We start from the raw sequence: 288,358 nt of genomic DNA on the forward strand, positions 1-288,358 counted from the left end.
TTGGGTTTACTGAGGTCTTTTTTTTCAGGAACATGAAGGGTTACTCACAGGAACATGAGTGAAGGGTTGCTCAAAGGAGCATGGATGAAGGGTTAACTATAGGAATTTAAGCCACCTCAGAGGAACCTGTTTCACCCCAGTATGGCTGACAATCTCATTACAGCTACCTGGTTTAATACTTTCCGTCTCAACCTCTACCATCTATGTATGGAATCAACCCCAAGACTAGACAAGACTGGTGTCTACTGGTAAAGAGTGGTGCTAGAAATACTGGAGGAGGGTCTGACTATATTCCTCTCCTGTCCTAGGAGTGTTGTTCAGGCAGTCTCATCTCTTTATTGCTGTGGGCTCTTGTTACTTTTTTGTCATGACTGTGGGGCCAAGATTGACTGTAGGTCACCATAAATGTCTCTGTAGAATGGTGGCTGGGCTGGTAGTAATGTCCCAGCCAAAGGAAATTACTCTGCTATAGTAATATGTAGGCAAAACATTTAATAACTGATCCAAGCCTTGGAAGAGACAGCAAGACCCTTTGGGAAAATGGAGGGCTAGGACATCATCCCTGGTCACTTTCTTGCCCCTCAAAGGGAGGCATCTTGAGACTGAGTCTTCTGGTTTCCCATGAGCCTTGGGGAATGCTGCTTCCCATAGAACAATGAAAGGAAGCATAACCATTGCCCCCTCTTTGCCCTCCCGGCTTTTCCCCCTCCTGCCACCCCTAAGCTGGCTATAGTGATTAGATAACCTGCCAGGAAAAAAAAATCAGTTCTCCTCTCATCAGCCATTGGTTGCCTGTAGCTCTTCATCTACATATGGGGATTATGAGATTTCTCCCATTCATATTGGGATGTCAATAGGTCTTGCTTAGATGATGTACTTACTGGCTGGTTTTGTGTCAACTTGACACAAGCTGGAGTTATAGAGAAAGGAGCTTCAGTTCCATGAGATGTAAGGCATTTTCTCAACTAGTTGTGGGTGGTGCCATCTCTGGGCTGGTAGTCTTGGGTTCTCTAAGAAAGCAAGCTGAGCAAGCCAGGGGAAGCAAGCCAGTAAAGAACATCCCTCCATGGCCTCTGCATCAGCTCCTGCTTCCTGACCTGCTTAGTTCCAGTCTTGACTTCCTTTGGTGATGAACAGCAACAAGGAAGTGTAAGCTGAATAAACCCTTTCCTCCCCAACTTGCTTCTTGATCACAATGTTTTGAGCAGGAATAGAAACCCTGAGACAGATGACTATATTACTGAGATTTCACGGGTGTAGATTCCTTTTCCTGTCTAAAAGAGTGGTCAGCATTTAACACATGTGCATGTGTGCATGCGAGCTTGCATGTGTGTGTGTGTGTGTGTGTGTGTGAGTGTGTGTGTGTGTACTGATTATAATTAAGGAAAAGGGGCATAAGAGGACCTGGAGATGGGAAAGTGAAGGATGGAAGGGATGTAAATACAGCACTAACATAAACTTTACAAAAGAATTTGAAAACCTATCCTTTGCTGCATTCAGAATTGACGTATCACAAAAGGGAAATAATAAGTGAGCCCTCCCTTTTGTGGTACATGGACCAGGAATTTAATATCCACATTTTACTTCCTGCTTAAGTAACAAATACCTTCGTTACTTAAACAAAGCACAGCAACTTGCTGTGTTTTCCTCACTGAACCTGGTCAGGCATCTGCCTTGGCCTGGCGTTGTCATGTAGGCTCTGCATCTCCATCTCTACAGGAGGAGTTCATGTGAAATAGAGGGAGGTCTGGCTAACCACAATGGGATGGGAAGGAAGAAACAACTCGACCCTGCCAGCTTGCAGTCCCTGGAAAACAATGTCACTGGAGGGAATAGCAGGACATTTGAGATATGAAAGAACAGGGAGAGAATCGTGGGAGATAAAAGCTTAAATGGGGGTGGAGGTGGGAGGTGTAAGAAAGGAAGGGTAGAGGGTGGGCTAACCACAATTGAAGTATGAAGAAGCCTTCCAAGGTCCCACTAGTTTGCAATCTAATTTAAAAATGTATTTTTTTTAAAGGGAGTTTAAATGGAAATTCTCCTTCTCTACAAAGACTGGAATCATCACCTACTAAAGAACACTGTTGTGAAATGGCTCACGTTCAGGGTACATACTAACACTCACAGATTCCCGGATGTCAGAGCAAGGACATCAATAGTGAGCACCTGGAACCATGTGGAAGCAAAAAACACAGTGTGGTCCTTCTAGAAGGGGACCACAGGGCAGGAGCCAGGCAACTGTTGCTAAGGAGAAGCAAGAACCTGAAATTGCTGTGTTTGATCATCATATACGTTTGAGTCAGTCATGGTCAGGCATTTTACACACTGGGATTCCTTCCGATTTCACTCGCAAATGTAAATTCAAAATGATACAGAGTCATGCTCCTGAATCAGGGCTGTTTTCTTTGTCACAGAATGAATCACTGAGTGACAAATTTTGCCAGAAGCCAAGCACAGAGACATCATGAAACTGCATGTCTCCAATGTAGGATGTTTTGGGGACGTTTATGGGATAGAGGAGTAGAGTTGGTCCAGGGCACAAAAGAGCAAGACTACAACTATTGTACCTACTACAATAGAGAGAGAATTGAGGGGGTGGATTAGAAAAGGGTTTTCTGATATTTATGGAATGAAAAAGCAGGTTATGGGGCAGGGAGGTTACTCAATATGAAAGAAGTCATGCATCATCAGGCTTCGACAGACACTTGCTTAGGAGACAGTAGCATGAGTGTGGATTTGAAGATTAGCTTATCATCCCAATAATAGTCACCCATGTGACACTTGGCACAGGGCAAGTGAAGGGTTTGGGATTTCACCCAGTGCATGTGAGGGTGTAAAGAGTTTCTTAGAAACAGCTCAGACAAACTTTGCCATCAAAGACCACACACCAGGTGTGCTGCCTGCTGCAGGGGAAGTGGGGAACAGCGGACAGAGAGCAGCCATGTGGTCTTCCACGATGGTCTGAGATGGTTAAGTCTCTGGGGCTCAGCCAGGGTTTCTCTCAGTCTCAGAACATGAACTTTTACCCTTAGTAAAAAGGTGACTTTTCATGAATGTAATATCAAGCCCAAGTACAAGAGACAAGAGGACACACAGAACTTGATACAGGAGCCTGGTGGAATGAGAAAAACGCAGACTGTCTCTGTCAGAGTGGCCCCTCAGGGCATCTTATCTAACCACAACATTGTAAAGAGCAGTGATTGACATAGCCCTGGTATTGGACAACTTACCAGAGAAGACAAGTTTGGGGTAGGGTAATTATTCTTTAAACACATTAAATTGTACATGTAAACATTCTCTATGAACCAAAGCCCTATGCATAAGTAGCTTGTCTATTAAATTCTACAAATTTCTCAGAAGAATTAAAACTAACTTTTCACAAAGCCACTATATCTTTTTTTTTTTTCCTGTTTTGGTAACTCACTGCATCTAATTGCATTTGACTGTAAAAACGTGGGTGGTTGAGGGGCTGTCTGCTTCAGCTTACCAGAATTTACACCACCGAGGAAAGTGACTCCCCCCCCCCACACTATTAAAGAGCATTATGTACATGTGTGAAATTGTAAAAGAATAAATGAATTCCATTTTTAGAAATCTCCACAATCATCAGAGGCAGGGACACTTCTCAATTCATGGTGTGAAGCTGGTGCTATTTAGAGATCACAGCCAAGGAGAGTCCCCAGTAGACAACTACAAAACAAAACTCTTATCACTCTAGACAAAAACATCCCACTATTCACATAAGGAAAGAAACACACAGATGGGACTTATCTGAGTGATTAAAATCATGTAGAAGCTAGAGAGGTGACTCAGCAGTTAGAATCTCTTGCTAGTTTCCTAGAGAACCTGAGTTCAGTTCCTGCCACTCAGATTTGGAGGGCTCACAACCCTGTAACTCCAACTTCAGGGAGATATGATGCCCTCTTCTGGTCTCCATGTGCACTGCATTACAAGCCACACACACACACACACACACACACACACACACACACACCATTAAAAATGTTATTTAATCATCTGAAAATCAATGAACACAGCACACTGCATCAACAAAATAATAAAAAAACACTTGATCATCTCCAAAGACATAGAAAAAAGGTAAAATTAAATTCCATTTCATAACATCTTGATGGGAGAGAATTTGTATATCCTAAAAAATGCCACCCACAAACATTCTGAGCAACTCTGTCAGAGGTGGTAGTGAGGAGCAGAGCATCGTCTCCTCCCAGGTCCACAAAAGACACAGATTGTCTGTGCTTCTGGATTGGGTTTTCAGCACCACAGTGGAGAGAGTTTGGTGAGGCAGTTAGGATGGGGAGCTCAAAGGAATGTGTCCAGATTGAAGGGACGAAACAAAGCTATGTGATTTACAGATGGCAGGGGCTTCTACTTAGAAAATGCCCCTGGCTTTAAAGCCCTTTTTGAACTAGTAAAAGACTAGTTTAAGTAAAAGAATAAAAAAAAACTGAGAAAAACCAAAGTTTGAACTAGTAAAAGACTAAGATGAGTGTGTGGGAGAACAGTGCACAACAGCGCATAGTGCTTCTACAGGAAAGATAAATAATGGGAAACATTAAATTAAGCAAACCATTCCATTTGCCGAGGCAACAAAAGGAATGGGAGACTTGAGGAAAATCAGCAGGAAGCACAGACTACTTCTGTCTTGAAAAGTTACTTGAATGATACTGAAAGCATGTAACTTTGTAGCTCAGGCAGACGGTAAAGGAAATGAAACAAAAGACATAAAGGTTGGAGAGAAAGAAAGTCAGTGTGGCAGATGAGCACAGATATTGGAATCTTGTACATAGGGATTTTTAAGGAATGTACAATGGAAAATAGTTTCAAATATCAACAAATTCAGCAAAGCTTTGAGATAAAAGGGCCTGTATAAAAATTGTATTTATAGACAAAATGATGGACAAACTGAGAAAAACCAAAGTACATTCAAGTTCAATAGTACCAAGGACGGGGGAGTGGAGAGACAGCTCAGTGACTAAGAGCACGGGCTGTTCTTGTGGGAGTCTCAGGCTCAAGTCCCAGCACTCACATGGTGGCCCACAATTGTTTGTGACTCTACTTCAGGGGGTTTGGTGGTCTCTTCTGACCTCCATGGGCACTGATGTGTGCTACATAAACATGCACGCAAGCAAAACACTCATCCACATAAAATTAAAAAAAAAATTAAACTAAAAATAATAGTGAAGCCAGGCAGTGATGGTGCATGCCTTTAATCCTAGCACTCAGGAGGCGGAGGCAGTTGGATTTCTGAGTTTGAGGCTAACCTCGTACACAGAGAGAGTTCCAGGGCAGCCAGGGCTACACAGAGAAACCCTGTTGCAAAAAAATCAGATGATGATGATGATGATGATGTGATGGTGTGGTGATGATGCCATTGTGTAACCATGACTACAGTCTTGAGGTTGATATAAAATCTTAACTTGGCCCGTTTCAAAACTATAGTTTAATTACTTATGGAAATGGCTAGGTAATTACAAATTGAAATGAAAGAAAACAAAGTTGCAAGGCTTTTTCAATAGTTTTTAAAATTATGGGTTGAATGTATAACAACTTACTCTCATTTTATATTACTTTTTCTTTATTTTTGAGAATTTCATGCATGTAGACATCAAACTATGATAGTTACCCCACATTTCCTCTCTTCAAGTCCTTCCACAGCCCCTCAATACATCCTTCTCCTTTCATGAAGTTTTTCTTTATCTAGTAACTCACTGAGTCCAGTGATTCCTAGGTGTGCATGGCTGAGGGTCGCTCGTTGATGCATGGAGAAAAAAATAAATTCTCCCTCCCCCAGCACTTACCAACTGCCAATAGCTCCCCAGTAAGGGGGTGGGTCCATCCAGGCTCCTCCATATCTCTCTGGGAATGGTGACTGGCTGGATCTGTGCATGAGTACTCTAGACACGATTGTAGAATTCACCATTGTGCGGCTCTCCTCTATACTCTTAGTTTTTACACTTTCCTGACATTTCCCTTGAGCCTGGGTGAGGGCCTGGGGATGATGTTGGTATATACACACACATGCGATTTTATGAGTATGTACAAATGAGAGACAACAGCTATGTCTGTCTTTCCGAGTCAGACTAAATTCACTCTGCATGGTTATCTCCTTGGGCACCCATTTTCCTGAAAATGACAAAGCTTCCATGCTCACAGGGCTGAAAAATCTCCCATCGTGATAGGCATGATGTTTCCTTCACCCATTCTTCTGCTGACGGACACCTAGGCTGGTACTGTACCTTCGCAGTTGTGACAACCGCTGCAATAAACACGGATATACAAGTATTCTAATATGTCTGTTGCCTGAATCCTCCGTCCTATCTGGCATCTCCCTTGGGGGCAGTGGGTGAGAGGGTGCAAAATCAAGGACTCAGACTTCTGGAGCCCGTGAGAATGTAGAAGCAAGCTTGTTTGTTAATTCTCTGGAGCACCCTTCATCCACTGGAGTCTCATTGGTCTCAGGCAAGCATCCTTCAAGTGGCAGTTCCTGATTGGCTGTCATTGTCTGCATCACCAACCTCCAGGCTCTCAGGCAGGCTTCAGTTTGGCCCTTATATAGAGTTTGCTTCAGTGGCCGCATGGCCCCACTAGCTGTTTATGAGGAAGCGGGCACTGCCTTGTCATTGAGGCCTGACATTTCTCCTATGTATGTCGACTTAGAATCTATAGTGCTATAGCCTAGTCATAGGGAAATTCTATTTTTAGTTTTTAATATAACATGTATACTGATTTCCATAGTGGCTGGACTAGTTTATATTCCCAACAACAGTGTATAATGGGTCCCTTCTTCCCCCATCCTATCTGGCATTTATTGTTTGTTTCCTAGATGCCACTCATTCTGACTAGAGTTAGAAGGAACCTCAATGGAGTTTAGTTTGCATTGCTCTAATGAGAACAGCTTTGAAAGTTTTCATGTTTATTGATCAGCTGTATTTTATCTTTTAATGTTCATTTGTTAATGAATGGTCTGTTCACGTCATGTATTGATGATTTTTTTTTCTTTAAAAAATAAACATGTACTTTTTTTTTTAGTTCTTTGCATAATACAGATAAGAGTCTTCTATCACACAAGCAGTTAACAAACATCACTCTCCCTAGTCCATGGGCTGTCTCCTCACTCCGCTGATTGTTTAAATGAGCGTGGTCCTGGCATGAGGCTAAACACAAATCAGCTGAGTAGAAACTGAAATCGAGAGATCAAACCTTCACACTTAAGGTTAATTGACTTTTCGCAAGTTCTAAAGACCACGTAATAGGAAAGCATGTTAAGTTTTCCAACAAATGCCCCTGGGTAACGATTCACATGCAAAATAATGAAGTTGGACTCCTGCCACCTACCACATATGAAAATGAACTCAGGCCGAGTCCAGCAGCTATGAATAAGAAGGAGCTGAAAGGATGGAACACTCGGAAGGAAATGAGATGTGAACTTTCTTGATCACAAACAAGCCAACGGGTTCTCAGACATAATAGAAAAGTTGGGCTCATCACCTCAGGTGGGCATCCACGGGGAGGGAGGGGGCTTTGCTTAAGTGCTCATTCTAGCAGCCAATCCCAGCTTCGTGGTGTGCCTTGTCAGGAGAGTTTGGGATTCAGAGAAGTAGTGTGAACATTTTAATCATGGGTTGCTAGGAGAGAATTCAGGTTACAAGGACCAGTGTCTACCAAGGAATCTGACACTCTTGTCTTTCCTCTGTGTGAGCAAAGGATTTCTACCTGGTGCTTGGCTGAAGTGTGTATGCGTACATGTGTGTATGTGTGTACATGTGTGTGTGTGTTGCATGTGTGTGCATATATGTTTACATGCATGTACATGTGTGTGGGCCCATATACTTTAATGCCAAGGGGCATGGTTCTGTTGCTATTAATGGCAGCAGATGCCTCTTGCCAAAACAGTGACAGGTGCACAACCCCATGAACATGCTAACAGCCATTGAACTGTACCCTCTAAAAGGGTGGATTTTATTGTATGCAAATTGTATCTCAATAAAGCTATTACAAAGAGATGTTATTGAGATGGCTAAATGGAAGAGATAATTAGACCACAATAGGATTAATAAGATAATTAGCTACCCACAGTGTACATAAAAGTTGAAGCTCCATGCTCGATGTTCCACATTCAGTAAATGTTAGCCTAGCACTTAAGATCATCTCACCTCTCCCATTCAGTATCCATACCCCTCAATGCTTTTACTAATAAACTGAAAGTATCTCTCATTTCCAATGAACAACTTCTTGTTCTGTTTTTTTTTTTTTTTTATCAAAGTTCAACATCCTCTTGTAATGACTTGCTACGTTTAGTTTAATATATTCTCACAGATTTCTTTGAAGAAATGAAATTAGAAATGCGGCTCACAGGAGAACATCTCACTTTTTACCCCCTCCATGGCACAGTTGAGCAATTCAAGTGTGTGTGTCACAGTGAAATGTGTCTCGTAATGGTGAATATAGACAGCGAGATGGGCACACTGGAGGTAGATTACAGCAGATAGGGTGAGCACAGGGGTTACTTACAAAGCTTCAGTCAGTGCTACAAAGAGCACAAAGAAAGCATGGGCATTTTATTAAAAAATTCTGACCTCACAACTATCTGCAACTCCAGTTCCACAGCATATGAAACCTTCTTCTGGCCTCCCCAGGGACCTTCTCTCTCTCTCTCTCTCTCTCTCTCTCTCTCTCTCTCTCTCTCACACACACACACACAATATAACAATAACTAAATCTAAACAAGACTTTTAAACAACAAACAAAAATAAAAAAATAAAATTCAAAGAATAAACACTTGGATTTGAAAGCTCATCCCAACGCTAACCTCGTCGATACAGGGTCTCCTTTTGTTTTAAGTTAGACACGCGGAGGGAATGGACTAGAGTAGAAGTCTAGAAGGAATGCCAAGTGTTGATCAAAAGGTCGTGAAAATGTGACTTAGGGAAACGTTTGGTGGTTTTATCAAAGGCTGGGTGTAGATTTATAACATAATAGTTTTGTTTTGACTGGGACGGTTCAACGCCATGTAACAACGATGGTGATCAAATGATACCTTTCTAAATAAGAGGAAACAGTACCAGCAATATCTGCCCTAAATGGAGACAACTCAAAAGCATCTGCGTTGAATCGATGATTAAAAAGAGGGGTCCGTCCACACCGGAGAATGACATTTGCCCATCCTGGAGTAACTTCACAACGATTACATCAAAGCACACGAGGCTAGACATACAAGTCACTATGGGTTCAACTCATTACGTGAAATACCCAGATAGACAGAGAGCTGAGTGATGAGTTAGTTGCTTCAAACAGTTTGTGGGCATGTGTGGTAACAGGGAAGGGAAGGAAGAGGCTGGACAGGGTAGGAAAGTGGGATCGTGGTAATGATTTGGATGGCGACAGGATTGGGTGAGAATCGCTTCTATAGCATGATGGTTGGTTCTATGTCAACTTAACACAAGCTAGAGCCATTTTGGAAGAGGGAGCCTCAACTGAGATAATGTCCCCACTGGACTGACAAGTCTGTTGGGTAATTTCTTGGTAAATGATTGGTGTGAGAGGGTTCAGCCCTCTGCAGGTTGTGCAGCACCTGGCCTGGTGGTCCTGGGTGCTAGAACATCATAAGCTGAGCAAGCCATGAGGAGCAAGCCAGTAAGTAGCACTTCTTCACAGCCTCTGCATCTGTTCCTGCATCCAGGTTCCTGTCTCGACCCCCCTAAAGGATGGACTTCTAAGCTGTAAGATGAAGTGGACTTTTCCCTCCCTAAAATGCTTTTGGCCATGGCATTTTATCACAGCAACACGAAGTATCTAGGACAGATGGTAATGAGCTTAGGTGGTAGCTGTGGGGAGGATAACGGAGCTGATAATGGATGAGGACAGGGTTTCATTTCTGTTTTGAAATGGGTTTTGGCAATAATTGTGCGTGGTCATGAGTATTCTAAACATTACTGGGTTGCAACTCTAAATGGATGAATTGATTGATACATATACATCTCCACTGAAAAGACAGGTTCCCCCAAACTGCCTCAGGGCATGTAATTAAACAATCTTTGCAATATACAATGTTTTGAAAGACATTTTATGAAATGCTTTTATATAATTTATGCTTTATTTATACTTTAATAAAAATAAGAAAAAATGTTAAAGGTGATGATGGTGCATTTTTTGAGAGGTCCTGGGCTTGTTTCTGACCCCTCCATCCACAAATATGGAAGTTTTAGAATAGGGACGTGCTGAGGAGTTAGCATACCTCCCTGCGTCACAGATTTAATTATTAGGTGAAACTGGGGGCAAAACTTATTTTAATGAAATGTTTTGGAAACCAAAGCTGGCGGGGGCTGGGGGGGAGAGTCCCATGTGCTCATCACTGTTCAACAATGTTGAACTGACTAAGCTGAGATTACTTTTCTTAAAAATAAGAATCTTCGCATGAATACAAGAACTAATTACAATCAGGCTGTGGAAGAGCAAGAAGAACCCAATTAGAATGCTCATCTTTTATTAATCCCATACATTTTTCATAAGAAGGTTATTTTTACTAGCTCAGGCCAATAAGGGAAAAAAACCTCACAAAATTGTGGAAACAATTAGATCATGACAATCGAATGCTGATTTTCCTAAACTATATTTTTTGGGGGGGAGGGGCTTTCACAAGGCAATATCACATGCTTGTGACTTTATTTAAAAATGTGTTTATGAATGCATGACACTTGGACAAAGCACTGGATTTCATAATGATTTCATTATAGGCTGCAGGGGAATCAGCTGCCTCGGGCTAGGATGCACACACAGTTCCAGAGACCTAAGCACCCATGCCATGGTGCCTCACTTCCACTGGGATGCTCTGAGCAGGGGGAGAGCAAGGAACCACAGCTATGGGTGCTGGAGGGAGGCTTTCCCAGGACATGCCTCATACACTGAATTGAACCACAGGATTATGTATCTGAGTGTCTAAAGATTAAGAGAGCACCCCACACACACACACTTAGCCGACTGACATTCTTAGTTATATTTTCCTACAGTGTAATACAAAGCATTGCACACAAACCTGATAACCTACAAAGCTATGTGTACAGACTCCAACCCAGCACTGTAGGTGAGCAGCCAGTCATGGTTCACATCATTTGTCAGACTTTCACGTCCCCTTTCTTCCCACCACTCATCCCTGTCGATAGTAAAACTAGAAGCCTTCAGCAGGGAGGTTCATCCTTGCATTTTACAGAGGCCAGACGCGTGTTACAGGCCTGCACTATGAGTCCTATGAGGGGTGGCCACACTGAGACTGTCTAGGAAGTGGCAGGCTGGGGAATCCATCCTAGGTCCTTCCTTGGACACTAGGAACAGGCTCCTAGGCATTTGCTCTATCCTGGGTATGTACAAAGTTTCAGACAGTTGTCAATGGGGCAACCTGCCCAGCAATAAAAGGCACAAGAATTATCCAGTTTTTTTTTTTTTATTTTTTGTATATGAGTACACTGTACAGATGGTTGTGAGCCACCATGTGTTTGCTGGGACTCGAACTCAGGACCGCTGGAAAAACAGTCAGTGCTCTTAACCTCTGAGCCATCTCTCCAGCCCCCCATTATCCAGTTTTACAGGGAAAATTCACACACACACACACACACACACACACACACACACACAACCCATATACATACACATTCACAAACACACATATACATGCTCACATACAACTAAAGCTGACTTGTAAAGGTAAGCAGGCTAATTTCAGGGTTAGTGCCATTAGTCTTTAATATCATGAATAAGTTTATTTTCTGGTTTGTTTGGTATGCAGTTTGCAGAGGCCATCCTGTCAGAGAATGTTTGTTGACTGGCACTGAGCTCAACGGGGAAGTCAACAAGATGCTGAGAACTTGGCTTGGAGAATGTTTGTAAGTGCTCCCAAGGAAGAAACAACCCAGACTCAGGACTATGCTCAAAATATCAAGATGGCCCACACTTAGAGAAGTAAGCATGGGTCATATGTGGCAAACAGTGTGGTTAGAGTCCCATGTGGCCACCATAACTCACATAACTGTGATTTTACATTGCACTGTGGGCAGTTATCAGTTGGACTAGAAAGCTGATAATGTCCCTCTGGCCTTCTGATATGCCATATTGCCTTTTCTGTGCTCTCTCCTTGGAATGTTCTCTCTCTCTCTGGTCCAATTCCTCTTGTGCCTCTGAGCAGAAATCTCTGAGCTCCCACCTTCTTTATACAAGGCATTGCCATGTCTTCCTGTGTAGTTGTGTAGTGTGTCTTGCCTCTGGCCTCACTAACACCACCATTGAACGCATGGGACCTGCAGGTTACTTGTTCTATAAGATTGATTGATTGATTGATGTGTGTTTGAGAGAGAGAGAGAGAGAGAGAGAGAGAGAGAGAAGAAGAAGAAGAAGAAGAAGAAGAAGAAGAAGAAGAAGAAGAAGAAGAAGAAGAAGAGGAGGAGGAGGAGGAGGAGGAGGAGGAGGAGGAGGAGGAGGAGGAGGAGGAAGGGGGGTGCTGGATTCCCTGAAGCTGCATTTATAGAGGTGGTTTTGAACTGTCCAATGTGGGTGCTGGGAACTGATCTCTAGTCCTCCGCAAGAGCAACAAGCACTCCTAACCACAGAGCCATCCATCTCTCTTTCCAGGTCCACTTCCATGTTCACTGAACACACTTCACAGAAGGAAATCAGCAATCAGGAAAACCTGAGAGCTTTAACATAGGCTGCATGTGAGTTAGTGGCCTCAGGCCATCATTCACACATAGTTCCAGTGACCTGAGCACTGTGTCTCAGTGCCTTACTTCTACTGGGATACTCTGAGGAAGGAGGAAGGAAGGGAGGGAGGGAGGGAGGGAGGGAGGGAGGGAGGGAGAGAGGGAGAGAGGGAGAGAGAGAGAGAGAGAGAGAGAGAGAGAGAGAGAGAGAGAGAGAGAGAGAGAGAGAGCGCAGAGAAGCACAGGAATGAGCACTGGGGTGAGGTCTCGATAGGACATGCCTCACACGCTGAATTAAACCCTATATTGGATTTGGTTCTGAGCAAGTCTGTATTTGGGATTTGTACAGTCAATTTAACAATCTTGAATAGCGAGCTAGAGAGATGGCTTCAGGTTTAAGATCACACAAGACTCCTTCAGATGAGCCATACTCAGCCTCTAGCCCTAGTGATCAGAGGCTCAAAACCACCTGGGACTTCAGCTCCAGGGGGGCCATCACACTCTACTGTTCTCCACAGATAACTTCATCTTTTGTGCACAAACCTACTTACATACACGTTATGAAAAAAAAAAAAAGACAAACCCTTAATTCAAACTATCTTAAGTAGAAAACTCCAACTCCTGGGTTTGTGACCAGGTGGGAAGCCAGTTCTAGAGATGGGTTTCTTTCTTGTTGCTCAAGAGAAATTTGGTCCAAAAGTGAACACATTTTGTTTTGTTTTGTTTTTGTATATATTTTTAAAGATAGGGTTTCCCTGTGTATCTCTGACTGTCCTGGAACTCACTCTGTAGATCAGGTTTATCTAGAACTGAGAGATTAACCTGCCTATGATTTCTGAGGGCTGAGATTAAAGGCATGCACCACCATGGTGTAAGGTCAACACATTTAATAAAGTGGTGTGTGTGTGTGTGTGTGTGTGTGTGCGTGTGTGTGTGAAATATGAAGGCCTACTTGAAGCAGCAGTCTCAAGTTGTTGGTTTGGATGTTACTTATTCCCATAGACCCAAGGGTTTGCAAAATGATGACTCATCAGCTGATGGAGAGCACTGGCACTGTGTCAGGAGGTTGTGGAATCTGTGGCCTTTGTCTAGAATCTAAGTGAGTACCTACCTAAGGGACATCTTTCAAAGGTTAACAGAAACTTCCTGTTCTGGCCCAAATTCTCAGCTTCTACTTTGGCTTACAAGATATCACCAGTTACCTCTGGATCCGACAGGTGTAGACTGGGCTGCTCCATTGCCAGGCCTTCTCAACCACAAGGAACGGAGATCCCCCTGAAGCCATGAGCCCAAATAACCCTCTGTTTCCTTAAATGGCTCCTGTAGATGTTTCGTCACAATGATGAGCCAAGGAACTTAGTCAGGTTTTCATTGCTGAGAAGAGACACCATGACCAAGGCAACTCTTATGAAAGAAAACATCTAATTGGGGCTGGCTTACAGTTTCAGTGGTTCAGTCCATTATCATCATGGTGAAAAACACGTCAATGTGCAGGCAGACTTGGTGCTGGAGGAGGCAAGAAGTCTATATCTTGATCCGAAGGCAGCAGGAGACTGTCTTCAGCAGGCAGCCAGAAGGAGGTTCTTATTCCACACTGGGCACAACTTAGGCATAGAAGATCCCCCCACCCCCTACCCACACACACAATGACACATTTCCTCCAACAAGGTCACTCCTACTCCAACATGGCCACATCTCCTAAAAGTGTCACCCTCTGTGGCCAAGCATGGAAACACATGAGTCTATGGGGCCAAGCCTATTTTGAATACCACAGTAACTTAACAAAGTGGTTAATTTAAGTGTAGAGAGATGGAGAGATGGCCTAGTCTTAAGGGCATTGGGTAGTCTTGCAGAGGATCAAGATTCAATTCCTAGAATGCACACAGTGGTTTATAACTATCCAGTTTCAGTTCCAGGAGAATCTGATGCCCTCTTTTGGCCTTTATGGGTACTGCAGGCAAGTAGTACGCAGGCATACATGTAGGCAAAACACACATACACATAAATGAAAGTAGCAATTTTTAAAAAAAAAATTAAAAATTAAACACAGAGCACTTACAGGGAAGCCTACATAAGGCAGAAGTTATCTGAAAAGCTTCAGTTTGAAATTTCTGAAAAACATTGACTTTCAATCAAAGCTACAGGATGTGTGTGTGTGTGTGTGTGTGTGTATGTATTGTGTCCTTCCCTCAAGTTCTTCAGTCACCCTCCAACCTTTGTCATTTCTTTTCTCATTACTCACTAAGTCGAATTATTGCTATCCAGATGCATCAGTGCATGCGGTCATCCACCAGGGTCACGGGCAAAATAACAATTTTATTTTTATTTCTTTGAGCAGGATGACTTCATGCAGGTGAAGTCTCTTCACCCCTCCCTTGAAACTGACATAATGTTCCCAACAAGCTTTGCATTCAACTTTTTAAAAAATGCTTATGTGGCTAGGCTTACAGTTATACGGAGAAATGCAATTTACATTAGAAGTCACATTCTGCGTTAGGAAATTAAGTAGTTCCAGTGTGAGAAATCAGAGCTACAAGGTGTGCCATGCAAAATAGCTGCACACGAATTTAAATCCGTTCTGCTCGTTCGGCTGATGAAATTGTAAAGTGCTATTTTGCATTCATGGTTCCGAGCAGACCAGATGTGAAGGGCTTTCTGAAAGGCTTTGTATAAAATTACTTATTTTGCATATTTAATTTTAATATTACGACAACTGAGATGATTTTTAAAAGAGTGTGTACCTAAATTAAGCTGGTTTAAAGAATGAGATTTGGAAAACAAGCACGCTTCCGCTAGACAGGTGTTATTAGAATGCGGATCCGAAGCTAATGAATCTAATTACAAGAGTGCATCTCCATCCAGCATCAGTGCGCAGGCATTTTTATTACATTATCTGGGATATGGGCTGGCTGAACAATCCTTACTGCACAAACTGGCTTGCCAGGCACGATTTTAGAAACTGGCCAGGTTTTTGTTTCTTCATTTCAATGGAGAGTACATTGTTATATGCTTCTTGGGGTTGAGTCACTGAGAGGAAGCAACAGGCAGGATCTTGTTTCAAAGAATGGATACTTTTCAGCAGCAAGGTATTGTGAACTTAAAGCGGCAGCTGGACGTTCAGTGTTCCGCTTCTCCACAGCTGTTACAAACCTTGGTTTCTTCCAGTGGGATAAAAAATAAGATGTTACAGATTCATTGACTTCGTCCTTCCTCTGTCCCTCCCTCCTTCCTTCCTTCCCTCCTTTCCTTCCTTCCCAGCTGTGTTGGTTACTTTTTTCCCTCAGCTTTAACACAAGTTATGATCATCCTGGAAGAGGGAATGTCAGCTGAGGAATTTCCCCCATCAGATTGGCCTGTGGGGCATTTTCTTGATAGATGATTGATGTGAGGGGATGTTGAGGGCATAGAAGTCCTTATATGCAGAGAGAAGTAATCAGAGAACCAGGAGTGTTAATCAGGCAGGGGTGTCTCCTCAATGGAGGAGATAAAAATCAAACACCTGCCTTCCATCCAGAAAACTGAGAGAGGGTTTTGTTAACGACCTGCTGATCTTTTGGCGATCTGTGGAGGCAGACCTCACCCAGTTTTACCATAAAGGCAGACCTCGCCCTAATTCCCCAGAAAGATTATTCCAGGCTAGTTCCTCCCTGGACCATTACTCATCCTTAGGGGACATGTCACATGTACTTTATGACCTGCTAACCTCTATGTTATCATCAGAGACTATGCTAGACTCTAGGCTGCTAGCTACAGAACCCACCCTCATGGTTACATGTACTTTGTAAAGCGGCTTCCTTTGTAGTTACACCTTAAGCTGGACTGACCGTTGCCTGGAAACATTTCACCAAATTGTGTTGTGTTTTAAATACTCTGGCAATGAATTGTCAGGCATTAGACTCTGTGAGGTCTGATTCAGGTTGACAAAGTCAATCGGCACCCACTTTTCACTCTTATCTCTTCATGCAGTCCATTTTCTTGTCTGACACCCTTGGGGAACCCCCCCACAAGATGGCCCAGCCCACTGTGAGTGGTACCATCTCTGGGAAGGTGATAATAGGATATAGAAAAGCAGGCTAAGCAACCATGGGTGTGTCTATGGGTATTTGCCTCAATTATTGAGGAGGCAAGTCCCACCCTGAACGTGGGTGGCATCATTCCTTAGGCTTGGCCTTGAACTATGTAAGAGTAAAGAAAGATAGCTGAGCATGAGCAAGCAGGCAGCATGTGAACATTTATTTATCTCTGCTCTTGACTATGGGTGGATAATATGAGTGGTTTTGAGTTCCCACCTTGACTTCCCAGATATAATGCAATTTTAGGTTAAATGAACACTTCCTCTCCTGTGTTGCTTTTTATCACATCAGCAGGGATGAGAGTGTAACATAAGATGTCTTGCTTCAAGTTAGCTCAGCCAAAGCTTCGTCGACAGCCTCCAATCACAGAGCCCCTGAAATGCTACTTTACCATATTGGTCTTCCTCACTCCCCATCCTGTCTGCCAGTCTCTGCTGCACACATGCATGTAACATGTACATATGTGCTGGTGGCTGACTCCCCTAGTAGTTCAAACTCTGAATAGATGGACCTAGTTGCTTTCATTGAGCTATCTTTGCTTATTTACATGTGTGAAACACTGACCCGGCACCTACTGTAGTCCAGTTTCCCATGCCTGATCCTAGGACCAGACATAAGGCACCATTTTTTTTTCTCGCAAAACTCTCAGTCTGGCAGAGAGAGACCCATGTGTAAACTCAGGACAGCCACTAGCAGCATCCATGGTTTAGACAAAGGATGAGATTAGTGGAGTAGGTCAGACATAAGAGGAGAGGACACAGTACATTTGTGCTTAACTGGGGGAGTTTATGCCCATTTGCCTTTCTGGAAATTCTTATGGTTAAATAAAATACCAGAAGGCAGGCTGGTATTGATGTAAAATCTAGCTCTTATCTCAGAAGGGATAAAAAATGTATTCTTGAGCCAAATATTAGTGCCCATGTTTGTCCTAAATAACATGTTCCACTGTAGAAATGGTTTTACAAACATTTTATAGCTACAGGATAACAGACAAATCATAAATGGAGGCTTTGTTTATTTTTTCATGTACACTGTTAAGGACATCAGGTAGGTGGACTGCAACCAAATGAAGGAATTTCTGTTACTTTAGATGCTTCGTGATGACGTTTGCCTTGGTGATCTTTTAACATATTTCCAAAACCTTCACTTGATCATCATAAGCACATAGGTGACAACAAATGGCCATTAAAAACAGCTAAAAATAGCTCAACATAATTTGCTTCAGGAACCTGCAACATTCCATAGAAATTCTAATCCATCAGCCAACCTTGAAGGATCTTTAACTCTGGTATGCTGTTCTACTGAGAGCTTCATATCATGCAAGATTAAGCACGTAGACTATTGTTAAATAACGACTGTATATTTTTAAAATGCCCATGCAGTAGCATATGAACATTCAAAATGAAGAGGTTTGTACTGTGCCCACACTTGCACATGTAGGGAGGTACCTGGAGGTCTTAGAGTGAGCTATGTTTTGGAGTGAGTCTCAGAGGGTTGCAGCCATGAGCTGAGCTCTGGGGAACTACCATTCACAGGGAAACTGTCACTATCTAAGAGGACTGGAGAGAGGTGTTTGCTTATGAATACTCTTCAAAATGATTTTATAAAATAGCAGGCTTTGAGGAAGTCACTTGCAGAAATTTCATAGAAAGGACATTGATGAGAATAAACTGGAAAAGCTGATAACATGTAAAAATCTTGAGAGCGAAAGAATAAATAGCCTTTGATCTGGTGTTTCCTCTCTCTTCTTGACAGAAGAATATTTAGTCAATAATGCTCTTGGTTTTCTATTTAATGAGGCTTTAACCAGGCCTGCATTCCACATGTTATTTTCCATAAAGCTTTCAAATAAAGTCGAGAGATAAAAGCTACTTGCCTTCAAAGACATGGGATTTTCATCTCGGATCTGGCATACATATATTTAAGTAGCATAAATTCAGACATTCTGTATCAGGCTTCACTGAAAACTGTCTTAGAAGTCCCTTTGTTTGTTTCAAAGTCCCTATAAATCATTGTCTTCAGGGCTGTAATTGGCTTTTAGAACAGAATGATCGGCATCATCCAGATAAACATGTGCAGAATTGTCTTAATTGGGGGTCTGAGTAGGTAATGCAAATCTAGGGAACAAGAGTAGAAAGAAAGTAGCTTAAAAGAGAGATCATAAGACTAAGAAAATGCAGAGGGATTTAAGAGATGGGAAGTCCGGTTCACACCTAGCCTGTAACTCATGACAACACTAATTCTTGTTATGATGGTCTCCATGTCCTTAGAGCAGTCCAGACCTTGCCTAACCAACACACCCTACAGCTGATAAAGACAAAGGAAGAAGGCTTAGAGGCAAAGGGGAGACTGAGGCTGGCTCAGCCGTAAGCCTTGGCCTCTGGGATGTTTCAACAGAGTGGAGCCCCACAGGTATGAATTGTTAGAAGAGACTCAGTTGAAACTGGATGTGTGTTTTGTACCTTCAATGTGCTCATGGGTCAAAGACAAGTTTAGGACAGACAGGAGAACCCTCTGTCCAAGATGGCCTCAACAGAGTCAAGTTCAGCTTAGGCTCTGATAGGAGCAGATTCTATATGAACTTGATCATGGTGAGCATTGCCTGATGACTTTGGTCAAGGTGTCCACCCACCTCAGAATCATTATTAAGATGATCCTTCATTGTGTTTTCACTGAATTTAACCGGTGACCTGCTATATGCTAATGAGGGTTCATGGTATTTTTATCAAATCAAAACAACCAGCTCTTGTAAAACCACGTAGAATTTGCAAGCTAACTTTGTAAGTGCTGGGTTATTTTGCAAACATATCATCCATAAATTCTGTTTGCCAACAAATGGAACACCTGGATTTAGAAAGTAATTACTGTGTCCCAGCAGGATAGCCAGTAGGTGAAGGAAAAAGAATTCACATCTGTGGATGATCATCCCGTTTCTATGTCTGCTTGCTTGCAGTAGCTTCAGACCCAGGGCGCCCAGTGCAGTTGCTCACACGTGCAAAATTACAGAAGAACAGGACAGAGGTGCTTTGTGTGAGGGCTTTTAGTAGAGTTCTTAAACTCTAGAGAGAATCAGGTCTTGTTTCTCTAGTGATGTACCCCCTTAAGAAACACCACTTCTGGGAGTCACAAGGATACAGATGACTGGTGGATGTTGTTTGAATTTCAAAGTTAACCCTTCAATTTTTAAAAGTTTATTTATTTGGGGATGGGTACATGTGTGGGGATAGACCTGTGTGTGCCACAGTGTTTGTGTGGATGTCAGACTACAAACTTGAGAAAGTAGATTCTCTCTTTTTGCCATGTGCATGCCAGGGATCAAACTCAGCCTGTCACACTTGGTAGCAAGCACCTTTACGCACTGAGCCATCTTGCTGGCCTCTGAAGTAGGCAATGCACTGTCTTTCTATGCCCTAGACCCTTGTCTGCAACAGGCAGCAAATTGCTAAGTCCCTCACAATATTACAAAGAGTCTAGTACCAGGTGCCTGTATGGTTTAAAACAGAGCCAGCATCACGTGAAAAAGTAGTGCCGCAGAAAAACCCTCAAACATGATCTACTTAACATTACAGTGAAACCTTATGATTTGGGGCTATTACTTAGATCTGAAACAACCCCCCCTCAAGTCTTATGCATTGAAGACAATCTCCAGATTGTGGTACTGCAGGGAATTGAGCATTTATGTGTGTATGTGCGCGCGCGTGTGTGTGTGTGTGTGAGTGTGTGTGTGTGTGTGTGTGTGTGTGTGCGTGGTGGCGCACGCCTTTAATCCCAGCACTTGAGAGGCAGAGGCAGGAGGATTTCTGAGTTTGAGGCCAGCCTGTTCTACAAAGTGAGTTTCAGGATAGCCATGGCTATACAGAGAAACCATGTCTTCAAAACAAAACAAAACAAAACAAACAAACAAACAAACAAACAAAACCTAACCCCCCCAAAAGGAAATAGGGCCATGTTGGAGGAAATAAATCCAGGGGGACCTTGAAAGGAATGTTTTTCTCTTCCTTTACAATCCCCCTTTCTCTCCCTCTCTGTTTATTGAGGTTAGTAGCTTCCCACCCCACCATTATGCTCTGCTTCACCACAGTCCAGAAATAATAGAACCATATACCCGTGAAACTCCCAAATCCATGAGCCAAAATGAATCCCCACCCTTCCAATTTCTCAGTCATTATATCATAATGGCAGAAAGCTTGCTAACAGGAACACTGCAGACCAAGATGCAGATCCACATTTAAATGAGACAAACCCTGAGTATCTTAACTGCTAACATGAGTGACCAGTACTTTGCCAGTGAATGGTGTATTCTTTGGGACATTCATAAATGACAAGTATCTTGGGACTTCTTATTAGAATGAAAATACATTATTTTATGTGTATGTGTGTGCACACATGGCTGCACTTGTGCACCACAAGCATGCCTGATGCCAGTGGAGGTCGGTTTACAGTTACAGGCAGGTATGAGATGCTATAGGTATTCCAGGACTCAACGCTAAGGCTTCTGGAAAAGCAGTTTAACCACCGAGCCACCTCTCTAGACCCCAGCTTGGGCCTATTTAATCTGGAATAAATACAGGGGTCAGAATTCAGAGCTCTGCTTCCTCTCAGAACCCCCCCCCTTCTCTGTCTAAATAACCCCTGCTCTTCCAGAACGCCACAATACACACAGCTGGAGTATTCCACGGGGAATGTTTTGCTTTGCAAACCTTGAACTACAAATTATTATTGCCAAGGTGGAAAAAGAGCTGTCAAAAGTGGCAGGGAAGGAAATATAATTTCACAAGAGCATTGCTGTAGCTTGTCAAATTGTGACCAACAGACAGCCAGTGAGGGCAGAATCATATTGAAAAGCATTATTTAGTCTCCTGATTTGGGGAAACAGGTAATTTGGGTTGGGTGGGATTACATATTTTTAATGGTGTTAAGGGTGTACATATTATGTCTCTGGATATTAAACTTCACCTTTTAGTGACAGATAAAGTAAAATGATAAAAATAGGGGATACTGTAAATCCTGCAATGGGTTCTAATTTACTGTATAGTAGAGAAAATGTGGGTGATTTGAGGCTTAAAAGTTGCATCCAGGTTTGTTTTTATATAACAGGGGATAATCCTGTCACTCTAAACTTACATAATCATGTTCCTTTCTTGGTAGATCCTCCTGACCTAGCACAATCCCTACTTTATTCAATATGTGGGATTCTGCTACTGGATGAGGACTCTGAACACAGCTTCAGCCTTTGTGTCCAGCACCCTGGACAGTGCCCGGTCCATATTTATGCTGCCAGGAAACAGTGTGAGAAGACAGCCAGCCCATAAAGGAGATTATACATGCCTCACATTACATATTCTCCAACATCACGGTTGTCTCTATTTAGTCCAGTGGCTACAACTCATTTTATCACTATTTTTTAACAATTACTTTCTGCATTGACTCTAAACTGTGTCCTTGAGTTTGCTGGAATTTAACTGTGTTTGTAGGCTTAATTTTTTCTTTGTCAGCTAATTGCATACCTTCCTTTTGTATTTGATGTGGATTCCCAGAGCCTAGAAAAAGTGTATTTCTAATAGGGTAAGCAAATATAATTTTACCTAGAATGGCAACTTTCATCTCAGAGGAAAAAAAAAATTCTCTCTGGGATCAAGCAGATGCTATCATTTATAAGGGCAAGGCATGGGGCTTAGGTTTCTGTGTGAAAAAATAGCTTTGCATCTTCATAAAGTTTTTACTACAAAGGGAAGGAATATAAAAAGAGGAAAGACCTATGGCCAGCTCATCATATACTTAAAAAACACTTACTATCACATTACGTATGTTCTCAGGGTGGCACTGTGATATCCATGTTTACTACCCTATTAGAGAAGATGAGCAGGATATAAAATTATATGCAAGACAAGGACAGAACATCTGTGATTATTTCAGCAAATTAAAAAAAAACAATTAAAATGACAACAAAAACCAAAACACTTCTAGAAAAAAATGAGTGATATTCAAGGTAAAAGAAAACCTTAAACCCAGGAAGTGTCTCTAACTGTGGCCAGAGCGCACTGATTCCCTCTGATTTTGGAAACTAAGCAGGGGTGGGGCTTAAACAAACAAACAAACAAACAAACAAACAACAAGATTTGGAGATTTGCAGGACTATGATAATATGCTGAAAGGATTGAAATCTGTGGGGTCCAGCCACATACACATGCTTGAGGACAGCCGTGAGCATTGGATTTAACACTCTGGAGTGAGGTGAATGGACTGCGTAGGAACACACAAAGGCCTAGTGCTGAGGATGAGGATGCTCATGCCTCTAGGCCAGAACCATGCAGAATATCCATGTTAAAAGATACCTCTGCTTCAAATCCTTTTGGTCCTTAACATCTCTGTTTCACCCACAGCTCCTTTGACTTCTCTTAGTCAGGGTTTTATTGCTGTGAACAGACACCATGACCAAGGCAACTCTTATAAGGACAATATTTAATTGGGGCTGGCTTACAGGTTCAGAGGTTCAGTCCATTATCATCAAGGTGGTAGGTAGCCCGGCAGCATCCAGGCTGGTATGATGCTGGAGGAGCTGAGAGTTCTACATCTTCATCTAAAGAAGGCTGTTAGCAGAATACTGGTTTCCAGGCAGCTAGGATGAAGGTCTTAAAGCCCATATGCACAGTGACACACTTACTCCAACAGGTCCACACCTGCTAATAGTGACAGTCCCTGGGCTGAGCATAGACAAACCATCATGGCTTCATTACAGGGCTCTCCACCATGCCTCAGAGCTCACCATAAAAAGTCTCATCAAAGGAAAGGAAAGGAAAACTTTATTCTGTAACCGACTCAGACATGCCTCCACCAGCATGCTGTTCCCACTGAGAAATTCTCCTCCTGCTAACATTCATTCTTAAGCCAGGTTCACCCAAGAATAATAAAGGGGAGCATGGCATTTCTAGGTGCCCAGAGGAATGCAGGCTAAGCCCCTGAATTGTGTGCCTTCTATTTGCTCTCTACCAAATTTCACAGGAGAGATTTTCATTTCAAAGTTCTGAATATTAATTTTTACTAAAAAGCCATCAGGAATTATGTCGGTTCCAGCCTCCTAAATGTTGGAATACTGAAAGTGACACAGCCAAACTTTCTCAGTTCTATGGAAGCTGGCTCACACATTGCAGGATGATGTGTGAAAGGATCTCAGAGCCATCAGAAAGATATGTCTCCAAGTATGTCCTAGAGTTGAGGTGAAGACAAAACTGGATCTTTTGGGGATATCAAAAGGATTGAATGAGCTGATATTCCTAAACGAACAAAGAGAGAACTTTGACAAAGAGTGGAGTTTGTTGTTAAAATCTCAGTCAATACGATGCATTGCACATGACTGCATCATCCAGAGTGGCCAGAAGAGGGTGTAGGATCCCCCTGGAGCTGGAGTTAGAGGTGACTGTGAGCTACTTGATGTGGGTGCTGGGAATGAACTCCAGTCATCAGCAAGAGCAGTAAGTGCTCTTAATTGCTGAGCTGTTTCTCTCTCCAGCCTCCAGAGGCATATTCTTGTGGGTCCATTTTCCAAGCTGTGAACTGGAATTATAGTTTCCACCTCTCCTGCCTTGCAGTGGAAATTGAATAAGATGGTGCCTGAGCATTCCTGAGACAAAACTTGGCAAACGATGGGGGTCCTAGAAAATGTTGAAGAGTATAATTATGCAACTCTTTATGTTTATTTTAATTTTTAATGGGACTTCCAGACTAAAATCTTCATCTTACGAGAGAAAACAGATGTGTTTTAATCTCCTTCCCCCATCTCCTTTTCCCATGGCTCTCAAAAAACACATTTGCATCTATAATTGTCATTGAGTAAAAAGGACTCATTTTCATGAGAATTATGAATATTATTGAAGAGGGAGAAGGGAGACCTCTGTATCCAGACTGAGGGAAGTGGGGCTGTGGAAGGTTGACTGCACTTAGGTTACATAGATCAAAATGATTATTACTGTGTTCTTAGATGGAAGAGTTAGATAAAAGGTTGGTGTCACTAGAACCCTCTCTTCAGATGAGCAATTCTCTTAGCCAATTTTAGCTTTTAATCTGACTTTCATAGAGATGTGTGAGCAAAACTCATTTTTCTTTCCCTTCTTTTTCCTTTTCCTGTTTGGATAAACAGTCTCAGTGTGAGGGTGAATGGACCTGATGCCAGCCACCGGCCAGCAGGAGGGAGAAACTTTGAGACACAGCTCCTGGCCAGCTGGAAGGTGACCAGAGACTTCTACTTCCTCTGGCTGGGATGGGGGGAGCGGCCCATGGGAGGAGGCACATCAAAGAAGAGCTTTTGAGTCCTCATATAAAGCCCAGACTTGCTTGTGAATATCCCAGTTTTGAAATGCTGACTTAAAACAAGCAAAATGCATCTTCCAGTAATCATGTGGCCCACTTAAAGATTCTTGGGGGTGTCCAGAACAGCAGGGTCAGAGGCACAGCTCCATAATGTTACATAATCTCGTAGGGACTTCAATTCGGGCAAATCCATATACTTGACCAAACCATCAAAAAGAAAACTCAGGGTGAGCCAGTATAAAGTACAGATTGACTAAAAATAGGAAGAAAGGCACTGGTGTTGCGGGGAGCATGGGCAGGGCCTTCTCAAGGTAGAGTCACCATTAAATATCTTAGCATTAGCCATACATACCATTTTGGTGGATCCCCAGTTATATCTCAAAGGGTTGCGCAGAAACACCTCCCCCTTTTGACAACAACTTAGGTTATAAGGAGGCTTCTGAGGCGCTTCAGATAGGATTGTAATCTCATTAAATAAAATCATTAGTCACCAGGGTTGCATGAGGAGTTTGGCGCATATCTTACACTATAAAAGTGGTTCCTGGTGAGATTTCTAGAAAACTGCTGGTTCACAGCTGGAAGGAGAGAAAGGCCTGAAATAAGTGTTATTAATTGTGGTAGAATGCTTGATTTTTAGCTGCTAAAAGGCTTCAAAAGTCAGACTGTAGTGTGTGTGTGTGTGTGTGTATTTTACTTTTCTTTCCTCCCTCCAAATCCCATTATGTACCCCTCCTTGCTATCTTTGAAACATATGGCCTCTTTTTAAAATTTTTGTTGTATACGCATATACACTCCTAAATATAACATGCTTGATTTGTATAATGTTACTTTTGTTTGTTTTCAGAGTTGAATAATTTGGCACTGGATAACCAGCCATCTCCCTTGCCCTTTCCTGAGGAAGCCTATTTCTCTCACCCTCAGCATTCCTTAGCTGCCTGTAACTCTTTGTATAGGGTGGAGACCTCCTTGGCTTTCCCTGACTCAAGTTAGCACCACACCCATCATGCATTCTTTCTATGGTTCCTGAGAAAAGCTTTTGTGAATGACATGAGTGTCCTGCTGCAATGTCAAAAGCCAAGCTTGCCTGACAGGCTTGTACATTTCCCAACCAATGTCATCTGGAAGTACTAAAATGACATGTATTTCCTGTAGATATATACAAAGCATCTGTGGTATCAAAAGGACGTCTGAAGAAATCAAGTAGATGTGTTTCTATGGGGTGCTAATAGGCACAATGACTTACATTTATAAGTGGAATTAGCCTGCTTTCCCAGCATATCACTTGTCCTACCTGGAACATCTAAGTGTTGGAGGAGAGAGACTCTGAGTGCTGAGAGGGAGTAGGGTGAATTCTTTCTCAACCTGGAGCCCACTCATTCAGAACAATGATTCCTAGAGATCCATTTGTCTCTGTTTCCCTAGTACAGGTGTTACATAGACACGGCACCATTCCCAGCCATTGCATGAGTGCTGGTGACTTGAACTCAATTCATCATGCTTGATGGCAGACACTTTACTAACTGAACCATCTCCCTAGCCCCAAAGCTATGTACTTTCATGCTATCACTTACTTCAATAGGAAAGCAGATGTTGGACTAAGAAAGTGTCCTTCCAGATAGGAACAGACCTGACCTTCACTGACTCTACTAGTCAAAGCCAAAATCTGCATAGCTCTTCTAGTAGCTAGCTGCACAAGAGTTTCTAAGAGGTTTGCAGAAGCTGGTGTGAATTGAGTGACTTCTAACTGGGTGGAACAGGTATGGATTTTATTTTATTTTATTTTAATGTACACCTTTCAGCACAGGATCAGACATTCACGGGAGAGAGGGAAACACAGGCAAAGGATGTGGAATCTTAAATTCTGGGATGGTGTCCCATATTGTCTTTGTCTCAACTCAATAGAGATGCCTGTCAGGCTTTCACCAGTATTGATCTTAACGGGTGATTTATACTGTGTGATCCTGTACCACAAGGCAGCTTCATTGTGTCTCTCTCTGATCAAAGGACACCACTCACTCAGCCTCTCCATTTACTTGTTACCAGAGACAATGCTTAACCCAGTTTCAAATCTCACAGCCCCACAGATCAAGCACTACGCTGAAATAAAAATTCCTCCCCAGCAGCTATGTCTGGACCACTCTGAGACACATCATTTTATTCTCATGTACCACACGCCAACTGGCTTTTGGAAAGAATCCAATCTTCTTTAATCAGACGGAAATTGTCAAGGGCTATGGTGGAGATGGTTTATACCATCGCTAGTGGTGGAAATTAAGTATTCACATTGCATGCAAGTTTACATAATCAGCTGTGATTTGGGATCAAGGAGAATGCAATCATGAAAGCACATAGCTAAACAGTCTTGGATTGCCTTGGGCTTCTCAATGGCATCTTTGGGGCCCGCTTGTTTGCTATGTATCAGTTTTCAAAAGGAACGGCAATCGAAATAACAACAGAAAAAAAATCACCCTTGAAACAATATTCCAGTGATGCTTGGGTATTAAGCATCCAGATCTGTAAACTTAAATGGGTATTAATTATCTGGGATCTTTGAATACATTGCACAAATGTGGTACACACTTAATGTTCATTGGATTCATTAATTAATCAGATACAATTACCAATAAAGAGGGCACAAACAAGCAGGAAAGTCCACTTTTAACTCATAGGACAGAGATAACTCCTCCCTTTTGTTTAGTCATTGATCATCTGACAAAGGATGGCATAATTTAATCCACCCAAGTTGTGGAGGAAGCCTCCATTCAATGACATGAATGGTCCATGATCCCTGATGACTCGTGATCCATGGACCAGCTGGACAGTACAGGGCTCCCTTTGCAATGGTTTGCACTAAAAAGTTCTGCTTTGGTTAGGAGGAGAGCAAGAGAGGGTAAGTAGCTATTCTGACTCCAACAAGGAAAGAGGAATCAGCATGGGAGTTGCCACATCAAATTAGTGACACTTTCCCACCCTTGTGTCTCACCACGCAGATACGCTGATACTGGAGTTCTGTATATTTTCTGTGAGAGCACCTAGACATTTCATTTCTTTGCTCTAGAATTTTTATAAGGCATTTACAAGAATCACTCTTTTACAGAACATGGCTGCATTGCCCTGGGTGAAAGTCTGTCATGTGGCTTACCCTCTTTTTTTCCCTTCATTTTTGTTGCCTAGGGCTTCTTCCCAACTCTCTAAACAGACTCACTTTCAGAACCAATTGAACATGCTGTAGGGAGCCTAGGCATTCTGTGGCCGAACAGTCCTGGGTCAGCTTCCAGATGAGAGCTCTGTGGCAAGACTCTTTGCAGGGGCTTCTTGCAGTCCTTACTGGGATTTTCTCATTCAATATTGCCCCACGCAGAGATGAGTTTCTTGTCAAACAAAATATGTTTTAGTGAATGGGGACTGGAGAGATGCCTAGGTCTGAAAGAATGCTTTCTCTGCAAGCATTGTTGAAAAACAAGGCATGAGTATGAATATTCCTGTAACCCCAGTCAGTACTTGGGGCATGGAGACTGGCAGATCCTGAGAGCTCACTGGTTGAGCTTAGCAGAAACAGTCAAGGTTCCCTTTATGGAAAGACCTTGCCTCAAAGTACAGTGGAGAAGAGTAGAGAAAGACACCAGAAGTTCTGCTCTGTTCACACACACACAAACACAAACACAAACACACACACACACACACACACACACACACACACACACACGGACACATAGACACACAGACATACACATGCATATACCCACACACAGATGATTTATATGAAGTCTAAATATTTAGGCTGGGTGCAGACATTGTAATAGAAAACCTGGGCAGTTCTCCAGCCCTCCAGGTGTCAATGTTTCTTAAGATGAGCTAAAGAGCAGATATTTTTTTTTTCTCAGTTAAACTCCAGCCTTGAAGTTGTAGATATGGGAAATTTTTCTTTATGCTTTCTCTGTTGTAAATACTTTGGTAGAAAATAGGACATGTCTGCAATGGGCCACCATGTGAAATCAAATGCTTCTCATGAGCTGTGGGTAGCAGGGAGCTAGGAGTCTTGAGAACGCAGATTATACCTCATTTCAGTCAGCCCCTGGCTGTGATGTGGACTGGTCAGATTATCTTTCACTGGTTCCCTGACCTGTTTCCCCAGATCTGCAAACTGGGGTTCATAGAAGTACTGGGAAGATCAACTGAGCCAAACACAGGCAAGCCCCAAGAGTAGGATTAAGTGCTTGGACAGCACCTGTAAAGCTCAAACTCCTCAAGGAGAGGCACTAGAATAGTGGTTCTCAACCTTCCCAATGCTACAACCTTTTAATAGAACCTATAATAGACTCCCTCATGTTGCTGTGATTCCTCGAACATAAAATGACTTTTGTGCTCCTTTACAATTTCTACTGTTATGAATCATGATGTAAATTTATGTGTTTTCCAATGGTCTTTGGCAACCCCCAAGAAAGGTTTGTTAGACTCCGCAGCTCTCAGGATCTGCCAGTCTCCATGCCCCAGTCTCCATGACCCATAGGTTGAGAACCATTCCACTACAGGAAGCATGACTCCACAGAGAGGAGGAGACTATAGACACCCTTGAACTAGAGCCCTTCCTGTTCATTAGATATTTAACTTGGAAACTTCCAAATACTTGGTGCGGACAACTGCAGTAGCAATAACAAGGAGAGCTTGGAAACGTTGGAGGAAGCACAACTAAGAGAAGGTTGTATCCACAGAGAGATGTGATTGAGTTTGTCCAATGCTGAATAGCATCTGAAAACAGGATTTTTTATTTTATTCTGGGTAAGCAGATGTTCGTGGTGAAGAATTTAACCTTGCTAGTCACAAGAATGGAGAAACAAGGAGGAAGGAGGACGATGTCCTGCTTTGAGAGGCTCAGATCAAAACCCTCTAGTTCCATCAGACATCTGAACAGAAAACCCACTTTTATACCTGTATCTCCTCCTCCCTATTTCTCCCATTCCTTGGACCATTCTAAACATTCTTTGTGATCTCCTGCGGAGGAAGAACATTCTATTCCCTACAAGTGTGACTTTGAGATAAAAATTGATATGCATTTGGAAGGAGGTCAATGTATTTTTTTTTAAAAGAGAGATCAAATGTACCTTTGGAAAAAAGAGAGTTTTTCAGTATTTGCTCAGAAGAACAAAAAGGAATATGACTTTGAAAATATGTGAAAGGCTTATGATGTCTGTTTAAAGAATAGAAGTGCCAGGAATTTTTTTTTTTAGATTAACAATTAGAGTTTTAAGCACATTATCAATAGGAAGTTGTATTTTAAATACTGCTGTGCGTGTTGGTGTCTCACATGCCTGGTATTTAATAGAAGCTCTGCAAATGTTTAGGTAAATTATGGCTACAGTTATCAAATGTCAACCCCCTGATACTCATGCCAACTGTACGATGTGTGCATACTGATTATAGTCAAGCTAAGGTTTAAGAGACAGAAAATATGCAGAGATATTAAAGGACAAGCATCAGTAACACTGAAGACATGTGTCATACAAGAAGGAGGGTGTGGCTCACTTCTGCATCTTCTCAGTAGGAAATACTGATGTAGGATAGGCTCTCCCTTGAGACTATGGGAACAGCTACAGAGGGTAACCCTGAGGTTCCCAGTAGCCTGGCACAAAGCCACCTTCCATAGTGCAAGGGACTCAAGTGCCTCTACTGTAGACAACACAAGGATGACTTAGTGTATCAGGAAGCGGCTCATTCAATCAGTGAAAGTAAAACTTAAAGCACTTGAGTATACGACTTGAAGAATTTTAAGCTTTATTCTGTTTCATGGGGAGCAGATTCCTCATAGGAAATATATTCCCCTTATATATTTACATACTTTAATTATTTAATTTTATACAACAAAGTCATAGTGAACTGCTGTATAGACTGTTTTATTATTCTGAGCTTGTGTTAAATTGTCTGGAAAACAAAAAAACATAATAATACCCTTACCAAGAAAATACCAAAAGACACAGCTGGAGAGGTGGCTTATCAGTTAAGACCCTTTGTTAATCTCCCAGACAATCCCAAGTTTGGTTCTCAACACCCATGTGGAGTGGATCACAACTTCCTGTAACTCAAGCTCTAGTAGATGTGAGGTCTTCTGGCCTCTGAGAATAATGCATCCATGTGCACATACCCACACACAGACCCACATATGTGCACATAAACAAAAAATAAGTCTCTTAAAAGGAGAATAAGTATAAACTTAACCCACAGATGCTTAAAAAAAAGGCAGACACAGTAAATGGACTCTTTGATGCCTATCTGAAGTATTTGTTGGTGTGCAGTTTGTTATCATTTTGGTTTTGTTTTTTGTTTTCTTAGACACCAGTTTTCTATGTAGCCAGGCTGGCTTCAAATTGAAGTCTCTTATGGCAATCCTCTTGCCTTGGACTCCCTCATGCTGGGATCATAGACACACATGATCATATTTCCAGTTTTGTCATTTTAAGGGTTAATGAACTGCAGCTCCTCATTTTATTGTTCTAGATAAGCAAATTGGCACCACAATGAAGTAATATTCTTAACTAAATTACCCTATCTCTGGCTAGGCAGCTGTGAAATGTGCCTCTCCTGATGCTTCATTACTTATCTGGGTGGTAGTTATTATTTCCAATTATTCAAATGGAGTAATATTGTATCAATGTTTCATGTCACAGTGTTTATGTTGTGTTTCAAATTTGAATAAAATATAACTTCAATTTGTTTTTGCAGAAATGGAAAAATTTCAGCCCCATTGTCCCTATGGTCCTATGATATCTTCCTTTGGGACAAAAATCTCTTTTGCTAGATGTAATTGTTTGAATGAGAGATGTCCCTCATAGGCTTGGGTTTTTGAACATTTATCTCCAGAAGGTGGCGCTGTTTACAGAGGTTTGGAACCTTTAGGAGGTGGAGGCCTAAAGGAGGAAATACATCACTGGGAGGGGGGGAATTTGAGGGCTATGTGTTTACCACACTTTCTGCTCCCCCTTCTTTGCTTCCTGTATGAGGATGAAATCTGATCTCTGCTTCCTACTCCTGATGTTGTGACTTTTCCATTCTAAAAAAAAATATAGGGACTGCAAACCCTTTCCTGATATGGCAGTGCTCTCAGTAAAGTGGATAAATGAAATCCATCATGGGCGTGTTTTATGAAATGAAATAGATGAGTAAAAATAATGCTGAGTACTAAATACTTCTACTCACACAAAATAGCCAGTGGTGTAAACCTAGAGACAAGCCATTGAAACCATGGCCATAACTACACAATTTCACTTGGAATGGTTAGTTTCTGGAGGTGGAAATTGTGTCCAATGACAGATTGTCTGTTTATGATACTGTGGCCTTGTGGGGTGCCTTTGTTGAGAACATGCGTGAGACTATCCACTGTTGCTGTTTTAGCCCGTGTTAATTTCACTTTACCAAGAATTCTCACAGGAATGGCTGCAGAGACATTCATTAGCGGAAAAAAAAGGCAGAGGATAAGTGCCCTTGAATTCATTTCCTATAACTCATGTGTAGACATCACACAGGGTCTAGCTTGGCTATTTATAGTCCCAGCTATTCTTTTCTATTAACAGGCCTGATATGTGTTCACAATTCAATCACAGCCTGGTTCCTGTTACTCTCTTATCTGTTTACCAGTTGGAGGTATTATTCTCATCTGAATTACTGGTCGCTATTTTTATTGTTGACCAGTATTGGTTGTTCTTTTAACATTGATCTGAGGATGTGTTGGAGCTGGCTGTGTCAAATTCTGAATTTACATTCAAAATTGAATTAAACTCTCTCTCTCTCTGTGTATGTGTGTGTGTGTGTGTGTGTGTGTGTGTGTGTGTGTAGATTATGCATTAAGCTTAATGCCCACAAAATAGCAGCATGGGTCAGGGGGTGGGCATGAAACCCCACACCTAGTTGGAAAGTTACAGATGACTGATTCTGGGAGAGGGAAAGTCAATCTCTTTAAGGGCGTAGATCTTGGTAGTTGATGCTTGAGTGGATGACCCCACAGGAGTATGTGGGTATCACAAATTGGACTTGATGGATTTAACTAAACAAAGTGGGTTCACAGAGTTGGATGGGTAAAGAAGAACCTGTGGATCTGGGAGAAGCTGAGGGAGGGTGAATATGATCAAAGTGCACTGTATGAAATTGTCAAGTATACTAATAAAAACATCTGATGAAATGACTACTTCTTCTATATTCATAGTCACATTACAATGTGAACTTTGGGCCAAATAGAACCAGGGCTAGGTAGAAATACACATGAACTTGCTGATAAACTTAATGTAGAAAAGGGCTAAAGTTGTAAATAAGGCTGTAGATCTCTATCATGAAAGAATGAAGAACATAAACAATTACAGTTTGAGGTTGTTTTTATAATGAATTTTTGCCCTTAGCAACTGGCAATGATTCTTATTTCTTTGTGGGTTTTTGTCCCAATGGTAAATTTCTGTTTTCCCCTCAGGAATGAAGTCCATTTTACCTATCATTTAGAGGGTCTTTCATGTATCCACTCCACAGCAAAGAGCAGAGGGGGTTGTGGTGTCAACTCTTACTCCAGCTCATGTATAGTTACAGAGATAGAGACCCAACTCTGTTCTAGAAGGAGTTCCTAGACATCTTCAGATCAGTGGAAAATGAGAGTTATGGGGAATCAATGGGTGGGATACTGTAAACCAAAAGAAAACCCCAAACCCATTAGAGCTATACTCTCCCTGCTCTGGGGCCCCTTCTCTTTTGGAGAAGATTCTAATATTATCATTCAACTTAATTTTACTTTGCCCTGAGCAGTCCTTTCCTCCTCCTCGTCCTCCTCCTCGTCCTCCTCCTCCTCGTCCTCCTCCTCCTCCCCCCTGCCCCTCCCCCCTGCCCCTCCCCCTTTCTCTTCCTCTTTTTATTCTTCTCTGATCAACAAAATATTCCACATGCTGGCCAGTATCATAACAATTTCCAACAGTTTTGGGAAATGTAGTCAGACCTATGCTTATCACATGTGGGTTGTGATGTGGCAAAATTATTTAATACAGTCAAGAAATCTCACTGGAAGCACAATAATGTTGTATTGATTTGTATTTTCAAGGACCCTGAGAAGGCAGAACAACATTGGGAGTCATAGTGTCTAGGAGTTATGTGTGGTTTTTGAGTTATGCATTAAAATTCATTTTTGATTATTATTAGTAATTAGAGCTTAGAGAAGTTAGCATCATGGGATACTTGCCTCTTACCTCTAAAGCCAGAGGATAAGTGAGACATTAACACTAATTGTGAGAATTAAGATGCTCCAAACAGGCTAGTAGGAGAGTATTCTGCATATGATGCTAAAGCTACCATAAAATGTGGCTTCTGTTTCCATTACTGGGATGTGTCCTATAGCCTTTCATCCAAAAGTTGTGAAGTCTCTGGATTCAACATGTAGATGTAATAGTTACTACTTCTCTTACTGCTATGACAAAATATCTGACAGAAGTTACTTCAGTAATGGAGGTTTTATTGTGACTCTCAGTTTGAGGGTACAAAGTCCATCATGGAGGGAAGGCATGGTGGCAGGAGCATGAGACAGCTGGTCACATGGCATCCATACTGGGGAAGCAGAGATATGTGGATGCTGGTCCTCAGTTCACTTTCTCCTTTTTAATTTAGTTCAGGACCCCAGCCTGTGGTATAGCTCGAACCACATTTAGTGTGAATTTTCTCAACTCAATTTACCTAGCCTAGAAACTCCCTCATAGGCATATCCATGCGTTATTCTAGATTCTGTCAAGTTGACAGATGTGGACTTGCTCTGAGGAGGAAAGTATCTTAGGGTTTTATTGCTGTGAAGATACACCGTGACCAAGGCAACTCTTATAAAGGAAAACATTTCACTAGGGCTGGCTTACAGTTTCAGAGGTTTAGTCCATTATCATCATAGTGAGACACATGGCAGCATCCAGGCAGACATGGTGTGGGAGAAAGGTGAGAACTCTACATATTGATCCGAATGCAGCAGAAGGAGACTGTGTACCACACTGGGCATAGATTGAACATAGAAGACTTCAAAGCCTGGCTCCACAGTGACACATATCCTCCAACAAGGCCACACCTACTCCAGCAAGGCAATACCTCTCAGTAATGGTCCTCTTGGTGGGCCAAGCATTCACACACATGAGTCTGTGGGGGCCATAACTATTCAAACACCTACAGAAAGATTTCCACTTTGATATCTTCTAAAATGCATAGTTTGTTCCAGAAACACTGGCATGAGTCCATCCAGCAGATTGATATCATAGCCCCTCATCAAGATCTTCTGCTTGACCCCATGATGTGATTCTTCTTTAAGATTCCATGGCTCACCTGACCCTTCATTAGAGTGTAATTCATGTCTCTTCCCATCCATTCTTTCAGCACAGTATCCTGAATGCACTCCACAGCTTTACCAGAACTCTCCCGAATGAAGGCAGATGTACCTCCACTATTGCCAACCTCTCTATAATTACTGGTGGATTCAAAATACCATTGATAAGGAGTAAATATCTACAAGCAATACAAACCAGCTGACCTACTTCTGCTAGACCCTATAGAGAACATTCTTTCATGAGTTCAAAATCGAAAGGTGATCGCATTCCCATCTTTAATTAGTAGGATCCACTTTGTCGCTAGGCAATTACAAAAACCATGCAATGGCTGAAATTGAGAGGCCTGTCCCTACAGTCCCAGTCAAAACTCAGTGACAAAAACCGTATCCTAACTGCTGTGCTGCTATAGATAAGAGGATGTTGTCCTCCATTGGGGAGGTGACAGATGTAAGACTTGTGCTTCTCAGTTCCACAAATACACTCCTGCTCACAGCTGTACCTGCCTTTTCTGTTTCATAGTCAACCCCTCAAGGAATACTTATTGAGTACCAACTGTGTATCACATAGACCTCTTTCATTGACTGAGAATTGTGTTGCTTCCTAGAAGAAACTGGGGAAACAGGGATGAGGTATGCTGTTCTGCCATCTCTCCCTCTTCACAGAGAGGGAACTGTGAGCAAGGTTTATACAGCTAATGGTGGATAAATTTCATTGTGAAGCCCAAGCCCAGGTGTCAGCAGCACCATGTTAGTGGAAGTTTTTAAGGCTATGACAGATGTCTATTATGGACTTGAGTGGACAAAGGAGCTGGAACCTCTCTATATTTAGCATTCTAGTTGATACTTTGACTACCTCTCTTCTCTCCCTCTCTCTGTCTCTCTGTCACTCTCTGTCTCTGTCTCTGTCTCTGTGTCTATGTCTCTCTCTCTCTCTCTCTCTCTCTCTCTCTCTCTCTCTCTGATCATGTATGCAAGTTCATGTTTGTGTATGTGTGTGTTTTTCTGGAGAATGACTACCCAGAATCAAAGAAGGCAAAATAGTTCACTAGGTGACTTAGTTAGGGTTTTACTGCTGTGAACAGACACCATGACCAAGACAATTCTTTTTTTTTTTTTTAAGATTTATTTATTTATTATATGTAAGTACACTGTAGCTGTCTTCAGACATTCCAGAAGAGGGCGCCAGATCTCGTTGCGTATGGTTGTGTGCCACCATGTGGTTGCTGGGATTTGAACTCTGGACCTTCGGAAGAGCAGTCGGGTGCTCTTACCCACTGAGCCATCTCACCAGCCCCCAAGACAATTCTTATAAGGGCAACATTTAATTGGGACTGGCTTTCAGGTTCAGAAGTTCAGTCCATTATCACCAAGACAGGAACATGGCAGCATCCAGTTAGGCATGGTACAGGGGGAGTTGAGAGTTCTACATCTTCATCTGAAGGCTGCTAGCATAATACTGGCTTCTAGGCAGCTAGGATGAGGGTCTTAAAGCCCACACCCACAGTGTCATGTCTACTCCAAAAGGTCGCATCTATGTGAATAGGACCATAACTTCTAATAGTGCAACTCCCTGGGCCGAGCATATACAAAGCATCATACTAGGTAAAGTTGATTGTTGTCAAGTCTAAAGACCTAAGTTTGATCCCAGGACCCTACATGGTTAAGAGAAATAACAAACTCCTTTGCACAATCTCTGACTTCTAACATATGCCACAGCATATGTGAGCATTTATGCACATTGCTCCTAATCCACAAAAACAGAGAATAGAATTGAGGCAGAAGGATGTACTCTGACTGTTCACTTGTTCCTCAGAGTTGACAGCTAATCTGGAGAAGAAGGAATACACTTAAGTCAGTTTTAAGGTGGACAGAATCATGGCTTTCCCAGCATCCACGCTTATAAATACATATGGAGTTGATGGATTCAAAACAGTCTCTTGAACAATCCATCAAATGTCACCCATACTTTCTGCATGCAGTCATTGCCCATGTTCATCTGAACACAACATGCCTGATGTTCCCTTCTGGATAGTAGCAGAAAAATAAGAACATTGATAGTGGTGGTTCAGAAAGTGTCCCCCATCATGAAAGAAACAGTGTCTATTGCTGGCTGACAGCACAATTATACAGCATTATTCCATGAAATATATTAACATATATTTTGAGTCCTTTACAATTCTGCCTGTGTGTTGGTAAGTGACAAATTCTAATGTGTGAGGAGGAGTTCAGAATGGTGACAGTTATCTCACTATAGTATCTACCATCCATAGAGGAACACAAGGTGGAACTAACTAACCATAGAGTACAGAATGTCCCAGTCAAGGACACATTGAAAGCTGTGTGAATACACCTGTATGAATGTGACATTAAACATGCTAGATTAAACACTGAGAATTCCAATACCTGATTCTTTAGTCATTTTTGCTACATTCTGGAAAATGTCAATTTTATGTAGCTGCATTTTTTTTTTTGACATGGGCTTCTGTGCTGTTTGTAAGGGAAGGCTCTTGAGGTCAAGCCCCCAGTGGGCAGCAGCAGATTGTGACATCTGATGACTTTGGCTTCTGTATCTTTTCATCTTCTGTTCAGTACAGGGCTCTTCTCTTAGCTCCACCCCTCAAAACTCTATCCTTCCCCATGCTGCCCATGTTCCCCAAGTGGAGCACACTGGTGTTCTTCAAGGACCTTTTTTTACCATAGCCAGGTACTTCCAGAACCTCTACACCTATAGGTATAGAACAATAGGATAAGGAGCTAGTGGTCAAGGTGATGACTCCCCCACCCTCTCCAACACAGACTGGCTGTACTCCCTGAGTGTATGATGTTTGTGACAATCCCTCCTCTCAAGCTTCTTCATCCTCTCATGAGTGTGGACATTGTCACCACATTATGCCACCGGCCAGTTGGGATATATAATTTAACATTGTATCCATTGTTCCTTCTTGGAGTAAGACCTGTATTCATGATGATGCCTGCTGCTTTACTCTGTAGTCCTATGACGTAACAGTTCTTTTAAAATTCATAATGAAGTTTTGATAGTGACATTTCAATATGTATATTGCAACAATATTGTAAATGACACAGGCATGTTAGAAAAAATAATAAAGATAATGGCCTCTAGCTGACTGAAATTGGAATTTGCCCATCTTGCCCAGCTAAGCTTTTTATAGGTTGACATTTTGGGTTCAATTTTAGGTTCTCAGTTAATATTTAATGGCTCTGGAAAGGTGAAGAGTCATGTTCAAGCTCACTTAGAATATGTAGTTGGGGATGAACATTATACTAGAACAAAATTTTTCACTTACAACTCACTAGCTGTGATTGTGTTTTGAATATTGTGTGTCTTAACATCAATATTGATGAGATGGACTAAAGACTAAGATGATATCTCTGAACTATGTATGGTAAATTCTGCAAATGAGGACATTCCAATCTTGATGGAGTTCAGTTGTCTCAGATGATTAAAACTAATATCTGCCACCTAACCTTGAAAGCCCACGTCACAAATATCTGCATAGGATACATTTCACCTCTACTGCCTAAGGGACATTCAATGAGACACACACACACACACATACAGAGAGAGAGAGAGAGAGAGAGAGAGAGAGAGAGAGAGAGAGAGAGAGAGAGAGAGCGCTCTGGGGTTGCTGTATTTCAGAGCCCACATTAACACTGGGGTGAGCTTTGCAGTGACTCAAATGTTTTTGAGTTACCCTGGCTTCTGTTCACAGCTCATCATCCACAATACTGCATGTAACTCCAATAAAAACCCATCAATTCACCAAGTTGGACTTCTTTGCCGTTGTTACTTTGGGCCATCATGTGTTCCCTTTCTGGGGTGAGGAGACATACCCATGTTGCTTTTCCATGGGAAAAGTCTCACACAAGACACTCAGCCTTGGAAGTCCTGGGGATGACAGCCTTATTGCCTGGTCTGCATGACTTTTCTCAGCAGCTGTTTCTGTCTGTGTTACCCAAGTGAAGCACATGCCTTTCATTTGCACATCTGCCAATATAAACCAACCTCAGTCTCCTTGCATTTTTAATAGAAACAAACACACAGGAATATTTAATTTATAGCATGAATCCAATGATATCATTTGGAATTAGAAGAGTGGTTTCATTTTAATCCAATGAGGTATTCTGTGAGCTGCCCTTACGATCACAATTATTCAGTTAGCTGAATAATCTCAGATGCTCTGTTTCTCCACAGGGATATTAAATTTTTTTAAACTATTAGTTCTTTGTGAATTTTATTTGAACTATTTTCTTAAAGAACAATTTAGGTCACTTTACTAAACCTGGCCTGTGGCGTATCAACATCATTTCATTTGATGATCAGAATGCATCAACTTTTCTTTTGTTATTAAGTCATCCAGTATACTTTTTAAAATAAAATGTTTTCTGCAACTAATTAGTCAGATAGTAGCAATAATAACAATTGCCATTAAACTCTAGTTAACACATTGTGAGACTCTACACCCCAGCAGGCAATACATTTAATGAGCAAGTTGCTCATTTAAAAAAAAACTATTTATTTTTATTATATGCATTTATTCACATGTGTGCATGTTCACTCTGTGTGTGTGTGTGTGTTGTGTATAAGCACCATGTGTGTGCACTACCTACAGAGGCCAGAAGGAGGTGTCAGGTCCCCTAGAATTGGAATTAGAGGTGGTTGTAAGCCATCCTGTGAAACCTGGGTGTGAACTCTGGTTGTCTGCAAGAGAGACCCAATGTTATTAACTGTTGAGCTGTCTTTCCAGTCCCTCCTTTGTTTTTCTCAATCAAGAATTCAGCATGGAGCTGGCACCATGGAGGAAGAGAGGAGCTGGGAAATTTCCTATTCAAAATATTTCTAGCCAGCATGCTCATGTATAGATCAACTTCTCTGCTAGGGCAGGTGGATTTCTTCAGACAAACAGTCACACACACACACACACACACACACACACACACACACACACACACTGCATGCACATGGGTTCCCAGGTCCACTGGTCTCTTTAGATTCTGCCTCCAAATGGCAGCAGAGACAGAAGGAGAGACAGCATGTGTTTGGGAATACCAACATCACTGCAGAATTCCTGTCATTATTGACCTCTGCTTCAAATGCAGAGGCAAGCAACAAAGCAGAAGCTATGTACACATGTATATATTGAGCACTTGCATCTTCCAAAGACAACACATCACACTGGACTGTTCCTCTTTAGGATTGTGTGTCTGGCCCAGAGCTGAGGATTTGAATCTTGAGAGAGCATTGGCTCACATACAGCAGTGCAAACTACCATAAACATTTGAAATATGGCTTGTGCCACATCTTTACTGTTTTTTCACCATCTTAAAGATGTCCATTGTACCACTGTATATTTATTGGGACTGTGTGCAGGCTGTAGGATATTCCCTGTAGTCCAGAAGCTTAGCCTACATATTTTTCTAGACAGCAATCACTGCACCTCCCAAACTGTGGTGAGCATCTTCAAACAGGGATGTTCCATCATATGGGCACAGGTGTCCATTTAGATTGACCATCAGTATTTACCCACTCCAGAGGTCTGAGAAGCTTAACCTCTCTATTTACTGAGTTGCAACTTGACAGGTAGAAAACTCGGACATGTCAGAACTTCAAAATAAAAGAGCCTCTCACAGGAATCCAACCTTATCCAGCCTTAGCATTCCTTAACTCTTTGACACACAAGGGAAGCAAGCCCTGAAGAATTAATTGCTTTAGCTAATGTGCAGAGAGCTGACCCTTTCTTCTAAACTTGGCACTCTAAATGGGAGAAGGCAGCAAAGTTGTGTAAACAGAGTGTAATCTTCAGTCACACATCTGGAAGCAAAGGCTCCCATAACGTTGCTCACAGTTATGGAATAGTAATGACAGAGAGAACTCACGAAAGCACTTATATTTAGATGCAGAACTACCCCGAAATGCTGTCTTCTGTGAGCTGCAAGATCCTGAGAGTCTCTGGTGTGACATCTTTTCACACCTGCAACAGCAAGACCTTTCTGCAAAGTTCCTTGTAAATGTAGAGGAGGGGATTGTGTATAAATTTGAATATAACTTTCTTGAGTTTTCCTTTGGGGAAACTGTGTAGCTGAAAGGAGATCTCTAACCTCAAGTTGATGCACATATATGTCACAGATCTGACTCCTTCTTATATGGTCATTGCCTCTACCATAATCTCAATCTGATCATGACCTTTATGCTAATCTCTTGTCTCTAATAAATTCCCCAGTATGGTGTCCCCCTCTCATGTGATTGATCCAAGTCCTTTGGGTAATATTTTAGGAAAAGATATGGTAATGACTAGTGTCCCTTTGTATCTTAAATTCACACCACAGTTTCTGTACCTCAGTTTCTTTACTCAGTGCTGAGATCTGGGAGCCTTCCAGCCACATGTCATAGGTTCATCTAGTCCAGATCCTGTATCAGTGGTTGCAGCTTGGACTTTGTAAATTCACATCACAAGGACAAAGCTGGGATCTTCTCAGTTGACTGGGTGCAGATGAATCTTCATTACCTGAGACACAGCTTTTGTGCAGATGGGTACAGTACATCCGTAGTTATTCTTAACTCTTATTTCCACATTATAGTTAAACACATGGAACCCATTTCCAAAACCTTTTATTTAAGTTTACACCAGACATTTTAATATGTTGATAGTGATAGCAAACTTTTATTATTTAGACTGTTCATTAGATTTCAAGGAAGATAATACAGAGGATAAGAGCATTGGCTTCTCTCACAGCCATCTTGCAGTATTCGGTTCTCAGCACCCACGTGGCAATTCACAACCATCTGTAACTACAGTCCCAGGGTATCTGGTGTCCTCTTCTGGCCTCCTAGGGCACTGCATGCATGTGGAGCACATGAGTATATCTGAATAAAATAAACTGAAGCAAAAAAAAATTGACTTCAAAGGACTTCTTAGAAGTATTTATTAGAGACAAGTAAGACTGGGGACAAGTAAGTGTTTATTAGAAAGCTGGGGAGATGTTGGTCAAGGATCCTGAGATACAGTTGGATGGTGACATATTGATGAGTCAGCCAGAGCCCAGAAGGGGGACTAGAAATGCTGGCTAATTGTGCGCTGTACTTCTTTTTTATTCTGAGTCAGAGTTTCCTTGTGTAGCCCTGAATGTCCTGGAATTCCTGACTTGCTGAAGACCAGGCTGGCCTGGAACTCAGAGATCTACCTTCCTCTGCCTCCCAAGTGCTGGAACTAAAGCTATGCACCACCACAGCTTGGATACTGCAATTCTTAAAGCCCCAGATGAAACTATTTTCAGGTTTTTTTTTTTCCACAAAGAAATGATGAAATTTTGAAGGGAGATGTTTGCTCTTCTTTGAGCGTTAGATGGGAGCATGCATATTCTGAAACAGACACCACGTGGTACTAGGCATATAAGTGCAACTTAGAAAACTTTTTCTGTGATGTGTTCACATGTGTGTTCTTCTGTGCACATGCATGTGGAGGCCACAAGTAGATGACCAACGTCATCCTCAGTCAGTCTCGCTTTATTTTTGGGCTGGGTCCTTCCCTAAGCTCAGAGACTCCCAATTCTGGTTGGCTGGTGAACTCCAAGGATCTACCTTTTTCTGACTTCCCAGTGCTGGGATTATAGATACATACCAATGCCTGGTCTTTCTGTGGGTGCTGGGATCTGACCTTGGATCTTCAAGCTTGCCTGGGAAACACTCTACTGACTAAGCCATCTCCTCAGCCCCTACATGTGCAAAGTTTACATAGTCATGAACAGCGTTAAAATATAAATTGACTTCTCTAACTAAAGTAGATAAATAAGTGAAAGCAAGCTTTTGAACAAAATACCCATGGAAGGAGTTACAGAAACAAAGTGTGAATCAGAGGCTGAAGGAACGACCATTCAGAGACTGCCCCACCTGAGGATCCATCCCATAGACAACCACCAAACCCAGACACTATTGTGGATGTCAACAAGAGCTTGCTGACAGGACCCTGATATCTCTACCTCCTGAGAGGTTCACAGCCATCCATTGGATAGAGCACAGGGTCCCCAATGAAGGAGTTAGAGGAAGTACCTGGGGAGCTGAAGGGGTTTGCAGCCCCATAGAAGGAACAACAGTATGAACTAACCAGTAACCCCAGAGCTCCTTGGGACTAAGCCACCAATCAAAGAAAACACATGGTGGAACTCATGGCCCTAGCTGCATATGTACCAGAGGATGGCCTAGTCGGTTATCAATGGGAGGAGAGGCCCTTGGTTCTGTGAAGGTTATATGCCCTGGCAGTATAGGGGACTGCCAGGACCAGGAAGCAGGAGTGGGTGGGTTGATGAGCAGGGGTAGGGGGAAAGGGATCAGGGATTTTCAGAGGGGAAACTAGGAAAGGGGATAACATTTGAAATATAAATAAAGAAAATATCTAATAAAAAAGAATTAAGTGTCTCTTTAAGGCTTGAAACTTAAGTCTGACATTTTCTTTTTCTGTGTACATGTGAATGTTTATCTTCATATGTGTGAATGTGTGTGTGTGCATGTGTATGTGTATGTGTGTGTGTGGGGAGTGGAGAGAGAGAGAGAGAGAGAGAGAGAGAGAGAGAGAGAGAGAGAGAGAGAGAGAGAGAGAGAGATCACAGATGGAGGCCAGAGGACAACCTTGGATGTCTTTCTTGATCACCATCTACCTTGTTTTCTTGAGAGAGTGCCTCTCTAATCTGAAACTCACATTGTAAGCAGACTGGTCACTAAGACCTGGGATGTTTGTCTCCTTCTCCTCAAAGCTTGGATGACAAGTTCACACCATCACATCTGGCTTCCCCCCACCCCTGGATTCTGGTGGTGAAATCGAGCCCCAGTATCCCATCAGCACCATTCCTCCAGCCTCATGATGCTGTCAGATTCTGGAAGACATAATATGGTATGATCCATCCCTCGCTGGGGGATGGCGGCTCTGAGTCTGATACTTTTGATATCTTCTTATCCTCACAACTACTGGGGTTTTTTGATCTCCTTCCTAAGCTCCGGAAACCACTGATGTGTTCTCCACAATTTTATTATTTCCATGATGTCACCCAAATGAAATTATTTAACATATGACTCTTTGAGATGGGATTTTTGCATTAGCATAATTCATCAGGGTTGCTGGGTCTGTGTATGGTAAGTATGCTTTTTGTTGCTTCCAAGTGGTATTCTCTTGTCTGGGTGCATCATGATTTGAATATTTTCCTATTAAAGCACATTGTGGTTTATAGTCCAGTTTGGGACAGTCTGTTCTCAGGAGGCTTTTTATAAGCATGTGCACATGCATATTTTGTGTAAATATAAATTCAAATTTGCTGGGATGGTTGGGCAGGCCAACAGCGACTAGGTTATAGAGCAATGGTGTGCTTAGCTTCTTCTTTTCTTAATATACTTTTTATTAGGTATTTTCTTCATTTACATTTCAAATGCTATCCCGAAAGCCCCCCATACCTCCCCCACTCCCCTACCCACCCACTCCCACTTCTTGGCCCTGGTGTTCCCCTGTACTGAGGCATATAAAGTTTGCATAACCAAGGGGCCTCTCTTCCCAATGATGGCCGACTAGGCCGTCTTCTGCCTCATATGCAGCTAGAGACATGAGCTCTGGGGGTACTGGTTAGTTCATATTGTTGTTCTACGTATAGGGTTGCAGATCCCTTTAGCTCCTTGGGTACTGCTTAGCTTCTTAGAAAGATAAAGGAGACTTTTGGAGGTTAAGTGAGATACTGTGTATTAAGAATCTCAAACAGACCACTAAGTCAAATAAATGCTCCTGTTTCTGTTTGATTTCATTATTTAGCCGCAGAAAAGCCATCAGCGAGGACGTTCAGGCCTCCCTTCAGGCATGGGATTAAGTCATTGATGCCACCTGGTGGCAACATGAAGAAGCCATTTCCTATCCTTTGCCAGGTGAGCCAAAACCTGTGGTTATCTCATCTCTAAATGCAAACAGCAAAGAAAGAGCTACCCAAACAAGCCATCAGGAAACAGAACACATTCCCTCTTGCTTCTTCAGGAATGAATATTCAGGACCTCTGTGAACACCTGTGCTCGGCGCCTGAGCTCAGAAGACAGGAAAGGATTTCGTCAGAGGTTTCTCTCCTTTAAGTATCCTTCATGCTCTTTTGAGTGGCCAAGCTTATGTCGTTTCCCCTGATCAGTGAAGCTGATCTATGGCAGGCAGAGCTTTATAGGTGGATAATGGCCAGGTGCACATTTTTAAATAAATAGGCAAACAATGTAAATTGTATTGACAGTTTTATATGTTGTTAAGTAAGCATTGAACAGTTAGCTTTGGTCAGAGGGTGTTGTAAACCACATCGAGCCTCCCTGTCATATTTGCCACAAGGCTCTAAACAAAAAGGGTTTTTCTCAGACTGAGTAGGTGAGCTGTTGAGATGAAGGGCTGTGAGTTGGCTCCTGGGGAAAGGTACTTACTGTGCAAACATGGAGACCTGGAAGTTGATACTCAGAACTCATACAGAGATGAAAGGGGAGAATCAAGTTATACTCTGACAACTTGTGCCACAGCACAAAATGCAATCCCCCCTCCCCACACATTGTACAATGGACATATTAAGAAATGAATAACAATCTTACAGGAGCAACAAAACAAAACAAAACAACCAAGCAACATAAAATGAACTTGTCATGGCTCCTGCAATAGGTGCAGTGATGTGAAACCAGAGATTTCCACAGGACTGGTCACGGGATCCCTGGTGGTAGCAGCAATGGCTCTTGATGGTTCCTGACCCCTGAGCCTAAGGCAATGCAGAGACATAGCCCTTGGCTAAGGATAATTCATGAAACCTTATCTCCAAAGTTTGTTAAGGGATTGACTAGAAACATTAAGTAAAAATATCTACATAAATGCTCTTTGGATAGCGAAATCTATAACTGTCATTAAGATTCTCAGATACAGGCTGGGCGTGGTGGCGCACGCCTGCAGAGGCAGGCGGATTTCTGAGTTCGAGGCCAGCCTGGTCTACAAAGTGAGTGCCAGGACAACCAGGGCTACACAGAGAAACCCTGTCTTGAAAAACCAAAAAAAAAAAAAAAAAAAAAAAAAGATTCTCAGATACTCTTGGCTGGCCTAGTAGAGTCGGTGTATGCACTGATGTTCTTCATTCAGACTAGACATCACTCCTGACTGCTCTTTCCTCTATAGCCACAATTCTCTTTATGAATCACTTTTTCTTTCTTTCTTTCTTTCTTTCTTTCTTTCTTTCTTTCTTTCTTTCTTTCTTTCTTCCTTTCTTCCTTCCTTCCTTCCTTCCTTTCTTCTTTTCTTTCTCTCTTTCTCTCTCTCTTTCTTTCTTCCTTTCTTTCTTTCTTTCTTTCTTTCTTTCTTTCTTTCTTTCTTTCTTTCTTTCTTTCTTGTCTTTCAAGACAGGGTTTCTCTGTGTAGCCCTGGCTGTCCTGGAACTCACTCTGTAGACCAGGCTGGCCTCAAACTCAGAAATCCGCCTGCCTCTGCCTCCCAAGTGCTGGAATTAAAGGCGTGTGCCACCATTGCTTTCATGTCACCTTTGTGATTAAGTCTAAGCACTTAGTGGATGAGGGTCACCTTCACATAGGCTGCACAAGGCACTCTAAACTGTAGTTCACACAATAATGTGTTTAACTAACTGTCCAAGTTCTCTTTCTGTTGCTGTGCTAACACACTCTCATCTACAGAGATTTAGGAGAGGAACGAGTTTCTTTCAGATAATGGGTTAGGATTCATCATTGAGAGAAGTTTGGAGAGGAACTCAAGCAGGAACCTTGAGGCAGGAACTTGCTCCAAGAGGAAGAGGAGAAGGAGGGGGAGGAGGTGGAGGAAGAGGAGGAGGAGAAGGAAGAGGAGGAAGAGAAGGAAGAGGAGGAAGATGGTTGATGGCTTACTCTCAGGATCATACTCATCTAGCTTTCTTATACAGCTCAGGACCACCTGCCCAGGGAATGGTGCCACCCACAGTGAGCTGGACCCTCCCATACCAATGACCAACAAGCAAAGTCACCCATGACCAGTTCTATCTAGTAGAGATATCTCTACCCAGTAGCGACTTTGCTCTCAGATGACCCTAGGCTGTGTCAAGTTCAGGACACCAGTGTACCCTTGAGGCATCTTCATTGTCCTTCTTTAGCTTCAGGAAGAATGCTCTAGACTTAACATTTTGAAAATTTTATCCATATGTATACCCCTGTTTGTGACTCACTTCACAAACCCCTAGAAATCACAAAGTGAACCTGTTCTTCATAATTTTGTCTTTTCCAACCTGTCACATATGTTAAATTATTCTCATTTAGTATCTAGCATGCTTGATGCAGGTGTTTATACATCAGCAGCAACTGCTTTTGTTATTGACGCATTCATTTCAACTTCTCTTTCTGAACTATTACCATTATTTCAATATTGAGTGTTACCCGACATAAAATTTAAAACCTTAATTTTTCTTAGCAAAAAAAGAAGATATAAGAAATCAATCCATATTTAATCAGGGTAGGAATTCCTTGATGAGGGGCAGGACTCATGCCTGCACAGGTTTGCCTAACTCCCCAGCAGTCGAATGACATTCATTGTATGGAGTTTGCCTGCACTATGACTTGTGGCCTTTCCATCTTACTGCTGTTACCATGCAAACACTCCCCAGTGTTCCTCTGCTGTGCAAATTCCTACATGCACCAGGCACCACTGCTTTTTATAGATGCTTAATTATTGCTTTCAAATGAGGAGCCTTGTTACCAAGAAGCAATTGGGTAGAGTGACAGGGAATTTACAGACTTGCTTGAGGAGCGATTTGCACAGCTTGGTGGTGGATTAAGTGTTAGGTGATTCCATACAGGTTAAAATGGGGTGCATGATGCTATATTCAGAGCTTAAAAACATATTTAGCTATAAAGCTATGTCTCAGGCTACCACTGTTCAGGAATTGAACTCCTATTCACATTGGCTTGGGAGCAGGCCTAAGACTTGCTATATGTATGTCAATTATAATATATATATGGTCACCTATATAAAATTTTAAAATGAGATAATTTGTCACCTTGCACAAATAAATGGCAATAATCAGATATAAGATTTTATTCACCCTTATGGCAATATGTGACAACAAAGAAATCTACATCCCAAGTCTTCAGATTTCCACTGAGATCAGGAGAGAACTGGGACAGGAGTCCAAGTACTAGCTTTCAAAATCACTCACTCTTGTTTCAAATAAGACATGCATTTTCATCTGCCAGCCACTGCTAACACATATGCAGTGAACTTCAACATCAACCTTGGCCCTCCATATGATTACACAGGTGCCCAAACACATGCAAACATGCATATACAACATTCACACACATACCTTCACATGTGTATGCACAGAATCACACATATCTGTGAACACACACATTTTTATATATGTATGTGCACACACATGTGCATGCACACACATATATGTGCATACATATACATTGTGCAAAAATATATGCACACATTCATATATACACATGAAAATGCACAAACACATACACACATGTGCACACAGCATGCACACATGTGCACACATTCACACATACATAGACACATGGGAATACACATATGCAAACACACACATATTTAAACATTTATATACATGTGCACACAAATGGGAATGTACTCTCTTTTTCACACACACACACACACACACACACACACACACATTGTCATACTGAGCTTTCTGTTACTGTCATAAACATTATAACCAAAAACAACTTGTAGAGGAGAAGGTTTATTTTCACCTTACAATTCATCATCCAAGGAAATCAGGGCAGGAACTCAAGGCAGGAACCTGGAGGCAGGAACTGATGCAGAGGCCACAAAAGGATACTGCTTACTGGCTTGCTCAGACTGCTTTCTTATACAATCTAGAATCTCCTAATGCAGGTGACACTACCCACAGAGGACTGAGTCCTCCCATATCAGTTAGCAAACAATAAAATACTGCTCAGACATTTCCATTGGTCAATCTGATAGACATAATTCCTCAATTGAGATTCTGTCTTCACAAATATATATTCCTTTGTTCAAGTTCACACACACACACACACACACACACCAAAAAAGAATGCAAAGAGAAGAATTCAAGAGGGAGAGGGGGGCATGAAGTCATTGATATGCAACAGGCACAGCCCCCGTGTTTATGAGGAACAGAGATGTATTTGCTATGGTTGTAAAGGCAGGGAAGTAGTGTCAGGTGCTACCCTTTTTTGGTCTGATATCTCACAGAGGAAGGCAGACGGGCAAGACAGAACATAGATGCAAGAACAGGGAGGATGGCTGAATTCATGATTTATTGGAGCTTATGCAACAGTAGCACAAAACCCATCTCCAATTATTGAGTCAGAATCTTTATGCAAGGTGTTTACAGCTCCATAGTGCATGGGGAACTATCTTTCTTAGCATGTGAACTTTCTTAAGGTAGCAATAACACTTCCAACTCAGAAAAGACAGGTGAGACTGTAGCAGCTGGCTGGTACAGACTTCAGAACATGACTAACCATCTACTGTATGCACAGCCACATGTTCATGTGGGACACAGGGAGGAGGCAGCTGTTGTAAGAGTCTCTGGTCAATGGGATGCCCTCAGCCTTTGTCAAGGAAGTTGATCAAGTGAGCAGTGAGCAGCAGTAGGGATACAGAAGAGGCCAAATGTTTAGACAAGAGTGGCTGAAACCTAAATGGGACTTATATCAACCCCCAGCCTCATGTCAGGGCTCAGAAAATATCAGCAGAATAAAGGGGAGAGGGAAGACTATAAGAGCTGGAGGAGAAGGAGGAGGAAGAGGAGGAGGAGGAGAGCCATATGGGACACGACATGGCTGTCAAAGTCATGAACTCTCAGTAACTACCATCACCTGGGTAAGCCCTTGAGCCATTGGTAGGTTGGCCATGCTTCAGAGATTGTCCTCATTCTCATGCACATGTGAGTAGACTCATGGATTATATTTAAAAAGCAAATGGCAGGAAGTAGGGAGAAAGAGTTGTTGGAGGGATGTAGGGAAAGTTGGTGAGAGGAGCAATGGGGTGGGCGGATATGATACTATGTCATAGTACATACTTTAGGGAATTCTCAAATCTAAAACCAAACCAAACCAAACAAAAATATCAGTTAAACCTTTGGGAAACAGCAACCACAGACACAAAGTGAGGGGGTCTCTAGCCCATTTCACCTCACTTTCATTCACCCAGGCAGAATTTGACCAAAATAAAAAGGATGAATTTTTCCAAATGAAAGGCTATCATGTGAGTCTCATCCTGAAGTCTTAGCTGCTTTTGTGCTCCTTTGTTCTTGGCCTTGCATTTTGTGTGGGAATTGACCTGCTTTTGATACCTAAAGACCCCATCAATTTCTGTCACAGGGGTGGTCCCTACACTCTACAGAACTAAAGGCGTATAGTCATTTGGTCACTAGTCAGGCCCCTGGTGCTCTGAGATAACCCACACAGCTTGGGTCTTATCCTGGGGATAGCAGGAGGAATGAGCATTGCAGATATTTTAGAGGTGCCTTGGAGTTGCTTTCTCGGCTGAGAGAAAGTAAGATGTTCAAAGTGGGGTGTAGGAGAAGCTGGCTATTGTTAGACACCCTTCCTCCCCCATGACCTCTTAGTCAAAGAGAAAAATGAACAATTAATAAAATGAGTTGCTGTGGTCAGACCAGTGTTTCTCCATTACGTTCTGTTATTACTGGGGTCTATGTTAAAGTTGTGATTGGGTGAAGGTGGGACACAGATTTCTATCTAGAATATGCCCTGTGTGTACCTGCTTCTCTGTTGGGTGTCTGAATGAAGCCCAGTACACCTTTGATAATTTTTAGCTGACTTTTAGATTTTTTATCTCTATGAGGGTAAGAAACAAAATGCATACATTTATAAAATGTCTATCATGATTTCTTTAAGTGTGTTTGCAACTGTCTGTCTGCCTGCCTGTCTGTCTGTCTGTCTGTCTCATCCACTGTTGTAGCTGAGCAGAAGCAATATTCTCTTATGATTAAACAAGCCAAGGGATCCAGTTTTGGGTTTGAAGCCTTCTTGATTCTTCATCATGTTTTTCTCCTGGAGTTTTCAAAAATCAATATTATCAGCAACAGGGGTCAATACTTATATCCATATTCCACAAACAGTATTTTGACAAGGACTAAAACACAGATTTCTTGGTTGGAACATGGAAGTCTTTATGTCCTGCCTGTGTGAACCTGTTCTGTTGCTGCCATACACAGCATAACCAAAAGCAACTTGTGGAGGAAAGGATTTATTTAGTTTACTTTGTCACTGTCTAGGAGTTCAAGACAAGAACCTGCAGGAAGAAACTGAAACAAAAAACCATGGAGGAATGATGCAATCTGCCTTGTTCCATCTGGGTTTTGCTCAGCTAACTTTCCTATATAGCCTAGGCCAACCAGCCTAGGGATTGCACCACCCTCAGTGGGCTCCTCCTACATTAATCATCCATTAAGAAAATGCCTCACAGACATGGCCACAGACCAATCTGATCTGGGTAACTCTTGGGTTGAGAGTCCCTCTTCGTAGTTGACTCTAGGCTTGTGTCATCTTGACTGTGGAAACTCCATGAAGTCAGTAGAGAATCATCCTCATTGAGTTTCTGGGATCTCGGTAAGTCGATATATAAAATATGAAAGAAAAATATCTAAATTCTTTTTTTAAAAATATGTGTGTGTCTGTATGTGGATGTGTGTACATGAGTGTATTGCCCACAAGGACCAGAAGAGGTCATTAGATACCCTATCGCTGGAGGTGTGTTTTGCAGCCTGAATGTGGGTCCTGTGAAAGAAGAGTACACACTGTTAACTGCTAATCCATCTATCTTGCTCCCCAAATTTTATTTTTAATTCAAAAGGAGACCATGCTGGAAATTATGGTTTAGGCATATATTGCAGGAAAGAGATTTTTAATATTGAATTCCAAAGTGTATCTATCTACCTTACTGAGTTGGCTTAGAGAGGAACAGCCCAGGACCTTGCAGGAGTGATTGTCAGAGGATAAGGTGAGTCCTCTGTTGACATGCAGCCCTTGATTTGACCTTACTCAATTTTCTCCATCATAGGCTCTAGTCAGCTACATCACTGCTCCTGCTGCAGAGACGTACCATAGACTAAGCTGCTGTTCAGTGTCTGTGAACACCCTGCTCTCACAGTGGCCATTGAGCTGCAGCTCCTTCTGCAAGGCTCATCCAGTTAATTAGGACAAATTGCCTAATGAAATTACCTTTTACAACAAGGCAAGACAAATCAACTCTGCCAAGCATTTCTGCTGCAGAAAAACCACAGAAGTGCAACAGGCTTCCTTATCTCTCAGAACAGACCACAGAGAGGTTGAGGAGAGCAGGTGGTACTGGGAATAGGAAGGCTAACACTCCTGCAAATTAACCTTTCCATTGCACGCCTCACACATAATATGCTCCTGCACTGCACTTGGTGTGCTGGCTTCCTTGAAACCCAGATAGGTTGGGCTGAACAACCACCGCGTCACACTTCCCACATAGAGGAAATACAGCAGGGAGCTGACTCACCTGGGACGACAGACCTTCAGTCGAATGTGGATCATCTTTGGGAGGAGAGTGGTGAGTTCTTAAGCGCCCCCCCTCCCAACACAGCAGGTTTCAATTTGTTTCTTCCTATGCAACAACTGACTGTGTGTAGGCCCACCCTTTACTCTCACATAGTCCCGGGAGGCAATGCTATCATTATCTTATTTCCATAGACTAGGACACCAGGTTTGGAAGGGATAGGAAGATTATCCCCCAAGACGCTTTGGTTGTAAGAGAATTCACCAGGATACACTGCATGCTAGCAACATCTTCACTCCCCTAGAAATCACACTAAACACCCCAAACCTAGCTCCTCCCTATCTATTATTTAGCTCTGGGTGAAACAGCCTCAACAGAAACTTGATCCTCCCATAGATGCAGACTTGCAGTGTTTAAGGGACAGCAGTGTGAACCCTGTTTACGCACTTAGTGTGATTTTGTGAAGTTAATCATGCTCACCTCAGTTTCTTCATCTATAACCCGATGAAGGACATCATCCCTCATACTGGGAGGTTGCTCTTTCTTTCTTTTCTTTTCTTTTTTTTTTTTTAATGAGTGGAATGTGGTGAGTGCTATGGTAACAGACCCACCATAAACACCAGTTCAGGGTTTTTGGTCTTCTCCTATTCCTACACCATTAGCCCAGGATAAGTGGCCACACTAAAGGCTTACGCTTCCCTGAGAAGATCCGGTTCTCACACGCTGCAGGTGGGCTATTTGTTAAATGTCACAAAACTTTGGAAATAGCTTTGGCACCCTATGAGGAAGCTAAGTGTTTGTTAACATTCTTGCCTAGTTTACTTCCTCCCAGGTATTTATGTGACAAAATTGAAAGTATTATGTTCAAAATATCTGTACACAAACATGCATGGCAGACTCATTTGTGATATCTGACAGCGCCACCCAAGCCAATTGTGGTGTGTATGTGTGAATGTGTGTGTGTGTGTGTATGTATGTATGTATGTATGTATGTATGTTTGTGGTGTGTGTGGTATAATTGTACTACATTAAAGACTACATAGCATTAAAAAGAAATAAATTTTGGGTATGCACAACAATATAAACAAAACTCCAAATCACACAATTGAACCAACCCCCCCCCAAAAAAAACCCCCATAACTACATAGAATAAGGTTCTGAATAACTCAATCTTCACGCTTATAATGGGTACTAGGGTAGCTGTAAGAGGAATATAGGACTTTGAGGGCATTGAGATTTTTCTTACTTTCAGTTGCAGGATTGTATGCATTTGCTAAAAGGTCATTAAATATGGGAGGTCCGTTATTTAAAGCTCTCAATAAAGTTGATTAATCCAGAAACACAGAAAGTAGTTATGGTGTTGGCGACCCTAATGGTGTCCTGGCGAAGTTGGCGACCCTAACGGTGTCCTGGCGAAGTGCATGAGAGCTTGGGATTAACCATTGTCTCATTTGCAACTAAAGTGAATGTGTGGAAGTCACCTCTTGTTATCAAGTTTCTGTTTCTCTGGGTATGAGATTTGGGTATTGACAGTATTTGTCTAGTACAGTAATTATGATAATGCCTTGACTCTCACTTACTGTGGAGTAATCCAAAGAACTCATGGCATACATCATCAAACTTAGCATTGATAGCATTTATGTCATGTCATGATTTAAAAATACTCAAGAGATTGGCAGGACCCACCTTGTATGGGGGGGGTATCGCCATCCCATGGGTTGGGGTACCAGACTGAATAATACGAGGAGAGTTGTACAGCAAGTGGAGCACCAGAATCAGTCTCTGCTCATGACTATGCATCCAGGGTGACCAGTGGCCTCATGTTTCCACAGCCATAGCTTTCCAATCACCCTGGCATGTCTTCTGAAACCAAGAATAAACCTTTCATCCCTTAAGTCATTTTTTTGTCAATCATTTTGTCATGGCAGTAAAAAGGTAATTAATCTAGCCATGAAAAGACTAAGAACAAACGCAAGCAACTGCTGCCTAAAATACACAAACAGGAGCCAGAAGTCCAGGAGAGTCAGAGTGGGACAGTGTCTCCTGGACAGGACAGGACAGGACAGGACAGGACAGGACAGGACAGGACAGGACAGGACACTGAGAACTCACAGCAGTTGTGGCTGATCAAGCCAGTCAGCATTCCAGTATGGTTGAAGGAGCAGCTCACCAGGCCCACCCCTAGCAGAGGATCAATGGACAGTTGATGGCTTCTGAGGGATGACCTCTTTAAGGATGTGGCTCCTTGTAGGTATACTAGGCTCCAGTGGATGGGTCTACACATAGGAATATATGGGTAGCATGAATTGAGATCAGTAGGTTCTTTCTTTAGTACAGAGTTTGCGGGGGCGGAGGGAGGGGTATAAGAATGTGATGGTGTAGCTGGGAGGAGGAGTTAAAGAAGGAGCAGGGGGTAAAAATGATACAAATACATTGTATAAAATTCTCAGAGAATTGATACAAGAATCTTAACAACATGCAAATTGGGGCATTATATTGTGCTACACAAAATAATTGAATCTTTAATCAAAATTATTGTCATAATATTAAGTTACATATGCTATACTATAATTCTATCTATTCCTCTGCATTGGTAATTATATTCTGTAAGCATGCATATATGCTTATTCTAAGGTAACACGAATAAACGCCTGTGAATGTCTCTCTATGCAGAGACTAGTTAGCTCCAGATGGTCTAAGTTGCTCACAGCTTGTGAGTTTCCTAAATGGTCCTGCCCCACTGACTGGTCTCTGGTCTGCTACTGGTGAAGGAGCTCAAGGAACATTCTAGATGTTCTACATACTGTAAGCTATGCTCTCCTAGTCTGTTTAGGTAGCAATGAACTTTATTTAGGGAGAACACTTGCTCTTGTTCTGAGAGTCTGAACCTTTGGCACATGCCTTGTGAGACTGACTCCTCAAACAACACTTTGACTCCCATGCTCAAGTGAACTTCTGTGACAGAGGCCATTCAACATATGCTGGAGTAATGAGATGTATGTTTGCCTCCTGTGGGGTTCACACTCTTGGAGGTGTGCTTCTGGTATCTCCCACAGGTGTTGGTTTTCCTCACTTGACTCTAGATATTTGTGCTGTTGTTTTGAGCCATGATTACAAGTATCCCAGGCTGGTCCCAAATTCCATAGGTAGCTGGTGATGACCTCAAATTCCTCATATTCCCTCACCCACCTCCTGATCACTGCAATGGCAGGCATGCACACTACACTTGGAATATGCTGTGCTGAGGATCAAACCCAGAGCTTCATGTGTGCTGGGCAAATACTCTGTCAACTGAGATGCATCCCCTGCCCAGCACTGTGGTAAATGTATATGTATCAAGGACTTTTTGTGGTAATTGTATATGTATATGTATATGTATATGTATATGTATATGTATATGTATATGTATATGTATATGTATATGTCTTTTTGTGGTAATTGTATATGTATCAAGGACTTTGGAGTCTTATAAGACATTCTCAAGAATTGTCACAAATAACCAGAAGTGTCTTGGAGACCACAGCACACCCGATTGTTGAGAACTCAAAGCTGAAATCTGAGCCTGCAAATGCACACGTGAAATGGACACACAATACTTTCAGCTGTTAATACCTTTTCTTTTGTAGTATTAAAAAATAAATAATAAAAAGGATGATTAAAACCCTCTTTTCTTTGAAGCTAAATATAACGCCTTGCTCATAATCTATCATCCCTGTCAAGTGTTGAGCCTGCATCTTTTATTTCTAAGTGTTTGCCATCTTAATGAAAGGTTTAATTGTCCATTTTATTTTATATCAAAAGAAATCAAGTTTCTAACCATTATTTATTTTTATATATAGCATATTTTTTAGATAGCAACACATTTTCTTTTAAATGCTTAATGAGGCATGCTTGGCCAAATAGTATGCACAGACTTTAACTATATCACTTGATGTGCTTTGACATGCATAATGAATACGTCTAGCCTCTGCAGGAACACCCCCCCACACACACACACACACACTCTCCAGTAAATAACTGATCATAATCTCCTAGTCACTAAATGTTAGTCTGCATTGTCCAGACTTGCTTTGTACACCCTGCTCCTTTCCACTGGCCACTTTGAGACCTTCTGTGATCCTGGTGACTGGGTGATAGAGGCTCATTATCACTACACTCAGGTTAGCAGAGGGTTCATCCTGGCAATACTTCAATCATTGCTAGTCAATGAGAAGTGAAATTTTCATTGCATGTGTTCTTTTTGAATGTGTGTTGTTACACATGTGTGCGAAAGCTACTGGCAAGCATTCACAATGTTTGAAAGTGTAGTGGCGCACCCTACCTGTGAAGGAATGCAATATCATGGAAATAAATACTTTCTGATTAGACTTAAGCTCCAACTCACAAGATGAAACCCATACCTGGGACCATTATTGGGACCAAGAACCTGTGGCTGGGCAGTTCATAGGACATAAGAAAAAACCCACCATGATTATTTGGCTAAATGAACAGAGTACAACATGGACTTCCAATAGCTTATTTTCCTTTTCTCTTTCTTTCTTTCTTTCTTTCTTTCTTTTTCTTTTTCTTTTTCTTTTTCTTTTTCTTTTTCTTTTTCTTTTTCTTTTTCTTTTTCTTTTTCTTTTTCTTTTTCTTTTTCTTTTTTCTCAAGACAAGGTTTCTCTGTGTAGCTAGCCCTAGCTGTCCTGGAACTCACTTTGTAGACCAGGCTGGCCTCGAACTCAGAAATGCACCTGCCTCTGCCTTCCAAGTGCTGGGATTAAAGGTGTGCTCCACCACGCCCGGCTCTTTCTTTCATTTTTTTTTAAAAAAAGATTTATAGATTTATGTATGTATGTATGTATGTATGTATGTATGTATGTATGTATGTATATGAGTAAGTTGCTGTTTTCAGACACACCAGAAGTGGACATTGGATCCCATTACAGATGGTTGTGAACTACCATGTGGTTGCTGGGAATTGAACTCAGGAGTTCTGAAAGAGAAGTCAGTGCTCTTAACTGCTGAACCATCTTTCCAGCCCCACAATAGCACATTTTCATACTCAAAGACCAGTACATCTACCAACCTTCATCAGAGAAGAGTTCTCTCTCTCTCTCTCTCTCTCTCTCTCTCTCTCTCTCTCTCTCTCTCTCTCTCCTGGTGGTGGATACTAATTAACACAGTCAAGGTGAAGAGAGTAAGATGCCATACAATATTTAGCCCTAAATGAGATGTCAATACCACACTCTGTCTTCCAAGGGTTCAGAGATTATTTAGGGAGAGAGAACAGCAAGATCATAAGAGTCACAGGTAGTAGGTCAAGGGGATACAAATTGGAAAGGAATAAGTCAAAATATCACTATTTGCAGATGATATGATAGTATATATAAGTGACCCTAAAAATTCCACCAGAGAACTCCGAAACCTGATAAACAGCTTCAGTGAATTAGCTGGATATAAAATTAACTCAAACAAGTCAATGGCCTTTCTCTACACAAAGGATAAACAGGCTGAAAAAGAAATTAGTGAAACAACACCCTTCTCAATAGTCACAAATAATATAAAATACCTTGGTGTGACTCAACTAAGGAAGTGAAAGATCTGTAATGATAAGAACTTCAAGTCTCTGAAGAAAGAAATCAAAGAAGACCGTGGAAGATGGAAAGATCTCCCATGCTCATGGATTGGCAGGATCAATATAGTAAAAATGGCTATCTTGCCAAAAGCAATCTACAGACTCAATGCAATCCCCATCAAAATTCCAACTCAATTCTTCAACAAATTAGAAAAGGCAATTTGCAAATTCATCTGGAATAACAAAAAAACCTAGGATAGCAAAAACTCTTCTCAATGATAAAAGAACCTCTGGTGGAATCACCATGCCTGACCTAAAGCTGTACTACAGAGCAATTGTGATAAAAGCTGCATGCTACTGGCATAGCAACAGACAGGTAGACCAATGGAATACCCAGAATTCAATTCAAATTGAAGACCCAGAAATGAACCCACACACCTATGGTCACTTGATCTTTGACAAGGGAGATAAAACCATCCAGTGGAAAAAAAGACAGCATTTTAAACAAATGGTGCTGGCACAACTGGCGGTTATCATGTAGAAGAATGTGAATTGATCCATTCCTATCTCCTTGTACTAAGGTCAAGTCTAAGTGGATCAAGGAACTCCATCCACATAAAACCAGAGACACTGAAACTAATAGAGGAGAAAGTAGAGAAAAGCCTCGAAGATATGGGCACAGGAGAAAAAAATCCTGAATAGAACAGCAATGGCTTGTGCTGTAAGATTGAGAATTGACAAATGGGACCTCATAAAATTGCAAAGCTTCTGTAAGGCAAAAGACACTGTCAATTAGACAAAAAGGCCACCAACAAATTGGGAAAGGATCTTTACATATCCTAAATCAGATAGGGGACTAATATCCAATATATATAAAAAACTCAAGAAAGTGGACTCCAGAAAATCAAATAACCCCATTAAAAATGGGGCACAGAGCTAAACAAAGAATTCTTAACTGAGGAATACTGAATGGCTGAGAAGCACCTACAAAAATGTTCAACATCCTTAGTCATCAAGGAAATGCAAATCAAAACAACCTTGAGATTCCACTTCACACCAATCAGGATGGCTAAGATCAAAAATTCAGGTGACAGCAGATGCTGGCGAGGATGTGGAGAAAGAGGAACACTCCTCCATTGTTGGTGGGATTGCAAGCTTGTACAACCACTGTAGAAATCAGTCTGGTGGTTCCTCAGAAAATTGGACATAGTACTACCGGAGGATCCCGCAATACCTCTTCTGGGCATATATCCAGAAGATGTTCCAACTGGTAAGAAGGACATGTGCTCCACTATGTTCATAGCAGCCTTATTTATAATAGCCAGAAGCTGAAAAGAACCCAGATGTCCCTCAACAGAGGAATGAATACAGAAAATGTGGTACATTTACACAATAGAGTACTACTCAGCTATTAAAAACAATGAATTTATGAATTTCCTAGGCAAATGGATGGATCTGGAGGGTATCATCCTGAGTGAGGTAACCCAATCACAAAAGAACTCATATGATATGTACTCACTGATAAGTGGATATTAGCCCAGAAACTTAGAATACCCAAGATACAATTTGCAAAACACATGAAACTCAAGAAGAACGAGGACCAAAGTGTGGACACTTTGCCCCTTCTTAGAATTGGGAACAAAACACCCATGGAAGGAGTTACAGAGACAAAGTTTGGAGCTGAGACAAAAGGATGGACCATCCAGAGATTGCCGCACCCGGGGATCCATCCCATAATCAGCCACCAAACACAGACACTATTGAATACACCAGCAAGATTTTACTGAAAGGACCCTGATATAGTTGTCTCTTGTGAGGCTATGCCAGTGCCTGGCAACACAGAAGTGGATGCTCACAGTCAGCTATTGGATGGAATACAGGATCCCCATTGGAGGAGCTAGAGAAAGTATCCAAGAAGCTAAAGGGGTCTGCAACCCTATATGTGGAAGTACAATATGAACTAATCAGTATCCCCAGAGCTTGTGTCTCTAGCCTCATATGTAGCAGCCTAGTCGGTCATTATTGGGAAGAGAGGCCCCTTGATCTTGCAAACTTTATATGCCCCAATACAGGGGAACACCAGTGCCAAGAAGTGGGAATGGGTGGGTATGGGAGTGGGGAGTGGGGAGGGTATGGGGGACTTTTGGGATAGCATTTGAAATGTAAATGAAGAAAATACCTAATTTAAAAAAAAACACATTTAGTAGCTAAAGAAATCAGTCATTTTAAAATTCAGAAAAAGATGTAAAAAATAAAAATTCTTTTATTTTAAAATTAAAAAACAAAAGAGTCACAGGTAGTGAATGACTATAAGCAATGTCTTCAGGATGCAGCAGCTGCACATAGCATGCACAAGATTGCACAAACTCATACACAACAAAATCCTAACATGGAAGGGGGCATGGACACAAAGTCCCACCCCTAGCTGAGGAGCTACTGGCAATAGATAGATGCTGTGAGAGGGAGAGTCAGTATTCTTTAAGTTGTGGCCCCTTATGAGTCAACCATGGTCCAATACACAGTCATATATCTGAGAGTATATGGGTACTCTGTGATGTGGACTTGTTTTGTTTTAAGACACAAAGTAGGGTACCTAGGGGAGAAGGGTGTATTTTGAAGGAGAGGGGCATGAATTGAACATGTTCAAGATATACTGTATGAAATTCTCAAAGGCTTAGTAAGAATGAGTAAAAAGAACATTGTCTTGGTTAGTGATTATGTTCAGTTTGATACAACTTAATGTTCCTTGGGATGAGAAATTTTCTCAATCAGATTGGTCCGTGGTCGTAAAATCAGTGAGGAACTGTCTTGGCTGATTGAATGGAGGAGGACTCTGTCCACTTTGGGCAGTACCAGACCTAGGTAGACTATCCTGTGTTGTTTTAAGAAAACAAGTGAAGGAAGTTGAAGTCATGGGGAGCAAGCCAGTAAGCAGCACTCCTTCATGCTTCTGCCTCAATTTCTGCCTCCAGGTTCTTACCCTGACTTCCCTCCATGATGGGCTGTGTATGACAAAGAAATGTTAGCCAAATAAACCCCTTCTTCCTCAAGTAGTTCCTGAACATGAAGTTCATCACAGCAACAGAAACCAAACTAGAACAAAGAGTTAACATGCAATCTTTCCTCTTCATTATTAAAATTGTTTAAGTACATGATGGGTTTTGGGTGCAACAGTATATTGTACAATGTTATAGCCTGTGGATTTTTCTTGGCTGAAGATTTATGCACCTCAGATGAGAATGCTTCTTTTCTCCCTCCACCAACTGTTGGCAATCAGAATCCTATTCACGTTTCTATGAATTATTACTAGTTTAGATATTCCATAAAAGCACTGTCTATTCCATAATGTCTATGAAGCCTCTCTATCTTTCCCTTTCCCGCTCGGTCTTTGTCTCTGTCTGTTTTTCTGTTTCTCTCTGTTTCTCTCTCAGTGTGTGTCTCTGTCTCTGTCTCTGTCTCTGTCTCTGTCTCTGTCTCTGTCTCTGTCTCTCTCTCTCTCTCTCTCTCTCTGTGCATGTGTATGTGTGTGTGTGTGTGTGTGTGTGCGTGCGTGTGTGTGTGTGTGTACATGTGTGTAGTAAGGGTAGAGGCAGAGGTAGACATCTTGTGACTTCCTCAGTTGCTTACCACATTATTTTTTGTGACAGAGTCTCTCACTGAACCTTCAGCTCTTTGATTTGTCTAGGCCAGCAACCTGAAAGGATGGAGTTGGGTTTTTTCTGTCTCTGCATCCCCAGTGCTAGAATTACAGGTGCATGCAACTGTGCTCGGATATTTTTATGTGAGTTCTAAGGGCCTGAATTCAGATCTCACATTTGCTCAGACAAACACTTTACCAACTGAACCACCTCCTCATCCTGCTGCTCACCCTTGATAAACACATCTTTATGTGGTGCCTGATTGCAATGTATACTTTCTTCCTTTGTGGTATCTTTCTTCTTTCTGCATAAAGCACAGTTAGCTGTAACTCTACATTGCGTCTTGGAGATCCCCCCAATGTCTTGACAACCTGACCTGGTGGTACAGAAGCAAGGTACACTGTGTGATCCAGGTGCCGTGCTTGTTTACACCACCATTCGGATGTTGTCCTGCCCATCTGTTCTAAAAGGGTACATACAGCTGGTGACTGCTCAATTCCCTAATGCCAGTTAGCAAGTGACAAAGACTTGTATATTCTGTGATAGGCATAAGGGGTGGGTGGTATTTAGAAGGAGTTGTGTTTCTTCTCTTGGCTAGAGGACCAAGAGATATTAACTTGGCAGAGATATATAACTGCCACAGATATAGAGTGGAGTCTAAGGCATATTCCCAACAAGAAAAAAGCAAACCCCAAGGTCCTTGACATTAAAAAGATGGGTTTGGGGAGGTCATGTGAGGACCTTCACCGGCCACTTTGTCACCAGGAGGATGACAGCTATGAGGATAAATTGGAACACTACAGGGAGAGGAGTGAGACTCTTAAAGGCTTAGCTACCATGGCACATGCTTGTCTGTTTTTGCCATTGAGATGCCCTTCATACAATACCTGTAGGGTTTTTTTTTTCCTTTGCCTTCCTGTTAAGTGTGGAAGTAGGACACCATTATACCCCAAATTGTTAAAGACTGGAAAAACAACACAACCACCTGCAACCTCTTGATGATAAGACTCTATTATTTTGGGGTCCAGTCTTTATTATCCATTTAATTTTGTGTGATGTCTTGTGCATACACAGTGTTGAGTCCTTCAGATTCCATATGAGAACAACTGCAGCTTTCACTACTGGAAGGAAGGCTCAACAGTTAAGAGTATATACTGCTCTTGCAAAGGACCTGGGTTCAATTCTAAGCACCCACACTGGGCAGTTTACAACTGCATGCAACTCCAGTTCTGGGGGAGCGGATGATCTTTTCTGGACTCAGCGTGTACCTACACTCATACCACACACACACACACACACACACACACACACACCCCAAAAACAACAACAACAACTAAAATAAATAAAATATGTTTAAAAAATTCTCCTTACCAAAGAGCATCCTTTTCACAGGACAATTGTCCTGCAGTCCTAGCTTTCTAAAAACTGTATATTGATTCTCACATCGCTGTACATATGGCTCTGTCTCAAGTCCTAACCTGTGTTCTGGCTACACAGACTTTGTAGAATTCTGCTTCTTTCCTGCTCAAATTACTTAGGAGCCCAGGGTTGCTGAAAAGAACATATTTTAATAGTGAATTAACCCAGTCACCATGGCAGGCAAATATTCAGGAAGAAAAAAATATACAATATACAAAGATTTGTTTCTGAATAGCTGCTGATGAAAAGGCGCTGTTTCTAATTCACCCTCATCTGTCCACACAAAGGAAACGGGCTAGATGCTGATAGTAGAAGCTCCCGGGTCAATGAGGACAATAATTAAGTGACCTTTCTAGAATGTTCTTCTATTTGCTGATGCAGTTCGAATGTTGGAATGTAAAAGGTGGTAAATGCAATTGAGACTGGAAAAGGGAAAATATATACTGACTTTAGGATGGCTTTTCTTGCCAACTGTGTGGAAGCTTTCTGTTAAAATAATCCATGCAATCCTTTATTCTCAGGCAGTGTTACAAAAATAAGGCTGATTTTTGCCAAAAGCTCAAACAGTCCCTTTGTGGAACTTAGAAATATGTTTATGTATGTACAACATTTAAATTTTAGTAATTTTAAAAATGGGGGATGAGTTTTTTTATATTTATTAGTTCACTTATTTTTATTTTACTTGCATGGCTGTTTTACCTGAATGTATGTATTTGTATCACGTGCCTGCATGGTGCCTGTGGAGGCCAGAAAAGGGCATCAGATCTCTTAGAACTGGAGTTACAGACGGTTGTGAGTCACTGTAAGGGTGCTGGACTTGAACCTGAGTACTCTGGAAGAGCAGCCATCTCTCCATTCCATTTCTATTTAGAATTCATGACGGTAGGCTAGAGGAAAATTCCATGCAAATAAAGGCCCTAAGAATTAGTAAGTTTTTCAGATGTGATAGACAGGAGGTGTTGAAGACTGAGTAACTTGCAGTTGGATACTTAAATGCATGGAAATCAGATCCATATTGTGCACAGCAATATACTGGCTCTGATTCAATAGCTATGCAAAAATGGGTATCTTGTGTGATAATTATTTGCCTGAACTTTGTCTTCTGTGAAGTGAGAAGGATAATAGTGTTGCTCACATAGGGTAGTTACAAGGACGAAAGAGTTAACACACATGGAAGTCTTAGAACAATAGTCAAAGAAAGAATACTCTAATTGTCAGCTGATATGATTGTTGATACCAACCAAATTTTATTGGCAGATATGAGCTAATGACTTCCAGGATATTTTTATCCTTTATTTTATTATTTTTAATCTCCTGAGGAAATGAGCAGACAGCCTCTATCTGATTGAATAATAGAAAGTGAGTAAAGGTTAATATCTCACAATATTATTTCAACAGTAAATAGGTGAAGAGGGCGTGAAGACATTTTTTTCCCCCAGAAGACACATTCTTGGTTGCTTCTTAATGGCCATGTTAATATGAAAAGTCTCACAAGAGTCCTGCCCATGTTTGAAAACAAAAGACAGACAATGCCTTCTCCAGTGTCTGAGGATGAAGATATGATAACAATAAGCCTTTCAGGATTCTCCGCTATCTCAAGAACTGGCGATGCCTGGGGTATTGATAAAATGTGAAAATACAGGCTTCTCTAAATGACTTTCACCTTCACAAAGGTGATAGATCGCCTTTGTCCTCCAGCGTAAATCTGAGATTGAAGAAGATGAAGAAGCCTGGAGTATATAATGGGGAAAGAGTCTGGTTTTCATGTGGTCAGATGTGTTGAGAGTAGGGAGTAGCAGATGTGAGCATAATATGAAGGGGAGACCCAGCTCAGCTGCAGGTGATATTCTCTTCTTATCATCCCTACTGGAGTGTTTTACCCATGCCTCTCCTGCACCCCCAAAATACATGGCCTACTAGGAATATAGTCAAGTCCATTGATCCGGTTCAGGATTCAGAAGTAGATTTGAAGAGGAGGATGTGGATCAGGGACTCAAATATGCTCCATAATGAGATATACATTCGCATCATGCACAGTTGCACTTCTAGAAAGCCTGTCCTATTCCCAACCCTTCTTATAAGCATCATGGAAGAGCCATAGAAAGGAGATTGTGGGGGGCTGGAATGTCTTCTTGTCTCTCCTCATTGGTCACATGACTTTAGCTTGAAACTGAGCATGGTGGGAGTAAACACTGCCTGAAAGTTTGCAGGCACTATAAGGAGCATTTTCCATGTAGATGTTGGTGATTAAACGCATCTGCATATCAGAGACTTTTTAGCATTGTCATTTAGCTGGCTAAGTTTCCCTATGACTTGTTTCCTGGGCTCTTTGCTGGTCACAGGGAATAATAATCATTTATATAAATTTCTTTCTTTTTAATTCAATAGGAAAGGCTTTTCATGGTTTCTCACATTATGTGTAGATGGAACACTCTAACTTTGTAAAGTTCATTCCATTTTTTGTTTATGAAACATTCACATTAGCAAATAGGCAATGACATAAACCACTTTGCTACATGTTCAATATAAGAAGTCCTTACTTTTAAATGTCTGTCAAATTTCCATGTATTTATTTTCTTTTCTTATCTTTTATTTTTTTGCTTTAGATATTTCCTCTCAAATAAGATGAACTTATGCTTTAATGAAATACAAGCCAACTTTTGTTCACAAAAAAAGGACTTTAAAATAAGCAAACATAATCATAAATATTTAAGAACATGGACAATGCTAAAAACAGCCATATATCCTCACAGGTTTTTATTGTCTTTTCTGGTAAAACCTAAATGTTTCTACTTGGGGAGGTACTGTATTTGATCATTTATTTACTTATTTATTTGTTTGGTGTGTTTAGTTTTGTGACAGGGTTTCTCCTTGTAACCATAGTTGTCCTAGAACTTACTCTGTAGACCAGGCTGGCCTCAAACCTAGAGATCTGCCTGCCTCTGCCTCCCAAATGCTAGGATTAAATGTGGGTGTCACCACTACCCAGCATATTTGACTATTTATAAAGTTATATAGAGTTGAAAAGTTTTATAAGGAGAAGAACTAAGCCCTCCTGTGAATTACATTTCCACTGCATACCTTGTCACAATTCACTCCTGGTGAGAACCTCACGGTATTTTAGGGCCTGGATACTCTCACACATCTGCATATGCTTCCTTCAGTCTTGATGGTCTATCTTAATTGTTGGTCACTCCTTTCGGGATCCCTAATAAGACACAGGACCTCATCCATGGAAGCTCAGCCGTTTGCCACCCTTTCCATGTCTCACCAGTGCACAGATTATGAAGGAGTTTTTTTTTTTTTTTATCTTTCCTTTTTCATTTTTGGCACCTTAAGACTTCGACGTCATACCAGGCCCCTTTGTCTTGACCCTCATTCTGGCCTTCTCTGAACTATTTCATACTTTGCAGGCATAAGGAACCTCCACATGAGTCAACTTCTAATTTTAGATTTCCAGGCAGTTTGGGTAAAGCCACCTTCCAACTTCTGCTTAAGAGGTTGGATTTTCTTATTAGCTTTCTTCCCAATTCTCTTAGCATCCTCCAAGAACGTGGGGTCTCTAAATCATCCTTTCCTCCTTGCCCATCACTTTAGACCATCAACTAAGGCTCACCTTCAAGAGAACCAACATCCACATTCTAAATGATCCCTAACCCAACCCACCTTCTCACTTTTCTCATGAGCATCACTCCTGTCTTAGGTGTCCAAACTCTGTCGTGGACTTCAAAAGCTGGGATAAGCTTGTTTGCTTTTAATAGGTTGTATTTCTCCTGTGAGTGTTGTTATTTGGATGATGCTTCTTCACTGCTTGATTATGCAATAATAATAATAATAATAATGGAAGATGTAAGGAGCCAATATGTTGTGGTTAGTAGTTCATAGGCTCCCAAGACAGGTGTGGATGTGTGGCTATGTGGAGCTTTTGGAAAACAACCAACTCCAGCCTCAGTATCCCAGTCTCCTATCTGGATGCTGTCAGTCTGTACTGGAGTGTTGGTTGGCTTCTGTGCAGCTTCCCCGAGGCAGAAAGACACACTGGTGTGTAACAGAATCATCCTACATGGAGAAAACGAAGATTGTTCCCAGAGAGGAGACAGAGATATAATTAAACAAGCCTACCCCCCTCCCCAACTCTTCCCTGGAGTGTGCAATATTCATTTAAATATTTACTTAGAGCAAATACATTTTAATGAATTTTCAGCTAAAGTTATATCAACTCATTAAGCCACGTTTAAGAGATCAGAAATATGAAATCAGTTCTGGGAGCAGCTTGTTAAGTTTTGAATCTGACGGGTTCTTTGGGAAACAGCCTGTGGCCAGGTGCTGTTCCCTTTCTTCGGGAACCTTTACTGTGTTTAAGGAATATTTATTTTACTGCAAAATAGGGCTTTGCAGATTGGTCACCCTCATTATTTATTTGAGGAACAGGGAGATTGGGGCAGGGATTGGGGGGGGGAGCCAAATAACCCTGGAATGGGGGCTTTACTTGCAGGGAACAGAAATTAGAGGTGATTCAAGGTGATTTCATCTTAGTCCAGCCCAACCTGGGAAACACACCCATTGAGTGTTGAGCCTTCTTGTGCCAAACATCCCATATGCCTCTGGTTTCTGTCCCTGTCAATCTTATTCACAAGGAACAATCTTATTCATCTTCCTTTTTTACCTGGACCGTACCAGTGTTCCCACAACCTCATATAGGTGGGAAAAAAAAACCCAGGGTCTCCTCTTTACCACTTCTCTGGGTTGGGTTGAGTGTCTAATGTTTGTACTTTTGCAAAATTGTAGTGCTCAGATTGTCGATTGCTCATGACTCCAGATGTGCCTTCTATTGATGATGCACAACCTCCAGAAGCATTTCCATCCCTAGTATCTTCCATCAATGTTATTACAGGTCTTTAAAGACCACTGTGGTATGTGACATGTACCCAGATAGGCCCGGATGTTTGAACATTTGGTCCCCAGATGGTGGTACTGTTTGGGAAGACTGTAGAATCTTTAAGAGATGAAATTGGGAAGGTAGCAGGAGTCTACTGTGGAGGGCCTGGGTTTTATAGCTCAGCCCTACTTCTGGGTCTGCTAAGATGCAAACAAGTCACACACAGAGCTCTTGCTACCATACATGGTTATATCATCTGCCATGTTTTTCTTGCCATGATAGTCAATATTCCCATATATCATAAGGTAGAGTAAATCCTTCCTGCTTTAATTGGATTTAGTCATATATTTCATCAGGGCAATAAGCAATATGACTAGTGGAATTCCTTTCTCTGAGACACCCTTGGTTAAGCAATAGTGTTTGTCAGGAGGTATTTCTTCCTCATAGGACCCTTTAGAATACTAGTTTTCAACCTTCCTGTACTGGCTAGTTTTGTGTCAACTTGACACAGGCTGGAGTTATCACAGTGAAAGGAACTTCAGTTGGGGAAATGCCTCCACGAGATCCAGCTGTAAGACATTTTCTCAATTAGTGATCAAGGGGGGAGGGCCCCTTGTGGGTGGTGCCATCTCTGGGCTGGTAGTCTTGGTTCTATAAGAGAGCAGGCTGAGCAAGCCAGAGGAAGCAAGCCAGTAAAGAACACCCCTCCATCACCTCTGCATCAGCTCCTGCTTTCTTACCTGCTTGAGTTCCAGTATTGACTTCCTTGGTGATGAACAGCAGTATGGAAGTGTAAGCTGAATAAACCCTTTCCTCCCCAACTGCTTCTTGGTCATGATGTTTTGTCCAGGAATAGAAACCCTGACTAAGATAATGCTGCCACTCTTCAAAAGAGCTTCTCATGTTGTGGTGACCCCAAAACATAGAATTATATTATTGTTACTTCATAGCTGTAATTTTCCTACTCTTATGAATCATAATGTAAGTATCTGCTATGCCAGATATCTGATTGGAACCTCTAAAAGAGTCACAACTCACAGGTTGAGAACCTCTGCTTTAGATAGTCTATCAGCCATGACAGGTATCCCTTTGCCTATCCTGATGCTGAGACCTCCAAGCAAGAGCTTCCTGGCAGTAGGCTGGGATCCCTATTGTCTTAGAAGGAACAGCATTTCTGCTCTATATACTGGGAACCAGTCACACTTTTTTTTTTCCCCTTGGAGACCAGCAGGAAGTCATCACCCACATCCAGTACTTAATAAGTCTTAGTAGTGTTTGAATTTTTTTTTAAAGAAGTTCTGTCTTTTCAGCTGCAGGTTATGACATCTTGAATATGAAAATGCATAGAATAAAGGAAGAGAATCTAAAAACTTCATCTCCTTGGAAAATTGACGCCCCAGGAAAGAGGGATGCTGATGGGGAGTGTGATGGAGGTGGATAGGGGAGCACCCTCTCAGAAGTGGAGGGGGTAGGTGATGGGGTGAATAACTCTGGGAAGGAGGACCAGGAAGGGGAGCAACCTTTGGAACGTAAGAAAATAAAATAATTTAATAAGAGTAAAAGAAAAACCTCATCTCTGGATAAGCATAAAGTTGGCTGTGTGTGTGTGCTGCTTTGGGGTTTGTTGAGTATACATGAGGACATGTATAGGATTGGAAAACATACTCAGGTTTTAATAATGAAATAATAATTGCATATTCTGTAATTTGCTTTTAACTATTAAAAGCAATTAAAATTATTCTATGAGGATTTCATATGTGCATACACTGAAATACATGATCACATCTAACCACCTTTGACCCCCTACAACTTCCCCTAGGTCCCTTAGTTGAAATATATACTTCTCCAGACTTCGTGCTCATTATCTTTAGAAATAATCATAAACTACTGAGTCCAATTAGTGTTTTGCATGTGTCATTTGAAGCAAATTTAGTTCCCTAAATAGCTTAGACCTGAGTCTCATTAAACTAGCAGGATCCACTCCACTCATGCAAACTATTTCTTTAATTTAATTGTGTTATATCTTATTAGTCTCCACAGTATTGGGCTTCACTATGGCATTTTGTTTTGGTTAATGCTGCATCCTCTACCCCTAGTACACTTCCCCAGGGTCCTTTCTACTTCCATAGCATATGAAAAATTAGAGTTCTCCTTTGGAAGTTAACTAAGCCGTTTGATGGATCAGTTACACTGTATTGTAATGTATACCACTTGCAGAAATAGCTTCAGAAAACACAGATTCTTCTATGGAGCAAATAATTCAATCATATTATCCTGATTATTTTTAAAATTGATGTGGTTATTTATATTTTAATTTGTATCATAATATTGGATCTCCTCCCAAGTGTTAAGGAGTCCCCAGTGTTCACACCAGAGGCTCCTGGCTTCAACTCCATCACATCTGCCTGGGGAGCATGGTGAAGTAATTGAGCCAGCCTCAGCTCTGCAGGTTCTGGGAGGGCAGCTACGGTACACGTAGGCATGAGGATCATGAGGGTCCTGAGAGCTGATAATTCTAGCATATGTCTTCTCCAGAGAGGCTGATGCTGCCTGCCTGGGGACCACATTTAGGGAGTTATACCTTTTGGATGCCACTTGTGAGTCTTGTGTGAAGGAAATGATATCTGTGAATGAATTTGTGAGGGGGGAAAAGGGGGAACTGGGGGAGGTTAGAAAGAAGTCACAGGTCTCCTTTTCCTGAGTACCTGCCTTCATAGAGTCATGGAGTTGTTACTCCAGCTTTCAGAATCATCCCTCTGTTTCAAATGGAGGAATCATCAATGGTCATAAAGCTGTCATCCATACTCAGCCTCCTCTGCCTGCTTATGAAAATACAGGTAATATTTTTATGGCTTTGGGGTAAGCAAGGGCCACAAACTGATCAGGACCGCACCTTTTGTGCTTTCTGTTTTTCTAGTTTTAAAACTCAGGTGTTCAATTCCAGACTCAGCACTATACTGGAAAAGACAGAGAGCAAAGCCTTAGATGATAAGAATAACTCCAAAGAGTTGGAGAGATGGCTCAGCAGTTAAGGGTCCTTCTGCCTTTCAGAGGCCCTGGGTTTGATTCCCAGGATGCCACATGGCAGCTCACAGCAGTTTGTAACTCACATTTTATGGGGTCCAACAACATTTGTTATCTTTTGCAGGTAAGTGCATTCATGCAGGCAAAACACCCGTACATTTAAAATAAAGTATAAAAAGAAAAGAATTTAAAATTAGCCTCGTTCCTGGGACACAGCTTCATGGGATCTATCCATAACTCCCTGAAAACACACACACACACACACACACACACACACACACAGAGAGAGAGAGAGAGAGAGAGAGAGAGAGAGAGAGAGAGAGAGAGACCCAAATAGAAAATGATCAGCATTTACCCAAAAGAAATAGTGCTGAGCAGACCAAATCCCACAGATGTTCAAGCTGGGTCTTTTTTCCCTGCCTTTTCAAGATTTTTTTTCTTGTTCTTTCTTATGTGTGTTGAATGCGAAGCCACTGGTTAATTCTAAATTGGAAATTGGCTCCTTCAAGAAGTCTGTTCTACCCTTCCTTCCCCTGCCTCTCTTCATTGCAGGCAACAAATGGCCCCAATATTTAGAGGGAAGACCAAGGACTCAGCACAGCCCATGGGTACCCTATTTGGGTTAACTTTCCTTGATGCTGGGTTTGCTCTGAGGAAAACAGGGCAGAAACACCCAAATTATGCCATTTCTAACTCTCAGTGGTTGTTCCCATAGGTACCCATCATTGAGGACCCACAGTGGGAAAGGTCATTAGAATAAAGTTTTTCCTCTGTATCCCTCCATGCCACACGGGACTGTAAGGGACCAGGGATGGAATGGGACGGTTTAAGCATGATGGATGTGCTTGAGGGTCAAGTTGACAAGAAGTAGACCTGTGATGGTGCAGCATCTTCATTGTCAAGGTGATCAGATTTTGAATCATGAGGGAGACACACCTCTGGGTGTACTGGTGAGGGTGCTTCCAAAATAGACTTAATTCCAGCCTCCTGTTTCCTCATGTGTATACTAGGAACAAAAGAAAGGAAATGTAGTAAGTTTCTGGTATGGGCTATTTCAAGAAGGCCTAGAGAGGACCTTTTATTCTTATGTTTGTCTGGGTATTCAAAATGAATAATCATCCTATAACTACTGTCACCATTCCCCTGCTTATGACAAGCCCAGAGCTGATAAGAGATAAGAAGGATTTGTGCCTCCGACTCTTTAATTTCCATTTTCTTGTCCTTTCAGAATGGCTTCCATATATACGCAGTGATATACGATAATACCCATCTCTTCACTTACTCTTTACAACTCCCCGTACCAAGAACATCTCCAATAACACACCTCCTCCTTAAATCCATACATTGTTTTTGAAAACCCACTAAGTCCAGTTCATGCTAGTCCTGTGGCTGTGGGACCATCGACTGGAGTACAGAAAACCTACCAGAAAGCACACCCTCAAATAAGAATGCTTCTTCGTCCCCCAGCTAACACCTACCGATAGTTCCTCAGTAATTGATGGATCCTTGAGAGTTTCTCCCCAGTCCCTGCTTGGATACCTGGCTTGATACCTTGTAGACAACCACAGCAGCTGTGAGTTCATGAGTGCAACAGCCGTGTGATGTCTAGAAGACAGCTTTTCACAGCTCTCCTCCCCATCCTCCACGGCTCCATTTTGAAGAGAAATGTCAGATGTAATGCTTCTGACTGAGAAGCCATTACCCCAAGACTCATTTTATGCCTTGAACTATAGCAGTCAAATTTGAATGGAACCACCCCCACCACAATCCTGCTAATATTCTTCCCTGCATTGGCTTTAATGACGTATGTTTTTCTAGTCTTCATGTGGCATTTACTTTTATTGTAAGCTTTAGCTTGGTGGTTTGATTTTATTTAGGTAGAATAAAAAAAAAATGGCAGATAGCAAGTCACTGTTCCACCCCACCCAGTCCCCCAATTTCCCACACAGTAAAACATTAAATTGCACCTGTACTTTCCATCTACAACAGAAATAAGCAAAATACGGCGGATGAGATTTAGCTTACATCGGTATTTATGGCCCATAAAATATGCACGTTAACTAACTGAGAACGCTTTCCAGGTGCTTATTATATATGCAAGAACCACATAACTTTGAGGCATCTGAGACCAAGTCCTTACCCATCTATTCACCACTCTGAAAGCGGTTGCAAATGCATTAATTCGTGATTAATTTACCCTGCCCTCTGTGGTGCCTACAGCTGGAAAAGTCAAATCTAATTTTGAAAGAAAAAAAAAAAACACTTAGAAAAGAAAAGCTTAGTTTGGGAAGTGGTGGAGGAAATGAGTGAGTTTAAATATAAATATAATTTGATAATTGAAGCCTAGGATCATTATACGGAGATGTGGTGAAGGGTGCCTCTTCCAAGGGAATAATCCCAAGATTAGAGAATTATTAGTCCATTCTATGCATACATTTGATATTATCAGCTGGATGTGCTGTTCTGCTGTTCAGCAAGATGCTCTAGGCAAAAGTGCCAAGGAGCCATGTCTATAAAAACATAATAAACATCTTCGAAATGGATAAATTCTTTATTTCTGTGTCTCTAGCTCGAACATTCTGGAAAAGTGCTTTGCAAATGATGAGTTTAATGCCCTTATTTTTTTGAAATCTGCTAATGATCCATTACCAGGGCAATGAAATTATTTCCCTAATCTGCATAAGATAAAAATGGAGGCTTGCTGTAATTCAGTTCATATGTCAAGATGCCAGAATCATTGCCCAAGTTAGAAATCACAGGATGGAATGGTTGGTATCTTATAAGAAATTAACCCAGTGCATATTTATGAATAATTCTGGGCCTGCCACTGAAATGGAGAAGAAGATTGCTCCCATCATCTTGAATTTTATTAAAAATCCTCACATCGTGCCTGCTGCGAGGTAGTGTGTTCCAGACAGGACAGGGAAGCTGCACCCATGAAAACTCTACACTCTTGTTGCCTAAGCAAGACCCATACATTGACAGCACAGGTAGACATGCCAAGGTGGATGGAGTAAATCTCTCAAGACCCACTCCTAGATGCAGAGCTACAGTCAATCAAAGGGTGCTGAGAGGGAGAATCGTCCTTCTCTAGGGATGAGCTATAGGTTATCTCAAGTAGTCAACCCTACACACACACACACACAGAACCTACAGACTCCATTTACTATTGATATGTGTTTGTGTGTGTGTTTAAAAACAGTAATAAAGAAGTTATGAATTGGAGAGATGTGGAGTGGATACAGAAAGAGTTGGGGGTGGGGGCATAGGACTAATGTAAATACAGTGCTCATGAATTAAATTCTCAAAAAATTAAAAATATGCAGTCATACTACTAATATTTGATGTATGTTTAAAATTAGAATATTTCCCAAGCAAGGGTCAGAGGGTCTGTATTTCAGAGCCAAGGCACCTGAGGTCTTGCACACTTCAGAGCAAATATGAATAGTTCAAGAGTAAAGTTTGGTGTTCATTTACTCTTTGCTCTATTTCAAACATGCGCAGACATCTGGTGTCAATGCAGGCTGGAGAGGGGTTTGGTTGGAGATAGCTGTGTCTAATCAAATATTTCATTTTTGATGGCCTCTCTGATTTCCAAATATGCATTTCTCTCATTGTACTGACATGCTGAAACTTTAAAAAAATTCGTTACTTTTTGGTAATTTCAAGCATGCATAGAATGAATTTTGCTCATTTTCACACCCCACCGCCATTATTTTCTCATTCCCTAGCCTCTTTTGCAACAAGCTTCTCCTCTATTTTAATGTCTTCTTTTGCATCTTTATTATTATTATTATTATTAGTTGGTTGGCTTCCTCTTCTCCTCCCCTCCCCTCCCCTCCCCTCCCCTCCTTTTCTTTTTTCTTTTCTTTTCTTTTCTTTTCTTTTCTTTTCTTTTCTTTTCTTTTCTTTTCTCTTCTCTTCTCTTCTCTTCTCTTCTCTTCTCTTCTCTTCTCTTCTCTTCTCTTCTCTTCTCTTCTCTTCTCTTCTCTTCTCTTCTTGTGATCCACTGAGCTCAATTAGTGTTGCTTACCTGAGCATGGATTGGGGTTCCTAGGGTATAGGCAACGTTCTATGGCTACCTCACTGAAGAAAATGACAGTCCTACCCTCTACATCCATTAACTGCCAATAGATCCATGGAGAAGGGTACAACAAGGCCCTCCCTCCCTCCCATGATGGAATGTTTCTGGGCCCTGCCTCACTCAAATTTTCATGCCCTGATAAGGGGTTAAAGAGGCCAGAGTACTTCTGCTCCACCATGCTGGAACACACAGAGAAGACTTCAACTATGAAGCCTTCATCAGACACAGAATCCCCACCTCAGATTTCTTCCTCAAGAGAACTGTGAGAGGCAACCTTTTGTTGGTTGTAAACCATTCAGAACAAGATGCACTTGTTACATATCTGAACTAAGACTCCATGAAGGGGAATGCGTAGGATATTAGAAACTTTACATGTCAGTAGAGATTAAAAAACTGAATTGAGGACTGGTGAGATAGCTCAATAGGAAAAGGCATTTCTTGCCAATCATTGCAACCTGAGTTCAATCCCAAGAACCCACATGGTGGAAGGAAAGAACTTCCCTTCAAGAACTGTCTTCTGACCTCCACACACATACACACATGCACACAAAATAAATACATACATACATACATACATACATACATACATACATACATACATAAAATGGAATAAAAAATCTTTTTAAAAAAATGAAAACATTTAAGTCAAAAATAATAAGTGAAATGAAGGGAAAAGCTAATTTTTATAGATTTTTATCTTGATTTTCCCCAAACTCATTAAATCCCTGAAGTTCTTCTCATGAGGCTCAATCATATCATGTAGTGATTTCCTTGATAAACTGCATTTTATTTTTATTGTTTGGCAGAAAAGTTAAGAAGAATCAATCTACATTTCTGAAAAACATGACAAAGACATTTCTAAATGCTAATTTACTTAAAATTATGTGAAAATATTGAAAATCATTATTTTTTTCACCAGTAATTTGGTTCTGGGTTCTTTTCTATCTATATGCAAATGTTGGAGTCCTTTGCCTATTTATATTTCTTTTTACAGTCTTATAATTTTGCTTATTTAATAAATGTAAAATTAATGAATTTCTGTAAAGACAGCAAAGTTTCAATGGCAACTTTGGAAGCCTCTCCCTTGCATATAAATTCTGTGATTATATACACTTTCTGTTGCTGTAAAATTACTATTTGCATGTTTATATTTAAATATGATTTATCACTGTAATAGTTCCCCATTAATAATGTTTATTGATTCTTCAAATAATGAGACTCAATGGTTTAGATTTAAACACACACCTTTCAGAACCAAACTCAAAGTATTACAACTTCAAATTTCTCTCTAATTGTCTACTGCCTAGTTTTTGGCCCTGAGGACTTTTCGTCAAGTCTTTTTCCCCTCTCTTCCCGGTTTTATCCGATTATCTGTATTTTAATTATAATTTAAGTTCTCTCTGGGAGGGCTATATATAATTAAAATTACGACTAATTGTGTGTTGCGATTTCACTCCTCCTTAATGAGAGATTATAAAACAGTTTGGGAGGGAGATCTCAGACCAGAAAACAGTTGCTATTTTGGGATAGACTTCTGTATTTTTAGTGTCTGTGATGTTGCTCTAAGCCCAAGCACAACACATTTACTGGGCTTGGGAATATGGGTTGGAAACAGAGGAAAAATGGCTATTGGCTTTTGCTTGGATTTCTCGTTAACATTTGAGTTAGTAGAAGAGCTAGAAAATTGGGACTGTTATACAAACATCTTGGTCCCAGCTACCTCCATGGGAAGTCCTGCTGCTCCACAGTTGGTTGACTCAGTTGGCCTCTGGGCTTGCTACAGTGCACAAAGCTTGCAGGTTGTTGCCCTTCACCTCCTGATCTTCACCTCCCCACCCCACCCCCACCCCCAGTCTTGGACCAGGCTGGTTTCTTCCTACAAGATCACAAAGAAAGAACTCTACCCACAGGGCAGACAATTGGTAGAAGTCAGTGGCTGTTACTAGAATCACTTCCACTGGTACCTAGGAGATGTCCATATTGCTGCAGGTCTCACTCTGCTAGAAATCACTTCTCTGTATCACCCAGGGCTCCCTGGAGAAATATAACCAGAAGACAGATTTGCAGGTGATAATGGATAGAGATAGTTCATAGATACAGGAAACATAGACAGATAGACAGACATATAGATAATGGATAGAGATAGTTCATAGATACAGAACACATAGACAGATAGACAGACATATAGACAGGTGGATGATGCAAAAATAGATAGATGATGGTAGATAAGAGATAAATTATAGATGGGTGATAGGCCGGTAAGTAATGGATAGGTAGATTGGTGATATGTTAATAGATAGATGTTTTTAAAAGTTAAATGCATACTGAAAATAAAATGAGCCATTGGATCATGTTGAGACACCGTAATCATGTGCCTCACATGTGGTGAAAGGCTTGGTGTTGAGAAGAGTTAAGACCCACCTCTCCCACCTGACAGAGGGTGATGGCCCTGTCCTTGCATGTTCATTCATCCTAACACATGACAAAGGATGTGGTACTCAAACCATTTGCCGTCCACGAATCCAGCAGATGCTTCCTTACATATGCATTAAGCATGGACGACAGCTACAGAAGTCCAGGGCAGGATGTCCCAAAACTCATAAGCAAAGGCAGCTGTGAGTAAACCAGCTGGAAAAGAGAAGGATTCTGAAGTGCTTCCTCTGAACTTTTGATATATAGCAAACAAATGGTTCAAGCTCCCATGGTTGCTTGTATTTGATTGATTGTGTGTTTTTTGGTGGTTAAAAAAAAGAGAGAGAGAAAGTACAAATGAATTCTAAACAAAAAATTGCAGCGGAGTTACTGGTTCATTTTAAGTATCCCAGGAAAATGTCTGGTCTTTGAGCCTAGTGCTTCTACATAGGCCACCATCATCTCTAGAAACAGAAACACAGTGTTGCAAACTCCACCCTGAATGTTCTTTGTATGACAGTGGCTATCATTTCTTCAGTTAAGGATGGGATAAATCTTATTGTGACACCGGGTCCTAATGGTGTTTTTTGTCTATTTATTGTCAAAGGGTGGTTTGGAAGAGTTGAAACACATGGTCAGAATGGACAGAACTCTCACATTTGATTGCTGGCCAGGGTTTCTTTTCCTTCAGTTCCTAAAAGATAGGATCCTAAGGGTCCTATTCAATACAGATAGTGTCTTTGGGGAAGTATGGGCAAGCTACGTGCAGTTAGTGGTGCCTGGAGTAACAAAGGGACACAATGGGATTACCTGTGAGGATAGTCTTCATCAGGATTTGCCTAAATATATTGGGCTGTGGCATGTCGTTGGGAAGGGGATGCCTTGAATAGCTTCACTGATGTGGGAAGACTCAGCCTGAAAATGGGCAGCACCATTGCCAGGTTTGAGTTCTGGACTATGTAAGTAAGAATGGAGAGATAGTTGATCACCAGGCAGGCAGGCAGGCATTTCTCTGTCCTCTTGACCATGGATATGATGTTCCAGCTGCATTAAGTTCCTGCCACTGTAATTTTCCTACACTGATGGACTGTAACCTGGAATCATAAGCTGAAATGAACCTTTTCTCCCTTAAACTGCTTTAGGTCAGGGTCTTTTATCACAGAAGCAGAACTGAGAGACATGCAGACCAGTTTGTGTTTGTTTTAGAAACTTGAGTAAGCATGCTCTGAGACCGAGTTGCATCTCCATGCATTCACTTGAATGTAGAAAAACTACGTCACTACAGAATAGTAGTTGATGAAAACCTACACCATCAAGTAAAAAACACTGAAGCAGCTCACACAGAGCTCGTGCTTTCTTGAAGTGCTCATGGAAATGGGAAACATACATGGGTAAGTACATGAAGAACACATATGATAGCACTCAGGGGATAGAGGGAGGAGAAGCCTGAGTTAGAGGTAATTTTTCTAAAAGGAAAGGTTTATTATTATTATTATTTTTTTTAACCATATGCACAGACGTGTGTCTGTACATGGGTGTGTGTTTAAGTGCAGTTCCTGCAGCAGCCAGAAGAGGGAGACAGATCCCCTGAAGCTGGAATTACAGGAGTTTGTAAACTGCCTGACTTAGATGCTGGGAATAAAACCTGGGTCCTCTGTAAAAACAACAGTGCTCTTAACTACTGTTCTCTAAGTGACTTTTAAAATGTCCTGAAGTCACCCTTACCACAGAAGGCAAAATAGAGGAAACTATTGTGCTTTTTGAAGATCTATAACACTCTAATCTCCACATGAACCCAGACACTCATGACAAGCAACTCTTCCAAGTATATGTGGTTTCCATTGGTGAGGAGAGATGTTAGTGTAGTTGATTAGATTTGTTGATGTGTTTTACACATTCAGCCATTGAAACAAACAGACTCAAACCAGTCATGGTCCAGCTGTGTAGTCCAGCCTCTGGGATCAGGGATGGCTTCATCATGGCCAGAGTCTCATTTTCTTGCTTGCGTCTTTGAACCTACCTGCAGCCCCATTGGTGGTTAAGTGGCAAATAGTTCTGCCTTTTACTTATTTTGTTTGTTTGTTTGTTTATAATTTTACAGGAGAATTAGGGAGAAGCAGAAAGAGCAAAGAAGATTATTTTTGATGAAAGATTAATTCTCACCGAGGAGATGGCTGATTAAGTTTTATCTTCAGCAAAAGCCTGGGGAAATTAATTTGGCAGAGCTCTTGCCTAACATATCACACTCATGTTAGCCAAATAAAGTTTTACAGGCTGGCTTTATCAAGGTGTTGTTACCAATCGATTATTAACTGTAAAGACTCTTGGTACCTTCCTGGTCGAGATTCCCTCATGAGGCCCTCAGCTGGGAGCCTTCTGTAGCTGGTAGAAACTCTTTAGGTCCCAAAGGTGTGTACCCTAAATGCATTATGTGTGCTAATACATTTGAATTGCATTGCATATTGCTAACAATGAACAAGGATATTCATTTACTTATTATTTTATACACATGTTACAGTACATCCTTGAAGACCGCACTATAGTGTTCCAGCTCATGCATTTTCGGTATTTTCACTTTTATAAAAGATTCTATTTTTTAGCGTGAATGTGTGTGTGTGCATGAAGGTAAACAAACACACTTGTGCCAGAAGTCACGGCTGCCATGTATTTATTATAGCAAACAGCCATATCATGCCCAGAAGACAACCCTTGGGGCTCTCCTCTCCATCTTCCGGCACTTGCTATCTTTTCCCCACACCATCCATGACGTCCTCTGGCACTCAGAGGAAAGACCCCTGCACATCCATATTTGTTGCTGCTTCCCTCACAGTTGCTAGACTCAGCACCCTTTCACCTTCAGTTTACACTGAATTTTCCTTCCTCTTTACCTTTCTCAGGAGACCCCAAACCCTCAACGAATACTTACTTTGTGCTGGTGCAGGAATCTCTTGTACCTGAACAACTATCTCTCCTCCCTCTGATCAGCAAAGTGTTGAAATGCCCACCAGGAGCTAGGTGCTGAAGCCCCAAGGTAAAATGAAATGAGGCCTGGGCCAATTAACTAACAAGAGGGAACTCAGAAGGGCTGGAAGCCTCATTCAGAGGGGAAGGCCACTTCCATTTTTCCTGGTTAATGACCTTTCCGGTTTCTACAACCATATTTCCTCCACAAATGTAAACATATATGTGCATTGCTGCATTTGTTTAATGCCTCGTTTCTCTTTCTTCTCTTATAACTTCTCTCTGTTTTGTAAGTCCAAGAAATAGGAAGTGAGGAATCCAGTTTGACACTCGTGTTTGTTGTTTGAATGAAGTTATTTAGTTGGTACCAAGAGGACTGCAGGATTGTTGCCACCAGCCCGTGAAAAAGTTTCACAAAGCCCTGTGGCTGATCTCTGGGGCAAGGATGCAATCTGGAGAGATTCTGCTCTTGTTCAAGGAGAATAATATGCCACACTCTTATTATTGCCTCTCAGCTACATGTCCTGACAGCTAAATCCCTCTGTAGCAGCAGAGCTGGGGAACTGTCCCCTGTGTCCTGTATTCTGTGAGACTGGAGCAGACTGGGTTTGGGTAGTGGGTGTAAAAATCCCCACATGGTCATCTCTTGGGGGGCTGCCTGCCACTTCCCCCATTCTGCTTCTTGCAAGGTCATGTAATGCTAAATCTACAGAGACTGAGTTATTTAATTTTCCTGATTGGAGTCAAGAGTTGGACTTTCTTGGTCATGCCCCTCTATGGACCTCACTGGAATCATCAGGGTTCTACTCCATCAGGTCCCCAAGCCATCTTGATGAATGGAAAGTTGTGAGGAAGTCAGAATGTTAGTGTGGTGTGGCTCAGCTTGACCCTCTCCATGCCCAGCCCCAACAACCATTTATGCTTTCCTTCCTTGTGAGGGGTAAGCACCATCATTCTTTACTAACTAATATGGCCAGCTACCATGTGAAGCAGAGAGCAAAGACTGTGTCATTCCTCAATGCCTTAGAGGTGCAGATGACTATATCTTATTTATAAGAGGACACCAGAGGCTCCAAACATCATGTAGAAAGTCAACCAAGACCAGGTTCTCATGAACTCTGACAATTTCTCTTTATCCACTCATTCATTTCCTTCCTTCCTTCCTTCCTTCCTTCCTTCCTTCCTTCCTTCCTTCCTTCCTTCCCTTCAGGAAAAGAAGACACATCTGTTATGACAACTCATTCTAACCTTTAGTTAGAGACATAGCCATCTAATACAGTAATATTTTGTTTTTTCCCTTGGAGATCTGCTATCATGTCAAGCTCAGCCCTGCAAATTGGCCACAGGATAATTCATAATTCAGTACAACTAACTGGAGAACCTCTATCCCCATGTGAAGCATGGGTAAACTCTCATGAGCCAGATATGGAAAATGAGCAAGCCAGAGTAAGTGGACACTCCATGACTTAGGTTATAAATGTTGGGATGAAGATGGGCTACTCTCTGCTCACAGGGGTGGATGCAAAGAGCACATGATTTGAGCTTCAGTGTCATTTGTAGAAAGGCATCTGAAATGAGGGACAATGGTGAAGAGAGACTGGCAACTCCCAGAAGAGCAAGAGAAGAGGATTTCTCAGGAGTGTTTCAGATTCTGGAACCTACCCTACCTGTAACCCCACACCAGTCTCTGTGCGTGAGAAAGAACATGACAAAGTGTTCTGCCACTTACCCTTAAAGTGAATCTTACTTGATTAATGCAAGGGAAGTTTGTTTGACAATGATAACAGAGTCAGGCATTTTCAGACAACACTTGGATGCTACTCAGCATCTGATAGTTAATTCTCATCACTATTGAAACAGAAGATGGACTGTTATCTTTGGTTTACAGATAAGAGGAATATAGCTTGGGGCTGTGACATCTCAGTGGCTGAGCTGAAAGCTGTTCACACCCTGAGCCACAGGTGACCTCTATCCTTCCTCTTTTAAGCCTCACACAACCTTCAGGTTAATATTAATATCCTGAATTGTGGATAAGGATATTTAAGCACACAACTAGATCCCACTAGTGGTACCCAAGTGGGTTCTTCTTCTTCTTCTTCTCCTTCTCCTTCTCTTTTTCCTTCTCCTTCTCCTTCTCCTTCTCCTTCTCCTTCTCCTTCTCCTTCTCCTTCTCCTTCTCCTTCTCCTTCTCCTTCTCCTTCTTCTTCTTCTTCTTCTTCTTCTTCTTCTTCTTCTTCTTCTTCTTCTTCTTTTCTTCTTCTTCTTCTTTTCTTCTTCTTCTTCTTTTTGTAATAAATAAAAGGGTGCACTGCTGTCTTTTCCCAGATTTTCTTTTTAGAATTATTTACTTATTTTTTTATTCATATGACTACACAGTAGCTGTACAGATGGTTGTGAGCCTTCATGTAGTTGCTGGGAAATGAATTTTTGGGACTTCTGCTTGCTTCAGTTGGCCTGCTTGCTCCAGTCGGCCCACGTGATCAGGTCTCACCATGGGTGGTTGTGAGCCACCATGTGGTTGCTGGGATTTGAACTCAGGACCTTCGGAAGAGCGGTCAATGCTCCTACCCACTGAGCCATCTCGCCAGACCCATTTTCCCAGATCTTTAATCCTTAATCCCATAGCCCTAATTTCCTTTATGTGTCCCCCCCCCCCAGCCTGCGTTCCCACATGGTGGCGATTGTAATGGCTGGGGGATTGTGATACTAAACAGATCAGATGCTGTCCTTAGTTTCCAATAACTCATCAGAATTGTATTTAAGACACTTAAAGTCAAATTGGTGTAATACACAGAAGAATGCCGGTGCAGCACTCTTGAAAATATGGCATGTCTCAAAAGCATGGGTGTGGACCTAAGAAGAGAAGGGTGATTGACAGGAATATCAGGCAGCATTGTTGTATTTGGAAAGAAGCCTATGGGGTCCTAGTCCCACAGATAGAGGATTATGTAATGGATAATTTTTAACTGTTACAGCACAACCTAAGGTCTTGCTGGGAAGGGAGTTTCAACAAGGGATTGTCTAGATCAGGTTGACCTATGAGTAAGTCTGTGGGTAATTGACATGATTACCTTAATTGACATGGGGAGACCCAGTCCACTGTGTGCAGCACCACTCCCTTTGGGCTCCTGGACTGTGTAAGAGTAGACTTCTTGCCAAGCACTAAGCATGTGAGCATTCCTTTCTCTCTGCTCTTTGTTGAGATTTGATCTTTTGTTATTTTATTTTATTTATTTTATTTTATTTTTTTTTCAAGACAGGGTTTCTCTGTGTTGCCCTGGCTGTCCTGGAACTCACTTTGTAGACCAGGCTGTCCTCGAACTCAGAAATCTGCCTGCCTCTGATTTTTTTTTTGTTATGTATTGTAATGCTAAGTGTGGTCCCACAAGACTCAAATGAACTATGTGACCTTGCCCCAAAGTTATTTCTGATTGGTGAATAAAGATGCAGATGACAGCTAATAGCTAGGCAGAAGAGACTTAGGTGAGTTTTAGGGTTCCCGGACTTGGGAAATGGAGAGAGAGCTACAAGGGGGAGAAGAAAGGAGGAGGAAGGAGAAGCTGCCATGGGTTAGATGAGTTCATAAAAGACATGGCACTGATGGCTGGCCAATTGGAGTTAAGAGCAGTCTAGATGAAACAGTAAATAATAACTTTGGGTTATTGATAGGAAAGTAGATTCTAATAGCATAGAGGGTAGATATCTGGCCAGCTCTTGTGCTGTGTAAGGCTTATGGTAAATAATAAAAGTTACATGTCTTTTATTTTAGAACTGGATGGTTAAAAGCAGACAGGGTAGAAACCCAGGATTTGGATCAAAAATGTCTACAACAGCTCTTGACTGTGAATCTAATGAGCTGCCTCAGGTCACTGCTTCTCTGACTCCCTAACATTGTGACTGTGACCTGGGCAAAACAAACTCTTTCTTCCCTAAAATACATTTTGTCAAGATATTTGATCACAACAACAGAAACAAAGCTGGTACAGATGATCAGCATACTGTCACGACAGGTAACACTGCAGGACCTCCCCAGCATAGATACGGAAGAGGAGGTGTGTGCATAGCATCTGTGAGAGATGACAGAACACCTCTGCACATTGTAAATGTTCATCTGAAGAAAAAGCTGCAGTGACACCTGCCTCCTTCATACCAGTCCCAGCAAGTTAAGTAACAAATGAACATGCACTTCTTTTCTTGACCATTCCCTCCTCATCAAGAGCCATCATCCTAAAGTATTTCTCCATGCCCTTGGTTATAGTCTCCTTTCTGTTGCTGTGATAAATAGCGTGACAAAAAGCAGCACAGGGGAAGAAGTTCACTTGGCTTGAGTTAAATTAGAGTCCATAATCTTGGGGGATTTGAGGCAGGAACTCAAGTGGCTCATCATGCCACACTCAGAGTTAAGAGCAGGGAAATGGGAGTGAGCCCATGCTTCCTGCTTGCTCATGTTCAGTGCTGTGCTTCAGTCTTACACAGCTCAGGACTCAGCCTAGGGAATGACATTGCCTACAGTAGGCTGAGTCTTCCTACATCAATTAACGATGAAGACAATCCCTACATACATACTTGTGGGTACATGTAAACCCCTTCTTTAGTTATTCTTCAACTGGTTTTCTTTTTGCCGGTGATTTTAGATTATGTCAAGTGAACTATTAGTACCAATTAACGCACAATTCCTTCACCGTTGACTAGGGGACCATCTACATCTGGGAATGTCCTCCTGCTCTCTGGTAATAAAAACCCTCCCTAAATAATACATTGATGCCAACCATAAAATGAGCTCCATATCTCTTTGGCTGCTGTTTTTCATATTTTTAGGTATATTGAATAACTCTGCATCCTGTATGGGATGTAAGTTAGATGCTTTATGCTGGGCACACTATATAGATTATAGATTATACAGATTCCTCCCACCCATATGAAAATCACGTCTTTCTTTCTGCCTCTGCCTCTGCTTTGTCTACTCTCTCTTTGTTCGGTCACCTCACACTTCTTATGTAACACGCTTGAAACAAATGATACTGACAGCCTTGTTGAATATTACACAGGTTATTTCAATAGTCTTGACAGGAAACGTGTGTGGTTCCAAGTGTTTGAATCATTAGTGTACATGTCCCTATAACTTTGATATAATAAAACCAGAAGTAATTAGTTCATGGTTAACAATGGGCAGGAAACTCAATAACAACTTCAATAATGGCTGGATAATTATTCATGTTTTCCTCAAAGCACATTAGAGCAATCCTTATGCAAGTGTAAAGTCACTATTAACACATAAACATGATACACTGTGCTTATTTGATTGAAGCTGTGAGGCCACTTCCTCTTCTAAGCAAAGGAAAACCAAGGGCCCAGCACCAAGGCTCAGCAAAGGACAGGATACCACTTCCCAGAGGAGTGCTCATGTCCTGGTCACCAGCCACCCACTCTCTCAGGTCCAGCAACCTTATGTTGACTACAGGAGCCTCCATAGCCCAAGCTTCCTGCTTCAGGATCTTAGTCACTTACAGGTTGGGAACAACCAGATGGATGTTCAGGAAGGGTTTGTGGGAAGACGGTTGTTGAAACCTGACTCAATCTGAGGTTGTGCCAAGTTGAGAGAGTTAAACCTGAACAAGTACAGATGGAGCCTGGAGTTTGTGACTGTGTGGATGTATGTATGCCTGCATGTTTGGGGGGGTGTGAGGCCGGCATGCACTCTTTACACCTGTGTGTGTATTGAAACAAAACTAAAGACTTCTTTCTATAAGTAGTAAACCTTAGGTGACTTTTGAAAAAAAAAAACAAACTTTGCTCTGTGCAGCAAATATATTCGATTTTATAATTAAAATTCTTTAACTAAATTAAAAAATTAAAAACTGCTTCCCACCAACTAAGTCACAATTCAAAAGGGGACAGATGAGAAATGGGTTCTCAAGTCACCACAGCATCCTCGTTCTTTATGGTTGTCATAGAGTCCTCCTCAAGTCTCAAGACAGGACTGATGCCATGATTCCCCAGATATATAAGAGCACAGGAAAAAATTGTCTGAGCAGCAATGTGTTTCATATGTGTCTTCTGAGTCTGGGGGCTCCGAGGCCTCTCTTTGTCTTTCCGGTTTGCCAAAATGACAGTGTCCATATCCATTTCTGCCAGGAATGGAAATCAACTCTGGCTAGGAGGGTGTGGTGAGGCTGTCATGTGCCAGGATGAAGGGTGGGATGAGGGAAGGAAGGATGTCCCAACAGATGCGCATGAGAGTGGGGAGCCTAGGGCTCTGAGAAGTTCAAACACTGAGATGTGTGCACTTGGACATCGTACACCTTCCTTATTCCCTGACTACAATCTTGGCATTAAGGGCAACATACAGACTACCCTTGGAGGACTCTATGACAATCATAAGGGACTATGATTGAATGTTGAGCAACAGTTCTGGACTCCTAAAATGCTGCCCTAGAGCCAGGACCATGGAGAGTCTTTTGGAATTATTCTTGCTGCCCCACAAGTTTGTTTGTAAACCCAAAAGCAAAGCAAATACTGGCCTATCCTGAAGGCATGAAAATGTCCTCAGGGTATCTTCAACTGCATCCCATGCTGTAGTGTCCGTGCTCGTTCATAAAGAAACATCATCATCTTATCAGCATCAGCTGCAGCGCCCTGTGAGAGCATCAGCCTGCTCTCCCACTGTTTGCCTTCTCTACAGGCAGGGAGAGCCATTTGTTCTGATTTCCTTCCATTTTGTTCTGAGTCTTGCTTTTTAGCCACCAATATTTTTCTGGACTGTGTGCTGTCGTCTGTTTTTATAATACCACAAATAAAGGGTAAGAATCCATTTACTAGTATTTTTCATGGCGTTTCTTTCTCTGTTTTATGCCAATATCCACTTAGGCTAATAAATCTCTTTTAGTTATGGCATTTTATATGCCTTTCAGAGCTAATGGGCTATAATTTTATATTTCTGCTACATTCTAATACAGATTATGATGTACTTTCATAGGTAGAATAATATATTTTTCCCTTTAAAAATTCTCTTTAATATCACTTTCAATGAATCCACTCTAAAAATCAGCCAGGTCCTTCTACAAATATTCAATATTAAATACAAATTTTTTTGAGGCTCTGATGCACTATAGTACAATTTGTTCTTACAGGAACTGGAAAGAGTGAGACAGAATCAGCACAGGTGAACATGAAAGCTTTTTCAGATCAAATATTTTATTTAACTTTCAAATATCATGAGGAATTTAGAGGCCTGATGTTAGGCATGTTAGTGGAGTGAATCTTGAAACAAATCTTTTTCTCAACATATGGCTTGTAGCATCTGAGTAAGACTATCATTTTAAATAATATCTATGTGTGTGTGTCTTTGTGTGAGTAGGTGCACATGAGTGCAATTTCTATGGATGCCAGAAGGGGGTGACAGATGGTGTGAAACTGTAGTTATAGGTGGTTGTATGTTGTTTGATGTTTGTGTTGAGAAATGAACCCAAGTCCTTTGAAGCAGCAGCAAGTGCTCTTAACTGCTGAACCAAATCTCCAGCCTCTTTTCATTTGTGTGTGCTATATCTGTACATGGTCCTGAAGAGGCTGGAAGAGATAGTGGACCCCTAGAACTGGAGTTCCAGGTAATTATAGACCACAAATCATGGGTGCTGGGAAATGATCTAAACATGGGTTCTCTGCAAGGACAGCAAGCACTCTTTTTTTTTTTCCTTAGATATTTCCTTTATTTACATTTCAAATGTTATCCCCTTTCCTATTTCCTCCCGAAACCCCCCTATCCCTTCCCCGCTCTCCCTGCCTACCAACCCACACACTCCCACATCCTGGCCCTGGCAGTCCCCTATACTGGGGTATATAACCTTCACATGACCAAGGGCCTCTCCTCCCATTGATGACCAACTAGGCCATCCTCTGCTACATATGCAGCTGGAGTCATGAGTCCCACCATGTGTTTTCTTTGATTAGTGGTATAGTCCCAGGGAGCTCTGGAGATACTGGTTAGTTCATATTGTTGTTCCTTCTATGGGGCTGCAAACCCCTTCAGCACCCTGGGTACTTTCTCTAGCTCCTTCACTGGGGACCCTGTGCTCTGTCCAATGGATGGCTGTGAGCATTCACTTCTATATTTGTCAAGCACTGGCAGAGTCTCTCAGGAGACAGCTATATCAGGCTCCTGTCAGCAAGCTCTTTTGGAATCTACAATAGTATCTGGTTTTGGTGGTTGTTTATGGGATGGATCCCCAGGTGGGGCAGTCTCTGGATGGTCATTCCTTCAATCTCTGCTTCACACTTTGCCTCTGTAATTCCTTCTATGTGTATTTTATTTCCCCTTCTGAGAAGTACCGAAGTATCCACACTTTGCTCTTCCTTCTTGAATTTCATGTGTTTTGCGAATTGTATCTTCGGTATTCCGAGCTTCTGGGCTAATATCCACTTATCACTGAGTGCATATCATGTATGTTATTTTGTGATTGGGTTACGTCACTCCAGATGATATCCCCCAGATCCATCCATTTGTCTAAGAAATTCATAAATTCATTGTTTTTAATAGCTTCGTAGTACTCCACTGTGTAAATGTACCACATTTTCTGTATCCATTTCTCTCTTGAGGGACATCTGAGTTCTTTGACTATTCTGGCTATTGGCAGCAAACATTCTTAACTAATGACCCATCTATCCCACCTCAGTCACATTTTGTTGTTTCTTAAAAATAGTAATGCATAGTGTCTTAGTCAGGGTTTCTATTCCTGCACAAATATCATGACCAAGAAGCAAGTTGGGGAGGAAAGGGTTTATTTAGCTTACTCTTCCACATTGCTGTTCATCACCAAAGGAAGTCAGGACTGGAACTCACACAGGTCAGGAAGCAAGAGCTGATGCAGAGTCCATGGAGGGATGTTCTTTACTGGCTTGCTTCCCCTGGCTTGTTCAGCCTGCTCTTTTATAGAACCAAGACTACAGCCCAGAGATGGTCCCACCCACAAGGGGCCTTTCCCCCTTGATCACTAATTGAGAAAATACCTTACAGTTGTATCTCATGGAGGCATTTCCTCAACTGAAGCTCCTTTTTCTGTGATAACTCCAGCTGTGTCAAGTTGACACAAAACTAGCCAGTACAATTGACCTGTCAACTTTACACACAAACACATAACTAGTAAGCCTCAACTCTTAATTTCTTATGCATCCCCAAGGTCTAAACAACTTTAAAAGTCCCACAGTCTTTACATATTAAAAGTCAATCCCTTTAAAATGTCTAATATCTTTTAAAATCCAAAGTCTTTTTACAATTAAGTCTCTTAACTGTGGGATCCACTAAAATATTTTCTTCCTTCAAGAGGGAAAAATATCAGGTCACAGTCACAATCAAAAGCAAAAATTAAACTCCAACTGTCCAATGTCTGGGATCCAACTCACAATCTTCTGGGCTCCTCCAAGGGCTTGGGTCAGTTCTCCAGCCCTGTTCTTTGTAGCACACGGCTTGTCTTCTAGGCTCCAGCTGCCTGTACTCCACTGCTGCTGTTGTTCTTGGTGGTCATCTCATGGTACTGACATCTCCAAAACAATGCATGACCCCTTCAGTCCTGAGCCATCAACTTCAACTGAGGCTGCACCTTCATCAATGGCCTTCCATGGCCTCTCACAGTGCCGAGCCTCAGCTGCTCTGCATGACCCCTTCGTGCCTTCAAAACCAGTACCACCTGGGTGACTCTTACACATTACCAAGTCCCACTGTAGCACAAGGTACAACCTTGGCTATCTCTGGAACACAGCCTCTGTGCTCTCAGAAAACAGTTCCCAAAAGATGTCACCTCGATGATGCTGGTCTCTTCTTCATCACCGCTAATTTCTTAGCTCCAGCTAACCAGCATCAATAGTCCCAGTAATCCAAAGGTTTTGCTTTAGTAGTCCTGGTATCTTGTTAATCACAGCTGATTCTTCTGCCCCAGCTAACCAGAACCACAGAATCTTCACAATCAAAATATCAGTGGCCCTGAAAAGAGTCTTTAATCTTCCCTCTGAAATTTCACAAGCCAGGCCTCCATCTTCTGCACTGTTCTCAACATTATTTTCCAAGCTCCTACACAACATCCCACAGAGTTCTTAACACCGAATGGATCTTCTGGCCCAAATTCCAAAGTCCTTCCACAGTCCTCCCCAAAACATGGTCAGGTTGTCAAGGAATACCCCGATATGCTGGTACCAATTTGTCTTAGTCAGGGTTTCTATTCCTGCACAAACATCATGACCAAGAAGCAAATTGGGGAGGAAAGGGTTTATTCAACTTACTCTTCCACATTGCTGTTCATCACCAAAGGAAGTCAGGACTGGAACGCAAGCAGGTCAGGAAGCAGGAGCTGATGCAGAAGCCATGGAAGGATGTTCTTTACTGGCTTGCTCAGCCTGCTCTTTTATAGAACCAAGACTACCAGCCCAGAGATGGTCCCACCCACAAGGGGTCTTTCCCCCTTGATCACTAATTGAGAAAATGCCTTACAGTTGGATCTCATGGAGGCATTTCCTCAACTGAAGCTCCTTTTTCTGTGATACTATGTGTTTTACACATAGTAAAAAACAATAATGAATAAGTATGCTGAATCTCACTAGACTCCCATTGAATCTATCTTAATATTTGAAGCCATTCCAAAATTTCTGAAAGAAAAAAAACAGCTGCATGCTCAGTTACTTTTCCATTATTACAAAGATAAGACATTGCATGTGTGTTAAAGATAGATTCCACCATCCAAGGATCCTCCAAGTGGGTTTCACAGTCAGGTGTGTTGAGAGGATCACAATAGAGTCTTAACTGGATGGGAAGGTTTGTATCTCCCAATCTCATTGCATTAATTACTTTTCTATTGTTATGATATGTTACCACAACCAAAACCAAACCAAAACAACAACAACAAAACAAACAAAAACAACTAGTGTCTTAGTCAGGGTTTCTATTCCTGCACAAACATCATGACCACGAAGCAAATTGGGGAGGAAAGGGTTTATCCACCTTACATTTCCACATTGCTGTTCATCACTGAAAGAAGTCAGGACTGGAACTCAAGCAGGTCAGAAAGCAGGAGCTGATGCAGAGGCCATGGAGGGATGTTCTTTACTGCCTTGCTTCCCCTGGCTTGCTCAGCTTGCTTTCTTATAGAACTCAAGACTACCAGCCCAGGGATGGCACCACCCAAAAGGGGCCCTTCCCGTTTGATCACTAATTGAGAAAATGCCCCATAGCTGGATCTCATGAAAGCACTCCCCCAACTGAAGCTCCTTTCTCTGTGATAATTCCAGCCTTCGTCAAGTTGACAGACAAAACCAGCCAGTACACCTAGGTAGGGAAGAAAGGATTTTTTTTTTTTTTTTGGCTATAGTTTTAGAGGGGGAGTGTCTATCATGGTGGGGAAAGCACAGCTATACAAACATAAGGCTTCATCCAGCTAGGAATTGGCCAACAAAATCACACGTTCTGGTAGGAGGCAATTAAACTCCAGTGGCTCCTTGCTACCCATCCAGGGACATGTGGGTGCTATCCAGAAATCCAGAGTTTCTGCAGGTTCATAGACTTTCAGACATTTTTTTTTCTACTTATGTAGTCATTATGACTTCTTGCTTTCATTCAGAAACCCTGGCTATCCAAGACCCCAGACCCACACATCTCCCTACAGATTCATGGAGGCAAGATCATGTACAAAATATTTTCATCTCACCATCCCATTGTCCATTTGGTGGCTGGACATCCCTGGCCCCAGGCTCCCCTGTGAGCCTTATGTCAGCATTGCCAGTAGGCTGATTAGAATTTTCTCTGGTCCTCCCATTGTTTTCTTAATTGTCTGGATTCTCTCTCCCGCTCATGTCAAACAACTCATTCTAAATATGTCTCGCATGACATCATACAAACAGAGCTGTTGCCACTTTGATTAAGCCTTGATTGATACAGGAGTGCTCGTCTTTATGTGATAAAGACAATAGCAAGCTAAATAGTTGATGTGTAGTCTAGTGAATCATAGAGAGAAGCTGAAAAAAGACTTATCTTTACTCTTTCCACAGTGTTCCAGCTGTACTGGCCAGCTTCGGTTTCTTGGACTCTCCAGCTTAATAATTCATCTGTCTTCATCTTGGACCACAAAGATTGAAAGTCAACTTCCCCAGATCTATTAATCTATATTCAGAGAGATACCAACCTAGACATTTGCCTTGCCAAAAACCATCTCTAGGCTCCTCTTGTCTACTCCTGATGCTGCCTTGCCTCAGCACAATAGCACATTTTTGTCTACACTGGACAGAGTGGTATCTCAACTGACAGTGTCTGGTGATAGCTCTGATGTTTGGAATATGGTCCAAGCTAATTGATGGATGTCAAGTGACAGAACCAACTGATGGATGAGATGACTCCTTCATTACTTTTCCTAGCAAAATGGGCCATGCTCTCTCCTAAGATCCCATTCCAAAGGTACATTCTGCCCTTTGTGTCCCTAATGTCCTAAATGCTTAGGAGAAGCACGATGTGTAGCATAAATCACACTCTTCATAAGAAGAACTCAGGCACAGTGCATACATCCTATCCTTCAGGATATACTAAGAACACTCACAAAATCCAAGCTCGCACACAACACCTGAAGACCCACCTTGCCAGCAGAATGTCTAAGAATAACAGCCTTAGGTTGGCCCCAGCACTCTTTTCTGAACACATAGGAATCCCTTGCCTGGTCTCAGGTCCCAAGTTAAGTCAGAAGTTATGTAAATATGTTGGTCACCTTAAACTGATCAGAAATATTCTGTTGATTATGTCACATATTATTGGCTACTGGGGCATTGTTCAAAGTAAGTTGGAACATGGTTGGAGAGAAAGGCAGGGTGGTGCTGGATAGGATGATATCAGGACTGGAATGACTAACACACACCTACTAATAGATAAAGTACTCCAGAGATCCCAGCCCTTGTCTCTAATACTACATTTTGAATCTACATAGAACTCAGCTGTAATTAAGCTTAATCAGTGGTCCCTGCTGTTGAGAATACCTTTTACTTGTGTTTTGGATTCAGGCTTTGCAATTCATATTTAAAATTCTGCAGAGATGTTCATCTGCCCTCTCCTTTCACTGGTTAACAATGAAGATGAGAACAGAAACAGAACACATCTGGCACTCGTTGTCATAACAACCTGTGTGACAAATGTCATCCTAATGTTGTCAAGTTTGGGTAGTTCAGGCACTAGGCTTCAGGGAGGGAGTGGCTGAAGACAGGAAGACATGGAGATTTGTATTCATCTCTCAGGTGGTTAGGGGAATGTAAAGTCAATGTGTTCCAGGTAACCAGTCTTTTGCTATTGAGGATGGCTGAAGGAGGAGTGGGTTTGTCCTACCAGCCCATGGTTCATGTCTTGTAGGGAGAATGATCTGCAGGCTTGCTATTCAGCATCCTGGCACCATGTAGCAGTTGACAGCCACATAACCTTCTATTAGAACTAAGACTTGTTATAAATGAAGCTTTCTTGGAGTCCTTGGGCCAGAATGTGGAAGAGAGGGAAGAACAGTCTTCTGATTATCCCCTGTGTGGTGGGAAACACGGTGGTGTTTTCTCTGGGGTGCTGGGGAGGGATTTCCTAAGGATGACTGGAAATGAAGGTGTATGGCAAGCTCCAGTCACCACACACACTCTAGGGAAAGACTTCTAGGCTGAGTGAGGTCACAGAATGGTGTTTAGAGAAGATGCTGTGACAGGTGAGAAGCTTTCAGTCAACAGTGGCTGAAAGGGAGGCTGGGGAGTGTCTTGTGGTCCTTCCCTTTAACCTATTAGCTGATTTAACAGTTTTAGTGCCTGACTATACCGATGGAGACTCCTCAATCTCTTGATGACTGGCCCACAGTCTCCAGGTGCATGTGTATCGGTGTTCTTGGTGACTTCTAGAAGCTAAACTCAGGGATTTAAGGATCCTGAGTCTTGGTGGTGATGTTTAGCTATCTGGCCAGGAGGATCCATCAACTGGAACATCCTTGAGTTTGGCTCTCTCTGACTCAGTTATCAGTTTGTGAAGTGAAGTTCTCTGAAGAACTGACCTCCGTGTGGAAGACTCTGCAGGCTGAATAGAACCGTGGTGATTTTGGATGATAGAATCGTGCATTTGCAACATCAAGAGATGATTTTGTCCCCTTAATAGCCATTTGGCACCAAGCATTCTATCAGGCCTCTCACTCAGGAAGTGTTCGCTATAGAAGGAGCTAAATATTCCATCAGGGCATGTGTGAAACCTACAGCACAGACTCTCACAATTCCCTGGGATCTACCAACCTGGCCCCACCAATGCATTTGGCAAATGCCCTGATTCATGGCTTCCTTTTGTCACATGGTGATGAATGCTTATGTAACCCCTTGCATGGTGTGTTGCATCACTCATGGCCACCATAGTCTGATCACTCCTATCCAGATCCAGGCAAATACTCGATTTGGTGAGAGAACTGATTTTCATTGATAGTTCCTTCATCCATCAAAAACAAAACAAAAACAAAAACAAAAAACAAAACAAAACAAACAAACAAACAAAAAAAAAAAACCAGCCAAGCTGCAGGAATGTTCTGGGCACTCTGCTCCTGTTAGCCATGTGATGGGTGGTTTCCTTTTTAGAGATGGGGAAAGTGGTGTTATCTCTGAGATTCTGGACTGTATCTGTGGCACACTGTCTTATTTTCTGTGTGTGCATGCTTCCAGGTCATCCTTCACCCTGTCAGAGCATGTTAAAGAACAACCTTTGCATTCCAAGCTCAGCTACTCACAAGACCCTTGATGTGTAGAACACAGGAGACAGCCTTCTGCCAGGCATCTTGGTGTCTCGTGAGTAGCCCCTCCACCCTCCTGTGAAGCATTGTTTCCCTTCCTTGAAGCTGCAAACTTGACTCGATCTGTAGGTCATAACCTGAGCAGTCATGAGAGGCCTCACTGAGCTGGGGCTCATTAAGTCATTTTTTTCTGTCTCTCCTCCCTGGATATACTTTGTTCAACTGGATGCTGAAATGCATCTTGGGAATTATAGAAGCGAGTAGGGTGTCATTTCTCATCCAGAATGTGGCTTGCAACGGTGTCTGCACTGCTGATGGGAAAATAATTAAACTCTTTTTTTTTTCTTTTTTCTTTTTTGAGTTTTAGATAAAAGAGGGCCGTGAGCTTGTCAGGACATTATAGATTCCTCCGGACATATTCTTTTGGATTCATAAAATGTGTCTGTATTCAAATATATGTTGTTGCAATCTGGTCCGTGGACACGAGGCCCTCTGACAGCTGATGTTTGTAGCTTTCTAAAGTAGATTTGGAAGGAATTTATACTGTGTTTTACTGTAGTTAGTTTATATAAGGCAGTGGATTTGGCCACAAAAAGAAATAAATAAAAAGAGATGACATGTCCTTCTTAAATTTCACAGAAATCAATATTTGAAGTATAAAAATATCCACATAAAAGATAAAGGAGTGAGAAACAGAACCACAAAAGAGAAGAAAGTCCATTTAAGTCTGTATTCTTTGAGTATAAGTTGCTTTTCCATGTCTAGAACACTCAGGATTTGAAATTTTCATAGTCTGTTATTGTATTTTAGGGGGAAAAAGTCTGCATATTATACCTTAGATTTAGTGAGCTCTGTGTTTTTAAGTGTGAGGCAGAGAATGAGGGACACAGGGTGATTAGAAGATGGATGTCTGATGGCTGATTCTCTCACATGCTGTCAACAGACACCATGACCAAAGCAAGTCTTATGAAGGACAACATATATTTGGGGCTGGCTTACAGGTTCAGAGGTTCAGTCCATTATCATCAAGATGGATAGTCATTTCACCAGCAAGTTTGCCTGGACTACAACTCTCCTTGAGAGATAGGAAATACCTAGGTTTTCGAGACTTTGTATTCCTGTTGCTTCTGTATCACTTTATGTCTTCATCATCAGGTGTTGATTTTATGGGCATTGGATTCATCATAAATCGGTGTACTGTGTGTGTGTGTGTGTGTGTGTGTGTGTGTGTGTGTGTGTGTGTGTGTTTTCACCCACATGGACACATGGAAGCCACACCTGGACATCAGGTTGTATCTCCTCAATTACTTCTGTGATGGTTTGTATATGCTTGGCCCAGGGTGTGGCCCTATTAGGAGGTGTGGCTTTGTTGGAGTAAGTTTGTCATTGTGGGCCTGGGCTTAAGGCCCTCACCCTAGCTGCCCAGAAATCAGTCTTCCACTAGCAGCCTTCAGATGGAGATGAAGAACTCTCAACTTTACCTGCACCATGCCTGCCTGGATGTTACCATGCTTCCATCTTGATGATAATGGACTGAACCTCTGAACCTGTAAGCCAGCCCCAAATATATGTTGTCCTTCATAAGACTTGCTTTGGTCATGGTGTCTGTTGACAGCAGTAAAACCCTAACTAAGACACCTTCCCTACCTTTATTTATTTGTTTGTTTGAGACAACTTCCCTCAGTGATACTGAAGTTCCAGCCTTTTGAAACAACCTATTTTTTGAGATTATAACTTAATTACATAATTTCCTCCTTTTCTTCCCCCAAACCTTACCATATAACCCTCCTTGATCTATTTAAGATCTGTGCCCTATTTTTATCATTAATTACTGTTAAATATTAATGCATATGCATATATCCTCCTAAATTCATAAATACAACCTGCTCAGTTTGTACAATGTTTTCATTATACAAGTGATGTATTATGTTTTCAAGGATGACCGCTGGGCACTACACAATCAATTAATGCACTCTTCCCTGGCTAAAATCACCTCTGCCATTCCTAGCTTTCCTCAGATGCTTTTTCTTTTTGCAGAGTTGAGCCCTGGTGGTCTTCCCCCTTTGGTCTGCCCTTTGGTATTGTTCTTGCTCAGCTCGTGTTTGGGCCATCATCATGTTGGTGAGGCTTTATAGGTGTTGCTTCTAATATTCCTAGGAGACACAATCTCACCACAACCTTCCTTATCCAACTGGTTCCTACAATGGTCCTGTTCCATCTTGCAACAGTTGCTGTCTGGCCAAAGTGTTTTGTAAATGTATCCATTGGGACAGGGTTCCACAACTCTGCATTTTGATTGGTTGTTGCTTTCTATAGTGGTCTCTGTTTGTTGTAGAGGAAAGTTTCCTTGATGGAGGGTGAGGACTATATACTTTCGTATGGGTATAAGTGCAAATATTTAGAATGCAGTTAGAGACTTTGCTGGTTTAGTAAAGTGGTGGTTGTAGGTTCTTCTCCAAGATACATAATTTCTGTAACCTGGATACTTAAATAGATTTCCAGTAGCTGAACCTCATTGACCAATGAGCCCTGGGAATCTACTTCTCTATCTCCCCTATGCTGGTACTGCAGAGACAGCTGTCATACCTGGCTTTTATGTAGGTGCTGATCAACTGAATTCAGACCCCCATGCTTGTACAGTGCGGATGTTACAGATTGACCCATTTTTCAGACCTCAAGTCCTATCTTTAAAATGTTTGTGGCTTTACTGAAACAAAGTCTAACGATTTAGTCCTTGTTGGACTTGAACTCACTATGTTGCTCAGACTTGGCTTGAACACATGGATACCCACTCTCTCAACCTCCTGAGTCCTGGAATGATAACTGCACCCCTCTGTGCCTAGCTTCATGGAGACAGTTCCATGCTTCATACAAGGTAATATTTTTCATATATATATATATATATATATATATATATATATATATAGTTTATATTATGTTATACATGTTATATGCCATACATAATATAGCATATGTTATATATTATATGTTATATGCTATATGTTATATACTGTATACTATATATTATGCATGTACATATATACATACATACATATATACTATATATTATATAATATGTAAAATACATACATGCATATATGTCTTTTTGAGGCAGGGTCTTATATTGGCCTAAAACTCTCCAAGTAGACACAGCTGGGCTTCTATCATCTCTGACTCACTAGTGCTAGAACTACAGATGTGTCACCCCTCAGACATTGGTGCTGGAAAAAGAATATGTGTCTTCATGTTCGTAAAGCAAACATTTTATTCACCAGTCTTTCTCTCTGCCCTGCTTTTATATACAAATTACCATAGATAATTATTGTAATAATTATTTCCCATGGCATGCCTTCCCCACTTTTAACTTTTAGACAAACCCTGCCTAATCTTTATGGTCACAATTCCAATAAACAATTTAACTGAATATGTCTCCAAAGAAAGTCAAATGTGTGTGATATACATACTTGATATGTAGTTATACACATTCATTTATACTTGTTTATGCAAGAAATTTTTAATTCTTTAAGCTAACATACACAATTTCCTTTGTATCTTCTTTTCCGTATAAGATTATGAACATTTCTCATAAAACTTCATTATCTTTAAGTTACGGTTTGATAGTGGTTTAATATTCCACACACGCCTGTCGAAATCATATTTACTTAATCATTTTTAATGATGGATATCTGGGTTGCTTTCAGAGCTTATTGCTGTCATAAATAACAATAACCACAAACATCTTTGCACACAGATCTTCCCAAGTCTTCATTATTTCATTACAATAAATTCTTAGATGATGAATTAGTGTACATATTTATAGGTGTATAATTCATATCTCATGACATTAAAGCCCCCATGCCCCTGCTTCTGTCATCCCCATTCTCTTGTGATGTCTGTTGGCATCTCCATGGCCAAGAACCCATCTATGCTTGGCTTTACTCTCCGTTGCTTCCCTGGGGTCCAGACCCACAGGTGATTGAAGCATCAACTCATCAAAGGAATTGAAGATTAACTGACCTCCACCCACAAGCTCAACATTGATCCATTCACCCACTGAAAACAGTTAATTAAAAACTCACTTCCTATGATTCTCCAAGGAAATGCTCTATCTCTAGTTGCCTGTGGGTGGCGTGCTTATCTCAGTGTCCGAGTTATAGCTCTGTGAGCTTTAGGGAGAGGGGTGCTCACTGTGGCCAGCTCATATAAAAGCAGCAGAAGAAATATAAATCAGGAGAAAAATCACAACTCCCCACGCTGTTAAAGTGTTGGGGAATAAATACAGCCAGGGTCAGAGAGGATGAGCTGAGATTTATATTTCTTTTCATGTTCTAGTCCCATTCTATTATAAAAACCACCCTCGGATTTTACTACTTGAATTGGTGGGAGAATCTGGGAAAGGAGGATGGGGCCAAAATTGCTGGGATATTGGTGTATAACAGAGCAAGGGAGTTTAATAAATCCCTGTCTATATCTGGCTGTGTGTCACCTCCTGGTGTTTGATGGGCTGTCTGTAATTTGAAAGAGATGTTTGAATCTTTGATATCCAGATTTTTCCATTATATTGAAATATATCTATGACCTCCTATGATCCACTGTCTCCTGAATGCAGTACATAGTAAATCTTTATAAAAAGTAACACAAAATAAAAGATTAGATATGAAAAAATGAATGTCTTTCCCCCTATTGAATGTATGTCTATCAACAGATGAATATATATGTGTACATATTTAAATGAATCCATCATACGATACATATTTTAACTTGATTTGTTTTATATCTATTAACTTATTATGAACATGTTTTGAATCTATTATGAGTAATATCCACACACACACATACCTCATTTATTTACTTGGTTGTATTCCACTCAACAAAAGTACTGCAATAGCCTGGTACTCCTGATGAACTAGCATTTAGTTGTAACCATTTAATTAACAATAATAACAGGTTAAGTTTGCTATTTGTATACCCCTGTAGGTACTCTGAGCACTTTAGAGATGAAAATTCCTATGACACTCACCATAGCCCAATGAGGTAGGATTCTGCTCTGGATCCAGGCTATAACTAAAGAGACTTGAGTTTTAGAGAGTCAGGAAAACCAGTTCAAGATTGTTCAGCTAGCTTGTGTCCAATTCAAATTCAGATGTATGGAGCTGTGAGATGGCTCTGCAGATAAAGGTGCTTGCTGCCAAGCCTGATTGATCCCTGGAATCCCTGTGTGGGAACAGACTCTCAAGAGCTGCTTTGTGATGGCACATATACATAAGCAAGCAAGCCAACAAACAAACAATTACTTCTTAACATTATAAAAATGACTTAAAATTCAGGTTCCTGGTTATAAGGCATTGGCTGTTTACTTTGTTTGTGACTACAGGTGATGCCACAGTCCCCACAGGCATGCTCTACCATGGTGATACTGTCATGTTCATGAAATTATGAAGATGTCTGAGAGTCTCCAATAAGTAAACTCTTCAAGTTGGCATTGTGTAGGAAGAGGATGGAATTAAACATACATGTTGGAGTTACCAAGTCCTGGCAGGTTGTGTATAGCCATAGGATATGGGTAGCAACTAGGACCAATAGACAGCTTGCTATGCTGGGGGTGCTAGGGATGCTAGGGATACTAGGGATGCTAGGGATACTAGGAATGCTAGAGATTCCAGGGTCTCCAGGGGTGCTAGGGATGCTAGAGATGTTAGGGATGCTAGGGATGCTAAGCTGATGTGTCTGCCAGAAGGGCCAATAGGGCCCCTCAGGAATTGCTGGCTGCTGGGCCATGCACCCACCAGTCTCTGCCAGATCTGATTTTCTGACCTCTGCCTGGTCTTCTGGAAGGTCATTGAGAATGCATGATCCATGACTTCTCACTGCTGATGAAGCCCAGGGTAGCCAGTGAGTTGTCTTGGACATCATCTTATAGACACCATGTCAGCTGCTGGATTTTTGTTTTGCTGTCCTCCCAGTCCATGGGCAGTGACTGATGTTCCTATTGCCTTCTGTTCTTTCCCATCCATCTCTACATCTATCACCCAAGAGTCATCTCTGAAGAAGCCAACTGGGATCTCCCAAGGGCCCCTGGTCTGTAAGGGTTATGTGAAACCATTTCTGTACACTGAACTGAATCTTTCTCACCTCTGCTACTTATGGCTCGTTCCATCAGAGAAGAACTTACTTTGTCCTCTACAGCATGCGTGCAACGCAGGAATGCATGCATGCAAGGCAGGAGTGGGAGTGGAAGTGGGGGTTGGAGGGGGTGGAGGTGGGTGGAGGTCGGTGGATGGGACTTCCCTCTCTACTACATGGTAAGACTTGAGGTTTACTGTTTGCTCCTGCTACAGAGCGACTTGTCTTTTGAATTTTTTCAACTAACGGGCTAAGATAGCATGTATAAAAAGGTAGTATGCAGGTAAACAAGCATGGTAATCAATATAAACGATGTATAAGCCATGAACTCAATTTTTAAGTTTTTATATCTCCCGTATTCCACACTATTTCATTTTTCCAAGTACCTAAATATGTTTTAAAAGTTTATCTATCCATCTGTCTGTGTATCCATCCATATCTATCTATCTATCTATCTATCTATCTATCTATCTATCTATCATCTATTGATCTATCAATCTATCTATCATCTATCGATCTATCCATCCAAGTATGTATGTATGTATGTATGTATGCTTGTGTGTTTATGTATGTATGCATGTGTGTATGTATGTATGTATGTATGCATATGTGTGTATGTATGTATGTATCTGTTTATCCCTATCATTTATCTATCTATCTATCTATCTATCTATCTATCTATCTATCTATCTATCTATCTATCTATTTATCTATCTACCTATCTATCCAACTATGTATGTGTGTGTGTGTGTCTATTACAGAATTGTGGGTTGAACTAAGGTCTCACTCATTCTAGGCAACCATTTTTACCACTGAACTCCACCTCAAGGTTCTTCCTTCCCTTCCTTCTCTCCTTCATCACCCGAGATAGGCTCTAGCTATATTTCCCAGGTTGAGGTTGAAATTGCTCTGTAGTCATGTAGACCTTTAATTTTCAAACATTCTGCTTCAGCATCTGGCATAGTGGGAACCCCACTGCAGGATGTTGCCGTCCTTGGCTACCAGGCCTATGAATCCTCACAGTTTGTAGGATGAGCGAGAAGAAGATCTTCTGAGTCAGCACATGGGGATTGTTCAGAGTGTTGGGAGTCAAAATCACCTAAGCTACTCTTTACCCTAAGCTGATTGAAATCACAGGAATAAATAACAACGCCTGTTATATAGGTCATCTTTAGGGTGGGGAAAGAGCTATTGGGGGTGACTTTTGGGAGGCTGTGCCTTATTGGGAGGTGTAGGTACCACTGTCTGCAAAGCATGCTTTGAAGCTTTTATTTATTTGGTTATGCTTTTTTTTTCCTCTTTGGGTGTGAAGCTCTTAATTGCCATAGCTGCAAGTCTCCATGGTAACATGACTGACTCTGAAATAAGCAATGGTGAGCATAGGAATTACCCTCCTGCTGTGTCAATGAGTTCTTTTTTTTTGATTTTTAATATTTTTATTACATATTTTCCTCAATTACATTTCCAATGCTATCCCAAAAGTCCCCCATAGCGCCCCCCACTTCCCTACCCACCCCTTCCCATTCTATTGGCCCTGGCATTCCCCTATATTGGGGCATATAAAGTTTGCAAGTCCAATGGGCCTCTCTTTCCATTGATGGCCGACTAGGCCATCTTTCGATACATATGCAGCTAGAGACAAGAGCTCCGGGGTTCTGGTTAGTACATCATGTTGTTCCAACAATAGGGTTGCAGATCCCTTTAGCTCCTTGGGTACTTTCTCTAGCTTCTCCATTGGGATCCCTGTGATACATCCAATAGCTGACTGTGAACATCCACTCCTGTGTTTGCTAGGCCCCGGCATCGTCTCACAAGAGACAGCTATATTTGGGTCCTTTCAGCAAAATCTTGCTAGTGTATGCAATGGTGTCAGCGTTTAGAAGCTGATTATGGGACGGATCCCTGGATACAGCAGTCTCTAAATGGTCCATCCTTTCATCACAGCTACGAACTTTGTCTCTGTAACTCCTTCCCTGGGTGTTTTGTTCCCAATTCTAAGAAGGTGCACAGTGTCCACACTTTGGTCTTCATTCTTCTTGAGTTTCATGCGTTTAGCAAATTGTATCTTATATCTTGGGTATCCTAAGTTTTGGGCTAATATCCACTTATCAATGAATACATATTGTGTGAGTTCTTTTGTGATTGTGTTACTTCACTCGAGATGATGCCCTCCAGGTCCATCCATTTGGCTAGGAATTTCATAAATTCATTCTTTTTAACAGCTGAGTAGTACTCCATTGTGTAAATGTACCATAATTTCTGTATCCATTCCTCTGTTGAGGGACATCTGGGTTCTTTCCAGCTTCTGGCTATTATAAATAGGGCTGCTATGAACATAGTGGAGCATGTGTCCTTTTTACCGGTTGGGACATCTTCTGGATATATGCCCAGGAGAGGTATTGCTGGATCCTCCGGTAGTACTATGTCCAATTTTCTGAGGAACCGCCAGACTGATTTCCAGAGTGGTTGTACAAGCTTGCAATCCCACCAACAATGGAGGAGTGTTCCTCTTTCTCCACATCCTCGCCAGCATCTGCTGTCACCTGAATTTTTGATCTTAGCCATTCTGACTGGTGTGAGGTGGAATCTCAGGGTTGTTTTGATTTGCATTTCCCTGATGATTAAGGATGTTGAACATTTTTTCAGGTGCTTCTCTGCCATTCGGTATTCCTCAGGTGAGAATTCTTTGTTCAGTTCTGAGCCCCATTTTTTAATGGGGTTATTTGACTTTCTGGAGTCCACCTTCTTGAGTTCTTCATATATATTGGATATTAGTCCCTTATCTGATTTAGGATAGGTGAAGATCCTTTCCCAATCTGTTGGTGGTTTTTTTGTCTTATTGATGGTGTCTTTAGCCTTGCAGAAGCTTTGTAGTTTCATGAGGTCCCACTTGTCAATTCTTGATCTTAAGAATAAACAGGCTGAGAAAGAAATTAGGGAAACAACACCCTTCTCAATAGTCACAAATAATATAAAATATCTTGGCGTGACTCTAACTAAGGAAGTGAAAGATCTGTATAATAAAAACTTCAAGTCTCTGAAGAAAGAAATTATAGAAGATCTCAGAAGATGGAAAGATCTCCCATGCTCATGGATTGGCAGGATCAACATTGTAAAAATGGCTATCTTGCCAAAAGCAATCTACAGATTCAATGCAATCCCCATCAAAATTCCAACTCAATTCTTCAACGAATTAGAAAGTGCAATCTGCAAATTCATCTGGAATAACAAAAAACCTAGGATAGCAAAAACTCTTCTCAAGGATAAAAGAACCTCTGGTGGAATCACCATGCCGGACCTAAAGTTCTACTACAGAGCAATTGTGATAAAAACTGCATGGTACTGGTATAGTGACAGACAAATAGACCAATGGAATAGAATTGAAGACCCAGAAATGAACCCACACACCTATGGTCACCTGATCTTCGACAAGGGAGCTAAAAACATCCAGTGGAAGAAAGACAGCATTTTCAACAAATGGTGCTGGCACAACTGGTTGTTAACATGTAGAAGAATGCGAATCGATCCATTCCTATCTCCTTGTACTAAGGTCAAGTCTAAGTGGATCAAGGAACTTCACATAAAACCAGAGACACTGAAACTTATAGAGGAGAAAGTGGGGAAGAGCCTTGAAGATATGGGCACAGTCAATGAGTTCTTAACTTCCATATCCTGCCTCCTCACACTCCTGCTCGGAGCTGCCATGTTTTAGCCTGATCTTTGCCTTAGGTTTGTTAAGTTTTTCTTGCAGTGACAATGCCAGGGGATTTGGGGACACAACCAGCAGGCGCTCTTCTGTTCTTGTTCTAAAGAATTGCTTTATTTTTTTATGCATGTGTGTGTGTGTGTGTGTGTGTGTGTGTGTGTGTGTGTGTGTGTGTGGTGTTTATACATGTACACAACAAAGGCCAGAGAGGATTAGATAGCATAGAGCTAGAGAGATAGTTGATTGTGAACTAGCTTGACGAGGGTGCTGAGGACTGAACCTGGGTCTCGTGCAAGAACAGGCAGTGATATGAGCCACTGAACCGTCTCTCCAGCTTCATCCCTCTTCTGCCTGCTGGAGATGACTGCTCAGTAACAGCTCACTGGCCTCTGTGGTGCTGGTGTCCATCATAAGTCTCTCTCTTAGCCCCAACACCTCTTCTCTCTGTCCTACATGCAGATATGTCTTGCAAATATCATCAGCCTCTGACAAAGGTTCCTGGCTTTCCTTCATTTGTGGAGTTGGTAGAGTATGTCCTGATTGGTTTTTAGACTAACAGAGAAGATAAGGAAATAGTGAGTAAAGATACAAAGAATGGATACCATGTGCCTTGCAAAGTTCTTGACACATACAATTGAGCCATTGACTATCTATTCGTTCAAGAGATGAGTCAAACCTGCCAGTACCTAAGACTCTACTGAGGGACCTACATGTGAAGTGTCTTTGGATATTTGGGGTTTTTCAATTCCCATTGATTAGAATTTCAATAAAATATCCCCAGGTGGAGGATTTGTAGGGAGTCCCAGAAGAGAATGCATATCACCTTCCTTTGGAAAGGGAAATGAGATGGCTCAATGGGTGAAGGTACTGGCCTCCAGGTCTGTTTGATGATCTGAGTTAGGTCCCCAGAGCACACATGGTTGAAAGAGAACCGACTCCTGAAAGCTGTCCTCTGACCTTCATATGTGCCCTGGCAAACACACACACACACACACACACACACACACACACACACACACACACACACTACATACATGCCACATATCACACCACACACCACACACACATACCACATACTACATCACAGACACACACACACATACCACATACTATACCACACACACACACACATCACATCACATCACATACTACACCACACACACACATACATACCACCACACACACCACACATATCACATACTACATCACAGATACACAAACACACACACACATCACATACTACACCACACACACACACACACACCCCACATACCACACTGGAAATACACAGAAGAGCACCAAGTGCTGTCGGTTGACGCACCAGTATGGCCATTAGTAGCAGTGATGGGGGACTTGGCTTCCTTCTGTCTATCTGGCAGCCCTTTATGCTGTGATTGCTTATGTTGCACCTGTACCTGCTTGTTAACGTGGGTATTAATGGTGCAGAGATGCCAGGTTTGGCCCTAGTGTGTTAACTCTTTCCATAGTATCAGTAACTTAACAGCAGCCAAATACCTCAGGATAAATAAACTAAGGTTATCCTGGGGATGACCATAATACTATACTTCCAATCTTCAGGAAGGACTTCAAGCCCCTCCCCCTCCAGATGGGGTGCTGCATAAAGTAAGCACCACAATTAAACTCGCTGCTGCAAATCCACAATTCTTCCTGTAAGTTATCTCCTCGCTCGGCACTAGTCTCTCCTCTGATAATACTCAGAAAAGAGAACAAAGTTTGTTTGTTTTAAATCTTGTAATTAACATCGGTTTTGCTTACACTAATGGTTTCTCAGGGGGGTAGGGAGCATGCATTATTAAATGCTGCTTAAGGAAAGAAAAATGTTTTGCATCAGTTAAAATCTCTTTGATTGAAAAACGATAGAAAAGTCAACACCAAATGTCTTTGGCAGAAAAGTCATTTAATACTTCCTATAAATAATAAGCCCAGGGGAAGCAGATGTGATTCATCCAGAAGTCACAACAGATGCATGCCTCAGGGCCACTGTACTATAAAGAGGTTCATAAATACGTTTTACTCTAGTATAGTAGTTAAGAGCTTTGGCTGCTCCTCCAGAGGACCTAGGTTTAATTCCTAACACCCACATGACAGCCCACACTGGTCTGTAATTCCAGTTTCTGGGGACCCAGTGCCCTCCTCCTGCCCTCTACCTAAAGGCAAAGCACCCATACACATGAAATAAAATTTAAATAATTTAATGTTTAAATTAAAAATAATCTTACTTTAAAATTAAAAAGAGGAGAATCATATTTCTGTTTAACCTTTCTCTTTGTTTCTTTGCTTCTTTGCTTCTTCCTTCCTTCCTTCCTTCCTTCCTTCCTTCCTTCCTTCCTTCCTTCCTTCCTTCCTTCCTTCCTCTCTCTCTCTCTCTCTCTCTCTCTCTCTCTCTCTCTCTCTCTCTCTCTCTCTCTCAGAAAGGATCCCATAGACAACAGTACCTGTAACACACAAAGTTCCTGACATATCCCCAATGGGCAGAGCTGTAAGGCCTGCAGCCTTAATTTCGTAGCAAATCCATCTTTCAATCCTTTTCTCACTTCCATACTATATACTTTGACGGGCCAAGCTTCATCTCCTCCTGTCGCTTACTCTGCAGACACTGTGGTGGGAACCCTATCTTCTTGAATCTCCCCCCACCTCCTGCCAATATTTCAGCATAGACTGCCTCAGGGCCATCGCCTTTGATCCCTCTAGTCAAAATATTTAGTCTTCAAAAGATGTCTCCCTCTCTGAGTGCTATTTGTATAGCTATTTCATCTGTGTTGAAATATTCCTCCCTGGGAAAAGGGCAAGGATAAGATTCAGAAAGTCCACAAGACTTTCAAGACCACACAATTTTAGCTTACGAATGACTTACCAGTTCAGAACGCTGAAGAACAATGCAAACTTTGGTTTTAGGGTCTAAAGGATACCAGACATGGGTCTGTCATATAGGTCTGATGGAGCCATAAGGTTGGTGAGTGAAAGTCCTAGGTCTCGGGATGATTATTTCATCTAAGCATGGGCCAGGGAAACCAATGAGGCTTTGTAACTCACAAGCTTGATATCCCTACCGCTGCCAAAGGCGCAGAGGCAGTGAATGCTTGCTAGGCAGGCAGTCATCTGGTGGAGGTGGTTGCAGCTTTGGAGAGATGTTCAATAGCGCAGGTGCCCTGGACTCACCCATGATCCTGTAAGCAACCCATCACTTAAGCTTCTGCAAAAGTCTCCCATAAGCCCACTGGCTCACCAACCTAAACTTCAATCTGCCAGCGGTGCCTTATGCAGAGCAGAGGCTAGAGGTCTGTCCGTGTGTCCTCAGGAAACTCACGTGTCGACAGATGGAGGCAGAGACGCAAATTTCATATATTCACAATGCCAGAGCCCACGAAAAAGTTGAAGCCTGGAGAGAGGATGTCTCCTTAATTCTGATTGGCTCTGCTTGGATCATGTGCCCACACCTGACTTGGATTAGGGGTTTGAGAAAGCAAGCCTTCATTTAAAGTTAAGACGCAGTCGTTAGAATTGAATTGCTGTGATTTTAGCTGTGGGGCTAAAATAATATGTATTACTTTCATAGCCTAGAATTTCCCTCTGATTAATCGTATTCACTTTACTCTACACACAGATTCTGGTAAGTTTCTGCAGTTTGTACTTCTAAACAACTTGATCATCAATTTTTTTTCCTTATCATACTATTTTTTTCCCTTAAAGTATTGTCTGTTCAAAAAAACATGGTTTAAAGTTTAAGAAAATGATAACAAAAATGGTTGTTCCACAAAAGAACAATATTGACGAGCACTGGAAAAGGCTATCACTGTGATGTAGTTTGAAGAGAAGTCCTTCAAATGATATTGTGAGGAGCACTTCGTAATCATAGGAGGATCACAGGGTCACAATACTGTTTCCTGGAGCTGATAATGCTGACGTATTTTCCCGTGGGAGGAGGTCTTCAGGAGATGTTTGCAGTGTCTAAATGTAACAAGATAGATAGAGACAGGTGAACCGCACAGGAGACTTTGGTGTATCCATAGGGAGAAGACAACCTCATCAGTGTGCAAGTGTGGAGACGATTCTTACCCTACAGAATCTGGGGGATTAGTGTACCAGTGAAAGCTGCATGTCCCCATGGGGTAGATGAAGAGGCAAACGTGTGAGGTTGGAAAGTCCTTAGTATTGAACCAAGGTGAGAAAGAAGACATTTAGAAATGTTAGCATGGGGAGATTATGTTTTAAGTACTGACTGTCCTGGTTTTCATTCTGCTGCTGTGACAAGATGCCCTGCCTAAAAGATGCTTAGGGGGGAAAGGGTCTATTCTAACTCACAGTTCATCAGAGCAAGGAAGAAGGCAGGAACCTAAAGCAACCCCTGATCATTTCCCCTCACACTTAGGAGTGGAAAGAAATGGAAGGGTGCTTAGTGCTCAGTGCTCAACATTCAGTGCTCAGTGCTTAGTGCTCAGTGCTTAGTGCTCAGTACTAGTGCTTAATACTTAGTGCTCAGTGCTAATGTTCAGTATTCAGTGCTAGTGCTTAGTGCTTAGTTCTCAACTTACTTCCTCTACTCAGAGCCAATTCAGGGCCCAGCTTACAAAATGCTATTTCAGATGCTGTCCCATGGAAGCTGAAGCAATTTGGCATCGCAGCCGTCAATGGCCCATGGTGGATCCATCAACTTCCTATTTTATAACAAAGACAGTTTTACCTTACTTTTGCACCTAGATGCTTGGTGATCTAAATTCCCTGGAAAATTCACATATGCCTAAAGACTTCCATCTGACTGTGACTGGGAAGAGATGGGATCTGGCAGAATGAGAGCTAAAATAGTCATGAGCTACCTTTAGCCCCTGACAATTGCCATTGATTACCAACCTCTGTAGCCGACTTTACAAATGCATTAGCTTATCAGACCATTAGCATATACCAGCTCCACAGGTCAGACTGTCTTCAGGCAGTATCTGAAGGCTACAGCATAGACGTCTCTGTTGGACTCTAACCTGTCTACCAAACGTTTCCAATGATGTGTTTAAACCCTGACTCGTGTCTTCCTTTCACTTTGTGACTGTGCACAATCCCATATCTATTTTCATGTCATAACATGTCAGTCAGAATGAGGAAGATGCTCCCCTCATCTCAGCCTCAACTGGGCTGCCTTGTCTGGCCTCAGTGGGAGAGGATGCATCTACCCTGGCAGAGACTTGATGCACTGGGACAGGGGGATACTGAGGAAGAGAAGGAGGATGGAGTGGGAGTGGGTGAGGGGGGAGCAGAAAAGGGGCAACATTTTGGATGTAGATAATAAACAAACAAACAAACAAACAAACAAACAAGAACATGTCCATTAGAACTACCTGAGTCTGTGTCCCTGGGCTGTTCTAGATTTTAGGTTCTGTGAGCCAAATCCCTTTTCTTTGGCTCACAGCAGTCTCATTCCTTTCAGAGCAAACGCTATGCTTTGTGCTGGCAAACCACAGATGTGAAAGGAGTTGAAGAAAGAACCAGGGAGACCTGTTACTTTGTTGTCCCTTGGCCCTGTCCCTCTGTAGACCTGAGTCAGCACAATGACAGGTGCTCTGAGGCTTGGAATGGGACCCAAGTGCTCAGCCTGTGAGCCATTTGACATATATGCTGTCTAAGCAGGAATGGTCACAAGGCATGGAGGCTTAGAGGTAAGGACACCACAATGAAGCCACAGTCCCCGATCACTAAGTCTATGACTGTGACCTTAGCCTGTTACTTTGTACTTGGATCTTAGCTCCTCCAAAGAGAGGTCTGGAATGAATGCAGGTCAGAGTCACTGTGGGAGCATCCCACCGCATTTCTTCAGTGGGCTGCAGAGCCTCTTATCTGAGCATTGTAGTCATGAAAGGGACTTTGCAGAGAAGCAAAAGAGGACTGTAATTCACAAGCCTCATCAACACTGGTCCAATTCAGCCTCCTTTACCACTGCCTAAGTCCCCATCCATCAGCCGCTGGAGTGGGTGACAGCCTCCACATCTGGTTCTTCGTCTGTGAAATGGGATTCGCAGCAGTATTTATCTCATGCAGTTTCACCTGTCATTGGGGCTGTCATTCTGCAAACGACCAACATGACACTTCTCTTCCAGCTCAAAGTTTTCTGTGGGAGATTGTAATGTTTTACATAGCAGGCCTTTGGCTACTAAAAAGTTGATCTATATTGCTTAACATTCCGTTTTCTATCTGTATTGTATCTTTGAATAAGTCTCATGCCATCCATTTCCATACTTCCTCAAACCACTAACCTTGGTCTTGCCTGTTCTTTAGTATACTGTGATATGTGAGGGATGTTTTTACATATGACCTTTGTGTTTGGCCACTTTCACATGACAAAGTTTCCTGAAGTCTGATGACTTTAATTCATCTCCTCTGGGAATTTGCTGCTCTGGACAAATCCTATATTTGTTCTTTGAGGATAAGAAACCCATGAGGAGAGATGCCTGGGATGCACAGGTTGCACAGGCATAAAAGGGACACCACATGACACAGGCAGAAGAACCATTCACCTAAGCACAGCTACACTATCTGACCCCAGATGTGGAGTAAATACCATGCTTCACGCGGCCACGATGGATTCTGGTATTGGGTCTGCAGTATTAGACTGCCGATCTGATAACACATAAGTGGTGTAACAGTTCCCTCCAAGATTTAAACATTACATTCTTCAGGGAAGATCCTTAAGTAGAAGGAAGGTAAACAACTCAAAATAGCTTCAGGAAGTCCCTGAAATTGAACAGATTCACTAGGCTTCTCCTTTCCAGAATAATCAATGAAAGCTAAGGAGCCCCTTTCAAGCAATCAAAGTTGAGCTACCAAGACTTAGACAACCTACAAGTAAGACTGAGACAAAACCAGCTGCTGGGGCAAAGCTGGATCCAGCCAAGTTGCCTGGAAGAAATTTAATCCAGAATCACTTGGAAAGGACACTCTCCAATCTTTTGAGCTTCCTGCATGCTGTGCTCTAGGTCTCCAAGTTTTTGTGAACTGTCACCCATGCTGGAGTGAGCTTTAGTGACACAGCTGTCAATGAGTCATTTCTGCTCCTGTAAGCAACCCCAGTAGAGCACAGTGGTTCACCAAGTTGGACATTGATGGTATCTGTATTTGGTCTGTCATAAGATCCTTATCTGGGATGAGTAGGGGTGTGTGTGTGTGTGTGTGTTGTGTTTCCCTACAGAAAGTTTTGTCATACAACAACACAAAACACAAACACATGCACATATACATATGCAGACACACATACATACACACATATGCACACAAGTACTCACACATGCACACATATAAATACATAAATATGCATACATATACAGCCACATATACACACATACATATATACAAGTACACACACATGCACAAACACATATACACAAAAATACACATACACAAATACACATATACATGAACATACACACAAGCCTTCTGAACTAGTGCACATGCACACACATCTTCCATTTCAGCAAATTGGGAGAGATTATTCTTGAGCTCCAGGAGATAAACTTTAATTTCCACTTTATGAATCTATACATTGTTTGGGCTTCCCTGACAAGCTGGCATAGCTTTGTAGATATGAATATAGGCATATGAAGGAAAAATTCATCAGCTGGCATTGCTCCGCGGACAGTCTGAAGACTGTCGCTGGTTACCTTGTTTCCACTTGACATTTCAGAGCTGATTCTATGGAAATGGTTTTCTGTGTTCTTTAATTCAGTCATGTGTGTGTCAGGTGGTGGGGGCGTTTATCCCAGAGTCCTTTGTGGAGAGCGCCACTCCTCTGGTCTCACGGCCATTCTCAGACCTGGATTTACACTTTGGCTTTGTGCATGCAACATCTATTGCACTTTTGACTTTTCACAGTTTTGATCTTCTCATCCTTCATGAACTTCCTTTGCCCCCTCTCTGTCTTATTGAAAACCACCCCCTTTTCACTTTCTTTCTTCCGCTTTCTGGCCTACATTGAGCAGGTGCTTCATGTATGCTATTCATATATCATATGAATTAATCTGTTAACTCAGTTGTTAATCATTCGAAAACACATCTGCTGAGCTTAGGTCTTGAGCAGCAGACTGCGAGGTGCATCCAGTTCATCTGCTTAGGGGTTGTGTCGGCTGTGGTGTGGGTAGGTGTCTGCTATGAAAGGACACGCAGCAGCCATGCTACAGGAAACACAGCTGGATTATCGACAACACCCGATTGTTTACTCAGCCTTAGTCCCATGCCTGAATGCCTGTGTTGAGTTTGCTCACTGCGTCTCTTCTTTCCTGAAGGTTTTGGTGACCTTGGTGACAACTGGCTCTTAGGTGTTTGCACTGACTGCTCTATAACCCCACACACCCCTTCGGCATTCTCAACCACGCCTCCCAACCACTTTGTTTGCTTACACGGGTCCTATCCCATCTTTGCACCTGAGTCCACAGCTTCTGATTTGAATCGTGTAGGAAATTATCTCTCAGTTCTGTCTTAATTCCCACAGGGGTAAGCAGAGCTCATGAGCCTATTTTTTCATAATCTCTGCAAATTTAAGATTGGATTATTGAACTCAGACTGGGGGAGGGGGCAGATAATTCCAATTTGGAAACAACCAAACGAAAATATCTCCTTCTTGTTGTTTTTTGTTCGTTTTATTTCTTTTCTTTGGGTTCTTTCTCTGATGACCTTTTCTTTCCAAAGTCAAGAAATCTTCATCTCTCCCGACAGGAAAATTGTCTCTTGAGTGCTTTTTTCTGAACAGTCTGCCACTTCAACGACTGGCTTTTGTTACTCTGAAATGTTTTTTCAGAATATTAATCTTCACTATGTACTTCCTCCATCTTGTCTGAAAGCTTGTGGGCATCCAGGAATATGTATGGTCACCTGTATTGCTTTGAGGACATTCTGAGCTTCAGCAGTAGACTGCAGGGTCAGCTTTAAATACAGGTAAATGAGAGATTCCAGGATAGAAAGGAAGGAAGGTGTGGCATCAGGTGTGGAAGACACCCCACTGTGTGAGAGCTGCTATAACTGACAGAGGGCATCTGCGGTAGAGAGCTGTGCTTTGAGAAAAACAGCCTCTGTCTTCAGCAGGTTGGCTGTGTCTGCCCAAAGGAGGTGGACCTTTGAAGTTCAGTAAGAGAAGAAGATGGACAGTGACCTTGTACCCTTGCTTAAGTGACCAGCCTCCACCCACAGCCATTTGTATGCAGTTTGATCCTAAGTGTATATGGCTTGAGGGTATGTGTAGGGGGATTCCTAGAATGTACAGGCTGGGAAAAATGAACTGAGGGACACTCCATTTATGTGGCCATGGGGAGCTAGCATGTCATCATCCATGCTAGGGGCAGATCTTTCAGCGTGGCTGCTCACTGCTTTAAGGTCATCCACATTCCTTCTTGCGATGCTGCATCCATGCTCTATAGGAATGCTTAATAAACTCATTGATTCCCGAAGCTGAGCTTTGATAGAGCCATTTACATCTCTCCAGGGGAAGGGCTTTCAGAATATTCTCATGCCACAATGCTGTTTCAAAGCTGGCTATTTTCCTTTGGAACCTTCTCAGCCCCAAGACACAGGCACTTTAGTGTGTGTAGGTTGTAAAATGCAACTTTTTCCTAGTGTTCTGATGAAGGAACTCTAGCCAATCTGAACATGGCTCTGGCAGGCCTTGCGTTTCTCCCTAATTCCCTCTGTCTTGCTAAAACTCCTCCTCCCCACCTCCCTCTCTCTTCTCCATGTCCTTCTTTCTCTCTTATCTAGTGGTAGGGGGTGAAACCAGGAGAGGGGGTTACAGGGTAGAAAAATAAGAACCAACGAAGTAGCAAAGACAAGTTACAATAAATAGCTCTAAATCAATGGCTAGGGTGGAATGTAAGCTGTTGGGAAATGGGTCTTTTCTTAGGAATAGAGTCTGTTTTCTTTCCTTATGAAAGTTTCTGGGAAGGGTCAGAGGAGGCAAGTCTGGAAAAAGAAACAAGTTCAGACTAAAAAGACCTGAGTTTGGGCTATGTTTCTCATTTGTTGCTCCTACATCTACCACATCTGACTGACCTCAAATACTGGATTTCCCAGAGGACTGCGTTGGTAAATGGAAAACACCAACAATGAAACATACTCCCCAAGCTCCTTTATGCCCTTGCAATATGGACTCATCAAGATCTCTATCCTTCTTCATGACTGTAGTTCTTATGGGTCTCTAGAAACAATATTATGCTGGATAATTTTCCATCTGCTTGACATGGGCTTTGGTCATCACAGAAGAGGAAGCCTCGACTGAGAATATATCTCCATATGATCAGGCTATAGGCAAACCTGTAGCTCATTTTCTTAGTAATTGATGTGGGAGGAGGGCCCAGCCCATTGGGGGTAGTGTGACCCTGGGTTGGTGGTCCTGGGTTCTATAAGAAAGCATAATGAGCAAGTTATAAGGAGCAAGCAAGCCAGTAGGCAGCACCCCTCCATGGCCTCTGCATTAACTCCTGCTTCCAGGTTCCTGCTCTGTTTGAGTTCCTGTCCTGTACCTTCAATGATGGGCTGCAATGTGCAAGTGTAAGCCAAATAAACCTTTTCCTCCCCAACCTGCTTTTGGCCCTAGTGTTTCATCACAGCAATAGTAACCCTAACTAAAGACAGATACTTTCCTGTTACTGACATAACCCTTAAGGCTCAGGAATTTTGGCAGCCGTGACCTAATGCCAGGAACCTTCCACAGCTCTTATTTTCCTTAACTATACAAATACTCTCTATAAACCAGAAGTCTATTAGTCCTTTTATGAAGTTATATCCCATAATAATAGGGAGTTTTGCTTCAAGCTAGGATAGTTATTGATTTCATCAGGCACAGGGGCTTTGACTGCATTGTGTGAGCAACAGGAAGAAATGAGAACCCCTCTTCTTGACTTCTTCCTATTGTAAAAAGTCTTAATCCCAATCCAGGAGCCCTGCCTTTGAAAATTCAGTTCCCGGATAAAAGGCACACAACTATTATTACTTATAATAAGCCTTAAACAGCACAAGAATTAGGCAGATATTCACCCTCTATGCTATTAGAATTCCATTTCCAAGTTATTACTTATGTTTTATCTGGGCTGCCCTTAATTCCAAATTTTCAGTCCTCAGGGTCACATTTTCTTGACTCCTAACCCATGGCATCTTCCTCCTCTTCCTTCTCCTCCTCTTCCTCCTTCTCTTCTATCTCCTCCTTCACCTTTTTCTCCCCCTCCTTGTGATCTCCTCTGACCTCCAGGCCTAGAACACCAAGCAATTCCTATCTCAACTCTGCTCGGCTATAGGCTATGGGCATTTTTATTAACCAGTGAAGAATAACTTGGTGGACAAAGTCGTATAGCATCACTGGGGTCTGTGTGCAGACTCTCTCATCTTTGAGGCAACCAGGTCTTGGGGGCCTGCACTTAGCATTATAATACACAGCAAAAGACCAAACCTCAATACCTCCCCTTCCTGATACAGCTACTGGTAGAAAGGACCATGTCTCCTCCACTTCCTGAAGCAAGTTAATCATGAGAGACTAGGAACTGGCCAAATATCTGACAGATACATGGATACAAGCTTCTTCCTCAGCCTCTTGACTGGAGCAAAGGCTTGCTAGACTCTTTCATCAGCAAGGTCTGCCCTCCTGGACAATTGGTCCAGGCTAGTCAGATATGTTCAAGGCTGTACGTGGTTACCTGAAGCTGTGGGTCCATCAGCTCCCCTTTCTTTGTTTAAGTTCACCAATCCAAAATTAGGGGGAGGGGCCCAGCCTATCCCACTCAAGACACTCAACCTGCAAGGAAAAACAGACTTTGTTTTTCCCCAGAGAGAGTCTCTCTTTGCTCTGCAGGGAACCAATGGTCCATCTATCTCTGTACTCTTCCACTTTTAATAAACTTAGTTACCTGTTGCTGTTGCTTCCTGGTGCCTCTGAGATTTCTTTTGCCTTTTAATTCTTTAATTGACAGAGAAAATGAACCCAATCGAGACCCCTTAGATGGTAACAGTTACCTACATGTTAAAGAGCAACAGGGCTGTGAAGACACTGAGTGTTCTTCAGATGGCAGTTTGCAAATAGGACCTTTTATTTTTTCAATATAAAAGCTTTCTATTCGTTTGATATTTTATTATAGTGACTCACAGGAATTCAGATGAATGCTCAATGTATGATATTGATGGAAGGTGCTTAAGGATATTAATTCATTGAGATTTATTTAAGCTGCGAGAGGACCTGATGCCCCTTATCATCCCGAATCACATTATCTTCAGTGCCACAAATATTTCACTTAGGTCAATGGCAGGGAACTGTCAGCCCTTTAGCTCTGAGTTTTAAAGCCCAAGTTGTAGGAAAGCAGACCCTCTGAGTGTTGACTTAATTCAGCACAAGAAGCATAGAGCTAGACAGAAGAAACTGAGAGTAGATACAAATAATTAGGCATTTCAGAGAATCATAATGAGGACTGGTTAATTTTTCTGGAAAGATTAGATAGGCCAATAGGACAGTATGGAAACTGAAAGAAGATTTTTTTTTTAAAGAAGAAAATTAACTTGGCATTTTTCTATTTGCCATTCCCTGCCACTAATAAGGGACAGTATGCTAGGTACGTTGTTTTCTCTATTTAAACAGTGGGGATGCTTTGGGGCTCAGAGAGGTTAAGATCACCAGGCTACTCAAGTGTTAGAGAAATGACTCCAGCCATGACTGTTCCAGCCTTTGCTTCACGGCTTCCCCGCATGAGAACAATGAGCATGGGGTTCTATCCCCTCTCCCTGCCTTGACCTCCCCCAAAATAACTCTAATGTAGTCACATGCAGTGTCAGTGCAACAAAAGCCAGCATATTTTACGAGGTGCAGGATCTGTCTCTTCTCTTGGCAGTCAAGGATGGGGACAAAGAGCTTGATTGTGAATCAAGAGGCAGAGCTGGTTCTCTTGAACTGACTGCAGATCAAGGATATGAAGCACAAGGTGAGGAGAAATGTGGTCAGACTTTCACTACTTTTTGGGTTCTTCTTTCTTCCACCTTTTCCCACCCCTTTTCTTCTACCCTTTCAACCCTCTAACACCTGATAGGAGAGAAAAATCTAAGAGAGGGAAAGGGGTTGATGTTATTGTTAGGGTACTTCCTGCTGATTAGGGGTGCTGAGTTCTTTGGGGCAAGTTTGATCTTCATTGTACAGATATCTAATTGTTCTTGTTTCTTCTTTGTGCATGACTACTGAACAAACCACAGCCAAAAGTAATCAAAAACAACCAACAACCAACAGAACCTACCACACCTCTCTGGGTCATATATATATGAAAAGTCTCCAGATTTCCAAACATCACACAATCACAGAAAAATCTGCTATTGGCAAAATATCACCCCTGCTGGAGCACAAGGCAAATCATAGTCAGCTGCTCTGGATAATCTAAAGCAGTCGCATACCCCACATCTGAGATTAAAATGAAAGCACATTATTATAATATTTCTATGCTTTTTAGAAGACACCAAAATTCCAAGTTTGTGACTGCATTGAAAGACTAAAGATAAGACAAGGAGGGAACCTGTCCATATTATACTAGAAGATATCACCACCGGTGCCAGGAGAAATCATCCTGTAGTTCTTAAGATCAAAGACTGTTTGACTAGAGTAGAGGTAGAAATTGTCCCAGGGTGTAAAAAAATGTCCTAGGGATGTGAAAAAGGAAAAAGGAAATGGGGTGAGAAAGGGCAATAGAGGAGGTGAATTCAATCAAAGTATATAATCTGCATTCATAGAAATGTCATTGTGATACTCATTGTCATGTGTCTGTGACAAAATACTTGACAAAGCCCATTTATGGAAAGGAGAGTTTATTGTAACTCACAGTTGGAGTGTTCAATCCACAATGATGGGGAAGGCATTGAGGCAGGGTCATGAGGCAGTGGATTACATTGCAACTGCAGCCATTAATTGTAGACAGTTAAATGCTGGTGCTCAGCTTGCTTTCTTCTTTATATTCCATCCAAGATTCCAGCCAAAGGAATGGCGCTACCAACACTGATAGTACCTTTATTCCACCCAGGACCCCAGCCAAGGGAATGCCGCCACCAACACTGGGCAGCTCCATTCCCTTCTTAGTTAACCTAACTTATAAATGCCTTAACAGATGAAGTGCTCAGATGTTTGTCCCATCTAGTTGACAATCAAGATTAGACATCTCAGTCATACTGACACTCTTACTTTGAACTGTCAATGAACACTTGTGAAAATGGAAGAATCTGGGCCACAGTGTTAGGAGTACAATGGAAAAATTATAAATGGAGACCTGATGATCTCTTTTCATTACTGTTAGTCAGTAGGTAGCCTGCACATGTGCAGTTCACTCCATGGAAGATGTACTTGTAGACTCTGACTTTCTTGTATAATTAAAAGCATCCTTCTAGTGAATGCTAAAACATCCAATTTACTGGGATTACAGTATGCCGCTCTCCATGGTGGCTAATCCATCAAATATAATAGCCATTTGGGACTGGAAATACTTAGTCCCGAGTGAATAGGCTTATCAGCTTGTCTCAGAAGGACAATGTAGAAGTTCTTGGTAAAGAGATAATTGTAATTATGGAGTAATTGTGTAATGTCTTGTTATTAAGCTTAAGCACGCATATGTATTTGTGCACAATCACACATACATGGCTAACCCTGAGGGAGACAGACTCAGAAGGCATTCAAACTATTTCAGAACAGGACTGTTCTGGATTGTTGATTCCAGTGTCTTGTTCAAGAGTGTGAGTCAATCCTTTCAGAGAAAGCATCGGGCTTTGGACTGAACTGTGTGGATGCTCCATGGACTACACAGTTTGCATGATACCCAGGTCCTCAGAACAAGGAGGCCCCTAGCTTCAGGGTTCCTTAATTTGATCATAATGTTAGAGGCTTGCACTCCTGTGAGCTGCCAGACTTTAGATTCTATGAAAAAGACAACTTTAACAGTCACTTCTCCCTTCCAACATTTCCCCCATAGGATTATAATGTCTGGATCATGTGACCTCTGAATATACATGAAATCAAAGCTCTTTTGGTCATGAATTTGGGAAATATCTGTTGAAATTACACTGTGGTCAGAAAGTCTCACTCTTCATGAAGGGCTTTGCTCTTTTTAGTTCAAGTTTAATAGTCCGAGGCCGAGTAACTATTAAAGACAGGATACAATGGGCCATTTCAAGATGATCTGAATTTGAAAGACATTCTTCAGAGGCTGAACTGTGGATTCCAGGGTGAGTCTCAAATGAACAGGATGGAAAGAGAGGTGGGGAGTGAGACAGAGAAAGGGAGAGATGAGAAGAGGAAGAGAGTGGAAGGGCATTGTTGAAAAGGAATGAAGAGGATGGAAGGAAGGAAGGAAGGAAGGAAGGAAGGAAGGAAGGAAGGAAGGAAGGGAGGGAGGGAGGGAGGGAGGGAGGGACAGAGGGAGGGAGAAGAAGGAGGAGGAGGAGGGGGAGGGGGAGGGGAGGGGGAGAGGGAGAGGGAGAAAGGGAGAGGGAGAGGGAGAAAAGGAGAAGGAGGAGAAAGAGAAGGAGAGCAGTCAATGTTTTCTGAAAGTGACTTAACCTCAAATGTAATAAGTTATTCTTTCTGTAAGAATTAAACCACTGGGGCTGGAGAGAAGGCTCTGAGGTTAAGAGAACTGGCTGCTCCTCCAGAAGACGTGGGTTTGATTCTTAGCATCCTCATGACAGCTCACAATCATCTGTAAATTCAGTTCCAGGAAATCCAACACCCTCTTCTGGCCTCCAGGTGCACAAGGCATGCACATGGCACCACAGACATGCATGCACACAGAAACCCAAACATGTAAAATAGAAGTAAATAAAAAATGGATTGCTCATCCCAGTTCACACTCACAGAGAGGATGCTTACTGTAGCTATCACATTTTTATAGAAGAATTTGTGAAAGAACAGTCTCTGAGTGTATTTTGAATTCATCAAAACAACAACCAAACTCAGAATCAGTGGTTGGGCCGGAGACATAGAACATGTGTCTCTGATTGTAAAGCCCTGCGTTCAGTTCTCAGCACTGAGAGAAAACTGCTTTGAAACAATAAAAATTAATTTCTTACTTATGCTGTGATTTATATACCCATTAAGGTATAGAGATTTTATTTATTCTAACCATTTGGATGTCCTAAGTGAATGAAACGTACATACCATCTCAAATACTACAATAAAAAAATTAAAGAGCCTTCAGTCTGCATGTATCATAATACCAGAAAAAAAAATCCCATCTACTCTTCTTGGTAGACCCAGGCAAGGCATTTGATAGGATCCAGAACCTCTTTAATATAAAAATAGTCAATGCAGGATGCTGGAGAAATGGCTTAGCATTTAAGAGCACTTGCTGCTCTTCTATAGTACTCCAGGTTGGTTCCCAGCACCCACTTCCTGTGGCTCAAAGGTAGACCACTGCTGTGGTTTAAATAAGAATGGCCTTCATAGACTCATGTGTTTCAATGCTTGTTCCAAAGTTGACGGAACTGTTTGAGAAAAATTAGGAGGTGTGGCCTTGTTAGAGGAAGTGTGTTTTGAGGGGTGGACTTTGACAAAAACTAACTTTTTATATTTAAGAGGTTATGGATCATAAAGTCTCTTTTTGAGGTCTTCCCAGAAGGGTGCATGGGATTTATTCTGGTTTTATGATACATTCAGGCCGATGGTTTTTCAAGGCTTTTAAATTCTTCCACGGGAGTATTTGAGATAGTAGGCTTCATTCACTTAGGACATCCAAATGATTAGAATAAATACAATCTCTATACCTTATAGGATACACAAACCACAGCACAAATAAAGACTCCTGCCATTGCCAGTTAGCTCTGCTTCCTGTTTGTGGATGGGGTATGAGCTCTCAGCTGCTGCCCCAGTGCCATGCCCACATGCCTGATGCCATGCTACCCACCACGATGGTAAAGCACTCCCACCCCTCTGGGAGCATAAGCTCAGTTGAAGGTTTTCTTTTATAAATTGCCTTGGTCATGGTATTTTATTACAGCAAATAGAAAAGTAACTTCAGAGCTTGCTGATGATCCTTCCCATTTAGAGGTGGAAGGAAGGAGAGGAAGAATCATAACAGGGCGTTAAATCACCCTTCGAATGGCACGGATCTCTCAAAGGTGCAGGGGCTGGGAGGTCAAACCAGACTCACCTTCAGACCAGACACCAGCACTTGAATATACTGCTTTAGGATCCTGAATTTTCTTTGGTCTACACTAAAGGGACCTATGGTGGTGATTAATCACATCCAGATATTCTTTTATTTTATACCCCCTTTGCTGGAATGACCCAGGGAAGTTATATCTGAAAGGAGGGCATTCTAGCTTTGCCAGTGTGAACTCACAAAGACTCCATAATAAACTGACAAGCACTCCGAGGGCAACAGGTACTCTGCTTACATGTCAGAAGGCCGGCTCCCATCTTGTGTACTTTGGAAGCTTGTTCCACACTCAAACTCTACGAGTCAAAAGATCAATGTCTAATAGTGATTTTCCATTTCTTCACTGTGCACATTGCTTAAATATTTTTCAACTGGATCAAATGACTCTTTTGATATGCCTTTTGTTTGCTAGGCATGGTGGCTTACACATATAATCCCAGCAGGCAAGGTCCTGAGATAGGAGGATTACTATTTTGAGTGCTAACCTGGTCTACATAGCAAGTTCCAAGGCAAATTCCATTGCCTCAAAAGGCCCAGGGTGGAGATTATTCTTGCTTTGCATGCACAAGGCTTTGAATTTGATTTTCAGCAAGAGAAGATGAAAAAGGAAAAAGGCAGTTTTACTATTATGTGACTGATCAGAAAATGAACTAAGTAGATCTAGAAACCGTAAGAAATCTTATGCACACAATCCATTCTAACGATGGCTCATTTAAGACCCCATTACTTAAGAATAATGAACTTACACAAAAGATTTTCTAGGTTGCTATAGTGATTACAGAGGTGTGAGCAGTAGGTGAGAAGAAATCTGTGGGTTTTAATTAATTGGCACAAGGGGATGTCAAGCTTCTAGGAGGAAAGTCCCTTATTTAAAGAGATTTATTCACACTGGCACTTCAAGAGCTCATAAACCTCTTCCCTTAAAATTCCTCCAAGGTCTGAATGGAAGGACGCATCATGAGACCACCGATTTGATTTGTGGCTATGTACATTTTGGAACAGGATTATGTATCTGCGTCACCTAAGCTTTTTGGCTAGTGTTCTTGGTCCTCGATGTGGGAGCCCTGTTTAGACTCAGTTCTGATTCCCCACAAGCATGATGCACACTGGGGTGGGTCTTCAGCTTTGTGTGATCAGCAGATGAAAGGCATGGGAGTCTGCTGATGTGTGCGCACTTACGTTGTTTCTTCTGATTTTATTTCATGTGTCTGCATTTTGTCGTGGGAGGTAGTTCTGAGGACTCATGAGCTCTGAGGCTTCTGGATGTACGATGCATGATTTCCTTGCTTGGACAAAGCTGATGTTCACTGCCATTGGCGACAGGCTTTGGGGCAGGAAGTCTTTATTCTCCGTCCTCAACAGTGGCAAGGCTATCTGCCTGCCATTAGCTGGTGGTGTTTTGAGTCAAACCTCCCTTACATATATCTAAAGTACGACATTTCCACGTATTATTTTTATCATTTTATTGGGTTGATTACCTATTTTTTAGATAAACAATATTTTTCAAGTACTGATTTACTTAGAAAGTGGCTGAGGGATAGAGCAGTTTCCACATTAAGACATTACAGAGACTGCCTCTCCTCAATAGACAGCTCAGGTTTCTAGTCAGTCCAGATGCTACAAAGTAATGTAGCTCAGGACCCCATAGTGGGATGTGGATCCATTGTTGATGTGATAATGCCAGCTTCTCAGAGCTGCATGAGAAGATCGCTTCTCACATAGCATCACATGCTAGTTAAACCTCAGGAGCTAAATCTCAGGCTTCATTTCCTGAGAACCCATAGAGCATGGCTTTGTCATTTATCCTCCTTCTAGTGAGAGAGGAAAACTGAATCAGCAAAGTCTCCCAGCTCCCCCTAGGCCATGAAGAATGATGAAGGAAAATATGTAGGCAAATATATAAATTAGGAGTTGTAGCTGTCATAGCAGAGGGCATAAAGTCAGTTAGTAAGAGTAAAGAAGCAAGCATAAGAGAGACCAGCTTCCAGGAGCCAAAATTCCAAGCAAGGGGTTGAGGGGAGATGACTGTAGCTGGATAGGACAGTTCAGAGATAAAGGACAGGTAAGGCAGAGACTTCAAAGGCACAAGATGAGTCTCTCTGAGAAAGCACAGAGGTGTTGTACTTTGGCAACACTGAGGGATTGTGCTTTGGCAATCCAGAGCCATTTGTGTATCCATACATTCATCCAAGATGTGCCCATTGTATGTACTACGTTCTAACACTTTCCAGGTGATGGAGATATACATTTTAATATGGCAGACAAAATCCTTGTCTTCATGTTGATTCCGATTTACTAGGAGAAATCGATGATAAAGATCCTTACTTATAAAGTAATTATAATAGATAATCTAACAGGAGGTGTCATGTGTCCCTGGGAAACCTGAGGCAGCAGAGAAGGGAGAGAGGTGTTGCTCCAGTGGGTGGCAGGTTCCTGTAAGACCATCAGGCGGTCTTCCAGGAAGCATATGAGTTATGAAAGATATCCTAACGGAAAACCAGAGATGACAGTGTGGGTCTTTATTCTTGCAAAGCAAGCACCTTACCAATGAACCCATCAACCTGGCCCCTCCCACTACCAGAATTTAACTCAAAAGTACAATATTCTAAATGTTTTCTTGAAAGCAGTAATGTGGCAGATAAGAGAAAACATGCACCCCAGAATATCCTTACATGCAAGGAAAATGGACAAACGTTGTCACGATTATAGGGAGTAAGAAGCGCAATGGAATTTAAACCCATCATTTTCAAAATGAATAAATAAATAATAATGATAAAGCAAAAAATAATCAATGACCTTTATAATAGAAAAGAGAGAAAATAAATGGGATCCAACGCTCATTCTTTGGAAGGATCAATAACGTTGACGAATGAGCCAGGCTGAGCCATAATAGGAGAAGACTTGAATTATCAATGCCAGGGAAGAGTGAGATAACTCCACTAACAAGCTGAAGATGCTAATGTGTTGATGTGAGACATTGTAAATGACTATAATCGAACTCTTGACACTTGGCAGAGGCAGACACATCCCCTGAATGACATAAATCCCAGAGCCTATTCAGAAGGAATAAATCAGCTGAGTATGAATTTTAAAATCATGGTATTCCACACTGTAAACAGAGGCAAATCTAGACCCAGGGAGCTTAACCCTGCATGCTACTGCAGTTTTTTCTCAGCCAGCATGATCTCTGTGTTCTAAGTGATTATCCTTATACACACAGAGAAAGGTAATTCTCACCCCTCATCAAGGATGCTTCCTCTTGCAGCAGATCCAGGCTACTAAGGAGATGCAATTGGCCAAAATGCAGGGAATACATGAAGGTTTAAGGAAAAGATGACATCTGTCCACACCCACCCTTGTATGTACATAACAGAAGATGGGAGAAACACCCTAATATTTATCCCAAAGGTAGACCCTCCAAGAAGAGAAACTTCCTTCTGAGTGCTTTAGTATAAGCGAGAAAATGTTTTACAAAGCCATATCAAAGCCAGCACTTCAGAAAATGACAATACTTTATAATCACACCAGCTTTATTTCAGAAAGCAAGACTGGCTCAATATTCATAAATCAATGGACGTGATTCACCGTCTCTATAGATTAAAGAAGAAAAACACGTAGCGTGTCAATAGATGTTCTAATAGCACCTGACAAAGTCTAATATCAATTTATGACCAAATAAAACTTACAAACTGGGAATAAAACAAATTATTTTATCTTGCAAAAAATCCACAAAAAAATATTATGTTTAATATGATGACAGATGGTAAAAGGCTGAAAAAATTTTCTCAAAATGGAAAAAAATGCCAGAATATTCATTCTTACTCCTTATTTTCAAAACAGCATTAAAATTTCTACCCAACATATTAAGGAATAAAAAGAGATAAAAGGCACATAGATTTCTAAGAAAAAGAATGTTCTTATTCTTAGATATCAAATAAATCAATGAAAAAAAAGAAATTTTAACAGGGTTATAATGCCAATTATCAATACAAATAAATTAAATGTTATTTCCATATGGTGGTGATGAGAAAATTGTAATATAAATGTAAAATGAGTACTGTGACAATAGTACCCAAAACATGAAAATACACAGGCACAGACTTATCAGAATGTGTTTGGAATCCGTGTTCTGAACACCAGAGTATGCTTATGAGAGAAATTAAAGTTCTGTACTGTGTGGTACCCGACTCCAAGAATAAATCGCCTTATCTGCCCAGACACATTACAGACCCGAGTCCATTCCCATCTAAATCCCAAGAGCTCATGTAGATATCAACAAGCTCATCAAAACCACATACAGAGGGGCTGAGAAGATGGCAATGCAGTTAAGAACCCTTGATGCTCTCATAGAAGGACCTGGGTTTGATTCCCAGCACCCACAAGATGGCTCACAACCATCTCTAACTCCAGTTCCAGGGAATCTGACACACACATTCTCTCTCTCCCTCTCCCCCATCTCATCTCTCTTTCCTCTCCTCTCCTTTCCACATGCTTTCACACACACACACACACACACACACACCTTTAGACACTAGACTCACCCTCTGAAGTGAGACTCTCATGCTTAGAAGAGCAGCAGACCCCCATCTTCTTCTGACCCAGACATTTCATGGGAGCTTTGCTCAAAAAAAGTCCTTAATAGTTTAATTTGTTTTCAATTCCTACTTCTTTCCCTTTTCCTTCTTCTAATTTTCCTTTGTCTTGCTTCTTTCTCTTTTGGACTCTTACTGTTGTGTGTTTTATGTTACTATGACTAACACCGCAACCCAAAGCAATTTCAAGAGAAAGGTGTTTATTTATTACAGTTTGATGCCACAAGCTACCAACAAAGAAACTTGAGGCAGGAACTGAAGCAGGAGCAGAGGCAGGAGCCACGGGGAAATATGTTTGCTGGCTTGATCTCTGGGTTCTGCTCTCTGCAAGGTGTGTGTGTGTGGGGGGGGTATTTTGCCTGCATGCACCTGTGTACCAAATTCATACAGTGCCTGAAGGAGCCAGAAGAGAGTGACATTTCATATGGATCAAGAGTTATAGATCCTTGCGAGCTGTCATTTGGACATGGAAACTTGATCTCAGGATCTCTGGAAGAGCAGTCAGTGTTTGTAACTGCTGAGCCATCTCTTCAGCTCCTCAACTGGCTTTTTTTATACACCAGACCTAATTACCTACCTACCTAGGAATGGTGATGCACAGAGTGGGTTAGGACATCCCTCATCAATCGCCAATCGAGACAACTTCCACAGGAATGGCCACAAGACCCTCTCACTCATTCTGAGGTACATCAAAATGACAGCTGAAGGTAATGAGGACAAATACCGAACATAGTCACCAAATGAGGCAGAGCCAAGGAAAGGTGTCCTGGACTTCAAATCCATTCCTATCCCACATACATCCTTACTCTGCTTGTGTTGTCCTTTGAGTGAGTTCTTTCCTTCTGACCGTCTCCTGCATTAATAAGAAGAGGGATAATGTGTGGGAATCAGAGGTTTAGAATGCAAGGACACCCCACCTCTTGAACTTTAGGAAGCGTTCAGAATGAGCAAGGCTTGGCTAGGCTGTCCCAGTAGCCCCTTTCAATGCAGAAGTCCTTGTGAGGAGTGAAAGATACTTATAGGTACCACTCTCAAGGGCAGAGCAGGAATTCTCTCAGGCCCCAAAGAGAACAGCTTGAGGCCTTTACATAGACAAAGACAAAGACAAAGGTGGGAGGGGGGCACATGAGAGTATCCATCCTTCTCTACTGGTCCTCCATTCATTCTGTCATGTCAACTCTGCCAGTGTGCACTGCAGGGCCATCCCAGTAGGACTGTCAGGACTTGGTATGGTATTTACTAAAGCCATGCTTTTCCTGGAAGTGGCTCTTCTCCCACCCACCTCCCCACAAAGATTTTGCTTTCTAGTTTGAACGGAGAAATAGGCATCCAAGCAGTTATCACTCCACCCCCAAAATCCAGCTCTCAACATGCCCATGCACCCACATACACAACCTCCCACATATTCTCCTGTTTCAGAGATGAAAAACCTAATAGCAGAAATAATGTCCTCAGTTCATCAAAGCGCACTGGTAATGCCTAAAGGGTGAGCACTTTCTAAATCTAAAAGACTTATAAAAGATAGAGCAGGAACAGAAAATAATTAATATTTATAGACTCAATTATATAGACACGGAATCTCAGTGAGCTTGCCAGCTGCCAAGTGTTATAAGGTCCTTCCCCCCCCCCAACTCCTAGAATGTAGCTTAAAAAAATACATAAAAGTAATTTCAACCTAATTCGATTGTCTTCCCACACTGGGTTTGGCAGACTCTTACAGCTGGTTTCACCTAGAAAGCAGACGGATGGAAGAGCCCACAGTATGGGCATAGCAGGATTAAATGACCATTTTCTAAGAGTCATGCTCCATTGCATCTCTTGCAGGGTTTTTCACAGGTCTAGTGCCAAATCGCCTTCGACAAGTCTCTCTCTCTCTCTCTCTCTCTCTCTCTCTCTCTCTCTCTCTCTCTCTCTCTCTCTCTCACATCAGGATCTGTCAGGGCAAATGCCAGCCACCAGCTTTCAACTCACAGCAGTGATGAGAATCTTCCCCCCCCCCAATAAGCATTTCAAGAACATCTTTAAGATTTTTCAGTCATGTCCAATCTCTTACCACCCTTTCCCAAGAGTGTTTTTTACCTCCTTTAAGAAGACTAGAGATTGAAGCAGTTCAAATAATTATTTTGCACATGAAAGCCAATCCTATTTCAAGATAATGAAAGGAAGGCAAATTGAAGAGCAGATGCTCCTGGCCTGGCTCACCTCAGCCTGGGGTCTGTGCACTGTGTTTCTCTTTCCTCTGCCTTCTGTTGTGCCTCAGAAAACCACCAAGGTCATTGCTGTCCTCCCCAGATTCCAACCTCCAAGTCTTTGGAGCATCTATCACACCACACAGCTAATTAGACATGATGGGACCGGGATATGTGTGTATGAAAAGAGGGATGCTGGGGAGGTGATGGGCAGTTACATAACAGGAAGGTGTCACTGCCCCTAGCCCTGGCATGTTATCATGCCTGCAGGTGTGTCAGGGGCAAGACAGATGCTTGTGCTTTGTGGCTTCAGCAATGATATGTGTGAGTGCCTCTTTAATATAGCCGAGTCTTGTCCTTCTTAAAGACCTCAGGTTATTAGCTCATCCTAAGGGCTTTGGAAAGGCACACCACAGATTACCCATAGCCCACAGTGTTCATTGTATTGTTGGAATCGATTCTGCTCATTCTCGTAGTAATGGAACAATGTAAGATTATATTTAATTCCATTTAATCTTGGGTTGTTAGTTGCCTCTTTAATGTTTATGTGTTTCTCTTCAGAACCAAATTTTATGCCCGAGGCTTGGGAGTGTACACCTTAGAAAATCTTGCTTTCTTGGAAGGTTGACCTTGGGCTATGGTGAATGTGGGGTTTTGGGGAAATGTGGCTTTAGTGGTAGAGCACTTGATAACAGGCAAGAAGGTTCCCGAACCAATAATAGTGGACACTGCGCCTCCACTGTTGGACATCATACTTCCTTCTAGGAGTCTGGGGAACTGGATATGAATAAAACACATGTAGATAACTGACCATATGAAAGACCGCCCATGAATACTGGATGCTCTTTCTTGGACATACATTCTGCATGGTCTTTCTTAGACATACGTTATATGCATTCTGCATTTCTGTGGTGTTAGATAGGAGACCCAGGGCCTGCACATAACAGAAAATAATGTGCTACAACTGAGCTGCATTCCCAGCTTGTGGCTTCCTTCAGACACAGCCCTCCTCTGTACCTCATGCTCACCACAAATTCTGTGGCTGTGATAGAATTGCTACACTTGATCTTAGCCAAAAGGCCGAGAAGCGATGTGATAGAATTGCTAACAAGCAGTATTTTGAAGTGTAGGGCTGAGAAGGGTTTTAAGGCATGATAGGGCTCAGAGTTTAATAATATGAACAATAGTAGGTAGTGTTAATTGTGGCTTCAGGAAAGGAGCTAGCTTCCACTGCCCTCAAACATCTGCTTCTGTCTGATGTGGTGGGTCAGCCTCACCTATAAATAAAACTCCCTCTGTTCCCAGTGTAAACTGACTCTCAAAATCCCTACATCAGACATGTAGCTGCAACCAACAAAAAATTCTTTCTGCTAATAATGCCAATGCCCCTAGATCTTTTTACAAAGATAAAAATCAGGTTCAGTGGTTAGTGTAGAAGACAGGCAGACATCATAGCAGAATAATGTAAGACACTCTAAAGAGTCATGGTAGGGAATGACCAAAGCAACCATTGTTCTGATTTACATTAGAAATAAGGCTTTACAATGTTTCTTCAAAAATTTAAAATGAATGACTTAAGAGAGGTGGCAGGCACATTATTGATACCATTGCTTTGAGTTTCACAGGATAGAATCATATTCATATGACCCTCCAGAAGGAGCATGAAGCTAACTGCAGAGCCAAGAGGTCTATGGGATTGGTCAGGGGGTCTTGAGGTTTAAAGAGGCAAACACGGGGTGGGGGTGGGGTTTACCTAACAGGAGCTATGTTCAGCATGGTCTCAAAATGTGGTTCTGCCCCTGAATTCCCCTGTCTGGCTTTGTTCTTGGCAGGGAATTACAGCCAAGCATCCCCTGCAGAATACTCTTGTCTGAGTCTGCATGGCCATTTCCCCTCTCAAGACAGCTGCTGTGTAAGAGGGGTACTCTGACCAGGTAGAACCAGTTACCTTTTGTTTGTCTTTGTTTTAATATCCAAGGCTGACCTTTAACTCTCTATGCAGCTGAAGTTGATCCAGTACCTCTCATATTCCTGCCTCTACCTCTAAGTTCTGGGATTATTATGTGTGTACCACTGTGTCTGGTTTTCTGCAGTGCTATGGATCCTATGTGGGTATTCATGCCTGCTAAGCAAGCAATCTATCAATGGTGATATATCCCCAGTCCCAGGGATCAGGTTCTTATATATGTGCAGGTCATCTGAATGTTTAATCTTCACTCTCTGAGGGTTTAATGGAGATGCCTCATGGAGATGCTTCCTGTGAATTTTCCTCCAGTGGTTTGATTGGGAACATGTGCCATCAAGGTGATTGTGTGTCATTTAATACCTGGTTTCCAATATAAACCCCAGGCAGGCAGCACTTCTGTGTTTTGTCATGAACCAAATGACCAAGGTATTTTGCACTTAGCAATCCTTAGTCCTACAGAGCTAAGAAGAATACTTATAAAATGTCATAGGGAACTTACGCACACCCGATGAGTTCCCACAAATGGCCAGGAATAATGGTCTTTGTCCAACCAAATGAAATACTGCAGTCTCTCTGGCTGTTCCTTCACAGGGTGGCTCAAGTGGGCAGAAGTGTTTCTAATTGCACTAGGGAAAAAGCAGTGACCCACATTAAGTACTCCTGAAGTACATGAACTGTAATGACGATATTTAGCTGACTTCCCTCACCTGTGCTCACAGAATACGGTTAGTTCTTTTGTTGTTGTTGGTGGTGGTGGTTTTAACACCCTTCAAAGTATTAAAAACCTAAAAGGATAGATCTTGGAATACTGGCTGGTGTCAGCTCAAGTGGTGAAGAACCAGAACAAAAATCATGAAGACACTGGGTCGTGTTGACCTGCCAGTATTTTCACAAAACCCATTACCTGTATTTTCTCAAAAATATGTCAGCTGCATGAAATTTGTAGTTGTGGGTTAATATTAGGAAGCAGCTCGAGTTTATATTCTCTCTCTCTCTCTCTCTCTCTCTCTCTCTCTCTCTCTCTCTGTGTGTGTGTGTGTGTGTGTGTGTGTGTGTGCCCCTTCATGTATACAGGTTGACCTTGGACATTGGTCTCCACCTTATTTTTTCAGGGAGGATATCCCACTGGCACTGGCCTGGGAACTCACAGATTAGACTACGTTGGCCAGGAAGCCTCAGCCATCCACACGTCTCCACCTCCCCAGGGCTGGGATTACAGAGGCTTATTACTGTACCTGACTTCCTGCGAGCACTTGGGATCTGAACTTGGGTGTTCACTGAGGAATCTCCCCGGGCTGATTCTTCTCAGTGCTCAGAATGCAGCATGACACACTTCAAAAGACAGCATCAGTATCCCAGGTGTGTTAAAGACATACTTTATAGAAACAGCTCTTTGTGGTTCTTCCACTGATTCTGTTATTGGTTTCATTTCCACTCTGTCCAGGTCACATGTCTCTGTACTGCCATTGTTCCTTCTCTGTACCACAGCAGACTTGGTCACTGGAACAGAGCTCATGGGATCACATGTCTGAAATACTCATCAGCTGGACCTTTACAGTGTGCTGGCTGGGCTGTGATAAATTTATCCTTTGGAACCAGTACTGAAGCAGCAGCTCCTGTCGTCTGAAACGCCTTGAGTTTGCCTAAGCTATTTGCTCTAAGACTCCATTCTGGTGTGGAGGTTTGGAAAAAACATTTATGTTTATCTTTCCTCTCCCTTCCTTTGTCTCTCCTGCTAAGTCTTCTTGCATGTCTGTAACTTTTATAAACTCCAGTGAGTTTTCCGTGTCCACAACAGTCACATCTTAGTTCTATATGAAGAGTCTGCTACTTGCACTATCATCAGCCATATAGCCTCAGCTCCTTTCCAGTTTCAGAGATATTCTCTGCATGGTCTTTGTCTGCCAAGACTCAGTATCAGGACCCTTCCAATCTACGGTGGAAGAACTTCTCATATCAGTGCTTCAACATCAGTTTAATGTGATCTGGGACAAAAAAGGCCATTGGACCATGTAGTCAACTATTGGACTGGAAATCTCCACATGCCCTCTCCCTTTAATTCTCTCCTCTCCCCTCCCCTGCTTTCCCCTATTCTTTCCTTTCCTTCCCCTTCTCTTTGTCTCTCCTCATCACCCCCTCTCTCTTTTCTGAAACAAGGTCTCATGTAGCCTAAGCTAGCCTAGAACTCTATTATATAAACAAGGATGATCTTGTCTTTATTTTCTTACCTCTACCTGCTAGTGCTGGGATTACAGGCTTGCTCCACAGTACCAGGTTTATATAGTTCTGCAGATGGTTCCAGTTTGTGTCTGAAATGCCAATGCACCTGATATAGAGTCAAAAGAATCTGAAGCATGAGGCCAGTTTGGTATACCTATGGCCAGCCTGACCTACATGTGGCCAGCTTGGGTTACATGTGGTCAGCCTGGACTGCATGGCGAGCTCTCGTATCTCAAAAACAAGCAAAAATAAAAACTGTAAAACAACAAAACAGAAACAGAAAAGTAAGTTGTTACATAATTACCCAGGTTTTCGATCCAATCCTGTGTTCAATAAGCATTGATTGGTCAGTGTGTTTATGTCTGGCCCTGGGAATGGAGCTGAGTCCACAGGAGGGTTTAATCTCAGCTGCTGGCATCCACAAGCTCATTAGGATCTCAGGAAGCATTCTTCCTTCCTTCCTTTTTCCTTCCTTCCTTCCTTCCTTCCTTCCTTCCTTCCTTCCTTCCTTCCTTCCTTCCTTCCTTCCTTCCTTCCTTCCTCCCTTCCTTTCTTCTGCACAGTAACAGAATTCTATTTTCTGGTGGAATTTCCTCTAATGAGACATGAAAGATTATCTCATAATTAAAGACTGAGCTTAAGACTCTGATAGCCTCGGGGGAAGTAACTGTGACTTCATTTATTTATTGTCAGGCAGAGAAATGCTGGATTCTCTCCAGAGCTGAGAATAAGGATAATAAGGATGAAAGAGATTTGGAGGGACCAGGCAAAGCTGGAGAGAAACATGTCTGGGAACGGAGGCTATGAACTGGCTGGTTTGCACCTCATTTTGGTCTCCCACAACCCAGTCTTCTGCTAAATGCTTCCCTTTGTCTGTTGAGAAAGCTCCTCTGAGATGATGATAATAAAACCTTGTTAACTCCCCAGGGAGAGGAGCTTGGAGAGAAGGAGGATCACTCCACACAATGAGCAGCCCAGGTGATAAGAACACAGCAGACTCAAACTGGGCTAATTCCCAGAAGAGCTGAAGAGCCTATTTTTAATTTTAAAACCACATAGATGTTTCCTGAGAGGGTTCCCTGTGGGCTTCCAATATTTTCAATGGAGAATTCTTGAAACCCCTATAAAACCCATGCAGGGTCTTGAAAGAAGGGGCTTTTTTCCTCTCTGAGTGCCATGGATCTGCCCAGATCATCTCTATACCTCTGAGATTTGCCAAGCAAGGAGAGAATAAAGTCCTTCGAGACAGACCTGTCTATGTGAGGAGATCTTTTCATACAGAGTGCCAGTTTGAGATGAAACTAAAAATGGTCACTTCTTAAGGGGAATGACAGTGATTAGAGTTTTCACAGTGTCAAAAAACAGGTAAAGGCTGGAGAGTCAGTCCAGCATTTAAAAGTTGCAGAAGATCTGGATTTGGTTCCCAGAAGGGACATGAGATAGCTGACAACTGCCTGTAGCTCCAGGGGATCTGAAGTCCTCTTCTGATCGGTAAAGGCACCTGCATCCATGTAGGACCCTCTTTCTCGCTCTCCCTTTCTCACTCTTTCCCTCCCATCTATGCCCCTCTTCTCGCTCCGGGCCCATTAAACTTGGGGGTAGCTAAACTGAAACTTTATCAGACATCTGGTTCTTACTTCAGGGCCATCGAATGCGTTATTCCTTCCCTACCTCTTCAAACCCCCTACACACACAGATATACACACATGCAGAAAAAGTCACACACACACATTTTTTTGAAAGGTGGCTGAAGAGACAGCTCAGCAGTTAACAGTGTTTACTACTCTTTCAGAGGATCCACACCCAGTTACTCAAAACCATCTGAAATTCTCCTGACTTCCAAGGGTGCCTTCACACATGTGACACACATTCATACAACGTTAAGACAATACAAAGAAATGGGGAAAAAATAGAAATGCCCACAGACTGTCTTTGCAGAGATTGTTCTGGTTTGGTGTGTCATATCCTCTCCGTGTGAGGGCAGCGAGCCATTGGCTTCATCAGTCTCCTTGATCTGGGCTTTCTGAGTTTCACTCTCTGCATCTCCAGCTATCTTCCCATTTTTGCACATCTATCCCAAGATCTCAGCATTCCCTCCTCCCTTTCTTCTGCATAGTGGTCCTTTTGATTGACATCCCATGGGTGTTGAGTACAATGACCTTTTTCTACCTGTACATCCTCATTCTCTTGCTGCATCTTAAAACCCCCATTCACACTTCCTCTCCTACACAATGGAGGCGTGTGTGTGTGTGTGTGTGTGTGTGTGCATGTTCCTGTGTCTGTGTGTGTTCACATTCATATGTGTGTGTGTGTGTGTGTGTGTGTGTGTGTGCTCGCACGTGTACATGGTTCAATGTCCCAGGAGGTCAGAAGAAGGCATCAAGTTCCTTGGAGCTGGAATTATAATAGATGTGTAGTATTGTCTGATGTGAGTGCTAAGATCTGAAGTTGGGTTTCTGTAAGAGCAATATGCACCTTTAACTACTCTCTAGTTTCATCATAGATAAATATCTGACAGATTCTGGGCTCCCTGCACACCTATGGGTCTCCTTCTTCTATGGTTTCTTGGACAAGGTCACTGGCTGAGCATCTGCCTGCCTCTTCTGGCCACAGTGGTAAGTGGCTCTTAGGGTTAGCACATGGTGCTTGCAGTGATCTGGGACTTTTGCATCTTTAGTCACACTCTGCACTCCACTCCTTCATCCCTCACTCACTAATGCCTCCATCCTCTCACCCTTTCTTCCAACATGAGTGCACCAAGATAAAGGAAACTGAGGGCACTCCATTCAGTATCATCCACTGTGGATTTGTGCATGGAAAGGAGAGCCAATGCACTGTCATGTTTGGACAATAGAAGAAAGGTAGCCCAATTCGGTTTGAATTAGTTGGTAAGCAACCTCCTTTTTAGCTATCAAGACACAGGTAGCTCCCCAGATGAGCTAGCAATAAGCTATGACCTACACATATGGAAACTCTATAAAGCAGACTTTGGCATGTGCTGTGACACAATCATTGTGGACCTTAAGATAAAGACATGCATTATGATAATGCCCAACCTGTTCAAACAGCTGTCAGAAAACTTCAGGGCTGTCTCTTTTACAAGGGAGGACAAATGTTCCTGTGGCTACCTGTCTCCTGAGCTCTATGGCAGGAATCTTCCACCCAGACCTGAAACTCATAACAGATAACCTCACAGTAGACCTTGCAGAAAGCCGAGTTCTCTCGGCATTCTCACTCTGTGTAGAGTGAGAATAGACAGACACGAGGAAGAGGAAACAAACCAGATACAGTGCTGTATGAAGCAGTGTGTGTTGGGTAGGAGGTTCTTGGGATGAACTTGAACTTTCTGGAATATTCCAGAATTGCTTCTTTATACCTCTCCAAATGAGATTCAGTTTTTCCATTTCAGGACCTATTTAACTTGCTCAACTTAGATGGATTAACTAGAGATTTTGACACTTATTTTTAATTTCATACAAGTACATATTCTATATTAAACATTTTCCCCAGACCTTCTTACTCTCTCTCTTTACCCCTTCCTCACCCATTAGTCTTTTGTTTCTCTAGACAGTTTCATTTTTACATTCATTTGACAACCTCCATTTTTAGTAATAATTAAGAGACTATCGCTCTTTATACTTGGTTAATTGGGACTAGAGATCTGGTTCAGTGATTTTTCTTCCATAGGATCTGGATTCAGTTCTACACACATATGTGGCAGCTTACAAAAGAACTCTAATTCCTGTAGCTCCAATTGCAGGGGTCCCAACCACCTTCCTCTGGCCTCCCTGGTCACTGTATGCATAACCATATGCATAGACATACATGCAGACAAAATATACATGAAATAAAAGTAAATAAATCTTTAAAAACTTAAGGTGTTGAAAACACTTAGAAGAGGTACCATAACCATTTAGGAATACTTATTAGTTGATGTCTTTCAGAGGTGTGTGAATCCTGATGAGGGATACTGCACTTAGATTTTGATTCCTCACTGTCATTATCTAGAGTCCCTCAGATAATTGTGATCTGGGGCCCATCTAGGTAGAGGTTCCCAGAACACACTCTGAAAACTATTTAGACGGATCAACAGCCAATGTTTGTTCACAACACTGCTAAGGTTGTTGTCCTCATCCTGTCTCCACAATTCACCATGAGCTCAAGCAGGTTATCTGGGAGAGAGACAGGCCCCACTTATGGACTCCAAGCTCCATGCTCTCTTCCTGAGATAGCCTTCTGTGTGTCTCTCTCTGTGACGGAAGTGATGCCACATCTTTCTCTCTGAGCAACTGGTCTTGCAGCTTTACAGTATGCATGAGCACATAGCTCATTTAAAACACCAGCAAATAAAAGAGTCTAAAAGTCTTAAGTGACAGGAGAAAAGGGAGTTGTGATTGCAACCACTATATAGCAAGACAAGTCAAAGGCAGTCTTCGGAGGATTTACATGGGCTGGAGAAGGTGCTTCACAAACCAGTTCTAGGAAGGCAGCCAAAGGTCACAGAATACCAGGTTCCACCCAAGGCATTAGCCCCTAGCCTTACCAAGTTTATTAGAGTCTTCATATGTTTAGAGTACTAAGAACAATGGAAATTTGGGTCTGGCACATGTGTTGTGTGGCACTATTCCTTGGGAGATGTGAGAAAGCATCTAGTCAGCCCAGATAGGGAACCAATAACAGACTAAAGTCAGGGTAGCATCAAAATCCAACTTGATGAAGCAAGTTTTACTGGGGTTACTTACAGGAGAGGAAGTGACTCATAGATAGCTATGGTCTCATGTTATGTCTCTCCTCTGGCGGTGTCTGGTCCACCTATACATCTGCTGGGGAAGGTGGATGTGGGGCTTGGGGGGTGTAAGGGAGGGAGAGGGAGGGAGCCAGAGTCCAGCCAGAGTTCCTGTGGTCTGGGCAGGCAGATGCAGGAGGACTGCCGGATGCTTTCTACTCAGCCCCGGGTGGGCATCTAAGCCACTGACCCCACTCGACAAGGGGCCAGAGGGCAACACCCAGGAGAGAGGGCAGAAAGAGAGAGGTTCCCATGCAGGTAAGTGTCCTTAGTCCGGTCCATGGCTGGAGCACAGGAAGGCCTTCTGAAGGGAGGTTAGACAGGGCTCATTAGAAGAAAGCCTATCCCATCGTCCAAGCACAGCGGGCCTTGATGAACAGAGACAGTCTATGGTTTTAGAGCTTTATTATAGAAAGGCAGGGAGAAAGGAGAGAAGGTGGAAAGAGAGAGAGACCTGCCATGGCCAAGAGGAGGGAAGGGGAAAAAGGAGAGAGGAAAGAAAGGCTAGAGCAAGAGGGAGAGTAAGAGGCAGAGAGAGTAAGAGGGAGTGAGAGAGAGAGAGTGAGGAAAGAGAGTAAGAGGGAGAAAGAGTAAGAGAGTGAGAGGAGAGGGTGAGGTGGGGTCAAGCAGCCCCTTATAGTGGCCTGTGTTATCTTGTTATTGCCAGGTAACTGGGAGGAGTTTAGCCTGAAGGTCAGAAGCTTGGGACATTGTCTATGTGACTAAAAGCCATGATTCTCCTGTGAAGGCTGTGGGGGAGGTAACTTCAATAGGAGCCAGGGTTCCAGGAGACATGAGGGAATGCCTTCCGTCCCATGTAGATGAATTATCACCACCAGGTCCCGGGGTTCTACACCTCAGCTCGAATGGAGACCAGATTGTCTGTGCATAGCCCATTGCCCCACAGGTGAAGACTGGGCAAAGTCTGGGAGGGGAGTCTAGAGACTAAGTTTCCCTTTAGGGCATCAGACACTGCCGTATACCAGGCCGGAAGGGGAAAGCAGAGTCTGGCATAATTCTGGTCCAGTTGGTATTGAGTTCAAAGTGCCAAAGGGGCAGGAGAAGAGAGAAGGCTTTCTTCTGGAGCCTTAGTGTTATGGCTCTTTTAGATAAAGGCCTTCCACGTGGCAATGTCTAACAAAACTGCTCTGTGAGATGATCTTAGCTTGTTCATATTTCTTTATTAGGAAGGATGTGAACACATATGCTTTATTTGGAGTGAAGCAGGGATTATGTAATTTTGGGGAGGTGTGTGAGAATATCCAGGAAGGGAAGGAAGGCTGAAGGCTAAGGATATTGAGATGCCTCATTAGCATGAAGAGGTGCTTGAGTGACTGATTACCCCTGGTCGCCTTAGTTGAGTGTCACAGTTACGTGTTCCAGAGCAGGCACCTAGGCAGGGAGGGAGCATCCCCAATCCTGCCATCCCAGATCTCCAATTCCTGGGGTATGAACATGCTCCACCTCACCAGTTTTTATGCCTGCCTAGTAGTAAGGTCCATGTGCCCTACTACATCACCAAAGCTTATGCCATCTTGAGTAACAGCTCACAAAAGCTGGAAACCTGGAGCTCACTGCACAGTCCACAGGCAGGTCAACAGGCTTGAGAGTATCCTTTCCAAGTGTCTCAGTTAGTCTGGGCCTCCTCGTGGCAGCTCAGCTTGCCCAAGAGTGACTGTTAGCAGTTCTTTCTATTTATATACACCTGGGACAGAGCTAATGGATCTGTCAGTTTCAGGAACTTCCAGAAGTCTTTGTTTCTTTCCCGAGCTTAAAGAGTTTCACTGGAGATTAGAAACACTCTGCTTTCCTCAGAACATCTTGATGTTTCTCTTCCCCTTTAAGACCCTGTGTGTTAAAAAGCTTCAGAAGAAACTATGTGCAACAAGGAGGTATCATATCTGAGTGGCATCTTTTACATCATGGACTGTAGATCTAGATATTCAGGACTCTGACAGCAGATGCTAGTCAGGTATCTCCAGATTCATAATTTATGCTGATTCTCAATGGCTGGCAAGTAGCTTATGGGAATTCAAAGGCTATTAATGTCCCCACTGTCTCTGATTAAGATATGGGATCTTTTCTGATTTGCCTCTGAGTAGCAACTTATATAATTGCATTTCATATGTGTTTTCTGAATAACTGCCATGTGAGAGTAATGACAAAACTTTGGAATTGAACTCAAACCAAAACAACAACAACATAAATAAAACCAAAACCCACTTGGTCTATGAAAGTATCAATGGCAGGTAGATTTAAATCACCAGGGACACACTTGGTTCTAATGGGGACCATGTGCTCACAAGGCAGTAGAGCCAAGCTTCTCTGCTTGATATGGGAGCTCTGGCTACAAAGGCAGAGAAGGGGTTGGAAATACCCAGAGTATTTCTAAGTTACACATGGAACTGATTTTCAAACATCCCATACTTTTGAATTTGTATCTAAAAACCTAAAGTTGTTGTGTTTTGTAGCTGTAATGTGGAGATGCTAGGCTTGCACTTAGACCCCTAGCATTATGCAGGCTCAGGAAGCTTCAGGGCAGACCTGGGAGGGGTCAGAGGAAATGCATGCATGCATTGCTGGAGCCGTGTCCTTTTAGTTTCAGAGAAGAAATGGAAACAAAAATCCAAATGACCATTCAATCAATTTGAAAAAGATGCCCCAAAGAAGGGGTTCTCAACCTGTGGGCCACAACCCCTTTGGAGGGTTGCATATCAGATATCCTGTATATGTTTACACTGTGGTTCATAACAATAACAAGATTACAGTTATGAAGTAGCAGCAAAATAAAAAACTAAATAAAATACAGCATGAGAAACTGTACTAAAGCCACAACATTAAGGTTGAGAACTATTGCTCTAAAGAAATAGTGCAGAGGAGATAAAAGACAGAGATTGACTCTGAAGACTGTAGTTCCAGCTCAGGTATTCTTGGATTTCTCAGATTTCACTTGGATAGAAGCAAAACTCTGATTTGGGGAGTTGAAGATAAAACATAATCTTTTTTTGATTCCCAGTGTCTTCTCTCAGATAAGGGGGATCATAGGAAAGGTAGTAGGAGGGAATCCAAGAGGCAGAGACCCAGACAAACACAAACACTGAAGATAAAGACAGCACTTGGGGAAAAGGCTTAGCAGGGCTAAGCATTCTACAGTCATGCACAGGCTGTGAACTCTAGCTTCTGAGATGACCCGTGATTGATTCCCAGACTAGACAGTTTACAGACCCTGAACTTAGCCAGGATCAGTATCCAATCATGTGGCCTCTTCTTCATGAGACTGACTCAGAGGAGATGTTTTTCCTCTCTGTTCTAGCAGATGGTTAATGTGTCTCTAATACTCACACACATACATGCACATTCCCTTCTGATATATCTGGGTCTGTTTGGTATGGTTTTTCTCAACATTCTGGAGTTGGCTTCAGAGGCTGTTGAAAATGCTTGGCATGTCTATCAACTTGAGGCATGAGCTTTGATCTCTTCACCTGCTTTGCTACCTGAATCATGAGGATCAGAGCTGTTCCTTCTGCTCCTCCAACAGGGTGACAGGTGAGACACCAGCTCAGTGAAGCATTGTGTCTACATCTATTCTCTGATGTTGTTAGAACTACACAAGATGGCTTGAGGCAGACTGGGCTTTCAGAAGATAAACAAGATTTCAGATTGTTTTGACAGGGGAATTTCATCAAGTAGTTTGAATCTAGTTTAGATGGCGATAAGCATTGAAAGGTTGAGGTCCATCCATCTGTAGAATGTTTGGAGCTCTTATTCACTGTTAAAACCCTGTTTGGGGAGTCAGAATAATAAGCAAGTTTTAAGCTTACAGCCAGGATATAATATGTACAGTCCTAATTGTGGCTGTTGATTGATTGAACTGCTAGGAAGGATTTCAAGAAGATTGTCTGTTTTCTCTTGTGTTTTATTCATCCTGAGTTCTCATCATCATATGACTCCATCCCAACCTTGTCTTCAGCAAGGATGGCGGAGGGGAGGATGCTTTGATTTTCCTTACTCAAAATGTTTAGAAAGTGAATATAGTTGGGTCTGAAGTACTTTATTAGAAAATTAGAGTCAAGATTAAATGATTACAGACATCAATGTTTTAATCAATTACTTGATCCATGGACCAGTCTATTTGTCTATCCATCCATCAACTCACCAACTAGTCATCCATTCATCCATTTACCTGGGCATGCATCCATCTATCATCTGCATACCCATATGCAAATGCATTGAAATATCTACATATCCATGTGTGCATGCATCCATCTGCCATCCCTGTATCCATGTGTGCAAGCATCCCTCTATTCTTGCCACTCTTTGCTGAAGTTTATGTATTACTTCCCCCCCCCCTAAGCATTCTCTTAAGAACAGTGCAATGGTATTGAATCTTTTTTTCTAGGAAAATGAGTAAAGGCAGCACATAAACAAATGATATAGTTTTGCTCTGTAATAATTAGGAAAGGGAAGGGGATGAAGAGGAGAAAAGGTGGGAAAAAAAGACTTCTTATAGTGAATAATAGCTTATTCAGTGAAGATAGCTAAGGGGCCAGGAGAATCCCTTCTGAATGATGAAAAAAATCAAGACTCAAATAAAGAAAGTCAGCATGTCGTAACTGATGATTTATATACTGTGGTGGATTAAATGAGAAGTGTCTCCCACAGGCTCAGGTGTTTGAACACTTTGTCTCCAGCAGGTGGCGCTGTTTGGGAGAGGTTATGGAGCCTTTAGGAGACGGAGTCTTGGTGGAAGTATGTCACTTGGAATGAGATTTGAGGGTTTATAGCCTCAACCTTCTTCCATATCAATGTCTCAGTTTCCTGTGTATGTGTGAAGAGCTGACCCCTCAGCTTCCTGCTCCATGCGCCAGCTTCCTTGCCTTCCTCACTATGATGGATTGATTCTCTTCCTGAAACTGTAATAAATTAGATCAAATAAACTCTTCTCTCTATGAGTTGCTTTCCATTGTGGTGTTTGATCTCAGAAACATAAAAGTAACTATTATGGAGACCCTTCAGGTTGTGCAAATAACAAGACCAAGCATCACCTTCCCCATTTAATATGAGGCGAGAACCAGTGGGAGACAATGTGGCTGTGGCAGATGGAGGGAAGAAGAGGAACGAGAAGGCTGTAAGTTAAGCATGGAACAGATCTTAGAGATTCTTGTAGACTGTGGTCATGAACCTGCACTTCAACAAAAGGATCTTTTTGGGAAAAGTCAAGTAAAGAGTTCAGCATCTCTGTTATCCTTTTCCACATGATCTCATGGCCACGTGAGACCGCAGTATGGACAAGGTTCAGTGCCTATGTGATTTTTTTCACCCTAGGTCAGGGCCTGGATGGTGGTGATAGGGCTAGATTTCTCAGTGAGGGCTCATACCAAAGCTGAGAAGACACCCGTTCTTATGACAAGCTGAGATGTTTCTAATACCATTCATTGTCTTTGTCTTAGATGACAATACAGTAGAGTCTCTATTGACTTGGTTGTAACTCCAGTGGCCTTGAACCCTGGATATTCATTCCCTTTTCTAAAGAAGGTATCTGTTTAGAAACTCAGCTCCCAGAGCATGGAGGTGGGGGTAAGAAGACAGAGCCTCTCCTTAAGACTCTGAGTTGGGCATTTCAGATTCCAGTGCCAAGAAGTGCACTGGAACAGCTATAGCCAGGGAGGACTGTGGCATGACCCCAGAAAAATACATAGACTAGGAAGTAGAGAGTCTTGGCTGAATCTGCTGATAAAATAGAGCACAATATGGATGCAGTGTGGTATAGGAAGGTCACTTAATGGTGGTAATGAAACTGACCAGAAAGAGGTAGTGTGTACCAGAGGGTTTCTGTCTTGGTCTAAATGACTCTGTGAGAGCTGTTATATGAACCTCAGTGTCTTCATATGGTAAATGACAATGCTGTAGTCCCTTCCCTCTCCAGGGTCACTGTTGCACCCATAAACTTAATAGTAGTTTGAAAGGTGTGCCATGTGGAAATGAGGCAGATTTTTTTTTTCATTACGGTAGGGACTTGTCCACAGGGCCTCATGCATGCTACTCAGGCATCTTATCATTGAAGCATCCAGCCCTAAATGCATGGGTGTTCTTAATTTTACACTTTTAATTAATTCATTTTATTGTATGTATATGGGTGGTTTGCCTGCATGCATGCTTGTGAGCTACATGTGTGCCTGGTGCCCACGGAGGCCAGAGGTCATAAGACCCCTGTAACTGGAGTTATCAAGTGACATTCTCTGTGAATTTGATGTGCAGTTTCTGATATCTGACTACACTGAACATTTTTCTATATACCTTTTAGCTATTGCTATGTAATCTTTGAAAATATATAGATACATATATTTGGATTATTTGCCTATTAAAAAATAAATTATTACTTTGAGTATTGCAATTAACTGGACATGGATCTTAAAACTCAAGGATGTCATTAGCACCAGACACCCGCAGTTTCCACACAGGAGAGTTAATTTATATCTCACAGTTGTTATTGCCAGATTGGGTTCCATGATTCTGTATCTTTCCTCCAGAGCATTCATCTCAGGATGCTGGATAATCAGGTTTAACCTTTAATTAAGCAGCTGTCATTTCCTAGCTAGCTCAGTGGCAATGTGATGTTATATTAAATTTTAATTTATCCTATGTTAGGTAAGGAGGGGGTTTTGCCCTCTTTACAGACAACAAACAAACAACATTAGCAGGCGATGGCTGTGATTAAGCAGAAATTCTCTCAAATGCAGAAGAGATTCATGTACAAGGGGGAAGGGGGTTGGGTTAAACACAGTCATTACTCAGTGTTGCATGCCTATTTGAACCATTTCAGAACATGACTGCATTGTAAGAAGTGAAGGAGAAGAAGAAGAAGAAGGAGAAGGAGAAGGAGAAGGAGAAGGAGAAGGAGAAGGAGAAGGAGAAGGAGAAGGAGAAGGAGAAGGAGAAGGAGAAGGAGAAGGAGAAGGAGAAGGAGAAGAAGAAGAAGAAGAAGAAGAAGAAGAAGAAGAAGAAGAAGAAGAAGAAGAAGAAGAAGAAGAAGAAGAAGATGATGATGATGATGATTGTGAGGCATTGTGATGGTTTGAATATGCTTAGTCCAGGAAGTGGCACTTTTAGGAGGTGAGGCCTTGCTGGAATACGTGTGTCACTGTGGGCGTGGGCTTAAAAACCCTTGTCCTGGCTGCCTGGAAACTAGTCTTTCACTAGCAGCTTTCAGATGAAGATGTAGAACTCTCATCTCTGCCTGCACCATGCCTGCCTGGATGCTGCCATGCTCCCACCTTAATGGTAACAGACTAGACCTCTGAACTTGTAAGCCAGACCTAATTAAATGTCCTTTATAAGACTTGCCTTGATCATGGTGTCTGTTCACAGCACTAAAAACCCCAAGACATTTTTTTTTAAAAAAAAATTTATCTTAGGTTTTCTTTATCTCCTTCTTTTTGTCCAGAAAATGAAACCCTTACAAGTCAAGATGTTAGAAATTATAGCAAAGTTCACCAAAGCTCCCTTGTTCTTCCTCTTCCTTCTCTTCAACTTCATCTTCCTTCCCCTTTTACCTCCCCTCTCTCCTCCATTTTCCTCCCTCCTCCTCCCTTTTTTCTCTTCATCCTTCACTCCCTCTTCTTCCTCCCCCACTGTTCCTCCTTCACTATTTCCTCCTCCTCTTTTCTTCCTCCTCTCTTCCTCCTTTCTCTCTCCTCTTTCCTCCTTTAGTTTCTCCTTTACCTCTTCCACTCCCTCCTCTTTCTGCCCCTGCTCTCCCTCCTCTTTCCTCCTTCTCTTTCCTCTCCCCTTCATCCTCCACTCCCTCCTCTTCCTCCCCCACTCTCCCCCCTTATGTTTCCACTTCTCCTCTCCCTCCTCCTCTCTTCCTTCCCTTTCTTCTCTTTCTCCTCCACTCCATCCCCTTCTGCTCTCCTTGCTGATTCTTTGCTTTCTTATCTCTGTCCTCTTCCTCCCTCTTCCTGTTCCTCCCTTCCCCCCCTCTCTCTTTCTCTCTCCATCTTCCTCCCTCTCTCCCTTTTCTCCTGCTTTGCTGTTCCATTGCCACTCTCTTTTCCAGTACATTCTCCTGCTTCATTTTGAACAGCTTTTGTGTCCTCGTTATGAAGGAATTCCATCTGGGGGAATTCCAAAACCTTCTATCAAGGAGACTTTCATCAAGGTATGGGATGCTCTTAAAGGGGATCAAACATTCCATCCTGCAAGGGAGCTTGTGAAGATGGGAAAGTGAATACCTCCAAAGCTCTGGGAGCTTTTGGGGTGGAGTCAGGTTGTATGGGAGCAGTCAGGCCATGCGGGTTTTGTCTTATAAATTGTTAAGTTAAACAGACAAAAGATTTTAGTCCAAGGAAACCTGTTCTTCACCCCTAAGGTGAGAATCCGTTGAGCATTTCAACAGATGCCCGGTGTATCATGCAGTTGAGTCTTAGTAGTGATTCTCATGTCTGGTTTGTCCCTGTTGCTTGACAATGACGAACAAAGAGAAACATACTATGGTTTTCTTCAGTTCCTGGTACATACCACAATGATTCTGCATAGGGTTTAATAGTCAGGTAACTTACAAATGATAGAAAAGACAAGGTAACTTTAAGAAAACTTCTAATACAGCTAACATTCCAAAACCTTCGAATATTGCTGACTTTCCAAAGCCAACCAGGGAGGCTAATCTTCACTGAGGGCACTGATCATTGTTTTCAAATAACTTGGCTCTCTTCACTGCCCAGCCCTGGGTCCCTCTGCCCAAAGTGTCCACTCAAGAAGGCATTCATCATTAAAGCCTCTTAGCACCATCAAGTCTGTGCCCTTATGGTTTAGAACTCCCATTGAAAAGATTCTTCCAGATGTACTTATCCAAGGCAATTCTCACCCAAGTTCTAATCAACATGGATAATATATGCATTACCACATAGTCATAACTGAACTGATCACAGGGTCTCTTATTGGGTTTTCCAATTAGGCCAGGCTGATTGGCTACTAAGCCCCAGGGGTTCATTTGTCTCAAGTTCCTAAACACTGAGGTTATATATCCATACCACCATTTCGTTTGTGTGTGTGTGTGTGTGTGTGTGTGTGTGTGTGTGTGTGTGTGTGCTTCATGCTTATGCAACAAGTTCTTTACTAAATAAGATATTTCCCCTACCTCTTGTATTTCTTTTGGGTTTATTTACTGACTGCCCAAAAGAGAGTCTTGAAAAGATGTAGTCAGAGAACAATTGTGGAAGGAAGGAAAGATTGGTAGGATTGTCACGTGTGCACAGGTGTCAGCGACTCTCCCTCCATGTTTGATTGCAGCTGTTGTCAGAAACCAATTCTAAAATTGCTATTTACTGTTGACAAGGAGCTATTCAATGGGAGTTCAGAATCAGCGCAAAACAGATCATCTGTAAAATTAGAGAATGATAGTATTTACTTCATCAAGGTACTTGTACGATTATAAGAACCTAAAAATATCCAATCCACAAAGCATGGCAAGCAAATAATCAAAAATAGATTGTTTGGGTATGATGAGTCTGTGGCACTTTATATGTTTTAGGGAATATGAATAGCTAAGGGGTGTTGACTTCATATTCTGCCTTTGTAGATTTAAAATGAGAGAATTGACATTTAGGAAATCAATGGTGGGATGTTGTTCATCACTGGATAGTCTTTCTTTCTTTCTTCCTCCCTTCCTTCCTTTCTTTCTTTTTTTGGTAGAACCTATTAAAAACACATTCTTGGTGGTGGTTCATTTTTGTTGTTGTTGCTCCTTTTATTAAGTTGATACAAGCTCTCTTAGTTAAGGTTCCATTTCTGTGAAGAGACACCATGACCAAGGCAACTCTTATAAAGGACAATATTCAATTGGAGCTGGCTAACAGGTGAAGAGGTTGGGTCCATTATCACCAAGGCAGGAAGCATGGCAGCATCCAGGCAGGCATGGTGCTGGAGAAGGAGCTGAGAGTTCTGTATCTTGATCAAAAGGCAGCCAGAAAAGGACTGCTTTCTTCCAGCAGCTACAAGGAGGGTGTCAAAGCCCATCCCTACAGTGACACACTTCCTCCAACAAGGCCCCGCCTCCTAATGGTGGTCCAAGTCTCTTCAAACCACCACACAAACTTTGAAGTCATCTTGGAAGACAGAGACTCTGTTGAGGAATTATCTTAATCAGATTGGCCTGTTGGTCTTGTTTTCTTATTCCTGAGTCTGTTTGGAAAACCTGTCTGCTGAAGGGCTGAGACTAGCAGTACTATATACAGAACCCAGTGACTAAGAGCAGAGCTGTAAACTGTGATGTGCTTTCCCTCCAGATGAGTGGACTCCTGATTCTATCTCTCGAGTAGAAGTCACTCCACAAAACATCTTAATGGTTACAGTTAAATTGTCAATTTAACATCCTAGAATCACCTGGGAAGAGAGGCTCAATGCGGAATGCCTTAGATCAGGTTGGCCTGTGGGCATGTCTCTAAGGTGTTGGGCTGATTGATTGAATCAATATGGGAAGACCAAGGCCACTGTGGGCATCACCAACCCCTGGCTCAGGCTTGTACTGAACAAGATTAGAGGCAGCTAGCTAGCTGTTCATGCATTTATCTGTGTCTGTCCCTGACTGTGGATATGATATGATTAGTTGTTTTCAGTCCCTGCCTTGACTTCATCATTGCTATGAACTATAACCTGAATCTGTAAGCTAAAATGAACGTTGTCCCCTACTAAGCTGAGTTTTGTCAGGATACTTTTACCACGACAACATGAATGAAACTAAATTACTAATAAAGAGAAATTTGTAGTGGCATTCTGGTACTACAGCCACATTTTGGTCTTTTCTCTGACTTCTTTTCTTTAACTTTTAAATGTAAATTTTAGCTTTATATATACATATATATATATATATTCTAATCTTTCTTAACTTTTATGTATTTTTCTTATTTTTCTTAATGTAGATCAAGAAGAATGAAGACCAAAGTGTGGACACTGTGCCCCTCCTTAGAATTGGGAACAAAACACCCATGGAAGGAGTTACAGAGATAAAGTTTGGAGCTGTGACGAAAGGATGGATCATCTAGAGACTGCCATATCCAGGGATCCACCCCATAATCAGCTTCCAAACGCTGACACCATTGCATACACTAGCAAGATTTTGCTGAAAGGACCCAGATATAGCTGTCTCTTGTGAGACTATGCCGGGGCCTAGCAAACACAGAAGTGGATGCTCACAGTCAGCTAGTGGATGGATCACAAGGCTTCCAAATGGAGGAGCTAGAGAAAGTACCCAAGGAGCTAAAGGGATCTGCAACCCTATAGGTAGAACAACATTATGAACTAACCAATACCCTGGAGCTCTTGACTCTAGCTGCATATGTATCAAAAGATGGCCTAGTCGGCCATCACTGGAAAGAGGCCCATTGGACATGCAAACTTTATATGCCCCAGTACAGGGGAATGCCAGGGCCAAAAAAATGGGAATGGGTGGGTAGAGAAGTGGGGGGGGTATGGGGGACTTTTGGGATAGCATTGGAAATGTAATTGAGGAAAATACGTAATAAAAAATATTTAAAAATTTTTAAAAACTATGTAATCACCAGATGGCAAAGTCACCAATGTTAAAAATGGGAAATAAAATGAGAATTAAAAAAAAAAAAGAAACAAATGAGTCAGAGTCAATCATGCTGTCATGGTGGTAAACACTGGTCATCACGGTTCCTGGGAAACTGAGGGAGAAGGATGTGAATTCAGACCTGAGTTACATGATAAGACCAAAGAGAACACAATAAGCAAATATTGAAAAGACCAAAATGTGGCTGTACTACAAGAATACACACACACACACACATATATATATATATATATATATATATATATATATATATATATATATATATATAAATTCACTAATGCCTAGTTCACAATTCTCTCAATTCTCTCAAGTTCTTTCTAGGGGTTCATTAGGAACCACGATATTCTGTGTTTATTTCTGGATTCTATACAGATTGCTCCATTTTGTTCCTTTGTAGAAAAGACTTCATACATTACTACTTGGGAAACAGCGATATCTTCAGAAGTTCCCATCTCTTTTAACTTGTCAAAAGTGCCCGTGGGCTATTCATTCATTTTAGAAAAAGAAAAAAAGAAATATTGTATGCCGAATTGCATATCTCCTCACATTTCACCTGCTTCTGTACAAAGGTTGGATTTAAGTTTGTTCAATCCTAAGGACTTTAGTGAAGTCAAGAAAGCCTTGAAGTTTTCTCCTCTGGCATAAAAGAAATAAAAAGAGTTAATTTCCCCTTCTTGTTTAAAATTAGTGTTTTTGACTTATAAAGGAGACTGCTTCTCAAGCTATAGATTGTTTTGTAACCAAAAGTATTTTATGATAAATAGTGAATAAGACATTTATTTGAAAAATCCGTAATAGAGGTTGGCATGCTCTGGATTGTGGGAGATATTTAATATGTACCTGGAATCTCAAAGTGATCCACGTACCATGCTAGCCTGGAACATGTAAGAAGATGTTGATGACCAACCACAGTTCAGGAAGCTCTCAGCCAAATCACAGTTTGTGGGGAGGATGGCCAAATCTGGATATAAAAGCTTGACTATCTCTAAGGATTCTTCTTACCTGATATTCCTAGAATTTTTAGAAAAGAGACAAGAATCATGGCCTCTTGAAAGAAGCCCATGTGTCTCTATTACTCCCCGAGGGACTACTGGCAATTAATAATTGCTAGGGGGGGCATTGTTGCTTTCTTAAGTGGTGTCACTACTGATTTGTGCAATTCTTCAATAAATAACACCGCAGTCATACTTGAGCTGTTAATACTAATTAAATTCAGTGGGTGACACAAAACTAAAGTGGGAAGGGGACTTTGGGAGAAAGAAAAAGAGATACAGCAAGATAATCAAAAGTGCAAAGGGGAATGGGGTGTTAAGTTAAAAATGTACTGTATTCATGCATGAATGTCAGAGTTTAAAATAATTTGAAAAACAAAATGATGTCCCCTTGGAGTGCCGTCTGCATGTATGTGACATTGTAAACTTGCCTTGCTTGTCCACTGGGCCATCCATCTTTCCTTCGGAGTGTGACATGGATCCTCATAAAGCAAAGCCTTCGGTCTGGTATTGGAGAGGAGCACTTGAGGATGTGCTGAACTGTGCATCTGTGGTGGCTTGAATATGAGTCACCTTCATGAGCTTCTATGTTTGAATACTTGGCCCCACAGATGGAACTAAAAGATTAGAATGTGTAGTCTTGTGGAAGGGGCTGTTTCACTAAGTCCCACAATACTCCCAGTTATCTCTCTTTGCCTCCTGATTAGGGATGGAGATGTGATCCCTTGGCTACTGCCTCAGTGCCATGCCTGCCTGCCTGTGTGCTATCATGCTCCCCACTATGATGGGCATGTACTCTAAACATCTGAAACTATAAACCTCAAATACTAATTCTTCTGTAAGCTGCCTAGGTCATGGTGTCCTGTTACAGCAATAGGGTAGCCTCTAAGACACTCTCCATTTTGTTCATGATGTCCTATTACAGCAGTAGGATAACCTCTAAGACGCTCTCCATGTTGGTCATGATGTCCTATTACAGCAGTAGGATAACCTCTAAGACACTCTCCATTTTGTTCATGATGTCCTATTACAGCAGTAGGATAACCTCTAAGACGCTCTCCATGTTGGTCATGATGTCCTATTACAGCAGTAGGATAACCTCTAAGACACTCTCCATTTTGTTCATGATGTCCTATTACAGCAGTAGGATAACCTCTAAGACGCTCTCCATGTTGGTCATGATGTCCTATTACAGCAGTAGGATAACCTCTAAGACGCTCTCCCTGATGCATTCCTCCAGGCAGCCTTCTGTCATGGTGAATTTTCTGTGTTGGCTTGATGAAACCTTGTGGAATCAAGAGGCTCAGATAAGTGCTGCTGCTTGCTGTTTCCATAATGGTGTTTCCAGATGAGTTGCTCACTTGAGTCATGTACTCTGTGAAGTAGACCGCATTCCCCAGAGTGGCTAGAGGTCCTCCAATATTTTCTGGTCTGTACAGAATAAAAAAGTCAAAGGAGGCTGAATTGCATCCTCTTATTGTATGATTGAACCATGAGAAGACCTCTGCTTTCAAACTTCAATTTACACTATTTGAGGTCTTTTTCTGTCTGTTGTTTAACTTGGACTGAAATTTACACCATCAGATTCTTGGAACCTTCAAGTTTATAGATGGATCCATAACTAGTTACTTTATACAGGCGAGACTGGATATGTTCTCACCCATAAACTTTGCTTGCAGCTTCACTCTCTATCTCTCTTCTCTGTGTCTCTGTATCTCTCTGTATCTCTCTGTATCTCTCTGTATCTCTCTCTCTCTCTCTTTCTGTGTGTGTGTGTGTGTGTGTGTGTGTGATAATGGGGATTAATATCCCATTAGTATCCTAAATTACATATGTATACTGAGAGAGAGAGAGAGAGAGAGAGAGATGAGAGAGATATGAGAGAGAAATGAAATGAGAGAGAAATGAGAGAGAAATGGAGGCACGGGGAGGGCATGCTTACTCAAAGACATGCTGTCTACAGCTGTGTTGTGTCTCAAGAGTCAACAATCTCCATCAGGGACATCTGATGGGGCACTCATGATGATGGTGTAGGCCATAAGCCCTATTCTCATAAAATAATAGCAAGTAGCTAGTTCAAAGTAGCTACTCTCAAAACACTATTCTTTCTTCAACCACATAACAGAGAATGCAGACAATTGGTTGTTTCTCATCTCTGGTAAGTTTCTCCAAGTGTGTGCACAGGAAGAAAGGTCATGGCTGTGACCTCACAGTGTGGTCAGAATGTGACATATAAGGATGGAGAATTCTAAGTATTAGATGTGAGCCATCACGAATTAGAAATGTTGCTGTTTATCAGGCATCATTAGCAGAATGTGTTCTCTCCCTCACTCAGCTTAATAACAGAACTGCTTTGTGTTCACCCTGAGGGTGGTGTCTGGGAACTTATCTCTGTAGTAATTCACTTTCTTGGCTTTGGGGATGGCTGGACCTGGCAGGCATTAGAGAGATGCTAAAGGACTCATGAAAGTCCATTAGCATTTTAAAGCCATCCCAGTCCCTTGGAATCATCTCCTTTCCAGATCAGTCTGTGATGGGTACAGTAAGGCAGGTGTTTTGTGATAGATGTACTGTCAGAGGAGAGCAACTTGCCAGGAAATAGAATCTGGTGTACAGAAAGTGTTTCTGGCTTGATACAACCGGGATTTTACTGCTGTGGCATCACAATAAAAAGGAGTTTTGCTACCAAGGATTTCTGAAAAGGCTGGATTTGGAGAGAAGAGAGCTATATCCAAGGTGAGGTTAGAATCCAGATGCATGTGGCCCTGTAGCACCCTGCTGCTCCAAGATGGATGTGTGTTGGTTGGTCTTATGTCAACTGGGTCCACACATTCAAAAGGGGGGAGCCTCAATTGAGAGAATGTCTCTGAAAGATCTGGCCACAAGGCATTTTCTTAATTTGTGATTGATGGAGGTAGGGTCCAGGCCATTATAGGTGTTTCTTTCCATTATGAGTGTTTCCTTCCTTTGGTTAATGGTCCTGGGTATATAAGAAAGCAGGATGAACAAGCCAGGGGAAGCAAGCCTGTAAGCAGCATCCCTCTGTGGTGTCTGCATCCGCTTCTGCCTCTGGGATCTTCCCCTGTTTGAGTTCCTGTCATCATGATTTCTTTCAAAGATGAACAATGTTGTGGACATGGAAGCTGGATAAATCCTTTACTCCCCAACTTGTTCTTTGTTACTAAGACAGATGGTATCATCTGCAGGTATCAATGATAAAGCACATGTGTGCTTTTGGGGGAAAGCTAAGCACATGATTTTCACTTTCCTAATACTCGTGTGCAGGTAGTGCCAGTAACAGTGGTGTTTGATGTAGACTGACAAGGTTCATGGGTCTGCATTTTTAAGATCAAAAGAAATGATTGAGCAAGCTCCCACATATTCTTCTGGACCTAAAAGTGGTGGTACCTTCTAGACAGCATGTTCTCAGAAGAAGAAAAAATGAATGCTGGGTAGAACTGAGTGGAATAAAGTAGACGCTAAAGAAAGGCTGACAAAAACGAAACTCCTGCAGCATTTTATTCTGGCCAAGCAGAATAGCATCAATTTCTTCCTTCAAAGAACATTTACTAAGAATATGCTGTTCAGGAGACAGATGCTGTGAGAGGAACTGAATCTAGACACATAGATGAAATCTTATCCCTCCACCACAGTCCAGGCGTTTCTTGCATCACCTCCAAATCTCTTTGATGGTCACTACTGTTAAATAATGATGTTTAGGGGTCATCTTCATGCAAAACCCATGAATAACCTTTACAGTGGTCACAAAGGAGACAACAAATAAAGAAAATGTAGGTCTCAGGTTCTCCTCACAAATATTCTATATGCATTACAAGAAGGGGAGGAAGCCTAAGTGTATCGTGTAATTAGAATTGGATGAATTTGGCAGATGTGAGACAACCTGGCCTCTGATGACCATGAACACCCTTGTAGTTATGAGGACTTTAAATCCTCTGTCCTGCCAAAGAGGCATGTGTTGGAGGCTTAGGCTACTGTTCACAGAGGATTTTCACAAATTAAGGGGTATGAGTGTGAGAGGTTTGTGGAAAGGAGCAAGGTGGGTGGAGTAACATCGAGATGATGGGAGACGGTGGGAGTTAAAAATGTTTAGCTTGCGTTACACACATGTGTGAAGTTCTCTAAGAACATTTAATTAATCAAAAGTGGATTTTCACCATCAGCCCCTTCAGCAAGTAGCTCTAGATGTCAGGAAGTCTGTTTCTTTGATCATAATAAGCATAGCTGACCTCTAGCCACTACCAACCCTACAGCTAAGAATGCTGTTGAGTTACATACACCTGGAACCTGTTCAAAAGACTCCCCCAACCATGCTGTAACCTTTCTAGTTGAGGTCCTTGCCAGTATTTGTTTGGAGTTATTGATTTATGATTTTCTTATCTTCTGCACCTTTAAAGGTTGAGGTCCCCTTTATAGTGATACAGATATGTTATCGGAGACAACTTGAGCCTTGAGCCTCGTGGTCCTTCATGTTTGGCTCAGAATGAGCTGTTTCCTTGTTTCTTTTACAGAGGCATTATGTTCTGTCAACACTGCCTTATGCCAAAAGCTGTACTTGGCACTTCTCCCTTTAAGCCACCCTTGGCCTTCTGAATCAATCTATGGGTCAGATCCTAACATTATTCGTATTTCACAGATCAAATAAATTACTGAGCTAAGTAATGTAAAAAAGTTTTGGAGGTCAGAGGTCTGAAATTCGTCACTGGATTTAAATTAAAGCTGTCTGTAGCTGTTTTGTTGTTTGTTTGTTTGTCCTTTTTCGAGACTGTTTGGGAATGTCCTTACTTTTGTGAAGTTATCATGGTATCCACACATTTCTTAGGTTAGAGCTCGTCCATTTCCTTACTTCCAGATGCAGCAGAATCAAGTTGACTCTAAAGCATGCCTGGTTCTCCTTCTTCCACTTTTATCCACTCAGAAGAATGCCATGATTGTATGGAACCCATCTGAAAAGGCAGGGTTTCTCTACTTCTCATGAGTAACCTTAATTGTGTCTACATGGCAATGAACATGTTCACAGAGAATATGCTCACACTCCATGCTTATTCAGAGGATGAAGACTGGGATTTGAAACCTTTGCAGGTGTGTGTGTGTGTATGTGTGTGTGTTTCCCATATTGGACAGTGAGCAGGCATGCAGGAGAAGTCACAATTAAAGTTACAAAAATGTGAATGAATGTCCACCTGAGCTTCCAGGCTGATCACTGACGACCAGTGGGGGATACTGACAGTTGCATCCTGGATTTACAAAGCAAGACATGAATTCTCCTAAGAACAGGCTGTTGCATCATCAAATGGATCAAATAAAAGATGGATGGTTCTTAAGTTGGGAGGGTGAGAGCACCTGAATGCCCTGTAAGCGCTACTTTTTGCCTCTGCAAAAGCACTGCTTTACTGGACATAAAACAGTTTCCTAAGGCAAAGTCCAAACAGTAGGAGCTTCAGGTCTTATACAAAGCTGCCCTGAAGGTCAGTCTAGTTCATCATCTTCTGGTGAAATAAATGCTGGTGAGTCTCCCTTCAGAATGCATTGTGTCATTTTCTCTCCATGAAAATGGTCGGGAATGGGCATCCTGTATCACATGAAAAACAGCACCTCATGAAGCTTAGTCAAAAGTTCTGGTTGATGGCCAAACACCCTTCACCCATTGCTCCTACTTAGAAGTGATGTGGAACAAATGCCTCTTCATGTCTTGTAATGTGTTAGGACCATTCTTCTGGTTCAGCAAACTGACCTTTGCAGATGACAGCTGAGCAATCTGTACAGTGCTTCCTCGGAACGAGGGAGGAACTCGTATACTTAGGTTTTTGTTTCATTTTGTACATTACAAAGAACATTTTCATCTTCTGCCTTGTCTGCCTGTGGCATCTTGGGTCAGTTCATGCAACGTTTATTAACTCTGTAAATGCTGTGTTATAGTCTTTAACATTCCTGTGAGGTTGTATAAGACATTGTTATTGTCTATTTTCTATGGTTGGGTGGCTGACTTGGTGGATACTCCAGAGTCACTGGCCATAGTTAGAGCTTAGTTAGAGCATAGTTAAGAGTCAAGTGTAAGGGGGCTTCGCATGAAAGGCATACTCCACAGTAATACGTGCAGTGTTCACATATTCAGTGGGTGACCCAATAAAATTCTTTATCCACAGTGTTTAAGATTGAGTTAGAGGATACATTTTTGAGAGCCCCCAGGGGTCCTGGCTATTTAACTTTGTTGATCTTCCTTGAGGGTTCTTATCCTCTTCACAGTCTTCAATCATTCCCCCAACTCTTCCTTAAAAGTCCCCACCTTCATCCAAAGATTGGCTGCATCTGTTTCACTCAGCTGCTGGGTGGAAACTCTCAGAGGACAGTTATGCTAACTAAGTTCCTGTTTGCAAGCATAACAAGAGTATCATTAATAGTGGCAGAGATTGGTACTTGGCCATGGGATGAGTTTCAAGTCAGGCAGGTTATTGGTTAGCCATTCCTTCAGTCTGTGCTCCATCTTTGTTCCTGCATTTCTTTTAGACAGGACACGTTCTGGGTAGAAAGTTTTGTAGGTGGGTTGGTAATCTTATCCTTCCACTGGAGGTTCTGCCTGGTTACAAGAGGTAGCCTCTTCAGGTTCCATATCCTCACTGTTAGGCATCCCGGCTAAGCTCACCTTCATTGACTTCTGAGAGCCTCCCCCATCTCAGGTCTCTGGGACTTCCTAGAGATTTGCCCCCAACCCTGGCAACTGCAGGTTTCCTTTCATTCTCTTGGCTTTCTGAGTCTTTCCACACCATAGAACATACACAGGCTGGAACAAGGTCCCTGGCACATATGTAGCAGATGTGCAACTCAGTCTCCATGTTGGTTCCCCAACAACTGGAATGGAAGTTTTCCTTAAATCTATAGACTATGGCATGCATTTTTCCAACAGGGCTGCCTTGTCTGACCTCAGAGGGAAAGGAGAAGGGAAGAGGAGAGACTTTGTGATTGGGGCGGGGGTGGGGGATAGGGACAGCATTTGGTACGTAATTAAATAAATAAATATTTAAAAATAGGTGAGAGAGAGAGAGAGAGAGAGAGAGAGAGAGAGAGAGAGAACCAACTTTCTGACCACAGTCAATCCCTCACTTGGGTCAAATGTCTTTGACTTGGTCCTTTTTAAAAAAGTAATTTCTTTGAGGCCAACAAGATGGCTTATCCAGTAAGGATGTTTGCTTCAAGTCTGAAATTTGACTCATAAGATCCACAAAATGAAAGGAAAACAGATTCCTGCAAGTTGTCCTCTGGCCTCCATCAAATGTGGCATGAACACACACACACACACCCACACATACACACAAACACACTTTTTTTTTCATTTAGAGAACTCATTTGGAAAACACAAATCCTAAAGGTCTCTTCTAGTGACTGATTTTCCATGTAAATCCTAAAGACCCAAGCTTGTTGCCCCAGCCTGTGAGACAGTGGTTCAGTGATTCTGAACTGTGCTAAGCTACATGGTACCATATGGCTGGCTTTAACCAGGCAAATAGGTCTTAATCCCTTTTGAGGCAATCATTTGATGAATCAGAAGTGCCTGGATTGTTTCCTAAGACAACACATGTTGGTGCCATTTCTGTAATCTCTAGAAGTCAGGGGGGAAATGTTTAAAAGGGAAGATAGGATCTGTACCTGGCTAAGCTGGAGCAACAGGACCCCATGTGAAAGGACTTAAAATGAGCTAAACATATAAAACAATGTTTTTGCAACTTCGAAAATAAACAGTACAGTAGATCAGTCTCTAAAGTAGGGGAAAAATTAACCAGTGCTTCTTAGATCAATTGCCTTTGGTTTGCTTCCTAGAGAATACTCCAGAGCACAGCCCAGGAAGAAGAAAAATCTAAGCAGAACATAGCCATTTCCAGAGTTGAGAAGCCACAGATAGAAATCTTTGGAGATCTAGGTATTGAATGTTCATGAGGCAGTGTACAGAAAAGGCATCTGTTCACAGGAAGAGAAAGGTAATTTAGGAGATGCACACAGGATCTTCTCCCAGCCTGTGGCTGAATGCCAAAATTACCATCTGAAACTGTAAGAATAACCCCCCAAATGAGAAATACCCCACATTTAGAGGTGGCTATCATGTCCACCAGCCAGAGTGGAGAAACTTCAGTTCTCAGAATACCATATTGAAACTGAGACTAAGCTCATCCACAAAATGTCCTCAAAGATCCTCATTGTGGAAGGGGTTTTGTGTGCATGTATTGAACCGATCAAAACAACCATGTGTTACTGGTGAGGCCACTAGCATAAGGCCATTGCTTGAGTCTTTACTAACAAAACTTAAATGTGTGTGTTGGAAGGCTCAAACAAACTCACATTCCATGCTCAACAACATTATTTCGTAATTTTATTTTTATTCTAGCCAATATATAACATTCGTACAAATGTATGGGGTTAACATGTGCTTTTGTGACAAGCACACCACATGCCGTGAGGACAAAAATCAATGTAAACTTCACAATGTTGTTGTCAAGGATATCTCACATAATAGAATCAATGAGAAAAGGCATTGAAACAATATTGATATGTGTGTGTATTTAAGAGGTGAAAATGGCAGGATCGCCGTGTCCAGATATTTTATAAGATACAATTTGTAGTTTTAGAAATGAATAGCATAGCTGATGGAAATGGCACCAGTTCAGTTTCTCCACAGGATTTACAGAATTAAAGATTAGTAGGCTTGAATGCACAGCAAAGCAAGGTATCCAAAATAAAGAACAAAGAAGAAGAAAAGGGTGAAAAAAAAAAATGGAGCAGAGAAGAAGGTCTACAGTCTCATTATCCACTTCATGGTGGAAGGTTCCAGAAAGAAATCGCTTCATTTAGGAAAATATCCCGAGGGATCTGGGTATATATATATTTTTAGCACCCTTCTGGAGAGATGTCTTTAGAGTTGCACGTAGATAGAGAATAGTTTTGTTGGGTTGGAAACCTTGCAAAGAACCATGACTTGCTTCAACTCAAACAAAATATTCTGATTTTTTTCCAGGTCTGGGGCTTCTTGTGGTAACACACTGTCTGCAGGGAGGACAGGATAAAGAAGAGCACTGAGGGAAGGATCTGACATGGAACAGTTTCTGCAACATCTATCTGTAGCATTCTGTTTCCTAACCTTGGTCAGTGTGTGAGAACCTTTACTCAAATTCTTCTCAATCTCACCTGTCACTTTTGCTCACTGAACCCTAATGTTTATTCCAGGCATCACACATTTTATCACAGTGAAGGAACCCTCAGACCCTGCCTCACTCCTCAGATTTGAACTTGGGACTATTTCTTTTTTGTTAGTCAAGTGATAGCTTTATGACCTATTCAGCAAATGAGATATGAAGAAAGTTCTGGAACTCACCAAGAAGTTTTTGTTCCTGGGTACATGAGCTTTGGGAGAAATAAGTCATCTACCTAGAACAGTATCTTAGAACTGTGGTGGTAGCTAATAGATAACAAGTAAAAAGCTCAACACCACAGGTCAGTAGGTCTGACCCTCCTCCTTGGCAGCTGGAGGTTAAACCACCATCACAATGACACAGTAACTATCCAAGCCACTATCACAATGGCACAGTAACTATCCAAGCCAGGTTGTCAAGTATCTACTTCAGAGAAGACAAGGATCATCATTGTCCTTCAGACTGGAAAAGTAATACTACCCAGCCCAAAAATTTGGGGGAAGCTGCTAAAATGTCCAAGAGTACAGGAGATGCCATCATCATATTTGGATGTGAGACTCATTTTGATGGTGGCTTTGACATTATTTAGATTCCTTGGATTGTGCAAAGAAAAGGAGCCCAGACACAGACTTTTGTGAGAAGAAAAGGACCTTAAGAAAACAGGGAACTATAAAAACAGCAAACGTGAAAGTTCCAAAGATGGTTGAAATATAGACAGGATGTGACATCAGCTAACTCCCCAACCAAGATTAGGAGCTGTCCATGGTTTTGCTGAGTCAGATACCATCAATGAGTATTCTATAGTCACTACATGAGGAAGAAACACAAATCTTAGTAGAGAAAGCAGACATCTTGATGACCTTGTATAATCCAAGAATAGACTTGTATAACTAGAATAGACTTGTATAAGCCAAGAATATACACTTGTATGAACCAAGATACACTTGTATCAGTCAAGAATAGATTCTATATGAACCAAGAATAGATTTGAATGAGGTGAAAGAAACTAGAAACAAAAGAATTTTCTTTGTAAAATTCCTCAGCCAACCCATTTAGGGTTTAAGTACCAAGGTTTGGATGTGAGACACAATTAAGGTCCAGATAAAGACAGTGCCTATACTGGGGTGCTGCCTAGGGGCAAGCACAAAGTATAACTAGGACCTTCTCTAATACAGTCTTCAAAATGCAAAGAGATGCAAGACACCCTCCCAGGCTCCATGTCTGATGCTGTTTATCCCTGAAGACTGACTTGACAGCTGATTCCCTCCCTTCCAGGCAACATAGAGATTTGAATAGAGAGCAGAATCTGCTCATTGCTTTAAATGAGACTCTTGCCTCCACACTTTGTCAAAACGTCTCTTCACCATCATTGATTCTCGTTTTAACAGAGATTTTTCTATTTGACAGTTACGTTTGCTTAAAGAATTGTAGTTGTTTTCACCTCTGATTCTTTCCCACCTTCACCTACTCTTACTAAAACTGCTCTCTTCTTCTCAATAACTCCCCTGCCCCGTGCTCATGTCTTCTTTCTGTGTATGACACTCAGAGTTTAGTTAGAGTTTCTTACCCTAGTATGAATGGAAGAGTCTTTGTTCAATCAGGGGTGATGTATCAGTAGCTACTGAAGGAAGCTTCACCCTCCAATAATCATTGACTGACAACAACACTTTATGCTCCACTCCCCTATCTATGATGAAATGTTGATAGGCCTGACTACATGTAGGTTTGTACAATGTGGTTATGAATGCAACAACCCTGTGGTTTCCAGAAGACATCCTTCACCTCCCCAGTTTTCCTTGCATTATCCCTTAGCATCAGTTCTTACATTAGCTCTTGTATCATTCCTCCCTTTCCATGATGTTCCATGATGCCTGAACACTCCATGGTCACTTAGGCTCAGCACTTGGTCCAGTAAAGACTGCTTTGTAAATTTGTATGTCATCCCTGCACAGGGGCCATGCTAATCTCCTGTCTATTTTCCACTTTGGCACATTTGCTGCCGCTGTGAGCACCATTTGCCTTTGACGGTAGTATTTGCATAACTATTATTTCATAGACACTATTCAAGAGAGATCCATTGTAAACACACTGGAGGAAGGAAAAATGATAAAAAAGAAAATTCCCTCAAATACTTTAAAGAGGTAAGTCATTAGTGGCTTTTCTTTTGCTTTGACTTTAGAAATAGTGATTGGCCCCAGATATTAATATTTTAAGTCAATTCACTCTTCAGCATGTGTGCATAATAAAGAGATGGAAACAAGGACTGCCTGGGGGATGAATATCTGATTTTCCAGATAGAAGCTCACAGGAAGGCATGGGAGTATATCCATCCTGTTGTGGGAACAGGGAGAATGAGAAACTAAAGGGTTCATGTGAAGTAAAGTCAAGGCACAGTCTAAGAAACCTAGCTTGAAGCTGATGGCGGCCACACTCATCTTCCCTTTGGAAGCTTGTTAAATTTTAAAAAGGCAACAACTGGCTTTATTTATGGGCACCACATGTGTGTCTGGTACCCGTGGAGATCAGAAACGGGCATTGATCTCCCAGAACTGGAGTTACAGGTTGTTGTGAGCCACAAAGTGGGTGCTGGGAATCAAACCTGGGTCCTCTGGAAGAGCAGTCAGTGCTCTTAACCACTGAGCCAATTCTCCAGCCCTGCCTATGCTAATATTATGACTCTTCATTTTAGATATTCAAGACCCGAATGTATACTGTTCTTTAAAAAAAATTAATTATCACCACTAAATTAATGACAATCTCTTTTAAATAGAACACAATTGTTATAACCAGAATCAAAGAAAGAAAATAGATTAAGCTGTTTTTTTTTTTTAATCTCTCAGTTGGCAGGTGAAATCTCGCAATTATGAAATGCTTTGAAATCCCTCCTCAGTTGGCAGGCGGAATCTGGTAATTACAAAACGCTTTAATAAACCTTGTCAGCCTCTGTCTTCTTCTGTCAGCCAATTAGGAAAATATTTTGGTATCCACACCAACTCTGAAGTGGATTTGCTAGTGTTGTGATGAAAGTATCAAATACACTGTGATGGTGCTTGTGGCTTATGTTCTCTTATCTGTTCTAGCTTTCTGATTTTTGTTAGTGGACCTCCTACTGAACAGCTTTCAGCCACGACTCTTCACAGCTTTCCTTTAGTCTCATCTTGACTGAAAAGGCAAGGATTCTCTGGGGTGACTAATGGTCATCACTCAACAGCCACATGGGTGCTGGGAACTGATCTCTCTCTCTCTCTCTCTCTCTCTCTCTCTCTCTCTGTGTGTGTGTGTGTGTGTGTGTGTGTGTGTGTGTCTTTCTCTCTCTCCCAGGATATCCAACTGGGAAATAAAACAAGTTTCTGGGATATCACCATGTTTCTAAGAACATGTGACTTTTTAGGCCTTGGGTAAATGGAGACATCCCATCCTCCAATTTTTATAACCCAAAATAGGGATTGGCAGAAGGCTCTCATACCCTAGATGGCAATTCTAGAAGTTTCTCCCTACCTCGTGTCCATTCCTTCCCACTCAATAAAGGAATACAGACAAATTAAAGATAACATTTTTTCTCTGGTGTCTTTCAAGTACCCATCATGGGTCCCCATACCATTTACTGTGTGGCCCAGTTATCAAACTGACTGACCCTCTACTGGTAAGGATTGTCTTTTTCTATCTGTACAAGTACAGACAATTTGTGGCACTCAGGAATTCCATTTTGAAGGTTTTAAGTAGGCATCAGGTTGCTGGCTATACTCTAATGATGGTGAATTCTAGAACTTTCTCACATTTTTAGTGATTTACTAAATAATTTAGAGAGAAATCATGAGCATTGTATCTTCTAAGCAGGGTGGAACTGGAGTGAACCTTTCTTCCCCCAAAACACTGTGTGGCATGCTTTGCCTTGTTACACTGGCATCCTAATATGCAGTTACTCAATGGGTAGCATTTGAGTAATAGACAGTTGGGTTAGGTAGCTTGAAAACAATTTGGATACTGCCTCAGTTATTTTATTTGTTGCTTTGACAAAGTGACCTGACAAGCGTGACATAAAGAAGGAAGGATTGATCTTAGCTAACTCTTTGAGGTTAGTGTCTGTCACAGTGGGGAAGGCATGACAGCAGAAGCACAAGGCAGCTGGCCACATGATATCCACAGTGGGGAAGCAGAGAGAAATGGATGCTGGTCCTCAGCTCACTGTCTCCTTTTTATTCAGTCCCGTATCCCAGCTGGTGGGATGGTGCTGCACTCATTCAGGTAGAACTTCCTGCCTCAGTTGCCCTTATTTAGAAATTCCTTCTTAGACACAGCCAGAGATTTTTGGCACACAGGTGAATTTAGATACCTTCAAATTGACATTACAGATGAACCTGTGAATTTTTCAAAATATTTAAGAAGATGTAAAGGAAAATTTGAACTTTAAAAATGCAATACATTGATACACACCCATTGAACTTTTTTACATGATTAGGGTATGCATTACTATTAACAATAATACAAGCAATTCTAAGAGCTTTTGAGGCTGCAGAGCACTGAGATTTATTGTTTTAGACACCTGGATACCTAGTACAAGACTGTGAACTTGAATATTCAGGTTTCTTTAACACTTTTGTTCAGCTCAGTGATTAAAATGTAGACCTCTATGAACCCAAGAGTTTACTAGTGAGTGACTGAATCATTTTTGGATGGAGTGGTCTTGTCCACTCTGATAAAACTTCAGTCCAAGTAGCCACTTGTGGTTAAAGAAGTGTGATGGTCAAGTGGGAAAACGCTTGCCTGGGTGTAGTTGATTTGCTCCTCCCTCCTCCTCTTCCTCCTCCTCCTCCTCTCCCTCCTCATCTCCTCTTTCTCATCAGTGAAAATCAGAAAATACTGTTCTTAACAGTAGATCTCAGTGTGTGCACATCCTACATAACTTAGACATCTTGGATCTCTCTACTTCTATCATGGTCCATTCAGTTGAAACCAATTGGAACTTTGATTGTTGTTCTTTGTAAAGAGAAGGACATGCCTCCCTACTAGCTTTTCCACATTGTTGGGACCAGGACCACTGGGTTTTGGTTATTGGCTTACTTCTCAAGAGGGATTGCTCCTGGCCCTTTTTTTTTCTTTGTACTTTTGGTTGAGGTTTCTGTGACCCCTGAGCAGCAGGGCTGTGTGCTGGATTGACCTAAACCCGAAAGAATAAGGGTTAACAAGGTGTTAAGTGGGAGTATCAGGAGTGAGAAATAAAAAAGACAAAAGCTATAGGTGGGACCAGGAGGTCCTGCATAAGCTGGTAACTTATTGAGGAATATAGCATCCTATGTACTATTAGCTGGGTGGAAGTGATCAAGGACAGCAGAGATCTAAACCAGGCAATGTGCCAAAGAGAACACAGGATAGCTCACACAGTTGCCTTAAGACTCATAACCACAGCCCAAGGGTAAGAGGCGGGTTCCCCAGAAGCCACAAACGTGACTCTTCTGAGGCACCGACTCCAGCTTTATGTCAGCCTTGCTAATTGTGTTTCTGGACAAGAATGCAGAACTAAAGTCCCCTGTATTCTTTATCAGGGCCTCTGAGAAAGTGTTGCTCCAGTCTGGTTCCCTAGACAGGATGGGTATAAAATGTATATAAGGAATTTTCAATTAGCAAGAAATCCTGGGCCTGCTACACTGCCCCCCTTAAGCTGGCAGTTCTGTTGATGAAGCGGCCTTGTTAGCACTCTTGGCAGTGCTAAGGAATGGGCATCTCATCTCCCATTGCTGTGCCAACTTAACTATTATGAGAAACATCTGTTGCTGATCATGGCACTGTTGATATGCCATGATTGATTCGTTCTATTAATTCCATCCAAAACTCATGGAATATGGCTTTCCCAGTGCATGTGAGGAAACCTACATGAGAATGTTGCTCTCAAATTTAACAAAAACAAAAAAGACAAACAAAACAGAAAACAAGTTGACTGATTGGCATAACCTCAATGGTTTATGAACTGGGAAAGATATCTCAGGGTAAAGCAATGAACTGACTTTCAAAGGGAAAAGTCTGGCTCCAAGGAAGCAAAATACAAACTTACACAGAGCTCTGCAGGACAAGAAGGCAGCCACAAAGTTAGGGAAGAGTTGGATAGATGGCTCAGGGGTTAGAAGCACACACTACTCTCAAGGAGGACATGAGTTCAGTTCCTTGCAGCCATATTGGGTTGTGTAACTAAAGATGATTTTGAATTTCTGATCCTGCTGCCTCTCAAGTACTGGAATGAACCATCATGCCAGGCTTTGCAATTCAATGTTGGATGCTCTAGTCTGATCAGACTGCCCTGTCCTTTGGGAAAGGTTTTATTGTCCACTAGCTCTTTATAAATGATATCATCCATGAAGATGCCCTGGTCTTGTAGGATAAAACAGAACTGATTGCAGCTGGTCATTGACTGACATTTGTGCTCCTCATCCTGGACACATTCTCTTCCAGGACATGTCATTTTACAGAGAGTCACTATTAAACCTGACATCCAATTACAGTTGCTATTGGTTACAAACACAATTTTCCAATAATTAACTGCCAAATTGCCACTAACCAATCTAGTTAAATAACATAAATTCCATCTCATTATGGATAACCATGACCTAGGAAGGACAATGAGGGTATTTTCAATAAGTTTTCATGTTTTTCTCCTATAGGGCAGGCAACAAGTTCTTCTAATAGATGAAATGCTTTGAACTGAGAAGGAAGAAGCTGTCTGTTTATCACAGCTACCTAAATTGTTCATTCAAGTCCATTTTCCCTTATTAGAAACATATTAGAGAGCCTATTAAACATAGTTTCTACAAAACTACGAATGCTTTCCCATATTATGACTGGTAGGATAGTTTTGAACACGCAGGTGCTAAGGGGTGTTTTTGTATGCTTGTTTTGCTTGATATTTTAACAAGTTAGGTTTGTTTTAGAGCAGGCATATATTTACATTTGGGGATGTAACTAAGGATATGGTGAGTTAGACAGGAGGCTGCGGCAGGATGAGAATCTGATAAGAACTCAGGTTTTATCTATATCTATGACTGATACCCTGGTTAGTTTTATGTCAACCTGACACAAGCTAGAGTCATCTGGGCAGAGGGAGAAAATGCCATCATTAAATTGCTCATAGGTAAGCTTGTGGATCATTTTTCTGAGTAGTCATTAGTGTGGGAGAACTAGACAGTTATGGGTGGGGCCAACCCTGAGCTGGTGGTTCTGGAGTCTATAAGAAAACAGGCTGAGAAAGCAAGGAAGCAGCACCCCTCAATGGCCTCTGCATCAGCTCCTGCCTCCAGGTTCTTCCCCTGCTTGAGTTCTTGCTTTGGCTCCCCTCAAGTGGTAGTGACACAGAATATATACACCAAATAAACTCTTTCTGTCCCCAGTTGCCTTTGGTCATTGTTTTTCACCAATAATAACTCTAAATAAGATAGCTAGGAACAAGCTGAACTATCATGTGTCAAATGTGTTTGTCATTGCCTGATAAAATGCATGGCTTTTGGTATTTAGGTGAAGAGAAAACATTTGTTAAAAAAATTGTAGGCGTAGCTGTGTGTCTGTCTGTGCTCATGATCTCAGTGACTGTAGAAGCCAGAAGAAAGCATCAGACCCCATCCATGTAAATGATGTTAGAGGTAGCTGTGAGCTACCATGTGAGTGCAGGGAACCAAACAGGGACCCTAGCAAGAGTATTAGGTTTTTTTTTTTTTTACATTGAGCCATCTCTGTAGCCCAGAAAAATAAAATATTTTAAAAGCAAAAAACTGAGCTTGGTTCAGTGGCACATGCCTTTGGTTCTAGCCTAATCTGCAAAGTGAATTTTAGGATAGCTAAGGCTACATAGAACATCCCTGTTTCAACCTATTTCCCACAAAAAAAAAAAAAGAGAAAGAAAAAACTGAAGGAAGGGAGACATAGACAGACAGACAGACAGAGGGGGGGGGGGTGAACTGTCAGTCATTAGGAAGGATGTGAAGAATCCGTCCTCAACAGTCCACCCAGAAGTGCACACTTGGTTATTAATGTTGGGTTTTACCTCCATAGTCACACAATACCTATTAAGCAGATTTTTATAACTCGATTTGTCTCACTGGTCTTACCTGATTCACTTAAAATCCACATTGGAATTAATACATAAGGGAAGATGGAAGTGGGAGAAGAGACTGAAGGAATGACCATCCAGACACTGCCCCCACTTGGGAATTCCTCCCATAAACAACCACCAAACCCAGACACTATGACAGATACCAACAAGAGCTTGCTGACAGGAGCCTGATATAGCTGTTTCCTGAGAGGCTCTGCCAGTGCCTGGCAAATACAGAACTGGATGATCACAGTCACCCATTGGATGGCGCACAGGGCCCCCAATGAAGAAGCTAGAGAAAGTACCCAAGGAGCTGAAGGGGTTTGCAGTCCCATAGGAGGAACATCAATATGAACTAACCAGTACCCACAGAACTCCTTAGAACTAAACCACCAATCAAAGAAAACACATGGTGGAACTTGTGGCTCTAGCTGCATATGTAGCAGAGGATGGCCTAGTCAGTCATCAATGGGAGGAGAGGCTCTAGGTCCAGTATAGGGGAATCCAGAGCCAGGAATGGGAGTGGGTGGGTTGGGGGGCGGGGGGAGTGGAAGAGGATAGGGGATTTTTGGAGGGGAAACTAGGAAAGGAGATAACATTTGAACTGTAAATAAAGAAAATATCTATTAAAAATGGGGGTCGTGACAAGGTTCCTTCAAAAACATTTTCTCAAGTGATTTCCTGGAAGTCCAAGATACAGCCGTAGTGTAAAAATATTTAAATAATAACATTGCCTGGTTTCAATAAGAAATAACAGTGCATATGTCCCTCCTTCCTGCTCAGTTAGGAGCAAATCACTTGCAAAGAATAATTATTTTAGGAAGCCCTGTGATTCATGCTATTTATCTGATAAATGCACTAGGAAGAGTACGGAAGGGGTGGCATTTTATCTCCAGACTTGTGTACTAAAACGACTACATATTCTTTCCAACTCTTTCTAGAGAGGTAGAAACGCTTCTTCTTTGTCCACATGAAAATACAACTCTTGCCCCAAAGGGATAAGAAAGAATTTATTCTGGGATCAACCATGGTCTGGCAACACAAACTCAAGTTACCCCAAATTCCATATTCTGATACAATAACAGTTGGGTGAAATTTTTATAGGAACAGAACAAAATAAAGTCATAAACTAAGGAGCTTTTCAAATACCCTGGTGAAAGCTTTTCACAGGCAGTTACAGTAGGGCATCTCAGCTCTCTGCCTTGGTTGCTGTTTGATGACATTCTTAGCTTTCTGGATAATGAAAACAATGGCTTGTTAGTACATTCTGAAAGGTTTTATCAGTTAGTCCTAGGATGTTCGGTCAAACTTGGAGGGGATGCACAAAGAATGGCTTATTGGGGGGGGGGGGCTGAAAAGAATTTGGGATAAAATGTAACTAGGCTCAAAGAACTCAGGATAAAATGTAATCAGGCTCTGGATGTGCAACATTCCAACCTCCCACAATCATTAAAGTTCTAATAAGCTAATTATTCTCCCATATGGAGGTGCAGCTTCTGTCTGGGAGATTTTCTTCACACCTTGAATATAGCTCATTTTTTTAAATGTCTTATTTATTTTTATTTTATGTGTCTTATTTTATTTTACTTTACTCACCTACATGTATACACATATACCATGTATGTGCTTGGTACCCACAGATCCAGATAAGGGAATTAGATTCCCTGGAACTGGAGTTATATATGGTTGTGAGCTGCCATGTGGATGCTGGGAACTGAACCTGGGTCCTTGGCAAGAACAGTAAGTATGCTTACCTGCTAAGCCATTTCTCCAGGCTCCAAATGTAGGTAATTTTTAATGATTAATTTTTTCGCAGATAAGAGTGTTGGAGCCACACACTACACTTAGAGCATCCCCACGAAGACTCTGGCTATTCATTTTAGGGTCACAATTAACAAATCCCAACACCTATGAAAGTATTTCCACAGCCCCACCTCACATCTTTTTCACCATCAATACAAAGTACTAGAAGATCAATGTTAGGGCCAAGAAGATTTTAGTGCTTGCTGTATTGCAAAGACTTCCATTCTAAAACCTGTTATTGGCTGCCTAGATGACATTTAACAGTTTTGCGTCTTTCAGTGGCATTTCCCTGTGAGTGTGAAAAGCGGTGGGTGAGTTATTAGCATCCTGAGAACAATAGGACAAGTGGACTGGAAATGCCAATCTCAGGGAAAGGTCAGACATCAAGCCAGTCTGAGAATCTTCGCAGGACCCAGAGGAGAAGAGGAGCATTGTGGAGCTCACACTTCCTCCACTAATTAGACAAACCATTTGCAGTGTGCTTTCATTCAGGGGCATTAGGGTGAATGACACATTAGGCATTTGTTGTGCATTTTCTTAGTTTAACATAGTAAAATAAACGGCCCACAAACAAGAACATATATATATTCAAAAAGGTTATAAATATGCAAACAATATAGTATCTGTTAGAGCTTGTGTTTTAAAAGGATTTTATTGCATTTTCTTGATGGGAGTTTGCATGGCTTTTATGGGTATTTTGATTTAGGAAACAGTCGAGATTTGGTTCCCTTCGATTCTGTAGCCGAGTCTCTGACCACAATGTGAGGGACACAGGAAAGAAGGAACCCCATAGACTCTGATACTGGCTAGGTGATGGGTTCTCCCCCCCACCCCCCAGTTTTAAAATTAAAAGGCAGGGAAACAACCCAGGGTCAAGTGGACCAGAGTTTATTGGAAACATCTTAGATGTCACTGGTAGATAAGGCAGACAGAGCTGGGCAGCTCCAAAGGTCACTGGACTTTAATTTGGGCTCAAATGACCCCCTTCTTTTCATCTCTTGGTCCTAACGTGTTTGCATGCCCTTTCTGGCATGGGGATTGGGTCTCTGCCTCTGTACACACCCACAGGAATGACTGTTACTGGCCTATCTGCACTTTTGTATGAAAACAGTAGCAGATAAAATAGGATTCCCATGCCTGAGGCAAGGGAAACGTTGGACTAAGAGAGGACCCCCAAATCTATGCCTTTTAATGTTATGATTGGAATGAGACACACACTGCATGTGAGGGGAAATGACCTACTTTTGGAGGGAATGGAAACTCACCTCCAAACATGCAGTTATTATGTCCCCTAGCTCACATCCTAGGTGCTCATGGGCACACCCCATGAAGCCATGAAGTCATCCTGGACACTGTTTTGTGCCTCTTTGAATCATATGATTATTTCAATCACTGTATCCTTTATCCACTAGAGCAAAGTTAGGAGCCAGAACATATAAACTCCTGACATCATCAGCATCCGGAGAGGCAGCTTGCTTGTTCTGCTTCACACCGATGCTCATTCCATGTTGACAGTATGTCTGAGACCCTGAAGGTGTTATCTGGGTTCCATGCCTGGGGCCAGAAGATAAGGGAAGGGGTCTTAGGAAGGTCTAATGGGTTATTAGAGAAATATGTGGCTGTGTCACTTGATCCATATCTCGTTCATGATAACTACCTCAGAAAGTCTGTTACTGTGACAGAGGCTGGGATTCTAGGTAGCTGCATGCCCAGGTGGAAAGGAATAGGAAGAGGGTAGCCTGATCTACTTGACATTTTTGCTAAATGCTGGTTCTTTGAATTTAAAACTTTTGTGTGTCTAATTAGGTTCCATTATCAACACTACATTGCGTGCTGCAGAATTGGAGCTCTTCATACTGACTCCATGTTATTGTCATGTTTCTTGACCCCATGATGGTGGGGTTCCAGCCTTCGGCTCTAATAAAATATGCAAGAATTCAAGCCTTAGAGTTCAGGAGAACAAAATGCACCCACCTGCATGAAAGTAGCAGACTTTAATGCACAGAGGAAGCAAGAAAAAAAAAAAACAGGGAGAGAGGATGAAAAGACTGTGTCAGGCATGACTGCATGCTTACAACCCCAGCACTCAGGAGGCTAAGGCAGAAGGGCCACCGTGAGTTTGAGGTAAGCCTTCTTCAGTGCACATACTGAGGTACTTTCATGAAAAGAAAATAATGCAAATAAAATAAAATAAATAAAACCCTTTAACTTACTATTTTATTGCCTAGAAATAGCCAATGCCCCTGGTTCTTCAAGTCCTTGGTGCTCTGGAACCCTCCCTACAATCTATATCAAATCCACTCCATAAGTCAGTTTCTTCCTGAAATGCCATAAAGCCCAGGAAAAAGACCCCCCCCCATATGCTCACAGGGCACACCTTGACTTGTTAAATCACATTTCTTGAATGGATTGTATTCCAAGTGGTGATAGCCAGCCTGCCCCACCCCCATGTCTTCACGCACTCCCTCCCCAACCCTCGGAACATGATCAATGACACTGGAGAACATTGGTAATGTCTGCATTCTGTATATACCTTCAACCCAGCAGGGAAATCTAAAAGAGCTTGTGTGGTTTCACTTGCCTGGTGAGTGAGAGAACTCTTGCACATTCTAATTTAAAGCAATTACTGTGTATCTTGCTCCCTTTCAGTTTTTTTCATCCTTATTATCATGGTCATCCTCACATTGTAGAGAACAATGCATTCCCCGCAATATATTTTCAGTGACTCTTCTCACTCTACCTTATTCACCTTGATGAAGAAAATATCTCTCAAGCATGCTTAATGACTTATCCTTTAGTTGATTTCAGATCCAGTCAAGTTGAAGTCTGAGATCAACCATCACAAACATAACTGTTGTCTTCCTCCATGATGACAAAGAGTGGGAAAGGCTGGCAAAGCCCACAGGAGACAGATGCCTTCTGCCTGGAGTTGAGATTGGAGAGCAATCCTCGGCAGGAGACAGAGACAGATGCAAGCATTTGGGCATCTGTTTGCACGCCTGACACAGGGTAAGTTTGTGCCTCTTGTGATTCTTAAAGTCTCAGAAAAAAAAAAAAAGAGAGCGGCTATTCCTGCTCACTTCTGCACATTTTTGAAGCAAGAAATGACACAGAAAATTGAAGACATTTTATAATTTCCACTGAGGCAAACAGGGGACTTTTCTGCTCATTAGCTACTCTATGCATGTAATTCCATGGTATCTTTCTGAATGTCAACTTTGATATTTTACTCAACCAAGCATAAGAGCTTGCTCTAAACCAGTCACTTAGTAAAAATAACAGTTCTGGATGTATAACTGCCCTGCAAGGTACGATTTGGGAGAGTTTCCATCTGCCACAAACTCTAATGCCTAAAGTGTCTAATGCCTCTACTCCTGAGAATCCATTTCTGCAAATGAGTCTGACCAGATTGGTCTCCCTTTTAAAATATACTCTGTGAGACACCAACTGTGAACACCTCCCGTCTCAATGCATTTGCTCTGGTGCCAGGTGACTGTGGGGGACATTGAGGAAGATCTTGGAAGACAGAGGCAGAGACGACTGACTGGGCTATTCCTTATCAATCTGTGGCTTTATCTTTGAACTTCTTTCTCCAACAACCTGCCTTAAAAGTGAAGCTGAGTTTGTGAATTCCCTTACCCGTCCATGCTAACTCTGGACCTAAACTCTGCTTTGAATTTTTTATTTAGTTATTTTATGTTTATAGGTATGTTGCCTCCATGTGTGTCTGTGCACTTTAGGAGTGCCTGATGACTCTGAAAGCCAGAGATAACCTGGAACTGGAGTTTCAGATGTGAGCTGCTGTGCTGGTGCTGGGAATCAAAACCGGGTTCTCTGGAAGAGCAGCTCAGCAAGCAGTGAGCCTTCTCTTTGGCTCTGTGTCTAAATTCTTGATTGGTTGTCCAGATTCCATTACATGAGTGAGTATTGCAGGGTACCTTTGTGTCCGGAGTGACTGACCACAGTTTATTTTTATTATTATTATTATTAGTGGTGGTGGTGGTGGTGGTGGTTTTTCGAGACAGGGTTTCTCTGTGTAGTCCTGGCTGTCCTGGAACTCACTCTGTAGACCAGGCTGGCCTCGAACTCAGAAATCTGCCTGCCTCTGCCTCCCAAGTGCTGGGATTAAAGGCGTCTAACCACAGTTTAAACGACGAACGTCTCCAAGGAAGTGGTCTCTAGCATGTGTCTTACTGAAGCTACAAAGGCAGCTGTAATATCCTGTCCTTTAGACATGACATGGATGACACATATATCAAAAATATGAAAAACTAAAGAATAAACAAAAATAGATATATAGAGAGTCATATGGGTCTAACCCATTTGCAGATGCTCTCATATTTCAATGGCAAAGGGTTGGATACTCCAATACAGTATTTTACAGAAAATTATACGAAGCAGTTGTCAGATTAAAGCTAAGAAAATTCATGTTGCCTATTTTATCAGCAATGTTTGATCCATATGCTCTCTAAGCTTATTTAGAACTCAAATTAATTTATTAAAATATAAACATATAATTATATTGTCACACTGTCAGCCTGCCTTCTAAATATTTACATTTATACCCATGGATTTGTGTTGCTTTCAAGCTTGTTCTGAGAAGCATCCTTCTTACAGTAGGTAGTGGTTAGTGCAGACACTCATAGCTGGCTGCAGTGTTAATTGTAAATAACTGTGCATGGTCAGTGTGGATGAAACCTGTACCATGACCTTTCCCTAGCCAATATTACCCAAGAGTGGGCAGAAAGAATGTAAGAGCCTGAGGACAAGGAAGGGGCTGTGAAATGTCTTTTGGACTGACAGCTGATGCACACATTAAATATATGAAAAAATTAAAGACTAAATGAAAAGTATATGTATATATAGTGACATAATGTATATGAAGTTATATAAAGTGTATGAAACATATGTATATATTTATATAAAGTCATCACTCTCAGTAATGAAAGTTGACTTAAGCTGTTTTGAAGGTCACTCTGAAATGCATCCCCTGAAATGACAGAGCTACAACACAGTATTTGCAGGCCTGTGTGGTAGAAAATGTATCTGTGTGAATTGTGGCCATAAGCTCTGGCTGTCCTGTGGGTACCACTTTCAGACGATGTTTTCTAGAACTATCTGTCATATCCCATGTTCCCTCATTAAATAGCCTCAGACAGCAAGCTTTCCAGGTCTTTCGCCTGAATTTATATATTTTCCCTTCCCAATCTGTCACTTTTCATTTTTGTCACTGTGTTTTCTCCTAACAAGCTGCATGCATGCAAATTTGAATTTTCTTAACAGCCTTTGCCTATGAAAACGACATTTTCTGCACTATAAATTTCACAACAGAAGGTCCTCGTTTCTCTTATTTGACGCATACCTGGCCCAACCTAGCCTAGCCACACCACCATCTCACCCAATCCCCATTGAGGGAACTTAACCAATTCTACTCAATTTCGAACTTCATAAGAAGAGATGGCTCTGGGAATCCAAATGGCTGAAATATACCTACTGTGTCTGGCTTTAGTGCAGAGATCTCAGGCTCCTAAGGGGCCTTTGGACGCTCTTCTGATAGCTGCTGTTTGTTGGAAGGTGGATTTTCTTGCTGTCATTTCCAGCTACTCTACCATCACTACCCTGATCTCTTCGTCTACCTCTGGGGAATTAATTTCCTTCTCTGCCTATGTGGTCCTGGAGCTATCCTTAATGGATAATCTCTTCCAACTCCTTATTCAGAGATTCATGTGAACTTTGCTATATAACCAGTTTTGAGGAGAGTACCTTCAAGCATTATGGTCATTCACTACCTTTGCATATTTTTTCTATTACCCTTGACTTTTAATTATCTCACCCGTCTTCAAATCCCCTGAGAGCCGACTGACTTATGCACATCTGTTCGCACCCACTCAAGTCCCTTCACATCAGCAAAGTCACTTGTTATCTTCTGGTAATTTACTGGCCCAGATGTTACTTCCTGATCCAAAGTTCTTGCCAGTTAATTCAGGGTCTGATGTGCGTGTATGTCTGTCTACCAGATGCATATTTTCTTCTAAGATACAAAGCAATGACCTCACATTATTGGATGAAAGTTAAAAGGTTGTTTTACATGTGCTCTGTCTATTCTGTTAGCGCAATTATATTTCATGTTACTGAGGCCACCACGGAGAATGAACAGAAATTTAGGTGCAACTACAATGATGTCCCATGACAGAAATCCTCATCATTACAGAATATCAGTGATCTTACCCAAAGCAGGACTCAGATTCCGTACATTGCATTACCAACAAAGGTTTGTGCATTAGAACAAGAATATTTTTGGAGTAGCCAACTATTCTCATGACTGGAATTGAGGTCTGACGCATGGAAAGGAACTCATGCCTGTTGCTGCAAATGCATTCAAACCCCACAGCTAGGGAGAACATAGGCTCGATGGGAGGACCTAGAACAAGTGATTTACCAAATGGATATACCAAACTGCTTTATAAATGTTTATGCTTATAGCTATAGATTTGTGTTGTTCTTGACCTTGGTCAAAGAAACACTTATTGCTGTGGATAATAGTTCATGTACAAACTGAAAGTGTTGAGAATAAATGGCTATGTGTGCTCATTCATATCAAATTCCAATGTCCATGAATATCAACCCGTCTTGGTGGATCAAGTTGCAGTAGGAGTAGGTATATCTTCTCCTATTGAGGGTAGACAAAGTAGCCTGGTTAGGGGAAGGGCTCCAAAGGCAGACAGGCAGGCAGGCAGGCAGGCAGGCAGGCAGGCAGGCAGGCAGGCAGGCAGGCAGGCAGGCAAACAATCAGAAACAGCCTCTGCTCCAGTTGTTCCGGAACACTAATGATGACCAAGCTGTACATCAGTTACATATGTATAGGGGACCTAGGTCTGTCCCATGTTTGCTCTTTTGTTGTTTCAATCTCTTTGAGCCCCTATGGGCCTAAATTAGTTGATTCTGTAGGTTTTCTTGTGGTATTCTTGGCCTCACTGGATTCTTCAACCCTCTTCCACAATATGCCCCAAGCTCTGCCTAATTAATCTTTGGCTGTGGGTCTCTGTATCTGTTTCCATCAGCTGCTTCCTCTCAGAGGACAGTTATGCTAGGTGCCTGTCTGCAACTCTAGGAGAATATCATTGTTAGTGTCAGGGGTGGGCGCTCTCATGGGATGGGTCTCCCTTTCACTGAGGAGAAAGGGAGGGGGTAGGAGGGGGATTAGGAGAAGAAGACTAAGGGAAAGCTGCAATCAGGATGTAATTGGGTGGAGGGTCTGGAGCTGGTTTGAACTTCACTTGGTATATACTGATCCCACTACTGTGGCGATAAGCAGTGTGTGTGTGTGTGGGGGGGGGGGTCCAGTGCTTTCTCTTCCACCTGAGGCAGACAATGTAGAGAAATTATACATATTTTCAGGAGCCAATTTAACTTATTTTCTCTACTTCTATTAATCTATGCTACTTAGAAGCAGCTCTTCCCAGAAACTCTCTGCATTCATTCAATAAATTGATACTCTTTTTTAAATACAAAGGTTTATTTGAGCCCATGGAAACCAAAAAAGCACATACCACAGTTTGTCTTGCTTTGAGATATTTTTGTTCTTTCTTCAAAGTTTTTTTTTCTTTTTAATCTTTGTCTACGTCATAATGTTTAGCACTGTTTCCAAAGGGAGATGGGGAGACTTGTGTTCTTACCTGGAAGCTATCCTATTTTCATAGAAATGCTGATACACATCTGTTAGCTCTGTGTATGTGAGGGAGAGAGACAGACAGACAGAGACAGTGTGTGTGTGTGTGTGTGTGTGTGTGTGTGTGTGTGTGTGTAAGAGAGAGAGAGAGACAGACAGACAGACACAGAGAGACAGAGGGGGTAGGGACACGTGAATTACCCACAGAGGCCAGAAGGGGGTGTCATATAACCTGGAGCTTGAGTTCCACCTGGACAAAAGCCAAGTGCTCTTAACCTCTAAACCATCTCTCTGGCCCAAAATAGAACAACATATAGTTTTGTCTTAGTTTATTATATGTTAGATCTTTATATCATCTTTACAGAATAATTAAAAGTCTAATATGTTCTCAACTGGATTTTGGTGTCATTTATCACTTTGAGAGTTGAAAGATGCTGTTCAGTATTTTAATGCAGATATCTCATGCAAACTAAAAGCTTTTTGGTTTCTGTTCTTACAAGTTAGAGGGGAGAAAGGCATTTGTGCTTACTCTACATAAATTACCATTTTGTGTTTACATTAGGGACACGGAAAACAGATAACGCAATGCTTGGAGCTTCGCAGAGCTGCTGTCACTGGACTTCTGTTAGAGGACAAAAAAAAGAGCAGTGAAAGAAATTGCACAATTTCTATTTTCCCACAATGCAATCTGTCATTAAAGGTGTAGCTGCCAACATGGAACTGAGTTACCATATCATATGCAGAATCATATATTCACATTAAAAATGAATGATGAATCTGCACATTTGGCTGGGGTTGTTGCTTTGCTGGAATCTATTCAAGGAAACAAAAGTTAGGACCAATGGGAGGCTGTGAGTTACGTGATTGCAGAAGAGAGCCCAAAGGTCTCATTGTAGGTGATTGTTTGGCAGAAAGTACAGATGGTCCTGGCACACAGTGGAGTGCTCAGCTCTAAGTGGGACACCCATGTCACCTCCCGGAGCAGGGAGAAACTGTCATAGTGTCAGAAAATAACAAAGAGCTGAAAGAGACGAACGGCATTGAAGATGCGTGGGGATGGGCTCACACTCCAATGCACACCTGAGCTGCTTTAATTTCTGTTGCTGTGATAAAGCACTGAACAAAAGACACTTAGGAAGAAAATGCATGGCGTTTTGTTTGTATGGTTGGTTAGTTTGGTTTTCTGGTTTGGGTTGGTTGGTTTTTGTTGTTTGTGTTTTGAGCTTACCATTTGGAGTCCACCACGGAGGGAAGGCAAGTCAAGAACGGAAGCAGAACCATGGAGAAGGGGGTGCTTACTAGCTTATCTCTTACAACTTGCTTAAATGCTTTCTTGTACACCTCAGGACCACCTGTCCAGCAGTGGCACCACCCAGAATGGGCTGGGCCCTCCCGTGTCAATCATCAACCAAGAAGGTGTACACCATAGACATTCCCACAGGACAAGCTGAAGGGGGCAATTTCTCAACTGAGTTTCCTCTTCCCAAATGAATTCTATCTACCTTTTGCCAAGTCAACAGAACAAACAAAACCAAACAACTAACAAGCACAGCACCCCATCCACAGGGTAAAGATTTCACTACTAAAACCCCAATTTTGATACCCAGAGCCCACAGGGTAGTAGGAGAGAATTGACTCCCACAAGCTGTCTCATGACCTCCATATGGATGTGATGACATATATGTGAACACACACACACACACACAATAAGTAAATAAATAAATAGCAAATAAATAAACAGTTCTATTAAAGTCTTCAAAAGAGAAAGTGGTATGTGCCAGTAATCTCAAATTTTGACTCTTACCTAAAAATATTTTTTTTTATCCCTTTTTTCAACTATGGCATATTTGAATCAGTCTGGATGTTTTTCATACATTTCAATGAGAGCAACACGTTATCACGAAATGAATGCAGAAGCATATCTGAGCTTCCAGCTGTTTCCTATAAAGCCTGACATTGATATTAGTCGCCAGAAAATAAATAAATATCCACATCTCTTGTAATAAAGTCTGGTTTGGAAAATACAGTGATTTTCATAAAATGTATATGGTCACCTGTAATGAATTTAAATAGCTATTTTAAATGATTTTAATATCTGATATAAAAAGATATGTGTAAGACTGAAAAAAAAAAAACCTCTTTAGAGGCATCAATCATTTTTAAATTTGTGAAGTGATCTACTACAAAGAGAGACTTGGAAACAGTACATCAAAATGTCAAAGACCAAGTTTTATCCAGGATTTTTGGTAGTGCACAAAGCTCATAGGATGATTTCAATAACCAACTGCTAAATGAATGAAGTAAACATGTCTTCCATGCTAAGAAGTCATACAAACACAGAAATATCTACACCACCCCTCTCCCCTTCCCTAACTCCTCTCAGTTTCATTATTCAAGTTCTGGTTACTGTAACAAACACACCTCTAAGTACATAAGACCCCCAAACTTGATTGAAGTTCATTTCCATATTTCTTAATACCAAGTGGGAATGATTCTAATCACATATAACCTCCTTCATGTGACATTAAGGACAAACCAGAAGGTGTGTTTGTTACAGTGATCAGCATTTGAATAGTATGCACTGAGAGAAGAGAGAGGGAGAGGGAGGGGGAGAGGGAGAAAGGGAGGAGAGGGAGAGGGAGGGAGTGGGGGAGGGAGAGAGAAAGGGAGAGGGGAGAGAGAGAGAGGAGAGAGAGAGAGAGAGAGAGAGAGAGAGAGAGAGAGAGAGAGAGAGAGAGAGGCAGTTCTGTGTTTGTATGACTTCTGATCATGGAAGACGTGTTTAACAGACCCAGGAGGCTCAACATCTAGGAAGAGTGGAATCCCTTAGTGGACAGCTCAGTTTTCTACCACAGTGTTTAAATAAATCCAGGAATTTGGACTCAGACTTAGATGCCCTCACTGTTTGATGCTATGCAATTCGTGTAATGGACTGTAGTCAAGAGTCCTTTCTTTTTTAATTTAAAAGATGCATACGTTCCTGGATCCATAGAACCTTGTCAACATGACTAATTGCGTAGGCTACATAACTTTCAGATAAATGATTTACACATGGTAGAATGTTCATTAGAACATTTTAACACTATGCTTTCTCCACTTTCAAAACACCCAGGTGGACTGTAGTACCTGACAGATACATATATTTTTAAATGTTTTATGAGACGGGATCTCAAACTTGGTATATAGCTGAGGATAGCCTTGAACTCATGATTCTCTAACTTCACCTCTTTAGTGCTGGGATTACAGGTTCCCACCATCACACTTTGCCTAAAGTTTTAATGCTCACATGTGAATTTCATTAACTCAGTTCTTGGTTGACTCAGAAATAAAACAGCCAAATAGCATATCAGATGGACATTAGGAACTCCCAGAAACAACAGGAAATTGAAGATAGTGACTCAGACGTGGGAAGGAAGATGGTAAGCAGGAGCCACAACTATAATTTCCCACCAAGAGCCAATCTGGGGGAAAGAATGGTGTGTGTGTGTGTTGTTGTTGTTGTTTGATAAAGTGAAAAAATATGTTTTTAGTGTGTTTGTTTGTGTGTTCAAAAGGACTGCTAAAGTAATGAAGGGTTGAACACATTTCAAACATTGACGAGTAGGTACTGTACTAAACTTCCACACTGGTTCCATTTACCCATCAATGTAGTAGAATCTTATTTATTTTTGTTTCTCTGCTAAATCACTGATAGTCAATATTCATCATTAAACATATTTGTACATTTTGTTGGTACTTAAATGCAGCATTAATTATTTTATCAGTACTATTGACTTCCACACAACTGTTCTGTTTTTTTTTTTTTTTTTTAGGACTATTGAAGCCAAAGAGAGTCAATTGTTAGAAGGACTTGAAGCCTCGACTCTGCCATTTTTATTAGTGATATATCTGAAATTATGGGATGCCTAAGAATCTAAGTTAAACACATTATATTTATCAGTATTCTCATTTCCAATATTAATATTATTTGTTAGAAATCAGACTCTAGAATTAGAGAAGAGAAATAGGACACACACACACGGTGGGGGGGGGGACACATTAACCTCTCCCACACAAGCCCCACCTTGTAAATCAACCAGGCGAGTTTTCTCTTCTCTCCCATCTGCATACATTTAGTTGAAAGGCTAGCCTAGAAGAGTGAATGATTCGATTCCATTGATTTGATCTCATAATAAAGGGAACAGTGGTGTCCTAGTTTGCTTTCTACTGCTGTGATAAAACACTGACCAAAGAGAGAGTTTATTTGGGTTGTATTTCAGCTCACAGCACATCATTGAGGGAGGTCAGGGTAGGAACTCAAGCAGGAGCTTGCAGCATGGATGACTCTAGGTGAGAAAAGGTCAAATTCCTATGGTGGGTTGTGTTGTGTGATGGACAAAGCCTCTCTGTCCACACAGGTGTCAGGAGCACAGAACATTAAAGACTTAGCTATCAGTCCGAAAGGCTAAAGAGTCACACTGTCCAAAGCTGTGGCCCAGCATTGAGGATGCCTCCAGTGCATGTCACATACTGTGTGACAAATTAAGCCTCATCTGCATGTTCCTCATGGATCCCAAATTCAAAAGCACCCAACAGGCACATGCCCATGAGCACAGCTTATGGTCTCAGACCAGATCTGTTTTGTACCCACTCCACTGAAATCTTCAGGATCTGTTACAAATATATCAATAATCTCACGAGTTAGTTCCCCATTGACTAAAGAGAGATTTGGTCCCTCCTGAGGTAAGATTTTTCTCTTTCCAAATAAATATATAAAATATTGACAGTGCAGTCTTTGTTGGTAAGCATTTAGCTCTGTTTAAAACAAATGATTTTAAACATTGGCTATTGGATTGTGGGATGGCTTTTAGGTTCGTAGAGATGAGATGATTCCTGGAGTCTAAGGAATTAATTGAGCAGAATAGTCAATTGTTTCTGATCACAAAAAGTATTATAAAAGATGGTTGTTATTTGATTCCTTTGCATGTGAATTGGTTTTTTATTTTCTCTGCAGTCTCAATGACTAAGTAGCAGCATTCCTTAAAACATAATACTCCAACCATCAGCATTCTGGGTTGTAAAGAGGAATATTGATTTTAATGTCAATTTTTTCCCCAAAGAAAGCAGTGTAGCATTCGCTGAGGCTTAAATAAATATGTTTCTTCCAGTCAATAAGAAAGACAAATAAATACTTTCATTTTAAGATACATTTATATACCACTGAGGTTCTCTCCCTTATGAATGTGCCCTGCCTTTGAGTTCAAAGAATTCTGAGCATTGTTCATAGCATTGAACGATGGCTCAAATAATCCTTCACATTAAGAGGACTGGGAGTCAAATACCCCACGTATGTAGGTGTCACACTTTGTAATAACTTATTAAACAAATCACATACTTCCTGCCTTCCTACAAGGATGCTGAGCATAATTTTGTTTTGTAACTTCACACATAAATCCTATGTATTTAGATCAGATCCATCCACTACTTTTCCCATCCCCATCCTCCCTAGCTCTTCCCCAACACATCCTCCTTCAAACTTCATATCTTCTTTTATTTAGTCCAATTGGCACTGCCCATATGTGCATGGGTGGAAGGCCACCACTCGAGTGTGGGCAACCTACTAGGAACCAACCACTGAAGAAAAGTGACTCTCCCACCTTTCCTTTGCAGCCACCACTTGCCAATATTGCTCCTCAGGTGGGGGTGGGGCTTGTGTGGGAGCAAGCACAGCTGCCCTGGGTTCAGAAATGCAATGATCCTGCATTGCCCAGACACTGTTTCACTGCAGTCCTCGGTGACCTCTGGCAACCTCTGGTGGTTTCCATCTTTCCACCCCCTCTTCCTCAATGTTTCTCATGCCTTGAAGGGAAGAAAGAATCGATAGAGATGTCCAGTTAAGGCTGAGCACTCCACATTCACATATTCTGTGAACTTTGGCCAGCTGTGAGTCTCTGTGTTGAACCACCATGCACTGTAGGATGAAGTTTGTCTTCTGAGGGGTGGAAGATGCACTAATTGATGGGTATAAAATACTTATTGAAGAGGTGGCTTAATATTATGTCCTTTTGGCAAAATAATACTAGTGAACTCTTGAGGCTTATGACCTCCACAAAGTATTTTTTGAGCTAAGTTATGCACCACTAAGAGTCACAAAATTCACACTAAGACCTAGTGCTGCTTTCAAATTGAGAGTAAACATTCACACACTTGTTTCTGCAGCTTTAGTGTGCATTCTTTTGTTCTATCCTTAGCTTTGTCCCATCTGCCGGATACCTTTGCTTAAAAGTACTCAGCACTGGTCCTGGCATTGGGTAAAACTGACTCAAGTTAGCAATCTCAGCATCTATAATTACAAGGAATTAAACTTGTTTTATACCCACACAAAATTTGTCATTTAATGCAACTGACTGCCTGTCACAATTTCTGCCTGCATTAATTGTGAATTATGGGCCGTTTACAATATAGCAACACAAAAAGTAGCTCCCGGGCCTGTTTCCAAAGTTCGAGTCAATTTATGGCACATTTGATATTGACCAATTATTTATAAAGTCTATTAAATCCAACAGTACTGCTGGTAGGAATAGATTTATTAGAACAACTAATGTAAAATGTAATGAAAAAGATTAAGTCTCCTTATGAAATATTAATATCCCTTAAATCTGGTCATTGTAAGTCTATAATTGCAGTTTTTCATCTGTGGGTGTTTCTAATGAAAACTGCAGGTGGAAGTTTAAACTCTCACGACCAAGAACGTCCAAACTGCAAAAGGGAAAAGGAGCTTCGGAAAATGACAGATATCAATTTCAGGGTGGCAGCTCCCCTGTGAGAAATACAGCTGGGAATTGAAGGATGCATAAGCTTAAACTCTACCTATAATGTATGTGTGTAGGATACACACACTCTTGAAGGCGATGTTGAGCATCAAGATGTTTCTGCTTTTTGCTTCTTCTCGATTGAGACTGTGAGAGAGAGACTAGGATGAGAATAATGTTCATCTGCCAACTCAAGTTGAAAATGAAAACTGCTAAATGAAACTCTGAGCACATCAAAAGGGAAGGGAGGATGGGTTCAAGCTTAAATATTGAGATATTGAGTGAGGTTTTCTTTGGACATGGACTTGTGAAGTTCAGCCATGCTAGGAGGGTTATATTGGGTGCTCCTTTCTCATTATTCTTTAAGCAGAGGATCCAGGTTTTCTCTTTAAAAGTTTCAAGAAAGAAAATACTGTCTGAGGGGTGGGGGGGGATGCTGGGGGTAGGAAACATGTAATATATTAATAATATCTCTTAAATCTGGCTGCCAAGGGGTGGCCACTTTTGGTGAGTCATATCCTTCCCAAGGAAAGTGACTTGCTTATTCCTTACCACTGTTCCTAACACATCATTGTTAGTCATCTTGTTTTTGATCTAGCATTCAGCCATGGCCATTTTCCTCTGCTGTGGTCACTGGCACCACCCCATGTCATTTCCTGTCAATGCCTGTTATTTCCTTTAAGTTGGAACTCTTGGCTGGACTATCTGTTCCCAGCTCTTCCTGGGATGTTCTGTCTTCACAAACAACCCCCTCAATTGCAGGTTCTCTCAGCTTACTCATTTTTCTCCCACCTTGCATCACACATAGACTCTCAGACTCATTTCCTAGACTTCATTACTGGCTTCGTGTCAGATGGAATGAGAGGATATCAGGGTTAATATTCTTCCCTTGGAGGATGTCAGAGTAAGAATTCGGGGTAGTCTTCCAAGGTGTCACTCAAGTCTGTTGCTGGGGAAACAGCTGCAAGTGAAATTCTATGCCCGGAACCACAGCAATATTATCCTGCTTCATAGCTAAACACCAATATAAATAAACTTTTATCTGAGGGGGAGGGCATTGGAGAGATGCCTCAGTGGTTAAGGGCACTGGTTGCTCTTCCAAAGGATCCAAGTTTGGTTCCCAGCAGGTGACTCACAACACCTGTAATTTCAGGTCTAGGGATCATCTGCATATATAAATTCGGATATATATATATATATATATATATATATATATATATATATATTCCTTAATTTTGTTTAATATGGAATCTTGTTCTCCTCCAACAGCATTTCTTTTTCTGGCCCCAAAGTCTGACATATTTTCTAAAAGTGCTTTCCAAAGTTTCATCATCTAGCACTGATTCTGATGGACAAATAAGATATAGGGTTAACATTTTAAAATAAAAATCCTAAGGTCCTAAAATTTAAAGAAAATCAGCCTTACACTCATTTCATCATATTCTAGTGCTTCATAGTTCATTAACAACAACTGAAAGGGGGAACAAATCTGCTGTAACAATATGCTTGGTTTGTTTTGTGAGAACAAGAAACAGGGTGGAGACTGAACATGCGTCCTTGTGTGAGACTGAATATTGAATAGTTTGCCTAATTCCACAGAAAGAAATACTGAACCTCACAAATAACTGTTGAATGGAATTAATGATTTTACGGGATTATGTAACCTAGGGTTAACTTACATTTATTTTGAGACAAGTTAACTTAGACATGAATGTGATCGAAATGTACAGGCTGCATAGACATGGGTCTTGAATAATGTGTCTGTCACATCTTAAGACATATTGTACCCCAGCCAGAGTTGACACAGATATTTGGCAACCCATGATTCTCATAATCTGGTAATTGCATTGATTCTCTGTGTTAAATGATGATGCTTTAATAAGTCATGTGTGCTTTTACTATCATAAACAAACGTGAGTTAGCAGAATGGAATGCTTGCAAGATATTTTCTAGAGTTATAGCATCAACAGTTCTCTCACTATGTTGGATTGTTTAGATCAGTAGACATTTGCTCCTAGGATTAATATATAGTCTCTTCTCTCCCCTCTCCCCTCTCTCCTCTCCTCTCTTCTTCTCTCTTTTCTCTTCTCTCTTCTTCTCTCTTCTCTCTCTTATCTCCTCTCTCTTCTCTCTCCTCTCTTCTCTTCTCTCCCTCCCCCTATCTCCTCTCATGAATGGATGTCCATACACATGTTATTTTGTATTTATGCATTGTAGAGACTTGAGCCAACCACTCCCAGACAGAAAATTCTCAAGGTACCATGTCTAGAATCCTTATGTGACACTGAACTTTTAGGTTTTACCACCAGCTACCTAGGAGTTCTGCCATTATAATTTCAATTTTCTAGTTTTAAATTACAGGCATTTATGACTACTGCCTGCTATTTTATTGATGATAAGGCCTTACTGAGTTGAGAGTCCAGAAACATTAAGCATTAATGAAACCATGAGGATTAGAGGGCACTTAAGAAAATGAAAATTACTCCATGAGTCTTTTAGGTTTTCACCCTGGAAAGCATTTCCTGATTTCTATGTCTAAGGAGAGGTGATTTTGTAGCAGAGACACGCAGCCATCAATAACAGCCATGGTTCAATCAATTCCAGCATCCTTCCTTTGCTACCAGTCTGGAAACATACATGTCCTATAAAACAGTCTCAACACAGGGCTTTGGAAAGCTTCTATTAGAATTGATTAGTCCGTTAGAATGGGTTATAATATCAAACATTTTTGTAGAGCCTGAAGCTAAGTAGGAGAATGGTCCTGAGTTTGATACTATATTCTGCTGGTCAGAGGTGTCAGTCATAACTATAAATGAAGAATTATGGTAACTATCCCCAAAGGGCAGTGTCATTCCTAGGCAGGTGGTCCTGGATGGTGTAAGGAAACTATTAGGAGCTAACCAGTAAAGCATCATTCTTCCATGGTCTCTGCTTCAATTCTGCCCTAAAGGTTCCTGCTTTGAGTTCTTGCTCTAATTTCCTTTGATGATGGCATGTGACATACAAATAAGCCAAATCAACCCTTTCTTTTCCAACTTACTTTTGGTCAGTGACTTACCACAGCAACAGAGAACCTAACCTAGGTACTCCTGCACACTAAACTCCACCAGAGCAGAGAGGCTGTGTTTCATATCTTGCCCTTCAACTCCCCACTGTAAAACAAGATACTCAATGCATTATTTATTTAAGATAAAATTTATTTCCTCACAGAGTATCCAGCCAGTCTCATGTGGGGATTGTCCTTTGCCCAGTTCCCAGAGGTTCAGGGTATTTGTGATGTGTTATCCTTACACCCACTGGGCATTGTCACGATTGACATGGTTCAAAATGGTGAATTCCTCAGAGAGATACAGACAGTGGGCAGAATAGTGGAGGGAGGACTTTTTCCTTCCAATGAAATCCAAGTCTTAGAAGAAATGTGAGTTATATTTTCCCACCTGATTATCTACCACATAGTCCCATAATCACATCTAACTCTAATGGAGTTTCCAAACTATCATTTTGTAAAAAGAAGCCTGGTAAAAATTTGGTATTCACAGGATGAGAAAGAATGAGATTTGGGGATCTTTTTACAAGAGGGCTGGGCTAAAACATATAATAAACTATACCATCTGTATGGCCACTATTTAAATGGCTCATTTTCAAGGCTACCAAGTAGTAGTTTGTAGCTTAAACATATTATATTATCATCTATCAATGGTTTCTCAGGATGAATGTATTTTTACTAAAACAAATCGTACAACATAGGATTTGTCTTGTAGTTATGGGAAATTTATGATCTCAAAGGCACTGTTCTAATCTATGACTTCATCACCACTGGTTTAATCTATGACCTCATCAGCACTGCTCTAAAATCTATGACCTCATCAGCACTGCTCAGAGCTATGTCTTGCACGCATCCGACTCGACCAGCAAGAATGACGCTGCAACAGGATCCTTCTGCACACATTTATTGGGAGAGCTTGATTGTAGAGGCAAAGAGACCGAGCCCAAAACTGGTGCTGCTTATATAGGCCTAGGAGAGGCGTGTCTCACACCTGGATTGGTTATGCACTATGCCTCATTTGCATGTTCCTCATCTGATTGGCTACTCTCTCTCAGTATCTCACAGTACCTCATTAACATACCTCATTTGCATGTCTCACATCTGATTGGTTATTCTCTTAGTACTTTGCAGAGCCTCATTATCATGCCCGAGCCAGGCAGTGTTTTGGCGAAAAACTTTACTGCATAAGTAAGCATTGGTTGTTTGCCCAAACTTATGCATGGTGGCCACCAGTAGCCTGCGCCACTCTGCAACGGCACATGTGGCTTCCCACACCTATGACCTCATCTGCACTGCTCTAATCTATGACCTCACCAGCATTGTTCTAATGTCTGATTCCTGGTAGAGTTTATGGAGGAATCATGCTAAGATGCAGGTCTCCAAATTGTTTTTCAAAAGACCTCTAAACATTCAGGAACTGGTTAGCCTATTATAATCATTCAAGAATTATTTTAACCATTTACCACTTCCTCATGCTATTAGTATGGTTACTGCTATGATTTATTCTGTTATTTAAAGAATTGGATGCTGGAAAGATGGCTCGGAGGTTAAGAGTACTGCTCTAGCAGAAGACCTGGGTTCAATTCCAAGGTTCTACATGGCAGCTCACAACCAATTGCAAACCCAGCTCATGTGAATCCAGTGCCTTCTTCTGACCTTCTCGGGCACTGTCTGCACGTATTACACATACAGACAAGCAGACCTACGTACATAAACATAAATAAAACAACCTTTTTTAAAAAAGTAAATTAGAGAGCCTAGTTATTAAGTAAGCAGCTGAAAACATCTCAGTGAGAGATGCCTCTGGAATTTACACATTAAACTCAGAAACACACTAAGCGTCTGCCCAGTTGGTTGGTTCTTTTTATATATATTTTTTAAATTTATTCTTCCTTCATATAATCCATCCCAGTCTCAGCTTCCCCTCCCTCCACTCTTCCATGTTCTTCCCCACCTCCTCTGTCCCTCAGATCCCATTCTCAGGCCTTCCATGGGTACCAACTGAACACAGCATAAACTCATATAATTGAGACCAGGCACAACCCTCACATCAAGGCTGGGTGAAGCAACCCAGGAGGAGGGAAGGATCCTAACAGCAGGCAAGAAAAGTCAGAGACACTCTTTCTCCCACTAGAAGTTCCCCCACAAAACGCCAAGCCAACAGCCATAACATACGCAGAGAACTTAATGCAGACCCATGCAAGTTCCATGATTTCCAATTATGAAACCAGTCTCCATGAGCCCCCATGAACCCTGCTTAGCAGATTCCACAGGCTTTGCTCTCCCAGTATCTTCAACCCATATGGCTCCCACAACTTCCCCTCCCCGTCTTCTGTGGGGGTCAGAGCCCCACATGAAATGTTGTAAGAGAAGCAGAAGTGTTAGAGGTTAGCAGCCGCTGTGCTGTGTGACTGCAGTGGCCCTCTTCGAAGATACATATACCTTTGGGAATGTTGATTGCTGATATAAAGTCTAATCTGCTCTCTAAGTTAACGTTGGTTATTTCTTTAAACTCTGGAAAGCATCATGTGGATTTAGTGGCAATTTTGAAGACAATGGGGATGGAAATAAAGCACCTTTTAAACAGAAAATGCTTCAGACAGTGATAAACAGGAAAACTGCATTGTCTATCTGTCCTCATATAGGAGCACATTTTTTAAGACGAAGAGCAGAAGCAGCCACTGTTCTTGCCAGAAGTCACATGCTAGCTTTTAGATAAGTAGGTTTTTTGTGTTTTGTTTTCTGGGTTTTTTTTTTTTTCTTGGTGAGGCTGTGTGTCGCTCCAAGGAAAAACAAAATAAGAAGTGGTGTGTGTGTGTGTGTGTGTGTGTGTGTGTGTGTGTGTGTGTGTGTGTGTAATATTTAGATTAAAACCAAGTTGGAAAGTATAATATCCCAGTTGGTTACCCCTGAAACACAATTCACAAATATGAATAAACAATGTGCTGTGCAGCTAGCATTACCTGAAAATGACCAAACAGTGTTTAGTTGGAATGTACTAGTTCACTTCTTAAAAATGGATGCCATTAAACATTTCAACTCTAGTATCTGGTGACATCTACTGTCATGATCTGGCAACCATACTTCTGGGTGTTTATACCCCCAAAAAATATTCAATAAGGTTCTTGAGGTGTCTTCTGACTGCCCAGGTTTACTGTAGCATCATTCACAACCACCGAGATTTGGGAGCAACTTAGGTGGCTGATATCGTACAAGTGGTTAGAGAAAATGAGATGTGTGGTGGATGACTGGCAGATGATAGATAAATGGATAGATGGTTAGGTAAGAAGGTAGATGGATTGGCAGACAGATATTAGACAGACAATAGATACATACATTCATAGATACATAGATACAAAGACAGTGTGCTGGTTATCGGTTCTTATTGATTTGACACAGGCTAGGCTCATTTAGGAAAAAGGAACTTCAATTGAGAAATGCCTCCATCAGATTGACCTGAGCAAGTCTGGGTGGGAGAGGGTATATCCTTAATTATTGGTGAATATAAGAAGATATAACTAGTGTGGGCTGTGCCATCTCTGGGCTGGCAATCCTAGATGGTATAAGAAGGCAAGCTGAGCAAGCCACAAGGAACAAGCCAGTAAGTAATGTTCTATGGCTTCTGCTTCAGTTCTTGCCAATGGGTTCCTGCCCTGACTTCCCTCAGTGAGGTGTACATATAACCCAAATAAATTCTTTCTTCCCCAGTTTGCTTTTAGTCATGGTGTTTCATCATAGCAATAGAAACCCCCTGAGCAGCAGGTTAATCTATTAACATGGGCTAACCTCACACATCAGTCAGTAATGAACTCCATAACTTTCAGTTTTATGAAATGATCATATTTTGAAAACATGGAATCAATATGTAGATCGACAGTCTTGAATATGTGCCCTTTAAAACATACACGAGGTTGATGCAATTGTTGTTGTTCATGGCCAGTGTGTTCCCAGTCTCCTTTAGGTTCGCAATTTTTCTCACAGTAAAACAATTGTTAAGGATAGGGTTCTGATTGTAGAGATTGGCTAAGATATACAAGGCCCTGTGTTGGATTCCCAGTACCAACAAAAAAAAAAAAAAAAAGAAAAGAAAAGAAAAGAAAAGAAAACCCAGAACTGTTATGGAAAGCTTTCCTGACATTGACATGTTTTTAAGCACAGGGTTGAAGTCGTGCTCAGTGCAACAGTTTAGATCTGGCCTGGCTCCAGAATTAACGGGCCACGGGGACAAGATTTCCTCTTGCGTCTTCACTGCTAAATCTTTTACATGCGGAGCAGCCTGTGAAAAGCAAATGTTTGTGATTGATTAACCTGCCTTCCTGGTTAATAATCTCTAAAACATTAGACTCCCAATGCCATGCAAGAAATGCTGTATCATTAATAAAACTCGCTGAGATGCTTGAAGAAAGGTTTGTGCAGAATCTAGGCTGCTTTCCTTGCATGGACAGACAAGGACAGATTGAGAAAAAAGCAGCCCCTGAGAAATCTGCACTGTTGCCTTCTGCCTACACACACATGACGAATCCTGAGCCACTCACACGGGCTTAATGATGTGAGTAAGGAGATGCCCATCGCAGCCAAATCCCAGGTTTCTGCTATAGGACAGATGGTGCCAGATATCCTCGGAGAGGATATCCTGCTGAGGCAGAGTCACTGCACATGGTCATTGTTACTGTGCTCTAATACCACCACAGTAAGGATGTCCTTCCATATGAAATTCCCTCCTTGTCTGCCTCCTTCCCAACCCTCTCATTCCCAAAATACTGCCAGGGACAGAAAACTGAAGCTTTTGTCTGACAGCTTACATGTAGTCTCTGGGAAATAATTGTGCTATGAGTAAGAGTATGTCTCAGAATTTCCAACGAAATCCACTTATGTGTATTTATTAAGTGTGTGTGTATCCCACATATATACTCATTATTATAAATAAACAAGTGTATAATGTTGTATATTTATAGTGTAAATGTATGTATATATTTACATGTGTGTGTGTGTGTGTGTGTGTACAATTAAAAGCCAAAGTGATTAGGGAGTTGATAGGGATGGGAGGGAGATAAAGAATTCAAAGAATAGCTTGATCATAAATACCATCTTGCTATATGATTAAGCAGCCTTGCTGTCTAGTATTTTCTTAAAGGAGCTGGTAATCTTACATGTGCAAACAAAACAAAACAAAACAAAACAAAACAAAACAAAAAACCCCTGCATCTGAACACTCTGGATAACTTCACTTAAAGTTGACCATAATTAGCAGAAACCAGAAGACCTCCCGGGAATGACTGCATAAATAAATAGGGCTCTATCCCTATGCTTGAATATTAAATGTTGCAAAGAAATGAGCTATCAAGCCCTAGATGGCATTTGGAAGAGCCTTAGTCATTTGACTGTTACGGGAGGGAACCACCTGAAAAGGTTAGTTAGTGTGTGATTTTTATGAATGATATTCCAGAGAATGAAAATGAGAAAAGACATAAGAAGGGGGCTGCTTGTTAGGAGCTTGGAGCTTAGTGGAGAATGAGCAAGTACAACACGAGATGTCCAGGACACTAAATCTCCTCTGCTTGACACAATGTAGGCGGACATATGCCATTATAAATCTGCAGGCACTTATGGAAGATGTAACTCCAGGGGTAAACTCCACTGTCCATGTTGGGTGGTGGGGACAGTGCTCATTATTCTCAGGAAGCATCCTCTGGTGTGGTGTATCAATAAGGTGGGAAGCTTGCTACATCGTTCCTCTCTTTGACACCTCTGATGTCTGTGAATGAGTAGCTTTTATGTGAAATATCTGCACCTCCTCAGTTTTTCTGTGAACCTAAAGTTGTTCTGAAATTAGACTCTTAAAAGTCAATTATTGCTGGGGAGGGGCAAGAGAGATGACTCTTTGGCTAAGAACACTAGTTCCTCTTCCAAAGGACCAGAGTTTGAGCCTCAGGACCCACGATGTGGCTCACAGCCATCTGTAATTCCAATTCCAGGGCAGCCAATGCTCTCTTCTGGCCTCTGCATGCCTGCAACAGACAGACATGCATGAATGCAAAATAATCAGATATAAAATAAAATGAATAGATGAAATGTTTTTAATTTTTTTTTTTTTTTAGGATTTAGAGATAGCTTGCCTCACAAGGAAGACGACTTGAATTTAATTCCCAGTGACTATGCCAAAACAAACAACCCAGTCATGGTGTCATGCAGGGACCAGTACCTGAAAAATAACACCTGGGATTGTGTCCTGTCTTTGACATATATAGACATACATATTCACACACACATGAACATATGTTCACACTCACATATGTACATACATGCAGAGGTATACACACATGAACATTTGCGCAGACTCATGTGTATACATGTACACAGGTACACACACACATGAACATATGTGCACACACATGTACACACATATATACATGTATACACATGAACACACAGGTACACAGATGAACACATGTACACACTACCATGTACACACATATATACAGGTCCACACATGAATATATATGTACACTCACATATAAACAGGTGTGTATATATATATGAACATATGTGCACACTCATATGTACACACATACACAGGTACACACATGAACATATGTACCAACTCATGTCTACACACATACACATGTATACACAGGTACACACACATGAACATATATGTGCACTCACGTGTGGTATGCACATGGGAACATATATGTACACTCACACATGTACACACAGACACAGGTACACACACATAAACATATGTCCACAGTCACATATACATACACACATACACAGGTACACCTATGCACACACATTCTCACCATTATTTGTGAATAAACTTCTCAATTTTGCATCAGCCTCTTGCTGTAGCTCCCGCCTGACTGCTCTTTCCTCAGCTGAACGTTTCCAAACTTCATTTACTTCAGGAAAGACTTTAGCTGTAGAGATAACTCCGGACCTGACAGACAGAAATAGTACAAGATCGAATTACAGAGTCAGCGCGTCCATGTTCATAAGCTCCATGGGACTCCACTTGGCTGTAACTTTTTTTCCAAGTAAAATGAGATGTTCTTTGTTCTTTAAAGTCCAGCAGATGATGCTTGCATTTCTTACTAAAACTTTCCAAATTAGTACAGAAAAGATGATAGACACAGGAAAAAAAAAAGTCATAAAAACGATATCTATCAGCAGTTTTGTTAAAAAGCTACCATTACGGGAAAAAAATGTAAATTACAGAAATGAGGTCACCATTTAATTGATACAAATTGCAGCCACCTGCTTATTCTGTCTCCAGGAGAAAGAATTTTACGGGTGCAATACGGTAATTTCTTTTAGAAGGAAATGTTGCAGTCCTAACCCATTGCTTAAGCTTTGATTCAAGTCTTCAGTGCACAGTCCACCCACCCAGCAGACATCTGTGCCTGACTTGGGAGTCAATAGAATACAGAAAGTTTATTTTAAATGACTTCATATTCCTGAGCTTCGGAGAGTCTGAAAATCTGTGAGATTGTCTGATTATAGCTTTCCTAAAGACAGGCTTGTCCGAAGGTCTTAGAGTGACTGTGAAAAGCTGTGCAATTACCCAGCAGAAAAAGGTGCTTGCCACACAAGTCTGACGAGCTAAGTCTGATGCCTAGAATCTGCATGATGGAAGGAGAGAACCAAGATGTCACCTGACCTCCATATGTAATGCTGTGGGACAGGTGTCCCACTCCAAATACATTTTAAAAATATATCTAAGTACTTTTTTTTTTTTAATGGGGCTGGAGAGAGAGATGGCTGAGCAGGAAAGATCATTGGCTGATTTTCCAGAGGACCTGGTTTTAGCTCACGTCCATCTGTAACTCCAATTCCAGGGGATCCAGTACCTTTTTCTAACCTCGACACAAGCCACATACACACATGGTACCCAGAAATACATGTAGAGAAAACACCCATAAAACTAAACCAATTGCTAAGGGTTGGAAGAAGACAACTAGTGGGTTACTGCTCCTCTAAATGCCGTTGAATAAGGACCATTGGTGTACATCAATAAACGCTTTGTTATGGACCTGCTATGCCATACCCATGGGAAAAATGGAGGATGGGAATGAAAACTGAACAAAGCCTCTTTTGGGCATACAGGAAGTCTTGCTGCCCATGCTTTAGGAAAGGTTTGAGGTCTTGGTTCCATCTAGCTCCTAGTCAGGGAAAATTGTTTCTGTATGACTGAGACATCATTCACATTGGAAAAGAAAGGCAGAGGATTCTAGAGAAAATACCTCTTATTGGCTCAAAAAAAAAAATAAGATAATTTTAATGGATTCCGGCTGCTCATAGTTAGTATTCCTGCTGTAAAAGTTACACCTACAAAGGAAGGATGACAAATCTCTCTTCCAAGCTCACAGATCAAACCCAGACACGGATTCTAGATGCAGAAAATCCACGATCTGGCTCCTCAGAGCCATGAATATAAAGACTGAACCAGAACACTTCAGAGTGCCCAACATGCTCTGCCCAAGCACACACACGTATGCTACCACCTCTAACAGCTCATCAAACTTTAAGTATCAAACCACAGCAAAGCCCGAGCTGGGTCACAAAGGCTGAGGACCTCCTTGGGATGCCATAAGCATTAGACACCTCTGAGGGATGATGCTGTGGCTTACAGAAGGTAACCATGGCAACAGCACAACCAAGACTCAGTTTAGTTTCTCACTAGAGTCATCAGCCTCCCCCTGTGGTCATATCCAAGAGAAAAGGTCTGCTTGTATCCAGCCTCATGTCTGCTTTTCTTCTTTCTTCTTTCTTTTTCTTAAAAAAAAAAAAAGATTTATTTATTATATGTAAGTACACTAGAGCTGTCTTCAGACACTCCAGAAGAGGGAGTCAGGTCTTGTTACAGATGGTTGTGAGCCACCATGTGGTTGCTGGGATTTGAACTCAGGAACTTCAGAAGAACAGTCAATGTTCTTAACCACTGAACCATCTCTCCAACCCTTCTTTCTTCTTTCTCTCTTTTTGTTTCTTTCTTTTTCTCTTTCTCCTCCTTCTCTCCTTTTCCTTTCCCTTCTCCTCTTCCACCTTCTCCTCCTCCTATTCCTTCTCTTCCTTCTCCTTCTTCTCCTCCTCTTCTTCCTCCTCCTCCTTCTTTGTTTTCTTCCTCAGTCTCTTACCAGCCATATCTAACTGGGCAGATTCAAGAACAAAGTTGAAAGCAAGGATTTAAAAAGTCAAAAGGAGACAACTTGGTCCAGAGTCAAGAGCAACTTGGAAATGCAGCAATTGACCATCAGTCTCAACAGTGTCTCCGGTGAACATCTGAGCTCTTCTCAGTCAGACAGTTTTCAGTGACTTCATTTGTTCCTTGCCTTTCTTACCCTGTTACCCCCTGCCTCCTCCCATTCCCTGTTCTCACCCTTGTCCCCCACCCCATCCTGGTCCCCTATTCCCTTTCCCATGTCATTGCATCTCCCCGTTCCCCTGAGGCAGCTGCACATAGACAGGGACATTACCTCTTTTCTTCATTCTGCCTCGAGTGTTACCTGGCACAGTTGTGGCTGTTTTCTTCTCCAGCCCAAGAGTGAGTAGGTAAAGTTTACCCCAAGCGGGAGAGTGGAACTGTTTTTCTTCACATGTTCACAAGTCCCCATGTTAAGCATCCCGACTTCCCCTCTAAAGCTGTGTAGTGTCTCTGAGCTCACCTTCCTGATTCTTCAGTCCTCCTTTCTGGTTCTATTTGACACATGGAATTAAACAACAAAAAAACCAACCAAGAACCTAGATCTGCCAGCTTCTATATATTGCTTTGCAATGATGAAAAATGCCCCCCTACTAGTTCTCAAGGAAAAACTGAACCACACTTCAGATTCTCTGACCCTAGAAATATCCATTAAAAAGATTTTCACCCTCTTATTCTTTTTATCAGTTTTAACTGCTATTCTCTTCTTCCATAATTTATCATAATAGAGAGTGAAAATAAAACATTAAACTATTCATCATTTGATATTTAAATGTGGTGTGCTGAATGTTCTTAATGATAAAATTAAATTAGTCACATCTATTATATTTCTGTAAGGGTACAACTCAAATTTAATTTAATTCCTACTTGGGAAGCTTATGAGTCTCCCTTCATATCTACAAGATGGAGAGAGACTGTTCTACGTTCATCATCTCTTACTCCAGCAAAAAGATTTCATTTACAATTAACCATCCACCAAATGAGTTATTGATAAGAATTCTATATTATCTGTATTTGGATTGAGTCAGTGCTTCATGAAACAACCTTGTGTTGTCTGAAAAGACCTGAATAAGGTCAGCTTCTAGCATCTACCAGGAGCCCTCCATATGTTTCGTTAACATTAATTAGATCAATATAATTTAGCTTCGTTGCCACACACAATTGGAGATCATGCCACTTTCCCGACATGGCTTTTGTCAGCAAAATTTGTCATCATGCAACATGCATATTGCTTAAGGAATGCACCAGAAACCCAAGATATTGGCTAGCATCAGACTGTGATTGCTGAATAATAAAACACTATTTTAAAGATGTCTTCAACATCACACACAAATGATAGCCCTGTGATTGTTACAGAGAAATGGTCTCAGAACTGAAGTGATTCAGAGAGTCTTCCATTATAGTTCACTTCGTCTCAGTTCCAACCCTCTTAAACTGACATTTGCATTTTCTTTGGGGTAATGTTTAACACAACAGAGCATTGAACAATAGGATATAAGATGCTTGGGTCTTTAACTATCTGAAACATGGGGAAGAAAGAGTGTGGGGCTCTGGGTATCAATTCAGCAGAGTCAGAGGCTCAATAATTTAGCTTTGGACTAAGTAGCCACAGTTTTACACTAATCAGGAGGGAACCTGAGCAAACTTCCTTCCACATGGTGGCATGAGAGAACCAACCCCTACTGACGACATGTGTGTCACCGAAATGAAATACACTTAAATAAATGTTATGGAAATGTAAAGAAACCTCCAAACTGATTTCCAAACTGACCGTAGCAATTTACATTCCCACCAAAGGTAGAATTTACATTCCCACCAAGGGGAGGAACACAAGATTAAGAGGTGAACAGCTCTTGGCAAAGGGGATGCTTCTTACCATAACTCCACCATGTTAGCATTTCTATCTTAGACTTCTAATCCTCGGATCTACACAAAATAAGCTTCTGAAATTTCTGCGATTTTTTTTTAAATAACTACCTAAGCTAGTTCAGACAATGGTCTAACAAGCCAACACAGAATGAATTAGTCATCTGAGTGGCAGATGGGTATGAAGAACACTGGGCACATGACTACACCAAGATATGTCACCAGAACTTAAGAGCTGACACATGTCTATTAACATTTTAATGTGGAATGTCCCCTGCAGACGAACGTTCCAGATGGCAGTGTTCCTTGGGAGGTTGTAGAACCTACAGGAGGTGGAGCCCAGATAGAGAAGGCAGGTCAGTAGGGGAAGAACTTGAGGAATCTGTCTTCTCCCTGCTTCCTGGCCAGCTGAGATGTGAGCAGCTTCTGTACACACAAATGCCAGGGAGCTCCCTGCCATGATGATTTTTTTTTTGCCCTGATGGGCCATCTCCCATCAAATCTTGAGCCAATATAGACCTCTCTCCCCTAAAGTTTGTTATGGGCGGGTATCTAGTGAAGACAATGAGAAAAGTAACTTCTGGAATCTCAACTGAGAACATTTGTTTATTTTGCTCCACATTCCTCCATGAATATGACTATTAATCAGGCTTAACAAGCATCCATGGAGGTTCACAGCTTGACAGGACCATACTTAACTATGTATGATACTCTAGGACATGAAAGAGAGGGTGGGTGGAGGTAGATAGATGATGGGTAGATAGATATGTAGATAGATAGATGGAAGGAGAGATAGATAGATAATAGATACATAGATAGATGCATGGATATATAGTTAGATACATACATAATACACATACATAGATATGTAGATACAGAGATGCATACATACATAGGTGATAGATGACAGACAGACAGGAAGGAAGGAAGGAAGGAAGGAAGGAAGGAAGGAAGGAAGAAAGAAAGAAAGAAAGAAAGAAAGAAAGAAAGAAAGAAAGAAAGAAAGAAAGAAAGAAAGAAAGGAAGAAAGAAAGAAAGAAAGAAAGAAAATAAACCAGGGGGCAATATGTTGACAGAATGTGTCTGCTCAGAAGATTTATAAACTCCTTAGTAGACCTCTTTTTTATTTTCATTTATTTTGCGTGTGTGTGTGTGTGTGTGTGTGTGTGTGAGAGAGGGGGGGGAGAGAATTATGTCAGATGATGTCAGAGAACAGCACAGGACTTGGGGAAGTCAGATCTGGCCTTCCACTACATAGAACCTGAGAATTAAACTCAGACCATTGGGCTCAGTGGCCTTTACCTGCTGAGCCATCTCTCTAGCACCTCCTTAGGGCTCTTGATCAATTCAGGAGGCAGATGATGGTCTCTGCAAACAGTTGGTCTAGGTCTGCCTGTGATTGATCTTTGCCCTTTGTTGCACCCTGGGAGTCGGTACCACACTAACTCTGAGGAGCAGCTTGTGCCAGAGCCCACACCCTTCTTCTTAACAACTGGAATCACTTATCTTCATTGTTAATACCACAACTCTCTACCTAACCAAGTGTGAAAGAGAAAATCATTATGGTGTCTCCTGATTGTTGTCAGATACTATTTTATTTAACAGCAACACATTTCCATGAATGATTTAATACAAGGAGACATTTAAAATATGCATGTGTTTAGAAATCCAATTATTCAGATGAAAAACTCTAACTTATCATGACTTCATTTTCTCCTTGACTACGTGCTTTGCATTTGTGGGTCCCCAAAGGCAATTTTTGTATCAGACACGGAGAGAATGCTTGTCTTGAAAATTCACATTTGTTAAAAATGTCATTTTGAGGAAATGTGGGTAATTTGTTTAAGCCCAGGTGAAAGATTTAACCAAGTCTTGACATCAAATTTGGCTTACATTTATTTTGAAGACATGGTTAACTTCTGTTTAGAACACAACACTTAACTGAGAATTTGCAGTATGGCAGGCATGGTGGGACACGGCAGTGTAAGCCCAGTAAGAACTCAGCTTTCATTCCGTTTCTGCCCCAGTGGGACAGACAGCCAGAGAGCAGACAAGTCATCAAGGAAAGCAGGTTCCATTAGAGTAGATTTTTCTAGAAAGTTCTGACAAGGCTGAAGCATAAGATGAGACATTATAGTATCAAGCGGGCTGAGCAGAGGGAACATAGGGCTCTTCAGGCCAAACTGTAGATGCAACTGAAGTGGTGAGTGCTACAACCAAATACCTCTAACAGCCCTAGCAAACAGCCCCCTTGCAGCCTTGCAGCCCCGACCTTGAAGATGCCCCCTATATAACGAACGTCCTTCCCACCAGTACTATGTCCAAGGATAATTCCCATCCTCTTGTCCCTTGGACCACAGTTGATGTCATGGCATGCTACACTACTCAATGAGGCTGTGATTTGACCTCTGCACAGTTAAAGCTGGCCAGCATAATTGATACATCCATTGAGAGGTGGATATGTAGACTGGCAACGAGTGGCGATCTCTGCAACCAGAGTAATGATCCACAGGAGATAAGAAATCAGTTCCATTTCAACAGAACTAGTAGCTGGTGTTGGAGAGTCTGACCTCCAGTACTTTATTTTAGACATATTTAAGCACAATACAATTTTGGGGAAAAAGTCCCTGGTGATAATAAACTCAGACTCATGCACATGACAAAGCTTAAGACATGATGACACCAGATGCTTTGTAAAGTACAAATGGCATCTTCCATAAAGGTAAGTTCTATAGATTAACTGATAAAACTAGGTTAACTGATAAAATGGGCCCAAGATAAACAAGCTCAAGATGAAAGTCTGGGGAGGGTCTAGTGTGAACTGGACACAGCGATCACATAGGTCACCAGGTTATTAAACACACCCATCCTGAGCCTCCTGTTTCTTGAAAAAGACAACCATGTGTTTAACATTCCTGGTATTATGTGAACATGAGGACCTACTCCTACAGCAATGTGTGTGTGTGTTTGCATGTGTATATATGTATTTATATGTATATATGTGTGTCTATATATGTGTGTATGTGTGTAGGCATATATGTGTATATGTACACACATATATATATACATACATTTATATACATAAGCATATATATACACACATATATACATACACACATGTGTACACCTGCACAAACACACACACCTACAGCAATGAGTGTATGCATGTGTATATATGTATTTATATGTATATATGTGTGTCTATATATGTGTGTATGTATGTAGGCATATATGTATATATGTATATATGTATACATAGGTATACACATACATACATACATACATACATTTATATACATAAACATTTATACACACATATATACATACACACATACACACATGTATACACTTACACACACATACACACACACACACACATATATAGGGACAGATGATAGAAGTCCAAACTCTGTAAAGGAGGAAGTTGGGATGGGTAGACCAGAAACTGTTGGGCAAAATCTGAAGCAACCATTCAAGACAGAATTTCTTCCTCCTCAGTGCACTCTGAGCTTGCATTTCTGATTCTCACTTCTGAAGATCATCCGTGATCCCATTTTCTTTCTTAAGGTTCTGAGTCTAGCATGATGATGATCCTTGGCTAGATGAATGAGGCAGAGAACAGCAGTATCGCCAGCACATATACCTCATATGGCTCTCCCAGCTGGAGAGGTCATGTGAGGAAGTCCCCCTCGCCCCCCACCCCACCCCTGCCCCCTGTGCCCCGCAATGAAGTTGACATGTTAAGGTGATATTTCTGAGTTTGTCTTCATTCTACTGTCCTACATAACTTAAACTAGAAAATGCAAAAAAAAAAAAAAAAAAAAAAAGGCTAGCCAGCAAAGGTGTGTGCAAGATCAGCAAAGGCTTGTGCAAGATCAGCAAAGGCGTGTGCAAGATCAGCAAAGGCGTGTGCAAGATCAGCAAAGGTGTGTGCAAGATCAGCAAAGGCGTGTGCAAGATCAGCAAAGGCGTGTGCAAGATCAGCAAAGGCGTGTGCAAGATCAGCAAAGGTGTGTGCAAGACCAGCAAAGGCGTGTGCAAGATCAGCTTAGTTACCAGATGACCCAACCAGTGACAGTGAATTTTGACCATTGTGCTTTTGCATGTGGCAAGCACTATACCAACTGACCTGTCTTCCTAAGATATCGATAGCTCGTTGAAATATAAGTCTATTACCATTTATTGCCATAAAGATACCACTATGGATATAGGTGGAGATTCTCATTGTATAGACAAGCAGACATATACAAATATATGCTCCCAGAGACACAATTTCATCACCCCTACAACCTCACATCCCATGTAGAAGCCTCACAGCCACTGGCCTTCAGAAAATGCTTTTTGAATTCAAAGTAGGATGGAGAGCTGTGTATGTATTCATGGATATGAACTCGCCTCAAGGAAGAGAAAATACCCATGCTCTTCCTTCTTGGCCCATGGCCTCCCAACCCTGTAGACTTATTTGCGATTGATGAATATTTATGAAAACTGCCATTTGAATTAAAATATAAATGTTCCAAGCTAAATTAATTGAGTGCGAAAAAGAGAAGACTCATCTCCCTTCCGGAAGGTAATAAATGAGGGGCAGAGGTTGTCTTTGTTCAGGGTACAGAAAATAATTCACATTACAGTGGAGGGGATACAACTTGAGAGGGTTTTAAAATCATCAGCCTCTGAAGATGCATACCCCGATTTTCTACCCCAAAATCATGAGAGAGCAAGACTAGGTTGGAGTTTGCCATCCATCCGAAAGCCAAAGGGCCACACAGTGTGGCACAGGGAACCACTGTGAACCCCGGAGGACATGGAAAGTTCTGTCCCTTGACTCTCAGTGTCTCACTCTGCAGGAGGGGCTGCAGTCTCACCAGGCTTAGCCACTGTAAGTGACTTCTGAATGAGGCACTGCTTTAGTGAAGTGGATGGGAAATGTACACACTGGAGTATACAGAGGAGGCAAGGTGACTTGCAAAATGGGGGGTTTATCCCTGGTGGCATGAAGTCTATTTTCAAAACTGCGTAACACAGGCTAGGAACTAGCTTGGTTGGAAAGATTTTTGCTTTGCACAGGGTCCTGAATTTTGTCTCTAGAAGTCACATAAAGAAAGCAAGACACAGTTGCACATTCTTGTAATCCCAGATTTAACAGGCAGTGACAGGGGAGAGCTGGGAGCTCACTGGCCAAGCAAACCTAACCTACGTGGTCAGTTCCAGGCTAATGAGAGACTCTGTCTCAAAAAGCAAAGTGGGCAGCACCTGAGGAATGACTCCTGAGGTTGACCTCTGACCTCCACATGCACACAGGGTTGTGTGCACACACACACACAAAAATGAAAAACATCATTGTAAAATCAATTGGATTGAAATGATTAACAGGCTGGAGAGATGGCCTAGTGGTTAATAACACTGGCTGTCCTGACAGGTGACCTCTGTTTAATTCTCAGTACCTAAATGGTGGCTCATAACCCTCTGTAAAACCAAGTCCAGGGGATCTGACACCCTTTTATGGTTTCTACACGCAATCCCTGTAAATGCATGTTTGTCCATGTAGTACAGACACACAAATTAAAAATAAAATAACTTTACAGAGGATATTTAGTCCTTAGTTATACTAACATGCACATCTCACCACTGTCCCTGGATGAGGGACCCACACTTCAGACAACTGTTGATAGCAACTGAGGTTGACCTGTAAACCCAGAATCTCAAAAGAATTGAACAATTGGGTATTTTAGTCCATTTCATGCAAATATTTATGAGCAGTATATGGATAGTCATATACATTAACTCCCTGCTAGTCAGAGCAAAAAGAGAACTTGTAAATTTTATTTCAAAGGAATGAAGAGTCTCAGTGTCTCAGCACTCCACCATCTCTATCCCTAAACTTCCTTTACCCTTACCCGAATGCCTACCCCTTCCCCTATCCCTATCTCTATGAACTTCTGTGCTTTACAGGAGAAAGACAGAAGCACAGATCAGGAAATCATACCTAGAGTAGTTCCCGGTCTATTACCCACCCACCCTGATTCACCAAAGGGCTGATTACATATGCACACTCCAGGAAAAGTTTCAGGGTAGCCAACCATCTTCAGTGCCGAGGGCAGGGGCCCAGTGCAGTGTTCATTGACCCTACACATATTTTGGAAATGTCTGGCTACTAATTAAAAAGCAGGCCCATGCCTTTTAAACTACTCGAGTAGAACATGTGCCACAGACAGGGATGGTAATTTTGCAGCTGCTTTGTGACCCACAGACCCAGAAGATAGCTGTAGAGGCCTTGCAGTTTGCAAATGTTGCTGACATCAGCGGAGCCAAGAACACACGCAGCAGATTTCCCAGAATGCATCCCTCCACGGACCTCAAGGCAGCTCACATTCAACATGCCTGCTCTAATTATCACCTCCTAATGATGTGTTTAGTGTCTTCCTGCCGAGTAGACACAAGATCTATTCCCAAAGATGGGTTAGATGGGAGAAAAGAGTGGGTTTTTTTTATGCAAAGTGGAAGTAGGCTTTATTAAGACAGGTTACAGAAAAGTGGGGAATTATGGAAAACTGGGAAAACTCCTAAAAGTGGGAGAGGGTTCTGGGTGAAAAGAGTATCCACAGAATAACTTTTGACTGGATCTCACCAGGTAAGTAGTTGGGATAGCCTGATGCTTTCCAGTCCAGAGTTTGTCGCTGTGACAAAACAGTCCAACCAAAATCGACATGGGAAGGAAAGGGGTCATTTCAGCTTACTGCTCACAGTCCCCCATTGAAGGAAGTTAGGGCAGGCATCTGGAGGCAGGAGCTGAATTAAAAACCATGGAGGAATGCTGCTTAAAGGCTTGCTCCTTATGGCTTGCTCAACTTGCTTTCTAATAGAATCCAGGAACACCTGTCCAAGGATGGCACCACGCACAGTAGGGGTGGGGGGGTCCTAGCACATCAAGAAAATGCCCTACAGGTGTGTCCACAGGCCAATCTGTTGGAGATTATTTTTCAGTTGAGATTCCACTTCCCAAAATGACTGGTTTATATGTCAAATTGACAAATAAGAACTAGCCAGTGTATCTCTAGGCTGCCCTTGAACTTGGGTTTGTGCTGTGATTACAAGTGTGCACCACTGCCACGCTGGGTGGAAGGAGGCTTATCCATCTGTTTTATCACTGTATCTAGACATAGACTAGATGATGGCTTCACAACTCCCATGCTTTTCTCACTCTGTAGGGTAGATGACAGGGCTGGACTGATGCTGGCTCCTGACTGTGGTGAGCATGCCGTGCATAGCTACCTTCTGCTATGCATCAGGAGCATGTGGGAGCATGGTAGATCCAAGGTCCTTTACACATGCCCACCTGGTTCATGTTAAAGTAAAACATACTTTTTAATTGAAAGACTTTGATTAAAAAAAAAAAACATAAACAGAACTGTGTCAGTCAAGGTTAACGACAGGAAGCAGCCTATTCAAAGGGGTGAATGCAGAAATGTTAAAGGCAAGGTGTTGCCAGGGTAACAGGAATCAAGAGGAAGGCTAGGGTGGGTGGGGATTGGGACAGATATCCCAGTCAGTAAAGCACCTGCCATGTGGGCATGAGCAAAATGAATCCAATCCTCAGAATTCATGTGAAAAACCAAGCATAGTGTGTTTATAATCCCAGCGCTGTAGCGCTGGGAGGCATAACAGAGAAACTCTGAGGCTTTCTAATTAGCCAGCCTAGCCTACTCAATGAGGCTCTGGCCACTGAGAGACCCTGCCTCAAAAATAAAAAAGGTGGAAATCCTGAGAACAACATCTGAGATTGCTGTGTGGTCTACACACACACACACACACAAACACACACCTGTACTCATCACACACACGTGTGTGTACATGTTCACAAGTACACAGGAAAAAGGCTATGAGGCACCAAGGTATAGCAAGAACTGGAAGCCCTTACTGAATCTCATCCTGGAGGGGAATGGGAAATGGAATTCTTCTAGAAGCTGGAGATACTGAATAAAATTGCCATCTTGTACTAGAGCAGCTGAATGTAACCTGTGGGCCATGACCCCCTTTGGGGATCAAAGGACCCTTTCCCTAGGGTTGCCTAAGACCATTGGAAAACACAGATATTTATATTGCGATTCATAACAGTAGCAAAATTACACTTATGAAATAGCCACAAAAATAATTTTACGGTTGGGCATCACCACAATGTAACTGTATTAAAGGGTTGCAGCACTAAGACAGTTGAGAAGCACTGCTCTCAAGAGAGACGTGGACAGTGCCTGTCTGCATGGGGAGAGAAGCTGCAGACTAGAAACCTTCACCTCTCTGCAGTCCACTCTCAGATTCCCGGAGAGGTTACTTGTGCCCTGCACATGATGAACAAGACAGTTCTAGCTGAATACATTTGTCTTCCAGGCACAGGACCAGATGTAGGATGTATCTAGAAGGACCAACAGAAACACATCAATCAAAAACCTCCAACTCTGACAAACGTGTGTAGGAATGCACTGCTTTCCTAAGATACACTACATATCCTCCTGCTTTATTTAATGCCTAGAGGATGTTCTCAGATCTTCCCAGGCCATAAGCAGAAGACAAGGGAAATGGGCACAAGGACACCAGAAAAGGGGGGCAAGTGGGAAGAGCTAAATAGGCACAATGGAATTCACATGAAACATGACAGGTGCTCAGCAACTTGGAAATATGGGGGTCTTCATCCATGGACAGATTAGCATAAAGAATACTGTTAGATCTGGAGTTTCTGTGACTTTAGCAATCCACAAGCAGAATTATGCTTTTCCTGCACAGATTATTTTAAAGCAGATGGTCTCTTAGCAAATGGGGTTGCAGCCTTAAAGCGTATTGATGACAGACTAACAAAGTCACACAAGGCTTCGTTGCTCAGAATAAATTACCATAAGACAGTGTGAAGAGAGTTCGTGTTTGGTCTGATCTCCAGCTGCCCTATCTACTTCGAGTCTCTCTTCTCTACATGGAGTCTTCCCCACCTGTGCTTCACCTCACAGAACTATGAAGGCTCCCAGACACCCCCCATTGCATGCACTGTCATGTGCTATTCTCTGGAATAGCCCTGGAGCACACAGCATACATTTCTGTCTATGGTACAACATATGTGACCTGAGTGTCCTTTGATAAGTTTCTTCCTTGACTCTTAAATCTACCATCTGATAAATGGATATAAATTTAGTACTTGACTATGAGGTTGCTGTGGAGGACATATATGCAAAATGCTGTTGTAAAAAATCTCTGCACATGGGGCTGGAGAGATGGGCCATCAGGCATTCATTTCAATGAGAAATCTGGACTGATAGCTTGCCTATCCCCAAAGTGGGGAGAGTCACTGATGTCATGTTAACCCATGTGGCTGTTTCCTTAATCTTCTTACTCTCCTCAATTGAATTGTTGGGTCCCCTACACTCTGGTCACCACTGACAGGAGAGGGAGGCTGGTCTGGCAGTTTCCACAGTGGCACTGAGTTCCCTCCAGCCCCAATATTGTATACCTTCTGTCCTGGAATACATTTTCATGACAAATGCCAAGGCCATAGCTTGCTAGCTTATATGTCACTACTCACTGTTTTGAAAACTTCTGGTTAACTTTCTAGTTTTCTCCACCTCGTTCCAATTTTATAGCAGTAATCACTATTTTTAAACCTGTTGGCAAACTCTCTAGTTTTCTCCAACTCATTCAAGTGCCATTTTATTTTACTCCTTTTCCTATTTGAACACACACACACACCCACCTCTTTCAACCAGCCCTTTCCCCTAAGATCCATACATAATTTACACATCTACCTGCCCAGAAGACACTGCCCAAGCTCCGGGAGGACATGCTTATCCATGTGTTGCCTCCAGACTCACACAAGGATACAGAGAGAATTTGCATTTTCTTTGAATTCTTTTACTGAATCTGAGAATCTGTCAGGTTTTCAGTGACCACCGCATCGCGATAAAGGAGACAAACCTGTCCAGTGACCCGGAAGTACCTGCAGCTGGGCACTCCACTGACCCAGAAGTATCCACAGCTGGGCGCTTCCTAAACGTGCCAACTTCAGTTCCACCACAGACCCGCTTGATCAGCACGCGTATTTTTAACAAGACCTTCGCGTATTCGCGTGGGATTCTACGGTGAGAAGCACGGGGCTGTGCTCAGCAGCTTGAAAATCCAGATGGAAGCAGGAGCGGGTTGCCTGATTTCACGGATAAAGGTGCTGCGTTGATCAAAGGTACAAACGTACACAAGGCAAGAAGAGAAAGGCAATATGGTGACATAGTTAAGCACAGTTCGAATTCTTGATGTGTTTTGCATCTCAAATAGGTCTGAATTTGGGTCACTTTCTGGGAGGTGAAAGCTATTGGCTAACAGGTAGGTCAGACTTCACATTTTTCTTCCCAGCCTGGAGACCCACTGAGCGCCCTGTTAGAGCTGCCATTGGACTATGCGGAAGAAGGGGATGGACACTAATACTGACTCATATAACTTTGTATTATTTTCTTCCACAAATGGATACAAACTCTCTATTATATTTCAGTGGGATATTTAAATACTTTTTTTTTCTTTATGGAAGATATGAACCAAGTGGATGCAGGATACAGAATCTCAATCTGTGTGTGTGTCTGTGTGTGTTCTTGAGTAGTTGCTCACATGTCCATCTGTGCATTACTTAAATGCCTGCTTCCCACAAGACCAGAAGTGGGTATCAGGTCCTCTGGACCTGGATATCCAGTTCATGAAATCACACCAGTTACAAGGAGCACAGAAGAACCGTGGTCATAACTGTACAGAAGACTAACAGCATGATGGTTTTCAGTTAGTATAGTTGACATGCATTTAGAACACGTGTCATTTCTTATTAACATTTTTATTATACTTACTTACTTGTGTGAATGTGTGTGTGGCCACACATCTGTGCCGCCGTGGGAGTGTGGTGGTCAGGGGGCAACCTGAAAGAGTTAGTTCTCTCCTCTCACTTTATGGGACATGGGGATCGAATTCAAGGAGTCAGGCTTAACAGCAATCACCTTTTTTGCTGAGCCGTCTCAAAGGTCCAGACGAGTGTCCTAAGATAAATAAATGAATGTATCGCTAGGCATCAGAACTGTTGTCATGACAGAGGGTTGCTTTCTGATGGGTTGGGTCTGAAGGGCTGAGAGCAATGGGATATCAGAGGTGAACTTTTTCATGTTGCAACCACAGATGGGCACAGGTTCATATGGAGAAAATAAATGTATTCTTTCTGTCTCTCTCTCTGTCTCTGTCTCTCTCTTTCTCTCTCTGTCTCTCTCTCTCTCTCTGTCTGTCTCTCTGTCTCTCTCTCTCTCTGTCTCTCTCTCTGTCTCTCTCTCTCTCTCTCTCTCTCCTCTTCCAACTTGTAAAGACAAACCAACTGACTGTGATGTCTAAGAATGAATGTAAAATTATCCCAGAAGTGCTAAGTTCACCTTACCAAGCTGTGTGGACATTGGATGTTGCTGCCTCCTTTCCCAGATTCTCTTTCCTCCTGCAGTAGGTTCATGAGTAGAGCAGCTGTTCTGATCAACACACCATCCGTCAGAAGGGGATGAGTAGAAAATGCTCTGCCACATCGAATCACCTTCTGTGAATATTTTAATGAGGAATTCTCCAACATATGCATGTACTTAATTTGCAATTAAAGAGATGGGCATTGTAATTTATTATCAGTTGAGTGTTATTAAAAAAAACACATACAAGTTATTATGTGATTAATATGAAATTATTCTTAAAAAAATAAATCTCGTGTCATTAATATCCTCACCGTTTCCTGAAGCCTTCATAATATAGGCAATTAAGGCTTTAATTTAAATTGTTAACAACTAACTTGCAAATGAAAGACCTGGTACCAATTACTTAACAGAGCTGATAGATTCTAAACAAAGGCTTCGTTCTTCTTGGAAGGATGATGGGGAGATTTTTATTGTTTCTGTTTGATGTATATTTGACTTTTCTCTCCTTTTGTTTTCAGTGCATCATTTTAAAGTGGATGAGTTTGGTACAGGCTTGTGATCCTGACACTTGGGAAGGAGGGGCAGAAGAGCTGGAGTTCAAGATCATTCTCAGGTACACTGGAGCACAAGATCAACCTGGGATGTTGAGGCCTTGCCATCACCACCCCATCCCCAGAAAAAGAGAAGGAAGGAAGTATTTTAGTTAGTGGAGAGAATTCTCCAAGGAGAAAGAATGGAGGGGACCTGCAGGTTCAGTGGGAGAACCTCTCAAAACAAAAATTGAAAAAAGTTAGCCTAAGAAAAATATTAAATGTTCAGTTTTCTATAGCTGTGGAGACTGGGATTTTGAAACAATTAAGGTTTCTTGGTTTGGGGGAGTTTTCGTTTTGAGGGAGGGTCTCATTGGACAGCCCTAGGACAGCCCTAGTGGGCCAGGAACTCAATGTGTAGATTAAGCTGGCCTTGAACTCACAGAGACCCACCTCCCTCTGCTTCCTAAGTGCTGGTATTAAATGTGCATACCACGAAGCCTGGCAAATATCTTGTTGTTTTTTTTTTTAACATAATTGATCCAAATGAGCTCTTGGGACATTTTGCACATTCTTAGGTTTACAGAGGGATACGCACTTAAAATTGATTCTCAAATGAAATTACGAACATGGACATGTCTATGGGCATTTTCTTGACTAGTGGGTGATGCAGGAGGGCACAGCCTACTGTGGGTGGTACCACCTATGAGCAGGTCGGTATGGGCTTCATAAGGAAGCAAATTGAGGTTGGAAAGCTGAGTCAGTGGCTAGGAGCACTGGCTGCTCTTACAGAGGTTCCAAGTTCAATTCTCAGTACCCACATGGCAGCTTACAACCATCTATAACTCCCTTTCCAGAGGATATTATATCCTCCATCCTCTTTGGGTCTTGTGGGCAGCAGCCATGTAAGGTAGTACACAAATGGATATGTGAGCCAATTCATTCTCTCTCTCTCTCTTTCTCTCTCTCTCTCTCTCTCTCTCTCTCTCTCTCTCTCTCTCTCTCTCTCTCTCTCTCTCTCCATATGTGTGTGTGTTAAAATATGAAATAAATTTTTAAGTAGAACAAGAAAGCAAGAAGCTGAGTGTAAGCCTGAGAATAAGCTAGTAATCAGCATTCTCCCATGGTTTCTGCTTCCAGTTCCTACCCTGCTTTTCCTTAGTGATGGAAGCATAAGCTAATATGCACCTTTTCCTCCCCGGGTCACTTTGGTCATAGTGTTTATCATGGCAATGGAAAGGCAAAGGAGGGCACCTAATGTGACTTAGAAGGTCACGCTGTATCAGACTGTGGCCATGTTGTGTTTGCCCTGCATTATATTAAACTCCCCTCAGAAGATTTAATAATATGATATGGATTCTGTTTATTGTTGCAAAAATTAGAATTTCGACTCCATGGGTATTAGTGTTGCATTAGAGCAGAGCAGCAGTTAGCTAAGCCTGTCTGCCTTGTAGACTTGACACTTCAATTTGCCCTCATGCTTTGCAATTCTTACCATCAGCTAAAAAGATAAACCCTAGCATAAATTTCAAGATCAATTTTGATGTTCCACTTCTCAAGTGTCTGTAACCCATTTCTCTGTGGCAGTGCAATGAGGGGAAAGAGTTTATTTTATTTAAAGTATTCAAAATAATTTTGTCTATTGACTCTACATAGATTCTGTGCATTTGTTTTCCTTTTGATTAGGGGCTTATGCCTTAACAAGAGTGTGAATTTGATTGCTGACTCTTGTTTTTGCTAAGAGAATTGACAGATACTTTTAGCACAGTAGCAAGACACAAAATCAACATGCAGAAATCAATAGCCTCCTGCATTTGGAATATTCTCCAGTCCCTCTATGATACTGGAGTACTATTAGTGCCACTATCATTTATTGAATTCTGTTTTGTCAGAAACTCCTCTGAGTGTTTTATATAGATAATATCACTTAATCCTCAGAATTGCATTATGATCTAAACACTCCTATAACCCCATTTTATTTCTGAAGAAAGATTCTATGGCTTGCCTAGGACCTCTCAGCCAGTCGATCTTAGAATGAGAATTTATTCCAGGTGATAACAAAGGCTTTGTGTATTAATGATGTGAATATTTTTCTAGGAATTTCTCACTCTGAAAAGCAAGAGTGTGTGGTCAATAATCAGCTACTGATTATGTCAAAACATTGCATAAATCTCTTTATCCAGGCAATTAATTTGCTCACCTGAGTTAACAGTCCATTTATCAGTCAATGGTTTACAAAATAAGTCACTGATCCACTTGTATCCACCTCTTTTGAATTATTTGGAAACAAGGCTGATCTTGGGCTCCCCAAGTAGGTCATAGCCTTGAACTCCTTCTGGTCTTCCTGCCTCCACCTCCCTGGCTCTGGTGTTGTGGACATTCACCAACAAGTCTGGCTTTGTGCTGAGCTATTAAGCTAGAGATTATTTCGGATTTAATCAATTCTCACCTTAACAGCTCTATGTTTATCAAATGGGTTCAAGACACCCAAAGTATTCAATACCTTAGATTGTCTGTCTTCCCCTTTGAAATAATACTAAGATCCTCTCAAGGCTCCCTCGATACTGCAGGTTAAATGCTTCGTCTCTGCTTGGCATGCCAGCTGTTTTCAGGTGGTCTCTGTAGACTTGCTTGTGTAGGACATAACAATGGCATTGCCATCTAGCCTGGGTGTCACAAGTGCAGCCACACAGTATCCTGAAACCATAAACAGACCGGAGCCTCGAGGTTGAGCAGTTCAGTCTTCATTGTTGACCATGTTGGAACTGGATATGTTCTCCCTCTCTGTCTCTCGTGAGCTAGCAAGAAGCAAATCTGCTCTGTGTGTGTGTGTGTGTCTGTGTGTGTCTGTGTCTGTGTCTGTGTCTGTGTCTGTGTGCAGTGCCCACAAAGACCAAAAGTTGGATCCCATGGAGCTGGAGTTATAAGGAGGTTATAACTTGGCTGCTGAAAACTGTACTTAGGACCTCTGCAAGACCCATCTCTTTGGCCCCAATCTGGAGTGATTTTACAGGTAAATGGCAATACCAATGCACTGTACATGTCAGGGAAGTTTATAAACCTTGATAAGGGTCCTGGACACACCCTAAAATAAGTGGATCAGGCAGGGACCTGTCCCCTAAAATACAAAGGAAACACAATGCCAGTTGATGTGGGATTCTAAGTGACAGACAGCCAAGGACTGGTTTTCCTGGATGCAAATTGTCCTACTACCTTATAAAAATATTGAGTATTTAGCTTACATCATTTCCTTGAAGATTTGACTCTCAGTGTACCTTAACCCAGAAAGGATTGCTAAGACTTTAAAGAATAATGAGAAGACAGGCAAAATGAACAGGTAATGAAAGTAATACTTATGGCATTGCCTTTAGGAACTGTAGATAGGCAAGAGAAGCTCCGCATCACCCTCTGCTCTCTGGAAAGCACACACTGAAGTCCTGTTAGCGAGTGCTGACTCAGGAGTTTGCTTGCTTCTGGGATGTGACTAAATGGTTCATAGCACTTTATACATGAGTAAATAGGTACTCAAAGGATGGTGATGCTTAGGTAGTGGGCCTGCCACCATCACTAGGCTCATTTATCTTACAATTTTTGAGGAGTTAGTTCCTTTTTGCTGTTCTGTGAGCATGTGTCTGCAACACATGTAGTCACATACACATGAATGCATACATACACTTGTATATTTGATGGCTAGAGATTGTGTATACACTATAAACAAATAAATGTAATTTAAGAGACAAATGCAAGTGCTAGCTGTCCATTAGCAGTCAGCTGATCTGGGGGCATACCCAGACACCCAGTAGAACTACTGTTTTCCAGATAGTCTTGGCGAACACAGGGGAAGTGCTTGTCTCTGACACACATCTTTCCAGTTTCTTTAAATTTCCAGATAGAGGTCTCATTGTGTGGATCCTGTGGGTCAGTTCATCAAGGGCCTGGGGCCAAAGTTGCTACGACTTTCTGCCAAGGTGAGAACAAGTCACTGTACTGTGGAAGGAAGACTTAGGAGACAGTAATTGTCTAGGGCTTCAAGGACTCAGAGATTCCAGTTGAACTAGGAGGATGCTTGGTGATGATAAAGGCTATCAGCTGGATAAAGACTTTAAAACAAAAATGGGTGAAATACTTTTTTTAACACTTATTGTCCATATATGAAATTTGGCCTCAGATAATGACAGACATATTCTGAAAATCATGTCTTTGAGCAGAAAGTATCTGGATGCTTACACTAAGAGGACTATGGTTGCTAGGCAATACGGTCTCAGGGAACCACCCTAGTGTGGTCTACTGTTGATGGAAACAGAATTATGACACATAAGACTGCATGCTAAACTCTCCCACTTGTTAATTTTAGAATATCATGTCCATTATTCTAATCACCAGAACAACTTTGCCCTTTAAAACTTGGCTAACTTAATTGGAAGACTTGCACATAATAACAGTAGGCATAACACCACTGAGGCTCCAAGAGTCTCTACGGACTAAACTGCTGACTAGGTAAAGGACTATTAAAAATATCAACCTAGGGGCTGGTGAGATGGCTCAGTGGGTAAGAGCACCCGACTGCTCTTCCGAAGGTCCAGAGTTCAAATCCCAGCAACCACATGGTGGCTCACAACCATCCGTAACAAGATCTGGCGCCCTCTTCTGGAGTGTCTGAAGACAGCTACAGTGTACTTACATATAATAAATAAATAAATCTTAAAAAAAAAAAAAAAAAGCTTTCCTGGAATCTTTAAAAAAAAAAATCAACCTAACTAGAGCACTGGAGCTTAGCAGCATTTTCCCAAGTTCATGTTGATTCCACACCTCTTCCATGAACAGCTTTGAGGAGGCAAAGCTGAAAAGCAGGGAGAGGGGCTCCCCAGTGGTGAGAGTGCCACTCAGGACTCAGACATACTTCACCATTTGGCATTGTAATCCTGACCATGCTTCCTACCCTTCCCAAGTCTTGGCTTCCTCATCTTCAAGATGAACGTGGTGATACCATCACTCGCTACCCAGGGCAGTTATGGCAAACTAGAGATTCAGCATCTATCACTTGAGACTCACCTGTTCAACTAAAACTAAGAAGGGGAACAGTCACTACAGAATCATCACTGGCCACTGTGCTGAGGATAAGTGGCTGTGGGATGCTCAGCTATAAAAGACATCTGCATCAACTCCTCCCTGTCCACCATGACTCAACAAATGTCACAGAAGAGGAGGTAGAGGATAGAGAAGAATGCTATGAGATGCATGTTTTCTGAATACTACTGCTGCACTCATGAACATGTACATGAGTACATGTACAGCATGTAGGCTTAGATCGTTTTTAAACCTACTTTTAATAAGTATTCTTGAATGCTTTGACCCCCCCCCCTTCTAGCCCACCATCCAAAGGTAAGGGAGAAAAGATAGGACAAGGGGATGTGGACCTGTTTAGAAGTAGTTCCTTGGGGTGATTCAAATCTCTGTTTGGCAGGATACCAGCAGTCCAGTTCAGTAGTATCAGGAAGTCAAACTCGAATCAGCAATAGTGGCACAGCCCAGCAGAAACAGCCAGGCTTCCACCTAATTTGCACGAGTCAGCAGGAGTGACCAGGACCATCCAGGATTCCAGAAGTTCTCTGCTGTGCCTCTCTCAATGAAACAAAGATCAGCAAAGACAAAGATGCAAGGTCAAGAAGCATTGCAAAGCTAGCTATGCAAGCCTGCCATCACTGTCGGTTGAGCTCTATTTATACTCTCTTCAAACATGTGTCCTCCCACAGGTCTTGCCTCAACAAAACACCCTGTGAGTCTGTCTGAGCAGAACACCACATGAGTCTGTGTTATTAAAACATCAGGTGAGTCTGTATCAGCTGACTCATCCAGAAACTTCCACTTCAACAGCCAGTGCAGTTACCCAGGCAGGATCAAACCCATCAAAATTTCAGAATGGATAGGAGGGGAACTCATAAGGCCTCACCACTGGGAAACTTTTAGTAGTTGAAGGACTGGAAGAGAAGAACTGTTCTTCTTTGGAGGGATGGTCACTGGTAGGTTTCCCATGCTGTAGTAGATGGCCCCACACCCAGGCACACAGGGGCCACACTAAGTGGGTTATTTTTGAGAAAGAAGAAAAAGCCTAAAGTTGGGAACTGGTAGGATTAGGAGGAGATCCAGGGTACAGTGAAGGGTGAAATGGAGATGATTAAGATCATAGTTCATTTTATATGTAGACTCAAAGAATTGTTTTTAAAACTATGACAAAAAATAATCCAAAGATCTAGCAATTGTATTATTACTTCAAAAATATTCACGGAATACCTAATCTTTGTTCAAGTCTGCCATAGGTTGCACTTAGTTAAAAGAGAAAATCCATAATCTATTATAAAAATTTTAAAAGTATTTAAAGCTGAGCAGGAAAGATTGTTTAGTGGTAAAGAGAACTGGCTACTCTTCCAGAGAACCTAAATTTGATTCCCAGATCCCACATGGCAGCTTACAACCCAGTTTCAGGGGATCAGATGCCCTCTTCTAGTACCTTTAGGGAACAGCAGGCATTTGTTATATACACTTCTACACGCACTCTCTCTCTCTCTCTCTCTCTCTCTCTCTCTCTCTCTCTTTTAAATATCTACTTGACTTCTCTTTATACTTCCTACTTTTTCCGAGAGTTGATATTACTACTCTCTTGAGGTCAAGAGCTATAAGTAGTTTTGGATGATTATGGGGTGAACATGTATACATATTTGTATTTTTTGTGTATGTGTATATATATGAAGTATATTGTGTATAAATACACACAGAAGCCCAAGGAGGACATCTCCTGGAGGCCCTAGTCTGTAACTTTCTGCCTTGTTCCCTTGAGACAAAGTCTCCCACTGAAACTGGAGTTAGGCTTACAGCCAGCAAGCCTCAAAAATCTTCCTTTTTCTACCCTACTAACAGTGGAGTCACAAGCATGTGTGGAAGTGATAGAAGTTTGAATTCCTATCTTCAGGCTTTTGAAGCAAGCACTCTGACCCAGTGAGGCCTCTGCCCAGCCCTCTACATATTTGTAAGTATGGTGATTACTATACATTTTGATAATGGCAGCTTTAAAATCTGCCATCTGATGCCAGTGTCTGCTCCCTCTGGGCTTTGAAAGTGATTGACTTCCTTTTTATGCTTGGGGTGAAGTCTTCTGGTTATTTGCATAGCAAATAATGTATCTTTTAAGTCTGTATTTTGGGTGCTATAGTTGGGAAACTCTGAGTTCTATTGCTGTGTTCTGTTTTGTGTAACAGTCATCCCCTATAATATTCTGCAAGGGAAGATATAGGTAGGCCCTAAGAGGGTCACTGCTAGGCCTCTACTGACACCAGGGGGTTCATTTCAGTCACTTGGGGGTATTAGAATTCTGGCTCCCCACCTGTCATTTCTAACACATTGATACGGTGACCTCATCATCACCTTCTTTTGCATTAGATGGCTTCTGACACCACCCAGCAGAAGAGGGGAGGTATGTCACATCACTACTGATGGAGGCAGATGTCACAGCTTGCCACATGGCTTCCACTGAGGTTGGAGGAATGAGTAGAAAGAGGTGGCTCATACCAGCCAGCAGCAGTGACAGTTTCAGCAATATACTTGAGCTCTTCGGACACCAGCATGGCGGGGTGTCCACATGCCTCACTGGGGCTCACAAAGAGTAGAACTCTGAGCTTTCTACATTGCCACTGTGACTCAGGTATGCACAGTTGTATTTTTCTGTTGCTTGGATGGAACAAGTGCTTGATGGCTAAGTGTTTACCTTCCAGGCTAGCCCTGTACTGGCTGTAAGAGATTGCCTTTTATTGTTTTATGATGATAATTATGATGTAGGTGGTGGTGGTGGTGATATCCTTGTTCACTGGAGTTCCTCCCCACTTGCTATATCAGTCACTTTTTGTTTATTTGATAAGTTGTAAAATATGACCAAAATCAACTTACAGAAGAGTCTGCTTTTCACTGTGGCTCCAGAGAGGGAGTCCATGATAGTAAGTAGCCATGGTAGCAGGTGACCAGGAGCAGGACGCTAAAATATTGCACTTTCAACTGTAGAAACAAAGCAGAGTGAGTAGGAAGTAAGGTGATGCTATTAATCCACAAAGCCTACCTGCAGTAATGCACTTTTTCCAGAAGGCTCCACCTCATAAGGTTCCTCAAACAGCGCCACCTACTGGGGACCAAGTGTTCTAACACACGAGTCTGTGAAGGACACTCTCATTCAGACCACCACACTTACCGGCTTCTTCAACTCTCGAGTTCTGAATGTACTCATGGATCAAACCCATTTTTTCCCTGAATCTCTGGGACCCCAACTTCTGTACTTTCTGTCAGAGCTAGCTTTTTGCTTAAGATTTAATGTCTAGGCTCTACACTTACAATGAGCCATAAAGTATGTCTATCCCATCTGTTCAGATGTGAATGTTTCCTGATATATTTTATTCATTTGAGTATATTTACAAATATTTCTTAGCCATCTGGAGAATGTGCTGGCCCAGGGGATAAACACACAGCTGTATTTGGGGGACATAAAATCACTTAGTGGTGTCATTGTAGCATGGCAGTACCTCTCTTTGAGGGGGTTCTGGAAATACCAAGTAGCTTACTAAGCTGGTTGGGGGTGTTTCTTCTCTTCCCATCTACATTTGATATTCTCCCCACAAGAAACATAAGACCTCCTGTCTTCCTTTGGATGGTGCATCTGGCTGTATTGGGACCAAGGGGCTTGACTAATTGTTCATCTTCTATAATTGACCAGCATTACCATGACATTATTTTTTATGGCATCAATTACAAAGCACTTCCCAATTAAACTTGCAGTGAATGCTCAAGGGAACCCCCCCCCCCGCCCCCGCTCTGGGCTGCCTGAGCATGTGGCAGAAAATGGGTCAGGAAAGCAGTTGTGCCTTCGTTGTATACAATACCATCTCCCTTTATCCCAAACACCAGCCATGGGTTGCCCTCATCTTACCCTCCATCTATTTTTTCAGTGGAACTAGAAAGGGTGTATTGGGGCAGCTGGGTTTACCCGATGCACAGAGTTATATAAACACCAGAGAGCTCATTGGGGTAGCACAGAGTCCTCAGACATGAGGTCAACAGGGTATTCTCTGACATCACTGGCATCGTGGAGATTATAATCCAGTTCCTCCATTTCATTTGTGGTAGTTTGGATGAAAATAGCCTCCCTGGGCTCATTTTTTAAATAATGGGTTCCCCATTGGGTGGAACTTTTTGGAAGTCCTAGGAGACATGCTCCCTCCCTCATACTTGTGGGTCAGTTGTGTGCTCTCAACCACTGCCCTAGCACCATGCACGCCTACCCCCTGCTGTGCTCCCCACTACAATCAAGGGCTCACCCTATGAAGCTGTAAACCCTCAGTAAGCTCTACAAATTGCCTTTGTCCTGGTGTCTTACCACACTGATAGAAAAAAAAATAAACAGAGAACCATTCATTTCTAAGATGATGCAGAAACAGCCCCAGAGGTGGATAAAGAATCACCCAGAGAGATGAAGTGGATGCGACACTAAGAAGTACATTTAACAGCAATAAATACTGTGCTGTGTCTCCACTCAAACTCTTCCAGTGACTTTCTAAATCAATTGTAAAAGCGTACAAAGAGCTGCAGGGCCCACATGACCTGCCTTGCACCTGCCCACTTGCCTAGACCACATCCTTCCCTAGGACTCCCTTACACCAGTGCTGAGCTCCATCTGCCCCAAATATAGCCAGGCTGACGCTGATAAAGGCCCCTGTGCCTACACTCCCTTGTATTAGAAGGCAGGTTTGTCCAAAGTTTCTTTCAAGTGGCACTTTTGAAGTTTGGTATTTAATTGGAACATCACTTCTTGTGGGGCATTTTTTTTGAACTCATTGCTAAGACAATGGCTTTCATAAAACCCTAATTATCTTACCATGTTTATTTATTTTTAAAATTGTGTGTGTGTGTGTGTGTGTGTGTGTGTGTGTGTCACTGCAAGCATTTACATGCACCATGTACATGCAGGAGTCCCCTGGAGGCCAGAAGAGGGCATCCTATTCCCTGGAAATGGAGTTATACATAGATGGTCTTAAGCCACAATAGGTGCTGAGACCCAAACCTAGGTCTTCTGCAAGAGCATCAAGCATTCTTAACCACTGAGCCATCTCTCCACTCACCATATTTATTTCTTATCTGGTATTTTATCTGCTGCTACTTCTAGAATAGAAGCTTCTGAGAAGGGAAATATTATCTCCCTGTTGCTTAGCATTGCTGGCCTGTATTGTCTTATAGATAATACTTGCTGCTCTTGCAGAGAACCTAAATTTGTTTCTCAGCATGCATGTCTGACAGTTCACAAGACCCATAACTCCAGCTCCATGGTATCTACTGCCTACCTCTGGCTTCTGTGGGCACTGCACTCACATGCATCCACATCAAGACATGCACATGCACATAATTAAAACTGAAAAGTCTTTAGAAGATAAATATAGGCTGAGGAAATATGATGATGGCAACTCAAGTTCACAGCCAACATTGCCATCCTCAGTTAGTAAGCTGAAGTGATTACAGTGTGTATTCTGCAAGGCAACAGACGTTACCTGAAATCCCAGGGTTTCTCTGAGCAACTGTGTTCAAGCTATTTTTGTTTTCATCTTAAAATAATATTTTGAAATCGTTTTAAGTAAACCCATAGCTTTAGAACACACACAAGAATAGTGCTCATCATTTGCTGTATTGGTTTCCTTCTCTGCAATACACATTTTTCTGAACGTTGACTTTTTCCTTCTGAATCCCCTGAGAGTGCATCGAGGAGAGGATGCTTCATTACATAGAAACACTTCCGTTTATTTATACTTAGGATGCTCTCGTGCTTGCATAGACACAATACAGCCACCCAGCCAATGAAACGAACACTGTGGGAGCTGGAGCAATGGCTAGGCAGTCAGGAGTGCATGATGCTCTTTCAGAGACAATCCCTCATGGTTTCTCTCTTCTCAGACAGTTCCAGGTCACATTGAATTGACATTTAGCACTGTCACATGCTTTTAACCCTTTCTCTTCCTCACTACCTCTCCCTAGTGCAGCCACCTGCTCACATCGATATGTTGTGTCCTCAACTGTGCATACATTCTGGGAAAAGCACATTAATGTTTTGTCTTCTCAAATTCCAGTTAGCATGAAGTAGTGAATGTGACTGTTCTTACATTTTGTTTATTGTGTGATGATCTCTATGTGACTGTGGTGGCTATTGTCAGAGTTTGTAAAGCTCATATATCTATCATCTGTGAGTCCCATGTGCTGTGATCCCTTCAAACCAGTCATTCTGTGGCTCGAACCCAACATGAACTGGATGTTTCTGTATTTTTGTTGTTGTTGTTGTTGTAGCTTTATGTTCTATTAGTAGTGACCATGTCTCAAAGAGTATTCACCACAAGATGGAATGTGAAGGTCAAAGTTCACAAGACAGAGGCTGTCAGATGAAAAGCAAGAAAGATAAGCCAGGCATGGTGGTGTATGTCTATAATCCAGGAACTTAAGACCTGGAGGCAGGAATATCAGAAGTTCAAGGGCATCCTTGGCTATATAGTGAGTTTGGGGTAAGCCTGGGCTAAGTGAGACCTTTCCTAAAGGAAACTCAAAATAAATACATGGATGCATGGAGAAAGAGGGGGAGGGAAAGGGGGAGGGAGGGGGAATGAGAGAAAGAGAGAGAGAGAGAGAGAGAGAGAGAGAGGAATAATAGGTAAGGCACAGCTCAGTGGGTTGTGTCCACCTAGAAGCTCTGACTGTTTTAAACACATTTTGGGGTCACACCAGAAGTAGATTATCTGCTGAGACCTACAGAGCTGGATTACCACAAGGAGATGGTTTGTGACCCGGGAAAATGAATCAACATGTGAACTCTTATGAGAAAGGCCCCATTAGCTTAGCTAACTTTAAGAGGTAAATAATCTACTGAGGCCAGAAACGAATATTCTTCTTTGCCTCCCCAGCTGCACCTTCTCCCTTTTTTTTTTTTTTGATCACTATAGTTTACAGAAAGGGAAAGTGATATGTACTTATAATTCAGATTACTTATTTATATCTTGTTCCCTAGGCCCTATTCTTTTCCTCTTTAACTGATGCTCATTTTGACTGCAGGGTGTGAATTTTTCAAAGATAATCCAGTAGGTAAAACTCTCTTGCCTTGTAGATATTTTATTAGAATGATTCTAGAGTTTCTTTGTATAAATATTTTTCTTTTTCCTGTGAGGAGAAAAATCATTCTTTTGTTTTGCTTGCTGCAGAAGATTTGAAGGCCATCTCATGGTTCCAGGGTAGTGAGTGTGAGTGGCATGGCCAGGAGGATTAACTTGAAGATTATTTCTTGCTACTTGAGGCAAAATGTGTAAATATTAAGATGAAGAGTCTAGGTAAAACAAAGAAGAAAGACTAGTTCTTTTTTATATTCTTTGAATAACATGCCCAGTGGGAGTCCAGACTGACACTTTGGCATCTGTTGGGTGTCCCAGCTTGTGGCATATCAGAGCACTAGAGAACCAACTAAACCATCACTGTGCATACAAGGCCCCTGATGGCTGCCACACTCACAGTGGCAAAAGTGAAAAGCCCTTGGTTCATCTACCTTGGATGCATGTTCACGGTCATCAGAGAACCAGGGAACAGCACATACTGCCACAACTCCCATCTCTCAAGGCTTCCAGTAAGGAAAAACAGCCTAGAAATGCATTTTTATAACCTGCAAGTATCACCAGCATGAATGATAGTAACAGAAGAGAGCAGAACCAAGAACACTGCAGAACCTCTGACAACAAACGCATCATTAAAATTACATACTAAGGTGATGGAAAGATGACTCAGAGGTTAAGAACATTTGATGTTCTTGCAGAGGACCTGCATTCAACCCTTAGCATCCACCTGGAGGCTCAAGACCAAATGTAACTCTAGCTCAAAGGAATCTAATGCCCTCTTCTGGCCTCTATAGGTACTGCACTCAGATGTTACACACACACACACACACACACACACACACACACACACACACAGAAAACTCAATACACATTCACCCATACTCATGTACAGACATATGAATAATTTTAATTCAATAAAATATGTATTTATGTTTATTATATTATATCAATATATTGGTTATTATTTATTAATATTTATCAATATGATCAGTAATTTTGATTAACAATTATTGATTAATGTGTTGATTAATGTTTGTCTGTCTGTATGTCTCTGTGGGGATGGGGTGGGGGGTGTATATGTGTGTATGTGTGTGTGTGTGTATTTTCTTTTTTGTTTTTAATTTATTTTTTTATTAGGTAATTTCCTTGTTTACATTTTCAATGCTATCCCAAAAGTCCCCCATACCCACCCCCTCCAATCCCCTACCCACCCACTCCCCCTTTTTGGCCCTGGGGTTCCCCTGTACTGGGGCATATAAAGTTTGCAAGTCCAATGGGCCTCTCTTTGCAGTGATGGCCGACTAGGCCATCGTTTGATACATATGCAGCTAGAGACACGAGCTCTAGGGGGGTACTGGTTAGTTCATATTGTTGTTCCACCTATAGGGTTGCAGTTCCCTTTAGCTCCTTGGGTAATTTCTCTAGCTCCTCCATTGGGGGCCGTGTGATCCATCCAATAGCTGACTGTGAGCATCCACTTCTGTGTTTGCTAGGCCCCGGCATAGTCTCACAAGAGACAGCTCTATCTGGGTCCTTTCAGCAAAATCTTGCTAGTGTATGCAATGGTGTCAGCGTTTGGAAGCTGATTATGGGGTGGATCCCTGGATATGGCAATCACTAGAGGGTACATCCTTTCATCACAGCTCCAAATTTTGTCTCTGTAACTCCTTCCATGGGTGTTTTGTTCCCAATTCTAAGAAGGGGCAAAGTGTCCACACTTTGGTCTTTGTTCTTCTTGAGTTTCATGCGTTTAGCAAATTGTATCTTATATCTTGGGTATCCTAAGTTTTGGGCTAATATCCACTTATCAGTGAGTACATATTGTGTGAGTTCCTTTGTGATTGGGTTACCTCACTCAGGATGATGCCCTCCAGGTCCATCCATTTGGCTAGGAATTTCATAAATTCATTCTTTTTAATAGCTGAGTAGTACTCCATTGTGTAAATGTACCACATTTTCTGTATCCATTCCTTTGTTGAGGGGCATCTGGGTTCTTTCCAGCTTCTGGCTATTATAAATAAGGCTGCTATGAACATAGTAGAGCATGTGTCCTTCTTACCGGTTGGGATATCTTCTGGATATATGCCCAGGAGAGGTGTTGCTGGATCCTCCAGTAGTACTATGTCCAATTTTCTGAGGAACCGCCAGACTGGTTTCCAGAGTGGTTGTACAAGCTTACAATCCCACCAACAATGGAGGAGTGTGCCTCTTTCTCCACATCCTCGCCAGCATCTGCTGTCACCTGAATTTTTGATCTTAGCCATTCTGACTGGTGTGAGGTGGAATCTCAGGGTTGTTTTGATTTGCATTTCCCTGATGATTAAGGATGTTGAACATTTTTTCAGGTGCTTCTCAGCCATTCGGTATTCCTCAGGTGAGAATTCTTTGTTCAGTTCTGAGCCCCAATTTTTAATGGGGTTATTTGATTTCATGGAGTCCATGTTCTTGAGTTCTTTATATATATTGGATATTAGTCCCCTATCTGATTTGGGATAGGTAAAGATCCTTTCCCAATCTGGTGGTGGTCTTTTTGTCTTATTGACTGTGTCTTTTGCCTTGCAGAAGCTTTGCAATTTCATGAGGTCCCATTTATAGATTCTTGATCTTACAGCACAAGCCATTGCTGTTCTATTCAGGAATTTTTCCCCTGTACCCATATCTTCGAGGCTTTTCCCCACTTTCTCCTCTATAAGTTTCAGTGTCTCTGGTTTTATGTGGAGTTCCTTAATCCACTTAGATTTGACCTTAGTACAAGGAGATAGGAATGGATCAATTCGCATTCTTCTACATAATAACAGCCAGTTGTGCCCGCGCCATTTGTTGAAAATGCTGTCTTTTTTCCACTGGATGGTTTTAGCTCCCTTGTCAAAGATCAAGTGACCATGGGTGTGTGGGGTCATCTCTGGGTCTTCAATTCTGTTCCATTGGTCTACTTGTCTGTCACTATACCAGTACAATGCAGTTTTTATCACAATTGCTCTGTAGTACAGCTTTAGGTCAGGCATGGTGATTCCAGCAGAGGTTCTTTTATCCTTGAGAAGAGTTTTTGCTATCCTAGGTTTTTTGTTATTCCAGATGAATCTGCCGATTGCCCTTTCTAATTCGTTGAAGAATTGAGTTGGAATTTTGATGGGGATTGCATTGAATCTGTAGATTGCTTTTGGCAAGATAGCCATTTTTATTATATTGATTCTGCCAATCCATGAGCATGGGAGATCTTTCCATCTTCTGAGATCTTCTTTAATTTCTTTCTTCAGAGACATGAAGTTCTTATCATACAGATCTTTCACTTCCTTAGTTAGAGTCACGCCAAGGTATTTTATATTATTTGTGACTATTGAGAAGGGTGTTGTTTCCCTAATTTCTTTCTCAGCCTGTTTATCCTTTGTGTACAGAAATGCCATTGACTTGTTTGAGTTAATTTTATATCCAGCTACTTCATTGAAGCTGCTTATCAGGCTTAGGAGTTCTCTGGTGGAATTTTTAGGGTCACTTATATATACTATCATATCATCTGCAAAAAGTGATATTTTGACTTCTTCCTTTCCAATTGACCAAGGCAACTCTTACAAGGACAACATTTACTTGCAACTGGCTTACAGGTTCAGTCCATTATCATCAAGGCAGGAGCATGGCAGTGTCCAGGTAAGCATGGTGCAGGAGGAGCTGAGAGTTCTATGTACTTCATCCGAAGGCTGCTAGGAGAAGACCGGCTTCTAGGCAGCTAGGACAAGAGTCTGAAAGCCCAACCCCACAGTGACACACTTACTCCAACAAGGTCACACCTACTCCAGCAAGGCCACACCTCCTAATAGTGCACTACCTGGGCCAAGCATATTCAAACTACCATACTATTCTATATCTGAAAGGCATTCTGAGACATTCATTCTTTGATTCTCTTCTTCTCAACTTTTCTGAGACTTGGATGCCATTATTACCCTCACTGTAGGTAGGGGGTCAAGTCACTTAGGGTAAGGGATAAGCCACGTATCTTGGTCCTGTTCTATTGATGTGAAGAGACACTATGGGCACAGCCACTATTACAAATCCCTGTAATTTGGGATTGCTTATGGTTTCAGACGTTTAATCCATTGTCATTGTGTCAGGGAGCATGACAGCATGCAGGCAGGCATGGTGATGGAGGTACTGAGAGCCCTGCAGGCAGTAGGAAAAGACTCTGAGCTTGGAATGGGTTTTCTGAAACCCCCAAACCCCAGCATCACACCTCCTTCAACAAGGCCACACCTCCTAATCCTTTCAAATAGTGCCACTTCTGGTGACCGAGGATTCAAATCTATGAGCCTAAGGAGGCCATTCAAATCACCATACTGGGCTCACCCTTTGTGGATTTTCTTTACATTCCTATGATACAGGGACTCTTGATTATGTCTAAATGTTTAAAAGGAACTTTTTAAACTAACCAGAAAGAAAGCTTTAAGAATTTGAAAGTACCCAAGGATCTGCAGTTTGTGTGTAGACTATTTTTAACAGTGAGAGTGATGGGTGTTGTCTTAGGTAAAAATACTCTGCTGGTTCCCAGACCTGTGTAAGCTCTCATAATAATATAGATGCAAGAATAAGCTGGCAGTGTGATCTGCAATAAATGGAATTCTATCCTGAAATAGATACTTAGCCTAAACTGGTGTGCACTTATACATACATAAATGGCTAAAGTCATGTCAGATATTTTAATTATTTGAGCCATCAGCCAACATATCTTTTTCTAATATAGTAGGAAGTGGGATTAACTTTGAAATAACAAGGTACACAGAAAATAAAGACCATTCCTGAATTTGTTGAGGTAAAAATCTATAATAGTATTTTATGTAAAAGTTCTGGATGAGACACAATAAAACTCAGGATCTAACAACAACAACAACAAAAAAATCCAGATGTGTCCCAATATATTACTATGCAATGTGCTTCACTGATGGAAACTGACTTCTCTTTGTCATAAACTCAAGGTCATACAGAAATGTAATGGGGACCTAAGAAAATATTTCTAGTAATATAAATTTCTGTTATATGGTAATAACCAAACCAGACATAAGGTGACACTTACAGCAGATATCCATCACACCATTCCCCAGCAACAAAGCCACCTAATACAAGAGACTCAGGGTCTTGACCTTCATACAGAGGCAAAACTTTATCTATCAAAGGATCTTGTATGACCTCTGTCTCTCTCAGTCTCCATTTCCCTGTGTACAGAATGAAAAGGGATATCATTCTGACAGATCACTGATGCTATTTATATATATATAGCCATTATACATATACATATACACATACATATACATGCACTGTAGTAAAATATTCAACATGAATATATATATAATTAAATAGAATAATTAAATCTGTAAATAATACTAATATATAAAATTTATTTATGAAAAAACTTCCCTAGGTCTGGAAAGATGACTCTAAAGCTACATAAATGTCCCTGGTCAAGTCCAGAGAAGTGGTTAAGAGCACTCAAGCCTCATTCTAAGTAAGTTTGGAGCCCAACACACACATGAGACAGTGAGACAGTTCACAAGCACCTGTCTGTTACTTCGACATATCTGTCCTCCCATGGTATCCATATACAGGTACACACACACACACACACACAATAAAAAATAAAATATTTCATTAAAAGCTTCCCTGCCTTGCAGCCACAAAGAAAGATCATTTCTAAAAACAGCATCTCTTTCCCCTTCCCATGACCATGACAGATATTACTAATCAATCTAGCCTACGTTCCCACAGGCTTCCAACTGTGAACCCAGTTCTCTATGCAGTCACGACTAATCAATGATAAAGCCCATTCCAGTAACCTTAGAAGAGTCTTCCCAAGGGTGTACGCACATCAGTACAGCACCAGTTTCTCCCGGCACCAAGCACAAAGCAAAGCCAGCCCTTAGACTGCCTGCATGCAGAGTTTTCATGATGCGGCTTCCCCATGGAAGGGGACCAACTTCCCAGAAAATCTATCAGGGTCAGCAGATGCAGATCCTGCTCCCTGACCTTCCCAACCTCGAATCAAAATGGTCCTTAAAGCAGAAGGCAAGGTGACTGGGTCCCATCCATGAGTGGATGACCAGTTCTCCTCCCTAGAAGGGTTGGGGGTGGTTACCATGGGCTACTGAAGGCACTAAAGCATTATGTCTTCCCTAAGAGGGGAAGCTGCTGAAAGGGAGACCTGGGAATTATCTGCAGGTGCAAGATGAGGGTAAGTGAGTATTTTTCTGTGAAACTTTTCTGTAAAAACATTCAATTCCCAGAAATAAATGACATGCAACCTAGAACTTTCTTTCTTTCTTTCTTTCTTTCTTTCTTTCTTTCTTTCTTTCTTTCTTTCTTTCTTTCTTTCTTTCTTTCTTTCTTTCTTTTCTTTTTAGACATTTTCTTTATTTACATTTCATGTTATCCCCTTTCCTGGTTTCCCCTCTGAAAACCCCCTATCCCCTCCCCCATCTCCCTGCTCACCAACCCACCCATTCCCACTTCCTGGCCCTGGCATTCCCTTATGTGGGGGCATAGAACCTTCACAGGACCAAGGGTCTCTCCTCCCATTAATGACCAACTAGGCCATCCTCTGCTACATATGCAGCTAGAGTCATGAGTCCCACCATGTGTTTTCTTTGGTTGGTGGTTTAGTCCCAGGGAGCTCCTGGGGTACTGGTTAGTTCATATTGTTGTTCCTCGTATGGGGCTGCAAACCCCTTCAGCTCTTTGGATCCTTTCTCTAGCTCCTTCATTGTGAACCCTGTGCTCCACCCAATGGATGGAACTTTGAAAGTGCTAGACTAGGCTCTTTAGTTAAGACTTTGTAACTTTTTTTTTTTTTTTTTTTTTTTTTTTGGTTTTTCGAGACAGGGTTTCTCTGTGTAGCCTTGGCTGTCCTGGAACTCACTCTGTAGACCAGGCTGGCCTCGAACTCAGAAATCCTCCTGCCTCTGCCTCCCAAGTGCTGGGATTAAAGGCGTGCGCCACCACGCCCGGCTTAAGACTTTGTAACTTGATTGTTGTTATTTCTTTGCAACTAGATTTTTGTAACTTGATTGTTGTTATTTCTTTGCAACTAGATTTTTTTTTCCCTTGTCACCCTTTCTAGGACTTTAAACAAAGTAATTTCTATTATTTGACTGTTAATACATCTAAATATTATATTGAATTCACTCTATTGTGCCTAGAACAAAAGATAACCTAACCCACTTGGTTTATGTTCCCACAAAAAGCTTTAATGCCTTATCACCTTGTAACTATACCGTTCATTTTTATCACAATACTAAGTTTTTCTCCCACATGTGTGCATTTAACAATGTTGACAAAATACCCAAGCACACTCATAAAGACCTAGCTGAGTGTTGCAGTGCCTCCGTGGGTGAAGGTACAGAGCTCTGCTGAGCTTCTGTCCTCCTGGGACTTCTTTGCCCTCCTCCAAGCTCACATCTAAGCTGCAGGACCAAGTGAAGACACTTTTTTAGGTCTGATGACTAGAAGCGTGTGCACAAATCCTTAGTGTTCTGGGTACTTGAGTTATTGTGGATCTATTCTGAACATGGTCAGCTTTCATGGAATCAGTTGAACACCATATTGATGATATGATTGTTAACTCTGGGTCCCAGGATAGCTGCTGTTGCTCCAGCATTGCTATCCTGTATATACAAACCAGGTCTCCTGCCTGAAATTAGCATTTTGAAGTTGCACCTCCTGTCTGTTATTATGAAAGAAGGGTCCAGCTTCAATATTCTACAGAATTACTTATATCTGACTAGATACCTAATAGTTAAATTATACCTCTGTTGGAATTTTGCCTTTCAGAAGGAATTCTGTGGGAAGTGCTGAGTATGAAATATTTTATATGATTTTGCCAACTCAGTAAGCACTGCTAGCCTCATATTATAGACCAAGACTATTGAGTATAGGTTGGTGTATAGCTTCCTTATACACGATAATAAGGAACTTAATTTAGATAATGTGGCTTCATTCCATGCACAACTCTTCAGACCACCTTCTTATCCAGCACCCTGCTGGCCTTCTGCAAGGATTGTATCCACCCCATGGTCAACTCAACCCCCCTCTGTGTCAAGCATATCCCAGTGTGCCTTCCTCTGTATCTAGTTACATGTAATATACCCATCCCAAATGTCTCTAAAAATAACCTCAAATGCCCTTGTGAGAATGGTCTCCTTGAGAAGACAGAAACAATACCTGACCCTCCTTAAAAGTCCCAACAACAAACCGAAAAGGCATCCTGGAAAACTAATGAGTTTATTGTACCTACAGAGCACAGGGGAGGGGTGACCCCAAGGTGACCACAGTGAAAGATCTTCATGCATCACAGATGCTGGCTTCTCCATGGCTGTGCACATGGAGCCTTCAGTCTTCCCAGCCTCTGTACACTAGCCCCTCCACAATGCCTCTTCCCTATGCCACATGTTGGTAACAGCTGGACACTCAGGTGAGGGCTCAGTGACTCTCTCCACACCCTCTTTCTAGGAGAATACATCATCAGTCCCCAAGCCCAACACGGATGAAAGGGCACAGCTGATCTCATGAAGACAGTCACTGCTTGGTGTGGAGAGCCACATTTCTGCAGCACATACCCAAGGCCTGCTATGGAAGAAACAGTAGAGAGCAGAACATATAAAAGGCAATACTGTGCCTTTGTGTAAGAAAATTCCAAAAGCTCTAAAGAGGAGGGGGCATATTCCTCTACTCAGCTTTCATCGAGTCCCTCCCCATCCCTGTGGGTGAAGACTGCAGTTAGCTTTTAAAAGGAATAAATGTGTCATATCTAGATGGATTTATTTTTTTTCCCTAAACCATGGGAAAGCTTAAGATATAAAAATGGCTGCTAAATCTTTCTTTATTCCCTTTACTTGGACAAGAGTTTGCATAATGCACCCCAGTCTCTGTTTAAATCATCTCTGTCCCTCCTCAAGCCTGGCTTGTCTGGAGAAGAGGGTAACCCGCTCTTCCCACTAATCGCCCATTAACTGACACATGCCGGTTGCCATACATAGAGATTTGTTTGAGGATTAATTGAAAACATCACAGGATGAGCTGGAAGAGTTCGGCTAATGACTTTGAGAAAGCACTCTAAACAATTAATGGACACTAATGAGGCTAAATAGAATAATAAATATTGAGGCTGACATCTTGATTGCAAGGAAGCAGGCAGAGTCTGTCTTTGCTTTGCAAAGTGGAAGTAGATCTGAGGAGTTGAAGGTCAGGGCAGTGTTGAGTTGGTCTAGCCTGGTTTAACCTCAACCCTGTTGCCATAGTTAGTGTCAGCTGAATTGGATCAAGTAGATGAGCCTCTGGCCATGCCTGTGAAAGGTTCTTTAGATCAGGTTAGCCATTAAGGGATTACTGAGGTTAGGCTAGCCTCTGCTATGCCTTTGAGATATTATCTAGACAAGGATAGTCTCTGGCTATGCCTGTGAAGGGGTATATTTATTAGGGTAATTGAGGTTGGAAGCATTGGCAACACCTTTCCATGGGGCATGGTCCTAAATTGAATACAAAACAGAAAGTGAGTTGAGCTCTAGCATCCATCTCTCTCTGCTGCCTGACTGTGGATACAATGTGACTGGCTGCCTCCTGCTCCTGCAGCCATGCCTTCCCCATCATGATGTATTGTGCCCTTTAATTGTGAGCCAAAATAAACCTACCTTCCTTCCTTCCTTCCTTCCTTCCTTCCTTCCTTCCTTCCTTCCTTCCTTCCTTAAGTTGCTTTTCTTAAGTATTTTATCTGAGTAACAGGAAAAGCTACTGAGATGTAGATTTTGAGGATCCTGGTAAAGGTGGGCACACAGCCCAGTCAGGTAGATCTATCTCTAAGCACTAATCCTCGCTTCCTTCTCATTATGCATAGGAGGTCATTCTCTCTAGCCTCCTAGTCTGCCATTCACATCTTCTGGAACCATTTTCCAGGAATGGAAAGCTGAGAAACTGGGATCAACCTTTGGATTCCCTGCAGTCCCTAAGATTATCCGAAAGTTCCTAATGATATCTGAGATCCATTTTACACTCATGAATGACTTTAATTTTATTTTTATTTTCACGAGTTTTTTCCTTTGTTTATCCCCCCCCCATGTTAATTCTAGGTGTCTTCATTATGGGTGTTAAGTTTCCCAGAATCTCTGACAAAGCACAGATCATTCGCTGCTCTTTTATTGAGCATTTTCCGTTTTCTTGTAATGTTAATAATAAGCAGTATGCTTGCTGGCAATCCATCTATTGTTTCATAATTAACTTGAAAGATGCTGCCAAGGTAAAAAAGAACAAATCTAGAAATATATTGCGCTTATCTCTATTTTCCTGTTTGGGTTGGCATAAACATTTAAGAAATAGCTCACCTAGGACTCTGAGAGAAAATTACAAGTATCATATTAGAAATTATTTAAAAAAAAATTCTGAGCATGGGGGTACACACCTTTAGTGCCAGCACTTGGGAGGCAGAGACAGGTAGATCTCTGAGTTTGAGGCCAGGGTAGACTACAAGGTAAATTTCAGGACAGCCAGGGCTGTTACACAGAGAAGGCCTGTCTTCAAAACAAAACAACAATCAACTCTCTCTCCCTCCTCTTTTTTCTCCCCTCTCTCTTTCTCTGTCTCTCTTTCTCTCTCTTTCTGTCTCTCTCTCTCACCTCCCATCCCTACTCCCCAACATCCCTCCACTCCCGTAACTAAGGCTCAGTGAGCCACACTTGGCCTCTACGTCATTATGTAACCCAAGCTGGCTTTAACTTATGATTCTGCCCCACTCCACCTTCCAAGTGTTGGGATGACAAGCTTGTACCATGATATCTACCTTTTGGTTACTGGAACACGCATGCACACACACACACACACACACACACACACACACACACCTGTGATTGTAGTGTAAATTCACTCCACTAAATGTTTTCAGACTTTTGAGTTGACTGAGAAATATAATATGCATTCACTGGGGTCCTTATAAGTGAAAGAGGGGTCAGAGGTCAGCAGGAGGGTCAGAGAGGTCAACAGAAGCATCAGAGATGGAAAAGTGGAAAGAGGGTTATAAGGATCATTCTGGGATGTCAAGGGACACCTTACCAAACTGACCTGGCCAGGTTCAAGCCAGACAGAAATCCCCTGAATGATGTATTGACTATACTCATATTCAGCAGTAGTTGGCCAATGCCAAAAAAATAAAAAAATGTAAAAAGTCATGTTCTTATTTTAATTTTGCTTTTTCTCCCCCATCCCCACTCCCATTATGTTTTGTTTTGGCTTTTTCATCTTATTTGTTTTTTAATTTGTTTCAATTTTAAGATATGTATTTATTTATTTATTTATTTACTTACTTACTTATTTTGAGAGTGAGAGAAAGAAAATGAAGTTGAGTAGCTAGAGAGATGAGGAGGACCTGGGAGGACTTTGGGGGATAGAAAAGAATGTGATCAAAATATGTTATCTGAAAAAGTTAGATGACAACAACAACAACAACAATAATAATAGTTCCAATATCCAGAAGAGGGCAGGTTCCTTGGGGACATTGACATCAGCATTCAAGGCGATGAAGTTCCCCAGCATCTTCTGTAACACTGGGGAAAAAAGAAGGGTGAGACAGTGGGAGTATAAGACTTACTCTCTGTATAGTATAAATATTCATTTTTACTGTCTTAGAGTTTTACTGCTGTGAACAGACACCATGACCAAGGCAACTCTTAAAAGGACAACATTTAACTGGGGCTGGCTTACAGGTTCAGAGGTTCAGTCCATTATCATCAAGGTGGGAACATGGCAGCATCCAGGTAGGCATGGTGCAGGAGGACCTGAGAGTTCTACATCTTCATCTGAAGTCCTCTAGGAGAAAACTGATTTCCAAGCCTCTAGGTTGAGGGTCTTAAAGCCCATGTCCACAGAGACACACCTATTCCAACAAGGCCACACCTCCTAAAAGTGTTACTCCCTGGGCCAAGCATATACAAACTGTCATATTTACCAACCATATTCTGAATTGCTTGTGTGTGTCTGGGGTTGGGGTATATTTTTACTTATATTTGATATTTCTGGAGAACCACAACCAATGACATAATTCTTCCTGCCTCTTCCTGGGGTCTTATTACTTAAAGTAAATGTAAATTCAATCTCCTTAACCTCTTAGGAAATCCACGGTGATGGAAGTAACTGGCCATCTCCTCTGTTCAGAGGATCAAAGGCAGAACACTGGGATGTGAAGACCCTGGAAGTGAGGTTACTAGACTTCTGGGTCACAACCTACATCCCAAGAAGCCAGGTTTGACCCTTGTTCTTCATAAGTTGATCAAAGGAGCCAACTTTATACTAAACCATGGACAAAGGAGATGTATTCAATGTGACCATTGGAAAGAGAGACAAAGAGTCCAGCAGTTCTTGCTACTCCATCTTAGGGGTCCTGATGTGAGGGGGAAGTTTAAGTAGAAAGCAAGAGATACACAGAATGAAATAGTGTAGCCAAGGCTGGACCCCTGCCACCATTGCCCCAGCCCCAAGTCTCTTGTGCAAGTTCATCTGACTAGTTAGTCTTTCTCCAGGAGATGACCAGCTCCTGCCGTAGCATCCGTCCCCAGGGCTTCAGTTTTATCTTCTTTCAGCAGCAGATTCCTTGAGGAAACGCCAGTTTCTTGGGATCCATTCTTTCAGTAGTCTGACAGTGCAAGAGGGGGCAGAGTATCTCTTTAGAATCTTTGCATTTCTCCCCAACAAATGGTTACAGTGGGGGACGGTGGCACCACTCACTCAAGTCTGGCTGTGCCTCCTTCTATCCTGGAATTCATCTCTACTGTTAGCTAGCCAATGTTCTCTGCTGTATTGTCCTGTCTTTAAGCTTAATCATACCCTTGATTGTGGAAATATAATTAAAAAGTAAATAAAATCTTGCCTGATCCTTCAAGCCTCCCTGCAGAGACTGTGAGGAAAGAAATAGGTCCACTGCTGAATGACATCATGTGGTACCCGATATGTGTCCCAGAGAATGTGCTCAGAGAAGACAGAGAAGCCACGCCCTCTCAGAGCCACTGCTCACCTATCCCCTAGGTATGGTTTATCCCTGGCAATTGCACTGTGATCCCCAAGATGGGCATCCATCTCAGAGACAAGGGTTTAGTCAGAGAAAAAAAATGCACCTTTTCTTTTACTACTGAAAGTACCTTTGCAAATCGGAAGGAAGTGCCAGCTGTCAATAAAGAAACAAGACAAACAAACCGGCTGTTGCCCTCAGAGGTATTAAAGACAGGGTTTATTCTGGAACCTAACATGAGCAGCCATGACCCTGGAGCTCATCAAATGTGATGCTGGGCCACAGCCGAACTGTGAGAGAGCATTCCTACTAGGAAGCCGCATATGCCAAGGTTGATTGACAGATCAGAACCCCAGGGACACGGAGGGGTTGGAATGTTGCCAGTCCGTCCGGAGGCTGACTACAGCTTGTCTTGTGCTCCAGAATAGGCTGTCTTTTCTCCTGTCGAGGCAAGAGCTGCCTCTTTCCTCTGTGCAGCATTTGGCTTCCTGCTCTCCCATCAGAACGGGAGAAAAGGGAGCCTGCCTCGTTGTCCCGGGGAGTTCCATTCCAAAGGATGACTTAAAGTCATCCTTGAATCTTTGAGCTGTCAGAAGACTCAGCATTCAAAACTAAAACTTTTCAGTTTCAAGCCACTCACTCCACCCAAATACTAGCAACTTTATTAAACTAAATGATCAGAGGAAAATATGTGCCTGGGAGAGGAGCAAACAGCCTGTGCGCAGCAAATACTTTACCCACCAAGACACTTACTTTCCCAGTCTCATGAAGTAATCATTTAGTTGAATCTGTGAATAAAAGGGAAGGGTGTGGGAGAGTGTATCAGATGAGAAACAAGCATCTCCAGTCTCCGCCTTCCAGCCATGGGCGCCTGTTGAAAGTCAGTTTGGGGCACCCAGGTAGTGTGACCAGGATAAATGTGTCTCCATGTGGAGCTTTACAGACAAAAGTAATTTTAGGCTCCATTAAATACTGATTCATCCTTGCTTGGCAGTGTACATATTGTTCTGACTAAATCCATGAGCTCAAGCAACTAATAAGAATCAAAACCGTGTGTGCGCAGGGGCTGGGCAGGACATCATAGCTGCTGCGCAGGTTTTTAAATTATGCGCAGGTAGTCGAGGAAGGCAATCACACTGTGTGCTGGGCGCTGGAAGAATTAATTATTTAGCTGCAGGAAAGTAACTGTTCTCGGGTCAGACACTTTGCTTGGCTTGACATTCAAAAATGTTACCGTGTGTGTTTATGGGCGACATCATTTGTGAAGGGCAGAGCACAGGTCACTGAGCATGCCCCAGCTGCTCCAACCTCAGCTAAGGTTCCTTTACCCATGTACGGGGGACATCTTTAAATGGTTCCAGAGGAGAAAGTTCCTGAATCTAGTCGGGAGAGTCTTAGAGCACACACACACAGAACAATCTGACCTTTCATTTGCCTTCTAAAATTCACTCGGTTTGCAGCAACCTCTTTAAACTTATTTATTTATTTCTCAGAAACTCTCTCTCTCTCTCTCTCTCTCTCTCTCTCTCTCTCTCTCTCTCTCTCTCTCTCTCTCTCTCTCAAACTTCTATTTTATTTTTATTTATAAGTATGTGCAAGAGCAAGTGCAGGCACATGAATGCACTGAGTGCCTTGGGGATGGAATTACAGCTGATGGTCCTTATGTTGCCTCGTGTGTGGACTGGGAATTGAACTCAGTGCCTCTGCAAGAGCAGCACACACCACACACCGCTAACCATGGAGTCATCTCTCCAGTTACTGAGGGTCCTGATAATATCTATGAAAACTCACAAAAGAAAGATGGAAATTGCCAGTATTAACAAGATTACGTATATCTTACCATTCATACAATGCCTCTTTTCTTCAGTAGTGTGCTTCACCTGGTACCTCCTACGTGCTAGGCATTGTACCATGGCTGCAAGAACGCCACTTCATTCCTCAATAACCAGCTACTGTAGCTAAGCCAGTGGAGGGTGTACCATGTGACTCAGCCCTGTGAAGCATGCATGAGTAATTTATTTAATTTCCATGACAGCCCTATGAGGTAGATGACACTTGATTTAATTTCTTAGCATGACTGCAGCAAATCACCCCATTCACAGAGGCTTAGAGGAGCCAGTGTGTGCTGGCAAGATGGCTCATCCGGGTAAGCTCTTGCTATCCAAGCCTGAGTCAGTCTGATTCTAGGGATACATATTGGAAGGAGAAAACCCACCTTCACGTACACCCTCCTGAGTTGTCCTCTGACCTCTGCATGTCTGTTCCCACACACATACATGAACACACAAAGCAGTAAATAAATATAATAAGAACTATTAAAAAGTTCTCATGTATTTCATGGTTTTACATGTGAGGAGGCTGCCCCAGTCTCATTCTGTTACCGTGGCAAGCACTCCGACAAAAAAAAAAAAAAAAAAAAAAAAAAAAAAAAAAAAAAGCAAATTAGGGGAAGAAAGGATTTATTTCATCTTATAGGTGATAGGGCACCATTGAAGGAAGTTGGGGCAGGAAGTTGAATGCAGGGATCTGACCACAGGCCTGCTTGCTGTCCCACACAGTATTGCCTCTGACCAAAGAACTCATTTCATACTCAAAGAAGCACAACAGGAGCCAGGGAGCAGGCTGCTTGTGGGTACACAGACAGGCTATTATTCAGGTATTTTATAAAATTCAGGCCTGTCTGCCTAAGAATGGTGCCGCCCATAGTAGGCTGTGCCTCCTTACATCAATTAACAATCAGAACAACCCAAACCCTAAGGACACGCCCATGGGTCAATCTGACCTAGGCAACCCCTCAGCTGAGCTTTGCTTCCCAGATAATTCTAGATTGTATCAATTTGACAGTCAAAGCTAATCAGGACAGGAAACAAATGGATTTCAGCAAAATTAAAACCTAGCTAGTGACTTCTGTACCTAGTAGGTCTGGTGTAAATGAGCCCCAAAGCATGTTTTGCTTGTGAGAAGACTTTAGGGCCAGTCCATTTCCTTGTTTTCTGTGTGACACTGACCTAGAAAGTCCACCTCCAAGCACGAAGACCTTTGTGGTGACTTCCTTTCTGACCCTTTAGATGTCAATCACCCCAAGGTTGGGTGTTGCTAAGCAGCATTTTCAAGTTTATGGATGCATAGCTCTCACATTCAAGTTACTGCTTCCAGCAAAGCAGGGCAGAGCTAACCACATGCATGTAAATTAGCAGATTCATTTTCAACCAGTAAGACGCCTTGAAGATCAGCCATTTCCAGATAACCCTCGACTTCAACTGAAATCCATTTCTGAAACCCAGGGACTAAAGGATGCCCAGACTATGGGCTGTGTGTTCTTACAGGCATCCTGCTTTGCTCATCTCAGCTACCTGTAACCCTCTGTAAGGATGTAGATCAATATAACAAATAACTAGAAAACTGAGGGAATCCTGTGCCTGGAGTGCTATCCTTTTTCCTTATGGAAGCCACACTTTATTTTTTTCCTGAAATTTCACTTTTATGAAATTTCATGGTTAAGTATATTAACCACAGTCCCCAAAACCATCCTTCAAAGTAAAATAGCACTGTAATTTATGAATTTGCCATGCTTGTCACCCCCACAGCCACACCCTACCCCTTGGACCTGTGTATTCAGTTTCTCTAATATTTTATACTAAAAAAATTATACAATAGAGCTGAGGCTCTGGGTGATGCCAAAGGGGACTTGTTTTTAGCTGTAGAATTGTGTTGGATTGAGAGCTGTCAGCCATAAAGCATCTACAAATTCAGTGAGCTGTTACATTACCTTCTGTTCTCCTGGGAACCTATTTCTGGACAACTCCATACCTAAATCATGGCCATTCCTCATGGTCTATGGAGAATCCAGGTTCTTTGTTTTTTAAAATAAAAAAAAGCATATTTCTTTTCTAAAAAACTATTTAATTATTTTTATGGGTAAGCTTACTTTTCTGAATGCCTGTATGTGTCCCATGTGTGTGCAGTGCCCATGAAGTTCAGAAGATGGCACCGGAGTCCCCGAGACTGAACTTGCAGATGACTGTGAGCTGCCAAGTGGGTGATGGGAACCCAAGCTGGGTACTGTGCAAATGCAGCTAATGCCCTGAATGCAGGGGCCATCTCTCCAGATCCTCGTTTCTTTTTTTAATGTCTGTCTAATATGGATAATGAGAATCTCTGCCAAGAATTTATTTTGGAAAGGCTCATTGGTTTAACTAAGCCAGAGAAACATTAAAAAAAAAAAAAAAAAAAAAAAAAAGAAAGAAAGAAAGAAACCCACCAGAGTAATAGATAAAAATAAAAGAGTCAATGAGCCAGAGACTCAATAAAAGAAAAAGAGAGGCAATTGTTCCTCAAAGGGTGGGTTTGTTTGCAGAAAACTAAATCTGCCATGGGGTGGGGGGTGGGGGGAAGGGATATGTGCACATTAGGGGGAAAAATGCAAGTATCAGAAAGCTACTCATGTAGCCAAGATTTAGGTGAGATCATTCAAAGAATTCCTTGATGTGGAGCTGTCCAGCATCTTTCTGTACTATAATTTCAGGATGGCTCTCTCGGGCTATGACTAGCCTCCTAAGTAGTCGTTTCTTTCCCACTTCTGTGTCTGACCTAACATCCTGTGACTATACGGTCAAACCTTTTGAAATGTTTTACCTTAGCAGATCTCCTGTTCCAACAAACCAAAAGGCTGAGTCATCAGACAGCTTACAAGGCCCATGGCTGAAACGCCCCTGCTTTGCTGCAACTGTCCCCCTGATTCTCCCACCAACGTATTTGGTGAGTGTCTTGAGTTGTGTTTTCTTTGTTCTGTTTCTATAAAAAAAAAATTTTTCATGAGACTGTAACCACATCGGAATATGGTTGTTAACAGAATCTTAGAGTTTCTGGGATATGGTCACTCATATTTGGCTCCAGAATGAAGTATCTTTTAGTCCGTTGGAGGTGAGACCTGGGTTTTTGCATGATTGCTACCACCGTCTACATTTCAATGTAGTTGCTGTCTAGAAAGACACCCGTCATACATCATTCTGGTTAGAAGCTAGGATTCAAGGCAATGTGGGTAAATGTGCTTGCTGACAAGTTTGATGACTAGATCCTGGGATCTAGGGTGGAAGAAGACGCCTATAAATTGTCCTCCATGTGCACCCACACACATATATGCACACAAATAGATAAATAAAACTGTAATAAAATATTTTAAAAACAAGTCAACACATTTTAGGGTGCCATCAACTTCCCTCTAACTCATTAACTTTTACTGCAGATGCCTAAGGAACCCTAATATTTGAATGCAAGCAGGAAAAAAAACAGAATTGATAAAAATCTTAATGAGGCATTCAGAAAAGGCATTTTCTTATGGAGGCTTTAAAGCAATTATTTTTAAAGCTGAAAAAAAGAACCCAAGATCATTAATTTTCAATGGCAACAATTCTACAGTTAGCCATGAAGGTCAGAGAATGTGAAAGCTGTGAACATCCCTTTGGATTACAGAGTTCTCGTCCCAGTGAGAAAGCTTTCATATAGATGTGGATAAATAGCTTATGTCTCTGCCACAACAAAACACCAAGTAGCTGAGGGAGGAATAGGAAGAATGGACATAAATGAGTGAAAGGGTGTGATTCGAAGGATAGTGAACCCACCAATGTCTGTGCCTTCATCCCGAAAACACATCAGGAATTTGTAAGTACATTACATGTTACACGAGTTAGCACGTGGAATTAAGGGTAATAATCAGCCGAAGTAAAACCGGAGAGAGATTATAGAGAGGAATTAGGATGAACTTAATATAAACAGAGTGCCAAAAGGCCTGTTTGTTTTACGATTTTTATTTCATTTTCAATTGTATGTGCCTATGAGTGCAGTACCTACATTGACCAGAAGAGGGAGTCAGATTCCTGGACTCCTGGAACTGCAGTTACAAACCATTATAAGCTACCAGGTTGGTGCTGGGAATGGAACCCAGGACCTCTGCAAGCGCTGTAAGGATTAACAACCACTCTCCATTCATCCCCTCGGCTTTTGAGACAGGGTTTCATCTATCCCAGGCGGGTCTGGAACATCCCCCTCCCAAGTGCTGGGATTATAGGCTAGGACCACCGTACTCAGGTTATGAGATGCTAGGGATTGAACCTAGGGCTTCGTGTATCTGAAGTGAGCACTCTGCCAACTGACTACATCCCCAGCCCTCAATTTGTCTTGTTTTAAATAACTAAAACCCTGGTGATTTAGTACAGCATCACCTCAATGCTAACATACGGGATGCAATCAATGAATAGTTGAACGTCAAATCGTGATATGAATAATTTCAGTATGTTCTCTGATGTTTTAGCTATTAACCATTGTTACTAATCCCTGACCTCCTCTCATCACCGACTTCAATGTTATATCTTCTGGCCCCTTGTCTAAGGAGGGTCTAAGGAGGGTCTGGTGGAGTCTTAAGGTGTTTCTGTTTAGTACTCAGAGCATGACCCCTCATCTGAATGGTACATGTTTATCTAGGGCCTCTTTCTATGTCATATTGAGCAGCTCCTCTGAACAGATTAGTCAGACAGATGATAAGACCGTTCATTAATCTTACAAAACTCCATTTGTTGGTAATTCTCAGTACTGCTGAGATGGCTCCTTAGTCAGACAATTTGTTTCTATCTTATTAAGAGGGATTTTTTTTTCTCCTCTAGATTTCATGGACACCAATGGCTTGCTAGTTGAGAGTTCTAAGATGATTAATTTGAATTGGGCAACCCTAAATCTCCAAGCTTATACAATGCTTCCACCAGTGAGCAGGATGGGGCTGAGAATACTGACCATAGGTCCCTGTAGTAGGGCCTAGAAAACTCTCGGCAGCTTAGACATCACAGCCTCCCCCATTGGCCAACAAATGTGATTTCTATCTGAATGACACTTATAGTAACCTCTGTGATTTCATTTATTTTTAATCCTGTTATTAACCAGTGCTGGCATGCAGTCTTGTCTGACTCCACATATTCCCTGGACCCTTTTGTTTGGTGGCATGGACACTTTGACAGTGCCTGGAATACCCCTATCTCTGTTGAATTCCATCCCGCTCTCCAGTCCCTAGTTAATAGACAAAGTCATAGAGCATGGGCTATAACTAATAAACAGAGAGGATTTTTAGTCTAATTTATACCTATAATGTTTACCAGTGAACCTCAGCCTAGTAGATACCCTGGGGAGTTGGAAAGGGTGTGATAGGTACATAGCTTTTGAGAGACAATGCTGTACCATGAAGATTCTAAGAGAGATGCCATTTACCAAGGCCATTGCTTGTGTGTACCCTCACAGCCAAGGGTGTTCTTAACTGATGCATCCATTCATTTGAGAACCCTAGCATGGGGTGAGGCAGAGGATAACTCTACCTGTCATGTACAGCAGGAGACAGAGCCAGTCACCTACTCTGTCTGGGTCCTAGGGGCTTCTTTGCATAATCAAGGCCATGCCTGGCAGTGTCTTGCCACTTTCTGTTAAGAAGCCTGGGACAGCAGCTTGGTTGCCATTACATGTGAGTCAGATGGGTTTGCCAGCCCCGGATGATGTTTGGTCCTTTGACTGGAGTGTAGCCATGTACCAAGGCTCTTACTATATCATATCTACCATCACTAGATCTACAAATAACCATTTTTCCTCCATACTACCCCAGGCGCTGCTCCTGGAAACAGGCCATCTCTGAAGCACACACAAAAACAGACTCTTATTGGAAAAAAATAAATGAGCTCTTTGACACAGGGGATGGAGATCTGAGTCACAGTGAGACACTTCATTATAAATGAGAGCTAATTACATCGTCATCGTGGTTTCCAGTGCCGTGCCAACCCAGATGCCATCAACCTAGTCAGGTAAAAAGAAAAATTGCATTTACTGAGGGTTTGTTAAGATTGTGATCCAGAGGGCCCCAGACCTGAACAGCTTTGATGACATTCTCCAAGGCTGTATGAGATGCTGGCTGCTCTGTGGCTTATGTTTAATGATGCCTGATCTGTTTGCAGTCCCTCCTTGGACTGGTCAAGATTTACAGCTAGTGCTATAAGGGTGAGCGCTCTTTTAATATGGTGTTTCTGTAATTCCTTGAGAAATCCATGCAGTGTGCTTTGATCATCTTTATCATCTTCCACTACTACTTCTAACTCCTCCCAGATCCATCCCCAGACCTCCCAGCTTCATTGTCTTCCCACCCCCACCCCACCCCCACACTTTAAAGTTACTGAGTTCAGTTTGTGCTGCCCATACAGCCATGAGTCAAGGTTCATCCATGAAATGAGGTTGATCTACCAGGACCACATCCTTAAAGAAAACTGACTCACAAAAGAAGATGATTCCCAGAACCCATCAACGGCCCACAGTTCTTTAGGTAGCAGTGGAGACTCTGGAACCTCTTCCCTTTCTGGAATGATGACTGGCTTAATCTTGTGCAGGCAACCATAGTTGTTGAATTCATGTGTACAGCTATCATGTCCAGAAGACCCTGTTCTCTTCTGATCCTCCCCAATCTCTGGCTCTTTCCACTCCCACTTCTTTGATATTCCAGGTGTGATATAGGTGTCCCATGTGTGGCTGAGCCCTCCACGGATACTTATGCCCTATACTTCAACCAGTTGTTAAGTTCCTGCATTGACCACATTTGCAAAATAACTTCTCTAATGAGATCTGAAAATTGTGTTAATCTATGGGTAGAAGATGTGAGAAGGCAATTTGATAGTAGATCCACCTAGTAAAATAACAGTAGTAGAGTCATGGGTTCTTAAGTCACATTTATGCTTCCTCCTATCAAGTAGGCCTTAAGTCCAATCAGAACGTGGTAGTTACTTCCATAACAAACATGCCCGTTTTGCACTCATGGGAATATCTTACCATGCAGGTTATTACAGTAGCTCACAGGCTTCACAGCTGACTGCTGACTCCCCTCTACTCCTATTCAAGTAGCCTGCACAGCACCTTCTAGAAGTATGATTGGTAGGCAGCGGAGAGGAAGCTTCCTGGTCAGTGTGTTGTGTCTTCAGCAATAGGATTCACCTTTGTGTTCTGGTGTTCTGTTCGTAAGAACAAGGAACGGTCATAGTCTCGGGCAGCAAGGGGAATGGTTTCACGAACTATAACAAAAACGAGTGGGAGATTGAACAGAAGTCATGTGCTGCCAGAACCATGAGCTTAGCATGTGTTGGAATGGGTCTGTGCAGACAGCTTGGCACCCATGTTCAGCTATGGGGATGAGCATATGGTTCAGTAGTAGCGTGTTTGCCAGATTGGTCTTGGCTTACCCAGGGCTCCCCATCCATCCTAAGTATCTGGGATGGATGCTAGTGAATTTGGACTTTGTCTCCTAACTTCCTTATGACAGACTTTTGGAATTGCGCCTGTGCAGATTTCTATTTGACTTTGCAGTAAGAAATTTTCACCATCGTCAAAGCCTATTGTGCAGATTCTCCTGTACACAGAAGTCAGAACCCATTTTGCATTGCAGACTCCACAATAAAACAATGAAGGAGATGGAACAACAAACAGCTCAGCTCTTGCAGACATCTGAGTTTGGTTCCAAGTACCTACCTGGCAGCTTGAAATTGCCAGGGAGTCCAGTTTTAGGGCTCTCAACTCCCTCTTCTAGACTCTGCAGGTTCTGCATGCCTGTGGTACACAGACATTCATTTGGACAAAATATCCATTCACATAAAATACAAGCCAACAATCCAAAAGAAAGAAAGAAAGAAAGAAAGAAAGAAAGAAAGAAAGAAAGGAAGGAAGGAAGGAAGGAAGGAAGGAAGGAAGGAAGGAAGGAAGGAAGGAAGGAGGAAGGAAGGAAGGAAGGAAAGAAGGGGAAAAATGGATCAAGAGTCTTCTTGTGAGTCAATTTCTGAGGATAAGAAGTTCAACATTTAAAGAAAAACAGTAGCCATGCTGAGTCTCTGTGGTTTGAGTTTTGAAACGTTGAATTAAATGACACTACAGAAATCAGGTCAGCGTGAGCCTGCCAGAGAAAACATAACCTTGAGGATAAATTGTAGCCACGAGGTTTTACAAGCTTAAAATATTTTTGCCATATTAAAAGTATACATTGATATATACTTTTAAGGACACATAAAACACACTTTTATTGGCCTGTTAATAGAAGTTAAGAACACTTTTACTGTTTTCTCATTTTAAAAGCCATTTTTAAAGCGCATTTCTGGTAAACATTTAAAACTTCCTGAATTGTGTAGATATTATGGGATGATCCTGCCCAAATTAGACAGCCATTTAATTGCAATTTGTTTCCATTAAAATTTATAAAATCCTATAACTAGATTATTTTACTCTAAATCACCCAAAATGCCTGTTCTAAAGAGCGTAGTATTCTGTCATATTTGCCTTAAACAGCTGAAGGGGGGGGGGAAATCATGGCTTCATCCAAAAGCTGAGTTTTATCACCAGCATTATGGAAAATTAAAGTATCAAGTGCAGAGAATATAATAAACTTTTATAATAATAAAATTGAACATGACATTGTAAATTACTATAGACATTTTAGAAAGCACCAGTAGAGATCTTGGAAAAGATGCTGTATTAAAACAGAACCCAGCCATACTCTTTCTGGATGCAAATCAAAGGAGATGAAGTCAGAATGCCAAATATCTATACCCTTGTATTTCTTAGAGAATTGTCCATATCACATAGCCCTTAGCCTAAGCACCCTCCACCTCTGATGAATGTTCTTCTAATATGTGACATACATATACACAATAGAATGGTTGCTAGTGAGACTATTAAACACCCAGGGAACTGTTGTCATTTGCCACATGCACAAATCTAGAGAATATTATAGTGAGTGGAGTACAACAAGAACAGAGACAAAATACGTTGCAACCTTGCTTATATGTGGGATCTAAAAACATTGAACTTGGGCTAGTAAGATGGCTCAGTGGGTAAAGGTGCTTGCTGTTGAAACTGGCAACCTGAGTTCAAGCCCCAAGATCTTATTGATGGATAGAGAAAAATAACCCCTGCAAAATGTCCTTTGGCCTCTTCACACACACTGTGCCATATGCTTAGCCTCAAGATGACATCATTGTTTAGTACTCATAGGGCATAAGCCACTGAGTGAAATCCATTCAACAAGATGATACACATGTTTATATGCCAATGTATAAATCATGGAAGCTATTTAAGAGGTAAGAGTGAGCCATGTTCATTACAGCTCTACTCAAATCAAGAGAGCCAGCCTGGATGTCCATGGTGGATGGATAATGGCAATGTGGTACATGTGCACAATGTTCAACTATAAGGAGAAATGACATCATGAGGCTTGCAGGTAATAGACAGATCTGGAAAGTATCATGTTAAGTGAGGTGACTCAGAACCTGTGTACTCTCTCATATGTGGCACTGAACTTGCAATGTGTATGTGTGTGTTAGTGTGTGTGTGTGTGTATATATACACACACACATTTATATATTATGTGCAAATGTACATGTATGTATATACATGTATATATTACATATATGTGTACATGTATATAATTCATATATTGCATATATGTATGCATATGCATGCATATATTATATGTGTGTGCATATAAGTATGTACATGCATATATTACACATATGTGTATCTGTATCTGTATGCATGAATATATTACACATATATGTACACTTATGTATATATGTATATATACACATGTGTATATTTGTATGTATATACATGTATATGGTTGTAAATGTGACAAAAGTAGAGAGAAAGAGAGACCAAGAGAGAATAGAATAAATGGATGCTGAGGAAGGGGGTGGAGGAAAAAGACATGTGGCCCTGACATAAAAGCAGAAAGACAGGGCTGGAGAGATGGCTCCATAGTTAAGAGCACTGTCTGCTTTTCTAGAGAGGACCTAGGTTTGGTTCCCAGCATCTACATGGTGACTCACAACCATCTGTAACTAGAATTTCAGGAGATCTGATGCTCTCTCCTGGCATTCTTAGGTACTGCACTCATATGCACAAAGCCATACAGATAAAACATATAATTAAAAATAAAATAAATATTTCAAAAGAGAAATCTGAAAGGAGATTGGTAGTGGTGACAAGGGATGTAGGGGTAATGGGCTGAGGAAGGGAATTCATTCAAGCATTCTCTGTTTGAAAACTTAAGGAACCATGCTCACACCTGCTTTGACAGAACCATTCTTCCCATTGGAGCAAAGAACCCTGAGGAGACACAGACATTCCTGCCACACAGAAAGTCATTGAATGAATTTTGAAATAAGAATTTGTGGGGGTAGGAGAGATGGTATGCATTTAAGAATGTATGCAGCTCAGGTAGTGGGGTGACCGTGCAGTATGTGCATAGCCCTAGGTCAGGTTTCTAACGCTGAATAAATGGACAGATGGAAGATCACATTTCCTGTGGACACCCTTAATTCTATTTAGCTTTCTTCACTTAAAAGAAAGTTTTCTATGTACAGGTATTTTTGCTTGTCTGTGGATCTGTGCACTATGTACATGCAACACTCTAGGCAGCCAGAAGAGGGCATACGATTCCCTGTAACTGGGTTACAGATAGTTGTTGATTCACCATGTGTCTGCTGGGAACCAAACCCAGGTCCCCTGCTGAGACAACTCTCCAGCCCCATCTGTAACTTTCAGGGACCCATTGTTTCCCGAGATTACCTTCAGTAATTAATAGCTTATTCTGAAAATGAACGCCTGACTTCTTTTGGTTAATTCTTAGTTTGGTTCTCCATCAATTTTCACACAGTGAGAAACCTGCTTGAAGTCATTGTTCTAAGATCTATTTGTACCGAAGTATAATTCATGTGAGAGAGCTGACTTATACACCAGCAGGAAGTCCTCTGCAGAGCTTTGTGCTCAGAAGCAACGGTGGTGTGCCTTTGCTATGGAAGAACACCTCTTCTGCTGGAAATACCCTTCCCTGGTCATGGACAGTGGTCAGTAACCTGGCTGAGCACTGAGAATCCCTGCAGAGAAGCCTGGGCAATAGCTGACTTCTGGGAATCCTGAATAGGTAAAATTCTGTGCATGCTACACACATTTCTAAGCACACATTCCTAATATTACAAAGGTCAAGGAGCCATGACCCCACCAACTCATAACCTTCCTGGTCACTTTACTGGTTTAAGCTTCACTGACAGGCAATAACTACAGTTGAAGCCTACATATATACTAGAGGATGTAGCCAACATCCTACGCCTCTCAAGGAAAAGGGAAGGTGGCTCAGATCAATCTTATGATATCTCTTTCATCACTGAGCACTGAGACTTTATTTTCAGTTATTGCAACAAAAACAATAAAAAATGTGCAAGACCAAGACAGCCAAAATCCCTGCATAGAAAGGGGAGGAGTCACCTTGGCTGACACCCAGGCCTGTGGTGAGACAGTACAGCAAGAAGAAGAGAGCCTCTAAAATTATGAAGACTGAGGAATACCTTAAGAGGAAGCAGAAGGACAGAGGTTCCCTTGAGACGAGGGCAATCCCCTGGAATGGGATGGAGTCTTGTCAACAGACATAGGGAGCTTGGTGGAGGTGCGAAAGTGCTCAATAATCCAGGGTTAGCAGCACTGCCAGCAGCAGCAGAGGCCAAAGCATGGAACCCACAGACAATGGGAGATTGGTGAGTGTAAATGTAAAAGAAGGTTATTGAACAGCAGTGGGGGGGAGGGAGAGAGAGGGAGGGAGAGAGAGAGAGAGAGAGAGAGAGAGAGAGAGAGAGAGAGAGAGAGAGAGAGGAGAGAATGCAATGTGAGGTGCTGTGACTAAGGGAAAAAAAGATAACTCGATAACTAGAGATGCCCAATGGAATTGGGTCCCAAGGTGGATTGTAGTACTTCAACTTTTGAGGGGGCTGGAGATAAGGCTAAGCAGTTAAGAGAATTTGCTGATCTTGAGGAGGACCGAAGTTTTTTCCTAGCACTCATGTAGGACAATTCATAACCACCTGTAACTCCAGCTCCAGGGGACACAACACCCCTTGTGGTCTCCATGTGCATCTGCATATGTGTGCAATACCCTCCCCCCCACACACACAAACACATAAAAATAATACAAAAGTAATTAATTCTCTATTACTTCCCTTTTCTATATAAGTATTTGTGTGTGTGTGTTTCTGTATGCCTCTCTTTGTGTGTGTGTGTGTGTGTTTGTTTATTCTCCCATTTAATTCTCATAAGTGCTGGGGCTTGGGGTCTGATCATTATTCTCTCTATCAGGTGATGGGAATCGGGTCTCCAGAGGTTAGGTCTATCTGACCAGTGTCTCTACCTTACTAGGCTTCTTCATATCTCACGGGTGACTTTGTGGCTTGAAATTTCTGTAAGCTTTATCATTAATTCATAGAAAATAAATAAATATGCCTGAGAAATCAATTTTATTGAGGTTAGGAACCAGGAGAAGGAAAGTGTCACTGTTTGTAAAAAGCCCTGTCCATGCTTAACGGCTTTGTTTTAAAAGAGAGGGAAAAGCTACAAAAACTCATCCTGGGAGGAGGCATAATGAGCTGTGCCTTTTATCCCCTCTAAGGCATTTTCCTAGCTCAAAAAAAGAGCATCCACAATGGAAGAAAAAAAAAGTAATAGTGGTTTTGTTGCCTCTATGGTTGGGATGAAGTTTCCGAATTTAGCAGGAGTAAGAACATATTCTTTCCGCCTGCGTAGTAAAATAGGTTGAGACTAGGTGTGGGAGCTCAGATGTCCCAGGTGTTCCTGTGTCTTGAATATCAAGAAGAGGAAATGAAATCCCACCATGCACAATCACAGAAGGCTGCAGGACTAATCTGGTAATGACCATCTCCTCCCAGCTTCCTGGCTGCGGACAGATGACCTTTTAAATAGAAATCGCAGAGTGAGATGTCAAGTTCTAAGATCCTGCCACAGAGGGAGTGCGGCTGAAGCTCTGAGCAGAAAAAGGCAGTTACTGTGTCCAAGGATGTCTGCTTGCCAGATGACAACAGAAGCCAAGGATTGCAGAAGAAACCTGTCCATTTCTTCTACTCCATCCTTGCTGTAAAATCTGTTGTCTTACCAGATGCTGGGCAGAAGTCCATGGTTTATACTGTGCCCAGAAACCATGTTGATGACCCTGATCCCAGCTGCATCAGAGGCCCTTTTTCAAGTCAGTGACTCTACTGCAAGCAGGGACCCTGTTCATTGTCTGTGCTGGTGCCAGAAACCAATAATCCTTGCTCCCATGGTCAGCAAGGAGCAGATAAGTTATTTTCAAAGTGATATCAATGACTGAAGATGCACAGTTGAGAAAGAGGGACATAGAAGAGTTCAGTGACAACCTTACTTCTATCATAACATCCCTCCCCACAAAAAAAAAAAAAAAAAAAATAGTAACAGCCTAGACCGGAAGCCATCAGATCAGAGAGAACTCTTAAAAACTTCAATAGGATGCTGGGGCGTTGCCCTCCATGGTATACAACTTCCAGTAGGAATGTGGGAGGGGAAAGACCCAGTTCCATTTACCGGTCATGCCGCTGAGAGTTTGACCACAGCCCAGTGAGTATGTAGATAACACAAATTGGGCTTTAATTTTATTTTGTTTTGCTGGGGTACATTACAAGGGTGGAGGGGACCGCAAGGGAGGACAAGGAAGCAAATGTTAGAAAGCTGTAGAATGTGAGGTCCCCAAAGAACCAGTAAAAATACGATATTGGAGGAAAAGAAAATACTGTTGGTTAAAGAGCCTCCTTTGTTCAAATGCCTCCTAATTTGGGGGGAAAACAAACAAAAAAATGACTAACCTCACAGTCCACAAAAACATATTAAGGAAAAACATTTGCATATGATGATTTGTGCACAGAACTTGGAGGAACGGCTGGAGCTGGGATTTTACAAAACCACTGCCAGCTACAGAGATTTCCCAGGACTTATGAAAAACATGACTGGTAACTATGGTCCAGCCATTGGGTTGACTAACTTCATTCTAGAAAAAGGAAAAAAAAAAAGCTTTGTTTTCAAGTAGCTCACATTAGGGAGGGATGGGACATTTCAAACAGTGTGCTTTGGAGTCTTGGGTTAGGGAGAAAATGAATTGCAAAGCTGTTTTTCTGTTGCTGCTGTTTTAGGTCCAGGATAATAACACTGTCTTTCTCTATGATACAGTTGGTTTCTGTATGAGATCCTAAGTCCTGAAGTTCTAAAGCATGCCTTAATGGAATATTTGTATAGGTGCCCATAGAAGGTAGCTTTATGTAGCTAGAAACTTTCATTTTATTTTTAAATGATTTATAACGACTATACAGTCGATGCAAACACCAGCCTATTGCACTAGTTTTGTGTCTGTTGCTATGATAAAATGCCCTGATAGCAAGCAACTTGGGGAGAAAGTTATTTCAGTTCATGGCTCCAGGGTACGCTTCATCATCACTTTGGGAACTCCAAGTGAGAACTACAAGCTGCTAGTCACATCATAGCTACAGTTAAGGGCAAGGAGAAATGAATACATGCTCACTTGCTTCATTGTGCTCAGCTAGACCTCTCTCCTCTTATACCGTTTAGCAGCCCTACTTAGGGAGTGGGGCTGCGCCCAGTAGAATGGACCTTTCCAGGTCAATTAACTTAAGATAGTGCTCCCTAGCCCTCCACAGTCCTCCACAGGTCAGCCCAATGTAGACATTCCTTAATTAAGAATCTCTTCCCAGCTGACTAGCTTCTATCAAGTTGAGAAAGTTAACCCTCACATATATGTTACATGGGCCAAAAGAAAAAAAGAAGTTATTTATAGTGAGAAACTATAAAATCAAGATAGTTCTAACAGTATGAAGTCCTTGTCGATTTCATTATGAGAACTCTTGAGCTAAAAATATCCAAGGATGTTTTTATATTACTGTTCTTGATGCAGATTAATTGTCACCTTGACTCAATGGTCAAGAGTTTCTTACGCAAGTGATAGTCACAAAATTTGGGGACTACAAAATCGGGATATATTTATAGTAGAAAATTTAGGAAATAAAATGGAGATTTCTCAGTGGATAAGAGCACTTTCTGCTCTTACAGAGAACATGCTCACAGCCACCTGTAACTCCAGGTCTAGAGGATCTGAAGGTCTGTGCACCGCATTCACACACACACACACATATGTGTGCAAGTGCATACCAATGTGCGTGCATACAAACACATGCTCTCACGGGCACACATGCGCGAGCACACACATGCACACATACTAAAACAAATCTTTAGTAAGAACAAAGAAAGAAGCAAAAGTTGAGAGGAAACCCAGCACGTTACTTAAAGATAATAAAGAAAGTCATGGGACTCAATTACAGTGGGGAGGAAGAAGTAGACAGAGACAATAGGCAGGTCAGCAAGAGTCCTGATGCTCTCACACAGGGCAATGAGCGGTCAACAAGCTGTCTCATTTCTGTCCTCTCTGCCATCTCCACCACAAGTAAATAACAGGAATGTCAGACTGTAGATGGATTTTATTGGGTAATGGAAATGGGAATTTCAAAGAATCTCATTTCTACTTCAGTAGAGCCAATAAGCATAGATGAAATCTGCCCAGAGAGATGCCAGAAAACTTACAACGTGTGCCTGTCTCTGTCCTTGGTGTTCTCTACCTAAATTGGCTACTTAATGTAGTCCTTCAGATCACAGGAGTTTAAAGGCCAACTCCTTGTGACTTCGCTTATCTTATTGCTAAGCAAGAGGTGTATTTACGGGAGATGGGACCAGGCCTCCATTTCTCCTTTTCTTTGGGAGAGAGAAGAAATGACCTGGAAGTAATTGGTTTAAAATGGTAGTATTTCTCAAGCTGGATTTAATGATCAACTTTATTAAACACAATTAACACTATTGGTTACCTTCAGGCAGAGAGGAAACATGATTTTACAGCCAGGTGTAGTGGCACAAGCCTGTAATCCCTGGGCTCAGGAGGCAGAGACAGGAGGATTGTTCATTTAAGGCCAACTTAAGGTAGAGAGGATAGTTTAGCCTAGGACCCTGTTTTGGATTTTGTTAATCACACCCCACCATTTTTCTCTTAATGCACTTGGTAACTTGCAGATACTACACACACACACACACACACACACACACACACACACACACCTCTGAACAATTCACCCAGAAACCTCAGGATTCCTTAACCTCTCAACCATACTGAGCTACATATACTCTTATCTCTGGACAATCCTATAGATTTCTCTATTCCCTGGCAAGAGTCACCGTTAGATTGTTTCTATTCAAGTGGACTTGCAGTGTCTTTGTGTTTGAAGACTAGATGAATCCTACTCCCTCCAGCCTGAACTGGATTTTGGTTGCTAACCAAACTGGTAGTTAAGGCAAACCTATATCCTCTGATGACCTTTTTGGGAAAATCTTCTATTTACTATCTCATGTATGTGCATAATTGCAAGGGGGCATATGATTTAAATGAGGTGCATTATAGGAAAGGATGGCCATAGTAGAAAAATGATTACATAAGCTAATCTACCTATCAAAATTGAGAACTGTCTAAACTATGCCTCTCAGTAAGCAACCAGTTCCTGCTCCCTAGTCCCCCAGAGAGACTCCAGGCTATATCTAGGGGGTGTCAAGTGTCCTCAGCCATCCCACTGCCAATCCTGACAGTGTACCCACTATAAACTGTGCTATCATTTGTTCTGTTTGCTTCTTTTGTTAATATGTGCCAGCCCTTATTTGCCGATCTTTAGATGAAAGGCTGCTAACATGGAAACTTTTGCTCCACCTCCCCCTTACCAACAGGAACAAACCTGGCTTACATAGTGGGTTCCATGCCAGTCTTGGCTTCTTCATGAGACTGAGTCTCACAAACAGAATACACAAACAAATAAATAGATAAATAAATAAAGTGGATCTTGCTGATACTGTTTCTCTGTCCATCCAAACCTATTTTGATAAGACCACTTTGATCTGTTGCTTGCATTCTCTTGTCTTCACCATCACATTAACATTACATGCTCACACCTTATATGTGACACACAGTAAAGCTCACACGGCAGGAGTTAATTCCCGGGATGCTATCTTCTGAATCAATAAAGACATAACGTGGTTATTCATACCCTTTGAATGAAGCAGATTTCAACTTGTGATGTTTATGTCTTTTCCTCTTAGAAACACCTAAAAAAAAAAAATAGCACTTTCCTAAACTGTGAGCTAGTGGACTCGTTCATACAAACATTCAACAAACATGGCCGATACACGCCAAGGGCTATGTGGTGACCTGGACTGTGAAATTAAAAATAGAAATGAGAGAAACATAATCTCTGCTGTAAGGAAATTTAGAAATGAGTGAGAATAATAATTAAAACACCAACTTTATTTATTTATAATTGTCATAGGGCCCATAACAGAGAATTAAAGATCTCTGCTAGACTATGGCAAAACCCAGAATTCTCATTTCCTTTGAAAGACTGTGCCTCCCACAATCTGCATTGCAACCTGGTATTTTAGGAATACAATTAAGTATTTTATTTCAAGCTACTTATTTTTCCTTTATAGTCTTTTTAATCTTGGGTATTAAATGTATAAGGACTTTTAAAGAATTTTCAATGGGCAGATAAAAGCCCTGGGCTTTCATATTTCTAAGCTGTCATTTGGTGAGTATTATGTGTAGCTGGTGATCATGATAACCTGTGGAAATAGAATCCCAGAAATACAGCTGGGGCCACTAATAAGGGAATTGAAGGAAAAAAATGTGTGTGTGTGTGTGTGTGTGTGTGTGTGTGTGTATGTGTGTATATATGTGTACATGTGTGTGTGTTTGTGCATGTGTGTACTTGTGTGTGTATTGTATGCAGATATGTGTGTGTATGTATATACATGTTTGTATCTGTGTGTATATGTATATTGTGTGTGCACAGGTATGTATGTGTGTATGTGTATACATGTGTGTATCTCTGTGTTTATGTGTATATTGTGTATGTATGGGGTGTGTGCATGTGTGTATATATGTGTACATGTGTGCACCTATGTGTATGTGTATATTGTATGCAGATATGTATGTGTGGGTATGTGAGTACATGTATATATCTGTGTGTATATTACATTGTGTGTACAGGCGTGGATGAATGTGTATGTGTGTGCACATGTGTATCTCTGTGTATACATGTATATTGTGTGAGTATGCAGGTATGGATATGTGTAGATGTATGTGAATGTGTGTATCTGTGTCTGTATGTGTATATTGTGTATGTGTGCAGGTATGTAGCTGTGTGTGTATGTGTATATTGTATGCAGATGTGTATGTGTATGTATGAGTATATCTGTGTGTACATGTGTATATTGTGTGGATGTGTGTGTGTGTTGTGTGTGGCTGGCAGCACAATTGTTACTTTCCTTTGTGTTCGCCAAATAAATTGCAAGGGCTTCCGATGGAGAAGATGATAGAAAATGGTTTCACCATTCTAAAAAAAAAATACAGCACACTAACCCCCAAACATATATGAAGCAATTTCAAATGTATTAAATACAGCTCACAAAGAATGGTGGTGCACAAAAGAAGAGAAATGAGTGAGGCAGACACCACAATTGTCCTGGTGCACTGAGATTTGGATACAGGAAGGAAAGAGGATCCAGGGAGAGGGTATCTGACTTCCTGAGTTTAGGTGAGGACAAGTACCGAAAGAAGATTCTGGAGGCTGGGGGCAGGGGCACAGAGAGCCCCAGCTATCCATAGGAGCTGTTTTGATGGGTGCTGTAGGATTCTGCCAAGTTTCGGGTCACTATCAAGTTTAGTCTGATTTAAGCTGAGATATCCCCAAAAGCTTTTCAATCCCTACTTGGAAATAATTCGCTCTTGGTGCTAAATTATTTATGAAAGCCATTTTCTGATCAGTAAATTCCCCAAAGGCTGACTCAGATGCATCAAACTGTTCCTGAATACCTTCACTCTTTAGCTGTGAGCACAAAAGAAGGAAAATGCCCATTGTGTCATCTTCATCTCAGAAACATCTAAGCACGAATGACCCTGTTCCTGTCACCTGTCATGCTTAATCAGAGCCTACCTGAATGACCTAGTCTTAGCTTGACATCTACAAAGACCTTGTCTTCAAATAAAGATTTCCTACTATATACTAGGAGTTCACATGTCCGGGACAGAGGGCATGATTTTATCGATCAAAATTACCTTAGCTAGGAACCCACTGTATTTAGGCCTTAGATCCTAAACAAACAACAAGAGGACATCAATGTCAGCAACCACTGTTCTAGTAACAGATGAGACCAGGGTGTAATGAAAACCACTCTTCCAGAGTGCCAGCCCTTGGGTAGGGGATCCTGAGCTATTTAAAATGTTGGTTAACCATGAGCTCAGTGGTGTTTCTCCATGGTTTCTGCTTCAAGTTCCTGCCCTGACTTTCCTTAGTGATGGACTGTGACCTGGAAATGTAAGCCAAATAAACCCTTCCCTCCTCCAAGGTGCCTTTGATCAGAGTGCTACACCACGGGGACAGAAAGGAGACTCCACAAGTCTCCTATGCATACTGTCATGGCACCAACAGAAAACAATTTAACTCTGTTAATTCATCTGAATGGGCTAGTTTTCCAGATCAGATACCAGACTCTGGCCTTATTTTCAGACATATTCTCGGGCCCTGATCCCATGAGCTTTGCTCACGGAGAAATCATCTGCTTAAGACTCAGATCATCACTCTGCTGACAGGTTTACCTTCGGGACCATCCAAGATTCGTTTAACCCAGTGCTTTTTTTTGTACTATGAGCCTGTCACATTCTCTCAATATAGAAATTTGAATGGTCCCCACTGGGTATTTCCCTAGGATGAGTCCAAGAGTTCATTTAGTTCTTAGATGTCCCATTTTAGACATTGATTTCTAACTTCATGCTTTCCAGCTAGACAGATGTGCACTTTCTGAGTTAAACAGCAATGGGCTTTGTGCACAGTGCTAGGCTCTACGTGTCTGATGTATTCAGACCTGGGGCAAAATGTCCCCGAGTATCTATAAAAATGATGCTTCTGCTGGTAGTTTTCAAAATACATAACAAATGACAGCTACAGCTAGAACACACACATTAACAAGATACTGTACCATGTATTGCCAGAATCATTTAAATGGGCTGTAAAGGAGAGAAGAAGGTGGCTTAGTCAGTTAAGTGACAGCCAGACATGCAAGAATACATGCTTGGACACCAACATTCCTATAAAAATCTATGTATGTCAGCCCACATCTTGTAATCCCAGAAGTGGGGAGGTAGACACAGAGAGAGGCCTAAACCTCTACTCAGCCAATCTAGACAGCTGGTGAGCTCCAGTTCAGCAAGAGACCTTGTTTCAGAAGATAAGGTAAAGAGAAATCAAGGAAGGCAGCAGCATTGACCTCTGGCATCAACATATACATGTATACCACATACAAGTTTATGTGCTCACATAATCACACAGATGTACCACTGAGGTAGCTAGCCTTGATTGTCAACTCTGCATAGTGTAGGGTCATCTGAGAAGGGATTCTCAACTGAGGGATTGTTCATATCAAATTGGCCTTTGGGCATGCCTGGGAGTGGGGAGGGGCATTGTCTTGATTGACATAAGATGGTCCAGCCCACTGTGGGTACCACCATTCCCCACTCAGGGAGTCCTGGGATATATAATAATGGTAACTAAGCATGATCCTGCCGGTGAATCAGCAAGAATTGATATCTGGTTCAATTCCTGCCCTGACTTCCATCAGTGATGGACCATGACTTGGAAATGTGAGCTAAAATAAACCTTCCTTAAGTTGGTTTCAGTCAGAATATTTTGACACAGCAACAGAAAGGAAAACACAAACACTGACCAAAATATGAAAAAAAAATAGGATGTAGGGAATCCGATTGCGGAATGCATTTCCAAGGACAGCCTAAGGGGCTTAGATTTAAAAGAGAAACACATGAACCAATGAAAGGGCACAGTAGCGGGAGATTCCTGAGATTGGGAAACTGCCCCATAGTGTGAGTCATAAGCCAGGCAATCCTGACATTCCCATGTGTTACAGAAAGGTCTACAGAGAGCCAGAGAGCTGGCTCAACAGTTAAGAACACAGGTTGCTCTTGCAGAGGACCTAGATTCATTAACCAACACCCATATGAAACAGCTCACAACCATCTGTAACTCCAGGTCCAGAGCATTCTTCACCCTCTTCTGGTCTCTATCAGTACTGCATGCATGTTTTGGACAGACATCCATGCAGACAAACCGTCTGCAAAGCTAGCTTTGTCAGGGAAATGGGGTTCTCTTCTGAGCTTTGAACCACTATGAAAAGAGATCTCTGAGAATCAAGGATATTGACATTTTAGCAGGCTGGGTTTTATCTATTCTATTCCCAAACCACTTGGATGTTCATGTGTGGGTCAAGGATGGAGAATACGTGAAGATAGATCTACATTAAGACATATCTCAGCTTCTTTGTCTTTTTCAGAGAGATTCCCTCATCTAGACAATAAAAGGTAGAAACCAGACATCTTTTCAGGAGCCCCCCCAATAGAGCTCTGTTCATGAGTTTTATTAGGAGTCTGATAACCAAGTAAGATTTTCCTCTCTATTTATGAGCTCTGGAATAGCTCCTTCAGGCCTGAGCACACACCTTGCCTGATAGTCACTATGCTGTGTCAGGGACACAACTGCATCCTTCCGTTCTCTCTTCCTGGAGGCCAGTTCTTCAGCCCTAGGGTGCTGATTTACATCTGTCTCACTGGACATTTGTACTTCAAATACACATTTATTCCAGCAGAATCTCACTGTCAGCAGCCAAAGGAAGGAAGACGATGTAGAACTCAAAAGAAAACACCTTAAAGCTGCATCTCTTGCATTGTCTCCCAAGCTTTTCAATGCCCCTGCTGATCTTGGAGCAGCCAAGGTGGAAATCTTAAAGCTTCAATCAGGCATCACCTCTGCTCTGTTGCAATCTTTAAGAGCTTCCCATTTTGATTAGGATAAAATTCACAGTTTTTTTGGGGGGTGGGGTGGGGATCAAGACAGGGTTTCTCTGTGTATCCCTGGCTGTCCTGGAACTCACTTTGTAGACCAAGCTGGCCTCGAACTCAGAAATCTGCCTGCCTCTGCCTCCCAAGTGCTGGGAATAAAGGTGCGCGCCACCACACCCGGCTAAAATTCACAGTTTTGATTAAGATAAAATTCAAATTCCTCACCCCACCTACCAGGTTTCCAAGCCTTTATCTCTGTCACATGCCACAACCTTTTTCTTCATGTCCTACTCACAGTCACACTGACTTTTCCATGTGTATCTCACAGCGTGTACCACGTCAAAACATGCCCAGAATGAAACTCTTCAATGACCACTTACTTAGTAACCCTAACCCTCTGCCTCAATCCAAAAAAAAAAAAAAAAAAAAAGCACAAAAGTGCAGGCTCAGCATTTTTCTCAGGTCTACTTTCTCTTGTGTTTCACATAGAACTGTCAATAGGCATGTCCTAGACGCATGATTCTTAACCCCACCAGCGTCATCTGTGATCCTTCCTCCTGTACAAGAGAACACACATGGAAAAGGATCTGTAATAAAATCATCCTGGAAAATACTCTATAGAAAATAGCACAGAGTTTTGCTCTGTGGATGACACCGTTTATAGTGATGACCTATGCCCTGGAAAGAGTGGAAGTCATATCAAACACTATATGGGGGAAGGCTGGGAGATGACGTGTACTTTGGGACAAATTTTCCTTTCTTGTCACTAGCAAAACCTCCGTGGAAGAAAGTGCCGAAATCCCCACAGCTCCTGCCCTCTGTTCAGATTTTCAGCCCACTCCTAGCCCCACATCTAATGCCCCTACAATCTCAGTATGTTGCTAGCTAGGTCTCTTAAATGCTTGCCTTAATGGTAGTAGCTAAGTGTCAGTGATGGGTTGTTCTACTCACATGGAACCAAAATTTTGTCAAAAGAAAAGTTACCATTTCCAAAACAAGGTAACAAACAGCCCAGATTTTCAGAGACATATCCGAAAGCGTAACCAGTCTTTCACTAAGCCCTTTAACCTTTTCAAGAGTGTTAGAAAGACAAAAGGCAAGACAAAGGGATAGATGGGAGACTATAAGCCTCTAGGGTGCCAGCGGTCAAAATGATACGGCCACCAGGTGGCAGTAGCACGCAGGCCTTCACTGGCAAGAGCATAAGATTTGCAGACAGTGGAGGTCCTCACAGGTAGCTGTTAAGAGGTGTGTCCGTCCAGGAAGAAGGATCACAGATGACTCTGGTGGGATTGAGATTGTCTAGGGCGTATCTATTCACAGCATTGTGGGAGTCCCTGGATCAGAGAGCTTTAAAACTTTGCACCCACTTAAAGGTCTTTATAGTACCTTGGCTCATCTTTGCTATGGATGGCAGGTGTCCTTGGATACAACTACGCAGACCTTATAAAGCAAGCAAGCTAGGAAGAGCTAAACATAGGCTTCACTGAGCTGTGTTTGTGACAACTCTGTGTGTGTGTGTGTGTGTGTGTGTGTGTGTGTGTGTGTGTGTGTGAAGATTTGAGGTTAGCATGGGTAGTCTTTGGAGATGGTAGGCCCTAGCCAACAGGGGAAAAGTTGTGTAAAAGAGAATCCTTGATGACAAGTTGTAGTTCCCAGGGAAGGGATGACACCGAGAAGTCCTAAGATGGGAGAAGGAGGAACTTAAAGACACCATCCTGAGTTGTTGTTGTTGTTGTTGTTATTGTTGTTGTTTGCGCCCAGCAATACACAGTAAGTCTATACATCTCTATGACTTTTGCCCCCAGAAGTAATAACCAACTGTGATTCTAGCTCACCTTTTGCCTCCACGTGCACCTGATATATATACCAACCCTCATATACACACACCCTTCCCTTGCCTCTGCACACATCTTCTGCACACACACGGGCATAATTAAAAGTAAAATATGTCTTTAGAATGCTTTTCTTTCTTAAAAAATAAATATTCAAAACAGCAAAAGGTCTTGTTGTTGCCCAGCCCCTCCCCTCCCCCACCCAGAACCTAGAGTTTTGTGTGGCAGCAGGCTCCATTTCTTTGGAGGGTCTAGAAGTATGTTTCTAATGAACCCTATAATTGGTTGCTGGAGGGCACCTCCACTTTCAGCAGCAGCGGTCATTATTCGAAAGCTGTGCATGGAGCTAAGGAGTTTCTGAGCCCTCTGTTGCCTTCTACTTGACAGTGCAGATCTCAACCTTTGAAAAATGCTAATCTTATTATATTTATTAAGTGTATTTGTCAATTGTGCCTTTGAGTATTGTCACCATGCAAATGCAAACGTCAGAGAGCAACTTGCGGGAGTGGGTTCTTGTCTCTCATCATGTGGGGCCTGAGGGTTGAACCCAGCTGTCTTCACTCTCTGAGTTACCTCGTAAGCCTCTCTTTCACTCTTCAAGCAAGTGAGAGACCAGAAAGAAAGGAAATAGAAAGAAACCAGACTGGGGACTCCAGACACATCTTTGAATTTATGCTTCACTTCTCTGCATGGATCACACAGGATGCATAACTTCAAATCTATCCTGCTTTAAGTTGAAATAAATCACTCGGTAATTTATGTCACATTTTTTTATGAAAAGAAAAAAAAGTCAATGCTACCTGGAGATGTTTCCTGTCTTCACTTTCTCCCACAATGTTTTAGAGTAACACGTAATTCCTTTTAAAATAAGATGTGTGTGTGTGTGTGTGTGTGTGTGTACCATGAGTTATAGACCAAACCTTTAACACATGGACACATGGACATTTGGGGGCCATCAGCAATGCAAACCACAGACTATGATTAAAAATGAATAGAGATGTACTCGCCAAGAGTGGCAAAAGACTGGCTGTGGTTATAATTCACTTCTTCCTCTCTCTACCTCAGGGGCTCTCAACCTTCCTATGGCTGTGACCCTTTAATACAGTTGCAGTGAACCCCCCATCATAAAATTATTTCACTGTTACTTCATAACTGTAATTTAGCTATGGTTGTGAATTGTAACATAAATATGTAATATGCAGAATATCTGATATGCAACACCCCCAAAGGGACCACGACCCACAGGTTGAGAACTGCTGATCTAGCAGGATCACACAGATACACAGACTCTGTTGACCCAGGGTTTGGTTAAGTCTTGTCATGGCTTTTTATTCCATAGACATTTCTGTTTATTACATTTAAAATGGGTTTATTTACTTACGCATATCATTTGTGTGTGTGTGACCATGTACCATGGTGCATGCGTAGAGCTCAGGGGACAACTTGCCAGGATCACTTCTCACCTACCATTTTTGTCTCTTAACATCAAGTTTGGGAGTAAGCCCCTTTCTTACCTCCATTGGTCATAGACCGCCCCATTTAAGAATGAACTCAAACCTTGTCCAATCCTAATTATCAATATGAGGAGGAAAATTCTTGACTCCGTCATGAGTCAGGTAAATGAGAATACGTGAAGACAGAATGTCTGGAACATTACAAGACATAGATATCATCATGTCATCCTCCTTAATTTGAATTTAAAGGTGTGATGAGAGAAGATGGACAGTTGAACAGAGGAAGGGGTAGAGAAAGAGGCAGGAAGCTTGCAATGAAAGCTGAGATGCTCTGCTATCCTGGAGAGGGTCGGGGTTGTGATGAAAACCAGACTCATCTCTTTAAAGGACCTGTGTGAATAAGGATGAACATTGAGGTCACCTTTGTAGCTGAGGACAGCAAGTATCATTTGTAAATCAACTAAGGTGGGTCCTAGCACCAACCTAGAATTTACTAGGATGTCAGTTCTGCTCAAGAGACAACACTGTGTGGTGTACATGACCATCTGGGATGAAAGCCTTGTTACTGGAGTTGTCACAGTCAGAGCCTAGGTTCTGCAGCCCTGAGAAACAAGACTCAGCTACCAACTGTTATCAATATGCCAATTAGACAATACTGAAAGGCAGAGAATAGAGATTCATTCCATGTGGCCACTTTGGGATGAGAAAAAAATACAGAAATCAAGTGACCAACCAGACCCCCCCCCTCCAAAGCTCCCAGGAAATAAACCACCAACCAAAGAGTACACATGGAGGGACCCACGGCTCCAGCTGCATATGTAGCAGAGGATGGCATTGTCAGGCACCAATGGGAGGAGAGGCCCTTGGTCCTGTGCAGGCTCAATGACCCAGTGTAGAGGAATTTGAGGTTAGGGAAGCAGAAGTGGGTGAATAGATGGGGGAACACCCTCATAGAAGAAGAGGGGAGAGGGGATGGGATAGAGGGTTTCTGGGGGGAAAAACAGGAAAGGGGAGAACATTTAAAAGATAAATTAAGAAAATACCTAGTAGAGAAAGTAATAGGAGAAAACAAACTAACAAAGAAATCAAGTGACCCCCAAGTCCAGCTTTAGGTTCCAGATATGAAGCTTAGGCCCTTCCCATCACTGACTCCTTGGTCTCAGCTCCAGTCTCTCCTGCAAGGTGGCCTGACAAGCTGTCTGACTATGTGGAAATCTCTTCCTTGCCAGCCCTTCTCTAACTGGCACCAGGATTCTACCATTTCCTTTCCTTATCATGAAACTCGGGGAATCCAATTTCTTGGGCAACCATTGTTTCAGTAGGCTGATGGTTCAAGGGGAGGTGTCTTAGTCAGGGTTTCTATTCCTGAACAAACATCATGACCAATAAGCAAGGTGGGGAGGAAAGGGTTTATTCAGCTTACACTTCCATACTGCTGTTCATCACCAAGGAAGTCAGGACTGGAACTCAAGCAGGTCAGGAAGCAGGAGCTGATGCAGAGGCCATAGAGGGATGCTCCTTACTGGCTTGCTCCCCCTGGCTTGCTCAGCCTGCTCTCTTATAGAAACCAAGACCACCAGCCCAGAGATGGTCCCACCCACAAGGGGCCCTTCCCCCTTGATCACTAATTGAGAAAATGCCCCCACCGCTGGATCTCATGGAGGCTTTTCCCCAACTGAAGCTCCTTTCTCTGTGATAACTCCAGCCTGTGTCAAGTTGACACACAAAACCAGCCAGTACAGGAGGGATGGGAGTGTTTAGTTTGCTTGTTTATTTTAGAATATCTTATCTTAGAATTTCCTCCAGGATGGTTAGAGCCTGGTCCATCTACTTGTTTTCTGTGTGACGTTGAGACTACTACTTGACCTCTCTGTGCCTCACTTTGCTTGCATGGGAAACAAAGAGGAAAATGGCCTTGAGAATGTCGCAAAGCTCCGTTAAGCTCGTGTATATATAATGTGCTTTGCAACAGTACAGGATAAGTGTTAGATAACCTCCAGCGGCTCTGTCTATCAAGGTAATGAATAAAGAGCTTACAGCATCATTATAGCCTTGAGTATTATGTTCTATCCAAAGGCGATGGAGTCATACAATCTCAAACATGGAGCCCTAGGACCTCTCATGGAATCATCCCTCTTTGGGAATCCTCATTGCCTTCAGTGGTCAGCTTCCCCCTGAAACGGAGAACCTGCTGTGACCTTAGCCATCCTGGTGCCTTTCTGACTCTTGGCTTCAAGTAAACACCTAGGAGGAAAATCATTGTGTCCGGTATTATAGTCATTTATAAGGAAGGCTTTCAATTCTAATTGCAAAAGTGTCCTCGAGAAAGGTGACATTAATATGCAGAATTACCAGTAATGACTCAAGTGCCCATTTCAACACAGCTGGAAACCGGGCCAGTGGCCCAACAAGGCATTTCCCAGTTATATCAATAAAACAACCATTCGGAGCTCCTCGAGTCGTTTTATGACTAATGAAGTTGAGTGTCTTCCTCAAATGTTTCATTTACTTCCCATCCCACTTCCTCACTAATGTCCTTTACTCATTTGGTTGACAAATTTGCTTTCAGCTTGATTAATTTACAAGTTCTCTGCCTTGAGTCCCATTATCTGCTTTGCAAATATTTTCACCCCCCCCCCCAAAAAAAATCTGTCATTTGCCTCCTTTCAGTTTTGGTTTTGGTTGAATGGGATGGGCAGAAACTTCAAAATGTTATATGGCTGGGATTATTCTTTATTCATTTTTACATAGCTTTTTTTTCTTATCATACTGACACCCCCTTCTGCCTAAACATCACAGAGATGCACATGCCTCTCTGTCTCCACTCTTTATGAGTGATTTTTATATTAACAGAGCAAATAGGTTTATGGCACTTTCTTTAGCCCATTAGGTAATAATTCTTCCATTCTGAGAGGACCAGGAGGCATCCTGTGTCCTTGAAGGAAAAATAGCGAATGGAAATCAGAGGATGTTGCTCCTTGGGTCCTGACAATGGTCCTGTATCAGCTTTATGTTCTCCTTGATCAGCCTTCCACCTTCAAGTCCAAACATGGTGGCAGGGCTGTGATGTCTTTCTCAGAGAATGATGAGAGAGAGGGTGAGGGAGAACCTGCCATTTATTATTGGAAAAAAAGAGACCAGAAGAAAGATGTATGGCAGGTTCTACGTTCCCAGCTAATGGTCCAGCGAAGAGATGCTGAGTTGAAGGTGTCAAATGCAGCCACTAATACAACTAAATGTGCCAACCTGGCACCCAACATGGACTCAAGAAAACCCAGCACATGCCTGATCTTCAGTAATTCAAGTCACATCTGGAGCATTCCCAAGACCATCACATAGACAAAGTTTCTGAACCAGCATGGGAGAAAGATGTTGTGTGAACAGAAGCCCCCAAATGAAAGAGACTGAAAGAGCAAAGGCACATGGCTGCTTGGATACAGGCTTGTAAGACCAGGAATAGAAAGCCCAGCCAGGCTTGCTTGGGCTTCTGATCCACAGAAGTATAGTCACAAAGATAATCTAATGTAGACATGTATGAAGATACATTCACAAACATAGAAAGAGAATTTGAAAAGGAATTCTAGAAATGGGAAAGCAGTGATGGTCTATTTCACGTGAGCTTGTCTCCCTGTCTGTCTCCTGTCTTTGACTGTCCCTCTCTGTCTCTCTATCTCTGTCCCTGTCTCTCTCTCTGTGGGTCTGTGTCTCTGTCTCTCTCTGTTTCTGTCTATCTCTGTCTCTCTGTTTCTCCCTGTCTCTGTCTGTCTCTCTCTCCCCCTCTCTCAAAGGATTCTTGGAAATGTATATGAATCAGGACTGAGACAGGAGACTGATACAAGAACCTGGACTGTCTTTAAGGAAGAAAGTAAGTAAAGACTAACTGAGAAGAAACTGTCACAGTAGGTGAAGGGAACAACTAGAGGAGCTTTGGTAAAAAAGTCAAAACTGTACAAAGTAATATAAATGAATAAGGAACGAGTAAGTACTGCCGGATTGTCTCAAGATAGATATCCAGGGATCCACAGCGACACAAACAGAGAGGACAGAAACAGAATAATGTCTGAGAATGTCTGTGCATATTTTGTCCTCAGGGACTGGGGGGGGGGGGCTTGACCGCAAATCTTCCTTCAGGGAGAGCTCATGGGAATGACTGTTGTCAGGAAGAATAGGGATGTCTTTTCCACTGGGAAAAGCCCAATATGTTCTGCTTCCAGATCTCTCAATCTTTCCCATTGTTTCCTAGTGTCAGGACCAGTTTTCCATAGAATGATTCTTTTTCTCCAGAGTCCCTCATACATGCTGTACCATGACTATCCTGCCTCTGTGTTTCAAGAGCTGAGATTACAAAAGTGAGCCACCACCACCCAGGGAGAAAGTGAGCCTTCCTGATACTCACAAGAGAACACAGACCTGTTTGGTTTCAGACCCAGGACAAAGGACTGAGTTGCATATTTTACATATCAAAGCAGACCTGTTCCCAACCCTGAACTTTCCAACCTAGGGACTGGGCTGCCCTTCCCCCAGAGGCTCTTTGCTATATAACCCAGACTGTCTCCCTCCCCCTCTCCCTCCCCCTCCCCCTCCCCCTCTCCCTCCCCCTCTCCCTCCCCCTCCCCCTCCCCCTCCCCCCCTCCCCCTCCCCCTCCCCTCCCCCTCCCCCTCCCCCTCCCCCTCCCCCTCCCCTCCCCCTCCCCCTCTCCCTCCCCCTCCCCCTCCCCCTCTCCCTCCCCCTCCCCCTCCCCCTCCCCTCCCCCTCCCCTCCCCCTCCCCCTCCCCCTCCCCATCTCCTTCCTCCTTCCCATCTCCCTTTCCCTTTCTCACTTTCCCTCTCCCTCCTTCTCTCTTCCTCCTTCTCTTTTGTTCCTTTTTCTCTTTGGATAAGGTCTTTTTCTCTTTCTCTCCCCTCCCTCATGGTGACTTGGGCCCATGAACTTGCTGGAGAGCAGCTTCCCAATAAACGTACATTTAATATAATATAATCTGGTTTGAATTGACTCATTTCACAGGCAGAGAAATAACCTATCAATAACTAGCCTCAAGACTAAAAGTGGGGTGCCTGAAGAGTCAGAATTAACACACCTGAGCATTGCCTATGGAGTGAGGGGAAACTGAGTCTCCTCATGGGCCCCGAAGTGATATCTTCCCCAAATCTAAGAGAGTGGGAGAGATGAACGCATCCTGGAAGCCTACAGAAATCAGCCATGAGAGCCCCCACCCCCACTGGGCTCTTCACGGGTAAGCCCTCAATACACACAAGATCCAGAAGGCTCATGGTGGACTAAACCAGCTCACTTTTATAGATGTGAATCATTCTTCAAATGTCTGGTGATGCAGAAAACCTATGGGAGCTTCTTTGCTGGGGGTGGGGTGGGGACAAAATTAGCATAAACCCCAGGTGCTGCAGGCCCTGACTGAGCACAGAACCTGAAAGGGCATTTCTGCTCTGAAGCAAGGCTAATGGATCAGTCACTCATCAGAGACAGATCCTAAAGAGCATTTGTTCATGGCCAAGTCTTCTTACAATCTTTGTTTTCAAATAAGAGGAAACTGTATAATGTTTAAAATTTGGGCAGCAAGCGCAGGGAAGTTTGGTAACATGGGAATGTAATTGCTTTGGGTTGTACACACCCCTCTTTTAACAATGCGCAAGACCCGCAAACTCCTCACCGGGAGGTGCTGTGCACAGCCCTCAGTGAGCAATGGGATATGTCCTCCCACCTTTCTCAAGAACCATCAAACTTGGATATTCAAATCCTCATATGGAGTGTGTGTGTGTGAGTGTGTGCCAAACATGTGTGCCACAGCATGGGCATGCTGGTTGTGGTGGTGGGTGGGGTGAGCCAGCCTGAACTCATTCTGGGTACATGTGCTGAAAGGAAAAAAAAAAAAAAAAAAAAAAAACAAACTGTGCCTTGGAGTGAATTTAAATATTATTTTATGTTGTATTCATTCCATATATTTTAATTGTAGTCTTTCTCCTCCCCCAACTCCCAACAATTTTTAAGCAACACAGAAAGCATGGAGCCCATTTTGTGTTGACCAACTACTCTTGATCATACGTTACACACACCATGGTCTGTGGTTGATCTCCAGTTAACCTCTACTGAAGAAAACTGACTTCCCTTCTCCCAGAAGATATCAAATGCAAATAGCTTCTTGGTTAGGGGTGGGACTTTTAGGGAGAATCCCTATCTGTCATCTTTGTATACTTGGGTGTGAATATGATGAAAATCAGGTGCATTGTGGGAAGTAAAAGTTCACAGTAGAAAATGATAATATGATATAATCTGTCCATCAAAAGAGAGAACTGCCCTCACTACATTTTGTCAAGCAAAACAGAATTACCCTTGTAGCTGGTCTTTGCTACTTTGTAGATTCTTCTTCTTCTTCCTTCCACCTTTCTCTATCCCTTTTTCTTCCACCCTTTCAGCCCTGTAATACTAGATAAGAGAGAAGAAAGGATAGAAGGGAAAGGAAAAAGATCCCTGAATTAAGACAGGGCTCCATGTTATCATTAGACTACTTCCTGCTGATTAGGGGCATAGGTTCCTTGGGGCAAGTTTGTTTGGTCTTCACCATCAAAATACCTAATTTCTTCTTGTTGTTTCTTCGCTTTGCATGACTACTTAAAAAAACCACAACCAACAACCTAGCAACAACCAACCAACAACCAACTCCACCTCTCAGAGCCCTAGCGTCTGCAGAACCCAAAGATTACGCAATTGCAGAAACCATGTGCAGCTGGCAAAATCATGTCTCTGCTAAAGCATGAGATAAATCATCGTCAGCTGCTGTGGACAGTCCGAAGCAGCCCCATATCCCACACCTGGGATTAAAACAAAAACACATTCATATAATATTTCTGTTTTGTTTTTTCTTTAAAGAAACAAAGATGCTGAAATTGTCACTACACACCCTCACTACCTTCATGAAACCCATCAGGGAACCAGCCTCAGTACCTTCTGTCTATCAAAACTGAGACTCATCCTTACTACCTTCACAACACCCATAGCAACTAACCTCTCTTGATCATTCTTGCCAACCCGTCTCCAACCTTTGATTCCTTCCCAGTCCTTTCCCTGGACTCATGGAGTTATCATCTCTTGTCCAGAGTCTTCCCCTGAACACCTTTGCTATGCTGAGTCCCAGCTTGCTGCCCTCCCATGATGCTTCATGCAGACATGGCTGCTCTCCCATGATGCTTCATGCAGACTTCTGTCATGGCACTTTCTTGTAGTGTGTCTAAACTAGTTGTGGACAATTCCTGGAGGAGAAGGGCTGTATCTTATCTACACCTGAAATTTCAGTGCTTTGCACAATTCTGTCTAATAATGGAAATTCAATATGCGCTTTGACTGAATTGGAAAATGACAGCTCCAAAATCCAGGTGATATTTTATTGTGTTTATTGTCACAGTAGGTGAAGGGAACAACTAGAGGAGACAGCCTTATTAATTTAGGAACTGTGATGTGTCAGACTATGGGTCCTGCTGTATTTGTGGTTTAGGACAAGTTTAATTATTTACTGATCCTACCTATTCTGAGCAGCTATACTTCAGCTGCCATCACCAGAGAGCTCTGCTTCTTCCCTTGAGTTGGTTTGACAGGATGAACCTGCAGGGTGTTGGATAGACAGAGGTCTTTTATTTCCCTCACCTAACCACTTAGAAATCCTGCTTTAAGGTACCTGCTTCTTGTGCATTTTTTTCTTTTTTTTTTTAATTTAACTTTTATAATTTTGAGAATTTTAAACACAAACACTGTGTTTACATCATTTCTTCCCCTCCCTCTCCTCTTCCAACTACCCTCATACTCCCTACTCCTTCTCAAGCATTTGAGCTCTTATTTAATTATTGTTGTTACACACATAAACTGAGTCTGTTTAGTGTTGTCACTGTGCACGTGGATATACGATTGGGATTGAATAATGTTTCAGGAGGCTCTTCCCTGGAGAAAATGGACTCTCTTTCAGCAGTCATTGGCTGCCTATAGCTCTTCATCTAGTCAAGGAACCTTGGGAAATTCTCCATCCACATTTGCATGTCAACTGGTCTTGTGATTACGTGGGTCTCATTTAGGTGACTCTATTGTTAAGATCTCCTAGAAATTTTACATTTTTCTTGCCTGTATATATTGTCTAGCATATGCTTTAGAAAATTCATTAGCATGAACTGATCTTCGTAGATTAATTAATTCTCGTTGCTGCAACAGAGAAATGCAAGAATCTTATTGATGTAGAGAGTGAAGTGTTTTGTGTGTGTGTATGAGAGAGAGACATACAGAGAACAGAGAGAGAAAAATAATTGGGGTACACATATGCTATAGCACACAGATGTTGTTGGGGGATTCACACATGCTATAGCACACATATGTTCTTGGTCCTCACTTTCCACCTTGTCTGAGACTTTTTTTTAATAAATATTTTTTTATTACGTATTTTCCTTAATTACATTTCCAATGCTATCCTAAAAGTCCCCCATACTCTCCCCCCCACACTCCCATGCCCACCCATTCCCACTTTTTGGCCCTGGAATTCCCCTGTACTGGGGCATATTAAGTTTGCGTGTCCAATGGGCCTCTCTTTCCAGTGATGGCCGACTAGGCCATCTTTTGATACATATGCAGCTAGATTCAAGAGCTCCGGGGTACTGGTTAGTTCATAATATTGTTGCACCTACAGGGTTGCAGATCTCTTTAGCTCCTTGGATACTTTCTCTAGCTCCTCCATTGGGGGCCCTGTGATCCATTTAATAGCTGACTGTGAGCATCCACTTATGTGTTAGCTAGGGCCGGCCTAGTCTCACAAGAGACAGCTATATCAGGGTCCTTTCAACAAATGCTTGCTAGTGTATGCAATGGTGTCATAGTTTGGAGGTTAATTATGGGATGGATCCCTGGATGTGGCTGTCTCTAGATGGTCCATCCTTTTGTCTCAGCTCCAAACTTTGTCTCTGTAACTCCTTCCATGTCTGAGACTTTCTCATCGTTGTTGCTCACACTGAGTGAGCAATCCCGGGAGCTTCTGCAACTGTTTTCTATCTCTGCCTTTCTGGGATTACAGATATAGGATATACTACATCCAATTTTATTTCTGAGGATACAAACTCAAGTCCATGTGCTGGTGAGTACAGCAAGTGCCTTACCCACTAAGCCATCTTCCCAATCACGAAACACTGTAGCAAATAAAGGTCAAAGAGTGTCCAGATTCATCCTAACCAATTTTTACCTAAAAATATTCATTCTTCTCTGGAACCTGATTGCTTATCTTTTTCTTTGTTTTCTGGAAATTTCCATTTCAAGCACAGACAAGTTTGACCTCATGCTGTAGTGTTATAATGACTTCAAACACTGTAATGGCTAATTTTGATTGTTAGCTTGACACATCTAAGAAGAAGGTACTGCACTTGAGGGATTACCTTCATCAGATTGGCCTGCAGACATGTCTGTCAGGCATTTTCTTGATTGATAATTAATGTAGGAGTGTCCAGATGGGCAGGTGGTCTCGGACTGTGCAAGAAAGGTAGCTGGGCATGAGCCTGGGAGCAAACTAGTTAATAATGCCCCTCCCCAGTTTTTGCCTTGGCTTCCCTTGATGCCAGGCTGTGACCTGTAAGTTGAAGGAAACTCTACAATTCTGACTGCTTCTGGACATGGAGCTTATCACAGCAACAGGAAAGGTGAATGGGGAAAAGGCCTCTGAGTGTAGTCACAGAGGACATAGAGTGCAGGGCTCTGTTTTCTGAACCCATACTGCCAAGTGGCTTCTGAATCTTATGTTTTGTTTTGTTGACAAATTGAAGGCAGTTTTATCTTTTAAGATGAAACCTTAGGCAGTAGAGATATCTCAGCTCATAGACTTGCTTGTGCTCAGACCCAAATGACCTCTGTTGGAGCCCTGCCTGGGACCCACAAAGTAGTAGAAGAGGATTAACTCCTAAGAGTCCTAAGTACTGCCTTCTGACTTCCACATGTACATTGTGATTGATACATGTATGTACCTGTCTGTATGTGTGTAAACACACACACACACAAACACACCTGAAATAAAAAAAAAAATAACATAAAAATCCATTCCTTTGTAAAGTTCCTTGGGCCAGTACCCCCACCCCCCATAGCTACCTAAATGCCCACCCAGTTGAGTCTCTATCTGTGCATTGATCATATTTGGATTGATGTTTTGTACAGTGATATCAGTGCACACAGATCATTACCCCACTTATCTCTTCCCTTGCTCTATCAATTGCTTTACCTCAACCCCCCTGTGGCTTGCCATTTCTGAAATTGAAGGTCTTGTTCAATTGCATTTTGTTGGCAATAATCTCTCTCCCTCTCCTGCACCCCCCTCTCCTTTGAAAAGGTCTTCAGTTTTTGGAAGAGGTGTTCACTGGCTACAGATATTATGCGTACTCACACACATGTACCTATCGCATGCTCTGATGGTTTACTCTGCCCCACTCTCCCCTATCTGGTTACTAAACTGAACGTTTCATGCCCACCTCATGCACAATGCTTTTCTTCAAGCTTCCTTTTGTCCCTAAAGTCACTTTTCTAAAAGCTTAATGCAATAGGTCCAGATGCAGATATGTTGGCATTTACCCTGCCTTACCCTCACGAAACTGTGTGGAGTACCTGGGTTCTGTTCTGTGTCAATGTCCTGGGTCTGTGACTTTACATCAGCATTAAATGGCTGGACATACCATGTTATTACAAGGCACACATCTCTCAGTCCCTCCCCTGACACCTTTCCTTCTTTCCTTTCCTTTTATACTCTCAATTTAAAATTTTCTCCTGTAGTTATGCAATTTTTAAATTGTTTATCTGCCTGTCCAGAGCAAAGAACTTGGTCTTTCTGATTCAAGACCACTGCCCTCTTAAAGCATGGTGGGACTTAGTCATGTTGGCCTGAAAAATTGGACTAACCAATGACTATTGTTCTTCTTGTTTTTCTTCTTATTTCAATGCTGTTCTTTTTATTTTTAAAAGAAACTAAAATTTGATGAAGCTTTACTCAGGATACCTGTGTGTGATTTAAAGGCAATAAAAACATGGTGAGTGAACTTATTACTTTAACAATATTCCCAGCTCACAGCATCTTTTCTAGAACGCCCAATTAAGTGGGAATGAAAGCCTTTGAGCATAACCAGTGGTTAGGACAGATTTACCAGTACTTCTCATGTTTAAGTTCAGTGGGTGAGCAGGTGACTCTAAACTCAATGAAGAACTACTAGGAATGAAAGATACAGAGGGGGGGCTGAGCATATGACTCAGTCCATAGAGTGTTTGAGTAGGTTTGAGAACTATGAATTTGATGTATCCTTAGCTACATTGTAATCTTGAGGGCAGCTTTGGGCAGATCACACACACACACACACACACACACACACACACACACACACACACACACAAAGATGAAGATTGTTATATATACCATTGTTTTGTAGCCCTGCCTTTCCAGAGACATCTACTACAGTAGGATTTTTTTCTAAGATAATAACATTTTTTTCTTTAAATAATTTCACCCCTTGGAATTCCACATAATGAAATAAGATTCCCTCCCTTATTAAATACCATAAAAACACCACTAAAGGACATTTAAAATATTTGGATTAATCAGTTGCCTCTTAAAGACATTCTCCCAACCACCTTCATGGCTAGGGTCCAATGGCACATTACAGGAACAAAGAAGCCTCCAGACAAGATTCAACCAATTCTTATCTGAGGCTTTAATCTTGGTCCTCTGTGATTGCATAATGGAGCCTCTTAGGATGTGCCACCTCTAAACCTGAACATGGGTTCATGATGCCCACAAGGGTAGGTGAATCCATGCCAAGCCCAGACCCTGAACCAAGCTCAGACTTGTGAGTTTGATGCCTCCAATGGGTGCATGAAGCACTTCAGTCCAATGTCCATTAGGAGTAGGGTGAAGAGGTAACCCAGAGGACACATACAGTGTGTGGAGTGCCTGGGGGCCTGGGAGGAAGGGTGAAGAATGGTGGTGTAGGCTGAGAGGAGCAGTGTAGACCCACAGCTAGGGCTTGAGAAGAGTGAACCCATGTGCACCTTGCAGATGGTGGCGTGAAGCCCGAGATGGTTGTGTAGAACAAAGTGGTGTGAGCTACCCTGAAGAATCCAACAAGAGACAGACAAAAATGGAGAAAATAAGATTTACTAAAATGGACAAAGACTTGTAGAGGGAGAGGCTATGAACCATGAGGGATGATGAGTCCATGGGACATGGGGTCCCACAGCTTTATACCTCCTCCTAGCTCTTGTCCACTTCATTTTGTCTCCATTTCAGACTAGTGGAATCAAAACTTACCCCCTTACTTCATCCCTACATAGAATGCATTTGAGATATATATATATATATATATATATATATATATATATATATATATTGTTCATGGCCTTCTGTCTGATATCCTGACTTCCTATGTATTGGACAAGCTACTGCCTCAATGTTAAGGCATCCTGTTGTTTTAAAGCCAATGCTTTATCATGAAAACTGGGGCTCTATCTGTATGGATAGAGAGTAATAGAGTTTGAACTGTCTTGTCAGACCCTTCTTCTCTTAGCTCCACTATTCTAACAGTGGGGTAGACATCTAAATTCAAGCCATGATCAGAAAGCCTGATGTGGGTCTGGAGAGCCACTGCAGGGTGCTTGACATGTTGACAGAGATGAAGACAAACAGCTGCTCCCAGATCTGAGGCTCACTGTGATGGGTAGATGAGGGGGGATTGACCCATCATGTACTACTTTTTACAGTGACAACACTTCTTCAAAGATCTCTGAGAAAGGGCTGCAGAGCCAGAAGTTATCCCCTTTTTCTCTGAGAAGCAAGCTCTGAGCAGAACAGAATCAAGTGGTTATATGTCACAGGAACAGACAGACCTGTGCTGTAATTAAGCTGTCCCAGGGAGCTTACCTGTACATCCAATAGAATATCAAGCCCCACAAAGGAGGAGATTTTGCAACAGTTCGACTTTGCTAGGACCAGGGCTTTTGTGTAGAAAAGCCAAGAGAAGCCTGGAGTGCCTATCAAGTCAGGGATTCACCCACTGCTCACTAGCTGATCCTGTACACTAACACCATAAACCCAATTATTTTAATGAGACTATAGTCAGTCAAGATAAAGCCTGCCACATCTACACCTCCTACAGTCCCAACAATGTCCCCAGTTGAAGCCTGTCCTTCTATCTTTGTGCATAGCTTCAGCTCCCAAGATGTCATTTCTCCAAGACACAGAGAAACAGACATATTCTCTGTACTCCTCTGCTGATATCTGACTTAACTTGATTCATACATATCTGCACTGTCAAGTTAAAAAGCCCAAGAATGTTACTGGACTTTAACTTATGAATAGTGTGGATCACCTGTCAGAAGGTTTCTTCTAAAATGAAATATTTATATCCTAGAGGGATACTGATGGAGATGGATAACATAACCAAATCTGCCAAACTGAAGCTCTGGAAGAAAACAACAAGGAAGTCTCAAAAGTTCCTGAAGCCTACAAGGTTCAGAAAAAAAAAAAACTTTCCATTACAGAAGGCATTTAAGACACTCAAACATGCTGTGTCACATGCATATTTCATCAGCAGCTCCATTGATGCAGCTTTTCTGAGCTATCAAACATTTCTGTGTGGGCCCTTTGATAATACAGCTACCTTTGAGTCATCCATACTCCTGTATACAACTCCATAAACTTATTGGTTTCTAAGCTAGACTTCATTATAAGCTTGTCTTTGCTTTGTCATCCTTGGTGTCCTACCTGGGATGAGTAGACATTTGTTCAGATTTCCCTAGGAAAACCCACATAGCATCAACATGTGCTGAGTCTTTTGTGGAATACTCTCTTGCTAAAATATGACCATGCAGGATGCTCAGAAGAAAACCTATCCAAAGCATATCAAAACCACATTCAGATTCTGATTGCTGACACAAGAGGGAGCTTTCATTGTTTGGGGGGTTCTGTTGGTTTGTTGTTTTCCCCTTTCTTTTTTTTCATAGTAATGCTCTTTAAAGTATTAATCTATTTGAAATCGCATTGATAACCAATATGGGTTGTCAAGATAAATTATGTTAATAATACAGGCAAAATGATGATCCAGAAACACTGCTTTTGTGTGCTCTGACCACTACTCCATCCATTGTAATCCTTGAATATTTGTGATTAATACACATTTCATGCTACCTCTATTTCATGAATATATATGATATTTTAATGGATGTGCATTGGCAATGAAGTCTACTTGGTAGCTATGCTATTACCATAAGATTATGCCACTGAGAACCCCAATTTCTTATAACTTGGCAATTTGTTTTTCCAGGCTATCTATCTGTGACTTGTGCAGCAATCAGTGAGGCTGAGTCCAGGCTGAAGGATTTGTTCAAGCTGGCTCCGCTTTCTAAGACTCATATCAGGTTGTTAGGAAAAAAGACACTTGGCTCACAGCTATGCTGACAGGTTTTATCTTTGTTACATGAACCAAGAGGATGAAGAAGAAAGGAGTTTGGCTTCATTTCTCTGCTGACATATTAGTAAGGTGAGTACAAGGAATCACGGGGTTGGCAACCGGCAATTTGATAACTTCTGTGGAGTTTCTCGAAATGACAACCTGGTTTTTCCTCCACAGACAGCCCTCTACACTAAGAAATATAGACTTTGAGTTTATGGATGTTGTAGACATTTATCTCTACAGCTTAAAGATGCATGGTGGTAACCCATTATTCAGAGGAAAAGTCATCCACCACCTAAGAGATGACTGAAATCACAAAACCCAAATGAAGCAAGTTTTTTTTTATTCATACATTCATATTGCAAAATTTAACTTAAGAATTAGGCCCAGTTTTGGGCTGTAGAGATGGCTCAATGGTTAAGAAAACTCGCTGCTCTTTGAGAAGACTTGGATGTAGTTCCCAGCACCTACATGAATACTCACAGCCATCCCTAACTGCAGCCACAGGGTACCTGACATCCTCTTCTGATGCCCATGGACACTGCATGCACATGATGCACAGATATACGTGCAGGTAAAACACCCACACACATAAAATGAGAACAAGATAAATATTTAAATATATTAGGCAGAGTTAGAGATTAATCATAATAACTAGTAAAGTTTAATAACCATAGGAGGTTACAGATATGTGACCTCTTCAGAAAATCAAGATAAAAGTTAAATCATTTTGGCCTGCTGTGGGCCACAGGTAGCCACTACTGCAGAAAAGCAAAGAAGAAAGAGAATCTGTGCAGAGCTGAGCACTCAGAGGGTGAGACAGGAGGATGCCCAGGACAGCTTTTGATGCATAGTAACACTCTGTCCACATTGTTTCAAAAGTAATACAGAGACTGAAGCCATGGAATGTGTAAAGTCCATATCATTTATAGAGACATATGAGACACTTAAAAAGAAAATATTGGGGGAGGGAGATGGTGTCACTCATAGTTGAGATATATTGGCCTGAAAGCCATGACTCCTGCCCCTCTCTGCCTACCAGTAGTAGATCCTCAAAGGGGCTCTTCTTGACTCCTTCAAGGAAAACTGTTACTTTCAGACTGGTAACTTTCAAGCACTTTTGTCTTCTTTATTTTTCTTTCTAGTGGCATGCTTTATATTTGTTCTTGTTTTGTGTGTTTAAGTCTTTTGCCTGCATGCATGCATGTGTACCACACATGTGCAGGGCCCATGGAGGACAAAGGAGGACATTGGATAGACTGGAACTTGAGTTACAGACGTTCGAAGCTCCAATGGGGGAGCTAGGAACTGAACCCAGGACCTCTGGAAGAGCAGCCAACGCTCCTCACCACTGAGCCATATGTCCAGCTCCTATAGCATGATGTCTTATAAAATATACCTAAGCAGGGTTCCACAGGTGACACCTATCCTATAGCCCACTCTACCGTAGATTCTATGAGTTGGGACTAAGCATGTGCACTTTTTTTCTCTAGGTAGCCCTGTCTTGCCCAGCACAGCGGATCATGTAGCTAAGTGATCAAGAGCAATTCATCCAACTACACCTTCCACCATTGCGGAATTTACAAATAGAGTCCAGACCAGACTACGACTCAGGCCAGCCACAACACTCCAGCAGCCCTCTGCTCTCACAGACATTGACAGGCATCTACTAAGAGTGTTAGCTATGAGTCTCTAGCTTACACTCTTCCATGGCACAGATTTTTTTACCTGGGAAGGTGAACTTGCCTCTAAAGGGGTACTAACAGCCACACAGCTTGCTCCCCACCAACTTCCCTGCTCCCTGCCTGTGAATCAGAGAGCCCGATTACAGAATCCTGCCATGAAAGTCCTATCTTCAGAGATCGATAAAGGACCCCATCTCTGCAAAGTGGACCAGATACCTCTCTTCAGAGGCCCCAGCATTCTGTCTGTCTTTTGCCCTCGGGTCTAATCTCTATTCAGAGACCCTGCCATGGTAGTATTTGTCTGTTAATCACATTGACTCACATGCTTATTACCCAGCAGTTGGTCTCAGTGTCCCTCTCAAACTCTACATTAGAGACCCCTTCATGCAGTGTCTGTTCTGGCTTCCTCCTCTTACAGATCAGTCACAGCAGATATGTAAGAGTTAGAGCTAGGCGTACAGTCTCCTCATAAGACCCAAAGTGAGCTGAGTGGGAGTTATGTGATTGCTAAGAAAGAGACAATCCCAGTGGGGATGCCTGCCGGAATCTGAGCTTGAGCCTCTAGTTTCTTCCCATACTTCACTGCTTCCAGTTATTACTGACTCTAGCAGACCAGGAACAAAATAAGGAGGAAAACCAGTGAATGTGATTCCCTGCTCCCTCCCTTACCAAGTGGCTAAAGGCTGGATGCAGGCTTTGACTTGAGTCATGTATCCTTCCTGTCCTTCCTTTCCTCTAGAATGTGAGAATTGATTGACCAAGCTGACTGTTCAGGTCAGGGGTGGGAATTGTTACATTTAAGCCAAGGGTGAATCAGACTACAATAACCTGCAGCCTTATAGGCACCCTGACCTGAGTTTGTCTGTGAATGTCTATCAGGCTCGCACGCTTGAGGAAAGAAATGCCAAATGCCAATCCAGAGTGTCTCAGGTTATGTCTGTCTCCGGCTCTTTCCATCTCTATCTTCATGGTTGACTTAGGATTCCTTGTGCTACAGAAAGAGACAAACACCCTACCAAAAGCCTGCCTATAGCTCTGTAAACAGACTCTTCAGGTGTCTGGATTCCAAGCACCAAGGAAGCTGACAGACCTCAGGTTGCCAGCTTGAAGTATCAGGGGCTATGCCTACTCCAATGTGTAACTATACTCCACCCACATGTTTGTCCTACATCAACAGGATTCCTCCCCACAGTGCAGGACACCCACTCCCCTTCCCTAAAGAGCCTTAAAATAGACTTCTCTGCTCTTCTGAATGATATAAAAAATCCTTTCTCTTCTCTTTGAACCCCGCCACAGTCTTTCCAGCGTTAAATAAATCTTGTGGCCTCAAGGAGAAATCTGTCTTGCTGTCCTCTATGGAATTCAAAGTCAGAAAGAAATGATAGACTTATGAAAATGATTAAGGTTCTCTGCAAGAACAGATCCAGCAGGATGTGGAATGTACACAGTTACAGGAGAGGGTGTATTAGATGGGTTGACATTGTCAGAGGCTGGAAAGGCCAATTCACATGTGTTTAAAACAATGTAGAAAATTAGGCTCTTTCAATACATTATCCAAGGCAGAAAAGGCTCCCACTCTAGTTAGCTCAGGTGCCCTTACTTAGCTCCCAAGTTTCTTCCATCTCTCTGTTCACAGAAGCATCATCCTCCTTGAAGTATTTTCATAGGGCTAGGTCTTGACTTGCAAAGAAATAAGATGGGGAAAGAGAAGAAAATGGTTCCTAGATCAAACTTCTAAAGACTTTTAATTATTATCTATTGTGAGGACAACTTGGGCTGTGTGTTCACTGTTGGACCAAGAGCTGTCATCAGTAGGACATGGAGTCCTGAATAGCTTATGCAACCTTGAAGGTAAGAATATTATCAATCTTCCTTACAGGGAAGTTGTGTCATGAATTCTCAACTCTATGGTCTCCTAAACATAACCTAAACACCAGTCAACACCTCACCATGGGTGAGGGGAATATAAGGCCCCATTCATATAAAAAGAGCTATAAGCAAACAATGGTTTCTGAGAGAGGGAGGATCTGTCTGCTCCAGAGATGAGCATCCTGGAAGGTTATCCAATCTCAAGCAGTCAGCCCTAAGCATGTGTACCTACACTTAACACGAAATGGACACAACAGGTTTGTGTGTTTATAGCAACAGTAATTAAAGAAGGGGTCATATATCTGCGAGGGAATGAGTGGGAGAGATAAGAGGAGCTGGGGGAGGAGTGAGAAGGGTGGAAATACAGTATGCACATAAGAAATTCTGAAAAGAAAAAAGAAGCGTGGTTATTTCATGAGAGCTTTGTTTTCTTTAAAAACCCAGTTATGTTATATGAATCTGTTTGTGTTTTAATCCCAGGTGTGGGATGTGAAGCTGCCTCAGTGTGTCCACAGTTGTTAACTATGATTTCCCTTGCTCTCGAAGGGACATGATTTTTGTCAGCTGCAGATAGTTTAATTATTGGAAACACTGGAGAGGTTATAAATAACAGGGCTCCAAGAGGGGCAAGGAATTCTCTGGAGGAGGAGAAGGAGGAGAAGGAGGAGAAGGAGGAGAAGGAGGAGAAGGAGGAGGAGGAGGAGGAGGAGGAGGAGGAGGAGGAGGAGGAGGAGGAGGAGAAGGAGAAGGAGGAGAAGGAGAAGGAGGCTGGTTCCTGCTGCTCCCTGCTGCTCCCTGCTGTTCTCTGCTGCTCCTGGTTGCTGTTGCTGAAATTTAACAAAAAGAACTTGGAGATGCTCTGACTAGAAAGATTGGACTTGCCCCAAGGAACCTGATGACCCTAACCAGCAGAAAGCAGCCTTAAGAGGTCTATGCCCCCTTTCCCCTCTAACCTTCTTTCTTTCCTACCTATCTAGTGTTGGGGGCTTGAAAGGGATTAGGGGGGAATAAAAGTTGGAAGGGTGAAAGATATAAGAACTCAATAAATTTTTTTTAAAAAAAAATGTCAATAAGTGGAGCCCAGATAGGGCAACGCAAAATGGGAAACTTGGTTTCTAATGCTGTAGCGGAGATGGCAAGGCATGAAGGAATGAATATAGTGTTTCAGGAAGTGAGCAAAAATGTTCAATGTGGCTGTTGCCACTGGGTTCTCTCCTGCTATGCTGCCAGAGGGCATTTTCTGCTTTTGCTTTTTCGTCTTCCCGTATTCTGTTACAAAAAAAAAAAAAAAATATCCAACATCACTGGATAGTGAAAGTAAAAGGAGGAATAGAAGAAAGAGAACAATGAGGAGAGTAGGAAAGAGAAGAGAAGAGAAGAGAAGAGAAGAGAAGAGAAGAGAAGAGAAGAGAAGAGAAGAGAGCAGGTTGACCATTAACCCAGATTTGCATTATCTGAGACATGAAAAAGGGACCATCTATCTGTTGTTAGGAAATCACGATTCCCCTCCTCAGTCTCTCCTAGGTCCCTTTCTGCTTCAGCTCCCATCCATTCTGCACTGGCTCAAACACTCCGTATTTTATCTCCCAGGACCGTTTACCCAACCACCTGAAAAATCAAACATCTGGGAAGCAGTGGCCATGCCCTTGCATCAGACGGAAGGAGATAAACCTTGATGAGGAAAATAAGGAATAACACCACTTAAAGTTTAACCCAATGGAAACATGTTGGATATAACTTCAGTTTCACTTTAGTTCCTCAAAAATAATCCTCCATGGTTCCATAGCTTATGACTGTAAATTCTTCACCAAAACCCATAAAAGGGCATCTGGAGTCCTGTGTCCCAGTAATGTCAAAATGTGTGCTTTCTATATGCAAAGGACAACTGCCAAGATGGCTCGGCAGGTATAGCTTTCAATCAACCCTGAGGATATGAGTTCAACCCCTGGGACCTGTAAGGGTTTTTGTGATGATCAGAAGGCCAAGGAATGCCACAAAGATGACACCATACAACAGACCTCACAAGGGAATTATGGAGGGGATGGGGTCATAGACTGCCTCTGAGCGGGGATGAGAGAGAGAGAGCAGAAAGTGAGATCCATTATGAGTGGACTTTATAGGGGGGTAGAAAACATGCATATACATGACCATGGTGACACTGGAAACATGTCTCATGGGTTGCTAGTGATGATGTGTCATGTTGGTCTTTAGTGATGACATGGAGTTGGTGCCAAGTCATTGAAGGTGGGAGGAACCTGGTTCTGGAACATCAGTGGTTCCTAACAGGACACACTTGGTGGAGTCAGAAAACAGAATCCTGTGAGTTGTCCTCTGACCTTCACATGTATGTTGTGGCTATAAACAAACTAACAAACAAACAAATAAAAAGTAACACTTAAACTCCAGAAAAAAAGGAATAATTCAAGTATAATTCCTAAAAAGTAACTACAAGTTTGCTTGTTTGTTTGCTTGCTCTTTAATGAAATACTAGAGCCAGCATTTCCTGACACCATTTCTTATTCAGTGATCATAGCTTGCTATCATTTTGGTCTTGACCGTAGTCCTTGAGTGGCCTGTGTGTTAAAGGCATGGTTCCCAAACTACTGTTGCTGGGTGGTGGTAGCTTTCAGAGGAGGGGTCTAGTTGGATGTCTGCAGGTTTGCCTTTTAGTGGAATTATGAAACCCTGGTCTCCTCTTCTCCTCCCCTCTCTCCTCCTCCTCCCTCTCCTCCTCCCCCTATCCCCCCTCCTTCCTTCCTTCTTTCTTCATTTCCTTTTGTGTTAAACTGTCTCACCACAGGTCCAAATGCAATGAGGCAGCCCATCGATCATGGACTGGAACCCTACTCAAACAGAGCCAAAATAAACCTTTTCTCTTTATAAGTTGATTACCTCAGGTATTTGTTACAGTGGTGTAAAACTGCCGAACACACAGATCCAATATTTATGTGTTTCAGGCTTGAGGTGATTTATCTCTATTTACTTTTAATTTCCTCATGTAATGTTTCAAATCATGCCAGGAGTTGTTATAAACGGCTGGTGCTAAATTATGTAGAGGTGTTATATTGCTACTTAATGCCTGCATTTGATGTGGTTATTAAAAGGCTGACAATATCAATCACCATGGCAACACAAACAAGAATTTATGGTCCATTTCAGACTCCTGAGGCTGGAAATATTTTATAGCTATTGAAAGGCTGAGGCACGAGGCAGTTCAGACACTTAGCTGCTGAGGAAGGGGGACCCAGAAATATATCAATTCAGATGTTGGCTTCTTAGGAGAAATCCATATTGAATAATAGCACAGGTCATTTGCTTTTAATTGCCTGGTCATTGAAATTCTAGGACATGTGTGTAGCAACTACACCCATGGGGCATATCCATGTGTCTTTCTTGAGGAGGCTACTACCTTCTAAGACTTAACCATGCCCACGGGAAAAGTCAAAACCACAAGAGACGATTGTCCTTTACTGATAAATCTTCTTATGCATTGGCTGGAGCAGTAGAATCTATGTCTCCATAGTAACAAATGTTGTCATGGGAGAAAAACATGTCAGGAGAGGTCCTGTCACTGACACCATAAACAAAATACATGCCTGGGTATAGTGTGAGGTTGGAAAAGATTGCCTGTGTCCTTGCTGCTGTTCAACAAGACACACAGATCATTTATTGTCTTCCTCATCTATATACTGAAGCCAAAAAGGGAGGGAGGAGGGGAGGGAGGGAAGGAAGGAGGAATGGGCACACACACACACACAGAGAGAGAGAGAGAGAGAGAGAGAGAGAGAGAGAGAGAGAGAGAGAGAGAGAGAGAGAGGCTGTGTGCTCTACAAGGACTTCCATGAGGTTGACTGATAGTGATCATGAAATTTTGTTTGTTTGTTTATTTTGGTGGTTTTTTGTTTGTTTTGGTTTTTGTTTGTTTGTTTGTTTTTCCAGACAAGGTTTCTCTGTATAGCCCTGGCTGTCCTGGAACTTACTTTGTAGACCAGGCTGGCCTCGAACTCAGAAATCCACCTGCCTCTGCCTCCCAAGGGCTGGGATTAAAGGCGTGCGTCACCACTGCCCGGCCATCATGAGATTTAAAAGGCCACTTTGTACCATGTCTCACTGAATCAAATACAGGTCTTTCTCATCAGCACATGAAAGAGTCCACCATAACAGAAGAGGTAAGAACAGAAAGCGGAGTGATCCATCTGCAGTTCTGGAAGCTTTTCCTTCATGCATGTAAATACTGAGCGGCCCAGGCAGACTAGACTTGGTGACTTTGATGTTTGGAAGATGTATGTGACCCCGAGCCTTCTTCTAGAGCTTTCCATAGCCGCTGCAGTACTACTTCAGTTCTCAAATGCTTTGACAATTATCCTCTTTCCCAACCTTGATGCGTATGATCACTGCCCTCTCTTAGTTTCTTCCCTCCTAACTCTCTGCAGTGACAGTGTGAAGAAGCCCTTGGTTGAGGCAGCTAACTAGGGGATAAAGAGAAAGCACTTAGACAGGATGCTGCCATGCTTAGTTAGAAGCTGGAGAAAGGGAACTTTTATATAATAAACAAAGACCAAGGTCGGATAGTGAAAGATGGGGTATGTAATGGAGACATTTTGAGGAGATGGGTAAGTGGAGCAAGAATGACACATTCTACTACTGGATTTAGAGTCACAGATAAGCCAGGTTCAGTCATCTTCTTTAGTAAGCCAATTAAAACAGCCAAATTATTAGTGAAATCAAATGTAGATTTGTTCAATATGGCCATATTAGGAAACAAAACAAAGAGATCCAGGGGTCACTTAAGTTTATCTTCAGGGTCCTGAAGTAAGGCAGGGATAAGCAAAGGCCAGCACCATGCTTATCTAAGTAGTCAAGGCATGACCCTGCCTACCTTGGCACAACATTGTCTCTGCTGATATGATACATTGTAACTTTCTGTCAAGGAGAAAAGTTTGCCCTCTGTCTGGTACAGATAGAAGGCTTTCTGTTTTCCCAGCTTGAGTGTCCCGAAATAATTCAAATTTCTTGGAGTCCTTTGTTTCTGTAGTCAGATGACCAAAGTGAGGGGTATAAGTGTTTCTTTAAATATCTTTGGCTGGGCATGATAGTGTACACCTTTAATTCCAGTACTATGGAGGCATAGGCAGGAGGATTTTTGTTAGTTCAAGCCCACCCTGGTCTATAAAGTAAGTTCTAGGATAGCCAGGGATATATATTGAGACCCTATCACAAAACAAAAATGAAACACAACAAAATCAATTACAGGTATACCTGCCTAGAGTATCTTCGCCTCTGCTGGGATGGTTACATATCAACTTGACCAGATTCCTGCATCCCTTCTGCTCCCCAGCTGCTCTTCCCCTCCAGAGAACATTGCCTATGCTCTTCCTCTGTGGTGCTGTGGCTTGAACCATCCTCAAAGCCCATGCCTTGCTGCTGTCTGCCCATCTTCTATCAATGGCATTAATTACTCCTCTCATAAACACCTTATGTCCAACAATCCTTCTCAGGACCACCATTCAGCAAACACCCGAGACCTTCCAATAATACATTTCATAGAAGCTCATTTACAGAATGCACAGGCACAGGTGGACTCCACTAATTTCTTTTGACGGAAATAAAATGCTGGCATAGGGACGAGTATGTGGGAACATTTGGGGTCATGCATGAACATTCTAGATGCTTCTACCAAGACTTAATACTTAAGTACAGAGAATGTTTGTGGCACATGAGAGTGTTCTCATATTATGACCAGATTGTTCCTGCTTCCTGGAGAAAAGGGAAAGAAATCTAAACTCTTATTAGAAAACCACATAGAGACTTTTATAAATTCTTTTTTTTTTCAATCTGACACAGCCTTGTAATGCTTATACCAAGAATCTATTGTCTGAAGTTTATGTAAACAGTTCTTTTATTTTTAATTAGGTATTTTCCTCATTTACATTTCCAGTGCTATCCCAAAAGTCCCTCATATCCTCCCCCCAACTCCCCTACCCACCCACTCCCACATTTTGGCCCTGGCGTTCCCCTGTACTGGGGCATATAAAGTTTGCAAGTCCAATGGGCCTCTCTTTCCAGTGATGGCCGACTAGGCCATCTTTTGATACATATGCAGCTAGAGACAAGAGCTCCGGGGTACTGGTTAGTTCATCATGTTGTTCCACCTATAGGGTTGCAGATCCCTTTAGCTCCTTGGGTACTTTATCTACTCCATTGGGGGCCCTTTGATCCATCCAATAGCTGACTGTGAGCATCCACTTCTGTGTTTGCTAGGCCCCGGCATAGTCTCACAAGAGACAGCTATATCAGGGTCCTTTCAGCAAAATCTTGCTAGTGTATACAATGGTGTCAGCGTTTGGAGGCTGATTATGGGATGGATCCCTGGATATGACAGTCTCTAGATGGTCCATCCTTTTGTCTCAGCTCCAAACTTTGTCTCTGTAACTCCTTCCATGGGTGTTTTGTTCCCAATTCTAAGAAGGGGCAAAGTGTCCACACTTTGGTCTTCGTTCTTCTTCAGTTTCATGTGTTTCACAAATTGTATCTTAAATCTTGGGTATTCTAAGTTTCTGGGCTAATATCCACTTATCACTGAGAACATATCATTTGAGTTCTTTTGTGATTGGGTTACCTCACTCAGGATGATGCCCTCCAGGTCCAACCATTTGCCTAGGAATTTCATGAATTCATTCTTCTTAATAGCTGAGTAGTACTCCATTGTGTAAATGTACCACATTTTTTGTATCCATTCCTCTGTTGAGGGGCATCTGGGTTCTTTCCAGCTTCTGGCTATTATAAATAAGGCTGCTATGAACATAGTGGAGCATGTGTCTTTCTTACCGAATGGAACATCTTCTGGATATATGCCCAGAAGAGGTATTGCGGGATCCTCCGGTAGTACTATGTCCAATTTTCTAAGGAACCGCCAGACTGATTTCCAGAGTGGTTGTACAAGCTTGCAATCCCACCAACAATGGAGGAGTGTTCCTCTTTCTCCACATCCTCGCCAGCATCTGCTGTCACCTGAATTTTTTATTTTAGCCATTCTGACTGGTGTGAGATGGAATCTCAGGGTTGTTTTGATTTGCATTTTCCTGATGATTAAGGATGCTGAACATTTTTTCAGGTGCTTCTCAGCCATTCGGTATTCCTCAGGTGAGAATTCTTTGTTTAGCTCTGAGCCTCATTTTTTAATGCGGTTATTTGATTTTGTGGAGCCCACCTTCTTGAGTTCTTTTTATATATTGGATATTAGTCCCCTATCTGATTTAAGATAGGTAAAGATCCTTTCCCAATCTGTTGGTGGCCTTTTTGTCTTATTGACGGTGTCTTTTTGCCTTGCAGAAGCTTTGCAGTTTTATGAGGTCCCATCTGTCAATTCTCAATCTTCCAGCA

General features: G+C 41.9%; 1 non-coding gene across 1 annotated transcript; it reads right to left on the reverse strand.

Moving 5' to 3' along the window:
* Positions 1–162,093: 162,093 nt before the first annotated feature.
* Positions 162,094–162,198, reverse strand: LOC115031167 (U6 spliceosomal RNA). Its single transcript, XR_003836788.1, has one exon. It is a non-coding gene; the product is annotated as a U6 spliceosomal RNA (small nuclear RNA).
* Positions 162,199–288,358: the final 126,160 nt, after the last annotated feature.

Source organism: Mus caroli, unplaced genomic scaffold, assembly GCF_978045245.1.
Source record: "Mus caroli unplaced genomic scaffold, Mus_caroli_1 scaffold_4, whole genome shotgun sequence".
Classification (NCBI taxonomy): Eukaryota; Metazoa; Chordata; class Mammalia; order Rodentia; family Muridae; genus Mus; species Mus caroli.